This window comes from Gymnodraco acuticeps, unplaced genomic scaffold (assembly GCF_902827175.1).
Source record: "Gymnodraco acuticeps unplaced genomic scaffold, fGymAcu1.1, whole genome shotgun sequence".
Taxonomy (NCBI): Eukaryota; Metazoa; Chordata; class Actinopteri; order Perciformes; family Bathydraconidae; genus Gymnodraco; species Gymnodraco acuticeps.
In genome coordinates, this window is record NW_022990919.1 from 1 (window position 1) to 288,358 (window position 288,358).

Here is a 288,358-nt window from a genome sequence, read left to right on the forward strand (position 1 = left end):
TGATCAATGTGGGCTACCCTCCATTTCTGGGAGACAAGAGAGACATCGACCTCATCATTGCACCCGAGTACAGTGCTGGAAATATATTTGAGGTACGCTACACTGTGTGTCTCTGTGTCTGCGTGTCTCCGTGTTTCTATTTGAACACTTGAAAAGTAGCTAGGGAAAAACACAAAAAAAAACCTTTCTAAGAAATACCATACACATCTGGCATGAGGTCCAAAGATATATAGGGGACACCCCCCCACTGTCAGGTTTCACCCCCATATGGGGCAATAGTCAATGTATACCTGCAGAAGATGCTGGTTTTAAGACTTGGGCGAACAAGGGATTAAGCAGGATTACCGATTTGTACAATGATGGAACATGTATGTCATTTACTGAACTACAAGAAAAGTATGATATTCCTTCTAAGCACTTCTTTAAGTTTTTCCAAATATGACATTTTATCTCTGTATCTCAAAACCGCTCACTTACTCAGCCACCTCTCTCAATGTTGGAAGACATTACAGTTAAACACGTGGTGGGTAGAGGCCAGCTATCGCTGCTCTATAAAATCTTTGTAGACAAGTCACCTGAATCTTCAGAACAGCCTGTCCTCCTACAAAAAACGACCATATAGGCTGATTGTTCATGCCCTTATTACGACCCAGAGACACGTTTTAAAGTGTATGTTGTTTCTTAGTGGTTGTGTAAGAAACAACATGCTCCCGGCCCGTTCATTGCAAACGCTCCGGAGAGACGTTTATTCACAAATAACCCTCTCTGTAAAATCCTAAATTGTGGAATAGTTTGGCCATTAAAATGCTTTTTGATTCGATTTCTGTCGAGAAGTGTATATTGTACTCTTAGAATCCACGTCCAGTCGATGTGTAGGATCTATAGTTTGATAGATAATACGAAAATGATTTGAGGTCTCGCCAGGAGAATGTGTATGCAGCTTCCATGTAAAGTTAGCGTGGGTGAAAACAGTTTTTCCGGTCTCGAAGTTCTCATAATAAAACCGGATATATTCCCCTCACTGTCAAATGATTACACAGTGATATCTGCATTACTCATCCACTAAAAAACATCAGTTTATCCTTGTTAATTACACAATATTGATTGGTTTAAATTGTGTACAAAGCTTTTGTGTTTTTAAACTTTCGATTCGGAGAAACAAATTGTTTTTTAGGAGTTTAGACACTACAGTTTCCGAAGACACTACACTACCCAGAATCCCCAGCTATCGTTTGGGACTACAACATCCGCCTTGCTTACAAACCCCGTTATTAGTCATCAAGCCCTGTGATTGGATGTTGGAGTGGCAGTGCGATAAGGTTACGCTGAGTGTCAAACAGCTCTTTGAAATGGAATGGAACCACGGCAGACTGTTCCAAAACTGGAATTGGACGGGTCCAGCCCCCCCCCCCAGAACAGAATAAGACGTTTTCGTATTTCCCACAATTAGAAGTTGCCAGTATTAAACTGTGTACACCCTGGAGGTTTAGGGGATACGAAACACAGTGGTGTTATCAAATTTACAACATATAATTAATAAATGGGTGAATTAATATGCCCACATGACACCTAAGGTCAGAAGAGCTTTATTCAACAGCTGATCTTATGTCTGTGACCCCTCCTGTTGTTCATTGATAAGCCTGAAAAATACTACTCCACTACAATTCAAGGTTAACCTGGTATTTTACTCCACTACATTTATTTGAGATACTTTGGCAGATTCTGATTAATGATGTGAAATATAAACAACCCTTAAATCAGACTTAGTTACACCTGAGTCAAATTCAGGGAAGGTGATTGTCAAGTGCCAAAATAAACTATGCCAATATATTGGACGTGAAGTACTTTGTCAGACTTCATATTTATCTGTGGATAACCCCCAACTTTTTTTTTATTCAAAAGAAGACCTTAACTTAAAGTATTCTTTAATGTTTAAATAAAGCCTTATTAGTTTGTCTGTTTTGCACACCCTCCTGTTAATATCTTTGGACGGTCCTGCACTAGCTGTTTTATTGTAGAGATTCACTACAGTATCTTCTTGATGTTCTATTCTATATTTGTATCATGCCTTCTACTTTCTCCCAATTTGTATGTAGGCTACTCTTAATATTTAAAGGTTTTCATCAAATAAAACGTATTCAACAACAAAATTCAATAACGTGCTTTAAACCACTAGGCGGTGCGGGTTAAAAAAAACAGTGGTGTAGTTAATAAAAACATAATAATATCAAACATAATACTATTCACTTTATTGTGAAATTAAAACAGAACGGTAAAGGAAAATACAGTTTCAGTCTCTCTCGATGTGAAGCTTATGCATTGTACCATGAACCTGCTGTATAGACCTGTAACAGTCAACTGCATGAGGAGTTCGAAAGGTAGTTCAGTAAATAATATCTTAAAACTACAAAAAAAAATCCCTTTCTATCAGCTGTGCACCGTTATGGTGTAAAATATACCTATCTACAATTGGGATCAAATATAAAAGTCAGCCGAATTAAGGTTGATACTGCAAGGAGACGTAGTGTGTGAAAAGAAATGTAAGATGTTGTTTAAAATTGCTAATATATTTAGATCCACGTCACATTTTTCAGTTTTGGCGGCATTCTTACAGTTTGTCAAAAGGTCTTCTGATCAAGGCTCTATGAATAAATTATCTACGGCAGATATGTAATATTAATGCAGCCGACCCGTGTATTACATTGCCGTTATGTGATGACTTCCAAAGAGAAAAGCAAGAACACTCGGAATAAAGTATTATTTATTTAAAAAAAAAGTTTTTCCGATTCATATCGGCTAAACACCATATCCCAACATGCATTGCGGCTAAAACAATCAATTTTCCATGTTTAGTATCAAAACCTCTGAAAAAAGAAAGGTGTCTCTCAGAATCGAAAGAGAAAAGCTATGGGAAAAACACAAAAGCATTGTACACAATTTAAACCAATACATGTCGTATAATTAACTAGGATAAACTGATGTTTTTTAGTTGACGAGTACTGCAGATATCACTGTTAAATCATTTGATCATTGATTTTATTATGAAAAACGTTGAGAGACCGGAAATACTGTTTTCACCCCCGTAACTTTACATGGAGGCTGCCGCATACCTCAAATCATCTTCGTAATATCTATCAAACTATAGATCCTACATATCGACTGGACGTGGATTCTAAAAGTACAATATATACTTCTCGCTAGAAATCTAATCAAAAAGCGTTTTAATGGCCAAAACTATCCTACAATTTAGGATTTTACAGAGAGGGTTATTTGTGAATAAACGACCATCTGTAACGTTAGCATTCAACGGGAGCACTAGAGGGCGAACACTTTAAAATGTAATTATAGGACGTATTAAGCGCTTGAACAAAGACATATTTGGTCGTAATAAGGGCCTGAACAATCGGCCCATTTGGTCGTATGAGTTGGAGGACTTGTTGCTTCAGAAGATAAACTTAAAAGCTGGAGGCTTGATTTACAAGAGGAAATCTCTGAAAAGGAATGGTCTGAAGTGCCTGAAGGCTCAAACATAAAACAATCAACACACGGCTTAAGTTGATACAATACAATTGGATTTAAGAACATATATAACACCATCAAAAACTACATCACTTTAATCCCAATACCCCGGACACCTGCTTTAAATGTAACAATGCTAAATGATCACTCTTTCACTGTTTGTGGGAATTTTTGGAAGGAGGCTCTTAACATGATTAACCAGATAACAAAGCTGAAAATCCCTTGTCAGCCAAAGTTGTGCATCCTGGGTATTTATCCAAAAGACTTTGTTTCTAAGAAGAGTGAGCGTGCACATGGAAACATGTGAACAAACCTAGTATGAATAAATATATTAAGGATCTGTCAGCATGTGTTGCTTTAGAAAAACTAACATACATTACTAAAGGAAGCTGGCAGTTTTCGGAAAATATCTGCGGGAGCATCATGGAGCTTCTGAAAAATAATGTTTGTAATGATTAATAACAGGGCGGGGAAGGGGGCAATCAATCAATCAATCAATCAATCAATCAATCAATCAATCAATCAATCAATCAATGTTTATTTATATAGCCCAATATCACAAATGTTACATTTGTCTCAGTGGACTTCACAGTTTGTACAGAATATCAGTATGACAATACGACACCCTCTGTCCTTAGACCCTCACATCGTACAAGGAAAAACTTCTGGAGAAAACCCACAGTTTAAAGGGAAAAATGGGAGAAACCTCAGGGAGAGCAACAGAGGAGGGATCCCTCTCCCAGGACGGACAGACGTGCAATAGATGCCGTGTGTAAATTGAAAAGATAATACATTTGCAACATAGGTAGTCCAAATGTTTGGAAATGCATGTGTGTACAGTATAATAGGAAGATGAATCCACGAGGATATCCATCCAGGACCTATGATCCAGGACCACAGCCACGACTCAAGATCCAGGGCTCGCGATCCAGGACACAGGACTGCAGCAACAGGATCATCCATGTCTCCGGATCCCGGCGTATATAGACACCAAAAGAAAGAAATTTGGGGAAGCTGGGTTAATCAGAACATGAGAGTACACAGGTATAGACAGAGAGAAGGAAGAAGTAAGATGTCCCCCGACAAACTAAGCCTATATCAGCAAAACTAGGGGCTGAATCTAATCAGCCCTAACTATAAGCTTTATCAAAAAGGAAGGTCTTAAGCGCACTCTTAAAAAACGGATAGGGTGTCTGCCGCCCGAACACAAACTGGAAGCTGATTCCACAAATGTGGAGGTTGATAAGAAAAGGCTCTGGCTCCCATTGTACTTTTATGGCGCGTTTCCACTGCAGCGGGTAGCTCGCTTTAAGCGTGCCGAGCCGTGCGGGGCCCGTTTTTGGTTGCGTTTCCACTTGGCCTAGTACCGGCTAGCGGGTCCTAATTCACAGTTTTTCTGGCCCCATACAATCGTGGTTCTAGGGACAGGAACAACCAGGCTGAGTCGGGCTGAGTATGCTAAACTAGAGAGAGAATCGCTGGCAAGGGGGCTACAACTACAACAAGATGAACATATTTGACCGTGAATTAATTGTAATACACGTTTCAAAATGATGCCGAAGTAACAACATACTGATACCGGTTAGTAAAAACCATGAATTAACGCTTTGACAAGTCTGCAGACAGACGGCAGGCGAAAAACCCTTTTAAAATGCGTGTTTTCGAAATGGAGCTTGGCTAAGCTAACGTTATATATGCTCCGACCGTCCACACTCACAACAACGGCCTATACAGACATAAATAAACCAGCGACTGTATTCGCCATGACACAGGCAGTCTGTGGTTTGTACTTGTTTAACTTTTGTCTAGTTTCTGAACAGATATGAGGAGCTGTGAGCTCTGAGTGCTAAGAGCTAACGGCTGTGTTGTTTTTCTGGGGCTCTCATTGAAGATGACGTCACGGCTCCGCCTACACTTAGTTACTATAGTAACTACCCCAGTTCCTAAACTGTAATGGAAGCGCAGCATTAAAGTGAGCCGGGCCTAATAAGGCCTAACCAAACCGAGCGAGGCCTGCAGTGGAAACGCGCCATTAGAGACTAGGAACAACCAACAACCCTGCATTCTTGGAACGCAATGCCCTCGTAGGACAGTAGGGTATAATGAGTTCTTTAAGGTAAGATGGCGCCTGCCCATTAAGGGCTTTGTAGGCGAGAAGAAGAATTTTAAATTCTATCCTGTGTTCTATAGGGAGCCAGTGTAAGGCAGCCAGAACAGGAGTAATGTGGTCCCTTTTCCTAACTCTGGTTAGTACACGAGCTGCAGCATTTTGAATCAGCTGAAGTGACTTGACTGACTTCTTGGTACACCCTGATAATAAGGAGTTACAATAATCTAGCCTTGAAGTAACAAATGCATGGACTAGTTTCTCTGCATCGTTTTGAGGCAAGATATGCCTGATTTTTGCAATGTTACGTAGATGGAAGTAGGCGGTCCTTGAAATTGATTTGATGTGTGCGTTAAAGGATAAATCCTGATCAAATATAACACCAAGATTCCTTACAGTCTCACTGGAGGCCAAATTAATGCCATCCATAGTTAGTATATCTTTAGATAGTTTGTGTCGTAGATTCTTCGGGCCAAGTACAATAACTTGCAATTTCTCCATAGGATTTTGGAAAATAGCTCGAAATAAGGTCTGTGGTTGACACACATTTAAGAAACGGATCACGTTTTGTTCAGTCGGATAATATCCACATGTCTACCCTACTTTTAGAATTTTGGAATCATAAATCTATTGATCATAAATCTATCGATTAGATTTATGATTTGAAAATTGTAAAAGTAGGGTGCTCTATGCTGCCCATTATGGACACAAGCAATTTTCACCCATTTATTAATGATGTGTTTTAAATGTGATAACACCAATGTGTTTCCCATCCCCTAAACCTCCTGGGGTGTGTACAGAGTTTAATACTGGCAACTTCTAATGATGGGAAATACGAAAACGTCTTTTAAAACTACAATTCCCATAGAGACGTGCCATAGAACATGTTGTGAAGCACAATAGCTTGCATGTGTAGTTCTGAGGGGGGGGGGGGGGGGGACTAGTTTGAATCATGTTTTGGATAGTGTGCCATGGATGGGCTTCATTCCGTTTCAAAGTGCTGTTTGACGCTCAGCGTAACCTTGGCGCACTGCCACTCCAACATCCAATCACAGAGCTTGATGACTAATCACGGGGTTTGTCGATTAAAGCGGCTAGTGTACTCCCAAACGATAGCTGAGGATTCTGGGTAGTGTAGTGTCTTCGGCCATCCTAAACTCTGAAAAAAAAATAGTTTCTCCGAATCGAAGGGGAAAAATACAAAAGCATTGCACACAATTTAAACCAATCAATGTTGTGTAATTAACAAGGATAATCTGGTGTTTTTGAGTTGATGAGTAGTGGAGATATCACTGTAAAATCAATCGACAGTAAGGAGAATACTTCTCCGTTATCCAATGGGAATGGACGCTCACATTGCCTTTAACTGCCGCCGATGGGAATACATTACATCAGTTGAAAGCTCTTTGCGTCCGTTTATGAAGATGAAGGAGACTCGGTGCGTCACAACTGCACGCCAAAGGACCTTGACCAAGCGTAGCTATTGGACTATCAGGGAGTGAGACTGGGTGTTTCTCAATCTCGAGTACGCTTGCTTGGTAGCACATGTCTTCCGAGCGTCTTGCTTCAGAAGCGAGGCAAGAATACTTCCTAGCCTCGGAAAACGAAGAATGGAACAGGCGAGCAAGTGTGCGTCATATGAGAGGCTCCGCCTTAAATTTTCCGCCACAGATTTGGGGAAATTGGTCCGTGCGCAAAGCATTGTGGGGATTTCAAGACCGCGGAGTCTACACATGTGCAGCCTCGAAATGTCTCCAAACGAAGTACGCCGGGCTCGGTAGAATTCCAAGTATGCTGGACATTGGAAGAGTACTTCGGTGGCACTCGATGGCGTAGTACTGTATGCTTGAAATAGTGGCTCTGGGGCAGCTTTACTCGAGATTAAGAAACACCCACTGTGTTGGTAATTTAACCAACTGATCAGTCTCACCATGTCTCGTTCCTGCATATTTGTCTCATATAAGTGTGGTATATTTTAACCCTGACCATTAGTAAGACCCAACATTACTACTTTTTAACCCTTTATTAAATGATGCCAAATGATTAAGTTGGGAGGCTGTGGCTCAGTGGATGCTGGACTTGGAATTAGAGGGGTAGCAAGTTCGAGTCCCACTGCAGTCAGCATGTTGTTGTGTCCCTGGGCAAGATACTTCACCCCAGATTGCTCCTGTGGGGATTGTCCACAGTACTGTATGTAAGTCGCTTTGGATAAAAGCGTCTAACAAATTACATGTAATTAAGTGTCTAACTTAAATATTGCCCAGACTTTGTCCAAGATCATGAAAGCTGTGAAACTTATGAAGCAATCTTCACCCTCTGCTCCCTTCACAGACACTGATTTTTGCCAGAGACTATGCAGCCGAGGTGAATAAATCTTTCCCAGAGATAAATGACAAAGTCCTGGAGGAGAGAGAATGGCCAAAAGACTGTTATGTGTTCGAGGGAAAGGAGACTGAGCTCTCCATCGTGTATATGCCACTATTCAACAGAAACAACTGCAAAGGTTCGTCACACACACAGATGCAGATTCTTTTCATGATTGGAACTGGTCTGGAGGCAAAAATAATAAGAAACAATGATTTTCATTCAAGTTGTGCACTAGCAAACTAAAACTTCTGTTGAAAAGAAAATATTGTGTACTAAAATGTTTTTCTGTTCATCGTTGACAACTACTTGTGTTTATGAGCAGGCAAGTTTATTTGTATTGACCTAACCATTTCATTCCAACATTCTAGACTTGGCATTCTAGAAGTACCTCAACATTCTAGAATTATAACTTGACATTCTAGAATTGTAACTTGGCATTATAGAAGAGTAACATGGAATTCTAGAAGTGTAACTCAACATTCTAGAATTGTAACTTGACATTCTACAAGTATAAATCCATATTCTATCATTGTAACTTGGCATTCTAGAAGTGTAACCCAACCAGTGGCGTAACTATCGACGGTGCAGCCGGTGCAACGCACCGGAGCCCAGAGCCAGCCAGGGGCCCATGCAAAAAACATTACAAATATTTGTATTTTATTTGTTGGGGCTCCAATGGCATTGACCGGTTCACGCAGTCTTCAAAGTAACCAAGCAACCTAAATTAATTTGTAATTTGTCTGTCCAATGACCTTGCTCCCTTTCATGTCATGTGATACCTTGCGTGACGAGCAAACCGTTTAATCAACCTGTACTGTAGCTAGCAGCAGCAAGTTTGGCAGCATTATAAAAATGTAATAGCTTGCATTTATAATGTACAGCAAACCAAAGCGCAAGAGCGGCGCTCAAAAGAGAAAGGACAAGAGAGAACAAGGAGATGTAACAGCTAAACTGACGAAATGAGACAGTTTGTTTTGTCATACATCGCCCTCGAAATCGAGCGCTAATGTTAGCAATGTTGACGTGCAACGGGAGCCGGAGGCTATCGATAGCTCACCTGCCTCACCACCATCATTGCCATCTAGCTCCACAAGTGAATCTGTATCCGTGGCCGTGGCTGTGCAACCTTCTTCTCCAGCTAGCCAGGAGTAGAGGTTGGATTTGGCTGTGCCCGGCGGTGGTCCAACAGTTCCCCCAATGGCCCCAACCGATAGGGGAATCTATGGCGCTATTGAGACCCCCGACGCCAAGATCAAAAGCTATATTATAGCAACCGGTCTATGTAGGCCTACTGGCCCATTCCCCAGAGACAAACATCAAGGAAACAGGTGTAATCCTCTTCTTAGTTCGCTGTGCTGTTGTCAGGCTGTGGTGGTTTGAGGCCAGGGCAGGCTGTTGTTGATAGCCTACATGTGGCGCTTCTGAGTGGTTGTGTATGTCCGTGCGTGTGTGAGCGCATCAGTGTGCGCTTATGTTTGGGGCGATGGGGGGGGGGGGGGGGGTGAAAACAGGGGCCAATCACAACCTTGTTACGCCACTGAACCCAACATTCTAGAAGTGTAACTTTACTGTCTAGAAGTGTACATCAACATTCTTGAACATTAACTTGACTTTCTAAAGGTGCAAATCAAAATTCAGGAATGGTAACTAAACAAAACTAACTAACTAACTAAACTAAAATTAAATCGTAAAAGTCACTATCTGTCAACCCCTAATGAGTGACTTAACAGAAGTGTATTTCAATGGGAATCTAAAGATATTGCTTTGATAATTTGTTACTGAAATTTAAAATTCTAGACATGTAATTTAACAATCTTGCAGTGTAAATAAATATTCTACAGTTGCATCATAACATTCTACCTATGTGATCCAAAATAAGCGTTAAACACAACTCTTATAACAAGCTGTCAGGATGAATGGTAGCTTGAACATGTCTTCTCTGTTTTCTATAGATGCAGAGGAGGTGAAAGCAAGGATGGAGGAGTTCTCCACTTTCCAGCGTCCCTTCAGCCAGGACAAGATTGAGTTTGTGTTGAAGACAGCAAAAATCAACATGGAGAACAACAAGGACATTTTGCTAAGGGAGATTAACAAGGCTGTTCTCCGTCGACAGAACAAGAGGTAAAGATGGATGGGGGCACTGTGAATGTTGGGACAAACATGAATCTCTGCATAGCATGAAATCTGTGTGTCTGAGGATCTGTGTGGATCTGTGTGAAGATGAAGTGATAAAAAAGGATTCAATAATGGAACTTTATATAACATCTGCACATCAGTGTGTGTGTGTGCTCGTCTGACAGAGAGAGATGTGGAAAGATAAATACGTTATTATTACAAATCTAACATATCCCTCTTTTTGCTTTTTCACCTCCAGGAAGTCTCTGCTACAGCCGACATGATGTACTTTACTTTAGACTTGTCTATTGTTCTTGCTGCTTTAGCAAGCATTTATGGCATTATAGCCTAATAGTTAAAAAATTGCTTGGCTGATTTCGACCATTTTGGAGTGGTTTTAGGGGTCATTGAGTCCATTTCGGACATTTTCAGAATCAGAAATGGCAGTTTTAACCAGAAAGTGGCCATATTTGTACTATACATTTACTGAAGTATTGTATTTAAGTACTTTTTGACATAATTTTGAGTTATTCTATTTAATGGCACTTTTTACATTTGTATTCTTCTACGATTAATTAAAGCAAATATTACACTTTGTACTACATTTATTGTTAACACTCACTCAGTTACTTTGTACATATAAAAACACATATATACTGATATTGTATAACCTGTTTATTTCGAGAGCCCCCGGTTCTTAATATTTAAAAACCTATTAATGTGTTATACCAGATTAACGGGAAGAAACTCAGCTAACTGACGATACGAACAATTTTTACCAAAACAAAACACAAGTTGCATAAGAAGCGTCTAAATGACCCCTGAGCGACAAAAAATGCTAACGCACTTGGCACAGAACTCAAGGTAAAGATACCCTTATTACTTATCGTAACTGCACATACAAGATATCCGATTAAAGCTGAGATTCCACAGATTATATAGGTATTAGTATCATCACTCAGCAATCAGAACTCGCGACAGGGGAAGCAAACACGTAGCAAACACGGGAGATCGTCTCACCTTAGCTGTTATTCTGATCAAAAGTCATGTTCAATGGCATTAAAACGATAAGAATGCTGCTGAGGGTTAATCCATAGGTTAATCCAATGTGTCTGTCAAAAATGATTGATAATCCATAATTCAATTTTTATGTAAAAATCAGAAAATAAATATTAGCTGCTGGTTGCCACCAGAGTGAATCGCAGCTTCCGGTTTTGGCTACCCGTCACTCTCACTCCTTAATTGGTAACGTGTGTGTATGTGGAACCTCCCCTCGATTCCATTGGCTCTAGCGGTTAAAAAGAGATGTCAATCATCAAAATCGACCAAGGGGGGCCAGAGATAGGTCAAATCCACCCAAAAGACCCCAGAAGTGGGTTTTTTTGTGCTAAATCTCTCTAAAAAGGTAAAATTTCACTTGTTTTGCATCAATCTTGATACAGGGTACTTAATTATTATATGTTGTACTTTGAATTCCTAAAGCTTTTAGTCTACCATCCCATCATTCAAGGGTGGTTTTACCACGGACACTATAATTTTTTTTTTTTACTGTATTCAATCTGAATTTACTTTAAAATAAAAACATCTATATTGATTCTGACACTTCTACATCCAACTCACAGGTTTATCATTGCTTTGAGAAAAAAGATTATTAATTGACCCCTTTTAGAAGTGAAGATAATTATGGTCATTTGTTCTGGGAATGTCATTTTTGAGCCTGAGACCTGAAAAACAGGCTCAGGGCTTAACAGGATAAGGCAGTACTGTACTACCAATCTACACAGTATTTCAAGTATCAATGCTAATATGCTTTTACAAGTATTTGTTAGTGATGAAAACCTGATAAAATAAAAACCATAATTGACGGGGAATAATTTGCCCTGCATGTCCTCCTTCACCCTTTGACGTAAATTCCTAGCCTTGGACAGCCGCTATCTCCCATAAGCAGGGGCTGCAGTATTTTGTTGTTGTTACCAGTTTATGACCGGAAAACTCTCTGTCAGAGATAGTTATTGTTGTGGCACACCTGGAACACATCCTTCTCTGGGTGTAGATGACCCTGTGCCATAAGTGACAACAACTGTGATTCAGTGTCCTCAGCTGTTTAGTCTATCTATTGAAGAATGTTGATTACCCTCAGCAAACTAGTTAACACCTCCTACCAGAGGAAGGTTTCTTCAGAATTGAATTGGCATCTCTACCTGGGGTCAACTCGTGGCTCATGACACGTCTTGTGAATTCTCCGGCCGAAGCTCCAAATAAACCGTCAGTGTTTGCCATCAAAGCTCCAGCTCCCCTCTTGTCTCTCTGAGTCCTGTTTCCAATTGCTTCAGAAGTTTCCCCCACAATAATAATATAATAAGATAAAGTTACATAAACATAAACTCCATTCTCCATTCTACGGTATTTTTACTTTTGATACTTGAACAACATCTAATACTTATTTACCTTATAATATTCTGAAATGGAATCATGGAAAAAAATCAGGACGTTTTACTCGTAGTGGAGTCTTCTAAATAATGTTTTGCTTAAGTAAAGGATCTGAATACTTCTTCCATGCAGTATCATTCTAAGTAAAGCTCCCAACCGGGGTACAGGGACCCTAAGGATACTTGAGGGGACTGTAGGGGGTACGAAGAGAGATTAGGGATTGCAATATTATTTCCACACAACAAACTTTTTTAATCAATGTTCATAATCCTGGTGTCCTGCCCCCAGAACTACCAAAGCTTAAGAAAGACAAGCAAGCTCAAGTGTCTCAATAAAAGGTGTCGAAACTGCTAGAAGTGAGTCTTAATATTATTATTTCACTCACAACAAAATGTAAATGTGAAGTTTAAATGCATTTGTATGAAGGGTGAGTTATACAAGTGGGTTCCATCTAAGGAGCAGCTGGGTTGAATACAATTACAAAGGGTTTAATATAAGAAAAATGTAGGCGAATCATCACAGTGAGGGGGTTCTTATAGAATGGAGACCAGCTCAAGGGGGACACGAGACAACAAAGGTTGGGAACCACTGCTGTAACCCATAGTTACAGCTAGAGGTCGCACACCGTCCACAGGCAGTAGGGTCTTTATTTGGGTCAATATCACTCCGCAATCATCAGGTCCGGCTCGGTCTGCATCCACAGGTGGGTCTGCCACCATGGCATTGTGTTTTTGAAATAAAATGAATCACTGCCCTGGATGATTTATAAGATAAGATTTACTTTATTGATACCAAATTTGAAGCTTTTTTTCCGTTACAGCAGCAAACCAAGGCATTGAACATGAGGTGTAAAGATAAACACAAAATAGAAACATGTCAAATTAGAAAATGAAACAGAAATAGCTACAAATATATTCATATTGTAGACAGTAAAAGATCAAATCTGTCAAAAAAACACAATGAAGGGCCAAATTGCAACTAACAAAATGTAAAAGTAGGATATTATTACACTAAGTGTGCCAGGAATAGCATATTCAATTAAATATACATCACATTTAGAAAAATAGACTGTCACAATTTGTTTTAGTGTTTGTCGAAAAGTATTTCGAAAACATTTTCTGTGGACGTTTCTGCTATTCTCTCTTTCTTTTAAGCATTTTAAGCACTTTGCATGCTGTCCCAATCCTTTTTGTAATTTATTAGACTGTAAGAAACATATTACATTTTCCTAGTTAAGCGTAGGCTACTATACGTGGATACAATTATGCCATCATGAATATTAGGCTATGTGTGGCAGTGTGTGCGCGCGGTGCTCCGTCAGAAGAGTTCCCGCTGCAGCGCCACAACACCCTCCCTCCCCCAGGAACAACACAGAGGAACAGGAGGATGCTTCATGAGCGGATCTCACAGCTCAAATCTCTTCAGGGTCGATAGACACGGGACCGAGGAGGGTTAAAAAGAGCGACATGTTGCCTGGACACCACACGGAGGAGCGGAAGAGGACGAATCTCCGGTGAAGCTCCAAACACTGTCGGCGTTCCGCGGGGAGGGGGGGGACGGACACGGGGACCAGGAGCACAAAGTGTGGGGGAAATGTTCAAAGTTCCGCCGTGTGAACGCCCGCAAAGCGTCGTCCCGCAACACCTGCAGAACATGGGCATGAATTGAACGAAGCATGCATGTCGTTTGGGATATATATGTGATTCTGCAAACATTCATCATCTGCACGTCATCAGGTAGGTGCCGAGATGGAGCTATGAGTATCAAAACAACTGAACAAAAATAAGAGAATATCAGATAGTTAAATTGTGTATGGACAAAAATGAATTAAAAGTAACATTTTCATTTGAAAGGTAGGCCTAATTTATTATGTAAAATCCACCTTTTCATGTATTTTATACATCAGCATGTGTCCCCTCTGTGTAAAGAGATTCTGAAAGTTTCAGGAAAAAAGATTCTCTATTGTCCTGATCCATTTATAAAAACCTATCTGAAAATGAGCTGATCAGATTTTGGCCACTTGATGATGTCATAATGTTTGTGGGGTCCTTATCACCTGAACCTCCTCCTAGAGCACCATTGTGTTCTTTTTAACCAAATATCTCTCAGAGGGGCGTGGGGAGGGGCTCCTTGTTTTCATCTAGAGCAGGGGTCTGCAACCTTTTTGACCAAAAGAGCCATTTTGCTCCTTTTTCCAAAACATTTTTTTGTCTGGAGCCGCAAAACATATTTCATAGTTTTTTATTGTTATATCAGACAACAACTACAGTTTTTTTGCATTTATTAGGCTATTTATTACATGATATAAAACTGTTAACCTCTAATAAGAAACAAAGAACTCTTATAAGGAGAATTAAAAATAATACACAGGCCTACTTTAAAATAAATTAAACACAGCACTTGGGGAGTCCTCTGCACATTTGAAGGAAAACAATATTATTAAAATGGGCCCACATTGAAATAAATAAAACATATAGCTGCACCCTAAAAAGAGTTAAAGGTAGGTAGGTAAGAATGGAGAAACCAGCTCGAGTGCGCTATAATTTGAAAGTACACAACCGGAAACAATATGCCTCTTCCTTCAGACTTCCTCACAGAGCCCCTCCTCCAACACACACGAACGCGCACATGACCAATGAGGGCACGAGATAAGTTTGTGCACAGATGGAAGGCTGACAGGCAGGTAGGCCATCCAGTTATTTCAGCCGGGCCGGCTCATTGGTCGTGCTTTTTACAGAACTACGGCTTCCAGAGATTAATTTTTGTATGTATTTATTGTCAAAGCATTTAATATATTCATTGCTATCGGGACGTTAAGAGCATTCCATGGAATATAACAACAAGTGTTTTCTGAAATAAATTACATACCCCCTTGAATTATGACTGAAGATCGTCAGCTGTCTTCCTCTCCCGTGTTGTTCCTCGATACGTAAAGGCTGCACCACCTTTGACAACTTCTCTCTACATATCAAACATACCGGTAAACCAGCATCGTTTGCTGTGAAAGCATATAACTGTCCACACAGAATTAAATCCTGTGTTCCTCCGGTACTTTTCTTTGATTTATCCATAGTTCGCTCATCGAGCCGGGGGTCAGGTTATTCGCCTCCAAGAAAAGGCGCTCGCGCGGGACCGTAGCAGGATGGGACGCATATTTTAGTTGACCTAATTAAAACCGTTTTGTTTTTTATTTATGTGTCACAGTATCACCTCAAAATACAAGATACGAAACATTTTCAACCATGCAACAAAATATAAATAGTCCTACAAACACTTTTTTATTTGATTTCCTTCTTATTTTTGTCTAAGCTCAAGGGAGCCAGAGCAGAGGGCTTAAAGGGCCGCATGCGGCCCGTGGGCCGCGGGTTGCCGATCCCTAGAGTAACAGACAGAGAATCAGCACTTTGGAAACAGGGCTGAAACAGAGGGGATTATGGGATACTACAATGATCTGTTTGGTGTTTCAGCCAATCAGAGATACATGTTTTGTATCTGAGACCAATAATATATTGAAGAAAAACAGTATAATAGGGGACCTATAATGTAAATATTACTGTGATATATTGATTCAGATATTTAGAATTTAGTTTGCTGAATTTAGCTTACTTTTACAATCATCTTAAATACCAACACAGAATCAGAGAATCAGAATCCCTTTATTCGTCCCACAGAGGGGAAATGTACAATAACAGCAAAGAGCCAAAGACAGCTTAATATGTTAATATATCACTCAAGAAGCATGCATTAAAAAAAAGATACAAATCTAGAAATTACACAATTTAAAAGATACACATCCAGTTTAGTGATATAGCAGCCAGGTGAAAGTATACAACTGGTAGTATACATTTCACAGCTATTGCCAATAATGTAACTTGTTACACAAAGTGGGTGGCTTACAGTATTAACATTAGTGTCAACAGGCTGTTTGACAGCACATATGTCACACTGGAATATTATACATAACCTTTGAAATTACTGAATTTGGAGTTTGGTTGGGAGGCTTACTTTGAAAATGTATTCCGTTACGGTTAATAACGGGAGCGGTGGTGGCGAAGTCGATAGGGACTTGGCTTGGCAACTGGAAGGTCACCGGTTCAAGTCCCGGCAAGACCAAGTGCTACCGAGGTGTCCCTGAGCAAGGCACCGTTCCCCACACTGCTCCCCGGGCGCCGTTCAAAATGGCAGCACACTGCTCCTAACACTAGGATGGGTCAAATGCCGAGAAACAATTTCCCCACGAGGGATTAATAAAAGTCCATCTTAATCATCTTAATGTTAAAAGATCTAATCAGTAACCTAGCATTAAATCATGTAATCTGATTATATTATGTTAGATTTGGATTAGCTATATATCAAATGCAATGCAAATTGAGCATACATTTGTTGAACAAATTAGGTGTTCACCTACTGCATTTAAAAAAATTATATATTTAAAGAAAGAAGAATGAAATAAGCCTAAATGAAAACCAAAAAGCAAATTCAGACAGTATACCTATCAAATATAACTAATGGACTACAAAATAGTATAATTAACAAAGCATTACCAGTAAATACTTCTCTAATTTTGATGTGGATTAATTGGACTCCATTATATTGACAGCCATAAAGTACTGCTGGCACTGAGTGGTGCAGGAATGAGTCCTAAAACCCAAAAATGAGTTTGCATTTTACCACTTCCTGTTCCGTCTCACAGTCAATGTTTTTTTTTAACTTGTTTTGGTTAAATAAATAAGGTCTGTATCCAACACAACCTTAAAATCATTTTACGTTTTGTTCTACAATATAAAATATGTCAGTCAATAAAACTTGTGAATGTCAAAATCTTTTAAGTGTCTTAAAAATGGCGGTTGCTAACATTTGAGTAAATGAGAATATTAAACGTCATCAAACATTAGCCACCTTTAGCTTAGCGGTGGTAACGCGCACCCATGCGACCGCAATGTGGTTTGTTTATCAGAATCCAAATCCGAATACCTTTATTAGTTCCACGGAGGGGAAATGTGCGTAGTTACAGCAAGAAAAAAGAGCCACAGACAGCTTAATGTTACATGCATTATAAAAAGTACTAAGTTATGATATAAGAAAAAAGATAAGAAAAAAGAAAAAGAAAGTTAGATAATTTTCAAAATAAACATCCTGTAACAGTTCTTAGGATTTAGCAGCCAGGTATATATTACACAGTTATTAACGGCATATATATTGCACATATATGGTTGGTATTTAGCAGCAAGGGGTGATATAGTCTGTGTTGTGGTGTGTGTAGGGGGGGTGGGGTCTACTAATAATAATAATAATTCCTTACATTTATTATAGCGCTTTTTCAATGACTCAAAGCGCTTTACATATACACACATTACACATATATCATACATGCAATGGTCAGATACTGTGGACAATACCCACAGGAGCAAGTTCAGGTGAAGTGTCTTGCCCAAGGACACACCGGCTTTACAGACGCAGCAGCGGCAGGTTTCACCCCTTGATCTGATGATCATTGCACAGTGCACTGCGCCACACCGTCCATCTTCACGCCTCGAGGTCATCGAGGCGCTTTTACAAGCACACATTGGTATTATACATGTACTGTGGACAATACCCACAGGAGCAAATCCGGGTGAAGTGTCTTGCCCAAGGACACAACGGCCTGACGCAGTGGCGGCAGGAGCGGGTTTCGAACTGGAGTTCCCCAGCACTCCCCCTTGATCTGATGATCGGATGCACAGACCACTGCGCCACCCGTCCCAAGGGGGCTGTGCTGGTTATATAGTCTGACCGCTGCAGGAAGGAAGGACCTGCGGTATCTCTCCGTGAGACAGCGGGGGAGCAGCAGCTTGTCGCTGAAGGTGCTGCACAGTGAGGACAGGGTGTCCTGGAGGGGGTGGGACACATTGTCCAGCAGGGAGGACAGCTTGGCTCCCCAGGACAGAGCTGGCCTTCCTTACCAGTCTGTTCAGTCTCTTCCTGTCAGCAGCCGAGATGCTGCTGCCCCAGCAGGCCACACCATAGAAAATGGCTGGAGCCATAACAGAGTCAAAGAAGGTCTGAAGGAGTGCCCCCTGCACCCCGAAAGACCTCAGTCTCCTCAGCAGAAAGAGTCTGCTCTGTCCCTTCTTGTACAGAGCAGCATCATTGTCAGTCCAGTCCAGTTTATTGTTCAGATGAACGCCCAGGTATTTGTAAATATTTCACAATCTCAATGTCCGCTCCCTGGATGTTCACTGGTGTCGGGGGGGAGTGTTGGCGCCGTCTGAAATCCACCACCAGCTCCTTGGTCTTCGCTGCGTTGAGCTGGAGGTGGTTCCTCTGGCACCAGAGGGTGAAGTCCTGCGTCAGCTCCCTGTCGTCCTCGTTGGAGATGAGTCCAACGATGGCGGAGTCGTCAGAGAACTTCTGCAGGTGGCAGGTTGCAGTGTTGTGGGTGAAGAGAAACGGTGCCAGCACGTCCCCTGGGGGGACCGTACTGCTGATGATGGTGTCTGATTGACATTCCCTGGTCCTCACGTACTGTGGACGGTTGGTGAGGTAGTCCAGGATCCAGGAGGTGAGGTGGTGATCCACCCCAGAGAGCAGCAGCATGTTCCCCAGGAGCGGGGGCTGGATGGTAGGGCTGCTCGATTATGGCAAAAATCATAATCACGATTATTTTGGTCAATAATTTATATCACGATTATTAAATTCCTCGGTAAAATAAGTATTTGGTCTCCTACAAATAAACTTCTTCTTTAAGAGCCTCCTCTGTCCTCCACTTGTTAACTGTATTAATGGCACCTGTTTGAACTTGTTATCAGTATAAAATACACCTGTCCACAGGGGCGGCGCCAGGGGGTAGCTTGGAGTTGCTGTCGCAACTCCAACAATTGGCCTAGCAACGGCTTAGCAACCCCATTGTTTTGTTATGAAAATGTATCTATATTTATACACATTCTCGCAAGATCTACAGCAGGGGTACTCAAATACAAATCTTAAAGGTCCAAAATAAATGTTTCAATAAGACAAAGGTCCGTTTATTACGGTCATTCAAACTTTTAAACAATTGCAACACGAGGTTGCAAAAACAAAAATAATCTGTATGCAGCAGTTTTCATTGTTGTTGTGTCTGTGCTTGACCCCTCAGAGTCGCAGTGTAAGAGCTGCACAGTTATGATTAAAGGCAGCTGCACCCTCTTTCATTCAGCATTCCCATTATTGCTTTATAAATGTATTCCCCCTTGTGTGTCCACTGAGGTTGTTCAGGCCCAACACATCTTCAACAAACTCCCTCTTTGCCTCATCATAAAAACTCACAAACACCAGCAACTGAGCATTGTCAGTGGTGTCAGTGGACTCACCCACAGCTAAGGAAATGCACTGTGCATTTTCTATTCCATCACAAAGCTGATGAATCAAATCACCAGCCAGTATTTATGTTCTTCTGGTTGCTGTGGAATCTGAGAGGGATTTGCTTGATTTGACCTGTTATTTCCTCTTTTTGTTTGCCTTCAACATGGTCTCCATCACTTCAGTCATGCATTCTTTTATACTGCAGTTATTATCCAGTGGAAAGTCCTTACCTACTGGCCTAGTTCAATCAAAGTGGTTACTTTTTTTTGGCTGGGCAGTGTAGTTTTACACACCGTCTTATTTGACTTTCTCAGGACTTAAAACAGTTTTTTGGGGGCAGACCGCCTCAAAGAAAAAAATATATTTACACACGTAAGGTTATCATCTTAATAGTTGTGTATGCTCATCCGTGAGCAGAGCATCAAGTTGACATGTCTATTACAGCTGAATGTGGCGATTACCATTTTGTTCAGCAAAATGCCTCACAAACGTATTAAGATCAACAGCTGTAGTGCGTTTTGATTCAATGCTGAGAACAGCCAAACTGACAGTCTCTTCTCTGTCATTGTAGACCGCAAATACCTCATTCCTTCAGTGCTTGGGTCCGAATGCTTCTCGTTTTGCGCCGTCCAGTTCAAAATGAAATCGCCGCCAATCGTATATCCACGCTCGCGCCAGGACCGGGGGAGGGGTTACATGACGTGCATCTTGTGCTGCATTCACTTGCACTCGGACATTAGAGACTTTCTCTCATAAATGTCCGATGAGCCACAACTTTTCTTTCAAAAACAAAGCTGCCAACTGGGGTGGCAAGGCCTATTTGTAGGGTGTCAGTTGCCACCCCGGTAGGTGAAACTAGGCTACTAGCTACAGTACAGATGGAACTAGATGAGCTGTTAACTCTCGCTCTGAATTTTTTTTGTTTTAATTCTCGCTCTGAGGGTTGAAAGAGACACACACATTTTTCCCACCCGCATTCCGCGAAGACCCGCCCTACTGTGCCTCTGATTCGTAGATTGTTTGGGGGAAAAAAACGCTGACTGGATGCTGAATGTGATTGGACCAAAGCGTTGACACACACAGGTGGAACACAGTGGAACAGTCAGACATGCAGAGCGCTGTTTGCAGTGGACATAGCGGAGAATTTTTACTCGTTGCGAATGCGTTGTGGCGATGTCTCACATATAATACAGAAAGATAATACATATGAAAAGTATAATTTGCTCAGAGTCCGGAGATAGTGGTGGTTCGGTCCGGATCCGGACCGGAGTCCGTAGTTTGAGGATGCCTGATCTACAGTATCAGGGGTCGTTGTTCGCTCCCATCCATAGACTGTATATATACAGTCTACTCGAGCGTTTAGAGCTCGAGTAGTCGCTCTAAAGTTTAAACGCTCGAGTTTCACCCATGGTTTCACCACGGCTGCCAGCTGTGTTTACTCGCATCATTCAAACAAGACGCGCTGGCTCGGGAGATACAACTACAACAAAATGAACATATTTTACCGTGATTAAATTGTAATACACGTTTCTAAATGATGCCGAAGTAACAACATACTGATACCGGTTAGTAAAAACCATGAATTAATGCTTGACAAGTCTGCAGACAGACGGCAGGCAAAAACACTTTTAAAATGCTTGTTTTCTGAATGAAGATCGGGTCGACCAGGCTAAGCTAACGTTGTATATAGGCCTACTCCGTCCACACAGTCACAACAACGGCCTACAGACATAAATAAACCAGCGACTGTATTCACCATGACACAGACAGTCTGTGGTTTGTACTTGTTTAACTTTTGTCCAGTTTCTGAACAGATATGAGGAGATGTGAGCTCTGTGTGCTAACTAAGAGCTAACGGCTGATGTTTTCTGGTTGAACGTCAGTGGCAGGCTGAGATCCTCACCACTGGTGTGTGTGTGTGTGTGTGTGTGTGAGTGTGTGAGTGTGAGTGTGTGAGTGTTTGTGTGTGTGTGTGTGTGTGTGTGTGTGTGTGTGTGTGTGTGTGTGTGTGTGTGTGTGTGTGTGTGTGTGTGTGTGTGTGTGTGTGTGTGTGCAACACGTTCTCACTCCCATCCCGTCACATATTGACGGACGGTCAGGGCCCCTCCCCGTCGCTATATGACGTACAGGGTACCCCTTGCCCGTCAGGCTTCTACGGGCAGGGCGTCCCATAGACCTTCATTGCGGACAGCGGACCCCTTGACCGTCAGGCTTCTACGGGCAGGGCGTCCCATAGACCTTCATAGACCACGTGATCAACAACAATGGCCGACCTTCGTGTTATTCTCGGTGGAAAAGGCCTACTTTAAGGTTCATTTGGCCATTAAAATGCGTTTTGATGTCATTTTATGCGATTAATATGAGTTGTTATTTCTGATTATTTGTGCAGTACATGTACATGATGTTTAGTTTGCTAGTTATGACGAAGATTACTTCATGAATGTGTACACACTCATGGTTGCTAAGGTGGTTGCTATGGACGCTGCAACAGCTCCCAGACCACGTGATCAACAACAATGGCCGACCTTCGTGTTATTCTCGGTGGAAAAGGCCTATTTTAAGGTTCATTTGGCCATTAAAATGCATTTTGATGTCATTTTATGCGAGTAATGAGTTTTTATTTCTGATGATTTGTGCAGTACATGTACATGATGTTTAGTTTGCTAGTTATGACGAAGATTACTTCATGAATGTGTACACATTCATGGTTGCTGACGTTTTTTTGGTGGAAATGTGTTTTTTCACAGCAAAGTCACCCTCTGTACTTGGACTTATTGGGAGAATCTAAAGGCAAGAACATCCCAAATATTCATTTAGGTCTTTATTTTAGACCTTTAGTGTTGCCGTCTGTGAGGAAAATAAATGGGGCTCAGAGCCTCGTATTTTTAAAATCTTTTTTTCCTTCTAATTTGTTATTCTTTTCAAAATAGCACACTGTTATTTACTCACCAATAACACACAATTATCCTTGCTTTTATTTATTGGTTTAATTCCATAATCTCGGGCTTTTTTGGCGTTCGCCAGGAACTGAATTTCAAAATAAAAATAACCGGAAACAGACGTAGGCCTATAAGGGACATTTCGAGCATCATTGCGATTGTCAACATTTTTGAGTTTAGGATGGCCGAAGACACTACACTACCCATAATCCCCAGCTATCGTTTAGGACTACAGTCCCCGTGATTAATCTTCAAGGTCTGGGATTGGATGTTGGAGTGGCAGTGCGCCAAGGTTACGCCGAGCGTCAAACAGCTGTTTGAAATGGAACGAAACCACGCCAGACTATCCAAAACTGGAATCGAACGCCCCCCCAGAACTATACACTACACTATTGTGTTTCGCAAAATGTTCTATGGGACGTCTCTACTGAACGTTTTCCCCACAATTAGAAGTTGCCAGTATTAAACACATTGGTGTTATCAAATGTAAAACATATAATTAATAAATGGGTGAAAATCGCTGTCCATAATGCGCAGCATTAATATATAGCATTAATATATACCCACATGACAGCTCATTGATACTTTGTAATTCTACTCAACTACAATTCAGAGGTTAACCTGGTATTTTTACTCCACTACACTTATTTTAGTTACTTTGCAGATTCTGATTAATGATGTGAAATATAAACAACCCTTAAATCAGACTTTAGTTACACCTGAGTAAAATTCAGGGAAGGTGATTGTCAAGTGCCAACAATCAGGAGAGATATTTGATAGTTGGTGCTTGAGAAGACTAAACATGTATCTGCAATTGACATGAATGGAAACGAGTAATAAAGTATATTAATTACTCGTTATTCTCTACTAATAGTTAATTAAAGACTGTATATTATGGCTATTTTGCACATCCCTTTCAAGATTTTCAAAGGTTTATTGACATATGATATCATATACACAACTACGGTGTAGTTATGCAATCAACAGTTTATTACAAGACATCTATCAATATGTGTGTCCCTCCACCATTAAACTGTCATATTCTGCACATTTCTTATTCTATCTACATACATAAGAGTATAATCCATATGTATAATATCAGTTAAAACAAGTGCTTCAACATAGTTAACATTGCAGGAAAGCAATATATTAGACGTTAAGTACTTTGTCAGGCTTAATATTTATCTGTAGATAGATACCCCCAAAGTTTTTTTCTTATTTAAAAGAAGACCTTAATCTGTTATTTAATGTTTAAATAAAGGTTAATTCGTTTTTCTGTTTTGCACCTCCTCCTATTAATATCTTTGTACATTCTGCACTAAACTGTTTTATGGTAGAGATCACTTATAGTATCTTCTTGATTTTTTATATTCTATATTTATACTTTTCCCCCTATGAAAGTATGTACTCTTAATATTTTTTTAAACAAATAAAACACATAAAAACAATAATTCAATAACGTGCTTTAACCACTAGGCGGTGCACACAAGGTACACACAACCATAATAACTTTGTATTATTAGTGTTGGACACTTGTATGTACAACATCTGAAGATGTGTAGTTTTATTCATGCTTTCACATAATTTTACAGCATATTGCTATACTATTTCAGACTCAGTATTTACATTCTTACATTCAAAATGCAATCCAATTCAAATCAGTAATATCTTTAAAAACTACAAGTCCTTTTATATCAGCTGTGCACCGTTATGGTGTAAATATAACCTATCTATGAATTATATCAAATGTAAAAGTCAGCCGAATTAGTGTTGATACTGCAAGGAGACGTATTGTGTGAAGAGAAATTGAAGATGTTGTTTAATTGTTGAAATATTTATGATCCACGTCAAGTATTCAGTTTCGGCGGCATTTCTTCAGTTTTTCCAAAGGTCTTCTCATCAGGGCTCTATAAATAAAGAACTACGGCAGATCTGTAATATACAATGTAGCCGAACCGTGTATTACAATGCCGTTATGTGATGACTTTCAAAGAGAAAAGCAAGAGCACTCGGAATTAAGTATTATTTTATTATTTTAAAAATGTTTTCCGGATTTCATATAATATAAACACCAAATCCCAGCATGCATTGCGGCTAAAACATCCAATCAGCGTAGCTGAGGATCTTGGGTAATCGCTCGAAATGCCTACGTCTGTTTCCGGTTATTTTTATTTTGAAATTCAGTTCCTGACGAACGCCAAAAAAGCCCGAGATTATGGAATTAAACCAATAAATAAAAGCAAGGATAATTGTGTGTTATTGGTGAGTAAATAACAGTGTGCTATTTTGAAAAGAATAACAAATTAGAAGGAAAAAAAGATTTTAAAAATACGAGGCTCTGAGCCCCGTTTATTTTCCTCACAGACGGCAACACTAAAGGTCTAAAATAAAGACCTAAATGAATATTTGGGATGTTCTTGCCTTTAGATTCTCCCAATAAGTCCAAGTACAGAGGGTGACTTTGCTGTGAAAAAACACATTTCCACCAAAAAAACATCAGCAACCATGAATGTGTACACATGAATTATCGACCGATATTCACTCTAAATAGTTTGATCGGTGCTCTCTATAAAGGCCGATCAGGAGAGCTGGATCTGATCGATATGGACATAAACGCGAGTGAAGTATAACCGGACGCGAGAGAGAGATCAGATCAGCTGCTGAGTCTGACGGAGACACGCTGCTCTGCATGATCACCTGATGCTCCGCCCTCTGTTTAGCGAGCTGACCGGACTGCGCAAAATGCGTATGAAGTGTCATGAACGCAAGAAATCCTACCCTCGTGGGGGCGTGCTCGTGTGATTGGCTTAGACTGGAGGAGACATCTGATTGGCTATAGATGAGAGAAATTACAAGTACGAATCGGCTGACCGTCAGGGGAGTCTCAAAAAACCCACACACGAATGCAAAGCGATCCGTGCACAGAAAGCGGTTTGTGTTTGCAGGTTCAGGGGATTTAAACGGGAAACTAATATGTGAGGATCAAAAATACATATGTAAAACTTTTTTCTGTATTTGGATTTTATTTACATGGATATGAAACGGAACACATTTGCGTGTGCTTTGAAAAACACAAGTGTGGATCCGGAAATACAAGTTTGAATCCTTCTGTGTGCATGTGTGTATTATGAGACTGTTCTGAGCCCATAGTAATGGTATTATACAAAAATATTGTCGGAGCACAGAAACATTGTTCAAATTCTGCTTTTACAAACTTATTTTGGTTGTGCTTACCTTGCAAAGTAATGTTATAAGTGTCAAAGGAATGTTTTTTATGTAAATATTAAGGATAATATTGTAGCGTGTCCAAGTTATAGTTATTTCAGTTATCAGATGTGCACAGTTTTAGTACATTTGTAAAGTTATTTAGGCAATGTTGTTGGTGGGAGTTAGGGAGAGACCGCCCCTTCCAGGTGTGTGTGTGCGTTTTCCGGTGTGTGTGGAGGGAGTACGAGACGGTAGGAGTTGTGTTCGAGTGTGGGGAAAAGTCATAATGAGTGTTATACTATTGATTGGTTCTGTAAGGCGTGGCTGTGGCTGTCAATACCAGAAAATAAAGAGAACGTTTTCGACATTGAAGGCTCGAGTGATGCTATGATCTTGAATAGCGGTGAACGCTACAATATGAACAGGCTTGTGCTTGGCCCACTGGTATTGTTTGTTTATTTATTTTGAAAATTAACTAGCAATGCCGTGCTGTCATATAGCAACTGCAAAGCTACTGCAGCAAAAATATCCTGGTGCTGCCCATGCCTGTCCACAACCTCAAACAGTCACACTCCAAACTCCACTATGGCCAAGACCAAAGAGCTGTCAAAGGACACCAGAAACAAAATTGTAGACCTGCACCAGGCTGGGAAGACTGAATCTGCAATAGGTAAGCAGCTTGGTGTGAAGAAGTCAACTGTGGGAGCAATTATTAGAAAATGGAAGACATACAAGACCACTGATAATCTCCCTCGATCTGGGGCTCCATGCAAGATCTCACCCCGTGGGGTCAAAATGATCACAAGAACGGTGAGCAAAAATCCCAGAACCACACGTGGGGGACCTAGTCAATGACCTGCAGAGAGCTGGGACCAAAGTAACAAAGGCTACCATCAGTAACACACTACGCCGCCAGGGACTCAAATCCTGCAGTACTAGACGTGTCCCCCTGCTTAAGCCAGTACATGTCCAGGCCCGTCTGAAGTTTGCTAGAGAGCATTTAGATGATCCAGAAGAGGATTGGGAGAATGTCATATGTTCAGATGAAACCAAAATATAACTTTTTGGAGGAGAAAGAATGCTGAGTTACATCCAAAGAACACCATACCTACTGTGAAACATGGGGGTGGAAACATCATGCTTTGGGGCTGTTTTTCTGCAAAGGGACCAGGACGACTGATCCGTGTAAAGGAAAGAATGAATTGGGCCATGTATCGTGAGATTTTCAGTGACAACCTCCTTCCATCAGCAAGGGCATTGAAGATGAAACGTGGCTGGGTCTTTCAGCATGACAATGATCCCAAACACACCGCCCGGGCAACGAAGGAGTGGCTTCGTAAGAAGCATTTCAAGGTCCTGGAGTGGCCTAGCCAGTCTCCAGATCTCAACCCCATAGAAAATCTTTGGAGGGAGTTGAAAGTCCGTGTTGCCCAGCGACAGCCCCAAAACATCACTGTTCTAGAGGAGATCTGCATGGAGGAATGGGCCAAAATACCAGCAACAGTGTGTGAAGACTTACAGAAAACGTTTGACCTCTGTCATTGCCAACAAAGGGTATATAACAAAGTATTGAGATTAACTTTTGTTATTGACCAAATACTTATTTTCCACCATAATTTGCAAATAAATTCTTTAAAAATCAGACAATGTGATTTTCTGGATTTTTTTTTCTCATTTTGTCTCATAGTTGAGGTATACCTAGGATGAAAATTACAGGCCTTTCATCTTTTTAAGTGGGATAACTTGCACAATTGGTGGCTGACTAAATACTTTTTGCCCCACTGTATATGATAAATACAAATAAATTAGACTAAAATAAATTAGATCAAATATGTTGCAGTGCACTGTCACAACCTAGCAAAGCAAAATAATCGTTTATTTCGATTATGTTGTTTTCGTAATTGTGGCAGGCCAACATCGTAATTGCGATTCAAATACGATTAATTGCACAGCCCTACTGGATGGTGTTGAAGGCATTGGAGAAATCAAAGAACATGATCCTCACAGAGCCCCCAGCTTTCTCCAGGTGGGAGAGGGACCTCTGCAGCAGGTAGATGACGGCATCATCCAACCCGATGGCAGGCTGGTAGGCGAACTGCAGCAACTACTATCCAATTAATTTATACCATTGCTTTTTGTCAAGGGAGCCCTAGTGATGCTAACTTCTGGGTTGGCCTACAAAAATAAGTCATGACGTTTGTTGTTTTATTTTCCTCATTTTAACACAAATGTGGTCAAATTTCCATCAAGAGCTAAATGCTAGATTAGCTTTGGTTTCAGTCATACACATATTATCTGTTACTCCCTAACCCTGCTCAGGACTCAACACTTGAATCTGTAGCCTCTTGTGCACGTGCTTGACTTTATACATGTGAAAGAAGTAGCAACCTTCAGCTCACACATAGGGTAATGAATGTCACTGTCAGTGTGTCAGAGAGCTCATACACCATGTGTCACTGAGGCAACCATCCTTTGAGTCACACACACAGTGGGTCACACAATGGTCACACAATGGAATGAGTCAAGGCTTCCTAGTCTCATCCAAACACGCTCTGATTATATGTTCATGCTAATATGTAATCAAACCACATGATAGGATCTCTGTGTAATTGAGCCACAACACGTCAATAGTGGGCCCCAGAGATGGGAAGTCACTAAGTACATTTACTCAAGTGTTGTGCTTAACTTCAGTTTTTAGGTACTTGTACTGTACTTGAGTATTTTCATTTTATGCTAAGTTGTACTTCTACTCCACTACAATTCAGAGGTAGATTGTGTACTTACTTACATTTATTTTGTTCCTTTTAGTTTCTTTGCAGATTTGGATTAATGATAAAAAATATAAGTGTTGAATCAGACTTTAGTTCCACCTGGAGTAAATCCACAAGCTACCCTGCAGTATACAAAGTCCTTCAAACTAGCTGCACCTTTACCAGCTTTGAGAACACTTTAATGATCAATCATTATAAAACATATCATATATATTATTCTGAAATGGACCAATCTGCACAATGACTACTTTTTCTCTAAAGATAGAGGGTGTCGTTTTTTCTCATACTGATATTCTGAACAATCTGTGCTGTTGTATTAGCTGTAAAGTGTCTCTACTGTAGGCTATTTTTATTATATGTACAGCACTTTGGCTCGACCAAAAATCGTTTATAAATGTGCTATATAAATAAAACTTGATTTGATTTAATTTACTTTTGGTACTTTAAGTATTTTTTGATGCCAATACTTTTGTACTTTTACTTGAGGAACATTTTGAATACAGGACTGTTACTTGAATGTCTGCACATTGGTGTACATAAGTACAAGATCCACTATTGCGGTAAGCATGTTGTAACTTCCGGTTGTTGTCATCTCCGGGTATCCCGTGTGCCTGTTCTGTTGCTGATAGCTTATTATCTTAACTTAATCGATCGTTTTAAAACTCTTGATCACGGCAACTGCCTGACGTTGTAATCACACGTTACTACAGCTTAAGCACTCACAATTCTCCTTCTCTTAGCGACTGTAACTCCACAGTTGCCTACACTCTTTTCGGGTTTGCTAACGGTAGCTACTTTAGCTTGATAGCTAGCCATGGCTCTTTCCCCACCCTCGGGTGCTATTTCCTGCTCTAACGGTCTCATGTTTGGTTACTTCCCTGCCTCCTTTACTGGTACCGGTACATGTGTTAAATGTAGTATAGTTGTTAGGTTGGAGGCGGGAATCATAGCCATAGAAGCCCGGCTCCGCATCTTAGAAAGTAACTCAGCTACAGTAAAGCCCATGTTAGCCGGTGCGGACCGGCAAAAGGTAGCTCCTATTAGCCGTCCCCCGGCAACTCCCGAGCAGCAGGGAGACTGGGTGACTGTTCAGAAGGGGCATAACGCGAAACCCGCAGGTCCCCACCAACCCGTTCACGTATCTAACAGATATTCCCCACTCAGCGAGACACCCGCTGAGAAGCCAACTCTGGTTATTGGTAGCTCTATTATGAGACACGTGAAATTAGAGACCGAAGCCTCCACAGTCACATGCATTCCGGGGGCCAGAGCGGGCGACGTTGAGGCGCATCTTAAACTGCTGGCTAAAAATAAACGTAAATACAGTCGGATTGTTATTCACGTCGGTGGTAATGATGTTCGTATACGCCAATCAGAATGCACCAAACTTAATGTGGAGTCGGTGTGTAGTTATGCTAAAACAATGTCGGACACCGTAATCTTCTCTGGTCCCCTCCCCAATCTGATCAATGATGACATGTATAGCCGCATGTCATCATTTCAGCGCTGGTTGTCTTGGTGGTGACTGCCCAGCAAACAATGTGGGCTTCGTAAATAATTGGACAGCCTTCTGGGGAAAACCTGGTCTGATTAAGAGAGACGGCATTCATCCTACTTTGGAAGGTGCAAATCTCATTTCGGCAAACATTTCAGGGCTTTGTGGACTTAATCCATGACAAACTGGAGTTGAGACCAGGAGGCGGAGTCGCAGTCTTACACGCTTCTCTGCGCTCTCTCCTAGGCAGTCATCCATAGGAATCCCGAACCCAATAAAATACCCAATATTAGCGGTGTGTGTGTCTGCCCAAGGACAATTTAAGGTAAAACCTAATAGAGGTGTCATACATAATAACTAGGGATGCACCGAATATTCGGCCACCGAAAATTATCGGCCGAAAATGGTTAAAAAGGCCCTTTCGGCTTTCGGCCGAAAGGGTTTTAGCACCGAAAAAATATCACCGAATGTCAGAACAGGCTTACGTTGGTAATCTAACGTGTTGTTGTGATGACGTAATAAAGACGCGGCGACCATGCTCGCGGCTGGCTCACAGGGGGGGGACATTGACCTTTGTCATCGAGATTGCCCTGAGCCTTTAACAAATCGTATTAAATAATCTGATGACAGACTGTAAACAGAATAGCTGACATTTTAACAAACTAAATAACTCAGTTTCCTCTAATCATTAACCCATGTTTGTATAATGTAGTTAACTCCGTGTGTTGCTGCTAGCATACATAACACCTGACGTGGAAACGTTACTCGTGGATGGGGCTACAGAGCTGCTAGAAAGACGGTCGAACCCGGTACATTCCTCCGTCTGCATGCGGTGCACTTTTGCTAAATGTTTAGACAAATTGCTCGTGCTTACATGCTAAACTCTTATTGCACTTATGGTAACAAGTATTCTCCACATCGAGACGGGTAACGTTTAACCACACCTCGGAGCGCGTTCTCTCCGCCATCTCCGCTGTGTGCTCCGCTGCATGTAGCAGCTGAGTGTGTGTAAACTGCCCCGCCCCCTCGCACACAGACGGGGGAGAGATCTCGTCTGATCGAAAATACATCATAGACGCATTTGTTGTCTTTGCATATTAGAAACGAGTTGGCGACACTAAGACTGCGATATAATGTTTTTTAGCAATAATACATGACATATATAAATGTACTGTATGCATTCAAAAGTGCTGAATAAATGTTTTATGGACCCATAATAGTGATTATTATTTAAGTTAAGTTTTGCCATAATCATGTCTATTTCCATAATTAGGTAGCTGAACAACATTGGTAAAAAATGTATACATTATATATATATATTTCTATTAATCATTTTCGGCCTTTCGGCATTCGGTTTTCGGCCAACTGTTTCCTATTTTCGGTATCGGTTTCGGCCAAGAATTTCCCATTCGGTGCACCCCTAATAATAACCTAATAAAAGTAAATGTAACAACTACTACAGTGCAACAAAACAGGAATATTAAATGTGGTCTCTTAAACATAAGATCTCTAGCATCTAAAGCAATATTGGTAAATGATTTAATATCAGATTATAATATTGATATATGCGGTCTCACTGAAACTTGGTTGAGACATGAAGAATATGTCAGCATAAATGAGGCCACTCCACCCAGCCATATCAATACTCATATTGCCCGAGGCACGGGCCGAGGAGGTGGAGTTGCAGCAATCTTTGACTCATGTTTACTTATCAATACTAAACCAAAATTAAATTATACCTCCTTTGAAAGTCTCGTTTTTAGTCTTACGCATCCGACCTGGAAAACTTTGCAGCCAATCTTATTTGTTACAGTGTACCGTGCACCAGGTCCTTATTCAGAATTCTTATCTGAATTCTCTGAGTTTTTATCAACTTTGGTTCTTAAAACAGATAAAGTAATTATCGTAGGTGACTTTAATATTCATGTTGACGACGATAAAAATAGCCTTACTGTTGCATTTAACTCTATATTAGATTCTGTTGGTTTTTGTCAGAGTGTAAATAAACCAACCCACTGCTATAATCACACTCTCGACCTTGTTCTGACTTATGGTATTGAAATTGAGCAACTATTAGTCGAACCGCATAATCCTGCTTTATCCGACCATTTCTTAGTAACTTTTGAAGTACTGTTACTAGACTACAAAGCATTAGTCAAAAGCTCCTGCAGCAGAAACCTATCTGTTAGTGCTATAGCCAAATTTAAGGAAGAGATTCCACCAATACTTAACTCGATAGCATGTCTGCATGTAAGGGAGGAAACTTATACAAAATGTACACCACCCCAAATTGATCATGTTGTTGATAGTGCTACAGATGCGCTGCGAATAAAATTAGACTCTGTTGCTCCTTTGAAAAAGAAGAAAATAAAACAACATAGATTAGCTCCATGGCATAATGCCGAAACCCGCAAAATAAAGCAAAAGTCGAGACAACTTGAAAGGATATGGCGTTCCACTAAACTTGAAGAATCTCGTTTAATTTGGCATATTACTCTCAATGAATATAAGAGAGCACTGCGTAAAGCGAGAGCAGCCTACTACTCTTCATTAATAGATGAGAATAAGAATAATGCAAGATTTCTTTTCAGCACTGTAGCCAGGCTGACAGAGAGCCACAGCTCGATTGAGCCTTCTATTCCCATAGCACTCAGTAGTAATGATTTTATGTGCTTTTTTAATGATAAAATTGTTACTCTTAGAAACAAAATTAATGACCTCTTGCCTTTGACCAGTATAGTGTTATCAACAGCTCCCGGAAACGTAAGTTCTAATATTACACTAGATAGTAAACTAGAATGCTTTTCAGCCATAAACCTTGAACAATTAAATTCAATGATTCTCTCTTCTAAACCATCAACGTGTATGTTAGACCCAATTCCAACTAAGCTGTTGAAGGAAGTTTTTCCATTAATTAGCACTTCTTTATTAAATATTATGAATATGTCTTTATTATCAGGCTATGTTCCACAATCATTCAAAGTAGCAGTGATAAAACCGCTTCTTAAAAAGCACAACCTCGATCCAGAGGTTTTAGCCAATTATAGACCTATTTCCAATCTTCCGTTCCTCTCAAAAATTCTTGAGAAAGCGGTCGCAAAACAGTTGTGTGATTACTTAAAAAACAATGATTTATTTGAAGCTTTTCAGTCTGGCTTTAGAACACATCATAGCACAGACACAGCTCTGGTTAAAGTCACAAATGACATTCTAATAGCCTCTGACAAGGGACGTGTCTCTATTCTTGTTTTGCTCGATCTCAGTGCTGCATTTGATACTATCGACCATGATATCCTATTGCAAAGACTAGAGCACTTAGTTGGCATACAGGGAACTGCTTTAGGCTGGTTTAGGTCCTATCTATCTGAACGCTCTCAGTTTGTACGTGTCAATGATGAATCTTCCACGCAAACCAAAGTTAGCCATGGAGTGCCACAGGGCTCAGTGCTCGGACCTATTTTGTTCACATTATATATGCTTCCGTTAGGCAATATTATAAGGAATCATTCTGTACATTTTCATTGTTATGCGGATGATACTCAACTATATTTATCAATCAAGCCTGATGAAATTAATCATCTAAATAAAATTCAAGACTGCCTTAAGGACTTAAAAACGTGGATGACCTTAAACTTTTTGATGTTAAACATGACCAAAACTGAAGTTATTGTACTTGGCCCGAAGAATCTACGAAACAAATTATCTAAGGATATATTAACTATGGATGGCATTAATTTGGCCTCCAGTGAGACTGTAAGGAATCTTGGTGTTATATTTGATCAGGATTTATCCTTTAACGCCCACATAAAATCAATTTCAAGGACCGCCTACTTCCATCTACGTAACATTGCAAAAATCAGGCATATCTTGCTTCAAAACGATGCAGAGAAACTAGTCCATGCATTTGTTACTTCAAGGCTGGATTATTGTAACTCTTTATTATCAGGGTGTACCAAGAAGTCAGTCAAGTCGCTTCAGCTGATTCAAAATGCTGCAGCTCGTGTACTAACCAGAGTTAGGAAAAGGGACCACATTACTTCTGTTCTGGCTGCCTTACACTGGCTCCCTATAGAACACAGGATAGAATTTAAAATTCTTCTTCTCGCCTACAAAGCCCTTAATGGGCAGGCGCCATCTTACCTTAAAGAACTCATTATACCCTACTGTCCTACTAGGGCATTGCGTTCCAAGAATGCAGGGTTGTTGGTTGTTCCTAGAGTCTCTAAAAGTACAATGGGAGCCAGAGCCTTTTCTTATCAAGCTCCACATTTGTGGAATCAGCTTCCAGTTTGTGTTCGGGCGGCAGACACCCTATCCATTTTTAAGAGTGCGCTTAAGACCTTCCTTTTTGATAAAGCTTATAGTTAGGGCTGATTCGGCCCCTAGTTTTGCTGATATAGGCTTAGTTTGTCGGGGGACATCTTACTTCTTCCTTCTCTCTGTCTATACTTGTGTACTCTCATGTTCCGATTAACCCAGCTTCCCCAAATGTCTTTCTTTTTGGTGTCTATATACGCCGGGATCCGGAGTCATGGATGATCCTGCGCTACTCTGTCCTGGATCGCGAGCCCTGGATCTTGAGTCGTGGCTGTGGTCCTGGATCATAGGTCCTGGATGGATATCCTCGTGGATTCATCTTCCTATTATACACACATGCATTTCCAAACATTTGGTCTACCTATGTTGCAAATGTATTATCTTTTCAATTTACACACGGCATCTATTGCACGTCTGTCCGTCCTGGGAGAGGGATCCCTCCTCTGTTGCTCTCCCTGAGGTTTCTCCCATTTTTCCCTTTAAACTGTGGGTTTTCTTCGGAAGTTTTTCCTTGTACGATGTGAGGGTCTAAGGACAGAGGGTGTCGTATTGTCATACTGATATTTTGTACAAACTGTAAAGTCCACTGAGACAAATGTAACATTTGTGATATTGGGCTATATAAATAAACATTGATTGATTGATTGATCTGAGTATACTTCTCCCACCTCTGGTAGATCAAGTAAATTATAAGTAGCTCAAAATTGTACATTACCACCATTGTTAACATAGCTATAACATAAAAACACTTCCCTTTTCCTTTTCAATTTAAACCCAAGCCTTGTTTTCATGTTGGGCATAAGGACATGAGGTCATATTTTAGCATAATGTGAAGTTAGCAGCTGTAACTTTTTTGAGATACTTTTTTTCTTTTTATTCTAATTTCATCTAATATTTAAATCGATCCACTACTCATCTGCTTTGACATCTTCTTGGGTGATTGGGAGCAACAATTAATTAATTAAAACAAGTATTTGTACATCTATTTGTATTTAAAGTGGAAGACAACCAACAGCACTTAGCAATCTGGCACAGTTACCGATTTAAACAACAACATATTATGAATTCGAAACTAGTCTGCTTTCAATGAGCTAAAAACATGTTTCTGTTTCAGAAATGAACCTACTTACACCGCTAAGCTTAACACAACTGAGGTTTCGCGTGATTATGTTTTAGTAGTCTTTACTTTACTTGTTTAGGACCCACTTCTCTTTATGACACATTAATGTTTTGGACATTTAGAAGTGGGGAGTTTACTGATGTATTTTATGCTGATCAATATATATATATATATATACAATATATGATGTGAAAGTTGTGAAAGACCTTATTTCAGGCATCTAACCAAAAAGTATTCCGTAAAATCATTGACTTCTACATATCAAAGCCAATTTCCACTACAGAAAAAAAAAAAAAAATCTGGTAAGTCATAATTATGACTTACTATCTCATTATTATGACTTGAGATAGTAAGTCATAATAAAGAGATAGTCATGATAATGACTTACGGTATACATTTTTTATTTTTTGTGGCGCGAATGGGCTTCCATATAGACAAGGGAACATAATGCTGCCAAAACGCTAACTCATTCCAGGTTTGCAACTAATTTCTGCAGCACTCTGTTGGTGTAAAACTAATTCCAGCATTAAGTTGTACCTGCCAGATCCCAGCGGCTCAGTTTGAACTGTGCTGCTGCTGCAGTGTTAAATAGAGACGGAGCTTCAGCCTGAGGTCAGAGACACAAAGAACACATGGTGTGAAGTAACCACAGGCGGTTGGCCCACCAGTGCAGACCCACCACAGAGATTCACAAATCTCCATTTTGACCTACTTTGTAAGCTTATTTACAAGTTTATACAGTTTTATGAAAAAAGATCAACGGACCGTTTTTTAAAGTGAAGATTGAAAACCTACGGTAGAAATAGGCTAATATAGGGATTTCATGGTTTCATGTGAACCTTTCCTATCCATCAGGATTATCATGTTTCAGTGGTATATTTATATAAATACCAATGCTTTCTTAATGCAAGAGGGGGTGTATTATTAGGCAAGATAACAGTGGTAAAAGTTGGACTTTAGGACTTTTGCTTGTCTTTTTATTTATGAGTATGCCTCCAATAGCTTATGGCCAAGTGGTCAATTTCTCTATGTGGATGAAACCTGGGCTCCCATTTTTCTCCCTATTGTATCAAAACCTCTCTGTTATCTGCTCCTTCATTTCCCTGGAACCTTCCTAACCTTTGGTTCCCCCGCCTGTCCACCACTGGAGAACGTGCAAAACATAATTGTGGTCGTTTTCTAGCCAGGCTACCGTTGCTCGGCTTTGGTTCACTTGGGCACGGTGGGATCAGAAACTGCACATTTAGTATTAGAGCATTTTTACAGCTGTCCCTGTCACCATACACTAAAGCTGCCTTCACATGATACGCGATAGATGTTATAGATGTCATCTGATTTGTTGAAAGGTCGGCGGCAAACAAGGTCAAAGTTGTAATAATTTGACCTTTGAGCGCATCGCTAAAAGACCATTTCAAGCGGTGCCGAACGCAGAGGGTAGCTCTGTCCCCTAGTCAGCTGGTACCCCCCTCTCCACAGAAACATTGCTTTATTGAGCAGGGATTTTGACACACAATGCTACGAGCAAGTTTCAATATATGCTTATTTGGTATAGATTAAACCAATATTATATTTAAGTAACTAAAACCAGTGTGAGTGTGTTAACAAAAATGTAATTGGCAGCAATACAGCTAAGACCTTTTTTTTCTCAGAACTAAAACAATGATTAAAATCCACCTTTGGTCAGATCTAAAACATTTTTTTTTATGTAATCCTCTTCTATAGTTCTTGGTTTATCTCCATCTATATTCTGTAACTTTATCCATGTCTTCCTTTCCTCTGCAGTTCAATGGGAGTCCCACACTGAGCATCTCCACTTTGAAAGGAAAATAAGAAAAATAAACACTTCACTCACTACAGAGCGACTTCCTTATCTTATTATTTTCCTCTCTCTTTCTCTCTCCGCAGCTCAGCCTATTACATCCAAGCTTGATGCGAATTGGTGGGCGTACAAGGACGTGGTGCAGGGCAGCTTTGTTCCAGGTAATAGACCATCTGCAACCTCATCCATTAGTCATATGAATTGTCTTTGTGATCATGTTATGGCTTGTTTATTCTGTAGAAAGGCCATCTTTTGCACAGCGGTCTGTCCTGGGAGAGGGATCTTTCCTTAGTTGCTCTCCCAGGCATTTCTTTATTTTAATCCAAATAAATGAGAGTTTATCCTTCTCCGCCACAAAGGTCTAAAAACAGAGGCTGTTGTCTGCTGTACGGACTGTAACAACCCTGCATGCACATTTGTGATGTTGGGCTGTAAAATATTTGGTTTATTGTTATACAACATGGTGTCATAAGTACTGCACTTAAGGACACATTTGAGTTACCTGTTCTTAACCCGACCCAAAATCATTTTCCTCTGCTACATTTTGGAAGCCAATTTAGTACTTTTTAGTCTAATAAATCAAGATTCTCAAATGTGAAGATTTTCTGCTTTGGCTTTAAGAAATTGTAACATATTAAAATATATTTAAGAATTGTTTGTTGTTGCAATTAATACACTTAATTCTACTTTTAACTACATTTTCCTTATCATACTTGAGTACCATTCTCGATCCAGTAACTTGAAATTGAGTATTTTTACAGTGTGGTATTAGTACTTATACTCAAGTAAAGAATCTAAATACTTTTTCCATCACTGCCCATCACACGGTCAAATTTTGGTGAAAAAAGTGTGGCTGACTAGATTTGTATTTCAAATGAAAGATGTGTCAATTTTTCTTTTTTATAGGAAAAGCGCTATACCTAATATACCTAAACATTTAACTCCTATAGGAATACATTTGCTAATTTATGGCCAATGCTAATGCTCTGTACCAATGCAGGAAGTGGTGTGATGCAGAAAGTGAGGTGGATAGATTTCCATCAGATTGGAGTGAGTGATAGTTAGTTTTTCATAATGCAAATGACATGCATAATTATTTAAAAAGGCGTGCGATCTGTCAGATTGTGTGTTAGTATGTGGGTTTGGAGATAATGGAGATGACCCTTCCATCCACCCTTTTACTGTCACAAGCATTTACCTCAGCCAAAGTAATGTTGGGCGACTGGAAAAAGCACTATGTAAATGCAGTACATTTTTTACAGTTTTTTTACCATTTACCGTTTTCTGATAACAGCGACTCTATGGCTCTCCCTATACAGAGAGGGACAGAGAAAATGTATTTAAAGTTACTTTTAAATGAAATTAGTTTAATTTTAAGTTTTAATTTCATGCTAGAGCAAGTGTCTTTCTATTTAAATGGGATGTATCTTTTTAGAATGGAACCGAAATGTTTCCCAATGAAAGCTAGTGTGTGTGTGGATGTCAAGGGTGTGACAGGCTTTCCAGGATATTTGGGAAAGGCAAAAGGCTTGTCACATCAGTGAGCTCAGCCTGACTTTGACTAAAGCTTCTCAATCTACTCTCACATTACACCAGTTTTGGGGAATGAAGCGGGAATACAGTCAGCAAAAAAAAGCAAACTGGAATTGTATTCAGGTTATTGTCGTCTTTGGCTTACATCCCTGAGATCGCCCTTTCAGCCATGAGTACACTCAGATGATTTGCTGAGATAAAATGGACAAAGCTCTTGGTCCCATTAAAAGGAAAGTGGTGGGAGATGGGTGGAGGAGAGATGAAGAAGGAACATCAATCATTATTCCATCTTATTTATACCTCAACAGTGTTGCAGAAAGGAGACAAATCACAAATGATGCAACCTTTCTTGCCGTAGACACTGAATGATAGATAGAGATGGCTGATTGGAAAGAGTCTGGTAAAGGCTTCTGTGGTTTGCCTATCAGCTGTTACTTTGGCAAGGTAAAATATGGACCTAAATATAAGACAGGATGCAGTATGCACCACAGATGCCATGGAACAATAGTGAGTCTTTGGCATGTGAAATGGCAACATTCATTTGTGTAGTTTATCCAACAGTACCAACTGAGACAGGAACACTTTCATAAGTGGTTGGGTTCAAGGCCACTTAGTTGCTATCTGAACCCCTCTTACAATTCCCAATCCCACCTGAAGTCATTGTACATAAATTGTTATGGGGACGTATTAGCACATTTCTGGACTGCCTCCTCCACTGGTGGTTCCTCACAAAAGCTCAGGGAAGGGGCTTCTCTCTAACAAAGGTTGGTTGCTAAAACATTAAGTTTCATCTTAAAGTATTTTCTGTTGTTAAACAGAGAGAAACACTGTTTCAAGAATTCAGATAATGTGTAAATCCCACTTTTGTGTCGCTTGCCACAGTAAAGTTTCTGTTGAGCAGTCTTCCTCACTTCCTTGTGGTACGCCAAGCCATAACGAGGATGTTACCTATTCGAGGCTGGAAAAATGCAACTTGATCAGAATGGCTGTTGTAGTGTTTTAGTATAAGAGATTATTTTCTTAACATCCCTTTTGGACCGTCCACTGGATAGCTCACTGGTTAGAGCTGGCCCACATTCGGACAGTAAGCCTTTGACACGCAGATTGGTGACATTCATTTGTGTAGTTAATCCAACAGTACCAACTGAGACGGGAGCACCTTCAGGGTTGGTTGGGTTTAGGTCCACTTGGTTGTTATCTAAACCCCTCGCGGATCCCCCAATCCCACCTGAAGTCATTGTACAGAAATTGTTATGGGGCATATTAGCCCATTACTGTCTCATCCACTGTGTGGGCCACAGTCCTCTGTGGTTCCTCAGAAAAGCTCAGGGAAGGGGCTGCTCTGTAACAGAGGTGGGTGGCTATCCAGACATACATTAGGTTTGATCCTTAAAGTATTTTCTCTTGTGAAACAGAGAGAATACTGTTAAAAAAATTCAGATAACGCATTAATCTCACTATTTTGTTGCTTGTCAGAGTAAAGTTTCTGGTACGGTGTCTTCCTCACTTCCTTGTGGTACGCCAAGCCATTCAGAGGTTGTTACTGTCTGGAGGCTGAAAAATGTAACTTGATCAGAAGGGCTGTTGTAGTCCAGGTGTTTATACCCTTAAAAACACATTTGGACCGTCCACTGGATAGGTCAGTGTTTAGAGCTGACTGACGGTAAACCTTTGACACGCAAAATGGTTACATTCATTTCGGTAGTTTATCCAACAGTACCAAGTGAGACAGGAACACCTTCAAAAGTGGTTGGGTTTAAAGGTGTCCGATCATGCAGAATGCACTTTTGTATGTCTTTAATACATAAATATGTGTCCCCGGTGTGCCAGGGAACTCACAAAGTGTCAGAAAATAAAACCCTCTCTCTTTTCCTCCGTACCCAAATCTCTAGAAACGGGGGTACGTATCGGAAATGTGGGCTGGCTTTACACCCGCGGCCCTATCAGAAACGTCGCTATCAGAAACAATGCAAGACGTGTTTTGGACATTAGCAAGCATCGTTAACACTCAGAGCTAACCTGTACTGGAGAGAGTATGTGTAAAAAAGCAGAAAATAAAAAAAAGGAACTCACCTTGTAGTAAACCCTCAAGAAAAAAATCATTTGAGCTCCATACTGTTTCAGAAATAATCCTTGAAGTGGTTTGGAACATGACATGGCATTTAATCACGGCAGCATTTAGCTGCATCCGAGCAGAGAAGACAGCCTGCTCGTCACAGAACTCACTGTTTGCCTTTCCGTGCTCAAAAGGGGGTGGGGCCAGCAGCTACTGATCCAGAATCAGCCATTCTCTAACAGGGCTGAAATAGAGGGATATTAGGGATGTCTAAAATGCATGATCTGTTTGGTATTTTGAGCAAAACACATCATAGACATGTTTTTTTATATATTTTTATATATCTGATTCTGATACCCATAATATATGCCTGAAGATAGCATGATAGGAGATCTTTAAGTCCACTTGGTTGTTATCTAAACCCCTCTACCATCCCCCAATCCCACCTGAAGCCATGTACAGAAATTGTTACGGGGACGTATTAGCCCATTTCTGTCTCATCCACTGTGTGGGCGCCAGTCCCTGTAGGTTCCTCAGAAAAGCTCAGTTACAGAGGTGGGTGGCTAACCAGACATTAGTGTTCATGCTTAAAGTATTCTCTTGTAGGTAAACAAAACTGTTAGTAGATACTTTCTCATAAATCTCACTTTTGTGTCTCTTTCCAGAGAACAGTTTCTTCATCACTTGTTTTGTTACGCTAAGCCGTAAACAGGTTCTGACCAGAGACTGGAAAAAATTACCTTTGGCAAGTTGTAGTGTACAGATGTAGCACCCCATTTCAGACGTCCCTACCGTAGTGGGGCCGTGATCGGCACGGGGTCGGCCCCTGCTGAAAGGAACCCCCCGCATGACTTGATATGCCCCCTTGATAAATAAATTAAATTATAATGAAACCAGCTGCAATGGATCATGGATCCACCAGGGGGAGCAGTGATTAAAAAGCTGCCACACTGGAACTCATGTGAAATAAACCTAAAGGTATCTGATATAGCGGATATTTGTTAAGATCCATATGTCACGGATAGGATCATATTCTGTGCTAAATAAGAGACATGTAATCATTTACAAAACATCACCATGTTTTTATTTAACAAAATAATGTTGTTTAATCCATGTTGGTGTACTACAACTACAAAAAACATTGGTTTGTTTTTTCATCAGGAAATGCAGACCGGCTAAAAAAAACGATTTTAATCATCATCCTCACGATCATTTAATGTATCATATGTTCGCCGAATTGACATGAAAGCACTAATAAATGTAGTTTAATCCACGTGAGTTTACAACTACAAAAATAATCGATTTGTTTTTATATCACATCCGACGGGAGGAAATGCAGTGCTCACGGCTCTCACTACCGATTTGTAATCCTAATTTAATCATCATCTTCACGCTCATTTATGTTTATGTTCGCTGAATTGACATGAAAGCACTGACAAATATGAATATACTGTAGTCAACTTCATTAAAACGTTATTAACGTGCCTAAACTCAGTAATTCACTAAAAAGAGGTTTATTTTTAATGGAGCCTCGTCATCTCCCCACGGGCAAACAATAATATGTACAGTGTTAATAGTTTACTGTATTATTAGTGTTTAATATTACTGTCAATCACACATTGAGTTCATTGTTGTGAAATGTTAAAATCAGACCGTTGTTTTTTTAAATAGTCTGAATGAAAACGGCAGCTCTCAGGGGAACTCATAATAAACAGCTGATTCCTCATACACACAGTAGTCCAGTGGTTCTCAAACTTTTTCCCTTTTCCCCCACTTTGAACAGGTGGGCCTTTTCAAGCCCCACCCATTCCTCATCGCTCCAATAAAATGGCAGGCCAAGCTTAAAATTGTCAAATGTATCGTTCTATAATAGGGGTCTCCAACCTTTTTTAGGATGAAAGCTACTTTCAAAAAATAAAACAAATCGTGAGCTACTTTTACTCCTCTTTTTTAGTTTTTTTGCAGTGTATATATTTAGCACATTTTAACATTATTATATGCTACCTTTAACCTTTGTGTGCTGTTTGGGTCTGTGGGACCCGTTTGCAGTGTTTACTAAAAGAAAATGTATGCAATTTAATTATTTTAACCTGCTTTATTTGGTGGTGGACGTCACATCCTCTAGGGTCCGGGGGCATGCACCCCCAGGAAGATTTTTTTTAAATGTTGAAGTTAAATGCATCAATCTGGTGCACTTTGAGCTAGGGCTGCTCAATTAATCCATTTTAATCGCAATTACGATTTTGGCTTGCAACGATTATCTCTCTAGGTCGTCCTCAGACGAGCCCTCACTCGTTGCTTCCAGTCATCCCGGTTCTCCATACATCTGGCCAGTTCATTGGTACTTTGTGCTCCTACGTCATTCTTGAGTACGTCCACGTATGTTTGTGCGGGACGTCCTCGTGACCGATGCCCGTGTGTTGGTTCCCACAGCACCAATTTGCCGGCTGGCAGCTCTTGATGCCTTTGGCAATGTCCTGCTAGTCTCATTCTCCTGGCTGCAATTTTCTCGCTCACCCTTGGTATTCCCTCGTACAGGATGTTGTTGGTTAAATGTACACTCTTGCTGATGTTAAGTACTGCTCGCAACATTCTGGTGTAGCATCCGTCTAGAGACTTTTGCAGAGTTGGCTTCAGGGTCCAGCATTCACTGCCATAGAGGAGAACAGACTCTACCGTTACATAGAAGAAGCTGAGTTTGATTTTGATTATGAAAACAACATAATCGAAATAAAATGATTTTATTTTTTTTAAATAGGTTTTTCAGTTGAATTATACTTAAAGTTCAGGGTAATCAACTGTTAAAAACATACTTTTCAAATTATTTTCTTCAATAAATTGATGTTTTCAAAGTAAATGGTTAATCGTTTTTAATAATCGTGATATCAATTATTGACCCAAATAATCGAGATTATGATTTTTGCCATAATCGAGCAGCCCTACTTTGAGCCCAACATGAATTTATGGATACAGCTCTCAACACTCAGATGAAAGGGAGCTGTATACTTCTCAATAATCCAAACATCTTTAGAATATGATCACAACAAATCATTTAAACTTGTTTATTCTTATCTTATGTTACCTAGTTAGCGTTCTTTCTTTTTATTTATGCATATTTGACTAATCCCTCCCCTTTTAAACTTTTTACTGTCCTATAGTACACATTGGAATGATTTCTTACTTTATTTTTTACAACTTTATTAAATAGATAAAGGTGTGCTCTCTCTCTTGCTCTCTCGCTCTCTCTCTCGCTCCACATTGCTTTTCTTCCCGACTGCAACGCTGTTGTGTGTGTCTGTGAGAGCCTTTCACATGTGTGTATGAGAGATTTTTTACCAGTGGCGAGCCTGTCTCTGAGGGCCTAAGATATTCTACAAAATAATATTTAAAAACATTAAAATAAAATTATATTTTTCTTTATATATTTTTTTTAAATATGTTTTTAGTAATATTTGTCATTAGTTTTACCAAAAATAACTTAATATAAATAACATTTTCAAAGAAATAAATCCTTTGAATCTGCCTATTCAGTTTCTGTTTGAATGTGAAGGGTTAAATGAAAGAAGCTCGTCTCTGCGAGTCTGTGAAGACAGGAGCTGATTGGACGTCCAGCTATGAATTTACAGAGGGCCAGCTATAGTAACTAGGGGTGTAACGGTACACGTACCGAAATTATTCGGTACGGGCCCTTCGGTTCGGTACAGGTGTGTACCGAAGTGTACCGAACGAATATAACGTTAAACGTAAAAAATTGAGAACGTGAACAACTTTTTGGAAGTAATCTCAGGTGCTGCGTCGCAGCATTCAGAGTAATTTGCTCACATTGGGTTCAACGCGTCATAGAGCGAGCAAGTCATTTAATTGGATGAGAGGCATACTATGAGAGCTGGTCAGAGGGATGCGTTCAAATGTAGTCAGTAATTTGAGGAACTGTCGAAAATTAATGGCGAACGCAGATAAAGTTGAGCTCGAAAATCCTCCAGCATCATTGAAGTCTCCGGTTTGGGAACATTTTGGTTTCGCAGTTACGTACAAGGATGAAGGACAAAGACAGGTGGACCGAACCAAAGCTGTTTGTCGGCATTGTTCAACTAAAATTGGTTACGCGGCTGGCAATACATCAAACTTGCACACTCATTTGAAAAGGCATCACCCGAACGTGAATATCACCGGTACCAAAAGAAAAAAGACTGAAGTGCAAACCCATCTCCCACTAGCATTTAAGCCTCCACCACTCGCAGAGAGTTCAGACCGAGCCAAAGCTATTACAAACGCCAAATATCCTTATGTTGCCATGTTAGCAAAGCGCTACCTGGCTGTATCTGCTACCTCTGTCCCTAGCGAGAGGGTGTTCTCCACAGCAGGAGACATTGTTAGTGCCAGCAGATCTGCCCTTTCGGCAAGCAATGTGGACAAGTTAATTTTTCTTTAAAAAAACATGAAAATACAATGACAAGCAAGTCATAATGTCAAGCTGGCTGCTTAGGAACTAGTACAGTACAGTTCAAATACAGATTATTTCAGTGAATCGAAAAGCTGCACCTTAATGTTTATTTTATTTTATATTTTTTTTAGTGAAGATTCACAGTTTAATAAAAAATAAAAAACCCAAAACTAATAGTTTATGTTTTGTGAGTACTAGTAGCATACAGTAAAGTTCAAATACAGATTATTTCAGTTCATCGAAATGCTGCACCTTAATGTTTATTTTATTATATTTTGTATTTATTTGAGTGAATACATTATTCACAGTTTAATAATAATAATAAAAAATATATATATATATGTTTTATTTTGTGAAAAAAAATTCTGCTGTACCGAACCGAACCGTGACCAAAAAACCGAGGTACGTACCGAACCGAAATGTCTGTGAACCGTTACACCCCTAATAGTAACTGAACGAGAGAGTAATGTCAAATGACAGTACAATTGACCAATCATATCTTCCCTCTAAATGGGTGGGCTTTATTATCGCGGACTTTATGACAAGTTCCGCCCGCTGTGAAACGTTTCTTGTTTCCATAGCAACAACAACTGTCAACAGCGTAAACTCGCCTTCAAAATAAAAGCATGCCAAATTACACTTAAGACATACAACTGCAACGAAAGTAACAAACACAATGCAATATCCTTTTCAATTTCAAAGAACACAAATTGGGTTATCAATACAAAGGTTTTCTTGTATTTGACGACGCAATATTCTCTATACAGAGCTTGAAAGTGATGTGCTGCACGGATGCTTTAGCTATAGATATTCCTAATATTCAACTGTTATCCCAAGTACCAGTACAATGTAGTTTAAATATACAGCTTTTAAGAACACACCTGTTGCGTTGTGTGGGTGGGGACGGCGACACTCTCTTAATACGTCCATGACACAGTCACGTTGAGCTACGTCGATGCAGAAGTGGGCGTGGTTCAATCTAAACTTGGTCAGAAAAATAATAGACACACCCTGGGCTGCTTAAGGGCTCTGTCTGATTTGGGACTAAGCCATTCATTCCTTTCATGGAAACTCATATCATGAATATTTTAGTTTTTATGTGAATTATTTAAACAATCACAATTATCTTCATTGCAAACTGCAAATATGCTGAACATTTAGATATTCTCTGGCTGCAAACTGGCAAGACTGTACTCCCTTCAAAGTTGGAGCTTCTTGGCTTTCTCTGTGAAGCAGACTGAATCAACTTGTCAAACTGCCATTCTGTAATTCTGAGTTTTTCTCCAGCACACAAGTTGGCAAGCTAGTAAAGTGTGTGTTCCTTTTGTGAGGGTATCACTCTCTGAGAGAGATATTGATGTAGGACGAAAATAAATCTTTTTTAGATTCAGTGATGTGTATGGGAGCAAATAAAGGTCCTTCAAATAATAATTGATTCATTCTTAAGCTAGTATTAGGTCATTTCCTTAAGTGCCTTTCTCTCTAACCAATTTTGCTTTCTTTCTCACATTCGATCTGGCTTGGGACCGATCATTTTAACTAGAATCTATTCCAGAATCATCTTTTCTTAGTTGCCTTTTCCTAAAGCAAAGTACATCGTTATGGTTTCCATATTTTTTGTATCGGTCAGAATAGAGATGGTATCAGTGAAGTTAGGGCTGTGCAATTAATCGTATTTTAATCGCGATTACGATTATGGCTTGCGACGATTATGAAAACAGCATAATTGACAAAATACGATTATTTTGCTGGGTGCGCTTTCGCCCCTCCCTAAAAGCCCACTCGGCCACGTGGGAGTGACAGGTGTTGTGAGTGTTCAGCTCGAGCGAAGATGTCAGAACAAGAGCAGCAACTCGTTAAAAAGAAGGGTAAAACTATTTCCACTATTTGCAAGTACTTTGTCATTACATTTCACATCGCTAAAGATATGTGCACTGTTAGCAACCAGGGCTTTAAGCAACTTGTCAACACGTTGCACAAGCGTTACGCGATGCCGTCTCTGTATTATTTCAGCAGGTCTGCGCTGCCTGCACTATATGACAAATGCCGTGGGGAAGTTGAGAGAGATGTGGCTTCAGCTGACTACTTTGCTACCACAACAGACCTATGGTCTAGCCCAGGGTTGCCCAACCAGTCGATCGCGAGATGTGTCTAAAAATAGAACAACAATATTCTGTTTTATCGTTAATGTCCTGTAACATAATCTTCCTGTGCCAGAATAATGCACTTGAACGCATCAAAGCTTTGTGATTGGCCGGCGTCACCCCATGTGTCGGGGCGTGGCTGAGGGTCTTCAGTACAGGTGGCAATATTGTCACCTGCCTGCGCTCATCTCTGAAACCAGACCATGTCAACAGGCTGGTGTTTCTTGCAAAACATCTTTAAGAGATGACATGAGCAGCCCTACCAGCATTTGCCATGGTGGCCAAAACATTTTTATTTGGTCTTAAATTGTAGTTCAACATTTATTTCCTGTTACTTCTGGACAATGACGGTTGGCCAGCCTTCAACGTTTAACTGAGTGGAATATGTTGATTATGTTTTACCAAAATGTTGGCTATATGTTAAGGAGTTTTCAGTAGGTTGTGACCGTGCACTGCAACATATTTGATTTAATTTATTTTGGTATAATTTATTTTTATTTATCATATTAATAATATATGTTTAGTATGGTTTTGGAAGTGCGCTCCAACATATTTGTTGATCTTGTTTATTGGTAAAATATTATTTGTTTTAAAGTTCAATAAATGGTCAATGAATAATCGTCAAAATAATCGTGATATCAATTATTGACCCAAATAATCGTGATTATGATTTTTGCCATAATCGCACAGCCCTAAGTGAAGTGTAGTGAGATCTTGAGGACATTTGTGATGATATTGAAGCAACATGATAGAGAAGAGGAGCTGGACGGTGTGTTTGTTTGGTTCCTCTCACATCACCATTGTATGTGTTTCTGTGCCTGCGTGGCCATGAGAGTGAGGGCTGACAAGAGGAAATAAAGGAGGAGGAGGGGGAGGAGGAGGAGGAGGAGGGGGAGGAAGAAGAAGCAGTAAAAAAGTGAGAGGTGTGGTGATGAAGAGAAAGGGTAGTGAGAGCTCCTGGGATCTGCCCTTTCCTCCTGATCTGATCTTTACTTGTATAGCTGTATGTGTTTCTTTTGTGTGAGTGTGTCCACTGCATGCCTTAAAGTGAGAACGGGGGGGAAATGTGTATCATTTCACAAGTTTTAACAAGTCTGTTAAATCCTCTCTCTGCTTACAGCACCCTCAGGAAAGCATTCAAACACCAGTTGTAGTTAGAATCCTAACTCCATAATAATAAACATACAACACAACTCTCCTAGGAAATAAAACTGTTAAACAGTGGCTTTATTTATAAAAAATACTTTGAACATAATAGTAATACATGCCACTATTATTGGAAAGACAATTTTAACCAGAAGGTTCTTCTTTTAATTTTGTTTTACAAAAACTCAACATTACAATTATAATACAATATGATATAATTACAATTTTGCACATTGGAACGACTGGGGAAATAACAGGCAAGAGGACTTAATTACACAACTCAGACAGAGAATCCTGTTAAGAAAAGTTGGACTGGAGGCTGGTTGCTTGCAGGCTGGATGCTAGTTGAAAGGAGAGAGCTGCAACACAGGAACTAGCTAGAGGCAAGCCGGCCTATACCGCTAGATAATAGAGATTAAGGCTTGGACATGGGTTTGTTGCTATAACTGAAGTGGGCAGGCTAGAGGCCAACTAGCTGGAAGCTTTCACACTGGAGGCTAGCGTACTGGAGGCTAGCATGCATACATTACATTACATGTCACTTGTTAGCCGCTTTTATCCAAAGCCAGGGTATGGCGCCAGGGTATGGCTGGGGTAGGCTACAGCCATACCAAGAAATAGCTTAGCCCCACCATGAAAAATGATGTTAAAGTAAGCAAAATAAAGTCCGCCTACTCGCGCGGAGTAAATTGCACAGACACAGTTAGTAAGATTGATTTCAGTAGCCACTTGTCTGGAAATACCGAAGACTAGAAACGGTTTTGAAAACTTTTGTCACGTAGTGATCGTCTTCTCAATAGAACATTTTTGATAATGTCTTCTGGCCAATCAGAATCAAAATAACAGCATGGTGTTGTTACAGGAAGTCCCGACGGAGAATACCTTTGCTGTAGTACATCTCTATATACATCGATACAACATTACGTGTTGATAGAAATCATCACGTAATGAAATAAGACCCCACGGTTTGATGAGTGATAGGTGTGTGGGCTGTCTTTCATTTTGACACACAGAACAATGGGGGCTATCCACCCTTATCCACAATGTAAAGTCATTCACAGCCTCTTCCCTCTTCTCTCTCTGAGGAGCAGCAGGTTCAGCTTTCAGAACAAAGTAACAAAAAACTAAAATGGCATTAATTTTTTTAAATATGTCGTGTAGTAATAGATGTATTTATTTTTCTTCTCAAGAGAGCACCAGAATGTGTATTTTATGTTAGTATTTCAAAAAATCTCCTGGGGGAGAATCCCCCCAGACCCCCTGCAGGGGTTGGGTTTTCAGCATGTCAACTCTTTCACCTGTGGGGAAATTGCAGGATTGCCTCCAGGTCGCCCTTTTATTTACTACAAGACAAATGTGCCTTTTTATTTCATACAGTTCAATTTGGATTGAGACAGGGAAATAATCTAAACCTCACGCGTGGCGTTTCACTGTCAAGGGGAGCGTGTATGTAATTACATTGCAAATACTGACTTGAGCCCCACCATGCACTGTATGGGTTAGCCCTACCATAGATTACCCAACAAAAATACTGGCGCCGCAACTGCATACACTCAATACTGTGGTCAATCCCCACAGGAGCAATTTGAGGTGAAGTGTCTTGCCCAAGGACACAATGACATGCTGGCTGCAGTGGGGATTTAGCCAGGGCTCCCCTGTTAAGAAGACCATCGCACTAACCAACTGAGCCACAGAGCCACGGCCCACAAGTTAGCGTTTTGTTAAAGCACATTTTGGAATTGTTGTCAATTCAGAGGATTATTTGTTTATGTAAATCACCTTCACAGCCAACCCAGTCTCACGGCATTTCGTGTTATAGTCACGACATTTAATCTATTGATTCAATTTGAAAAGCAATGTATTTCTATTGGTAGTGTGTTTCGTGCCTGCAACACGTATTTTTGTCCGGTTGGGTCTTGGAAGACCGGAAACTGTGTGGTTCATAAAAGCATGTTCTTACTCAATATCAAGCCACGATTATTGTTTTTATTTTAAATCGTATAATGTCGGACTTTTTTTGCCGTCCGTGAGGAAAATAAATGGGGCTCAGAGCCTCAGAATACTGAAATCTGTATTTTTCTTTTTCCTTCTAATTTGTTATTCTTTTCTAAATAACACACTGTTATTTACTCAACAATAGCACACAATTATCCTTGTTTTTATTTGTTTAATTCTATAACCTCTGGCTTTTTTGGCGTCCGTCAGGAACTGAATTTCATAATAAAATAAATAAAAACAGATACACACCCACTGAACTGATTACCCAAGATCCTCAGCTATGGTTTAAGCTTGGTGATTGGATTGTTTAGCCGCAATGCACGTTGGGATATGGTGTTTATGCAATATGAATGATCAAAACAAATAAATGGTGAATCAGACAGAGTTGTCTTTCTGGTTATTTATTTGAAGCTTCAAATACATAAGATACAATCAAAATAGACACAGGTCTCACAGAGTATAGAATAGTCTGCGCGAGTGTGCGCAGTACAATATAGTAGCAAGGCTTATATACAAGAAAGAGTGAGAAGTTCAGAAATCTGTCTTCACACGGCGGCATTGTAATACACGGTTCGGCTGCATTAAATATTACACATCTGCCGTAGTTCTTTATTTATAGAGCCCTGATTAGAAGACCTTTGGACAAACTGGAAGAACTGCCACGGAAACTGAATACGTGACGTGGATCATAAATATATCAGCAATTAAACAACATCTTCAATTTCTCTTCTCACAATATGTCTCCTTGCATTATCAACATTAATTCGGCTGACTTTTATATTTGATCCAATTGGTAGATAGGTAGCAGTGCACAGCTGATAGAAAAGACTTTTAAAAAAAAGATATTACTGATTTTCTTTGAATATAAGAATTTAAATATTGAGTTGAAAGAATAGGTTTTGGATGATGGGAGACACACAGGCGGCGCCAGGGGGGCGCTAGGGGGTGCTGAAGCTCCCCCTAGGATAGCCATAGCACCCCCCAAGCACCCCCAAGAAATGTATGTATTTTTTTATTTTTACATGTGAAATTCATAATTTGAAATTTATTGATTCAAAAATAATATGCCACAGTACAGAACAAGTACTTCTGGGTCTCTGTGTTTCATTCAAGCTTGGCTCTGTGTGTGTGTGTGTGTGGCAGGCGCACATTTAGTGTGATTAAAGTGCGAGCGAGAGAGAGAGAGCACACCGTGCCAGGGACCGTGTTGTTATCTGTTTAGCTAGCTGCACTAACGGATATAATGAGCTGTTTCTACTACAAGGTGAAGGGAATGTCCTCTCCTGTCAGACTGAGGGACTCAGGTGAGCTAAAGGACTCTCTGAGTGTTTAGATAGTTAACTTTAGTCAAAGTTATCTCAGTGGGTCTGAAACGGTTTGGTCACGATTTATGTAAACAATTATTTCCGAGGCACACCTTCATATGATCATTATAGTTATAAAACAATAAGAGAATAAATGAAAAACAGTTATGAAATACTATATGACAGTAAAACAAGAATACACTTTAAAAGGAGAGTGATTTGTAAAATATCCATAAAGAAAAAGTAAATCTGTTTACAGTTCTGTTTCATATGGGTGTTGAGAGATGTATCCATAGATCTCTTAATTTTGCCCTCTAAGTGCACCAGATTGATGCATTTAACTTCAATATTTAAAAAATAAATCTTCCCGGGGGAGCATGCCCCCGGACCCCCTAGAGCAGTGGTTCTCAAATGGGGGTACGCGGACCCCTAGGGGTACGTTGGAGTACTGCAGGGGGTACGTGAGATTTATTTTATGTTAATGAAAGAAAAAAAACATTAGTAATGCATTTAAACAAACTACTAATAGTAGATTAACTACTTTATGTTTACAGTAATTCTGGATAATAAAATGGGAAAAATAAACGGGGTGCTCTCTTTTCCTCTCCCTCTCCTGACAGCCCGTCAGTCTCATGCAGCTCGCTGAACCTGTAATAAGTGACCCGAGTCACCCGACATTAAAGAATAAATATATTTCTTATAACTAGTTTAGCTAGTTCCAGAGTAGATAAACTAGCTAACCAGTTAAGCCCTGAGCCTGTTTTTCAGCTTTCAGGCTCGAAAATGCCACTAACACAACAAATTATATATCTTCACTTCTAAAAGGGGTAAATTAATAATAATTTTTCTCAAAGCAAGGTTACATCTGTGAGTTGGATGTAGAAGTGTCAGAATCAATATAGATGTTTTTATTTTAAAGTAAATTCAGATGGAACATAGTAAAAACATGTAAATTCTAATGTCCACCTAAAAAAAAACCTTTACTTATAGTGAAAACCACCCTTGCATGATGGGTTAGTAGACTAAAAGCTTTAGGAATCCAAACTATAACATATAATAAGTACCCTGTATCAAGATTGATGCAAAACAAGTGAAATTTGACCTTTTTAGAGAGATTTAGAAAAATAAAGTCTAAGCGGACTCACCTCTGGGTAATTTGGGAACCATCGGTTCCATTTGAACTTTTTCACTGTAAAAATCCTTTTATTACTTTGAATTATCACTATAGGTATTCATTCCATCCAAATACAACTGTTGTGAAAAAATAAAAAAATAAAAATAAAACATAGGCTTACTCTTACAGTGAGCCTCTGAATTAGACCCGAGCGAAAAATGCTAACCTATTACAGCACCGAAAATCACTCCTCGCTCCCTTATTACTTATCCTAGCTGCACATCCAACACATTGTTTATGATCGCAAGGAGACACAGAATCTAACGGTGCCCACCTGAACAGCCCAACACTGAAAGATACAAACTCGCGACGTTATCAACAAAAACGTACATCAAAACAAATGGCGCTAGCGCTAATGCGCTAGGCTAACAATGACTTACCTTTCTCGTTGTCTGGTCTAAACTGGTCTTCAATGGCATTACAACGATAAAAACGATGATGTAGTTAATCCATAGATTAATATCCAATGGGGCTGTGTCCCCTTTGCAATGTTCTGATAATCTATAAGCAATAAAACTGCAATTCCGTTATCTGCTGTCCGCTCTGTGCTCCGTGCGCTCTGGGTCCTGCTGCATTTCCTGCTTCGTTACGTTGTAAACAATAAATGAAGTCGGCTGCGTAATGTACTTAAGCTGGCTGGCATTCTTTATAGTTTACGCAGGACCATATCTCTGGAACCCATTGGTCGATTCGTGTGATTTACACCTTTTTCTTAACCATCAGAACCAATAGAATCGATGGGCAGTTCCCAAATCTACGTAAACATTACCATAGCGGACGTAATAGAGAAGCAAATGAAGCATATCTGAAAGTGTAAGCCTGGACGGCAATACTTTATACCGAGTATATTGCCATAAATATGATGATTGATTATCAGTAAAAAATTATACGTAACACAAAGACATTGGATTAACCTTGAGATGCGTTTTTATTCCGTTGAACACAACTTTTGATCACAAATCAAAAAAGGCAAGATGTAATTATTGTAATATTTTTGAAACCGGATGTTGTTTACTTTCTCTTTTCTGGCTGATAGCTCCAGGAATTCGAGGTCGGACAGTGATCACATTACATGTGTGGAATCTGTGGAGTCTCAGCTTTAATCGTATATCTTGTTTGTGCAGTTAAGATAGTAATAAGGGCATTTCTACCATGTGTTGTGTGTAAAAAAGCGTTAGCATTAGTTAGCATTTTTTCGCTCAATGCTAATTCAAAGGCTTGGTATTACTCTTGTGTTTTTTCTAGCTAACAATTGTTCTTATTGTCAGTTAGCGGAGTTTCTTACCTTTAAAAGGGTATGAAACATTAATAGTTTCATAAATGTTAAGAAGCCCTGAGACATGTGAGAAGAAAAAAAACTGTGGGAGGGGTCCACTGGGGGGACCTTCGGGCTTAACTGGCTAAGTGTGTTAGGTCTAACTGTATTTTGCTCCACTCAACGGTCCGTCACAGCGGCGGAGCTGTGATCATGCAGAGCTGCGTGTTCTCCGTCAGCAGCAGCTGATCTCTGATCTCTGTCTCGCATCCGGTTAGACATCACTCGCGTTTATGTCCAAATCTATCAGATCTAGCTAGTTCTAGTTAATTATATGACTGCCTGCTTATCAAAGGACCTAAACAATAAGCGTTGCTTGGCAACGGCTTGTGGCTGCAAAGTATTGCGCAGCATTATGCATATGTTCAATGAGGGGTCAAAATCCCATGCTCATAAAATGCTCATATATCTTTTTCTCTTCATTCCCCACGTCCCAAAATAAATAAATATACACATTTTAGGAAAAGTAACGAAGTTTGAGCAGTGTGGGTTTTATATTAACAGAGTTACACATATTTCAAAACGCGAAGTGTAATAACTGCAGGTTGCCTCCCTGTCAGAATGACAAAGGTCCTCAGTGAAGCACAAGCCCATGTTTCTCACTACATTGTAAGTACATCTTATTAAAAAGATCAGTTCAAGGCAACTAATATCGTCTCAGTGTTATTGCATGATGTTAAAATTGGTTTGCCATGAATTTAGTGATGGATTGTAAACATTTGAAATGTAGCATTTAAGTGTTTCTCAGTTACAAGGTTGTTGTTTTAATAAATCAGACATCGATGGTGCAGCACTGTACTGTACCTCTTTATATAGGCATTTTTTCCCTTACAAATAGTTTTTGCGCTGATCAGGGCTGAACATTTTTTTCAAAGGGGTACATTATTGAAAAAAGTTTGAGAACCACTGGGCTAGAGCAGGGGTCGACAACAGGCGGGCCGCGGACCGGGACCCGGACCTATAATCAATACATTAATAGGGGATTTCAATTTTGACGGGGCTATTCTATTAACTGCCGCCGACAGGGGGCGAAAGAGACGAGTGAGCGATACAGGGAGAGAAACACAGAAGAAGAGACGAGACAGCGGCAGAGAGAAGCGGAGAGGAAAGTGAATAGAGAACCGCAGTGACGCATCCTAAAACCCGGATGTAAACTCCTTCTGGTTCCTTCGTCAAAAACGCAATGCAATTTCTCCATAGGATTTTGGAAAATAGCTCGAAATAAGGTCTGTGGTTGACACACATTTAAGAGACGGATCACGTTTTGTTCAGCCAGATAATATCCACATGTCTATCCTACTTTTATAAATTTCGAAGCATAAATATAGTCGCAAGAAGCAAAATGCTAACGTTATGCTATAAAGCAGGGGTATTCAACTAAAATTCAACGAGGTCCAGTTAGAGAAAATCTCCCCATGCAAAGGTCCGGAACATCAAAATGTCTAAGTTGCTTTATGAATTAGTGTGATATATATTGAAGTAGCCTGTAGCTTTATCAACGTCTGCATGTAATCAACAACTGACTGCCAATCAAATAAAGAAAGTAAAATTCATAAACAACAATATTTATTGTCAATTAACATTGAACTATACAGATATACAGTAAATACTGTGGATATGTGTAATGTTCCTCTCGGGCTGCATTTAAAAATAAAATAGAGAAAATAAATAAAATAGCTTTTGAAAATGTGTGCATCTTAAAAGTGCATAAAGAGCCTGTGACACGAGTTTCCCCCATCATCCAAACCCATCAATTTGAGTAAATATTGTCCCCTTGAAAACCGTTACTGGACTGATTTTGGATATTTGTACTTTGATAACCATTAATTTGCCCTTCAATGTTGACCATATTCTGGATCTTCTCGGGGATTCTTCAAGTCCCGCCAAATTATGTGTGACGTCATTGCGGGCACAGCGCTCCAGCTGCACCGTTCAGGATCACAGCATCTGCATGTAAACGCACGATGGTGCACACAGCAGCAAGCTCAGACAGTTTAATTTTGAACGTGTCTGAGAGCTCATATGAGGCTGAAGGATCGCTTTATGTTGTATCTGTTAGAAGTTTAGGAATTAGGTGCGTCAATATCGGCGATCATACGGTCATGTAGCCAGTGGTGGACTGGGACTAAAAATCATCCCGGGACTCTCGACCGGCCCACTTCGGTACCGCTAGTAAATTGTCAATGGGGGGAGTGGGGGATGTGCTAGTGACTTATCCGACCGGCCCACTTCGGTACCGGCCCATCGGGATTCGTCCCGATGGCCAGTCCGCCACTGCACCCAGCCCAGCCCACGTAAACTGTCAACGGGGGAGCCTCGCTGCGGGGAAACGGTGGACCTAGTGTCCCGATCGGAGTGGGAATAATAATAATAATCCGTGCATTTTATCCATTAATTTCCCCAACATTGTGGTAAAAAAACCACACGTTTAATCCATGTTGGATTAAATCATCAGGAAATGCAGACCGGCTCAAACAAACGATTTTTAAATCATCCTCACGATCATTTAATGTATCATATGTTCGCCGAATTGACATGAAAGCACATGTAGCAAACATGTAGTTTCATCCACTTGAGTTTACAACTACAAAAATAATCGATTTGTTTTTATATCACATCCGACGGGAGGAAATTCAGCAGCTCTCACTACCGATTTTTAATCCTAATGTAATCATCATCTTCACCACGATCATTTATGTTTGTTTATGTTCGCCGAATTGACATGAAAGCACTGACAAATATGAATATACTGTAGTCAACTTCATTACAACGTTATTAACGTGCCTAAACTCAGTAATTCACAATTTCTACGCATGACAACACACTTTGTCCGTGTTTGGCTCTCTCGCCGCACAGTGAAGCGTTCCCGCATTGACGTCACTTCCGGCTTCCCCCAAAACTTCAAAATGAGTCGAAGGAATTTCTCCGCGATGTTCGAAATTATTGATATTTATCGGAACGGTATCGCACCTTCTTTTTTAAACTGACGGTTCGAGATTACTAGTAGCCCAATATTTCATTGCACAACAGTGTTGGGAGGCTGTCACAGGCTCTTTAATTTGAGATAAATAAAATAAAGTGTAGCGGCAGCTTGAGTGTCCCTTTTTCTTTGTTAACCGTTTCACATCATGACTTAACAGTTACAGATGATTATAGAACAATATCAGTCTTTACACATCATAACAATTGAACAGTTTTAAAGTTTCTCTTTATTTCCCTCTTATATTGCAGACCCTCACTCACTTTTTTTAAATTCAGTGCGAGAATTGAGCTTGTCTTGCCAGGAGTTTAAATCTGGGCTGAACAGTAGCGTGGCGTGGGGAAAAATGTAGGGGAAGCCCATTTTTTGGGTCGGGGGGCGGTCAATAACGTAACCAGATGAGTGATTACAGCGCCCGGTATCATTTGACACACATTTGTATCACACAGATGCAGGACTTGCACACGCCTGTTATCTAACCGACAGGTCCGCACGCACTCTCCAGCTGAAACTCTCTCCTTATTAATTTAAGCATTTTACTTATTAATGTATGCAGACAATCACACAATCTATGTGATTTTTGGATTTACCGTGCCTCTCAATTGCCCGTGACAGGTTGGCAAGGTCGATGAATCCTGAAGTTGCCCAAGGATGGTTCAGGGAGCACGAATCTTGTCAAAAAGAAGACATGGCCAGCAAAATAGACGCTGAAGTTTAGCGCTTCCAGTTAGCCACTCCGTGCGGACATAATTGTCCTCATTGAACTTCCGATTCTCTCCCTTTTTCCTCTGTGTACACACAGCTCGAGTGCGGGCATTGGCCTGTCATCTGATTTAATTTTTAGTTGCTGCTGTAGCGGAAGTTTAGTAAAGTTATGTTTGATTAAGTACGCCAAATCTCCTCCCTCCATAATGCTTCATTTGCTTGATAATTTCTAACGGCGGTGATGACAGTTACAGTATTAAAACTGATGTTGATGTGATTTGATTGGATGGCAGTGTCTAATCAAATCGCCAGCCGCCAGCCGCCTCTGAAGGGAAGCAAGAGGCGGCTGGCTTCCCTTGGCATGGCCCTGACCAATCACAGGTTGGCAGGGGCATCACGTGGGCCTCATCTGATTGGTCAATCCCTCCATTTTTTTTCACCAAAGGAAGCCAGATTCGGCTGGCCTCCTCTCGCAACAGTGAGTGCAATCTACTGTTTCACCATAACATCTAGAGGGGCGCTGTTTGTTTCACTCTTTGTAAAATACTCAATAGGCGCATTCACACTGCGGTACTTTTCCCACAAAGGTTCATGTGAACTTAGTTCATGTGAACTCTTTTATCGCGTTCACACCAAAAGAGCCGGTACTAAAATTAGTTCATGTGAACCTTTTTACCCCCACGAATGTCCCTGCTAGAGAGCAGGGACTTTCGAGCGGCTCTCTTGTGAGAAAAGAGCTATATTTCTGATTGGCTGGGCGGATTGCAAACCACGGCCCGTAAAACTCGCAAAAAGTTTTGTGAAGCCGCCATTTTATTATCCTCGCATTAGCATTATTAGCATTAGCATTAGCCCAGCGCAGAAACGCAGAGAGACTAATTTATGGCAGCACAAAATAAAACATGGGAGTGGTGGAGATGAGGAGGTGTCGGCGTTCTGGCGATTTACTCGGAAGGCTTCAGTAGAAGCTGCTGGGAGTCCCAGCAGTTTCTACTGAAGCCAGTCCCCAACTCCAGGGACTTCTGGCCGGGGACTTTGGGCGGCAGTATACGCCGTGAAGTGGTTTGCGGCCTGCCAGTAAACCCAAAGCAGAAGAAGAAGAAGTGACGTCAGCGGCTTTATTTGCCTAATCCACCCCCAGGGACTTATTCCGGTGTGAACGCGATCTGTACTTAGTTCATGAGAACTAAAGAGTTCTCATGAACTAAGTTCTCATGAACCTTTGTGGGAAAAGTACCGCAGTGTGAATGCGCCTAATGAGAATGGGGGAGAGACGGGACGGCAGAAACACACAGCAAAGGAGAATTATCGAAACAAAACATATATATATATGTTTTATATATTTATTTAAATTATAACTACAATCCGAAAAAACAGGGGAAGCCTGGCTTCCCTTGGCCTCCGGGAGAAAACGCCACTGGGGCTGAAATGGTGTCAGGGCCATTCTCATACACATGCAGGTGCTCATTGGTTACAGTGATGCAAACACAGGTATGGTGAAAAAAGAGAGAACTATTCGAAGCAGAAAAAAAACTGCGTAATATACCATCTGACAAAGGCCTGTGCTATAATGCTTCAATTAACTGCTATTCTTTATAATATACTCTGATCAATAGGAGACAGAGATGTTATTATTATTTACAGCAGGGGTGGGGACCTTTTTCCTTTAAATTTTTACAAAATCCTCCGAGGGTCGTACAAATTATTGAACTCAACCTCTGCTTAAAAAAACTAAAATCACAGCCCATTCATTCGGCCTTTCTTTCATTCTGTGCAAAGAAAAAGCAACCAATCCAGATATCTCACCATGACTCATGCATGCATGTGCACGGTGTGGCGTGACCACCAAAACAGAAAGATATGGACACAAGATGTGTGCAAATGTATTTAGTATCCTATCCATGTGAACATGATTTAAGTGGGGGGGGACCTAACCTCCTCTAGGGGGGTCCGGGGGCATGTTCCCCCGGGAAGATTTTTTTTAAATATTGAAGTTAAAAGCATCAATCTGGTGCACTTTGAGAGCAACATGAAGAGATCTATGGATACATCTTTCAACACCCATATGAAACAGAACTGTAAGCAGATTTTTCTTTTTGGATATTTTACAAATCACTCCCTTTTTAAACTCTATTCTTGTTGTTTTTAACAACTTTTTTGTTACTGTCATATAGTATTTTATACCTGTTTTTCATTTAGTCTCATTAATAACTATAATGATCATATCAAGGTGTGCCTTAACCTCACTGAGCTGAGGTTATTTGAGCCTCTCAGGAGAGAGCTCTCTTCCACCTGGTTGTAGAAAAGCTCTTTAAATTCGTCCACATGGCGGCGTGTGCTGAAGCTTCAACGCTTCTGCCCATTCACTCTGAATGGGGTGACGTCACGCTTTGCCGAATTGTATTGTGGGAGCGTTGCTTTGCTTTGCTCGCGTTGATCGCTTCAAAAGTTGAGCAATGTTCAACTTTTGAAGCTTTGGCGGAAGCGTCAGCCAATCAAATCATATGCCAGTACAAGCTCTAGCCAATCAAACCGCGTGCTTGTGTGTCCGGGGCGGGAAATTCATGTGATTGGTTGTTGGCCGAGCTTCAGACAAGCCCGCCGGCAAGCTTCAACGCACGCCGCCGTGTGGACGCTGCGTAAGGCCTCCAAATAAAAAAATGTCTTCACGGCCTAATTCAGGTTTAGATTTGTTAATCTAAACCTGGCGTAACACTGAGTGGATACGTGTATTTATCTATACTGTCAGGCCATTTTTGCTTCATCCGCCACTGAGAAACTTGTATAGGAATGAACAAGGTCCGGCCTCCAACGCTGTATCCAGTTTTCTTCATACATTCATGGCTAGCATGCTGTAGGCTAGCATGCTGTAGGCTAGCATGCTGGATGGTAGCATACTGGATGCTAGAAGGCTGGGTTGCTTGCTAATTGCTGAGGACCTGGGACTGATGCTGGTAACTTCTGATGGTGAATCAGTAGTATGGAGGAAATGAGCGGCCAACACAGCAACAACATTCTTGAGCCATTGCTTTAATAACACTTCTTTGTGTGCAACGTTATTGGTAGCCATCTTCCAACAAAGAATTACCGCCTACAGTTCTTCAAACTATAGACATTTGAAACCACTTCTTTTACAGCAACTATTTACAGCCCTTTAACTTAGACTGTGTTCATATTTAAACTTGACCCTTTAAGTCATGTTTGACAACCGTGATTGGCAGCTGCTTTGAATTGAATAGTCGTGAAGCCAGAGAACTGTACAAGAGGAGATGTTACTTATCATAACAGTCTATCTAATAGTCAAATGTGAGGAAAAAAACTGAGTTTAGTGTTACTGAAAGAGAAAGGAACCTATATTAATGTCTCTTTGTGTTACGTGTTATTAGTGTGTGAGTGTGTGTGTGTGTGTGTGTGTGTGTGTGTGTGTGTAAAGTGGTTCTTTCAGTGTCTGTGTGCTTTGAGTATATGTTTGAACAGTTCTGGGTTGTTATTCGGGAGTGGTGCAGAGTGAGTAAGTAGGACACCAAGTTAGTGATCAGAGGAGCCTGTGCCTTGCTCTCTTGCTCTCACACACACACTGTATTTTTCTCTCTTGGTATTTGTCATGCAGTTTCCCTATTTCTGTCTATTTTCTTTTTAATATGCCTGCCTGCCACACACACACACACACACACACACACACACACACACACACACACACACACACACACACACACACACACACACACACACACACACACACCCTTGCAGAGCTCACAGGGCCACAGGAGAGAGGGGAAAGAGGAGAAAAGAGGAAGAAATGGAGAGCAGGATCTGGCGGAGGAGGAAACTACATTCCTCCTACGCAGTAGAGGAGATATGAGGAAATGTAAATGTGACTACAGGAGCTATAGAGTGACAATAAGACGGACTACCGGAGATGGAAATACATATGAGGGAGTGTGGGATAAGGGAGAGATCGGCAGCTTTAGAGAGAAAAAGAGAGGAAAATGAAGAGTTGATACCAAGCGGCAAACTGTGGGGTAGAGCCGGGAAGCCAATACGGAAGTGCCACACACTGCAGTTCATATATTGGCCGATAGGCGATGGCTGCAGAAAGGAGCAATTTCCATAGACCCCCATGTTAAAATGCCCGATTTTACAGCAGAAAAAAACATGTTTCTACCCCTGGCTCCATACATTTTATTATCGATATAGTTAGATTCCAACTTCATGATTATGGATCTGTGAGTGAATTGTTTTCTAACGCGACCCTTTATATTTATATTAGGTCTTAAAGTTTGTGCATACATTAGGGCGTGGTCACTTTGATTGACAGATCACGTGCCTCACTGTCAGCTAACAGCAACTTGTTCAATCTGCTAGGCTACAACCATAGAGGCTACAACGTTAGTTAGTTGTAGTTACTGTACTTGATCCTTTAGCTGTGTTCGTGGTGATCGTGCCTGTTAGGGAATATTGTTACAAATACCAGATAATTAAAATGTCGTGATGTGCGCTTGAATGTACTAACAGATCTTCCAAGAAGTCTACTTTCAGCTTTTTTCGGTGAGTAAAATGATAATATTATACATGTTAACCCCGTTAGCAGGTGTTTGTGTGCTTGTTAGCTTAGCCTGTTATGTAGCTTATTAGCCAGCTAAGGACGTAACCCTTTATACATATATACAGTTTAGTTTATGATTCAGCCTTGGGTAAGACTTTTATACTATATGGCTATGACGCCCATAATGCTAAACGGGAGCAAATGTTAAAAGGGGTGGGCCGCCGGAGTCCACGCCACCGAAGCTAACGGGGCTGCAGGGTGCTAGCTCGCTAGCGCGTCCCGGCGGCCGTAGCTAGCACCCTGGGGCTCCGTTAGCTTCGGCCAGCGGCGGAGTCCGGCGTTATAACTGGAGATCAAGGAATGCATCGTAACGCGGACTTGGTTTGCCTGCAGCCCGCTGTAGTATTAGCTAAATAAATGATGTTGAGCAAGGCTTATTAAGCTGAACACCGCCACAATTATTCTGCTATGTATCGGTACTTATTTTATTTTATTAACGTGTGAATGACAAGCATTAAGAATAATACCAAATAGCTAATTATCTTGCAGATTGTCTCGTTTGATTATGAATGTAACGTTTATATAGTGGAACTACACTGTTTTATCAAAACCAAAGTGCCACGCAGTGACTTGCATGTATTTCAGCAGGAAATGTGCAACCTAGATGACATTTAACAACACAGACTATATAGAAATATTTGTAAAAGTTGTTCATGCGTTACTAAGTGAATATGGCATTAACCCTCCTGTTGTCTTCGGGTCAAATCTGACCGATTTACTACTTTCATCAATCATGTTTTACATTCGATTGATACTGAGAGCATGTTAGCTTAGCTTCTTAGCCTGAGCTAGGACTCGAACGTCACGCTCGTTGGCAGCAGGTCCCGCCCTGTCCCGCCTCGGCTCCGCCTCAGCTCCGCCTCTTTGCCCTTATTTGGAGAAGGCGGGAGAAGGCGGGAGTTAGACTCTGACGACACCGTCGAGCCGTTAGTGGCCAACTCCGCCTACTAAGGGCTTCACGGCAACTCTGCAGAATCCTATGGGTGATGTCACGGACCCTACGTCCATTTATATATACAGTCTATGGTTGATACTCAATCTCAATAATCTCCTGATATCATTACACAGCCACATTGTTACGGTGTGTGAAGCAGGTAGGACCCAAATGCAGATTAAAGTGAAAATTCCTTTATTTCAAGGCTAGGTGATAAACAAAGACAAAACAGAACACTCACCGACGAACTAGTCATGACACAAGACGAACCGACACTGAACACAGGAAGAGACAAGACTAAATACAGGGAGGGGTAATCACAAGACGAGACACAGGGGAGGAGAAACACAAGGGCAACAGGTGAACATCATCAGACACTAGACACACCAGGGAAACTAACGACGGGAGGAAAAACACAGGGAAAAGGACCACACAATATACCCAGAGGAAAACATGACAGGGAGAACAGCAAAACACCCAAAACAAGACATAGAAAACATGACATAACACAATAATCGTAACACACATTCTCCACGTCCAATACATTTCTTGCAATTACTCACCGCAGTAACGATATTAAAGCTAATGCTGGTGATTATTGTATCGCTGCTATTTGTTCTTATTAAGCCAGGTCACCGTTAACTTGTAATAGATGGGCACGTGTTTTGCCGTCGTAAAAATGCCAATGAATCCATTAGCCACTAATATAGCAAAGCTGAGACGAGGTGTAGGAAGCGTTGACGATGTGGGAAAAGAAGACGGCAGTTTTACAAAGAAAAACTCAAAAACAGAAATATTACGAAGGCAAAAGAGGTGAAAAGAGGTAATCGGATTAGAGATGTATTTATCAAAAATCGGGATAACTACCTGATTTAGAATTTTAAAATACATTTTAAGAATGATATACAGTACAACCATGCAAATGCACTAACATTTAGATACAATTCTTCCATTGTTTTCTTATGCATCCTACTTGTAAAAATGCATATGGGCCATACAAAGCAAAGTAGTCACTTAAATGTACTTTGCTACCAGAGACACCGGTGGCGTATATTACTTCAATTTTATTATATACTTAAAAACACAAGGTTATTAAGCATTAAAGCATTTCCACTCTAAAGTCTGCCTACAAGTTTCTTATCAGGCACAAACTGGCAGCCAAAAACCAGTCCATAGAGTGGAGCATGAATTTTGAATGAGTTTTTGAAGTAATCCCCAAACCTGTTTAGCTGCAGCTGTAACCTACAGCTCTAAATGAACAGGTTGGTATTTAGATTAAAACCTTTATTCATTTCGAAAACTTGAAAGTCACGGTTTAAATGTATTTATTTCATCTTTACATTAAAACATTATTGAATACTTTTTATATTAATTTTTTTACATTTGTAGAGAGCCCTAACTTTGGATTCATGATCTGATCCGGACAGACCCCAACACAGACATCTGGGGTTTTACGGTGACTGCCACATGTGGGCCTGAGGATGTGTGGGTCCAGGCAGAAAAGAGTTGAAATATCTGACACATGAGTCATGAGATTGGAGGAGGAGGGATGGTCCGGGGTCTCATCACTCCTCTTTAAGATGACCCTTCAGGTGCTGTCTCAGAGAAAGTCTCCCACTGCTAATTTCACATGCGGAGAGAACATGCAGCCAGACAGCCAGCCATTGGGGGGGAGGGGGGCACCCACAGGAGAATAGCATTTCAATATCACTCTGACACTCCAGTTCAAATCAAAGAACCTTAAAGTCTGTGTGGATCGGGAGAGTTCCCCTCACTTTCTGAAATGCAACCATCCATCCATCCACAACACAATGCATACTTTAAATGGCCTGTCTGCATGATGAAACAGAGACGGTATCTGTTGCAGTGAATCTAAAATGAAGTGAAGTTGCTTTCTGTGTTGATGTATGGCAGTGTAGCCCTGGCTCCTGTATCTCTGGGCTGTGTTTCTCCTCTGCAGCCCACCGGCCTCTGTTACATCACACACCTGCTTATTGAAGCTGCTTCATGCTGCAGTTTGAACTCTGTGACACATATCTGTACAGACAGCAAACAGGGTATCTTCTTGTAGTCTTCTTGTAGTTTCATTAAAATAGTATTTAATTAACACCTAATCTTAGAAAACAGTTTTTTGTAGAAGCCACAGTTTGTGTCATATATTCTCATTACTGTGCTGGGTAGGAATGTAAAATAGACCCCTAGAGCTTTTTCAGCTCTCGCCCCTAGTCAATGTGCTGTTACAAGGATACAAGGATCACAAATGATCTCATAATTGATGAAAAGTTAATATTTAGAACTTGCTTGTACAAGCGATATAAAATGAGGAACAGAATCAGACTGTCTTACTGCGTAGCAAGGTTATTCCATAAGAAGGGATAGGAGGAAAAGGCCCATTGGTTTACTGATGTCCTATAAACACTGGGGACAAACAGGAGCCCTGTATTCTGAGAACTGGAAGTCTGAACGCTTTATGTAGATCAGTCAGTGGCGTGCCCATTTACACTAGTCCCTATTTTCACAGTAGCCCCTTTTTATTTGACATGGTTAACACACTTAATAACATTCATTATGTCCCTGTTTTTTAGAAGTTCCAAGGCCCTGGTTTTGTGTATGCTTGCTCACCAGAATGGCTTTGACACACCAAATGGAACCAAATGATGACCACAACTAATTGGCTGGCTTCCAGAAAATACAGGTCTCATAGGAACTCTATGACGCAGGGGGAGCTAGTTTAGCCAAAAGTGTTTGGTTGTTTTTTTCTAACAGTTGTTTCAGTTAACATACATTATCTTGTGTGTACCTTAAAATGATGTATGAAAGGTGGGAATTGTGGGAATGGCAGCACGTTTAGGATATGAGGATTTTAAAGCTCCTATCCTCTGGGATGTCATCCACATTCCGTCAACATACACACTAATTCAAAAATATCCCAAAAGGCATTTTTTACAAGCTTCGAACAAGGTTGAATATTTCGAAACGTTTTGATATGATTTGAAAGTTGAACTATGTAAGAAAGATGTAGATAAGACTATTTAATGGATTAGTCCTCTCCTTTCCTTATTGCCTAATCCCTTAATCCTTCCTTATCTCTCTTGCTTCCTTCCTTCCATCACACCCTCTTCCTTTCATCATTACCCTTCCTTTTTAAGTTCATTGTTATGTGTTTCATTCTAATAAACATTAGATTGATTTCATCCTATAGTTGTAAATTCTGCTGTACTCACACCTGGCTCTATTATGTTGTTTTATATTTTCTGTCATCTAACGTTACATCATTAGGACATTTCTTTATTGTTTTTATAGCCTTCCATTTTAGTTTTGAGAGACTTATTGATGATATATCCTTGCAGACTATAAGACGCTATAAAAAAAGTGATATTGCAAACAGTGAGCGATTATGCTGGATGGTTTTTCCATTTACGCTGCAAGTCTCACTTTCTCTTTATGTGACTACATATGACCTTTGTCATATTGATGGTAGTTGTCACAGCTTAAATAAAAGAGACATACAGAGAGGGAGAGTATGCCATGGGAAAGATGGAAGAGTGACAAGAATACACAACCATGGAGTTAGAGAGAAATGACCCCGCCTACACACACACTCATACAGACAGATAAAGATACAGTGTGAGAAAGAAACTCAGCAGCAGATGGCTGTAAATCCCCCGTGATGATCGAAGAAAGGTCAAAACCCTGGAATCACTCGGTATAGCAGTGGTGCTGATCTCAGACAGGTTAAATGTTCATAAGTCCTACTCTCTAACTCGACATATTTTATTGTAAGCAAATAAATGCAGGATCCAGTATTGCCTTGGACAGAAGGTTAGTTGGACTGGAGCCATAAACAGTGGTGCAGTGATGTGAAGACCAACCCAATAGGATCTGTGGCAACAAACCGTTATGATACTTTCACATTTTGTTCAGCAGGATAATTTCCACATATTAACACATTTTTATATTTTTTGAAGAATAAATAGCTAATGTTAGGCTGCAAACAAACTACATCACGGTCAATTGACTTCAGACCACCACTGCTAAGCTAAATGCGGCTAATGTTGTGTCATTTAGTCACTTATTAGCAACCGCTGTTTTTTGACACATAGAAGCTTTATACAGTATATTCATAGGTGGAGTACTTTCTAATGTTTTTGTTGTTGTTAGACCAACCCAAAAACCCCAAATACCTTTGATTGGGAAAAGAGCAAACTTAAAGTGGTAAAATGCTAAATTCTTAAAATGGAAGAAACTCAGGTTTCTTCAATTTTTCCCCAATTGAGTGTGGGGTTTCTTTGGAAGTTTTTCCTTGTCCGATGTGAGGCTCCAAGGACAAAGGGTGTCATATTCATATTCTGTTCAAACTTTAAAATCCACTGTGACAAATGTAACATTTGTACGGAACCCCGAAAGGTTCATGGAGAAAAAAAAAAAGTATTTAGTTAAAAAAAAGTATTTCATAACTTTGTCATTCGCACGAGAAAGTTACCGGTGCGCCAAGTAGGAAGTGGAGCACAGAGGAGACAACCGTTTTATTGCAGACTGTTATGTTTATGTGGAGAAATGGCAGTGCATACGTTATTTGAGATATATTTCAAACTCTGACTTCATTTAGGGACATTTTGGCCAGGGGTTTAGAGCTATTTGTTTAAGCACCGGATTCGCAAAACAGAAGAGTCTGTAAACCAGTCTGCTATGAGCTATGAATTCCTGTCCGTGACTCTCACAGTATCTGCTGCCCACAGCTGTTTTATAGAAGGAAAACCTCCTTCACTTTATGAAATCTCTGCGGCACCAGTGCCCTGTACTACGAAGCAGGATTTGCTATTTACTTTTCATTCATGAAGTATGATGCTGCGCTAGGGCTGTGCAATTAATCGTATTTTAATCGCGATTACGATTATGGTTTGCGACGATTAGGAAAACAGCATAATTGACAAAATACGATTATTTTGCTGGGTGCGCTTTCGCCCCTCCCTAAAAGCCCACTCGGCCACGTGGGAGTGACATGTGTTGTGAGTGTTCAGCGCAAGCGAAGATGTCAGAACAAGAGCAGCAACTAGTTAAAAAGAAGGGTCGCGGGGAGATTCCCAGTCGATCGCGAGATGTGTCTAAAAATAGAACAACAATATTCTGTTTTATCGTTAATGTCCAGTAACATAATGTTCCCGTGCCAGAATAATGCACTTGAACGCATCAAAGCTTTGTGATTGGCCGGCCTCACCCCATGTGTCAAGGCGTGGCTGGTGAGCAGTGCACTAGTTCGCTGACGTTGTCCGTGTCAACAGCATGGATGGTCAACAGGAGTGCCAGTCCGCACACACACAAGACCGCAATTATGGCAGAAGCAAAAAAGCCCAAAATATATAATTTTCACTCCAAGTGGGAGGATCATTATTTTTGTATCTATTTCAATTCAAAGTCCATCTGTCTCATCTGCAATGCGAGCGTGACTTTATCGAAGAAGGGTAATTTAGGAGCGGCATTTCAAAACAGTGCACAAACGCTACGAGACGGAATTCCCTCCTAATTCTGCCCTACGCTCCAAAAGGGGAGGGGCCTGAGAGCACAGCTAAATGCACAGCAGTCCATTTTCACCAGGCCCAACAACAAGAGCAAGGCTGCTACCAGAGCATCTTATCGTGTCAGTCACGTTCTTGCGAAACACATGAAGTCTTTCGAAGACGGCAAAGTTGTGAAAGAAGCATTCCTGGAGGCTGCGACGCGCTTTTGGGGGACAGTAAAAATAACAGCAGCATTTCAACAGGTTTTTGATATAATAAAAACTCAATTTAGATACCGTTATTAATCTGCTGTAAGTTTTAGTTTGTTTAAATTTATTCATGATAATTATTGTACAAAATGGTATAAGAATGCAAACATTAAGATCTGTTCTGTTTAAATTGATTATAGTCTATCAGTTCAGAAACTAGTGTTGCTTGCATCCTATTTTAAAGGCATTTATTTTTATACTCTAATAAAATGCAACAAAAAATGGGTTTGATTATATTAATGTTGTCTTTTTTATTGCACTGTTGCTGCAGCAGATTACTGTGTAGCTTCAGATCTGAGTTGTCTTATTAGTAAGCCTAATTTATACTTTTGTAGCAACACTATTTTTATATAATGGCAAAGAAAGGGTTCAGAGTCTTTTCTTTTTTTCCTGTGTCATATGTGGCAGCACTGCCACAAGTTCCTCTTCAGAGAGGGTCTTCAGTACAGGTGGCAATATCGTCACCTGCCTGCGCTCATCTCTGAAACCAGACCATGTAAACAGGCTGGTATTTCTTGCAAAAAATCTTTAAGAGATGACATGAGCAGCCCTACCAGCATTTGCCATGGTGGCCTAAACATTTTTATTTGGTCTTAAATTGTAGTTCAACATTTATTTCCTGTTACTTCTGGACCATGACGGTTGGCCAGCCTTCAACGTTTAACTGAGTGGAATATGTTAAATATGTTTTACCAAAATGTTGGCTATGTTAAGGAGTTTTCAGTAGGTTGTGACAGTGCACTGCATCATATTTGATTTCATTTATTTTGGTCTAATTTATTTTTATTTATCATATTAATATATGTTTAGTATGGTTTTGGAAGTGCGCTCCAACACATTTATTGATCTTGTTTATTGGTAAAATATTATTTGTTTTAAAGTTCAATAAATGATCAATGAATAATCGTCAAAATAATCGTGATATCAATTATTGACCAAATAATCGTGATTATGATTTTTGCCATAATCGCACAGCCCTAGCTGTCAGCACGCTTCTCCATCTTTGTGATTGGTCAAATGTTGCTAACCCCGTCACGTGAACGCGCTCTCAGCCGGACAAAACCTGGTTGATTTACTAAGTTAATGACTAGCTTCGTAGGACCGCTTAGCGAGATCGCGTTTGTTAGGGTTAGTTAAGCCAGGTAACTCAAACATATCCAGGGTCTGTTGAACTGGCTTCGTCTTACAGGGCACTGGAGGCAGTAACGTGTAACTCAGCAGAATCTGAGAAGAGCAGCACCAGCTGCAAAGAGCTGTGCCGTTTACTGTTTACTTCACTGTGTTTCCCTTCATTAGAACAGCTGAGTAGAGATCGAGGCTGCTACGTTTAACCACAAACACCTCTACATTGAACTGCCCAATTATTCCCCCTATTACCCGTTTTATGAAGGAGATGTCCTGTCACCAGGGCGCATGATATATGTGTGTGTGTTTGTGCTCAGCTCCGCTCTGTTTGTATGTGTCCGGTGTGTTTGTATGTGTCCGACACCGGCATTTGTTTTCAAATTACCATGAACATTAATTTACACACATCTGGTTCTCCATAGTTATATGTGTATTCCCAAGTGAAAGAAATGTGTTTAATCTCGATGATTGCTCTCCGGAGTTCATACCTAGATGTCCTGAACTCCTCCAAATGTCCAGCTCTGTGCGCGATATTGCGCGCTTTCAGCTTGCCACGCACACTCGCCGTTTATCCAGGGCTTTTGATTCGGGAATGTTCGTACAGAAACCTTCGGTACCACGTCATCGATGCATTTCCCAATGTAGCAGATGACCGTATCTGTGTATGTGTTGATGTTGTTGTCCTCAAACACACTCCACTCCGTAGATGCAAAGCAATCCTGCAGAGCTGAATCTGACTCCTTACTCCATCGCTGTACTGTCCTTGTTACCGGTCTGTCCCGTTTAAGTTTCTGCTTGTAAGCAGGCAGCAGCAGCAGTGAGATGTGGTCTGATTTGCCGAAGGGAGGGCGAGGGAGAGCCTTATTACTGTGACAGCTGATATTTTGTTGGTCATTTTTGAGCAAGAACCATTGGGTTTGGAAAAAAAAACGAATTTGTATGCATCAATTGATAGAGAAACAAAAGAGAGATGAATTGATAGAAAACAAATGGTAAGTTGTATAAGTTGAGCCTCTAAACTGGAATGCTTTTAAATGCAACACATGCGATTCTCAGCTACAACGTGTCACTTACATGTTTCGTGAAGTTCTTTTAATAAAGAAGCAACATTTAGATTGTTTTGTTCATAAATACCTCCATTAGACTTGAAGTTAGACTATAATTTCGACCGAGACCAGTAAACGTTTCAAAATAGCAGTACAACTTAAAGAAAATTAATCACCTCAGCTTTCAGTACAGTAAACCTGCACTGTCATAGGTCTTTGCGTAGTCAACTGTTCATAAGCTCTAAAGGTGGTAACAGTTCATGGCAGTAAGTTAAGGGCTTATCAAGTGGGTGAGGGAAAGTGACTAAAAGCCAACTTGGATCAAATAATTATTGTGTGGGCTGTTCAAAACACTCTTCGAAAGCAGACATTGAAAGGTCTATATATTTTTATTACACAAAAAATCAATGAGTCATTGAACCTTTTTCTCTTGATCATTGTTCAAGGAAATATGTGGTGTATTACAATTTTTTCATTTGAAAATGACTGCTGATATCTGGAAAGGTGGGGACATGAGGTCCAATAATAAATAGAACCAGCATGGGCAGTGAGACAAACATACAGGTTTTAGCCAAGGCAACAGCTAGGGTGTTTGATGTTTTGGGGAATAGACTCATTCACTGTCATTTCAAGACAATATCTATTGCACTTTTATGTCTTTATGATAATACAATGCTCCAGCTATCAATGATTAAACCTAATTAGAAACAGTGTCCACATTTGTGAGTCCCAGCGTCTTTCTTCTATTGTTTCCAATGGGTTGAGAGTGTATGCGGTCACATTGGAACACACTGCCGTTTTTGGTGTAGTGGCGTCGTGTGTCTCGAGTTGAAAATATTTGAACTTTTCAGGATAGCACTGGTGACGTCACTGTAGAAGTTGGAGGTGAGAAAAACCGAAAATCACGATTGTTAGCACTGATCGGCCTGCTAACACTTTGAAACTTGAAAGGCAGTCAGACTGAGCGTTTTTCTGATGATGCCCTACCAGTACCTTCCTTCCATAAAGTGTAAAGATAAAGCGCCTGATTTTATAACTTTTGGCCTTAGCTATAATAGCTGTTTCCCCTAGTCTATGTTAATGCTATGCTAAGCTAGCCAGCTGCTGGTTCAAGCTTCATATTTACTGTAAATACTTGATGTTGATATCTTTTCATCCAACTCACTAAAAGAAGGTACACTTTTCCTTTCAGTATGCTGAAAAAGGAAAAGCAGTCCATCTATCATAACCCACTGATAAGCTTTAGCTAAATATTCCCATAAGTCTGTTGATCATTGCCACCACCATTACTGGCAGAAATGTCAGATTAGGCCTTAAACAGTCATTAAAAGATATTAAATTAAATATTGCTACTAAATTAATAAATGAGATCGTAGTTTGAGTAAGTACAGTATGAGCTCTGAATCATTCAAAAAGCAAAAACTAGATTTTGTGATAACCAACTTTACAAGATGCATTACTAAGAAAAATGTGAAGGCACAACTCAGCTTGTTTAAGTGTTTAAAAATAAACTGTGTGGTGATTGGCATAAATCAGTGAGCCTTTAATGTTAGGATTACATAAATGGCATAATTGATAAAGAGTTCTAGTGATGAAGAAACTGTTCCTGATAGTCAGGGTGATGCAACTGGCTGATCGACAGAAGAATGCTCCTGATCTGTTGGGTTGTTGCATCAGTTCCCCCACTCACTCTGATCTTTAATTTGTGGCTTGGGACCACCACTTGGGATGCTTAATTAGCTCAAGAAATATTATTTAAACTGAGCTCACCCACGCTGATGTCACTGTTATGGCTAATCCTTCTTCAATCTTTTTATTTGTGTTTTTGGAGGGGGTGTTTCTGCTTAATTGGATAGAAGAGATTTAAGGATGAAAGACAATGGAAGAATAGAAAAGTAACCCAGTTTGTCTTGATCCTGTGATACTTAAACTAAACTGCACATTTGAGACGAGCTAAGAGGTTTACTTTGACAGAGCTTTTGGTTTTAGAAACCTGAGATACGTTCTATGTTAATGGTTTGTTTGATTGTGAGTTGTGTGTAGTTAAGTAACTACACATCTTGCAAGAAACAGCGTCTGAGGGCTTTTTAACATTTAACAAACTATGAATGTGTCATACCCACTTAACGGGATGAAACTCAGCTACCTGACGATATGACATTTTTTTACCGAAACAAAACACAAGTCTAACGCCGAGCCTCGGAATGAGCACTAAGCGAAAGAGTGCTAACGCACTTAGCACATAACTCACGGTAGAAATATTTTATATTTCATCGGATCTGCACAAACAAGATATCACGTGAAAGCTGAGATTCCACAGATTCCAATGGTATAAGTATCATCAATCCACGACCAACACTTGTGGCAGCGAAGGCGAAACCAGACAACACACAACTTACCCCTCGATTCCACCGCCGCGGTGTTGGTCCGGCCTCCTCCGGCGTCATACCCTACCGGGCGTGTTTCAGAAGCATTTCCTGGACAGGCTGCTTTGTACAGACAAAGTTAATAATAATTGTAATATCCCAGTTACAAACGACATGAATCAAAGATCTGTTGCTGTATTTTAGTGTTAAAAAAAATGCATTCATCATCATAATTATTCTATATATATAATTTACACAGTGCCTGTAAACCGGAGGAGAACGCTGGCATTTCTCCTCCTACTTGAAAGACTACGGAGGGATAGGGTCTGCAAAATTAGTTTATTTTGGGGATGGGCCGGATGCTCTAACCGGTCCACTTCCTGCCTGGCGCTATGTAACGCCTCGCGTCGAAAAATAGACTTGAATCCTATTTTGAGCGGAGCCCAGCGCCGAGCCGCTTCTGAGCTGTAACGCGGCACGTCTGGTGGAATAGCACCCATTGACTAGAGTGGCCGCGATCTTCGCGAACACCGCGGCACAGCCGTAACGCGGCCGTAACGCCACGCAGACGGACCCGGTGGAATCTAGGGGTTAGCTTTACGTAGCCAAAACGGCAAATACATCTTACCTTTGCTGTTTTCTGATCAAAGTTGTGTTCAATGGCATTAACACGCATAAAAACGCTGCTGAAGGTTAATCCAATGTCTCTGTGTCACTTTGAAATGTTTACTGATAATCCATCATCATATTTATGGCAATAATCATATTTTTTTAGTGTGACGGAGCTTCCGGTTTTGGGCAAACTGCGTGCGCATCACTCTCAATACTCAAAGGTAATGTTTAGATAGATTTAGGAACTTCCTCTCGATTCCATTGGCTCTAACGGTTAAAAAGAGGTGTCAATCACGAAAATCGACCAATCTTGATACAGGGTACTTATTATATGTTATACTTTGGATCCCTAAAGCTTTTTGTCTACTAACCCATCATTCAAGGGTGGTTTTCACTATAAGTAATGGGTTTTCTTTGGACGGAAACTATAATTTACATTTTTTTACTATGTTCAATATGAATTTTTATTTAAAAAAACATCTACATTGATTCTGACTTTTCTACATCCAACTCACAGATGTAACCTTGCTTTGAGAAAAAAGATTATTAATTTAACCCTTTTAGAAGGGAAGATATAGTCATTTGTTCTGGGAATGTCATTTTCGAGCCTGAGACCTGAAAAACAGGTTCAGGGCTTAACAGATTAATAGAAGAGTTTTCTGAGATGCTAGAGGCATGGCTCTAGGGATGGCAGTTTTGGATGGGCCTTTAGTCCAGAATGAAATATTTTAGCAAGTACTGAATTGATTGCTATGATATTCATGTAAACCTTTTACTTTGTGGTATTTAGATTTCTGAACAATACCTATAAAACTAACTTAATTCCCATCAACTTCATATTAACATTGTGTAGCAAGTGCTAACATGCTAAACTGAAATATTGAATGTGATAAGCAATATTCCAGCTAAAGGTGTTAAAACATGCTAACATTGTCATAGTGAGCGTTGTTAGCCTTGGCTCAAAGCACTGGTTTTGGTTTGTTCTAAGTTTGAAGTTTGAATAGTATTGACAAATCACTTTTGAGCAGGCTTTGGATTAAGGCTGCATTTACACGGGAACGCAAACGCCTTGGTTGCCCTTCTGTTTATTCTCCGCGGTGGATTTAGTAACATGTAGTTCATGTAGTTCTCCATGTCCACTTGTTGCTGATGGTTGTGGTAGAGGAGCTGTAGATTTTGCACTAACATCTGTAGCATGGTCAGTAGCAGTAGCTACTGACCATGCTACAGCAGTGAGAAGCAGAGGTGGGGAGAGGCGGGGCTCTGGCTTCATCGTTATCAGAAAATGATCGTATAGGACGTACACACGGAGCCGTTTGGCCCCCCAGAGCGTTCTGTCCACAAATCTATCCACCTTGGGACCCGTTATCGTTTGAGGGGTCCGTTTCCGCGGTTCCCTTACGGCCTTGTGTGAACGAACGGGCTATATGAAAGAGAAAATAGCGGATATAACCCGTTTTGTTCCCGTGTAAACAGCACCTAATTCTGTGGAGTGGAACAATTGCAATCTTGGACAATTTAGCTTTTTATGAACTAAAAATAAACTGAATACAAACATTCATATTGTCAAACAAGTAGAGAGTGTCAAGTTGCTAACCGGCACACAGAAAAGTTAGTCATTTGTTAAGCTAGTTAAAAGTTGTAATAACTAGTATGGCTAAACTGTAACTTCCACACATTCTCTACGCTTGGCGCTCCACCGCTCCGAGGGCGTGGTGCTTTGAATATCCGAACGGTACATTCAAACAACTCCCGGTACAGTTTGCACTCTGTCTTCCAGAGTGGCTATTTATGAAACGCACCCTTTATCATTGTCAGATTGATAGACGATGGGTTTCAGGTACTTATGCACTTTAAGGTAAAAACCTCTCTATGATATATTCAAGTTAATAAAAGACTAAAGTTGGCAGTGGTCTTAATCTTGCTGTTGATCTTAACTACACATTTTGGTGAATGGTTGCAACGCTATCACATTAACAAAATCTGTCTCCAGGCAGACAGAGAGGCAGATGAACACCTGGCAAAGTACTCAAATGGCTTCTGTGGTACTTCCCACTACAGTATTTGTCTCCTGGAGCATATTTTGATAAAACACACTTAGACTCACAAAACAACACGACTGTCTGGCTGTGAATGAGTAGATATATTAGCAACATGCAGTATGGTTACGTTGACCTTAAATTGGCCCAATTGCTATTTCCCAGACTGTTCAGCCCAGACCATGCACATCTATAAAACATTTAGATATAAAGTACTTAGATTGGACTCATCTATAAAAATAATATAGATTGTTCCAATATAATTTCCAAAAAAAAGCCTAAATGCCACTCCCCTAATAAGGCACTGCTATATCAGTAACCTGTTATTTGACATTTACTCATTCATTGAGGAAGCACTGTAACAACACAAAAGTCTCATGAACAGCAGTCAATATATGCGACTGTGGCTGCGAGGTAGTGCGGTCGCTTTTCAATGGGAGGATCGGGGTTTGATCCCAGCCTTTGGTCAACATGTCAATGTATCCTTGGGAAAGATATTTAACACCAAGTTGCTCTTGATAGCATGGCAAACGGTGTATTAATGTGTGTGAATGATAGCTTACTTGAGCAAACGGCACATTGCTCTGTATTAATGGGTGAATGATGACTTGAAGAATGTAAAGTGCTTTGAGGAGGATCAGAGATTGGATAAGGCGCTTTACAAATACAGTCCATTTACCACAAACCAAGCTATTCTTTTCATCTGATACTTTAATAAAGTAAAAATACAGAATGAAGAATATGTCATGTAGCCATGACCCCTGACTCATCCCATTGATTACCATCTATGTAAAAGTCTTCTTCTCTTTATTCTTCAGTATTGTAGGATTAGCTTGTGACCCATATCATAGTGTTACCCACCATTGAGAGCAGTCTTCTTTTTAAAGGGCCTCTTTATATAAATCAGTTTAACCACTCTTCTCTCAGCCCCTTTATATCTTTTTAAGAATATGAGATTACAACATGACACGCAGCACCCTTAACAGTGTGATTCTCCCAAGACAATGTTATTTTTAAACATCTATCTCTGAAAGTCATGTCAGATGTGAAATAGACTTTGAAATGAGATGGGTGGGGGAGGCTTGGTGGTAGTGAGTGTCAAGCATCAAAGAAGCAACAAAAAAAGAACTGAGATTAAAAAATAGTTTTATATTGAAGAGCTTTTTCCCTAATTTAGCCAACAATTCAAAATAAATGGTATTTGTAGTTTGCCTCTTTATTGTTGAACATGTAGTAGTGTATGTCTTTAATAGCAGTGTAGAGGCAGGGTTATTTTATCAATTAACTATATGTTTCCTTCACTCAGAAGATCTAATTTAAAGAACACCAGAATCAGCCAATCATTTCTCCTACTTACAAGAACTGTAGTGTTGCCAAAGCCTGATATAACTGCTAGCATAAATACTGACTAATGCACCAGATCTGTATTTCAATCAGGAGAGACATGTGTTGATGTAAAAATATATATTAAATGCCAAGAATACGCAGATGAATGTAATGGTGTTTGGCGATTAGACCCCGTTGTGCTGGAGTACCCCCCTGGGGTCTAGACACTGGTGGTGGTGGTGGAGGCCAGACGGGATTGATGGAGGTTGATTGGTGGTGAGCGTAGTAAGAAGGAAATATGTGAATGACAGATATAAAGATGGTCTTCCTGGTTGAACTTGCGCCGAGCTTCATTACCATTAGCTTAGTAATTATGTCATTGTTAGCTTAATGGCTGAAGTGCGAAAGCTACTTTTACAAGAGTTTATACAGTGATGCTAGAGTAGTATGCAGTGAGGCATTTCCGCCAAACATAACACATTTTGAAAGATGAGCTAGTGAGAGATAAATGGTAAAAAAGTAGAATACATTATTGTAATTTAATCTAACCCTAAGATTGGAGTCGATGGAAAATCTTCTTTTTTTTTACTCTTAACTGACAGTATTGATTAAGTCATTATTTCTTTATTCAATAGTATAGTTAGTCATTAAGACTATGGCCTGTTTGCTGTGTTTGAACATGTTCATCATTTCAGATCAAATAAGATACATTTAATAATGACCTGCAATATTTTTTTTACAATAATGGGCTTTGTTTTAAAAGTGGAATAATTCACATTTACAGGAATGTATTTGTTATTCTTTCGATTTCTAAATATAGAATATTCATATTATTCAGATAATATATGATTAAAATAATGTTATATTTATTAAACACTTTGATCACTGTTTTTTATTTATTTATCTGAGTTCCCAACACGGTGTACGCCCAAAGTCAAAAGCAGTGGACTGAACTTAATTTTCTTTTGGTATCCTGAATTTTTCATTGTATTTGTCTTTGTATTTATACTTCTTCATATAAAAAACATTGCTCAAAGATATTGCCTTACACTGTATGTACCAATATGTTTTTAGTTTTTCAAGAAATATGTGAAAAAGATATGTTGCAGATCTGTTTTTGTTATGCGTTTCTTTATGCCAACAGCCCCAAAGGTCGACCTGTTACTTTTCCAAATACTGGTCCTGGGTTGAAACTATGGCATTGGTTTGGCCTATATTTTCATAAAAGTTTAGGGGCAGAAAGTCCCTCTCCCTGGTGCCTGTCTGCGGTGCTGACAGTCACACTCAGAGGTTCAAAAGGTAGCAGGTTGCCCCAGTTCTGACTGCTGTTTTTCAGACTGCTGTCTGGAAAGCTGGAAAACATAATCCTTCCATCTGAGTCCTGGTGGATTTCTACCTGGGAATAGATCATGCTCAAACAAAGGTTCTTTAATAAACAAAGTTTAGAACATTGGGTACAAACTGTATATTTCTAGGTCCTATTTTGAATAATGTTGAGAAAATGAAAACACTTCTAAGTAATCTACAATGACTTCAAAGTGAAATGGAGTCATCACTGGGTTAGTTTCATTTTTAAGGCCATCTATCAATAGTGATACCAGATTGAGTCATAGTTACATTTACATCATCATTGTGTGACCTTGAGAGTTGAGAGACCTCACACTTCAGTCTTCTAGCATTCATGTAGCCCATTGTCCTTTCAAATACCGATCAGGTTTCAACCTTCTGAAGACTTCCTCACGGTGTGCATGATGGCCACGAAGCACATTTTTCATGCCCGGTGATCACATCAATCAATGCAAAGACACAAATAGGCGTATAGAGAATGGAGTTGACATTTTTCCACTCAGCGAGACGTTTACGTAATGCTGTCTTGCAAAAGCCAGTCAGCGGTACAGAGCAGCCACAACTGAGGGTAGCCTGATCGATCCGATCTCCATTCAGAAAGCAAGCATTTTGCCTGCTGTCTTGCTAACCACTTGCCAAAAACATTGATTATGGGTTTGTATTAATCTCTATCATTATGTGCTTATTTTGGCTTTTTTTTTCAATTGTATTTATTTGAACAAGGACCATGCATACAAATACATTAATCTCAGAAAAAAAGGGATGATTTATGCCAGATTTGAGCTAATAGCTCATTTCCATCTGCAGTCCATATGTATTGCAATTAATTGGCAACAAGATGTTAAATGTTGGGTTCGTGCCACGTTAGTAAACAAGATTGATTCACCCAGCATGTGACTTCCTAGTGAATACAGCTCTCTCTGAGTCTGTCTCCAGATCATTTTATGAATCCAAACACGACGTCTCTGGGGCTACAAGGCAGCCAAAGTGTTGATTTGGTTATTTCTAATGATCTTTTTGTTTTTTTGTTACGATTGTTAAAGGTCCCATGTCATGGCCATTTCTACTGATCATAATTCCATTGTTGAGGTCTACTAGAATAGATTTACATTGTTCAATGTTCCAAACTCACATTGGTTTCTCATACAGCATCTCTGTAAAGTATGTGTAATCACTCTCTGTCCTAAACGGCTTGTTGGAGCTCCTGCCCCCCCCCCCCCCCCTCCCTATGAGCCCAGTATGCTCTGATTGGTCAGCTCGCCCACTCTGTTCTGATGAGTCAACCACCGTTACAGCCGAACATCAGTGATTATGTTACAATGGCGTTAGCAACCAGAAAATGACACCAGTAATGACAAACAGATGAGAATGCTGCGTGGGGTCTGGGTGTGGTGTTGGCGGGACGTTGCGAGGCTCGCTGCTGCGAGGAGCGGACAGTGTGAGCTGGGTTACTGGTGTTGGTTCCTGGTTGCTGCGTGGGGTCGGCGAGACAGCGAGACACAGCGAAACCCAGCCCGAAACCAGCCCGAGCACACACACCCGCAGCCTGGCTGTGAGTCTGTGTGTATGCTCACACACAGACTCACAGCCTCGTCGCATCCCGCCGTCTCAGGCTGAGAAATCCGCGGAGCTGCAGCTGCCTGAGAAAATATTGAGTGTGTGTTTGTGAGGGAGTCCGCGGATTGGTCCAAAAATGTAACGGCTCTGCGGATTGGTCCATTTGGATGTCGTTACGTGACTTGGTTCCCGGAAGAAACAAATGGAAAAAGATAAATGTCCAACGAGGCGTTCTGGGGCAGCACAGACAGGTCTTTTCTGTGTTAGAGTTTTACTCCCTACAGGGTGTACTTTGAGGGTTTGTGACTCTGCACACCGTTTACATGCAGAAAAACCTTCATAACACACAAGGGGACGGGTAATAACTGGAAAAGCATGACATGGGACCTTTAAAACGAATGATCCCTTGGTCAAACTCGCGCAAGTTAGGCCATGTATTTGCTTCATGTCCGTTATGAACGCACCACTAAGATAAGATCTGAAATGAGTTCAGATTTGGCGCAGAATGAGTAGCCAACACATCTAGCCCACTGTTGAATTAGGTGCTTACTGAGACATGGGGTTTTGCCATATACTTGCTGTAAAGTTGCAAGGGAGGTTGGTGTAGCACCCATAAAGAAAATGTTGGGATCAGACATTGAGGGTCCAGGTCTCAGAGCTTTACATGAGGATGGGCTCAACGGTTGCGGTTTTCATTGTGTTTGATTTTTGTCCATTAGCTGCATTCCGCCCGTGCTTTGGCTCTTCAAGAGAGGAAGTCTTTCCCGAGTCCCATGTATTTGAAATCATTGACGAGTTTGAGCAGGGATCCATTTATTGCTTACATGGTGGGATTTGTGCTGGTTGATATGAGTAGCTGTAAGTAATATTTTACACAATTCACATACTTTGATGGTAAATGGCTGTTGAATGTCAGGTCAACGCATGTTGATTTCATACATTTTCCACCTGGTCCGTGGCATAAGTGTAGTAGGTAACTGCCTGCTCTGAACCTTTCCCGAAATACACAGCAAGTTTTTAACCACTATATATTAAACTGTATATATATATTTAAAACATCTCGTAAAGCTATAGTTCCCATACAACCAACTCTGCATCATAAGTTTCTGTTCATGGGAGCTCATTTTCTCGCAGATTATATTTGTTTAAGACATATCCTTGTGTTTGAAACTACAATCATAATATGTTAGCATTAAGTGGCAATTGGTTAATGTGCTAATAAAATGGAAAGACAGCATGAAATAAAAACCAAACTAAATCATGCGTGATATACACAACTGGAGAGAGAGAAAATGTGTGTGTGGTAGGGATGTAACGATATACCGAATATCGCGGTATCGCGATAAATAAACGTCTCAATACCGTCGTGAGACTGACAAAATCTACCGCGATATTACATGGTTAATTTTAATTTTTAATTTTTTTTAATATTCTTTCTTTTAAACTTGCAGGTGGTCCCATTGAGACCATCGATTTCTTTTTCAAGGGAGACCTGTCCAACATGGCAGCAAGTAGGTTACAACATGAACATAAAACAACAGAACACAAAAGGACATCGTATTTAAAGGGCTACATGTACATACCTAGAGACATTGACAAGTACCAACAGTATATTTATATCTCGCCCTGTCAATAAGCCTCACCTTCTTGGCAAAAACTGTATTGTTTTTTAAGTGGTGGAGAGACAATGCACAGTTTGACCCACTGCTGTCAACCATGGCCAAAGCATATCTCTCTGTCCCACTGAGGTGGAGTTAGACATTTTGCTGTCCGAAAATTTCCGTCATAATTAGGGATGCACGATAATTATCGGCCCGATAATTATCGGTCCGATATTAGGAATTATGACGTCATCCCGATAAACCCGATACCAGTATTAATAGCCCCGATAATATACAATATATTTTTTGGGTAAAAAAAAAGAAAAGAATACTGCGGTGTGGGTGGATTGGGATGAGGGACGCTTGTTTTTCACTCGGCTCCTCCCGTTTTGCCAGTACTGTGGTATTAGTGGTTTAGGAAGAGGGGAGTTCTTCACAAATCCAGCGCTCCCTAACTCATGCCTGGCTGTGACGTAAATGGTGTGCGGCCGTGAAGCCAGGACAGTAAACAAACATGTCGTCGGTGGTATGGGCGTTGGAGCTATGTGCAACTCAAGGCATATGCTCGAACCGGAGCTGCCTGGACGCTGCAATCATGTTGCGCACTATCCCTGCTGAGTGTGCTGACTTTTCGTACAATGTCCCACTGTCTGGCTTCCTGCATAAAGTCAAGTGCTCGGCGCAGTTGTGGCGAAATGTCGCTCCTCTGTTTTCATTTAAACAGCTCCTTATATCCGTTAGCGCAGCTAGCTAGCACCAGATGCTAACAACAACAATGCACGTAAGGTCTCTCGCTCGCTCGGGCCACACATACACACACCCTCCCGGTCCTCCAGATGGCCAGTCGGTGCCTGCCGGTGAGCGTGGAAGTGTGGTGTCAGCTGTCAGCATCAGCTTGTAGATGGTATTTTAAACTCGATGCGCTCTGAAACTACGGGGCGGCCAAGGAAAAAAAATACACATGCGTTAATCGCGTTAAAATAATTAGTGGCGTACATTTTTTTTTATTATCGGTTATCGGTATCGGTCTTGAGAAGCAGGAAGTTATCGGTATCGGTTTAAAAAAAACAATATCGTGCATCTCTAGTCATAATCCATTATTACCCTTCGGGTCTGAACTTGCCACTAACGTGTCGCACTGACACGGGTGGAGAGAGAGAGAGCACGCTCGTGAACTGTCAACGGGGAGACAGGAGAGTGTTATGCTGTGTTATGCATGCCCACCGAGATATGCATGCACCTTGCGGGAGCGCGTACAGCGTAAAGCAAAAACTCCCAGACATTTCAATGATCTGTACGGCAAAGTACGGTTTGGAAACTATATCATTTCTTTTTTGGAGGGCATGCATAACACGGCATAACACCAGAGCCTCGCTGCGGGGAAACTTTGGCGCTATTCCGAGTTTGTTCTAATCTGTCAAAATGACAGACTGCTTCCAGATCTTTCCTTCATTGTTAAAAAAAAAATTCGGTTAACGCGACCACTGCTGTCCCAGCAACATCAGTACCAAGCAAGAGAGTTTTTTCCACAGCAGGGGATATTGTAAACGCCCAAACAGCCCAGCTTCTACCTGGAAATGTGGACATGCTCATATTCCTAAAAGAAAACCTGTCTGATGATGCTGAGTGAGTTATTGTTGAGGTACTTGAAAAACTAAAGTGAAACTTGATTTATTTTATTGCAGGGTCTGATTATTCAATTTCCTTGTTTATTTGTGAGATGCAGTGGCACAAAGAAAATGCCTACTTTGTTTGGTACTAGTAGGTAAAACAAACACTGGTTGTTCTTGTTCCAGTCTGTTACTCTCACTTTGTTTTTGACACTTTAAAATACTACTATCCTACAAAAATGCTGTACAAATCAGATTGATTATTTAATAAAGAACCTTTTTTCAAGTAAAAAAAAACCTGCCTGCAAACCCTGACTCGTATAAGCCAGAGCAATCGCTTCCACAATCCAGTGGGAGAGCCGTTGCCTGGTAACGGGCTTGCCCTTCTGAGGGTTAGCCCAGGATATAAAGAGTTGGTCATTACAACGAAACTCTTTTGACCTGTCCATATAGGTGCGTAAAGCACAAACTGGACACAGCAAATTCGGCTGCTGTTCCTCAGAGGAACACAGCGTCGGAGGAAATGCCACAATGTCAATGGGGGTACATGAGCCAACCACCTTATGTATAAAGGCAGGGTTGGGCTTCAGCAACACTCTCGTTTGCCCCGGGGCAAACTGAGTGCATGAAGGATGTACAGAGAGCGCATGAATGTCACTGACCCGCTTGGCGGATGCCAGAGCCAGTAACAGCACTGTCTTCAGTGACAGGTGTTTCATGTCAGCTTCTTCCAGGGGTTCAAATGGAGGTCGAGTGAGCCCATCTAAAACCACTGCCAAGTCCCATAAGGGCACCAGTGACCTGGAAACAGGGAGGAGCCTGCGAGCCACTTTCATAAAACGGCAGACCAAAGGATGTTGGCAAGCCGTCTTTCCCTCAAAGCCCACATGGCATGCAGCAATAGCAGCCAGGTACACTTTGATCGTAGAGAAAGCTCTGTGTTTATCGATCAAGTCCTGTAGAAATGATAAAATCACCCCGACAGGACATTGAAAAGAGATGTGTCCTTTTTGAAGGCACCACTCCTCAAACACCCTCCACTTACAGTCATAGAGAGACCTGGTGGAGGAAGCTCTTGCACTCTGAATAGTGTTTATCACCTTCTGAGGGAGCCCCACTGTATTCAGATTGTACCACTCACGGGCCAGGCCCATAGTGCCAAGCGCTCTGGGTGTGGGTGAAAGATCGTCCCTCCCGCCTGAGACAGTATGTCCCTGCGTAGTGGGAGCTGCCACGGCTGCCCGCACAGCAGCTGATATATCTCCGCCAGCCAGTACATTGCAGGCCAGTGCGGAGCTATCAGGATAAGTGTGTGGCGTTGTTCTCTCACTCTGGCCAGAGTTGGGGGTATCAGAGCCAGGGGTGGGAACGCGTACAGAAGGACCGGAGGCCAAACGTGCGCGAGCGCGTCCACGCCTAACGGTGCGTTTAAATCGCGCATTGAAAAGAACAGCTGACATTGAGCATTTTCTTTTGATGCAAACAGATCTACCGCGGCTCGGCCATAACGCACCCACAGCTGACTCACAATTATTGGATGTCGAGTCCAGTCTGCATATAGTGGTGCACCTCTGGACAGCAGATCTGCCCCGAGGTTCATCACTCCTGGTACGTGCGTCGCTCTCAGAGAGAGGAGACGTCCACAGCTCCATAAGATCAGTTTGCGTGCCAGCATGTGTAACTGGAGAGAACGCAAACGCAAACCCCCTTGGCCAACACACTCTCACTCCCTAAGCGTCCAGGAGCGACGTTTGGTCAGTGTCCGTGGCGTCCAGTTGTGACGCTCCTAGGCTCCTTCAGCGTCATAAAGGGATGCAAATAGCTTTCAACTGATTGCAATGTATTCCCATCTGCGGCGGGATTTGACGCTCATGGAAGCACGGCATTCGTTTGTGTCGGCTGCCCTTATAGGCAATGTGAGCGTCCATTCCCATTGGATAACGGAGAATTGTACACCCGGAAGTAAGTATTCCTCTTACTGTCGATTGATTTTACAGTGATATCTGCACTACTCGTCGACTAAAAAACACCAGATTATCCTTGTTAATTACACAACATTGATTGGTTTAAATTGTGTGCAATGCTTTTGTATTTTTCCCCTTCGATTCGGAGAAACACATATTTTTTCGGAGTAAAGGATGGCAGAAGACACTACACTACCCAGAATCCCCAGCTATCGTTTGGACTACACCATAGTTACTGTCTTGAAAACCCAAGCAGAATCTGTGAGCATCCTCCACTTTTCGCTTCTCAAAGCGAGCGGAGATGTCACAGCTCTGTCGTCTGCCCTCAGTGTCTCTATTTGTTGTGTTATGGAGCCCTCTAGTGTCTGAACACGGTGGTACCCCAGGTTAACAACCCCGGCCGACACTGCGCATGCGCGTGGCGGTGGTGCCTTCACAATCCCGTCTATTGTCCGCCTTTTGAGAGAGGCCGTAGCCGCTCTCAAAAGAGGGGCAGACGACAGACTGTTTATTGTTTTTATTGTTTTTCTTTTCATTTTTATTGACTGCGCCCTTGGCTTCAAGCCTGGAAACAGTGGAAAATGATTTATTCTGAAACAACAACGATGACATGTGTTTGTGTGACTTAAACAGGCAGCGGAACTTGCTAGGTTTGCTGTCTTCGATGTTAAGTCCATTTCCCTGATGGCGCGAACTTGAGGATGACGTTCTGGCATCACTCGAGGCGGCGGGAAGATGGGGGCATGGTGGCACCCCGAAAACACATGAGCATCCAACACTGGAACGTGCTCTGGAGCTAGGGAACAGGGAACTTCCAGGAGAGGAGGCTGTCAGGCTGCCCGCTTCTTCTTCCTCGCCTGGTGGCTGAAAACCTGGGTCGGCTGCGCCTGAGCGGCAGCTGCCGGAACCGGACATTTTATTGGCCAGCTCCCCCTTGCGTCGTGCCTGGGCTGGGGACCCGGGACGGGCTGCGGTCTCTGCTGCTTCGGTATCTTGAACCGGGCAGGACGTGAGACAGCTTGAGTGAAGGGCTGCCGCGGGACCATTGAAGGTGGCGGCTGGACACTTCGGGGGAGACAGAGCTGGAGAGCCTCATCTCCCTTCCTTTTTTACTCGTATCTCAGCTGCATTGAAGCTAGAGCGGAGCCAAATATGCCCTCGGGAACAATAGGCATGTCCAGAACATCCTCTTTTTCCAGGTCTGGAAGGTTCGTCAGGTTGAGCCACCTGGCTCTCTCCTGTACCACCATCATTCCCAGTGCTTTGCCCGTGGCTTGGACTGCACAGCGCTGCACACGGAGGCAAATGTCCGTGATCGCTGCAATCTCGTCCCACACGGCAGGCTCAGGTTTGCTCGACATGTCTTCGCAGAGCTCCGCCTGATAGGCGGTCAGCAGCGAGGAGACGTTGAGTGCCCTGGCGGACAAAGCTGCGGCTTTATAGGCCCGTTCGGTCATCGCTGACTGGAACCGGTCTGCCTTTGCCGGTAGCATGGGGTTCCTGCTCGGTGTCGAAGCCAGCCTCAGTTGGAGGTGGGCTGCCACCAGCGGTTCCATGGGCGGCATGCGGAGCAGGCCGAGCCTCTCCATACCGTCACAGTCCAGGGAGGAGGCACCCTAGATTGGGGCCTTGTTGCTAAAGGGGCGGTCTCTCCAGGAGACCGACACCTCGTCCAGCATCTCCGGAAAGACTGGAAGGAGCTGCCTCTTCGTCCTCGCTGCTTGGGGCAAGTTCTTCCCCTCGTAGCGAGATCTGGAGGTCTCCTTGGCCACTTCAGGCCATGGGATGTCCAGCCTGGACGCAGCGCGTTGACACACGGCCTGCAAGTCCATACTTAGGACGGGCGAAGCTGGTGTGCTCTCGCCCGGGGGAGCGGACATCGCTCCCGGCTTTGCAGCCTGAGCCGATGAAATGAAGATGTCATCCTCATCCGAGTCAGACAGGAGGAACTCAGAGGTATCCTCTTCGTCCTCCATATAGTCCAACTCCAGGACATCCTCCGGTCCAGTTGGGAGCCCCAGCTTGACACAGCGCGGGGCTCCGCTCTCGCGGCTCTTGCCGCCACCGGGTCCCAGCCTGACACGGCGTGGGGCTCCGGTTCAGCGGCTGTCGCTGTTGTTGAGCCCCAGTCTAACACAGCGCGGGGCTCAATCTCTGAGGCGAACGCCACCATGTCTTGATTGCCGGCCGGCGAATCAGCGGACATGAGGGGGTCCCGTCCCGACAAGCTAGCTTGGCGTGCTAACCGTCGGCGGAGGCTCTTAATGGTGAAGCGGGTACAATGCCCGCACGAGCCGGGGTTATCGATAGCCTCCCGGGCGTGTTCCAGCCCGAGGCAGGACGAGCAGACCTGGTGTGAGTCTGTGCCTGAAATCTTAAACCTGGAGCCGCATAGCCGAGCCTCCGAGTCCCTGACTCCTCTGGTGTGAGGGAGAGAAGGGTCCATCTTCGTTCGCCGGGGTGTCGGCGTGGAGTGGACGCGCTAGTAACAGGTACGTTACTGAGAAAAAAATCCAACCTTGCCGTTAGTCCGAAAGGAAAAAAGGCGACGGTGTAGATTTTATTCTTTAAAGAATATTAACTGGTGTGTTAATACCTTTTTTTTTTTATCTCTGTCTCCTCTGGTGTGAGAGAGAAAAGAGAACGTCCTCTTTACCGTGGTGTCGGTGTGGAGGGAAGAAAAAACTAGCAACAGGCAGTGTTGTAGTCAAGTCACCAATTCACGAGTCCAAGTCACTCTCGAGTCCCCACTCTTCGAGTCCGAGTCCAAGTCCGAGTCACCTAGGGAGAGTCGTAGTCGAGTCCGAGTCCAAGTCCGAGTCACCCAAGGAGTGTCCGAGTTGAGTCCGAGTCACCATTACCTGTGTTCGAGTCTGAGTCCAAGTCCGAGTCACCCAAGAAGAGTCCAAGTCAAGTCCGAGTCACAAGTCTTCATGTATTAATCTTAGTGGATATATGTGTTGAAATGTAGCTGTAGCTCCTCTACATTGCTTTTAATAATATCACAATGTCCAACAACCAATAAGTGAACGTTTAAATGATATCAATAAAGATTAAGCCCCAGAAAGCACATTGCTACTTAGCATGCACAATGACGACATTCTGCATGTTAAGTAGCCATGTGCTTTCATGTTATCGGCTGAATCTTTACTTATTGATTTGATCACATTACTCTGATGATAGTGTTCAATACAGCCTACCTATATATATATATATATATATATATATATATATATATATATATATATATAAACTCCATCCTTAGAGTAATGTGTTATGGAGCCTCCGTGACGGAGATCATTTTCAGTCTCTAATTTTCACGTTCATTGTAGGCTAGGGCTAGGCTACTCATCATCTGCAGTATCACCAAGGACATGTATAGCTTTTTAACAGTATCTATCTAGACAATAAAACTGCACTTGGTCCCTAGGATGTGATATCAACCCCTACCTCCATCTAACCCGACATCTTAAAACCTTTGTGGAGTCAATTTAGTGGCTAACGTTAACGTGGGTTAGCAAGCTAACAATAGCATTTCTACTTACTTTTCTGGGTGCCGCCGTGAAAGGTGTCGATTGAAATTCGACGTTGTCCCAGTCTTCTCTTCTATCTTCTGTCCACATAATGTGCATTTTGCGCTGCTCTTTCCCAATATGGAAACAAAATCTTTAAAAGCATACAGCACGATGCGGGGTGTGTCTCTGGACATCTTTAGACTGGTATAGCAGCGGGGGCGCGCCCAGTACGTGAACTCGCCTCGCAGGTGCACACGCCAGGACACAGAGGTCATCAGACTACAGAGAAAACTTGCTCGAGTCCAAGTCCGAGTCATCCAAGGAGTGTCCGAGCCGAGTCCGAGTACGAATCATCATTACCTGTGTTCGAGTCCGAGTCCAAGTCCAAGTCATCGTGCGTGAGAATTCACGAGTCCGAGTCGCGTCAATCAGTGCGCGAGTCCGAGTCAAGTCACGAGTCCCGAAAATCGGCACTCGAGTCCGAGTCCAGGACTCGAGTACTCCATCTCTGGCAACAGGTATGTTACTAGCTTGAAGAAAAAAAATCAAACCTTACCGTTATTTCGACAGAAAGAAACGGCGAGGCAGATTACAATATTAACTGGTGTGTTAATATTGTTCAGTCTTCTTGCAAAGCAAAAAAGTAACCGGCAAGCGCCCGTCGACCGAATGTTCGCTTTGGGTTCAGTCTATGGACCGTTAAGCTAGCCCGGTTACTGATAATTCGAGATGTGCTCTGAAGCGAGAAGAGGTGTTTGAATGACGCTGCGTCGTAGCGCAAGCTACTTAAAGGGTGGGTGGATTCCCTGACGTTGACGTCAAGATCACTAGCCAATCAGGATTGGCGTAATGAGATTGATGCTTCTGTTTGCATACGCGTTGAGGCGCATCCCATAGTGAGACATCGAACAGAGTGTTATGAATGAGAACAATACATTTGCTTGCCATGTTGTTTTTTTGGTGGTATTTGGTTGTCAACCTATTTTTGTTTGTGAAATGTTGAAGTGGTCCTACTGACTGTATCTTTATTCCTTCTGTTTTTGTTTTGTTGTTGTCTGAGATGGGAATGTCATCTCCTATATGTTATTGTTATGTCCATGTTTGTGTCTGCATGTAAAAAAAAATGAAAATGACAAAAATGAAATTAGGCAGGGTTTATCCTCTTAAGGCCGATTGCCCCCGCCGGCGATTATTTTTAAAATAAACCCACCAATTAGTTAGAGAGAGAATTCCCTCCGCAAAAAAATGAATTGTATTTTCAATATATCAAGTATGGCCTCTACTGTATGTCATCATGGTTAAATGCCGCTTTTCTACCTTTTACTCTGCCTGTGTGTGTCTTAAATCTGTGCGGGGGAGATGAACAGGAAACCAGGTGAACAGAGACACAGTAAAGGGGAAAGGACACAGAGTGGATTACACTGGAGTTACATCATTGTTTGAGAGCATCAAGTCATTTTATTTGGCTCACACTATTTTTATTTTTTACTGACAAACGCTGTCAGTGAAATGTACAATTTTGAAAATGATTTTGAGGGCTCGTGTGTACTGCAGTTGACAACCCCAGAAGAATCCTGCAAAGCAATGTTGTTGTGGAAATGTTCTACAACATAATATAGGAAATATTAAATGTACATACTGTAAAGGCCTTCTTACAGAATGGTTCACTGTCAGCTGCAACGACATCATTTCATTTAGCAGATTCATACACTCTGAGTGCTGCGTGTTTGATTATTCAGCCATACTGTACTTTTGCCCATTGTAACGTCTAAGATTTAGTTCCGAGCATTGAGAAATATGCTTTTTCCTTTTCTTGCCAAAAGTCACATCACAACATTAGTACAAGTTTCATTGGTGTATGGTATGTAGGGTTGCCAACTTCCAGAAATGGAAAAACGGGACACATGCATGTGTCCCCCACGCGCACGCGCGTGAAGATTTTCGGGTTTCTGGCGGATTTAGTTACTTTTTTTTGTTACTTTATTTCGGTTTTAGGGTTAGGTTAGGGTTATGTTATTTAATTATTTTGGGGGAGCCAGCCCCTAGGGTTCGAAAATGTTTTTGGGGGTCAAACCCCCCAAAACCCTCAAAATGCATAGAAAACTATGCATACCTATAACACAATACAAACACAATGGTCTTACACCTGCATTAGGCTACTACATCACATTGTACATCAGCATGTTCAAATCGGATAGGTGGGCACTAGGGACATCTGGGCACCTCCATGTACAATTGGCTATTTTGTCCAAAATGTTAAAAAATAAAATATTTGAAAAATGGTATTAAGTAATGCAAAGTATAAATGATGTGAACATGCACGGTACATCATTATTAGACTTAATGTTATCCTTCAACCAACCATTTCCCCATCAATCAGCTGACTGACTCTCTCTCACACAAAAACAGCACCACGGACAGTGCCTTCTCTCTCTCTCTCTCTCTCTCTCTCTCTCTCTCTCTCTCTCTCTCTCTCTCTCTCTCTCTCTCTCTCTCTCTCTCTCTCTCTCTCTCTCTCTCTCTCTCTCTCTCTCTCTCTCTCTCTCTCTCTCTCTCTCTCAACCAACCACACGTTAACAAAATAGAACAATAATTATTAATAGGCCTTTTCTGCAGGCAGCAGTTTATCCATCAGCTGCCTGGTCTGGAATCCACAGAAGCCGTCATCTTTTCTTTGTTGAATTTTTGCTTTGAATTTCCTGATTTCCTCATACACATCAGTGATGCAGAGGTTTGTTTCCTCTAGCTTCTTTACAAGCTGGTCGAAGACAACTCCCACGTTTTGAAAGAAACACAAGTAGATCTCAACTGTGGCAGCTTTATCCTCATCATCATCAGAAAATATCTTCCTAAGCACCACAGGGCAGGCCTCGCCGAGTGACCTGAAATATGCTGTTATTGCTGGCCAGCTCTGTAGGAGACGCTCAACAGCTGGATACAGTGACAGCCATCTCGTGCAGACGTGACGCAGAATCTCTCTCCACTCAATGTCCACAAACTCGAAAAATCCACGAAGGTTCTCTCGCAGAGAAGCTGACACTGAGAAGTGGCTACACTTTTAAGACAACTGTCTCTATGTCCACTGACAGCTGGTCGCATGCATGTTTACAGGCATTGTGAGCAACGTGGGCTGGGCAATTTGCTTTCAAAATGTGACTGTTGTCACTCTGTAATAACTGGTAAACAGAGTGATGCCTGCCATAATTGACATTGGCATTGTCAGCAGAATAAGATGTAATACACTCTGTCTTGAGTTCATATTTGGTCAAACACTCAATTATGGCGTGGTGGATCCCACTGGCGGATTCGTCACTGTCTTCATAGAAATCTAGGACTGTACTCCGTCTTGATTGAAGTATCTCAGGCACACAGGAAACATTTTTTGGTTCCCCTTGTTTGAGGCGTCTGTGGCTACTGAAAAATACACAGGGGCTGCATCTACCTCCTCACCTGCTGCGACCTCGGTGGGAGGAGGACACAGCTCTTTTAGAATATCCCGAACAGTTTTGGGGCCAAGCACATTGACTGTTATCATCTCAGCCTTTGTTCTTCCACATTGCATTTTCTTTGCAGTGTTCGAATCACTAAACATGGCACTTGCCAGCTTATTACTGCAGTCCATGCTGTTGTAACTCAAACCATGATTAACTGTGTGATACACTGATGTTACCTCACATGCAGCAACTTTGTCCTGTTCTGCAGTTGAACTGCCGAAGAATTTTGTTATATTTGATGCACCTTTATTTTGTGTTGCTCGCTTGTGCAGTTCTGTGCCAGCATGCTGTTTCAGGTCGTTTTCTCCACCGTGACCTATTGAAAACTCCCTACGACACAAGGTGCAGAAGACCCGAGACAGATCTCCACTCACGGGCTTTACCCAACTGTATTTTTCTTCCCACTGTGTGTTGTAAGACACAAGTCTTTTCTTTTTAGAAGGGCCAGGGCCCAGAACCACATCCTCTCTCTCTTCTCCTCTTTCATTATCACCTCCACCGGCAGCGCTCATTTTCCCGCACAACTGAACAGGCTGACATGCCACACACAAACAATGATGCCGCACCCGCGAAAATCTCACACACACACACACGTGCGAGCATTGTGCCTGCCCTGTCAACGGTCCTAGTGCCCTTCGCATACAGCACACAAACACACAGGCACGCAGCCAGACACACTGCATTGCGCGCAAACAGAAAAATATTTTTGATTTTTCCCTTTACCGGGAATCCGGGACAAACAATGTCCCGTACGGGACACGCCCCTTTTGGCTCAAATACGGGACGTCCCGGCTAATACGGGACGGTTGGCAACCCTAATGGTATGTTGGAGCTAGCAGTAGGTTAGCAGGTTAGCATTTAGGCAAACAATTGGGGAATAGAGCTAGCCTGGTTCTGCCCAAAGGTAACAAAATCCACCTACCAGCTACTCTAAAGCACGCTAAGGCCTTGTGTCCACATAGCCGATGTGTCCTTTAACTTTAACTAACAAAACACATTCATCGTTGAATGTGTTCGTTTTATGAAGTCTCTAAAAATCACTGTTGTTCCATTATGGAATAGAAACAGAAAGGGATAGGACCTTGAAAATAACCCAAAAATATCACACTTACACTACGTGACTTCTAGATTTAGTTTTATTATATTAGATGAAACAACCGACAACAACATCTGGCGTCACTATATAATTGTGCACTATGGATACATTGAAAACATCCTTTTGTAAGAAGTGTGATTTTGTTTTGGACAGGAATATAACTTTTGTATGTGTTATACATTGGCACTCTCTTAGCATCGTGGTCGTCCTTCACATTTTTCCTTGACCACATGACGTTTTCAATCGAATTAACAAGAAATACTTGATAAAGAACGTCATTTTGAATATTCAACCGCAAACAATATTCCACCAACAAGGTCAGGTATGAGATGCAAAACCCACGGAAACAAAAAGTGCTGCTGTCACTTATTGAAACGGCCTTGGTTACTGCTCCTAACACTCTAAATACAAGGGAGACATTTGACCCCCCCCCCCCCACCTTCGCATTATCTATGCTCTCCATTGAAGCAATATGGGTCAGGATGGATAATAGCCTCTTAAGCCTTGAGCTGGGCTTATGCATGCTGAGTACGATGCTAATATCTGGTGGATTCACTGTGTTTAAAGTGCAGCCTCACAATGACAGATATCATAGAGAGCTCAAATGTAATGTGCTATTGCTTACAACATCTCTTTTGCTAGTTAGAGCAGTGGATGAAGGCTAAGCTACGTCATGACGTAGCGGGAACCGCATCATCTGCTCTTCTCTCTGTATGCCGCAAGCAAATCTGCCAAGAAAACACTGATAATCTACTTTAAACCATATAAATTACATTTTATTTATATATCAATTCTGGTAATCGATCAAATACTGTATGCTTCCCCTGCTTACCAACTCCCGCTTTTCCCAACATTTCAAAGCCCTCTCCATACTGCCAGGAAGAATGTTGGAGTGGAGAAATGGGTAATCCTGGTAATGAAATGCTCAGCTTGAAATATATCTGACAGAGCCACACAGTCCTGAAGAAGTAGACTGGAGTTTTCAGTTTAACTCTCACTTATAGTAACTAAGAATGTTTATTGCTAGTTCTTTTTAGTTGGTTTTAGGAGCTTTTATACAGTATGCAGCACCTGACCACATTAAAGACTTAAAAGAGGCCCTGTTATGCTTTGTTCTCTTTCCTGTAGAGAGTAATATAGGTTTAAGTGCATGCAAATGGTCTACAGAGGCTAAAATCCCTGTGTTCCCTCCAGGGGAGCAACCCTTCAAATCAGGGGTTGAGGTAAATGTGGGTTGGGTTGGTGTGGAGGATGCAGGTGCTGTATATCTGTTAAACAGGCTGGTTTTTACTCTTTAATTGTCCGCCAAAAACGCTCCTAGACTGGAAATCACAAATCCCCCCTCCAACATCATCCTGACGACAGCATACCCTGTCGTTGAACCTCGAAAAATCGTATTTACAACTCGAGGAATTTGACTTTTGTCCTGACATGAAAAAACATGTCAGGACAATGTCAGGACCATTTGAACCCAGTCAGATCTATTAATATTAAAAATGACAGTGGGTGCTCAGGGCTTCCTGCTCCTCTCTCTGTCCCTCTGCCTCCTTCCCCCCCGTCTCTCCCTTTATTGTTCACTCTTCTCTGCACTACTTGAACAGGGTAAGGTTGAATATTATCAATGTTCTGAAGCACTTCTGTCTCCTGCGTGTCCTCTGTCTGGGGTAAGTAGCTGTGGACCTTTATGTAATTTGGTCCTCTCACCGTAACAACACATTACACCTGACCCAGACCCATGTTCTAAAGGCCCCTGACTGCAATGTTGTGATGTTAATTGATAATGGAAATCTTTGGTATTCAATCTTAAATTAGTCCTAGATCACACTGCGGGACACATCCACTGATGTAGAGCTTTGGAGACCAAAATCTCACAGTGTTGCTGTGTTGTATCTAAAATCTGAATATTTAGAATCCCTATAAATGGTGCTTATTTAACACTTCTTTGTTATCCTTCTATGGACCAGTGCAATATCTAATTCAGAGTAAGCGCAGTATTTGGAATAGTGTCTTCATTAAACAAAAAAAGTTGCTGAGAGACTTAGAATCGGCCTGGTTGCCTTTGTCTGACGCGCCATAAAAAATGAATGATGAGATCCAAAAATGTGTTGAGTGAACATTTTAATTTAATGAAAATGGTCTACCTAAAGCAGTGATGGGCAAATGGCGGCCTTCAGTTGCCGCCATTGACTCCCCCTTCAGCTTCATAAAGGGACGCAAATAGCTTTCAACTGATTGCAATGTATTCCCCTCTGCGGCGGGATTTGACGCTCATTGAAGCACGGCATTCGTTTGTGTCGGCGGCTGTGACGAAGGTAACTTCGTCACTGTGAACTGATTGCTTCGGGCCTTGTAACTCAGCACTTTAGTGAACAGTTTTGCACTTTATTAGCGTGATTGCACAGTACCGTTTGGCATGGCCTATTTGCACATTTTATATAATGTATACTAATTATTGAGATGGTATTTATTAAAGGATTAAACCGTATTAATTGAAATATCGTCTGGCAGGTGCTGGTCGGGTCCTCGGCTCCGCCTGACAAGATAGGGGAGTTAGCGAGAGCGCAGAAAAGTGCTTATAAATGCTTGTGTAGAAAGACAGCGGTTAAGAATAATCCCGGTCCAAATAATATGTGGGGGTGTAGACATCATAGCGTTAAGTGGCATTAATTGTTCAAGTGCTGACTGCGTTTAGTTGGGTTTGTATGTGTGTACTTCTGTTCAGTTATATGTTTGTGTTTGAAAAGTGTTCCCCCTCCTGTTATGTCTGTTGCTGGATTGTGTGCACCTGGTGCCCTGGGTTGTCTCCTCCCCCTCACCTGTGTCTAATTGCTGATTAGTGTGTGTGGGTATTTAGGCTCTGTTTCCCTGTCTGTTAGAGGCAGGGAGTGTGTGTGAGATCCAGGGGCCTATACTACGAAGCTGGTTCAACCTAACCTGGATATGTTTGAGTTAGCCGGTTGGCCTAATCCAAAACATTCGCGCTCTCGCTAAACTGTACTACGACGCTGGTTATCAAGTGGATCGCTCAAGCCAGACGTTTCCTATCTAGTTAGGTGCGCGTTCACATGAAAGGGGTGGTATCTGGAGCATTCGACCAATGACAAACATGGAGAAGCATACTGACAGCGCAGCGTCATACTTCCTGAATGAAAAGTGAACTTTAATACTAGTCAAAAATGAAGAAGTTAAACTTTAAACATCCATGACTTAAACACTTTATCCAGGATAAAAGCCACATAGTCTGCACCTGCAAGGTGAATACAGCTGGTAACAGAAAAAGTGTTTGAATGCGTACATTAACAGGTTTATGATATCACTGCCCCGTCTAAAACACGATTTGACTTTAATTACATTTGTCTCGAGTGTTTCGTCAACTTAATGTGTTGCTTAAAATAATACTTCTGCACACAGTAGGCCTATGTGACACTGTGAGTGTTGCACGGCCAGATACGGCCCAGCTGACTCAGATAAGAAAATATATGATACATTATGAAGTGATATGCCGCGGACTGTACTTAATGTTACTCTGATCCGGTTATGTTGTGGTAGATATGTGGTAAGTGTTCTTAACGCTAATGTTATAATAGTCAGATTGCTCTGAAGATGGGAGGTGATATTCTATTAATGTTCACGTTCACACAGTCGGTGATTTTTGCCGGCCGTCTTTCCTGCAACGGCAGCTTTTCTGTATTTCCTTTCTCCTGTAATATGACTTGATCGCTTTAAACTCCGCACACTGAGCTCTGATTGGTCAGCAGGCAGTGCTTTCACTGAGTTGAGCTCTTAGCCTGCAACCTAACCTGCTCCGTACCAGGTTAGCCGCTAAGCATAAGTTACCATGGAGATCTAGCCTGCAAAAAAGAGAACCAGCTTCGTAGGACCGGAAAGCCGGAGTTTTCCCTGAATTTAGCCGGCTAAGCGAAAATCCTGCTTCGTAGTATACCCCCCTGGTGGCTGCAGGCTGGGCTCAAGTGAACAACAACAACAACAACAACAACAACAACAGCAGCAGCAGGAGGATTGAGGCTGTGTGTGTAATGTGTTCATGTTTTAATAAATGCCCACACCGGGTTGTATTTTTGGACGTTCTGCCTCTGCCTCCTTGCTTGGTCGGGCCGCTCAATTGTCAGCTTCACAGCGGCATTTAAAGGCAATGTGAGCGTCCGTTCCCATTGGATAACGGAGAATTATACACCCGGAAGTATTCTCCTTACTGTCGATTGATTTTACAGTGATATCTGCACTACTCATCGACTAAAAAACACCAGATTATCCTTGTTGATTACACAACATTGATTGGTTTAAATTGTGTGCAATGCTTTTGTATTTTTCCCCTTCGATTCGGAGAAACAAATATTTGTTCGGAGTTTAGGATGGCCGAAGACACTACACTACCCAGAATCCCCAGCTATCGTTTAGGACTACACCATGTGCTCTGTTTGACAAACCCCGTGATTAGTTCTCAAGCTCTGTAATTGGATGACCTCCAACTGCATTCCATATGAAAAAAACGTTTCGTAAAAGATAAAATCATACTTTATTCAGCAGTGCTTGCTTTACTCTTTGAAAGTCATCACATGAATGCATTGTAATAAATGGTTTGGCTGCATTAAATATATTACACATCTGTCGTAATTCTTTATTTATCTACAGAGATCGGGGTTGCGGTCGGATAATCCAAAAATCAGCTCCTATCGTCTATTCCTTGGCCTCTGAGTGAACGTCACAGGGTTAAGGGATAGTGGATAGGAGAAATAAGAAATACTTAAGTTGTTGGTCAAGACACTTTCCATCTGATGAAGGCAAATGCCTTCCCAGATGTAAAAAAGTAGAAAACATTACATTCAGTTATAACTGCCAAAACAAACATTATTTTGTTAACTGTGTTCTTATTCTCGCGTCCAGGAAAGAGAAGCTTAAAAAGGAGACTAAATGGAGTCTCTGAGATTGTTTCAAAATTGGTACTTTAATTAATAAAAAGCGTGGTAAAGTCACAAACAGGATATTGTCCGACAGGAGAGAAAGTCTGCAGCTTCCTCTCCCAGGTGCCGGCTGTGCAGAAGAGAGTTTACAAGCATTCGTCCTTCCCGCTTGCTCGCTGTTCGCTCCTCCTCTCTGTGAGCTGTAGTGACGTAAGGGACTTCACCCTCTCGTTCGTCTGTGTCCGATATCGCGTTAAACAGAGGATTTCGACATTTTACATTCATTGCTTACTTCCACATGCCTTTTCTCCTCCTTATCTCTTTCATAACTTTATATGTAATACATGTTAACGGCATCAATTGCCACTTTAATGATACTAATGGGCGGTAGTCCCGGATGTCGTCATGAAGGATTTTCAGAATAAAAGCTTAACAACTGGTTGTGCACAAGAACTTCTGGTTTTTCAGTATAAAACAGCATTTAAACTGACGGTATGTTTAAGGTACATTATGCTATCAAAACATTGATTTTAATTTCTAACAGTCCCTCCTTACACACCTAAAAGGTGTGTATAATACTGAAATAAATGAGTTCTTCATCTGAACTCTGCATAGTCCATAACTCATATATCAAAAACATACAATCAAATGGAATGGTTCGAATAGCCTCAACTTTACAAAAATACAAAAATACCTTGACTGTATTCAAACACAAAAGTTTTCCCTTGTGCATAACTTCTAGTGTTAACATTCAATATGGTTCTTCAAAATAGCAGCCATGGCTTGGTATCAGAACATTTCTTTCTCCCTCCTTTCACAGAAACCTTTCTCATAATACGCTCAGTGTTAAGGCACTTGTTTTTACAAAGTGAAAACAAACGACCCATTTTAGAATAGCAATGATTTATAAAACATGGGATCCATCATATTAGAACAGTATAAAATAATAAAGAATAAAATAAAATATCCTGGATAGTGTAAAGTAAATTGGTAAATAAAAATATACCATCTTGGAATAGTATATTATAAATTGAAATGGATTCACTCCATTTTAACATTTTAGTTTGCTCACTTCTTCACATGATATCATTTAAAGAATCACATTGGCTGGACATTCATTGAACAATCTAATCTCTGAACATCCATATCATTTAACATCATTCAAACTAACTCATCATTTTCCTCCTCATCTGTATATGGGGGTTGATCGTCCTGTTCTGCTAGCATTTGTAACTGTCCCCCATGAGAAATGTACCCTCCCTTCTTTCATACCATTTAAGGTATGAAAGTAATATGTTCTCTGGAAGAGGCCGTCGTGATCAATCGGTATTTTAGGACATGGAATTAATGCAACATCTAGGCCTCTCCTGGGCCCCCCCTATGTTATCCTTGTACCCTGTGGAGCCTAAACTCCCCCTGGGACTGGTCTCTTAGCCCTACTGGCTTTGGGGTGTTTCGCCATGTTGATTAACTGCATAAAAAACATCACTGGCTGTGCGAGTGCACAGGTCCCAGCCCATTCCTGTGGCAAGACTGAGTACAAGGTTTTAGTTCCACGATACCACCAAACATCTACTCTGGGGTACGGCATTTTAGACAGTCATTTCTGGGAGAAGATTTTGGCCAATTACAACAGTTGTAGAATTTCATCACTTAAAAGTTCCTACTTCAGTAGCTTTTGGTGGTCTGTTCTAATGCAGTGATAAAGTCCCTGAAATGGTATGAAAACCGGTGGAATATCACTAACGCATTATACTAATTTATTTTCAATTCTGGTCTACTTAAATAACTATGCTGACCCCCTTTAACAGTGTGTGGAACCTTGGGTGCCCGAGCATGTGATAATTACTCTCTCCTTTAACAAGGGCTTTAAAAACAGAAGTCATTTCATTAATGGTTTGTAGTTCAATTCAGGAATTTTCACTCATGGCAGATATGTTTCTCCTTTTAAATAACATCTCTAAATGTCAGGTCATCACTGATTAAATGGATGAGCATTAGGAGGTGGTGGCACTTGTCTTTTAAAACTCATACTCTGGTGCCGTGCGCTCCCTCTGAAGCTGCAAGTAAGATTTAAAACATCTGCAGGGTGGGTTGAGCAACCCCTTCTCCCTGAACGATATTTGTTGTCGAAAATATGCACCATTAAAATGAGTGATCCAAAGCCCCGCATGTATTACTCCCAATTATACTAGTTTTTCAAAATTAAAATCTTCAATCGCTCTTTGCCTAGTGTCTTTTTAAAACTCTACATCTTGGACGACAAACAAATGTTGTTTCCACCTTAACAGTTCTCCTATGGTAATATCCATGCTACAATGGTGAAACCAATACTCTAGATTGGAATACTTTCTTTGGCTTGGTACTATTTTCCATTCAAATAAAGATTTGCCTGCTATCTATATTGTAACAAATGAAATCTTCCCCAAATTCTCACATGAATAAGAATCTCTATAAGAATAATTTGTTTATATGATGAAAGGATTGAATAATATGTTCTACCCTCAGTGTGTTTTTAGGATTATTTTCTAATAAGTGTGTTTATGTGTAAACTCACTCACTCCCGTGTTCCTTCTCTCCCCCTCTGGTTATCAAGCCACGACCCCCTCACGTTCTGCTGGCCCATGCCAACTCCTCTGGTTCTGTCCTCTCCTCCGTCCTGTCTTCTCCTCAGTCCATCCGCTCTTGGATCTTCCCGCTGTAACTCTTTTCAGTGGCCCAACTGCTTTGCATTTCATCTCCTCCTTTTCAGTCTCTACGCTGTTGCATGGAGTGGTGTATTCTGCTCTCATGTCCCACACTCTGCTATTGTGCCAAATCTCGTGGCTCAGTTTGGAACTTCATGTCCTGTGGGGGACCGATGAGAGTTTGCCTCTTTGTCAGCATGCTGGTTTGGTTCTATATGCCTCAGGTGGAGATGGATCTGGATGCCTCAGGTCGTTGTTGGTTCAGCTCGGGTTCTCTGTCTGTTTGATGGAGGAGGAGGAGACTCCTGTGGTGAGGTCATTTGTCTGAAGATGGGGTCGTAGCATTCTGACAGGCAGAGAGAGAGAGAGAGAGAGAGAGATCTCGGGACGCCTTACCTATAGTTCATTCTAACACACTGAGGTAAAATATATCCAAATCCTTTCCACTCTATTTTCCTAATCTTAGTATCTGTCTTAGATGTTACATGTCATCTAAACCCAATTAATGTCTACTAATGGTTGTGCCATATCCCTAAACATTGTTTTCACCCACTGTAACATGGCTACTCCAAATAACTCTTTCAGGAAACCATTTTCTTCTATAAATTAAAAATACCAACATGTTTCAAGCACCACATATTTCACACACTATAAAAGAACGTCCCCATATTTTCTCCATTACTTTAAATGTCACTGTTATTTAGAACATAAGTAACTTTTGTGACTGAACATATCTGCAATGACGCCACAATCTGCTGGAGAATTTTCTTGACATCATCTCTATTTTCTCCATGGTTGTGTCAGTTACAGAATTGAAATAATGAGTACTATAATAACGTATACAAAAATTGGCTACTTATTCAGATGTAAAGCAAAAAATAGGTTTTCACTTTAGTGTACTATCTATAAAAATCTATAGACAATTCGTCTTTTGAGCTGTTTCTATCTTTATCTTATTTCTATTTATTGTTTTGTTCCAGCTCTGCCAAATCAGTCCTAACTCCCAATAATGTTCTGGAAGTTGCCAGTGAAGGGTGACAATGTGTGAGGTGGTGTCAATTTGCTCCTTTGTCTTTACCTTTAAACCGGAGTGCGTGTGAAGTTCGTTACAACTTCTCACTGTTCCGTCCACCGGGATCAGCTCAATGTCTTTTGTGAACTTTCACCCTCACCCAATCACCTGGCCGAACAGGAGTCTCGTCTGGTATCTCTGTAGCTTTCTTATTATAGTATTCTTTTACCGTTCGGTTTTAATTTCACAATAAAGTTAGTAGTAATATTTTGTTTTGATATTATTGTTTTTTTATTAACTAGCCTACTAGACCACTAGGTCATGTTAAGACCATCTTTTCTGTGTTGCTGTGGGTTTTTTCATCGCTTTTGTGTAACAAATATCAAAACAATAAGTTAACTAAATATATCCGTCGTAAACTAAACCAGAAACAGCAGTATATTTTATTTTGTTAACACTGTAAACTTGACAGCTTTTTAACCCGCACCTCCTACTGGTTAAAGCACGTTATTACACTTTTAGAGTAATTGCAATGCAGGTAGATTGTGTTGCTTTTACTGACTGTTTAAAATGCCTTAATGTCTTTCATTTTTGTAAAGCACTTTTGAATGTGTTATATTTGATGAAAACATTTAAATATTAAGAGTATATACAAAAGAGGAGGAAAATAGAAGGTTCATGATATAAATATAGAATAGAAAATATCAAGAAGATACTGCAAATTATATCTAGAATAAAACAGTTTAGTGCCGGATGTACAAAGATATTAATAGGAGGATGTGCAAAACAGACAAACTAATTAGGCTTTATTTAAACGTTAAATAATACTTTAGGTTAAGGTCTTCTTTTAAATACATGTAAGCAAAAAGCTTTGGGGATATCTATATTAAGCCTGACAAAATACTTAACATTTAATATATTGCATGGTTTGTTTTGGGACTTGACAATCAACTTTCCTGCAATGTTAACTATGTTGAAGCACTTATTTTAACCGATATTATACATGTTTATTATACTCTTATAAGATGTATGTAGATAGAATAAGAAATGTGCAGAATGACAGTTTAATGGTGGAGGTACACACAAATTGATAGATCTTTTGTTCAATCAATCAATCAATGTTTATTTATATAGCCCAATATCACAAATGTTACATTTGTCTCAATGGTCTTCACAGTGTGTACAGAATATCAGTATGACAATACGACACCCTCTGTCCTTAGACCCTCACATCGTACAAGGAAAAACTTCCGGAGAAAACCCACAGTTTAAAGGGAAACATGGGAGAAACCTCAGGGAGAGCAACAGAGGAGGGATCCCTCTCCCAGGACGGACAGACGTGCAATAGATGCCGTGTGTAAATTGAAAATATGATACATTTGCAACATAGGTAGTCCAAATGTTTGGAAATGAATGTGTCTCAATTGTTGAGGAACCTATGACCCAAGTTTGTCATCATTGCATAACTACACCGTATGTGTATATGATATGTCAATACACCTTTGAAAATCTTGAAATCTTGAAAGGGATGGGCCAAATAGCCATTATATACAGTTTTTGATGAACAATTAGAGAATAACGAGTAATGAATATGCTTTATAGAGATCTGCAGATACATATTCAGTCTTCTCAAGCACCAACTATCAAATATCTCTCCTGATTGTTGGCACTTGACAATCACCTTACCTGAATTTTACTCAGGTGTAACTAAAGTCTGATTTAAGGGTTGTTTATATTTCACATCATTCCAAATCTGTAAAGCAACTAAAATAAATTTAGTGGAGTAAAAATACCAGGTTAACCTTAAAGAAAGCCCTCAGGATTATAAAATCCCAGCCACAAACTGTTCTGTCTGCTGCCGTCTGGCAGGCGGTACCGCAGCATCCGGACTAAAATCAAGACTCAGGGACAGCTTCATCCCACAGGCCAAAAGACTATTAAACACCTGAACTTTGAAACAACATCCATAACATTCATCTGAATGCTAATTAAAAATTATGTATCTAATATATCATATTCCAATCACTTGTATAGACTCTTATTGCACTATTTCACTTTTTACTATTTTTCTTTTTGTATTTACTTGCACTATTTTTTCTGTGTATGTATTTTATTGTGTTGCACTGTTGGAGGAGCCTGTAACCTAAGGGGGGGGGGGGGGTAGGACATGTTAGAGTCTTGATTTGGATAGTGTGCCGTCGATGGGTTTCATTCCATTTCAAAGTGCTGTTTGATGCCGCACTGCCACTCCAACATCCAATCACAGAGCTTGAGAACTAATCACCAGGTTTGTCAAACAGAGCACATGGTGTAGTCCTAAACGATAGCTGGGGATTCTGGGTAGTGTAGTGTCTTCTGCCATCCTAAACTCCGAACAAATATTTGTTTCTCCGAATCGAAGGGGACAAATACAAAAGCATTGCACACAATTTAAACCAATCAATGTTGTGTAATTAACAAGGATAATCTGGTGTTTTTTAGTCGATGAGTAGTGCAGATATCACTGTAAAATCAATCGACAGTAAGGGGAATACTTACTTCCGGGTGTACAATTCTCCATTATCCAATGGGAATGGACGCTCACATTGCCTTTAAGGGCAGCCGACACAAACGAATGCCGTGCTTCCATGAGCGTCAAATCCCGCAACAGATGGGAATACATTGCAATCAGTTGAAAGCTATTTGCGTCCCTTTATGACGCTGAAGGAGCCTCGGAGCGTCACAACTGCACGCCACGGGACCCTGACCAAGCGTCGCTCCTGGACGTTTATGCAGTGAGATTGTGTTGTAGGTTCAAGTTAGACAACTAATGTCTGGGTTAGTGTTCATGACTTCATGTTTATGTCATCTTAATATTTAATCTTGATGCACACACATTTTCCGTGCTTTCCAATAGTTTAAAAATAGTTGTATTCCACTGTTAAATAACCTGTTCTATACAAACATGCCACTTGTAAAAATTAAATAACATTTCTGCGAACTGATATTTGTTTAGTGAGCTTATTAGAGGATGTTCCCGGAAATATTGTAAAATGTCAATGAAGATGTCAGACTTAGTATATGTGTTCATAATTACATACAATACATGGAATTTGTGTGTGTGTTCAGAGTGAATCTGCGGCCCCCTGGTGGCCAGTACATCAATTATGTGGCTCCCACCACCATCCAAGTTGCCCATCCCTGACCTAAAGTAAAGTAAAGGTAAAGTTGCGGTTACCAAAAAATACAGTACAAAATATTGTACTCTAAACTCTGCATCCACACCATTGTTGCACAGCAACCGCATTACTGCTTTGTTTACAAAAGGGAGCAGCTAAAAGTGCAAAAGCCAACTAGCATGTTGGTCGGAAAAACGGCTATCCCCTCTCCCTCCCTCTCATCCTGGGAAAAGTAAGATCACTGGCTAATAACGGACAAGCTAATGGCGTGAGCTGCACACATTCCTGTGACTCAGATGCTGTTCCTACAGTGAGAGTCACCATGGTTACAAGGACTTTGATTGCTCATTTTACTTCAACTTATGTCTATAGTCTAGTTGCCAGCTTAGTGAACCCGGAAATGTTGAGTACCCCAAAGTTTTATGATAGTAATGTATAGTACGGGTCCCCAGCACATAGAAACTGCCGGATGCTAACTTGCATATGTTAGGAAATGTGCACAATTAGCATAAGTTGCATTAATGTGCATTAGCATATGCAGAAAATTGCTAAAAAATAAAAAATGTCAGTTTTGAAATCCCCTAAAACTTTCAAATTGACCCAGAATTCATCAAAATCAGCCCACTGGGAGTACAAATATGGACACTTTCTGGTTAAACCTGCCATTGTTGATCCTGAACATTTCAGAAATAGATTTAACATCCTCAATATCCCCCAAAACCACAAAATAGTTTTTACAATTGTCCAAGCCGTTTTTTACTTATGCATATGCTAATTCATGCTAATTAATGCAATTGAGGCTATTGTGCAAATTGCCCAATATATGCAAGTTAGCATCCAGCAGTTTCTATGCGCTGGGGACCTGTACTATTCATTTCTAATATAAAACTTTGGTGTACTCAACATTTCCAGGTTCACAATAGGACTCTATGAGCTGGCAAATACACAATTATATGTATTCATTTTAGTTTAATATGGTGCAACTGTCATGAAACCTCAATCCCCCTGCGATTTAGTAAAGTATTTGGATTGATTGATGATCACTCCTGTAAATGTTAGAAAATTCTCACTCGTCACCAGCTTGAGTCTCAATCTCAGGATACATGTATTTATTATCCTTGCAGAATGTTAGTAGTCATCACACACAGAGCATCAACTAGTTCCTGAACAGTGTCCTTCACATGCTGATATCCAAGAGAGGGAGTTACACAGTCACAAGATGGAGGAATAGAAAGCAGTATTCAATGTTTACTTCAGATTAGCTCCACGTCAGAAATGATCATGCTTGTCATATGTCTTTCTCTGAATCATCATGTTAATCACATAGCTATCATATGCCTCAAACAGTCCTGATGCTCTTTTAGGTAATCACACATCCTGTCATGTTCACAGCTACAGTTGGGATACCTTTGTTATCATGTGGACTCTGATATTGGAAGAGGATACATTCACTATTTTCCCAACAGTAAATCATATAAAAATTGCAATATCAGTCAACATAATACAATTATTTGATTTCACCAAATCGTTCAGCCCTATAAATACAAAGCATGTTGGACAATTTAAAAACTCATAATTTACACCAAATACTAAAGTTCAGTTTCAATGCAGAAATACTGCATTTGAGGCATAGCCTGCCTTTTCTTACATCACCGAAGGGCAAAAACAGAGAAAGCTTTTACAAAATATCACTGCATTGCTGTGGTTTTATTGCAGAAAATACAAGTGCATTGCATAAATTGATCATGAGAAAATCACATGAAGAAAAAAAAGGTGAGTCTTAAACGAGGATAATGATGCATCAGGTGCAGCAGCCTCGCACACTCATTTCTAAAATCCAAGAACTAATTCCTCCATTAATGACTGATTTGCATCCAACAGTATAGTTACAAAATCACACGTGTAGAAATATTTTGGATACACATTCTCAATTGTATCCCCAAATTGCACACAGACCCTCACACACACATCTGGGTGAAATAAGAGTGTGTTGACATGCGGCTGTGAGGTCAGGATTGCACTCTGCAGGTCAGGGCTGCCACATCTGTCACTTCACTCCTCTGAGTACTGCCTGAGATGGATACAGAGAGAAATAATGAGCGGGATGGAGAGGGGGGAGAGAGTCAAACCGGAAGTAAAGGTTTGTGTCTCGGGCCTTGTGCAGGTGTGAATATGCAAACAGCATGCAGCTGGTAAAAAGTCTTACATGCATTTAAAAAGCCATCAAATGTGTTTGAAGTTCACACACATCAATCATTTAAACCTCCTTCACATTTAGCCGAGCACATTAACTACAATTGATGAGTTTATTTTTACCATGACAGCTGTTTTACACTGTGAATTGTCATTAAGCCTCTCTCTGACAAGCATTATCACAGTTTAGCTAGTGATAAACCCTCTCATCTGTGTGTGTCAAATTACAGTGGCTTTGGTATGTTTATCTAAGGACATGTGTTTGGACTTCTACACAGTAAAAAGATTGAAGTCAATCTTATTTATATTGCCCACTATCACAATCACAAATGGGCCTCAAAAGGCTTTGATGTGTCTCTGTTTGAAGTCAAACAGCCACATCTGGCCGGCTTTGGGTTTATCTGTCAGTGCAACACTCCCGTCCAATCCCCATCCAGGATCAGCTGCAGCGATGATCCTAAACAGATCAGCAGCTTGTAGACACATATATTATAACATTTGGAACCATGTCACATGATTAAAACTAGTGGTGTAATCGACCATAGTTATTCCATACAGTCCTCTGATTCAGAACGCATGTTGAGTCAGGGATAATGTGCAGCTAGACGGGAGCCTGCACATTATCCTGCTTATTACACGAATACTTGAGGATTGCTTTTAGCTATGAAAGATGCTTCACAAACGCACTTTATTATTATTACAAAATAAATCGATTATTGAACTCAAAATAATAATACTTATTGTATTGCTTCCACTAAGACAAAATAGTCCGTTCTACTGCGTAGCAACCTCTGAACTGTGTCGATAGTGATGTAGCGGTGTAGGTCTTGTTAAGGTTTTTTTCTCTTATGCTGTTTTATTGTTCTTCTTGTTCTTTTTTTCTTTATTCAGGACATGATCACTCAAAAATATTCCATGGTGTTTTCTGGTGAAGTAATGAAAGGGAAACTAATGGGAAGCTATTAGCCAAAGTGGAATTTAAATTGAATGGAATTATGTTTGTGGATTGATATAACTGTACATGATCTATTGATAGAGTGTATTAGCAAAGGCATGCTATCCTTAGCGGACCATATTAGGAAAAAGCAGACATTTAAATTGACCATCAGAATAGAGCATTTAAACAAGCTGTGTAATAACCGCAATTTAATTACACAGCCATCATAGTTTGGCTTAAAGTTCCACTGCTGATCAATAATGAAAATAACCCAGCCCAATGTTGACAACTCTTTTCAAATCAATGTAGCTAGCAGCACCAGCTTTAAAAGTCGCTATTGAGAAAGAAGGACACTACTAGCATAACTCATTTTCCAACTGAACTGCCAGTGGACGAGTTGCATTATGGGTAATGAAGGTGGCAGGTTTTGACTAAAGGCCCGGACACACCAAGCCGATTTTGGCCGTTGATGGGCGTCAGGCCGACGATGAGCGTCGAGACGCCCTTCTCAGATTGGTGTGTCCCGCACCGTTGTGTCTTTTCAGCCGTGCCGACACCTTTTCGGCCGAAAACCCACCGATTCAACATGTCGAATCGGTGGGCAGTCGGCCAAAGGCTGTCGACAAAATAAATAAATCTGATTGGCTGTTCAGCTAGCGAATCAGTACATGAGAAGCGAAACGGAAGTGAGGGACCCAAACAAACTATTAAGAAGGCACATTTCTGAGATTTTATTTAACTCCAGCTCTCGACACAGGTTCGGGAAAGCCCCATGAGCTTCTCGTTGTAGAGTGAAAACGCACACGCTATTTGTTGTTTGTTTATATCACGCAGTCTGTTCTTCTTCTTTCGGTTATCACGCAGTCTGTCTTCCGGTTGTTGCCTCTTTTGAATGACGAATACACACTACCGCCACCTGCTGGTAAGGAGAGTTATTGCCACTCACGCATGCGCAGTTCGTACTTGGCCGTCGGCTGAAGGCTTTGCGGTGTGTTCCAGTGCGACACATGGCCAAGACGCAGGCGACGTGAGGCGATGCAACAGTCGGGGGTCCGTCTGTGTCAGTTATTTGGTGTCAGCTTGGTGTGTCCGGGCCTTAAGAGGAAGCATGCATGTCATAAAAATAAGATGATATTTCTTGCTTCATCAACTTTATACTGGTGGGAGTACATTTTTAAATCTACCCTGCATTGTAAGGCAATTTTTAACGGAGTTTAACCTGTGACCTTATCAGGGTAGGATTTTCACCGGCGGCCATGATGGCCATACCCTTGAAGGCTGTTTCTTCTGCTCTGAAATGGAATATATTTGTTACATACTAATAGAATTTTAGATTTTTTGATTTGATTTTTGATTTGTGAATGGGAGAAGTAGTAGATGGAAAAAATACCAAACACTAATTATTCAAAGTAGAGTATTTCATTTTATATACGGTAATACTAAGGAGGCATAGGCCTACAGTATGATGATATAATGTTTGACATTATTGATATTAAAAAAGTGATTTGTTTTCCATGTCATTCGTGTGTTTTTCTTATCAGAAAGTGAAGTTATATATTTGTAAGCTCCAAATCCAAATGTTTCCCTCAATGGCCTTTGTGCCCTGGCATGTGGCCTTTGCGCCCTGAAAAAACGTGTGACACCAAAGGCCAAATGGCCTTGCCCCTAAAATGACGAAAATCCAAGCTGGGATAGGTATGAGAATAATTGTTATTCAGTGTTTCTAAAACTGGGCATATGGCACTCATATGGGGTACCAAAACAAATCTAGATGAATTATTGAGAGAAAGATGAAAGAAATCTGTTTTGCAGAAAATTGTTTCCTTAATCAAATCAAATGTTATTTGTAGAGCACATTTAACAATGATTTTGGTCGAGCCAAAGTGCTGTACATGTAATTTAAACACATAAAAACACATTACATCACAATAAAAGACAATAAATCACAACAGATAAAGCAACACATGGAACAGTCAGGAGTCGTGACCCCAATCTAACTAGAAGGCCAGAGAGAAGTAGTGTGTCTTCAGTGTGGATTTAAAAGCCCCTAGGGTCTGGGCAGACCTCACATGGAGGGGAAGAGTGTTCCAGAGCCTGGGGCCAGCTGCTGCGAAGGCTCGGTGCCCTCTGGTTTTGAGCCTAGTCTTAGGCACTACCAGCAGCAGCTGGTCAGCAGATCTTAAGGCTCTGCCTGGGGTGTAGCGCTGGAGGAGTTCAGCTACATAGGCCGGAGCCAACCCATTTAGTGCTTTAAATACAAATAAAAGGATTTTAAAATCAATTCTGAACCGGACTGGAAGCCAGTGTAGTGAGGCCAGAATTGGGGTGATGTGGTCACGCTTTTTGTGGCCAGTCAGGAGACGTGCAGCTGCGTTTTGGACTAGCTGCAGGCGTTTAATTGATGCCTGGTCCATACCCACATACAGAGCGTTACAATAGTCCAGTCTTGAGGTCACAAAGGCGTTAATAATCCTTTCCAGGTCTTTAAAAGATAAATACGACTTGGTTTTGGCCAATAGTCTTATTTTAAAAAAGCAGGATTTTACTACGGTGCTGACCTGCTTGTCGAATTTAAAAGTGCTATTGAAGGTCACTCCAAGGTTCATGGGGAGGATGTTTTTACTTAGGGAGCCCAGAATATCAACCGGAGAGGCTGGAGGTTGGGGTCCAAAAAAGATTACCTCGGTCTTGCTCTCATTGAGGTTGAGGAAGTTTTTGCTCAGCCAGGATTTTATCTCTGTTAAGCAGTCCATCAACTGCTGTAGTGAGTTGACATTTGCTTTGAGAGGCAGATAGATCTGTACATCGTCCGCGTAGCAGTGGAAGGGGATATTGTGTTTCGTGAGGATTGAACCTAGGGGCAGTGTGTACAGTAAAATGAGGATGGGGCCCATAATTGAGCCTTGGGGGACCCCACAGGTAAGAGGGGCTTTGGCAGAGGAGAAGGCACCTAGCTGCACTAAAAAGCTACGGTCTGTCAGGTAAGACCTGAACCATGCAAGGGCAGAGCCTGTGATGCCTGCGGACTGTTCAAGCCGTGACAACAGGATGCTATGGTCCACAGTGTCAAAGGCAGCTGTCAGGTCTAACAGCACCAAGACAGCTGGGCTACCTGAGTCGGCGGCTAGGAGCAGATCATTAAAAACTCTTAAAAGGGCTGTTTCAGTACTATGCATGGGTTTAAAGCCAGACTGAAACTTTTCATGGATGCCATGTGTGGTTAAAAACGACTGCAGCTGGACATAGACTACACTCGCTCCAGGGCTTTAGATAAAAAAGGTAGCTGGAAAATGGGCCTAAAATTTGCGAGAATGGAGGGGTCGAGATTTTTCTTTTTAAGTAGTGGCTTGACCACGGCATCTTTGAAATGACAAAAAATCCTGACCCATGATCTACAGTAGGGCAGATCGTGTGATGAGGCTCACAACTGGACACTTTATTGTGTAAAAGACAAAAAAGAGGAAAAGGTTGGGAGCCAAAGTCAGTATCTTTACCTTGGTTAAACTTGCAGAGACTTTAATATAAAGCTAGTTTTTTTGTCAGATATTTATGAAGTCCTATGTAAAAGTCTTACTAAACTCAACATTTCTCATGATAATGAAGCTCTTCTGCTCACTTTCTCTCAATTGTTATGGTTTGAACTAGAGCACTAAAGCACACACACTAATTAATGCTAATATTTCTTTTTCTTCTCTTTCTCCACCAGTCCCATCCTTCTGGGGTCTGGTGCACTCGGCCTGGAACCTGTGCTCCATAGGGAAGAGACAGTCGCCCATCGACATCGAGACCAGCCACATGATCTTTGACCCCTACCTGACCCCTCTGAGGCTCAACACTGGAGGACGCAAGGTACTATTTAGATCAGCGGTTCCCACTTTTCAGCCCGCGAACCCCAAAATAACAGTGCCAGAGACTGGCGACCCCTTTCAACGGGGGGGGGGGGGAGTCTGAAGTCTGTTGATGATCAGAGGCTGGCAGGACATTCTTTTATTTTTGTTTTGTAGGCAGACCATGCAGGCCAGCCCGATGGTCACCAAGGTTCATGTTTTAATAGCATTTTTACAAAAAAAGCCCAGGCGAGCCTAACGTGAAAAAATTGCTTCGACCTCAGAGAGTTAAACTTGGGCCTGCGACCATAGTTTTACTGTATTTTGTGTTGAAAATCCACAGCGGAGGTTTGTGTCATACTACATGCGGTGTATTTTGCATATCTCTCAGTAGCCAACAATCTGAGAGTCTGTTGGCTCGGACATAAACTCCGTAATAAATGTAGTCTACATTTTATAAGAGGTGTAAAATCTGTGAGCATTTTAAATCGCATTTGAACGAAATGCTTATATAATCTGTAGTTGTTGATTTATTGTGTGAACGAGGCGATGTAGAGAAGGTTAAGCTGTCATTATTAGGCTGTTATGTACTATTGGAGTGGTAAGCAGGCCTATTGTTTTTGGATATTTGTGGAGTTAGGTGGTCCGTGAGTGTATTTTATTGGTGGTCCTTGGCAGGGGCGTCGCCTGGACCTGAAAACATTCGGGGCTTAGCCCACAGTGGTGGCGGCCGCGGTGCTACAGTGGAATTTTCCACTGCAACACTCCCCACACGCAAACACACAGTACACCCACGACTGTTACAATGAAGGCTCGATAATCAGCTCACGGCATATAGGCAGGGGTAAAGTGTTATTTTTTATGAGTGGGGGGTGGACCTCACCTCCTCTAGGGGGGTCAGGGGGGATGCTCCCCCAGGAAGATTTTTTTTTTAATATTGAAGTTAAAAGCATCAATCTGGTGCACTTTGAGAGCAACATTAAAAGGTGGGGTAGGTAATTTTGGAGAAACCAGCTTGAGTGCGCTAGAATTTGAAAATACACAGCCAGAAAAAATCTGCCACTTCCTTACAGAGCCCCTCCTCCAACACACACGAACGCGCACATGACCAATGAGGGCACGAGATAAGTTTGTGCACAGATGCAAGGCTGACAGGTAGGTAGGCCATCCAGTTATTTTAGCCGGGCCGCTCAGATGATTGGTCGTGCTTTTTATAGTATATGGCTTCCAAAGATGAAATATTTGTATGGATTTTTTGTCAAAGCACTTAAGATATTCATCGCTATCGGGATGTTAAGTGCATTCCATGGAATAAAACAAAAAGTGTATCTCAAGCTGGTTTCTCAAACTTACCTACCCCACCTTTAAGAGATCTATGGATACATCTCTCAACACCCATATGAAACAGAACTGTAAACAGATTTTCTTTTTCTTTATGGATATTTTACAAATCACTCCCCTTTCAAACTCTATTCTTGTTTTACTGTCATATAGTATTTCCTTTATTCTCTTATAAATTACAGTACTGCCGTCCTCTCTTGTGTGTTATATTATTGAGGGAGAATTGTCCAGGGCTACAGAAAAAACATTCGGGGCTAAAGCCCAGGCCAGGCGACGCCACTGGTCCTTGGTATGAAAGAGTTTGAGAAACACTGCGCTAGTGGATTACCAATGGGGGAGCCTCGCTGCGGGGAAATTATACAGATGGCTTGTCTGAAAAATGTCTATGCACACGTTATTATTAATAAAAATAATTTTTTTTTTATTTAAAAAAAAAATGTTAATCATCTCGCGACCCCCACGTTGGGAACCCCTGATTTAGATGACCTGACATCTGTCTTTTGATTAAATGCGTTTCTGAATCCTCTGGGGTTGGAACCTCGATGTTAAGCTGACATGGCCGATGAATTTCAGGCAGAACTAATCAAACATTCTGATACAAGCATGACTGTCCTTCTCTGACAGCGACTGGCTTTAATTTATCACTGCTGAGATCAGAACAGGACATTTTCTCTAAATCAAAACCCAGAGAAACTTCTGTCTGACAGAGACTATGAGCTTTTCAACCATATCCGAAGGCTTTAAAATTCCCAGCTGCATTTGACTCAGTAGGCTCAGGAGGCATTACTTTTTTAGCCTTTTACACAGCAATCTGTATCTGTATTATCTGTATTGTAATTTTGGAGCAACCTGGCAAAAATAATTTCCTACGGGATTAATAAAGTTCTATCTAATCTAATCTAATCAGAGTAAAATCCCCTGTAAAGAACCCTGAAGCAACGTTAAAACACCTTTTGGTGATGTTGCACATTGCTTCCTGGATTCATTTCAGTGTTTAGCAGTGTTTTCTAGTTATTTGACATATTAAGATGAAAAGAGGTCAAAGTTTACCCATTCTTAGATATCAGAAGTACGGTGGCCGGCAGGTGCAAACGTGGAACAACGGCCAAAAACGCATACGTAAGCAGGAAACAGCTGCAAATAATGAAATGAAAAACAAACAAATCCTGAAAACAAATACAACCAAAAAACACTGCATTTACAGAAATTATGCAAACTGAATACAACACACAAACCCCGAAAACAAACGCAACAGAAAGACGCTGCAAAGTCAAAAACACATACAAACCCCAAAACACATACAAACCCCAAAACACACAGTGCTCCAGGCTTCTAGAGGGCACGCTACGTGGAACAGATTGATGTCTGACCAGACATAGAGGGAACGAACGAGAGTGATGCAAATTGAAGCCGGAGGAAACAAAGTTGATCGAAGTGGAGAAAGTCGATATATAAGAAGGTAAGTTTTGTTTTGATACAAAGAGCGTCATATTTACCCAGCTAGCGTTAGATTGTTTGGTAAAAGAGCTTGCAAGTCAAGAGACAGCATTGTGCACCTAAATGTAACTCTTGACACCATATAGATATATTATAGGTGCAGAGAGGAGTTGGTTTATTGTGCCTCAATGTAAATCCTAATGTGAGAGTTAAAGGACGCTCAACAATATAATGTACCTTTGTGTAACGACTGAATGAACACAAGTGGAGGACTCAATAGCACGACTCAGAGACAGAGGATTAGGATGCAAAAAAAGGTCTTTATATCCAAGGTTCGGTACACGGGAGATCAGTCAATAAGGCTAACAAAACAGACGAGGAGTAGATAGGAACCGGGTCAGGACACGAAGCTGGGTCAGGTACACGTGGAATCAGATACTAAGAAAAACACTGCTGGAACGCTAGGAATAACTAAGACGAACTGGCACTCAAGGGACTGTGGATGCAGACTAAATAGACAGAGGGAGTGATGATAATGGGGCACAGGTGAGGCTAATTAGGGAAGGGAAGCAGGTGGAGTTCAATCAAGGGCAGGAAAGCTGAGACTGAAATGAGAGAAACAACAATGAAAACAGGAACAATAACAAACACATCAACATGCTGGCTAAGCCCTTACACTTTGTCAGTTTGGATTTATCGTGGCATTTATTCTTAATTAAAGTGAATTTTATTTTTCAATAATTCATATTATTATTTCAGTCAGTCATTTGTCAGAAGTGGGGGTGCAGGCTGACATGCTTAACTAACAATAATGCTTAATTTATTATATCAAAACAATGCCTGTCTATCTAGCATAAAATCCCAATAAGCTGCTTGCAACTGCAAAACACTAGTGCTAGCTAATGTTTTGCAAACTATTAAAAGTGAGGCTATTACAGTAGACCTCACTTCTAATATTTTGCTAAACATTTGCTAGATACATGTTGGCTAGCTAATGAGCTTCACATATCAACCTGAAAAACTGCGAGGCTCCACTCGCAGCCCCCCCCCCCCCCAACTCTAACTGACTTCCCGCGTCCCTGTGTAACTGGGAAACTGATAGAATTGGATCATAAGATCGTGGTGTTTTTGCAACTTCAGCATAGGGGATTGGGATGTTTATTGAATTTTGGTTTAACACATGTATGGCTCTGCCGCTCAGCGCTGCTGCTTGCTTCAGTCTGTGTCTGCGTTATTTCGCACCTGCCTGTAATCTGAGAAGGTTACAATCCTCTCTGGCTGGCTCCCGCCCGGAAAATCTTTAGTAATAGTCTATCAGATAGCGCTGTGGGCGGGACATTGCTCGTGCACAGATGCGGCTTTCACACCAGCGCTTTTCCCTTTCTAGCTCCGAGCTAGAGCTTTTCTGGTTCAGCTCCGGTTTCCCTTTTCTGCTCCCGCTCTGTTCACACCGCCCAGCACCCGACTGGTGCTGCCGCTGCTGCGTCATGACGTCACCGTTTACATCGCTGATTTGCTCCCCAACGGCATTACGGCGCTCACAACAACAACAACGGGGAACTGCGTCGGGTCGATGATCGTGTTGCTTTTAATCACACGAAGCCAGAATAAATTGAATAACGACTTCTCCAACCTTATACTTTGCTCCAGAGTACCGTGGTTCATTGTTTATTAATGTGTTTCTGCAGCATTTACCGACCGCTGCAGTGCTGCTCTTCCACGGGAGTGTATTCTCCTCCGTTAGCTCACACTGCAGCGGCCGCTCTAAAGTATTCACTGTCCAACTCACACAAGCAGCTGATACATATCCCCAGTTCCCCTTAGCCTAAGTGAATGTGTGTCAGTCTGAATTGACGCTGTTTGGTATCACAACGCTGTTATGAAAGTTTCTCTGGTATAAAATGGGTGATGTTAGCATAGCAACCGAAGCTAAACTGACTACTTGCTATTGCTATCCTATTGTGGCATACACCGTTTTCTACAGGCACATTTTACCGGCGTATTTTTATTATGATTCTACTTGTGATAGTCGGACACGACAACCTGTGCAGCCCATGTATTGATTTCATCCGATAGCTGCTATAATACAAAACAACACGTCTGCCTCTCTCCACAATGATCAATAACAGTGAACGGATGGTCAAAGTAAGGTACAAATAAACAGAATCACACGAAGCCTGGTTAGTGTTGCCTGACTTTATAAAGTGTGTTTATAAGCACTACTGCTTGTAGGCAGGCATGACAGTCGACCCATGTTCAGGGGAGGTGGGTTTAGTTTCCTGCACGCCTCGACGTAAGAGAGACGTAAGCGACGCCACCTCTTAGCTCCGAAGCTCTTGCCTCTAGACCGACAATTTTTTGGAGCTGGAAGTGAACCGGATTCCGGAGCTAAGAGCCGGCGCCGCTGCGGTGTGAACAGGAAAAACCGGCGCTTTTCAGGCTCCAGCTCCGAGCCGGAGCTGAAAAAGCGCTGGTGTGAAAGGGGCAACAGTGGTGACTGCAGCCAGAGAAACGGCTGCATCAGAGCCAAAGTTTTATCGGCAATTTGATATAAAAAAAGGCCGATACCGATAATCGGTCAAATGCGGATTATCGGTCGACCCCTAATATAAATGGACGTAGGGTCCGTGACGTCACCTATAGGATTCTGCAGAGTTGCCGAGAAGCCCTTAGTAGGCGGAGTCGGCCACTAACGGCTCGACAGTGACGTCAGAGTTCAACTCCCGCCTGTTCCAGCCTGCTCCAAATAAGGGCAAAGAGGTGGAGCCGAGGCGGGACCTCCTGCCACCGAGCTGAAAGTTCCAGAGCTAGCAGAAGCTACCAAGCTAAGCTAACATGCTCCCCATCTGCACACTGCCGTCACATTTTACGTTTCTAAGGTAAGCGGACATGAAACTATTCAGCAAAACTATAAATAATAATCTAAGTTATTGAGTTTTTAGCATAATACTTCAGAATCTTAAAATCCCTTAACGTTTGTATGCAATTGTGCTAAATTCAACACTGGAATCAAGCAAATATTAATATGTTTGCATGACATTAGTTATTTATATTTTGATATCGCTTAATTATACGTTTAATATATTTAAGTCAAGCTAAGGTACATGTGATGGTAGCTAGTTAGTGCTCTTACCTGTGAGGCCTCCTCCAAACAGCATAATAACCAGACTATATCATTACAACTAAGTACCAGTTATAGATCCTTGACTTTAGACAAACAATTCAAAAGACAAAATGTATTTAAAGACCAATCTTTATTTGAATGTGCCTCTTAACCTGAGATATTAGTTATACAGTTATAGTATTGACAATCTAAAAAAACTGAGCAACTCAACAGTCAACTTTATGTTTCTTATTGTCTAAAGCATTTATTATTTTCATTTTCCCCCTCTCATATTCAGTGTGGACGGATTGAGACAGCATGGTGTCCAGAGAGCTGCAGAGACTTCAGGGAGAAACCTCCGTGTGATGGACGTCCTGTCTGTTGGTTTGGAGAGGACTGAGGGTCTTTCCTCAGTGAGGAGGACCAGGCCTGAAGGAGGAGCCCATGCTGGGCAAAGCTGATACCAACTGCACAGGCCTAGTCTATCACTTTATTTGACTAAATGTGTTTACTTATACATTTAACCAGTTTAGCCCTGAGCCTGTTTTTCAGGTCTCAGGCCCGCAAATGACATTCCCAGAACAAATGACCATATCTTCCCTTCTAAAAGGGTTAAATTAATAATCTTTTTTCTCAAAGTAATGATAAACCTGCGAGTTGGATGTAGAAAAGTCAGAATCAATACAGATATTTTTCATTTTAAAGACAATTCAGATTGAACACAGTAAAAAACTGTATATTAGTGTCCGTCCAAAAATTCTTTTTTACTTATAGTGAAAACCAGGGCCGGACTGGGACAATAAGTCAGGCGGGGAATTATACACCCAGCCAGGCCACTACCAGTTTTCTTTTGTGCCATTTTCCTGGATTTATTTGTCAATATTTACAACGTTGCTGCCCATAGTGATAGCCCTAAACTTTAAATCTACTACCCCAGAATAAACATATGGACATGGGTTACTAATTTTAAAAAAATCTATGCAAATCTATTTAGGAACTTATCCATGACCTCAAATCCTCTAGGGGGGTCCGGGGGCATGCTCCCCCGGTAATCTGGTGCACTTTGAGGGGGAAATAAAGAGACTACACCCATATGAAACAGAACTGTATACATTTAAATAATCATAAAATCATAAGAACATGGCCATAACCAATAACATGCATATCCAATAAGAAAAAACATTGAAACTTGTTTATTTATTTGTTTTTGGTTCATTTATAGTTGTGAGTGTGTCTGGGCTCCTGAACCAGACTCACCTGTCTCCCCCCTCTCCCCCCTCTCCTGTCTCCCTCCTCTCCTGTCTCCCTCCTCTCCCCCCTGCTCCTCTTTGAGGCAGCAGCAAAGACTAGTTTTAGCTCTCAACAAGTTTTCAAAGTTTATCTTGCCTTTTTTCACCTAATTAACATTTTTGTATTTATTATTCATGCATATTTTACTAATCACTCCCCCTTCAAATGGAAATATGTGTTTACATAAATGGTGACCAAACCGTTTGAGACCCACTGAGAACTTAGACTAAGTTAACTATCTAAACACTCAGAGTCCTTTACCTCACCTGAGCTGTAGTTATCAGTCTCTCAGTCTGACAGCAGAGGACTCTCCCCCCACCTTGTTGACAGCTCATTATATCCGTTAGCGCAGCTAGCTAGCACCAGATGCTAACAACAATACACGTAACCGGTGTGCGCGCTTTCTCTCTCTCTCTCGCGCCACACATACACACACCCTCCCGAGCTTGAATGACACACAGAGACCAATCGAGGGCATTAGTGTATGATCTGTATGAAAGTGGCCATGTCGGCAGGCCACATCATGTAGACAGCCAGTCACCCTCTGTGAGGCAGAGTCAGACCCACATTTGCGCAGCGTTGCGTTCACAATACATACATAAAAAAAAAGATTCCTCAGGCCAGCAGGCCACTTAACAGGCCAGGCCATCGGGAAACCTCCCGGTCCTCCCGATGGCTAGTCCGGGCCTGGTGAAAACTACCCTTGGATGATGGTAAGGTAGGCTAAAAGCTTTAGGAATCCAAAGTACAACATATAATAAGTACCCTGTATCAAGATTGATGCAAAACAAGTGACATTTGGCCTTTTTAGAGAGATTTAGCAAAAAAACTCCACCTCTGAGGTGATTTGGGGTGAGATGGGGGTTTTACCGTTTCTCTGGAACCCATTGGTCGATTTCGGTGATTGACATCTCTTTTTGACCGTTAGAGCCAATAGAATCGAAGGAGAATCTCCCCAATCACACACATGGTAAACCAAAAAGGTGGGGTCTTTGCGCAAACAGTTTTGCATGAGAGTGAACCTATCTCTCGCTCTGACATCTGAAAACCGAAAAGCATGTTTATTGCTCATGGATTATCAGAAATCATTTCAAAGTGACACAGACACATTGGATTAACCCAGTGGTTCTCAAACTTTTTCTGTCAGGCCCCCCCTTTGGAGAAAAAAAAAAGTCGGGCCCCCCCAACACAAATAGTCAGGCTCAGTAGCTCAGGTAGCTTGACGTTTCATAGAGGGTGCTCAAACATTTAGGGTTTCCCATTAATGTACCGGTCGCTACAGTGGAATTTTCTACTGCAACATTCCCCACGCATATACACAGTGTACCCGCGACTGTTACAATGAAGGCTCGATAATCAGCTTAGCAGGGGTAAAGTGCTATTTTTATAGGTGGTGTGTGGACCTCACATAGGGGGGTCCGGGGGCAAGCTCCCCCGGGAAGATTTCATTTTTAAATATTGAAGTTAAATGCATCAATCTGGTGCACTTTGAGAGCAAAATGAAGAGATCTATGGATACATCTCTCAACACGTAATAATACTGTACTGCATCATATTATTTTCGAATCAATAATTTTAAAAATTATGATTTTTTTTTTTTTTTTTTAAATCTTTTTTTTTAAAACCATTTTTCCTCCTGGTCTCTCGCGCCCCCCCTGGCATGCCTCTGCGCCCCCCTGGGGGGGCGCGCCCCCCACTTTGAGAACCACTGGATTAACCTATGGATTAACTTCAGCAGCGTTTTTATTGTTTTAATGCCATTGAAGACCACTTTTGACCAGACTACAACACAGGTGAGCCATGTTAGCGTTTTTAGCTACCTATAGCGCCATATGTTTTGATGTCTGTTCTTGTTATTATTTCCGAGAGTTCGTATAATTGAATGATAATGAAGGGTACCCCTCGATTCTGTGTCACCTCACGATGTGAAACGATGGGTTGGATGTGCAGCAAAGATAAAAATAAGGTTTTATTCTTACTGAAAATGTTAGATTACACATCTGACTGAAGATTGGCCCCATTTATTTGTGACGTTGCAAACTCTGCGGTACAAGGTACATGTTGTGAAGCTCATAAGGTGAGGCAAATAGAAATAATCAGCTGATGGAGTGTAGATGTGGAAATAGGTGCATCCGATCAGCTGACTGTGTTTTCACAATAAAAGTAGTTTCTTAGTGAATGTCCTGTACTGGTCTTAAAATCTCATAACATCAGCTTTTAATGTTCCTCTTGGATGTTCTTCTTGACCCTCAGAGAAGGAGAAAATGTTGAGTCTTTCAGGCATGTCCTTTCCTAACAAAAATTATAGGAAACATAAAACATATTATTGCAGAACAAGTGTATTATTTATGAAAGCGGTGTGTTTGTGTGTTTAGGGGCTGTAGATATAATTATTTTGTAAATGTAATGTTTTTTTTTATTTCAACAGAGCTACAAAGACAATCAGATTATGAATGAACAGTATGAAGTTCATCAACATTGAAATATATTTTATTATCAAAATAATATTTAACTGTTATCAAAACTGACACGAAGGACTCACAAAGACTCAGATGCACGATTCTTTCTTGATTTCAAAAAATACTTTTTAATATACAAAAAGGTTTTAGGATCAACACTCAAAAGTTCACTAGGTTCAACTAATAGTACAAAAAGACTTTACAAAGAAAAAGGTTTCTAGGATCTACTAGGATACTCAATAGTTCACTAGGTTCGACTAGAATGCTCAATGTTTACACGAGGGAGTACAGACATGGACTTGGTATAGAGACAAGACGAACGGAGAACAGGGCTACATATACACACAACGGTTAATGGGGCACAGGTGAAAACAATCATGAGCAGGAGACCACAATCAAGCTGGCAGGTGACACACAACGACAGGAAGTGTAGACACCTGAAAAGAGAGTACAGCGTCAACATCAAAATAAAATGCAAGGCCACAAGAATAAACACAAAACAATAAACTAACAGAACTCTAACGCTGAAACCTTACAAAACGTAGTGCAACTGTCGAAGCTTGCTCTGTTGTCTCACTGAAAGAATAACTTTTACCACGTTTATTACAGACAATATTGAGAGATAAATAGTAGCAGTTCTCACTATGTGTTAAATATCTTTGCCTTCAATACATTAAATTAGAAAGCTGACAAAGTCATATTGCTAAACATCTAAATGTAACTTTTTGCATGGAAAAACCCCTCAACTTCACTGATGTGTAGGTGATCTAGTATTTAGTATTGTTTAATGGAATGTATATCAGTGTATTAAAGTCAATACTTCATTCATTTAAACCAATATCTTTCTTGATTCTTTGTACAGTATGAAAAAAGAGTCTTTGTACCTGAGCTGAAGTTCACTGCTGTGAGGAGTCCAGTTCTGTCTCTCACTCTCTGGTCCAGCCTGTCTGCATCACCTGGACACCTTAAACAAACAGATATATATGTAAAGTACCATGTGTACAAACAATATAACTGATTCTCTTCTGTTGAACATGTTGGATTGTGTATTGTCCGAGTCAGGGTCCTTTTTATTTTACTGTAACTTTGGAAGTTGTGTTACCAATGCTTACTGTTTATTTGATACCCATTTGGTAATGCAATTAATAAAAACAACAAGGTTTGGGTTCGTTCTTCAGATGACTGTGACGTTAACGTGTAAGCTCAATAATGAACTCCAGCTCAACCAACCATATTGTAATATCTAAGTAATCATCTTGAAATATGACATTAATAATTGTAATATACACATCTTATTGTGAGGTTGATTTCACATACACTACTTCGACATTAGCTTGTCTACATACTTGAGCATAGCCAATTTAAATTAACCTTAGCGATGCATACAGTTCCTACCTACATAATAAAATATCTCTCTAAGTTACAAGGATGACCTTATTTTATCAATCTCAAACAGAAGCCGTTTGTTCTACAGTATTATCCCACTTAACGCTTAACATTTGTCTACTTCGTTTTAACCTTTATATATACAGTCTATGATTTTAACTTGGAGACTACGATTAGCATCGTTAGCACCAATGTAGCTACCACACGCTTACACGCTAACCCAAGCCTTAATATTCATTACGTAGCTGATTAAAATCATTAACACATAAATAAAGTACTCGAATTTCGCTTACCGCAAAACCGCATTCATGCACCGTCTGTTTCAACCGCAGAGCGAGTCACAATAGTCCGATATATAAGCATGAAGAACAAACAACCACGGCCGGGGTCAAGCTGGATGAACTGAGCAGGCAGAGTCCCAGTAGCTTCACGGAGCAGGTAGCAGAGAGACAAGAAGCTAGCAGCAGCAGTCACTTGACAGAGCTGTCACTCAATGTGACCACACCCTAATTTATGCAAAAACTTTAAGACCTAATATAAATAAAAGGGTCATATGAATGTCATGCATATATTATGTATTTTAAAGTAATTATTCAACTGTCTTCTCACCGCAGCAACTACACAAATGTGTATGCACCAGGGGCGGACTGGCCATCGGTACTGAAGTGGGCCGGTCGGACGAGCCAGAAGACAAAATGGAGCAAACTGCAGAGGAAAGGTATTGATTGTTACTATTACCACTTAATTGTTCTATTCTATACTGTAAATCTTATTACTAGCTTCATCATTTAATATTATAACACATCACTTTGTCTTTCCCAGCACAGAATACCTGACTGTGGCACACATTGTTGCAGAACTCTAACTAAGAACAAATACATCTTGCAGCAGGTTCAATATTAATAGAGCCAGTGTGTGGGATGGAGCAATCCGCGGATTCAAAGGTGCCTCATTCGACCCCTCTCATTCGACATCAGTTAAGTTCACTGATGATGAGGGACAAACTGAGGATGGAGTGGACACTGGTGGTCCCAAGCGTGAGTTCCTGACCCTCCTTATGGAATGCCTGAGAATGAAGAAAACATCACGTCAGCAACTGTTTGTGGTCCATGGCGGTGTGACTTTCCCAGCCGCTCACTGTCTCAAAATCTGATTCTAAATGTATAATGTTCTCTATAAAGATAGAACTAATACACAATTATGAATGTATAATATAAGCTGTTTTGTGTATTTAATCATGCATTGGTCTACAATGTAATGATGGCTTCTACATATTTCACATAAACAGACAATGAAAAAATGTGTCCTTCATTCTGATAACCAGTGTATGCATCTGCCAATTACTATTCTAAACAGAGTAGTGTGTTGAATCCTTATTTCTTGCATTTGAAACAGATACAATAAAAAAAGTGAACTTACTGTTGTGTTCAACTTCTGCCAAAAACTGTACATGTTTGCCACAGGAGCCACAGAACACTTGAACTGTCCCCAGATGCTGGCCACAGAAAGGACACAACATGGCAGCCTGAAAAGACATACATTGATGTAGTAAATCCATTTAATCAAGTCAATCAAAAACACAGTCTAAATAGTGGTTAGCTAAATAAATAGAAAGATACATCATGTTTACCGTTGAATCTGTGTTCTGTCTCTCCTTGAATGTCTTCTCTATTTGTTCTTGAGCATGTCTAATGCACACTACTCTCCTGTCATTACTTTGTCCCTCTGCTTCCGGGGCAACGACTCCAGGCGGGTGTGGCAGGGGGTCCAGCAAATGACCAACTACAAACCCAACCACCCCTCGGCCGACGGGGGTGACCCTCAGCTGGCGGAGGAGATGAACTCTTTCTACGCCCGCTACGAGACAGGGCTATCGGAAGCAGCCACACCATTACATCCACCTGCCCTCAGCAGCCTCACCCTCGCGGAGCACGAGGTGAGACGCACACTGAAGGCAGTGAACCCGAGGAAAGCAGCGGGGCCGGACGGAGTCTTGGGACGGGTGCTGAGAGACTGCGCTGACCAGCTGGAGGGGATCTTCACCAAGATCTTCAACCAGTCCCTGTCCCATGCCATCGTCCCATCCTGCCTGAAAACATCCACAATCATCCCGGTGCCGAAAAAGAACAACATTGGCTGCCTAAATGACTACCGTCCAGTGGCACTCACCTCCACCCCCGCTAAAGTTTTTGAGAAGGTGGTCCGTCCCCACATCGTCTCATCCCTCCTTCCCGGTCTGGACCCCCACCAGTTCGCCTACAGGGCCAACAGGTCCACGGAGGACGCCATCGCCACAGCTCTCCACTCTACTCTGTCTCACCTGGAGAGTAGGGGGAGCTACGCACGGATGCTCTTTGTGGACTTCAGCTCTGCATTTAACACCATCCTTTCTGACAGACTGGTGACCAAGCTATCAGTCCTGGGAGTATCCCATTCCTTGTGTCTATGGATTAAGGACTTCCTGTCTGATCGCCCCCAGAGAGTGAGGATTGGCACCCACACCTCCACGTCCCTCAGTCTCAGCACCGGATCACCACAGGGCTGCGTGCTGAGCCCCCTACTATACGCCCTCTACACCTATGATCTCGTCCCCGCCCACACCAGCAACTCCATCATAAAGTTTGCTGATGATACCACCGTGGTGGGCTGCATCTCAGGGGGTGACGAGACCGCGTACATGGAAGAGGTGGAGCAACTGCTAGCGTTGTGCAAAGTAAACAACCTGCAGCTGAACAAGCTGAAAACCCAGGAAATGATCATTGACTTTAGGAGGAAGAAGACCGACATGCAGCTGTACATTGATGGAGGCTGTGCGGAGAGAGTCTCAGTGATCAAATTCCTGGGCGTTCACCTGGCGGAGGACCTGTCCTGGAGGACCAACACCACGGCAACCGTCAAGAAGGCGCAGCAGAGACTCTACTTCCTGATAATACTCAGGAATTACCACCTCAGACAGGACCTGCTTGTGTCCTTCTACCGCTGCGCCGTGGAAAGCATCCTCACCTACTGCATCTGCGTGTGGTTCCTCAGCTGCACAGCCGCAGAGAGGGGTGCGCTCCAAAGGGTCATCATCTCGGCCCAGAAGATCATCGGTTGCCCCCTCCCCTCCCTGGAGGTACTGTACAGCTCTCGTTGCCTTAAGAAGGCAGTCAAAATCCTCAAGGACCCACACCACCCGGGTAACGAGCACTTCGTACGGCTGCGCTCAGGCAGGCGCTTCCGTACCATGTCTTCCCGGACAAACAGACTCAAGCTCAGTTTTTTTCCCAGGGCCATATGTGCACTAAACGCTGCTAATATTTAAATGATATAAGCCTTCCGTGCAATACGAGGGGAATCGTGCAATTTTATTTATTTATTATTTATTTATGTACATATTCCCTATCATGTCTTTTTAAGTCCCATTTATTGTTTTTATTGTTTTTATATTGTCTTGTTGTTTTTATATTGTCTTGCGTGTTGGCACCTTGAGTCTATTGTAATTTTGTTGTACCTGTACAATGACAAATAAAGATCTATCTATCTATCTATCATTGCCAGATGTGAACCATGCCTCGCACAAAAGAGCTCTCAGAAGACCTACGATTAAGAATTGTTGACTTGCATAAAGCTGGAAAGGGTTACAAAAGTATCTCTGAAAGCCTTGATGTTCATCAGTCCACGGTAAGACAAAGTGTCTATAAATAGAGAAAGTTCAGCACTGTTGCTACTCTCCCTAGGAGTGGCTGTCCTGTAAAGATGACTGCAAGAGCACAGCGCAGAATGCTCAATGAGGTGAAGAAGAATCCTAGAGTGTCAGCTAGAGACTTAAAGAAATCTCTGGCACATGCTAACATCTCTGTTGACGACTCTACGATACGTAAAACACTGAACAAGAATGGAGTTCATGGGAGGACACCACGGAGGAAGCCACTGCTGTCCAGAAAAAACATTGCTGCACGTTTGAAGTTTGCAAAAGAGCACCTGGATGTTCCACAGCACTACTGGCAACATATTCTGTGGACAGATGAAACCAAAGTTGAGTTGTTTGGAAGGAACACACAACGCTATGTGTGGAGAATCCAAAGGGTTCACATACTTTTTCTTGCAACTGTATATAAATATGACGCTCTATGTATAAAAACAAAACGTACCTTCTTATATCTTTCTCCACTTAAATGAACTTTATTTCCTCCCGATTTCCATCACTCTTGTTCGTTCTCTCTATGTCTGGTCAGACATCAATCTGTTCCACGTAGCGCGCCCCCTAGAGGCCTGGAGCACTTCCGGAATGTTTTTCTCTTGTATGTGTTTTGGGATTTGTACGTGCTTTTGACTTTGCATATCGTTTTGGTATTTGCAGCGTTTTTCTGTTGCGTTTGTTTTCGGGGTTTGTTTGTTTTTCATTTCATTATTTGCAGGTGTTTCCTGCTTATGTATGCGTTTTAGGCCGTTGTGCAGCGTTTGCACCTGCCGGCCACCGTACAGACGGTTACATAACAGGCACCCTTTTTATTCATTGTAAAATCTCATATCCAATCAAACTCTCACCACAATTTGGATCCAACCTTTCATGCTCAGAATGTATTCTCTGCCATGAACGATAAACTTTCGTTTGCTAAGGCGAGCGGGAAGCTAAGACTGAGGCTGCTACGGCAGAGCAGGAAGTCATTGTTTTTTTAGAGAGAACATTTAAATAGTTCCACATGACTGTTTGGGGAATACAAAAATGTCTTGTGACATGGCAATGATTATTATTATTACTGATAGGGTTGAGAGGTAGTTAATAATTCAAATAAGATATTAAAATAAAAAATGCTACACTGTCAAAACTCACTCAGATGGCAGTATTAACGGAATAAACTGGATTGAGACACAGCACTGTAACTTGCTAACAACCAGTTGCAGTCATAATGACTCAAGCCACTCGTACCTATATTTATTTTTCGATCAAATAGTAGCATGAGTTTTTACATTAACAGTACAGTAGAAAGCTAGCTTAGCAATATTTGTTTTGTTATAGCTTCTTCAGTTTCAATTATAGAGCAGTGAGGTGACATTGTATTATTTCTCTTTATAAACTCCGAGCACTGATTGGTCCTTTGTAGGTAGAACCTTACAGAGCAAAGTCAGAGAACTTTCTATTGGTTTAACGTTTCTTCAGATAAAAAAAAGTTAGATACAACTTTATAATGCATTTGTCACATTACTGTGTTAAACATCACAATGTATATAATACCTAAAGTGTGAAAGCAAATGGGGGTGGGATTGTCCCACTAGTTAAAACATCTAAATAAGTCATTTAGGAATACCTTGTCTGCCTAAACAATTAAGAATCCATCAGTTTTTACATCTACAGCTTTAGACTTCACTTTCCCCTAGGGCTGTTCGATTATGGCAAAAATCATAATCACGGTTATATTTGGTCAATAATTGATATCACAATTATTAAATAAATTATTCATTGACTTTGAAAATATCAATTTATTGAACTTTAAAACAAATACAAATAATAATTTGCACAGTATATTTTTAACTGTTGATTACCCTGAACGTATAATTCAACTGAAAAACCAATACAAAAATAAATTAAATAAATGATACATTTAAATAAATAATATCAAAATAATAAATACCAATAAACAAGATCAACAAATATTTTGGAGCGCACTTCCACAAGCTACTAAACATATATAAATATGATCAATAAAAATAAATTAGACCAAAAATAAATTAGATCAAATATGTTGCAGTGCACTGTCACAACCTAGCAAAGCACAATAATATTTGATATTAACGAGGCGGCAGTTAGCAGCTAGCGGCTAGCTAGTAATGATGCTAATGTACACATCAATCGTTATGTACTTATATTACGTTGTAACAGGATCTAGTGATATCCAACAGAGCTTCATTTAGCATGAAATAATTATTGCACTGTATATATACACACACAGTGCAATAAGCTTCTTAGTGCAATAATAAGCTACAGGGACGTTAATCTAATGTCGGTAATATTAACTTTATTCAATACAACATTTACGGTACAAGATTTAGTCATACAGCCCATGTAGTATACTATTTTACAAATGATGAATTACAGCAAACATGTGCAATATATATCCATTATTACAGCTCCGTGGGCTGGCAGTAAGGCGATATGGGTCCGTTGTTATTGTGCATCCATGGGTAAAGATAAACGCATGTAGTGCTGAACACGTAACATGAACGTGCAGGGGGGCGCGGTCCCGTGGGTTAGATGCACGTTCATAATGCAGAGGGAAATAACTCTCAGAATAACGTTATTAGCAAATTTGTACAACTTGAGGAACGAATGTTTTTAATAAGGGCTATACAAGTGTTCATACTGGGTAGTTTATTTAGTTTAAAATTATCCAACGATTTACAGACTTCTCTTTCCCCATGTAAGTCAATGGGAAAAAGTGTTTCCGGGCCTGGCAACCAAACGGATGTGCAGTACCGCCGTTTGGCCACCAGGAATATTTTCATCTGAGTCCGGCGCACTTCCTGGGGGCTTGGGAGTACTGGGGCGTTTATTGTAACTGCGCATGCTCATTAGCATCACCACGTTTCAGGCACATTCTGATGATGTCATACACATGAACTGAAACATGACTTTGTTATTATACAAATATGCTCAACACTCCCACTCAAAGACATGTTGATAACTCTCTACAGTGGTACACAGAATCCAAATAAACAAAACAAAAGCTTCTCTAGCAGTGTTCAATTTGTATACCTGCAATTTACATTACTCTCCAAACAAATACCCTTTGAACTTGTCAAATTGTGCCTTTGTCAACGGCTTGGTTAGGACATCAGCTACCATGTCTGCAGTAGGACAATATGTAATAGATATCTTCCCTTCAGCATGTGCAGATCGTACAAAATGGTATTTGATGTCTACATGCTTGCTTCTCTGTCTGGATACAAGGTTTTTTGATAGAGCTATTGCTCCCTGGTTGTCCTCATATATCTTCACTGGTACATGTGGGCTATTACGGTCTACCCCTTTTAATAACTGTACAAGGTACATGCTCTCTTGAGTAGTAGCCGCTAATGCCATGTACTCGGCCTCACAGATCGATAGTGCCACTGTTGGCTGCTTCCTGCTTTTCCAGGATATAACTGGACCATTTTCAGTTAAGCTGAAACAATATCCAGTTGTGCTTCTCCTATCATTTTGATCGGCTGCCCAATCAGCATCACTGTATCCCTCAAGCTTTAGGCTTTCCTCACTTTTCTTGTAATGTGTAGATCTTGGTCTATTGTACCCTTTAGATACCTCAACAGTTGTTTTGCTGCAGCCCAATGTTGTTGTTTTGGTTCTGCTAAGTGTTGTGATAGTTTACTCACAATCCAGCTCAGATCAGGTCTAGTACATGTCATAATGTATATCAAGCTACCTACTATCTCTCTGTATCCTGTTGAATCGATAACTTCACCCTCAGTGTCAAAATGTAACTTTAGCTCGCATGGAGTTGACCTTGGTTTGCACTCTGACATGCCAAACCTCTCTAGCATCTTTGCTATGTGTCTCTTTTGGCTCATGATCTCCCCCTCACTCTGTGTAAAGTCGATACCTAGGAAGTGTTTAAGTTCACCCAAATCTTTCATTTTAAACTTCCTCTTCAACATCTCTTTGACATCACTGAGTGAGCCGTTGTTATTGGCCGCTATAAGTAGGTCATCTACCCATATCAACAGAATCACTCTTTCTTTCTCAGACTCTTTTCTGTAGACACAATGATCAGCATCATTTTGCACACACCCATTCTCTGTAAGATGATCATGCAGTAACTTGTTCCAGTTTCGCCCAGATTGCTTTAAACCATACAATGACTTGTTGAGTTTGCACACTAAGTGTTCCCCTGTTTTGGATTTTGCCTCAAAACCTTCGGGCTGTTCCATATATAACTCACAGTCTATTGGTGCATGGAGATAAGCTGTCTTCACATCCATTTGGTGTAGGATAAGATCATCCTGTATAGCCACCTGCATCAATGTACGTACAGAAGTCATATTTGCTGTCGGTGAAAAAGTTTCCTTGTAATCAATTCCCTCTACTTGACTATAGCCTTTAGCTACATACCTGGCTTTAAAAATCTCAGATCCATCTGGGCTTTCCTTTACTGCGTTGTTACGTCCCCACTAAGGTCTAGGGGACCTGGAGACAATAACATACAACCAATAATTAATGAGGGAGTCAGCGTAACAGTTTACAAAAGGTTTATTTTCTTAACCCAGAACCGAACAGACATGTAACTGAAAACCTTAGTTGGTGAGGAGGAGGAGGAGTCAAAGGATTGCGCCAAACAAAAGAAACAAGCATAACAAAACCAGGCCTATCTCTACATCTATCCTTTGAAACCAAAACTCAAACAAAAACCCTCACTACCTAAACTACAAAGACTTTGACAAAACAATATACAGGGGTGGCAACAATCCGCTAACCTAGTGTGTCTAAACATTAGTTAGCTACGTGGTGAGAAATGTACAGGGTACCCCAGACTTACCTAACTCCTCCACCTCTCAACACACTTTCAATAAGGTCAGACAATACAAAGAAATTTAGTGGCTAAATACTGCAGGCTCCTTCATCAGCAACAGGCCCAGAGTGAGAGAGCGAGAAGACTTCCTGGGTGCCTCCTTTATGGTCGGCCCTGGCTGCTGATAGGCCAGCTGAGGGTGAGAGGATCCAATCAGCCATCAGACTCAGGTGCACAGGCAGATACCGATCAGCTGCTGATTAGCTGTGCAGAAGACAGGGAGAAGAGAGAAACACAGGAGGGAAGGAAAACCACACCAGTACAGCCTGCCTGGCACGTAACACCCCCACACATATAAATCTAAACAGTATGTTTGGACCTTACAATGAACATTTTCTATTTACATAGCACGAGATAGTGCATCGGCAAGAACATTATCGGAGCCCTTTTTATGGCTTATGTCAAGGTTGTAGTTCTGGACAATCAATGACCACCGCATAAGGCGTTGATTGTGGTTGTACATCCTTGAAAGAAAAACCAGCGGATTGTGATCAGTGTATACCTTAATAGGTTTTACACTGGAGCCAAGATACACCTCAAAGTGCTGCAAGGCAAACAATAGAGCTAAAGCTTCTTTTTCAATAGTAGAGTACTTCAACTGATGTTTGTTGAACTTTCGGGAGAAGTAGCTCACGGGGTGATCGATAGCCTGTGCATCTTCTTGTAGAAGAACAGCCCCTGTCCCAACTCCACTGGCATCGACCTCGAGCTTGAATGGCTTCGAAAAGTCTGGTGCAGAAAGAACAGGAGTACAACACAGAATACCTTTTAGGCTCTCAAATGACTGTTGACACTCACCGGACCAAACGAAAGGCTTTGAGGGACTGGTCAACGTAGTGAGTGGGTCCGCCACCGATGAGAAGTTTCTGCAGAAACGGCGATAGTACCCTGCCATTCCTAGGAAGCGGCGAAGTTCCCTCCTGGTGGTTGGCACCGGGAGGGAGGCAATTGCCCTGATTTTTGCATCAGCAGGGCACACCTGCCCTCGACCAACCTGCTGACCAAGGTAGAGAACGGTACCTTTTCCAAACTCACATTTGGCAAGGTTAAGCGTTAGGGAAGCGGCCGACAAGCATTTAAAAACTTCTCTTAAGGTAGACATGTGGCTAGACCAGTCATTAGAATAGACAACAATGTCGTCCAGATATGCCTTACAGTTTGGAACATGTCCTAATACAAGATTTACAAGCCTCTGAAAAGTGGCAGGTGCATTACACATACCGAAAGGCATCACAGTATACTGAAGGAAACTGTCAGGTGTCACAAAGGCCGAGATGTCAGAAGCACGCTGTGTTAAAGGAACTTGCCAGTATCCCTTTAACATGTCCAGCTTACTGACAAATTGTGCAGGACCAATTTCATCGATACAGTCATCAATGAGCGGTAATGGGTGTGCATCGGGGACAGTGACAGCATTAACTTTGCGAAAGTCAGTGCAGAATCTGGGACTTCCATCTGACTTTGTCTCTAGCACACAAGGGGAACTCCAGGGACTGGAACTAGGCCTTGCAAATCCGTTTTTAAGTAGATACTCAACTTCCCTTTTCATAACCTCTCTTTTAACTGGGTTAACCCTGTACGCACGCTGTTTGAGGGGCGAGGGGTTGGTCAAAACCACATCATGAGCTAGGACAGAAGTTTGTGAGGGAGTGTCATTAAAAAGACATGCAAAGTCAAATATCAGTTTCCGTATCTCACTTCCTTGGATATAAGGAAGGTGAGACAAGTAATTGGGCAAATCAGCCAATACCTCAGTATTGCTTAGTCTGGCCCCCTGTGGTGTTGCACTGCGCATCACCAACTCATCCTCATCCGAGCTCACTTTTGAAACTGAAGCCATAGGAGAGACTGTTGTCTCCACCTGGTGAGCTTTTGGAGACTCACTTTGGTCTTCCCTGGTGCAGTACTTCTTTAGCATGTTGATATGACACACTCTGGTAGGACGTCTGCGGTCAGGTGTTTGAATGACGTAGTTTGTTTCACCGAGCTTCTTATCTACAACATAAGGACCAGCAAATTTAGTAGACAGAGCAGACCCAGGTACAGGCAATAGAACCAACACCTTGTCACCTGGCTGAAACAAGCGCGCTACCGCCTTTTGGTCGTAGCGTTTTTTCATGTTCCCCTGGGTAGAAGTCAGAGCTTCCCTAGCCAAGGAGCAAGCACGATGTAGACGATCCTTAAGTTTGGCGACATACTCCGGGATACTACAAACTTTTTTCGTTGGCATGATCAAATGCTCTTTAAGAACTCTTAAAGGACCTCTGACCTCATGTCCAAACACTAGCTCAGCAGGACTAAAACCTAGAGACTCCTGAACAGCTTCACGGGCAGCAAATAACACCAAAGGAACACCGTCATCCCAATCTTTATGAGACTCGTGGCAATGTTTTCTTAACATGCTTTTCATAGTCTGGTGAAACCTCTCTAATGCCCCCTGACTTTCAGGATGATATGGGCTGGATGTCACATGCTTGATACCTAAGGTGTCAAGTACCCGGGCAAACACTTTAGACATGAAGTTGGTACCTTGGTCTGTTTGAACTACCTTCGGTAGACCAAACATGGAGAAAAACTTCAGAAGTGCCTTGGTGATGACCGGAGCAGTGATTTTCCGTAGTGGGATGGCTTCTGGGAACCTAGTGGAAGCACACATGACAGTTAAGAGAAACTGGTTTCCAGTTTTAGTTTTAGGCAAGGGTCCCACACAATCCACAATCACCCTTTCAAATGGCTCTCCCATTACTGGAATAGGAATGAGAGGAGCAGGGTGAATCACCTGATTCGGTTTACCAACAACTTGGCACACATGACATGTTCGACAATAAAGAACTACATCAGACTTAAGTCCTGGCCAAAAGAAGTGTTTTAAAACTCTTTCATACGTTTTTGTTACCCCCATGTGACCCGACCACGGATGATCATGAGCCAAGGACATCACCTGAGAACGATAGGCTGTTGGCACAACAACCTGATAAATTGCCAAGGAATCCAACTCCTCACAGGCATCACTAATCCAGCGACGCATTAATAGGTCATCTTCCATAATGTATGCCATCTTCTTTGACTTGGCCTCTTCCTGACTGATAACAGAAGAGAGACATTTAGAAAGTGTTTCATCACTTAACTGGGCTGCCATGAATTCTTCCCGAGTGGCAGGCAGTTGTACAAGCTCTGAGCTGTTACTGGGTGATCCAGCACCAGCAGACCGGGCCTCCTCTGGCAGTCGGTCCGACTCAGTCACGTCCTCAAGAAACTGCCCTGTAGCAAGAAAAGAATCAGACAAATCCTCTCCATATTTCTTTGACTGGGCCCTTGTAACAACACAAGCAGGAAAGATTTCGGGAGATACTTCAGCTGATTTCTCAGCGTCTAAACTTAGATCCAGAGAATCAATGACCTCAGGTACTGGCTTAACTTTGCCCCCAGCCAAGTCATTACTGAGGATGAAATCAACACCTTTGATGGGTAAGGCAGGGAGGACAGCAACTTTAAAGAATCCTTTGACAAGAGATGAGTGAATATAAACATTGTGCAAAGGAGCCGCACTTAGTGTCATGCCTACCCCTTGAACAACAGCACTTGATCCACATGATGATTTGGAGGTTAAAGGTAAGATGCCTTCTCTAATTATGGACTGAGAACCTCCTGTGTCCCTAAGTACCTGTACTGGCAGCTGGTCTTTAGGATCCCCTGTTAAAGAAACAAAGCCCTTGGAAATAAAGGGTTTGAAACAGGGATCAGGTACATCATCTTCCTGGGACATTTCTATGTCTGATAGGGAAACTTCTTTAATGAGTCCCATTCCTTTTGGCGTCTGAAAGCGTTGTGAAACTTGTTGCTTACGCTTTAAGAAATGACACCCTGAAATAAGGTGTCCTGTTTTATGGCAGTAGCTACACTCACGGGGCCCCCGTGGAGGTGATGGTGGTCCTCTTGACCTTTCAAAAGTTGTTGGGCCAAGATCAGGTCTTCCGGTTTGTGATATTGAAGCTCTATCTGGGCGCAAGGGTGAAGAAAACACAGTCTTGTGAGTGAGCATAAATTCATCTGCTAAAACAGCTGCTTTAGCCAGTGAAGTGACCTTTTGTTCATTTAAGAATATCACCATTCTTTCAGGCAAAGAATTCTTAAAATCTTCCAAGAGAAGTAACTGACGAAGACTCTCAAAATGATCCTTCACTTCATTAGCCGCACACCATTTATCAAAGAGAATGCCCTTCTCTCGCGCAAACTCAACAAATGTCTGCGTAGCAGACTTTTTATGGTGTCTGAACTTTTGTCTGTAGGCCTCCGGCACAAGCTCATAAGCACGCAAGATCGACTCCTTAAGCACTTCGTACTGCAAGCTTTCTTCCAAAGAAAGTGAAGATACCACTTCCTGAGCCTTACCTACTAATTTGCACTGAAGTAGGATTGGCCACATGTCTTTAGGCCAGACTAGTGCGATAGCAATTCTCTCAAAAGCACAAAAATATGAGTCAACCTCTGACTCTCTAAAAGTTGGCACTAAAGCAATATTTTTACTAACATCAAAACTTTTTGTATGAGAAGGTATTGACCTCTCAAATGTCTGCTCTGAAGAGATTCTCAGGGCATCAACTTCAAGCCGCTTTAACGTGATTTCTTTCTCAGCTTCTATCTCTAACTTGCGAATCTGCAGTTTGTAATCATAGTCTGCTCTACGCACCATTTCCTTCTCCTGGACCTCCAGCTGAAGACGGGCAAGACGAACTTTTAGTTTGGCATTACTACTTGCACCTAAACTACCCGGAGAGAAAGCCTCTAACCTAGGAAGCGTTGCAGGAGGAGCTTCAGGACTAAACTTGTCAACTCTAGGTGTAGCTAATACACCTTCCCTATCATCTTCAATAGACTCTTTAGCCCTAGGCTGAGTTGACATGCTTGGGATTTCAAGAATCTTTAACTCATCTAGTTTTTGCAGGATTTTCTCTCTTATCTCTTTTTTTACTTTATACTTGTCTACTGAAATGTTAAAGTGAGCTGCAATACATAACATGTCATCTTTGCGACAGGAATACAACGTATCAACACTTGGACTTTCAATAAAGTCCTGTAAGTCAAACCCCATTTTTCAGCCTATGCACAACACCTACAATGACTTCTCAATTATTGGTTGTTTTTAGCTCAGGAAAATAGATTTCCCGGTCGAGCCCCCACTTGTTACGTCCCCACTAAGGTCTAGGGGACCTGGAGACAATAACATACAACCAATAATTAATGAGGGAGTCAGCGTAACAGTTTACAAAAGGTTTATTTTCTTAACCCAGAACCGAACAGACATGTAACTGAAAACCTTAGTTGGTGAGGAGGAGGAGGAGTCAAAGGATTGCGCCAAACAAAAGAAACAAGCATAACAAAACCAGGCCTATCTCTACATCTATCCTTTGAAACCAAAACTCAAACAAAAACCCTCACTACCTAAACTACAAAGACTTTGACAAAACAATATACAGGGGTGGCAACAATCCGCTAACCTAGTGTGTCTAAACATTAGTTAGCTACGTGGTGAGAAATGTACAGGGTACCCCAGACTTACCTAACTCCTCCACCTCTCAACACACTTTCAATAAGGTCAGACAATACAAAGAAATTTAGTGGCTAAATACTGCAGGCTCCTTCATCAGCAACAGGCCCAGAGTGAGAGAGCGAGAAGACTTCCTGGGTGCCTCCTTTATGGTCGGCCCTGGCTGCTGATAGGCCAGCTGAGGGTGAGAGGATCCAATCAGCCATCAGACTCAGGTGCACAGGCAGATACCGATCAGCTGCTGATTAGCTGTGCAGAAGACAGGGAGAAGAGAGAAACACAGGAGGGAAGGAAAACCACACCAGTACAGCCTGCCTGGCACGTAACATGCGTATACCCAGCGACCTCCCACTCCTTGCTTGCCCTTTGGCAGTGTGGTCAGACTGAAGGTCTCATTCTCTGTTAAAGAGTTTATCTCCTCTTTCATTGCATCAGCCCACATTTTTGATTTCTTAGAGCCTACAGCCTGCATGTATGTTTTGGGTATGTCACAAGCAACCCTGTAGAAATAATCTACATTTTCACCTTCATCATTACAATCAGCCTTACACTGATACTCCATTCAATATTCTGGAGCGTTTCTTTGTCTAGTGGGATAGCGTCGTGCACTCTCTCCCTGTTCTCTTTGAGTACCATCTGTCTGGATCTGACTAGCCTCAATATTCTCCTCACTATAGGACTGTACACCCACATTAGGCTCTCTCTGATTCTGGTTCACCATTTTTGTCCCTGCTGGTGTTGTGGGAATAGTTTCTCCATAAGTGTCAAAATCCATATTATGATTTGTCTGAGTCTGACTATCTGTGCTACTCTTTGTGATACATTTGACCAGCCTATGTTTCAGGACTTTCCCTGTCTCAGGATAAAATACTTGGAATGCTGGGCTATATTTGTTGTATCCTACAAAAATACCCTTTGCACATCTAGAATCTAGCTTCTTCTTATCTTGTTTATACCCGTAGCATTCAGAGCCAAATATTTGAAGCAGAACAACTTCGGCTTCTCCTCTCATCTTCGCCATCCCGGTCGTTTTCGTTCCATCTGCCAGCTCTATCACATGGTCCTCGGGTCTAAAGCTCTTATCGATTGTCTTAAACTTTGCCGGGTCATTAATCATGTGTGTCGTGGCACCACAGTCGACCATAAGACCTCTCTTATTTCCTACTTGATTTTGACACTCACTTATTTTGAAAAAGAATGATGCACCGGTATCATCCTCCGTGTCTCCATCTGCCTTCTTCACCTGATAACGGCCCAGCCCTCTGCCTCGGCCTCGCCCCCTTCCTCGGTGTGGCGTGTCCCACAGTCGCTCCTCTCGCCTCGCTTGGATCTCGTTAGGGCATGTCCTAGCCATATGCCCCATCTTTCCGCATGTGTAGCATTCAGTGTCGGCTAAGTCCATCTTCTTCCCTCTTCCACGTCCTCGTGTCCTCACCCTGCTAGTCCTCATAACGCTGTCCTCGTCCGCATTCATGTCACTCGTCCTATATTTGTCAGTGCTCTCATAGCTCCGCAGTTTAGCTTTGAACTCACCGAACGTTAGACGGTCGTTGGTTTGAGTGACGTGCACGACAAACGGGTTGAATGAGTCCGGTAACCCCTTCACTACGATGGCAATCTGCAACCTGTCACTGATATTTTCTTCGGCCCTTCTCAAAGACGTGAATATAGTCTCCGCTCGATTAATATAATCAGTAACAGTCTCGTTGCTTGCTTTGTGGAGAGAAGAGAGTTCACAGTACAGGCTCATGACTCGTGGTTTGTCCTTTCCTGTGTAGTGCTCTCGGAGTATTGCCAACGCTTTTCTTCCATCTCGTTTCGCGTCTCTCATTATGAGTGATAAACCCTTATTATATAGACATTGCACTAATTCAGCATATGCTTCTGCATTCTTTGTTGCGTCTTCTTCAAGTGCTTGTTCGTCGTTGTAGTCTATCACTGGCTCTTCCAGGATAACTTCACTGAGGCCGTGCAGTTCCATGTGCGCCAAAAACCTCGTCTCCCATAACTCAAAGTTTTCCTCGTCATCGTCGAATAACAACTTAAACCACCTTTGGCCTCCTTGACTGGGCCCATAACCTGTTGCGTGAGACATTATATTCAGCAGAAGTCTCCACGTTTGCAGTCAACCAAAGTAGCTTGTAAGTATGCTAACGGACAGAAGAAACACACGACCACATCGCTCAGAGTTTGGCCTGGAGTACTGGGCCGTTTATTGTAACTGCGCATGCTCATTAGCATCACCACGTTTCAGGCACATTCTGATGATGTCATACACATGAACTGAAACATGACTTTGTTATTATACAAATATGCTCAACACCCCCCCTTTAGAGAAAAAAAAAGTTGGGCCCCCCCAACACAAATAGTCACGTAATGGTCCAAGTTAACATTTATTAAAATACATCAATATGAATGTGAGCATTCCTTTCAAAAAAATAAATAAAACACTTTGCTAGAACAGTGATAATAAAACAATGCTCCATAAGTCTGTGTGGTCAAAAAAATAAATACAATTGTACAATCCCTTTGCTAGAACAATAAGTTATAATACTTTGCCGCTTTGCAATCCGTGCAAAAAAATGAAAAGAAAGAAAATGTTGATATTTGGCAGAAAAGTGTGTCTTATCACATTAGTGGCTGCAATGAGCCTGCTTTGCACAGCATGTTTCTTCACAACGGGGGTGCTGTGGGGTAGCTTGGCGTTTCATAGAGGGTGCTCAAACATTTAGGGTTTCCCATTAATGTACCGGGCGCTACAGTGGAATGTTCTACTGCAACAATCCCCACACACACACACACAGTGTACCCGCGACTGTTACAATGAAGGCTCGATAATCAGCTCATGGCATATAGGTGTAAGCAGGGGTAAAGTGCTATTTTTATAAGTGGGGGTCCGGGGGGATGCTCCCCCGCGAAGATTTTTTTCAAATATTGAAGTTAAAAGCATCAATCTGGTGCACTTTGAGAGCAACATTAAGAGATCTATGGATACCTCTCTCAACACCCAGATGAAACACAACTGTAAGCAGATGTTCTTTTTCTTTATGGATATTTTACAAATCACTCCCCTTTCAAACTGTATTCTTGTTTTACTGTCATATAGTATTTCAAACCTGTTTTTCTTATTTTTTATAACTATAATGATCATGTAAACGTGTGCCTCGGAAATAATTGTTTACATAATTTGTGACCAAAACGTTTGAGACCCACTGAGATAACTTAGACTAGTTAACTATCTAAACACTGAGAGAGTCCTTTAGTTCACTGAGCCTCTCAGTCTGACAGGAGAGGACTCTCCTCCAACTTGTTGTTGAAAAAGCTCCTTATATCCGTTAGCGTAGCTCGCTAGCACCAGAAGCTAACAACAACGATCTCCGGTACCGGTGCGCTGTCTCTCGTGCGGATGCACACAAATGGCTCGTTCCACACACACACACACAGAGCCGAGCTTTAATGAAACACAGAGACCCAGACGTACTTGTATCATATTATTTTCGAATCAATAATTTTTCAAATTATGATATATATTCATTTTTTAAAAAACCTTTTTTCTTCCTGGTCTCTCGCCCCTGTCATGCCTCTGCAACTATAAAACAGTTGGTAGTTATGGGTACTTTTACTTAAGTACATTTCAAAGCCCATATTCTTTCCTTTTACTTGAGTATCTGTACTTCTACTTGAGTAAAGGATGTGTGTACTTTTACCATCTCTGAACATTTGCATTGTTTGTGAAGCTGCAGCATTCCTCTTAATAGAATGGTGTTGGGCAGTTGTAGCGCGTTTGCACCTGTCGGCCACCATAAAGGAGGACCGAATTCGCCACACAGTGTAAGCGACAGTAGCTGTAATCGAAATCGAGAAATGTAATGTTAAGTCATTTGAGATTACTTGAGACTATTTCATAAGTAAAACGTTATGCCTGGTAACATTGGATGGATTTTCATGGGCATGATGGTTGTTTAGCAATGAAGAAACCAACTACCATCCCATACTGCTACACAATGTCATCGAGGTTCATTTTATTTTATAACACATTTCTGCAGTTTTTCCCACAACATTTCCTATTTTTTAATTTTCCCCTTCTTATCTCCACATTTCCCATTTTTCCCTCCACACTTTGCAACCACGTTTCCTATTACCATATCAAATATCCATTTGTTTAGCCCTTTTTGTATTTGCTTTTAGCAATTTTTTCCTTAAAACATCCAATTAATTAGTTAAAAATACCCCAAAAATGTATATTAATTATTATAATTAATAAAACAAATGTTAAAGTAAAAAGTCCTAAAAAAATATCAAATAATATAGACTTAAAATGTATAAATAGTGATGTCATCAGGGTCATTTTGCAGGCGTTATTTTTACAACTGTCTCTACAGAGCTTCACTCTTCATGATAAGTACGTTTATGTTAATATTACATTACATGTTAGACGCTTTTATCCAAAGCGACTTACATACTCAATGCTGTGGACAATCCCCACAGGAGCAATTTGGGGTGACGTGTCTCAGGGACACAACGACATGCAGACTGCAGAGGGACTCGAATTTGCTATCCTCTGATTCGAAGATCAGCGCATTAATCCACTGCGCCACACGCCTCCCCTAATATGAAGTTAACAGTGTTTACATACATTTCAATCTATTCCATGGTAAACATGGTTATTAGGAACTGGTCTCACTGTCCACCGTGGCATACAAGGACCATGTAAGGGCCTACAAGGAGGCGCTCACCCGGACCAAAGCTCAATACTATTCAACCATAATCCACGACCAACAACATCAACCAAGAAAACTGTTTTCAACAATAAATAGTTTACTCCGCCCCATTGCTGCCCCACAACCTCCTGGTGCTCGTGACCTCTGCTTGGACTTCCTGGATTTCTTCCAGGCCAAAGTAAATTCCATCCACTTGCAGCTTAGCGCACCTGCCCCCCCTGCTCCTCACACACTCCAAGCGCCGCTGCTCCAACTGCACGCTCCTCATACTGCCACCTCTCTGCTTTCGCCCCTGTGGATGCTGTCCAGGTGGCTAAGCTGGTCTCTAAGGCCAAGCCCTCAACCTGCTCTCTGGACCCCATGCCCACTGTCCTAGTAAAGGCAACATTACACACTGTTCTGCCCACCATCGTGGACATCATTAACTCCTCCCTGCTAACTGGCATCTACCCGACATCCTTCAAAATCGCCTCAGTCACCCCCATTCTGAAGAAACCCGGACTTGACCCAACTGACCTCAACAACTACCGGCCAACCTTCCCTTCCTTAGTAAAATCTTGGAAAGAGCAGTCGCCGACCAACTCCACCATCACATGTCCAACCATGAGCTCTATAAACCCTTTCAATCTGCCTACCGGACCCACCACAGCACCGAGACTGCCCTGATCAAAATCACCAATGACCTCCTCATCGCAGCTGACTCAGGCTCCATCACTACACTAATTCTCCTTGACCTCTCTGCAGCCTTTGACACCATCTCCCATAATATCCTCCTCACCCGCCTGTCTAAACTCCTTGGCCTCACTGACTCCGCCCTCTCCTTCTTCCACTCATACCTCTCGGACCGGACACAGTTTGTCACACACGCTGGCTGCAGCTCCCCCTGTGCCTCTGTCAACCATGGAGTCCCCCAAGGCTCGGTGCTCGGTCCCCTTCTATTCCATCCTTCCGATTGGTGATATCATCCGCAGCCATGGTCTCTGTTTCCACTCCTATGCCGACGACACCCAACTGTACATCAGCACACAACCTTCTGCCCATCTCCCCCCTCAGTCACTAATCAACTGCCTACACGAAATTAAAACCTGGATGACCACCAACCTACTCAAACTAAACAGTGATAAAACTGAGCTCATGGTTGTGGCCCCCAAGGCACTGCTCGGGAAGGTTGGAGATCTGCTCCTCAACATCGACGGTTCCATCATCTCCCCATCCTTTCAGGTCCGCAACCTTGGTGTTGTCTTGGATTCAACCCTCTCATTTCAAAACCACATCAAATCCGTTTCAAAATCAGCCTTCTTCCACCTCAGAAATATTTCAAGACTCCGGCCATTACTCTGTTGCAGAGAAGCTGATACATTGTTTTATTACCTCACGCCTGGACTATTGTAACGGACTCCTGTCCGGGGTTCCCAGCAAAACCCTGAACAGGCTCCAGTACATACAGAACTCAGCTGCCAGGGTTCTCACACGCACCAAGCCCTGGGAGCACATCACCCCCACTCTATTCAACCTCCACTGTCTCCCGGTCAAGTCCCGCATCACCTACAAACTCCTCCTCCTCACCTACAAATCCCTCCATGCCCTCTCCCCTCAGTACCTCACAGATCTCCTCCACCCATACATCCCGTCCCGCACCCTTCGATCCTCAGACTCCGGCCTGCTCTCCATTCCCCATTCACGCCTCCGCACCTTCGGGGACCGTGCCTTCAGTGTCGCCTTCAGTGTCGCTGCCCCCAACTCCCTCCCTGCAGAAATCCGCAACGCCCCTTCTCTCAACATTTTCAAATCAACCCTTAAAACTCATCTGTTCAACATCGCCTTCCAACAATAACTCACTCCCCCCCCCCCCCCCCCCCAGTTACACTTCCATTTCTGCCCCCTGTTTTATGTTTATGTTTTTTATGTCTTGCCCTTGTATGTTTCTTTGTAAAGTGACCTTGAGGTTATGAAAGGCGCTATATAAATTCAAGTTATTATTATTATTACTATTACATCATGTGTTGTAGCCAGGAGTGGATATATGGAGGGATGACTACACTCCTAATAAAACAACAGTAATGGAAAGCATCCACTTTACCTCTTAAAGCCATGCCACTCTTCCACTTAGCTTTTACATTTTAGATGCAGGCACATTTGATCCTAAGCTGTCAAGCCCCCGTTAGCTCAAAGACTAGAGGTTTTCCCATTTGGATAACATCTAGCAATTAGTCAATTTGTTTATGCTAAGTGTATTATGTTGATTTGCAGTTGTTTTCAGTAAACTAAAGACGAAACAGTGCCACACAAATAAAAATCTGACTAATAGCATGAGCACTAAATTAAAACAGGTCGTTTATTTTGTTTCATATTAAATTACTGAGAGAGTCTCATTGTGATTACAGCTAGAAGTGCTGCAGGGTGAGCTCCATTTACTCACCACAGGAAAAGTATCAACCTTTTGTTGAGGCCGTCTGTGGTTCAGTGGAGATCAGATGAGTGGCAGCAGAAGCTCATGCTCTACTAATCCCACCCACCGGGGAATGTAGGTCGCTGGGCTAATGAAATATCTGGATTACTGAAACCCTGTGCCAGAGCTCATATAGCATTCACTTGCCTAGAGTTGGCAAATTGCAATGCCTTTCGTGGTCGTTTTTTTCTATTCTGAAACAAGTTTTTACAGTGATTGAAACTACGGCAAAGTAGATGTTCACATTTAAAATACCTGAAAGTATTTAAGTAGTTCTGCTTCTTAAAATCCAAACAGATGTTTGGTGCAGAAAAGGAAAAAGTTCACTAATTGGCTAAAAGGAAAACTTTGTTTTATAGCAACTGGTATTTTGGATAAGTTTGTTCTCACCAAATACATTTGTTTTAATTCAAGAACCCACCTCACATGTGCATTATATATTCTAAGAAATCAAAACATTTATAAAAAATATAGTAAATGTAATCCCTCTTTATGAACAAAAAAGCCAGGTACTGTAAATTGAGCCTAAAACGTTTTTCCGTTTCACAAACTTGGCTTACTTTCAATCTTGATAGATCGCCATGGCAACATAAGCTGCCGACCTAATGGTGCGTTCACAATGGACACGAAGTGAAGATTTGACCCGCGTCACTCAAACTAGCAAGTAGAAATATGAGGTGCTGTAGAGCTCTGGGTGCCATTGACACGACTGATGTTTTGTTTTCTGATTCAACGTCAGTACGTCAGTAATGACAGAAGGAAAATCACTGATTGGCTTTTGCGAGAGAGCTTCATGCCAATTTCTCTCTATACTTTGCACCTTAAGTGAAGTGATGTATTTCAGTTCATTACTTACTTACTATCAACAGCAGTTAGCCCTAGCAATAGCTTTCTGTTTTATTTTAAAGGCTTAATTGTGATCCTTTTATGAAGTGAGGGTTTATACTCATGTACTGTGTTTAGCTCTCTGCTTGGATACAAAACTGGAACAATCTGCGACCTAACACTTTTAAAACTCTTAGCACCTTCCAGCTCCCCTTAGATGCGTGTTCAAAAGGGCTTCGGGCAGTGTTGCGTTCACTGTCAGTCTCCGGGGGGGCCTTAATCTAGCCATGCATCAAATCCACAATCCATGTTGTTTATTTAGAAAGGCTTAACTTGAACTATCCTGCGGGGTGTGTTATGTTTTATGCAACAAAGCGTCAAAATTTCAATTCTTTTATGGCATCCCAGTGATTCTAAATGTCAGATTAGGATGGTTTACGAACCGTTGATTGTGTTTTCCTTTATTTAGTGATTTAGGGAATAATCTTTTCTTTCATCAGGATTGAAAGAATCGGAATCAGAGTCAAGTTTATTGCCAGGTACATTTACAAGGAATTTGCTTTGGTGTACTGTATGGTAGTGCAAACATAAACAATCTAAGACAAATAAGTTGCAATAGTAGGTCAAAAATATAAAGATGTATTTAGACCAAATTTAGATTTAAATATACAAAATCCTTAAAAGCTAAGAAACATTGATTCAATTCCTCTTGCAGTGATCAGTTGTATCGCAGTAGGCTTATACTAGACATCGTGAGTTGCATTTGAATATTTTCTAAGGGTCTAATAAAAGATACTATCGAGTTGAATTATTGGAAATGTAGCATCCAGTGATTCTGGAGCTGGACCTAATCTGAGGTCTACAACACTATGAGTAAAATGCACAGCTGCCAGGTTGCTTCACTTGATGCTCAAAGCATCCAAAAAAAGGTCTCGTATGGCAGCAGCAGTGATGTTCTAACTTTGATATTATTTCCCAAAGTAGATAAGCATCCACTTTGGGAAATAGTATTTATTTATCGTTTTGACCAACAAAACTTTGGAAAACTGACTCTTATCTCCAGCTTTATCCCGCTCCAATTTCCCTCGGTATGTTAAAGTGACGGTACTGCTAAAGTACTGTGTACTGGCTGAACTGCTGGCCGATGTGAAAGGAGGCCGGGGAGAATCAGATCCTCCTGCAGCAGTCTGGTGTCCACTCCCAGTGAGGACCTGATTTGCTCTTCACCTCTATTCCAAGCTCCGACGGCAGCAGAACTGATTTGTGATAATTGCTATGAACTAATGAACCATCTGTGCTAAAACATTACTAGTTAACAGCCATGATACTGGCTCTTACAGGCTGGTTTGCACAGAAGCGTTTTGCGCTAAAAGCTATTTTATCACTTACTATGCTAGCATGCTGGTGTTGAACAGGTATAGTGTTCACTATGTTGTTTAGTCTGTTAGCATGCTAACATCGTCTAATGAGCATAAAAACACATAGACTAAAGCTGATCTAATAATACAAGATTAGGAGGTACTTGGTCACAACTCACAGTACTGGAACAGTAAAGATCTGCTGTAGGGGCGATAACAAATGTTTCATGCTCTGATCGTCATGACCGTCTGCACCAAATATTATGGAAATGCATAGTTGAGATGTTCAACTTGGACAAAATGAAGAATAACCACCAGTCGTTGATTGCCATCCTTAAACCATGATTGTTTGTTGTAGTTTACCCCTCCTACAAAGACATTCTGAAACGGTGGAACTACAACTGCTGTGTCGTTCTGTGCCGTCATTGGGCCCAAAAAGACTTTTTCCCATTGAGAAAGAGACGTCTGTAAATCAGCAGGATTTTTTCTTGAGCTAAATCAGATACCCAGTACACTCATCAATGAACACAAATTCATACTATGTGTTGTTAATTGTTGGTAGAAATAATGCAAATTATATTAGTGTGAACCCACTGAGCATATATTTTATAACATTATGTTATGGACCAGCTAAAATGTCATTTTGTAATCTGCTTCTCTCCTCACCAACTATTGTCATCTGAGTTTTTCACCCCAAATATCCAATGTTTTATTTGGTTTTAAAGCAGTCAAATAGCCAATTCCTTCCATATCATGTCTGCATCTGTAACATTTAGGAAAGGTCGCACTGTCAATGCTCTTCAACAGGGGAAATTATCCCTGATCTTCACGGGAAGCAGCACCACTGTAGAAAGAGTTAAACCCTCTGAATCTTTTCCCATGATTAATGCTCCTGTGCATCTGCTGAGCGAGAGCACATAGCATGGCCATCTGTCCTGGCGAGGGTGTATGTGTGTGTTTGTGAGTGTGCTTGGAGTATGCTAAGAAGAGAGAGAGACAGGAGAGGGATGGAAAGCATGTGTATGGTGAGATTTGTTTGCGTGTGAGAGAAAATGATGCCAAAGATCGACGCGAGCAGTTGAAATGGGTTTGAGCAACTGTGGATTGCTTGTAGGTTATTGAGTCAACAACTACATTGGAAACTGTGTGCGTGCGTGTGTGTGCGTGCGTGCGTGTGTGTTCTCCAGGCCAGCCTTTCCTGGGCTCTAGCTGTTTTGGCTTCCGTTGTCAGTGACAGATTTCTTTGTTGCTGATATTCACAGGCATCTACATACATCTTTACAGACTCCCTCACTGTTTTCACAGCTCTTATATCTGGCATCTCAGTAAGTGTAAATATAACACATACAGTATATGGTATAGAGTTTTGTCATTGGTAACTGACAGAAAAACACTCCCTGTTCGATGATATTTCCATCTTCTTATGGTGCTTCCATCCAGAGCATGCAAAAGGACAATTTGTTTATAAAAACATGTTAAAGGTTCATTTATGTTGAATTTTTTTTTTAAATAGTTGTATTTCCAATGACTTCGCTCACAATATTGATTAAAAATGATTTTATTGATTTAAAAATAATCATATTGCTTCCGCTATGAAATAATTTGTCCAACTTGACCAATCAGAATGGAGTATTCAACAAAGCCATGTTATAAAAGGAAATCATCATAACCTCCACATTTCGAAACGCATAATAATATATTTAATTTTGTTAAAATTATTTTTCTGCAAAAATGTGTTTTAAATTGTTTTCATTTTAGGCCAAAAAAGCCTATATTGGCGAGTAATCGTGTTGAAAGGGGGAGATAGAGGAGATGCCTTCCATACAAGGAGCAGGCCGGATACAAACATGCGTCCACTGAAGCAAAATGGTCTGCTAAAATATTCTGAGGATTTTATCTAAAGCAACTTTTAAACATTTCTATACCATAGACAGGCCTACGGGAGTGATTTGGGGTTACAGTAAGTATGTTGCCCAAGGACACTTGGACATGACACTGGCTGGGGATCAAACCACTTACCCCTTAACTGGTAGATGCACAACTGATCCTACAGGCCACGCTCGATGAGGTGCTTAAAAGCAGGCCATCATAGAGATGCCAATCAAATATGGGAATCAAGTCTCTCAGACAGTCTCTATTGGAGGGTATTCATCAATCAATCAATCAATCAATCAATGTTTATTTATATAGCCCAATATCACAAATGTTACATTTGTCTCAGTGGACTTCACAATTTGTACAAAAATATCAGTATGACAATACGACACCCTCTGTCCTTAGACCCTCACATCGTACAAGGAAAAACTTCCGAAGAAAACCCACAGTTTAAAGGGAAAATGGGAGAAACCTCAGGGAGAGCAACAGAGGAGGGATCCCTCTCCCAGGACGGACAGACGTGCAATAGATGCCGTGTGTAAATTGAAAAGATAATACATTTGCAACATAGGTAGTCCAAATGTTTGGAAATGCTTGTGTGTATAATAGGAAGATGAATCCACGAGGATATCCATCCAGGACCTATGATCCAGGACCACAGCCACGACTCAAGATCCAGGGCTCGCGATGCAGGACACAGGACCGCAGGATCATCCATGACTCCGGATCCCGGCGTATATAGACACCAAAGAGAAAGAAATTTGGGGAAGCTGGGTTAATCGGAACATGAGAGTACACAAGTATAGACAGAGAGAAGGAAGAAGTAAGATGTCCCCCGACAAACTAAGCCTATATCAGCAAAACTAGGGGCTGAATCTAATCAGCCCTAACTATAAGCTTTATCAAAAAGGAAGGTCTTAAGCGCACTCTTAAAACGGATAGGGTGTCTGCCGCCCGAACACAAACTGGAAGCTGATTCCACAAATGTGGAGCTTGATAAGAAAAGGCTCTGGCTCCCATTGTACTTTTAGAGACTCTAGGAACAACCAACAACCCTGCATTCTTGGAACGCAATGCCCTAGTAGGACAGTAGGGTATAATGAGTTCTTTAAGGTAAGATGGCGCCTGCCCATTAAGGGCTTTGTAGGCGAGAAGAAGAATTTTAAATTCTATCCTGTGTTCTATAGGGAGCCAGTGTAAGGCAGCCAGAACAGGAGTAATGTGGTCCCTTTTCCTAACTCTGGTTAGTACACGAGCTGCAGCATTTTGAATCAGCTGAAGCGACTTGACTGACTTCTTGGTACACCCTGATAATAAAGAGTTACAATAATCCAGCCTTGAAGTAACAAATGCATGGACTAGTTTCTCTGCATCGTTTTGAGGCAAGATATGCCTGATTTTTTGCAATGTTACGTAGATGGAAGTAGGTGGTCCTTGAAATTGATTTTATGTGGGCGTTAAGGGATAAATCCTGATCAAATATAACACCAAGATTCCTTACAGTCTCACTGGAGGCCAAATTAATGCCATCCATAGTTAGTATATCTTTAGATAATTTGTTTCGTAGATTCTTCGGGCCGAGTACAATAACTTCAGTTTTGGTCGTGTTTAACATCAAAAAGTCCTTGAGGCAGTCTTGAATTTTATTTAGATGATTAATTTCATCAGGCTTGATTGATAAATATAGTTGAGTATCATCCATATAACAATGAAAGTTTACAGAATGATTCCTTATAATATTGCCTAACGGAAGCATATATAATGTGAACAAAATAGGTCCGAGCACTGAGCCCTGTGGCACTCCATGGCTAACTTTGGTTTGCGTGGAAGATTCATCATTGACACGTACAAACTGAGAGCGTTCAGATAGATAGGACCTAAACCAGCCTAAAGCAGTTCCCTGTATGCCAACTAAGTGCTCTAGTCTTTGCAATAAGATATCATGGTCGATAGTATCAAATGCAGCACTGAGATTGAGCAAAACAAGAATAGAGACAAGTCCCTTGTCAGAGGCTATTAGAATGTCATTTGTCGTTTTAACCAGAGCTGTCTCTGTGCTATGATGTGTTCTAAAGCCAGACTGAAAATCTTCAAATAAATCATTGTTTTTTAAGTAATCACACAGCTTTTTTGCGACTGCTTTCTCAAGAATTTTTGAGAGGAACGGAAGATTAGAAATAGGTCTATAATTGGCTAAAACCTCTGGATCGAGGTTGTGCTTTTTAAGAAGCGGTTTTATCACTGCTACTTTGAATGATTGTGGAACATAGCCTGATAATAAAGAAATATTCATCATATTTAATAAAGAAGTGCTAATTAATGGAAAAACTTCCTTCAACAGCTTAGTTGGAATTGGGTCTAACATACACGTTGATGGTTTAGAAGAGAGAATCATTGCATTTAATTGTTCAAGGTTTATGGCTGAAAAGCATTCTAGTTTACTATCTAGTGTAATATTAGAACTTACGTTTCCGGGAGCTGTTGATAACACTATACTGGTCAAAGGCAAGAGGTCATTAATTTTGTTTCTAAGAGTAACAATGTTACAGTATCGTTAAAAAAGCACATAAAATCATTACTACTGAGTGCTATGGGAATAGAAGGCTCAATCGAGCTATGGCTCTCTGTCAGCCTGGCTACAGTGCTGAAAAGAAATCTTGCATTATTCTTATTCTCATCTATTAATGAAGAGTAGTAGGCTGCTTTCGCTTTACGCAGTGCTTTCTTATATTCATTGAGAGTAATATGCCAAATTAAACGAGATTCTTCAAGTTTAGTGGAACGCCATATCCATTCAAGTTGTTGCGACTTTTGCTTTATTTTGTGGGTTTCGGCATTATGCCATGGAGCTAATCTATGTTGTTTTATTTTCTTCTTTTTCAAAGGAGCAACAGAGTCTAATTTTATTCGCAGCGCATCTGTAGCACTATCAACAACATGATCAATTTGGGGTGGTGTACATTTTGTATAAGTTTCCTCCCCTACATGCAGACATGCTATCGAGTTAAGTATTGGTGGAATCTCTTCCTTAAATTTGGCTATAGCACTAACAGATAGGTTTCTGCTGCAGGAGGTTTTGACTAATGCTTTGTAGTCTAGTAACAGTACTTCAAAAGTTACTAAGAAATGGTCGGATAAAGCAGGATTATGCGGTTCGACTAATAGTTGCTCAATTTCAATACCATAAGTCAGAACAAGGTCGAGAGTGTGATTATAGCAGTGGGTTGGTTTATTTACTCTCTGAAGGAAACCAACAGAATCTAATATAGAGTTAAATGCAACAGTAAGGCTATTTTTATCATCGTCAACATGAATATTAAAGTCACCTACGATAATTACTTTATCTGTTTTAAGTACCAAAGTTGATAACAACTCAGAGAATTCTAATAAGAATTCTGAACACACACAAAAGGCCACAAAATATAAAAACTGTGAGTTAGCTACAATGTTCACGATTCAGATTGCTCGGAAATCAGCTGGTTTCAGAAGGTCATTTACTCTTCGACACCCAGTTCAATTTACTGATTTGTTGTGTAGAGCTGCCTTCAGATTTGGAATACTTTATTTTACATTACATTTACAAATATTGGAAATATGTCTTTGGCACAGGTTGCAGTGTGACAGCAGTGGTGATCATAAATACTCTCAAAGAACCGAAAATAACCGGAATTGTTCAAATCCAAATGAAACCCAACCCGGCTTCTCCTAGACTTTGACTGTTCTCAGTCATTTTGTGAGAGCAGAAAACTTCTTCTCAATGGTTAAAGTTCACTAATAGCCAATCATCAACAGTATCACCCTGCAGTCTATTATATGAAGACCTGTGACCATGGTGCTGAGATAAGGCCATCAACTGCATCTCCATCCAACACCTTCACACGCAGCGCAGAGAAGCTGCAGAAAGGTGTGATTAAAACTTCAAATATGACAAATTACTGTCTTCTCTTGACTTTGAATGCGCTGCAGCATGATGACATTTTACTAATAGATTGAACAGTGTGTGTGTGTGTGTGTGTGTGTGTGTGTGTGTGTGTGTGTGTGTGTTGTGAAAGTGACAGTTCATTAGTCATATCCTCTCTCACGGACTGACTCTAGTACAGAAAGTCGCACACACACGTTCACACAGAGACATGCACACAGTAATTGATCCGTGGCGACAATCTCTAATTAACCAACCAGACAATTTAGGAGTCCTCTTTATTAAATTGCATTTTATTTTGATATGTCATTCAATAACAATATGCAGAGAGAGGAGAGGCCGAGTTTGATCTTCAAGGCCGAGAGACAAATTCCACTCGTTAGTGACTGTAATTAGTGATGGGTACCGAGCCCCGGTATTAAACGGGCCCTGGGGCTGAATTATTAAAGACCGTGGTACCGTTAAGCTCCGACGTTATCGGTCTTTTTATCGGTACTGGAGATATCTAAAAAAACATGTCATATATATTATGCTACACAAACATTATATTGCAGTTTTAGTGTCGCCAACTCCGTTTCTAATATGCAAAAAGACTGCAAAATGCGTCTATGATTATTTTTAGTATTTTCGATCTTTCCAATCCAGACGAGAGATCTCTCTCTCCTGTCCTGTCTGTGTGTGATGGAGTAGCATGAAGCGGCAGCGTCGGAGACTGCAGTTTCAGGACCGCACTCCTGGGACCGCAGTCCTACTGTAGGACCCTAGTTTTTCGTGACACTGCCACCTACAGATGTAGCGCTTCATTTCAGACAGTTTGAAACGCGAGGGCCGTGATTGGTACGTGATCTGCCCTCGCTCAAGGGAAAACCTCCAGCTTGACTTGAGACCTCCCCCGTGATAAATAAATGTAATTATTATGAAGCCAGCTGCAATGGATCATTGATCCACCAGGGGGTGCAGTGGGGTTCCACACTGGAGCTCATGTGAAATAAAGTCAGATACAGTACGCTGGATGTACAGCGGAACTTTGTTAAGATCCATATGTCACGGATAGGATACTCTGTGCTAAATAAGAGACATGTAATCATTTACAAAACATCACCATGTTGTTATTTAACAAAATAATGTTGTTTAGTCGAAAAAAACGAACGGGAGGAAATGCAGCCCGGCTCTCGATTTTTAATCCTAATTTAATCATCATCTTCACCACGATCATTTATGTTTATGTTCACCGAATTTACATGAAATCACTGACACATATGAATATACTGTATTCAACTTCATTAAAACGTTATTAATGTGCCTAAATTCAGTAATTCACTAAAAATATTTATATTTTAATGGAGCCTTGTCGGCAGATCAGGATCCCAACTCGTAGCGGAGGGATCTTGATCTGCATGAATGGTGTTATTTTCCCCATAAGGAACAAGTCGCTGCAAATTATCCCGCTTATTACAAGGCCACATTCTCAACAAAGTAACGACATGACTCCCAATATTAATTGAAATGCTTTTATGGATTTAGAAAATGTTTTTATTGATTTAAAAAATAGTTTTATGTATTGATTTAAATTGACATGCATCTGCTAAGAAAAATAGTCCGTTGTCACCGTTTTTTAAACAGTCTGAATGAAACGGCAGCTCTCAGCTGTGTATTTACACAGCTCTCTCCCCCCCTCCCCCCCCTGATCTTTCTTCTCCAGCAGCTAAATTAACTGTAGGTTACTCTGAGTGACAAGCTTACAGTTAGACACAACACTGTCATTGCAAGTGACCCTCAGTTAGTTCACTTTTATGTTCAACTGCTAAATTCATTACTGATAAAAAAAAGGGCTTCTACTGTACCTACACTGAACAAAAATATAAATGCAACACTTTTGTTTTTGCTCCCATTTTTCATGAGATGAACTCAAAGATCTAAAACATTTTCTATAAACACAAAATAACCATTTCTCTCAAATAGTGTTCACAAATCGGAAAAAATCTGTGATAGTGAGCACTTCTCCTTTGCCGAGATAATCCATCCCACCTCACAGGTGTGGCATATCAAGATGCTGATTAGACAGCATGATTATTGCACAGGTGTGCCTTACCCCCTGATCCCACCGGAAGCGTCTGCGCTGCGTCTGCGCCGCGCTGCGACCTCCTCCTGCGTCATAACCCACCAGGCGCGTTTCAAAACGTTGCGGAAGCGGAGCGTCGTGTGTGCAGTCTCGCAGTTGTTGGATGAACGTTCCACTTCCTGCCTGTGCCGCGCTGCGCCGCGTCAAAAATAGGATTCATCCTATATTTTAGAAATTCCTTGCGGCGAAGAGCTTCTGGGACGCTTCGAGTCGTTACCCTTTTTGTTTATTTGTTTAATGAAACCGGGTGCTTTCAATGCGACCATCTTTATAAGGACGTTGGCACAGGCTAGTGGACGGCGAGGAATCTTGGACGGTGTTTACTTCGAAGAGGGCTTCCCGGGGTACTGCAGCTGGAGCTGTTTTCTGGTGGCTTAGGGAACAACAAACCCGCCTCACCCCAGTGAAGAATCCTCAGTGTCCTCTCCACTTTCAGAGGAAGGGTCAGAGGAACTCAAAGACATGCTGGACTCCAGAGGTCATTCTGTGTCCGTGTTAAAGGTCCCATGTCATGGCCATTTCTACTGATCATATTTCCATTGTTGAGGTCTAGTAGAATAGATTTAAATTGTTTTATTTAAATTTCCAAAATCGCATTGGTTTCTCATACAGCATCTCTGTATAGTATGTGTATTTCACTCTCTGTCCTAAACGGCTTGTTGGAGCTCCTGACCCCTCCCTGTGAGCCCAGTGTGCTCTGATTGGTCAGGATGTTGCGAGCTCGTTGCTGGGAGCTGCTGCGAGGAGCGGACAGATTTCCGGGTCTGCGATACAGCGAGAACAAGCGAAACTCATCCTGAGCACACACAAACACTCACAGCCGAAGTAAAAACAATAAGTGTGGCTTGATATTGAGAAAGAAAAAGGTTTATAACGCTGTGAGAATGGGTCTGCGGAGAGCATTTCTCCGCCATCCCAACTCGTCTATTACCAGCGTTCAGGGAGCTCTATGCAAGTCAATGGGACTCCCTGTTAGTTAGGGATCCTGGTGTGTGAGGTGCTCCGCGGATTGGTCCATTTGATTTGGGCCAATTCAGTCATTTGTTGTTGATTTGGGTGTTCACACGTCACAGAGAAATCTCCAATGAGGCGTTCTGGGGCAGCACAGACAGGTCTTTTCTGTGTTAGAGTTTTACTCCCTACAGGGTGTACTTTGAGGGTTTTTGACTCAGCAGACCGTTTACATGCATAAAAACCTTCATAACACACAAGGGGACGGGTAATAACCGGAAAAGCATGTCATGGGCCCTTGTGATATCAATATTGACCGAAATAATCGTGATTATGATTTTTGCCATAATCGAGCAGCCCTAGTAGAGGCACGAAAATACTAATATGAACCTGAAAAGGAAGATAATATGTGAATACCAAAAGTGTGAGCCATAGATAGAAGAGAAACCTAACTTGTCATCACTGCACCACTCTATTATCAGCAAGGACAATTCTGCCACAATTTATCAGCTATATTTATAATGATTTGTTAGCGCCACCCTCCTCCGCTTCAGATTACAGCTCCTCTAAATAAACAAATGAAAGATATCTGTTGCTTGTCACTCCCTCTCACACGGATGTGGACCTTTTCTGACTTGATTCCCATTCGTCAACAGAGGTGACGCTGGGTCATTCAAACAGGGAATTCATCATAATGGCAGCCTATCCATCTCTCTTTTTCTTACGCATCACATGCACTCCTTCAGCCACTGAGGCACATGTGAGCATAAAGAACCCCAGTAGAAAACAAGGCAAAGCTTTTACATTTCTACTCAAATTAAATATTGTATTAAAACAAATCATGTGGTTCTTATTCTCAGACCTTTAAACATGAACAAACAATCCTGATGCAAAATAAGAATCATGAGTTTGACGTGTTTTTTTTGTTAGCTGGCCTGTCAGTTTTATTGTGATTAAAATGATCTGCTCCTGTCATCTAGTTGTCTTTCTCCAAGCTTTTATAAAAAATCATCCTTTAAGTGTATTTGTAACAGATCAACATTTTTGGAATTGGACAATGATGCATTCAATCGCATTGTTTTTTTCTTTAAATTGACTGCTGTACATTTGATGTTGAAACATCACCTTATCAGTATATAAGGTGATGATACTGCGATGATGATGCTGTTTCTAAATTACCTAAGACCTAGTTTGGTATTTCTATATTGCAGTTTCTTGTTACTTTTGGAATGACATTTATTGATATATACAATAAGGCCTTTATCAGCCAAAATATACCTCTTCTCTTTCACTCTCTTACTCCTAAAGCGGGTTTTGTTTGTTGTGTAAAAGCAGAGCAGATGATCCAAAGGGATTTCTGATATTAAATATGTGATTGTATTTGATGAATTCTAAATAAAGCTATTTAAAATCCATCTGCTGACCATGACTGGTCAAGAAACTGATGCAAGTGATACAAGTGAAGTCCATACATATGTGCACATTATGTAAGATTATAACATCACCGTGCATCCACCATCTGTGGTTGGAGGACGTAATGCATGTGTGCAGGTTACGTGCCAGTTGAATAAAGATGGACACTCGGAATGAGAGAAGTAGTCCGCGTCGTCTGTTTATGTAGACAATTATATGTCCATAGAACAGAACATTACGGATGGATCGATAGATAGTTATAGATAGAGAGATTTGTACCTAAACAAAACACAAGTCTAACACCAAGCGTTTAAATCAGCACTGGTATCTGCACAAACTATATAATATGACAAGCTGAGAGTCCACAGATTCTATTGGTATAAGTTTCATCCCTGTGCGATCAAAACTCACTGTTCTGTATGGTAAATAAAAGAACATTGTACCTTGCAAATCAATAGTGGGTAAATGTGACCCGTTGGCGGTTTTAGGTATACAGCGACCTCTGGCGGTTCTAGTGTTAAAGCGACAAAGCTGTCACGTTGTTAGTAACAGTATATGTAGCTTGGACAACCCTGCTATGTTTAGTCTAATCAGATTGCGGCTTATTTGACATGAATTGAGCATTGTTATAGAGAGGTGGAGTGATGTCGATGGTTTTTGTAGGCCGACCGGAAGTTAGCATCGTGGATTTTCCCATTGGATATCAGTAGGCCTATATTGAAGAAAATAAGCTCCGTGGCAAACAAAGGTTATTCAATACGTTTTGTTCAGCAGAATAATCTCCACATAATTAGGCCAAATGTGACTTCGAGAAGAGGGAACCGAAACTGTTAGCTTGATAAATTATTTCAGGATTTCAGGACTCGTTTCTGCATCACTTTATTGGGGTGATAGAAATACAATTTTATCACCTGTGATTCATTGATTTGTCGACTACTTAGTAGTAGTCAATGACTGATAAATTGAAGCAGTAATAAATGCCCACTTGTGAACATGATGTGTATCAGAATTAAAAAGCAAACAGTGTTTTACTCATTCAGGCCCAAAGTAGTATTTTTTGCCATTCAGCTTCAACAAAGCAAATACAATATATAGACTATTTTGGGTCTCTTTGCTCAAATTCAATTCTGACATTTCTGGCAGGAAATCAATTTAGCAGGACGTGACTAATTAAAAGTTTGCAGTAGAGTGCAAGAGGCACAGAAGCTACCTATACTTTAGTGCAGCTTTAAAGGAATACTCTTTTAAAACCACATTGAAGCAGCTCCAAAGTGCTCATGCTGATATCTTGACTGTTTTCCACATTTTGATAAGGAGAACACACAAAACGTAATTTAAAATCAGATCAATATGAAATTGGAAAAACACCAAATATGCATGTTCATTAACCTCAAATTAGCCTGTTTGTTTATGCAGTTCCAACACAAATGAGCCTGGCTGTAAGTACATCCATTACATTGGATTAAGTTATTATTTATTAGTGCTGGTTAGTTGCTAATAGCAATTGATATTAATGTCCCCGTTGCAGGACAATTACAGGATTTTGATTCTGAATCTCTAACATCATCTTGAAGTCAAAACTTCTTCTGCCATAAAAAAAACATAGACACCTTTTCTGTAAATGGGTTTAAAAAAGAGTGAAATGCAGACGAGACTGTATAGCCAAAATAACAAGAGATTCTACTGACCTATCTTTTACTGAAACACAAATTATGTAAATTCCAAGAAGGACAAAGCTAGTTGCATTGGAGCACTCATCAAATACGTACATAAACAAATACATTAACAAAAGATGGAGGAGCTGACCGTCTAATGAGGGCTTTGGATGAAAGAGATTCATTTGTTCTGGATCTGAAGGAGTACGAGAACAGTGGTAACCTTCAGAGCTAATAAACAGCTGAAGGTTCTTCTGAGAGCTATCAGTGAAATTGATGTTTCCCACCCTGTTTCCATGAGCAGTACACACAATTATTGTTGAGTTAATGTGCAGTACTTTGCTGTTTACATCACCTTTCATTTAGCTTACTCTTTTATCCAAAGCAGTTTACTGTAAAAGTGCATTTAACCATTAAGATACAAACTCAACATAGCAATAATTATGTGAGTGCTTTCAATTAGCCCAACCGTTGTAAGTGCTTCTGAATTGGCTTTGAATAAGCCTAACCTTTATAGTGCTACAGCAGCGACGTGCAGTCAGGGGAGGCAGGGGAGGCAGAGCCTCACTTGTCATACTCCAATGTAACGGAAAAACAACTAAAGAAAAACTAAATAGTAATAATAATAAAATGTCTCCACTGATCTGTGTTGTAAGTGTGATTTCTGTATGATTCCAATCGCTTTTTATAATCAAAATCAGCAAATTGGCCGAGCTCCGCTACAACTACATGGGAGCGATGAGGAGTGAGGCAGGGACGAGCTCTGCCTCACGTAAGCCCACAGTAACTGGCTGGAGCGCGGGCACTAATGTAGCGCGGGCACTTATTTTGTGAGCGCGCTCAAGCCAGTTGCTGTGGGGTGAGGTGAGGCACAGATGAGCTCTGCCTCACCTCAGAATGCGTCACCCCACAGAAACTGTCTGGAAAGCGGGCCCTAAGCGCATGCCTGCACCATCTCACTGTATGTCACCAATGTAATGTTTATAGATCCCTTTATTACATTTATCCTCGCCATCCATAGTCTCTAAATAACTTATTTCACGTATATATGATATTTAGGCTCGCTGGTCTCATCATACAACAGCAATGAAAAAAGCACCAGGGGAGGCAGCCATAACCTCTGCCGCACTGAAGGGGGCGCAAGTGAGCCCACAGGTTCTTGTTGCTACTGTTATTCTATGCAGACGCGAACAACAAGCTAGACTTTTGAAACTACAGGAAGATAAGGAGGACTTTTACAAAAAAGTAATAGAGATTGTTGTCCAGAAGGAGAGCATGGACTTCATCTTCAAGTCAAGGTAAGACCACAATTGTAATGAACATGGGATCTCATCTTACTAAGAAAGAACAATCCAATATTTAGATTTTGGGTATCCTTTTGTTGAAAGGTCTGTTTAAAATGAATCGAAGCATCAGACTAAAAAAGCTTTTGAAAATAACCGAACATTTCGATTAAGGTCAAAATATAATATTTGTAAATCTGACTCTGAAAGAGTCAGTGCCTCACCAGCCATGAATCTCACCGCACGTCACTGTGCTACAGGGTTTTGTCTAAACCAGGTAACAGGAGCACTGCGCCTTCTTACTTTAGGCGTGCACCCTCGTACCAAAATGCAGATTTTCCGCGTAAAATGTTAAAGTGATGCCAGAGAACAATATTTCTGTTAGTCAAAAACTATAATTACTCCAAAAATATGAAAATGGTGTCAAATAGACCGACGGCAGAGAAAGCTTTTTTGTTACGGAGCTCCGACGTTCAGTTGTTCTTTACGTCCGCGCCGCCATCTTGTATACGGGTATCCTGTTCTTGCGAGAATTTATATATCTTATATACAAGATCAGCGCCCTCATAAGATATTTTTCTAGAAAATACCCTTTATTTTATATATTTATTTTTGCTTTTGGCCAAGTTGCTGTTGAAACAGATGGGGTTTCAGTCTGCGGCAGAAGACGTGTAGACTTTCTGACATCCTGATATTAATGTTACATTTATATACTTTTACTAATACTTATTTTGGAGCTGCATAGTGATTTGTAAACTTCCATATTGCATTTTGGTTTGGACATAATGCTTTTGGAAGTTGGCATAAAGAAAAGAGATCTAAAATAAAATGAAGACACTGACGTGGAGAACTAATGACCAAACTTCCAACTTTAACTGACTATCTGTAGAGTGAAACAGGAAGAAGTCTTACACCTAGAAATGAGTTCAATGGTCCATGCTTTTTTGGACATAGGTAGATGCCTGAAGTAGGGTTTTCTTTTGTTGTTTTGTGATAATAAGATATATTATTCCCCGTTGGTGAGTTGTATAAGATTTTTAAGTATCATAATATCGTCCGTTGCCATCAAGTTTCTATATCAGACTACTAAAGGTCATTAGCTTTTTATCTTTGCATTTGCATTTACGCTTCAGCTATTATAGAAATGAAGCTCATCGCAAGTTCAACCAGGAAGACCGTCTTTATATCTGTCATTCACATATTTCCTTCTTACTATGCTTACCGATCCCAATCAGCGAGGGGGGGCGTTCACTCCCCATCCAAACCTATAACTTTCGTCTCTATTCCCACAAGCCAATAATAGAACATTGTCAAACCTTTAAAATCTGCTCTCCCCTCCTCACAGTTGTACAAAACTGAAAAAAAGGAAGTATCGTAAATGAGTGTTTCTTTTTCTGTAATATACCAAAATCCAATGAAAAAGTTGGTTTTTTGTCGAGGGAGCCTTTGCAATGCTCAGTTCGGAGTCGGCCTACAAAAAAACACTTCATCCCTGCACCACTCTATTTTAGGAAATCCATAATCCATAACTTCCATCACCCATGTGGCAGGCTGAATGTTGTCACCGCTGACAACATTTGTTATCCGACTCACCATTAGTCACCACTGGGTCACCAGACCCACACACTAACATCCTTTTCCCCTCTCTCTCCAAGTGAGGTTCTTACCCTCATTACCTCTGCCCGCCCTACCACCTGTCCTCTGGACCCTATCCCCTCAAACCTCCTTCAGACTATCGCTCCTGATATTCTACCGTTTCTCACCCATTTAATCAACACTTCTCTAACTTCTGGTCACTTTCCAAACAGTCTCAAGGAGGCAAGAGTAAACCCTCTCCTACAGAAACCCACTCTCAGCCCGTCTGATGTTATAAACTACAGGCCTGTCTCTCTCCTCCCGTTCCTGTCTAAAACACTTGAACGCGCTGTCTTTAAACAACTCTCCTGTTATCTCCATCAGAACAACCTTCTGGATCCGCACCAGTCTGGTTTCAAGGCAGGTCACTCCACAGAAACTGCTCTCCTTGCTGTCTCTGAGGAACTGCACACTGCTAAAGCAGCCTCCCTCTCCTCTGTCATCTTCCTTTTGGATCTGTCTGCTGCATTCGACATGGTGAACCATCAGATCCTCCTTCGCACTCTCCAAAAACTTGGAGTTTCAGGCTCTGCACTTTCCCTCCTCACCTCATACCTCAAAAACCGCACCTACAGGGTAACTTGGAGAGGGTCCAAGTCCGACCCTTGTAAATTAACTACAGGGGTCCCTCAGGGCTCTGTCCTTGGTCCGCTCCTCTTCTCTCTGTACACAAACTTGCTCGGATCTGTCATTAGCCTGCATGGTTTTTCATACCACTGCTACGCTGACGACACCCAATTAATTCTGTCTTTTCCCCGTTCAGAAACCCAGGTCGTCGCACGCATCTCTGCTTGTCTAGCTGACATCTCTCAGTGGATGTCTGCTCACCACCTCAAGCTCAACCTTGACAAGACTGAGCTGCTCTTCCTTCCGTGAAAAGATTGTCCCACTCTTGACCTAACAATCAACATCGGCCCCTCTGTTGTTTCCCCGACTCAGACTGCAAGGAATCTGGGTGTGACCGTAGATAACAACCTGTCCTTCACTGCAAACATCGCTGCTACAACCCACTGCTGCAGATACACGCTTTACAACATCAGGAGGATACGTCCCCACCTGACCCAGAAAGCGACGCAGGTTCTGGCCCAGGCTCTCGTCATCTCACGCCTTGACTACTGCAACTCCCTCCTGGCTGGTCTACCTGCATGTGCCATCCGACCTCTGCAGCTCATCCAGAATGCAGCGGCTCGTCTGGTCTTCAACCTTCCTACATTTTCCCACACCACACCGCTAGAATCCACTTCAAGACTCTGGTACTTGCGTACCATGCTGCGAATGGATCTGGCCCTTCCTACATCCAGGACATGGTTAAACCGTACACCCCAGCACGTGCACTCCGCTCTGCATCAGCCAAACAGCTCGCTGCACCCGCACTGCGAGGGGGACCCAAGTTCCCATCAGCAAAAACACGTCGGTTTGCTATCCTGGCTCCAAAATGGTGGAATGAGCTCCCCATTGACATCAGGACAGCAGAAAGCTTGCACATCTTCCAGCGCAGACTGAAAACTCATCTCTTTCGACTCCACTTCGAGCGATAGAATTACTAACAAAGAACTTATATACTAATAAAGGACTGGCTTACCTAAAGCCAGTTGAGTAGCACTTGAAATGTTTGTGCTCTATGAAGCCTGATGTACTTATATGATTCTGTTTTCTTCAAGTTTGTATCTTCTTGGTCGAATGCACTTATTGTAAGTCGCTTTGGATAAAAGTGTCAGCTAAATGCAATGTAATGTAATATACTCAACCCCGCAGGAATGAGTGGCGTTTTCTCCCGGAGTCCAAGGGAAGCCAGACTTCCCCTGTTTTTTCGGATTGTAGTTATAATTTAAATAAATAAATAAAAACACTTTGTTTTGTTTCGATAATTCTCCTTTGCTGTGTGTTGCTGCCGGCCCGTCTCTCCCCCATTCTCATTGAGTATTTTACAAAGAGTGAAACAAACAGCGCCCCTCTAGATGTTATGGTGAAACAGTAGATTGCACTCACTGTTGCGAGAGGAGGCCAGCCGAATCTGGCTTCCCTTGGTGAAAACAAATTGAGGGATTGACCAATCAGATGAGGCTCACGTGATGCTCCTGCCAACCTGTGATTGGTCAGGGCCATGCCAAGGGAAGCCAGAGGCGGCTGGCTTCCCTTGCCTCACAATCCAATCAAATCGCATCAACTTAGTGTTGCAGTGACGCGTCCTAAAACCCGGAAGTAAGCTGCGCTCGGTTTCCCTCATGTTTCCCTCGACAAAAAAGCAATGGGATTTCTCCATAGGATTTAGGAAAATAGCTCGAAATAAGGTCAGTGGAAAACGAACCTGTTAGATAAATGCAAGTTTTGTTCAGTCGGATAATATCCACATGTCTACCCTACTTTTATAATTTTCGAATCATAAATCTAATCGATAGAAGATAGATAGCGTCACTGCATCACTCTCACCGCCGTTAGAAAGTAGCAAGCAACTGAAGCAAGTGCAATTATGGAGGGTGGAGATTTGGAGTATTTCATCATAAATAATTGTACTAAACTTCCGCTTCAGCAGCAACAACAAATACAATCTGATGACAGGCCGATGCCCAAACTGGAGCTGTGTACAGCGAGGAAAAAAGGAACGAATCGGACGTAAAACGTTAAAGGTCTCCTGATTTAGTTTGTGAATGAATGCTTATTAGAGTTTCGGCTGGAGATTGCGTGCGGACCTGTCGGTTAGATAACAGGCGTGTGTGTAAGTCCTGCATCTGATACAAATGTGTGTAAAATGATACCGGGTGCTGTAATCACTCATCTGGTTACGTTATTACATTGACCACCACACCCCTGACCCAAAAGAAAGGACGTATTATTGGCTTCCCCTAATTTTTTTCCCATGCCACGCTACTGCCCTGATGGGGGAGAGAGGTAGGAAATGACTGTGTTCCCGCTGCGTAATGCTGGGAAAGAGCCAGCAAAGCAGAGATTCCTGCTCACCGTCCTCTCGTGTGATCATTAAGCCAGCAGTGTCAACAGAGGGATGGCAGAGAACATGTCTCTAATAGAAAGCGACAGCAGAGGAGCAGAGGACTTAAATTAGAGTCCGACCCTCGCTTCATGCTCATTGGGTCACATGCATTATGCAACGGCCTTTTACAGCCCAGGCCCAGGTGGGAACGATCACTCTCCTGTTTTAAATATTAGCATTTAATTTCCTTTACTTACTCCAACGAGCCCAATCCCTCCCCAAACCATTTCTCCATCCACTAAAAGTGTTTCCAGTCTCTCAGACTCTCGCTCTGCCCAATTTTTACTCCTTCAATCATTGAATTTATTTATTTTTGTTATATTTTCCTCATTATCATTCTGTCTTTGTCTATGTCAGTTCTGCTAATTCCACTATCCTTTGTCTCTTTCCTGCTGGATGCGTAATTGTTTGACTGACTGATTCCTGAATCTCTGTAACTGTCAGTATCTGTTCCTCTTTTAATGAATTCTTAGTGTGAGATACGATGGTGTGTCGGGCTAATACTATGCAGTACGCTCTGTCTCTTTAGGATATTTTAATTAAAATAATAATCCATGATATTCATAGAAGTGAGTCCTACTCCCAGTTCTCCTTTATGTAGCTGCGTGTATTATGATAATGTATACATTACAAGGATAACTACATTAAGCTATACATCATGACTAGATCTGTGCAGGAGGAGCTCTTTCTATTCTTGTTTTCGATTTCCCACTGCCTGCCCAAGCCATGCATCTTCTCTAATTGCATATTGTGTTATTCTTTGGACTAATGACTTTTCTAGAGAACATAAAGGAACTTTATGCTTGAGTTGCATGACAACAATGAATTGGGAATGTTTCAGACTCATTTTAAAATAGGTGCAAAAGAAAATTCCTTAAATCGAGGTGGTATTTTGATGACGCAACCAGGGTTTTTCCCTTTCTTGATTATTGCAGAAAATAAGATCTCTGGAAAACGTTTCACATTCTAACACATTTTGTTCAGCAGGATAATCTCCACATATGTGACCGGAGGCCTGTACTACGAAGCTGCTTCAACCTAACCTGGATATGTTTGAGTTAGCCGGTTGGCCAATCCAAAACATACGCGCTCTCGCTAAACGGTACTCATGCGGCTTTCACACCAGCGCTTTTCCCTTTCTAGCTCCGAGCTAGAGCTTTTCTGGTTCAGCTCCAGTTTCCCTTTTCTGCTCCCGCTCTGTTCACACCGCCCAGCACCCGACTGGTGCTGCCACTGCTGCGTCATGACGTCACCGTTTACATTGCTGATTTGCTCCCCAACGGCATTACGGCGCTCACAACAACAACGGGGAACTGCGTCGCGTCGATGATCGTGTTGCTTTTAATCACACGAAGCCAGATTAAATTGAATAACTGAGGTTACCTACTGTAACCCAGCTTCTATGAGTATTGGCGCAGCCCTCTAACCCCCAAAACACACCAGGAGCGTCTGCGTCGGGTTACGGCCGCGCCACGGCGGTCGTAAGGATCGCGGCCACTCAGTCAATGGGTGCTATTACACCACACGCGCCGGGTTACGGCTCAGACGCGTCCCAGAAGCGGCTCGGCGCAGCGCTTCTCTAAAATTAGGATGAATCCTATTTTTGCCATAAGGTAAACTCCTCCCCCCATAGTCTTTCAAGTAGGAGAATACATGCCAGCGTTCTCCTCCGGTTTACAGGCACTGTAAATGATATATATATAGAATAATTATGATGATGAATGCATATTTTTTTACCACTAAAATACAGCAACACATCTTTGATTCATGTCGTTTATAACTGGAATATTACAATTATTATTAACTGTGTCTGTAGTCTACAACACAACAAAATAGGAAATAACAACAATAAACACGATTTAAACAGACACAAACATAAACCATTTAACTACGTATAGCCTACTTACTTGTAGAAGTACAAATGTCCAGGAAATATTCCAAAATCAACAACAACTGCGAGGCTGCACACACGACGCTCCGCTTCCGCAACGTTTTGAAACGCGTCTGGTGTGTGTTGTCGCAGGAGGAGGTCGCAGCGTGGCGCAGCCGCAACGTAACGCGGCGCAGACGCTCCTGGTGTGTTTTGGGGGTTACACCACACGCGCCGGGTTACGGCTCAGACGCGTCCCAGAAGCGGCTCGGCGCAGCGCTTCTCTAACATTAGGATGAATCCTATTTTTGCCGCGGCGCAGCCGTAAGGTAAACTCCTCCCCCCATCCCCCCGTAGTCTTTCAAGTAGGAGAATACATGCCAGCGTTCTCCTCCGGTTTACAGGCACTGTAAATTATATATATATATATAGAATAATTATGATGATGAATGCATATTTTTTTACCACTAAAATACAGCAACACATCTTTGATTCATGTCGTTTATAACTGGAATATTACAATTATTATTAACTGTGTCTGTAGTCTACAACACAACAACATAGGAAATAACAACAATAAACACGATTTAAACAGACACAAACATAAACCATTTAACTACGTATAGCCTACTTACTTGTAGAAGTACAAATGTCCAGGAAATATTCCAAAATCAACAACAACTGCGAGGCTGCACACACGACGCTCCGCTTCCGCAACGTTTTGAAACGCGTCTGGTGTGTGTTGACACAGGAGGAGGTCGCAGCGTGGCGCAGCCGCAACGTAACGCGGCGCAGACGCTCCTGGTGTGTTTTGGGGTAAGGCTATCGCTATTGGGTTTACCCTTCTGCGCCCCAGCGCAGTACTGAAAACACTTGTAGTCCACGCCCACCCGCTAGGTGGGCCCCACCCTCGGGCCTCCTTCCGGTATAAATAGGGAGGTTGCCCGGCGATCTGCTCCCATACAATATAACTTTTCTTCAGCTATTCGTAGAGCCAGTGGGGCCCAGCGCTTAGAGGGCTGCGCCAATACTCATAGAAGCTGGGTTACAGTAGGTAACCTCAGTTATATTTCGTATATGGCTTCGCCCTCTAAGGCTATCGCTATTGGGTTAAGGGCGAAGCATGATGTAGTCTGCGCCCCACTGGGTCCGTCCAGCACTAGAAGCACAGACATACCTGCTTAATAACACCCCCCTGCCTGTTGTGCCATGCGTAATGGCACATCCCCGTCCCTGGAGAAAACATACCTGTTTTCCTGACGGGGTGAAGGCTGGGAACAATACATACCGACCGCTGTGAGAAAGTAGAGACGAAGGTCCCACCTTGTCCTGCGATCATAGAGGGGGAACAGCCGCTCTCTCCGTGTCAGCCAGGTAGGAGAGCTCTCAGCTGGATCCCTGACGTCACTCACTCTGACCAGGCACTCCCTACGAAGTGTGTCAGAGGAAGGGGAACGTCCCTCTCCTACGAGGGGAAAAAGGGCCGCTCTCTGTGTGCCGCGAGGCAGGAGAGAGGCGCACAGCTGGATCCCTGACGTCACTCACTCTGACAGGACTCCCAGTACAGGGCGTGTCAGAGAGGAAAGGGAGACATCCCTCAAATACAATTGAATAAATGAACAGGGGGAAGACCAAGATGCAGCCGTGCAAATATCTTCCACTGACATTCCTCCGCGCAACACAGACGAGGAAATTCCTCTGGTTGAGTGCGCTTTGATATTCTCCGGGGGCTCCACCCCAGAGGAGACATATGCCTGTGACACAGCCTCACACAGCCAGTGTGACAGCCGTTGTGTAGACAGAGGTTGCCCGATCGAGCGCTCTCTGTAGTGCACAAACAGGTGCTGAGAACGGCGCAATGCCGCCGTGCGCGCCACATAGCAGACAGCGCGCGCACTGGGCAGAGGAGATGAGATGTTTCTTCTTCCTCCGACCTGTGAGGAGGGGGGAAGAAGCCAACCAGGGTGATCACTCTTGAAGAGTTGTGATGACCTTATAGGCATGAAGTCGGGTTAGGGCGTAAAACAGCTGAACTGCATCTCCATGGATCCGGAGACATGACGGAGCCACCGGGAGAGCAGACAGATCACCCTTTCCTTTGATAGAGCCAAAAGCAGTACTACTTTGGCTGAATACAGTTAAGGGGAACCTGATCAGGTTCAAATGGGGTTTTTCTTTAGTGCGCGTAACACCAAAGCCAAATCCCACTGAGGCGCCAGTGTGCGTGACACCGGTCTGAGTCTCCATACTCCTCGCATAGCACGGCTGCTGCGTTCTGCGAGCCCCTCGGTTAAATTCGCCGGAAATAACACTGTTCCTGGGATAACGGGAGTGTTTCTTGCATCCCATGGAACTGCTGGGGGGAGAGGCTTCTCTGTGATGTGCCGTAATGGTCGTCATGGTGACGTGCCACGCCCTCGCCGCTGCTGCCCGTGAAGCAAAAAAGCTGCGAGGGAGTTTCCACACGCTGCATTCCACTCTGTCTCTCATCATGAGGCGCGTACACGCCCAGAGGATGAGAGGTGTGTGTATGCTGTCGTCACGAGGTGTTATAACAGTGCTCGTGGATTTATTATGACCGTGTGTAAGGCATATCTGGGACAGATGAATGCCTCGAGCTCTGCAGTTTATAAACCAATAGGTTAAAACAGCAGGCTTCTGCAGTGAATGAAGCACCTCTGGAGACTCCCCCTGTGGGGGAGACCCAGGGGAATCCCCCCAGTGACCAGCTGACGCTAATGCCGAGCAGCTGCGTTACGGAGAGGGCTGTGTGGTTTGTGACACGCCGGAGGAGAGCTGTCAGTTTCTCACTCGCTGCCAGAGAGCGCTCTGCTGCTGGCTGAGTTTTTAATTCCACTCCAGATAACGTTTGTCTGAGAGCGAAGGGAACAGCTCTTCTTCCAACTAGTTATGAAACCCAGGCTTTGACAGATGCGATACGAGATGTACCGTCTGTAAAGCGACTTCCTCCCTGGAGCGAGCCAGCAACTAGCAGGTCGTCCAAAGGAAACCACCCTCTCATTCCTCCTCTGTGTAGCGGCTCCAGCCTTCTCTACACAAAAATGGGAGGAGCCAGGAAATATCCAAACGGCAGACGATTGTCTGGTCTGATATTCCCTGAAATGAGAAACCCCAGGAATTTCCTGTGTTTCGGGATGATGGGTACGTGGAAGTATGCATCCTTCAGGTGGAAGTGAACCAGTCGTCCTGGTGAACACATTCCAGCCCCTGTTTGATCGTCAGCATGTGGAATACTGACAGATCGAGGATGTCTCATTGCCCCAGTCTTTTTCGGGATTAGAAAAATAACGGGAGTGAAAACCCCTGATTTTCCTCCCTTTGAGGAACCCTGGAAATATCCTCTTTCAACAGGAGTTCCAGCAGCTCGGATTTGGAGCGCAAGACATAGCTTCTGGGAGGACAGGAGTGTTTCCTGTATCCCATTGAACTGTGGGGGGCTTTTTCGTCACCACGCTGCGGGGTGTGACACGTCGAAGGAGAGCTGTCAGCGTGTCCACTCCACTCTCTGCCGTGAGAGTCGTGCTCTCATGCGGGCTGAGTTCAATTCTACCCAGGTAAACAATACTCTGGGCTGGAATAGGACAGCTCTTTTCCCAATTTATCATGAAACCCAGCTTTGACAGATACGATATGAGTTGTACCGTCTGTAAAGCCGCTTCCTCCCTGGAGCGAGCCATGCAGCAGCAGGTCGTCCAGGTAAAAATAGTACTCTCATTCCTCCTCTGTGTAGTGGCTGCAACGCCGTCTCTACACACTTTGAAAAAGTACGAGGAGCCAGGGAATAGCCGAACGACAGACGGTTGTACTGGTACGCTATTCCCTGGAATGAAAACCGCAGGAATTTCCTGTGTTGCGGAATGATGGGTACATGGAAGTATGCATCCTTAGGTCTATAGAGGTGAACCAATCTCCCTGGTGAACACAGTCTAGCACCTTTTTGACCGTCAGCATGTGAAAACTGACAGGTCGAGGATGGGTCTCATTCCCCCTGTCTTTTTCGGGATAAGAAAATAGCGGGAGTAATACCCCTGATTTTCTTCCTCCTGGGGAACCCTGGAAATAGCCTCTTTCAACAGGAGTTGCCGTAGCTCTGCTTGGAGCGCAAGACACTGTTCACGGAATGTTAGGCATGTCACCTGTATCCCGTTGAACTGTGGGGGGGGGGGGAGGCGAACTGCAGGGTGTACCCTGCTGATCAGCCTGTGCATCCATCCGTCCATCAAACACATGCGCTGCCACGCCGAGAAACACTCTGACAGCGGGCGCGCATGCTCGAGATGTGTTGTGGTTGTCATGACGACGAGCCACGCCAGAGCCCTCGCCGCCGCTGCCCGTGAGGCAACCCAAGGTGGGCCTAGAGCGAAAGGGCTATGCGGAGGCCTCCACACGCTGCGTATCACTCCGCCTCGCATCATGAGACGTGTACACGCTCAGAGGATGGATGGAGGTGTGTGCAGTAATATCCACATGAGGCGTTAACACTGCGCTCCTGGGCTTATTATGACCGTGTATAGGTGGCGTATCTCGGACAGAAGAATGCCGCGAGGTCTGTGGTTTAATAACCGAAGAGTCATAACCACCAGAACCCTGCAGCGAACCATGCTGCCTACTAATCACCAGATTGAAGGCAGCTGGTGTAATTACTGTGCTCCGCAGTTTATTAATCGATAGATTAAATAGCGCAGGCTTTTGTACCGAACCCGGCTGGCTATTAACCGATAGGTCATGGCAGCTGGCTCACCGGCCAGAGTGGGGGATATGTGAAACACATTTGAAACTGATGACTCAGCCAACATGTTGGGAAATAATCTTCTTTTATTTTCCTCACACTGCCTCCCCAACCGTCAAGGCCGCTCTGCTTCCTCGGCGGCTCTCATGGAGCAGACGCCGAACGGGAGTACCTCACTCCCTTTTTACCCCCCCTCTCCTGGTGGGGGGGCGGAGGCCCTGTGAGGCAACCCAAGGTGGGCCTAGCGAAAAGGCTGTGAGGAGGCCTCCACACGTTGCATTCACTCCGCCTCTCATCATGATGCGCATACACGCTCAGAGGATGGGTGGAGGTGTGTGCAGTGATAACCACATGAGGCGTTACCACGGCGCTCATGGTCTTATTGTCACCGTGTGTAGGTGGCGTATCTCGGATAGAGGAATGCCGCGAGGTCTGTGGTTTAATAACCGAAAGTTATAACCACCAGAACCCTGCAGCGAACCATGCTGCCTACTAATCACCAGATTGAAGGCAGCTGGTGTAGTTACTGTGCTCCGCAGCTTATTAATCGATAGATTAAAATGCGCAGGCTTTTGTAACGAATCCTGCTGGCTATTAACCGATAGGTCATAGGCAGCTGGTTTACCCAGAGTGGGGGATATGTGAAACACATTTGAAACTGATGACTCAGCCAACATGTTGGAAAATAAGCTTCTTTTTATTTTCCTCACACTCCCTCCCAAACCGTCAAGGCCGCTCTGTCTCCTCGGCGGCTCTCATGGAGCAGACGCCGAACGGGAGTATCTCACTCCCTTTTTACCCCCCTCTGGTGGGGGCCCGTATAGGTGCGGGACGGTGCCCTGGAGGTGTGGGCCGGTGCCCCGGCCGCCGCTGACGGACGATTCTGACGCCTCGGCTGCTGTTGCTGCTGGTGTCTGTCCGTCTGCCGCTGTGGCCGGGTTGGCTGCTGCTGCTGCCGCTGGTGTCGCTGCTGCTTCACCGCTGGCTGGAGCCAGCTGACGTGCTGGCGGATGTCCTCCGCCTGCTCCGATACCGCCTTCATGGAATCAACCATGGCCAGGAACTGGGGCCCGAACAGCCCGTCCGAGCTGATCGGAGCGTCCAGTAAAACCTTCCTGGCTGGCTCTGTGACCGCTGCCTGCTGTAACCAGAGGTGACGCTGGATCTGTGTAATCCAGGCTGCTAATCCTCGCCTGGGACACCGCCACGGCTGCGCACAGCGAGAGCGCCGTGCTGGCCGCCTTAGCGATATCCTCCGCCTCCTCTGGAGCCACGGTGGTGTGTTCTGGATGGGTTCCTGCCCACCCCAGACGTCTTCCTCACCCGCAGCAGCTAGAGCGTCCGCCCTTCGCTTCCTGTCGGATGAAGGAAGACGCACACAGTGAGGACATGCGACCTGCTGGCTGAGAGCCGCGTCCGCGTGCTCTGGCCCCAGACAGGCTGCGCATATCGGATGCAAAACGTAGCTCATAATGTAGCCCGTATTGCACGAAGGGCACATACGGACACACTCTTTATTGCTCATGATGTTGCTTTTCTCGTGCTTCAGTAAACTGCTGGTTGCTGAAGAAAAGAGGGAGCAGATCGCCGGGCAACCTCCCTATTTATACCGGAAGGAGGCCCGAGGGTGGGGCCCACCTAGCGGGTGGGCGTGGACTACAAGTGTTTTCAGTACTGCGCGGGGGCGCAGAAGGGTAAACCCAATAGCGAAGCCATATACGAAATAGAACGACTTCTCCAACCTTATACTTTGCTCCAGAGTGCCGTGGTTCATTGTTTATTAATGTGTTTCTGCAGCATTTACCGACCGCTGCAGTGTTGGCTGCTCTTCCACGGGAGTTTATTCTCCCGTTAGCTCCCGGTTAGCTCACACTGCTGCGGCCGCTCTAAAGTATTCACTGTCCGACTCACACAAGCAGCTGATACATATCCCCAGTTCCCCTTAGCCTAAGTGAATGTGTGTCAGTCTGAATTGACGCTGTTTGGTATCACAACGCTGTTATGAAAGTTTCTCTGGTATAAAATGGGTGATGTTAGCATAGCAACCGAAGCTAAACTGACTACTTGCTATTGCTATCCTATTGTGGCATAAACCGTTTTCTACAGGCACATTTTACCGGCGTATTTTTATTATGATTCTACTTGTGATAGTCGGACACGACAACCTGTGCAGCCCATGTATTGATTTCATCCGATAGCTGCTATAATACAAAACAAAACGTCTGCCTCTCTCCACAATGATCAATAACAGTGAACGGATGGTCAAAGTAAGGTACAAATAAACAGAATCACACGAAGCCTGGTTAGTGTTGCCTGACTTTATAAAGTGTGTTTATAAGCACTACTGCTTGTAGGCAGGCATGACAATCGACCCATGTTCAGGGGAGGAGAGTTTAGTTTCCTGCACGCCTCGACGTAAGAGAGACGTAAGCGACGCCACCTCGACAGCGCAGCGCGTCATACTTCCTGAATGAAAAGTGAACTTTAATATTAGACATATGAAGAAGTTAAACTTTAAACATCCATGACTTAAACACTTTATCCAGGATCAAAGCCACATAGCTGCACCTGCAAGGTGAATACAGCTGGTAAAAGAAAAAGTGTTTGAATGTGTACATTAACAGGTTTATGATATCACTGCCCCGTCCAAGACACGAGTGGATCTGACTTTAATTACATTTGTCTCGAGTGCTTCGTCAACTTAATGTGTTGCTTAAAATAATACTTCTGCATACAGTATGTGACACTGTGAGTGTTGCACGGTCAGATACGGCTCAGCTGACTCAGATAAGGAAATATATGATACATAAATACATTATGAAGTGATATGCCGCGGACTGTACTGTTACTTTGATCCGGTTACTGATGTTGTGGCAGATATTTAAGTAAGCTTTCTTAACGCTAATGTTATAATAGTCAGATTGTTTTGAAGATGGAGCTGATATTCTATTAATGTTCACGTTCACACAGTCGGTGATTTTTGCCGGCCGTCTTTCCTGCAACGGCAGCTTTTCTGTATTTCCTTTCTCCTGTAATATGACTTGATCGCTTTAAACTCCGCACACTGAGCTCTGATTGGTCAGCAGGCAGTGCTTTCACTGAGTTAAGCTCTTAGCCTGCAACCTAACATGTTCCCGACCAGGGGGGTATACTACGAAGCAGGATTTTCGCTTAGCCGGCTAACTTCAGGGAAAATTCGGGGTTTCCGGTCCTACAAAGCTGGTTCACTTTTTAGCGGGCTAGATCTCCATGGTGACTTATCCTGGAACCTAGTCTGTGCTCCGAAGCAGGATAGGTTCCAGGATAAGAGATCAACTCAGCAAAAGCACCACGCCTGCTGACCAATCAGAGCTCAGTGTGCGGAGGAAATACAGTTTAAACTGCCGTTGCAGGAAAGACGGCCGGCCAAAATCACCGACTGTGTGAAAATTAATTGAACATCACCTCCCATCTTCAGAGCAATCTGACTATTATAACTAGTATACTATTATGTTAAGAAAGCTTAATTAAATATCTGCCACAACATAAGTAACCGGATCAAAGTAACATTACGTAGCCTACAGTCCGCGGCACTGTGAGTGCAGACGTCGATATGTCCCATTATCATTCATATCACATCATAATGTATCATATATTTCCTTATCTGAGTCAGCTGAGCCGTATCTGGCCGTGCAACACTCACAGTGTCACATAGGCTACTGTATGCATATTATTTTAAGCAACACATTAAGTTGACGAAACACTCGAGTCAAATGTAATGAAAGTCAGATGGTGCCTTAGACGGGGCAGTGATATCATAAACCTGTTAATGTACGCATTCAAACACTTGTTCTGTTACCAGCTGTTCACCTTGCAGGTGCAGCTCTGTGGCTTTGATCCTGGATAAAGTGTTTAAGTCATGGATGTTTAAAGACTTCTTCATATTTGACTAATATTATAATTTCATTTCACTTTTCATTCAGGAAGTATGACGCTGCGCTGTCAGTACGCTTCTCCATGTTTGTGATTGGTCGAATGCTCCAGATACCACCCCTTTCATGCACCTAACTAGATAGGACACGGCTGGCTTGAGCGAACGAGTTGATAGCCAGCGTTGTAGGACAGTTTAGCGAGAGCGGCTTCGTTTTGGATTAGACCAACCGGATAACTCAAAACATATCCAGGATATGTTGAACTAGATTCGTAGTATACCCCCCAGGTTAGCCGCACAGCATACCATGGAGATCTAGCCCGCTAAAAAGAGAACCAGCGTCGTAGGACCGGAAACCCCGAGTTTTCCCTGAAGTTAGCCGGCTAAGCGAAAATCCTGCTTCGTAGTACAGGCCTCTGCTCTATCGAAATCAGTCGCATTGACCCAAAGACACATTTTGAGTTGTATACACTGCTGGAAAGAGGAGACTCATAGCTTTCTAATGATATCAGGATTGTTTTTGTACAAATATTAAGCGAAATATGTCACATTATATAATGACTGTCACCAAGTCATCATTTTGAGAAAAAGGCCTTTAAAGTTTTCTCTTCTCTGGATTCATCGATCTGATTGATTATTAGCGGAGCAAATTATCAAAATACTAGGAAGAGCAGATTGCGAGTGAGAGGTGCCTGTCATCTTCCCTTTACAAGCTTCAAAAATATATTTATCGTGTGATTTTGGAAATAAAAGTTTCATATTCTGAAAGCCAAGACTTTGTTTGTTTAAAATCAAACACAACACCCGAACCCCGAAAAAAAAATGTTTTATGCAAATCCACGTTTATTTTGAAATGAGCCGTTGCGACTTCCGACTGATTTCGATAGAGCGGGTCACATATTTACATCACTTTTTTAATAGTTGACACCCAAAATGTATTTCTGGAAGGAAATGGCTAGCGCAATGCTACAAATGATTCCACCACTAAGCTAAAGGTGGCTAATGATCAGTTGATGAGGTTGAATCTAATTAATTACATGTTTTGTTCAGCAAGATAATCTCCACATATTAAACCCACGTTTATTATATTGAAGTAAAAAGCCAAGATTACGCTATGAACAAATTGCATCACAGTCATGACTTCACGTTATTTCAGAAATCTAACATTAAAAAAAAACATTGACTTCAAGACTAGGGAACCTCAAGTGCTAAAATGCTAACCCATTTCTTGGTTTAGGACTCATTCCACTCTACTGCACCACTCTACATGCACTAAAGAACCATTGTTATTATACGCTGCAAGAATTCAAGGTTTTCTGATTGTCATTATACAATACAAGCCCCCTCGATGCTGCACCCACGGAAAATGTATGGACAGATATTCAAATTGCAGTGTAGAGCTAATTAGACCTAGTGTTAGGAGTATAATGATGTATAATTAAAATCTTTATTATATAACCTTCTTCGGCTTCTATACACAGACAAAGAAGAAATTAATTTCATTAATGCTTTATTGTTCTGATTTTCAAATGGCAAGTTTCACTTTCAACCTATAACAGCACATTGCCCCAGTAAGATATTCTTACCGGTGGAAAGTAACTAAGTACTCAAGTACTCATTAACTCAAGTACCATACTTATAGGGGCTTTCATATGCTAATTGTAATGTTCATACTGTATTAGTATTTAGTGCCTCTACTGTGACATGTTTACATGCTTTAATGTTCAAAAAGGATATATACTACAATTATTATACTCATTAGGGTTTATATACTTTTTACACATTCTTATATGATATGATGCATTACTTAAATACTAAACAGTATTTTCTGAAGTCTCTATAATCGGCTTCATTGACAAACTACAACATTAAATGCTAATGCTGAAATGCTTTTACTGTCACGATCACAGGTACAGATCAGAACCCAATAGCACGACACAGATACAACCAGTGTTTAGCAATGTTCAGTTTATTCAGGTCAGGGACAGGCAGGGTCAAAACCAGGAAATCCAGCAGTAAGGCAAACAAATCCGAAAAGGGGCAGGCAGAACAGGGCTCAGAACCAGGCGATCCATCAGACAGGCAAACAAATCCAAACAGGGGGCAGGCAGGAACTCGAGATCCGAATACAGGCAGGCAGGGGTCAAAACCAGCAGGACAATAATCTAGGCTAGAGAATAACAAACACTGGAGAGCTTGGCAGAAAAGACAAGACAATCTGGCAAAGGACAAGTGATAGAGAGGTGGTATAACTACTGTGGAGTAATGAGGGAATGAGTAACAGGTGAGGGGAAGGGCTGGGGAGACCAGGTGAGGGAAGTGAGCTGATTGCAAGAGCCAGGAGGAAGGCGGGATCTGAAAAGACAGGAGAGTTAAGATGAACCAAACAAACAACAATAAATGTGTCTAACTTGTGACATTTACATATGTTTGTTAGGGATGAAACAGGACAATATAATAACCAGAATAATAAAAGTACTTTTACTTTTGATACTTTAAGTATATTTGGCTGATAACAATTCTCCTGTACCATATATTATTGGGAAATGGGCCATTGAGCAGAATAAGTGTACTTGTACTTTTGTACTTTTACTGTGTAATGGAGAATTTAAGACCATAGTATTTCTAATTTGACTTAGGTAAAGGATCTGAACACTTCCTCCCCATGGATGTCCATGAAGAAGTGGGAGTGAAACGGAAAGCCGTCCCATATGAAAAGCATTCCTCCTTTCACTCTGGCAGCAGCGTTTGAGCCAACTCCTCATTAGATCCATCGCCTTACCCACTCAGCCATCACTTCTCTCCTTTACTTCACTTCCATTTTTGACATTATTAATCCCAACTCCATTCTCTCTGTTAGCTTTTTTTTGTCCTGTCATTCCTCGTCTTCCTTTCCCATTTTCACTTTCCTTTCAATTTTGCACTTCCTTATTTCACCAACTGTTCGTCTATTTTTGTTAATTTGCGTCAAATATTTCCCGCTGAATTTTCTACTGTTTCATGATTGTGTCCTCCATTATCTTAAAAGAGCAATCATTGGCATGACCATACTAAAACACAGTATTGCCGGGCCAGTGTGTAGCTAACTCTAACCCTATACGCGCCATTCCCCTTTCAGCTCCGTCTCTCCAATAATAAAAAAAAATAATCTTAAAAAGATCATTAAAACACAGTCAAATCAAATCAAGTTTTATTTATAAAGCACATTTAAAAGCAATTTGTGGTCGAGCCAAAGTGCTGTACATGTAATAAAAACACATTACTACAATCACAATAAAAGACAATAAATTACAACAGATAAAAAAGACGGAATAGTCAGGTGTCATGCTCCGCTCTGACTAGAAGGCCAGGGAGAAGAAGTGTGTCTTAAGAGTAGATTTAAAAACCCTTATGGTCTGGGCCGACCTCACATGGAGGGGCAGAGTGTTCCAGAGCCTAGGGCCAGCTGCTGCGAAGGCTCGGTGACCTCTGGTTTTGAGCCTGGTCTTAGGCACTATCAACAGCAGCTGATCAGCCGACCTTAAAGCTCTGGCTGGGGTGTAGCACTGGAGGGGTTCAGCTACAGTATATAGGCAGGAACCAGCCCATTTAGTGCTTTAAAAACAAATACAATTATTTTAAAAATCAATTCGGAACCGAATTGGAAGCCAGTGTAGCAGTGGCGGCGCTAGGGGGTGGCTACTTGGGCTCAAGCCCCGGATGTTTCACTTAAAAAAAAGTGTTGAAAACATCTCGTGAGTAATGTGCAGTACATGGGCGTCACAGCCATTATATGAGGGTGGGACAAGTCCCCCCCACCTTTTAAAATGATTAGTTTAGACCCCCCCACTTTTACCATGTGGAAAGTCCGTGCATCGGTCTATCCACTCGCCGCTCTTTGTAGAGCGCTGTGTCAGTGCTTCATTATCAAATCCATTCCACTGGCTTATTGAAAGAATGCCCAAATCAATGAAACTCCGTACCATGTTTTCACTGCTACTTTGTACCAAGGCAGATTCTCTCCGCACACATGAACCTTATACATGCTGCATTTTTTGCGTAGCTGTGTCTTTAGTTGTAAGACCAGTGGCAATCTGTTCATCCGTCATATCATACAATAAAGCCATCGAAAATAATAGGATACAGCATTCAAAGTTATTCTGGGTCTTTGTGTGTCATAGCTTGGCTGTGTGTGTGTGACACGACGAGCACATTTTGTGTGAGCGAGCGAACGAGAGAGCGCTAACGTACATAAGGAGTTGTTTCTACAACAAGGAGGAGGAGAGCTCTCTCCTGTCAGACAAATCTTATGACGTTAGCTCAGGGAGGTAAAGGACTCTTGAGTGTTTAGATCATTGACTTTAGTCTAAGTTATCTCATGTAAACAAGTATTTCCAAGGCACACGTTTTATATGATCATTATAAAAAAACAAGAGAATAACAGGTATGAAATAATTCCAACTCATACTATAGGACAGTAAAACAAAAATACAGTTTAAAAGTGGAGTGATTTGTAAAATATGCATATATGGAGCACGTCAAATTGTCCCACCCTTCTTACGCCCATGGCAGTACCGGAGTCCACCAGAGAGGCAGCCGCTGCGGGACATTAGCCTGCGTACTGCGTAGCCTTCCCTGCCCTGAAGAAGAAGTGATCCTTCCTAGTGCCACAAGTTTTAAGCTAATAGCCTATAAAGTTATGGATATTAGAAAGTTATTTTCATCGAAGCAGGCGCCACAAGCTGCAGCAGCAGCTGTATCAGCAGCTGACAACAATGTCATCACCAGCAGTGAAGAAATGGATGATGTTTCAGGTGTGTGAATCTAATGTTGATATCTGCACTCTGGCTGACTGAGTAAGAAGTGAAAAAGAGTGATGTAACGTTAATGTTATAGCTAGTAAACATGGAGTAACCACACTAAGTATACCCTTATGTTAGTATGTATACAGAACATGACTAAAAGTTATCCTAAGATGTAACGTTAACCCTTCATACCTCAGTCTACTTTTAAGACACTAAAATAACGTATTCCAATTTTTATTTTGTTTTCGCGCGTGGAATTATACCGGCTCTCGTTTCAGTACACATAACAACGGAACCATAGCAACGGAACTGACAGGCAACCCTCTGAATCAGACTCCGATTGGCTGTGACTGCATCCACTCAGAGTGTCCGATTCAGAAACGTGACTCTTACACTCTTTACGTCACAAACAAAGATGGTGGATGAGAATAGATCTATAAAACGATAAGCAATGCGTCAGAATCAAGGTGAGACTATCCGCATCCTTTAAAACTCTACGCATATTCGTTTCACCGAAATAAGTAAACGACTGTATTTGAGTGAGTTAAGCAAGGCATTAGTTTGCTTCATTGAAGGATGTTAATGAATAAGTGTTCTCCAGTGCCTTTTGTCCGCTTTAAGGTACTATTACCCCCCTAAAGGATGTTCGGTCCACCCCCCCTAAAATAGCACTTTACCCCCACCCCCCCAACAACTCCTGGGCTAAGCCCCGGATCTCCTACAATCCTAAATCCGCCACTGCAGTATAGTGAGGCCAGAATTGGGGTGATGTGGTCACACTTTTTGTGGTCAGTCAGAAGACGTGCAGCTGCGTTTTGGACAAGCTGCAGGCACAGTGTTGCTAAAGCCTATTGCACAAGGCAGTAGAACTTCTCCATATCGACCCTCTGGTCCCTCAGCGTCTGTCTCCATACTTCAGATTTCATCACACGCTTGGCAGAAACAGAAGAAGGCTTTAAAGATTTCCCTCACGCTGGTTTGGTTTTCTAACACCACACATCAAACAACTTTAACCTGTTTGTACTCAATTACTTGGAGTATGTTTGATTTGTTTTCCGCAACCCATTGCAGGAAGCTCCCACATGCAATCGCTAAAGCCCACCTGCCGTAAAAACAAACCCGTCATATCAAGCAGTTTTGTAAAAATACGTGGAAATCCTTTGAGACTTTCGCTCATGTGCTGCTCATCTGTAGCTGCAGCTGCTCATCCACTCCAGCTCATACCTATGTTTTAGAGATGAGTTTAAAAGAAAAATTCACACAGAAAATAGGTTTTTTATTCGGCTGTCACTGATTTGTCCCAGCTGAAGCTGCTTGCTCTGAAGGCTGAATTATGTTCCGCATGTCCTAAGATTTGGACGTTTTGAGGGCTTCTTGCTATTTCTCCTTATGTGAGAAAACTTCAATTAAATGTGTGCTCACAAGACATTTTGTACCAGATTTATGAGAGAACTTGCTCAAATTATCATTATACATTTTTAATTTTCACCAATGGCACACAACAAATTCACAAGTGGCCCAGCCCTGTCATAATATAGTGTAGATTTACGGATGAACAGCTTTTATACAGAAACACATTTTTTATTTTAAATTTACACCACAAAGTAGAAGAGCAAAAGAAAGCTACACATTTGGCAATTTTTTTATTGCAGAGACTTGTTGAAGGTAATGGAAAGTAACTAAGTATATAACTTTTATCCAAAGTGACTTACGTACATTCAATACTGTAGCCTAAATGTGGGGTTAAGTGTCTTGCCAAAGAGCTTCCATTTAATGTTCATTTTTACTTTTACTCCTTTTAATTTAAATGAAAGAATGCATTTTTACTCCACTACAATTATCTAAAGCTTGAGGTACTTTTATAATTTCAGTGAATTAAACTTTTAAAATAATGCATCCCTTAAATATCAATAATTTCTCTGAACTTTATCTGCAACAGTAAAATGCTACTTGTATATGATCACATATGGAAGCCATGGAGTACTTTTCATTTTGATACTTTAACTATGCTGCGTTGATAATACTGCACTATTACTTAAAGGGGACCTATCCTGCAAAATGCACTTTAGTACGTCTTTTATACATGAATATGTGTCCCCGGTGTTCCAGGGAACTCACCAAGTGTCCGAAAACTCAACCCTCTCTCTTTTCCTCCATACCCAATGACGAATCTGATACAGACTGATGCTTTTATGGATTTAGAAAATTATTTTATTGATTTAAAAAATAGTTGTATTGATTTAAATTGACATGCATCCGCTAAGAAAAATAGTCCGTCGTTACTGTTTGAACTAACGTAGCAACGGCAGGAGGAGCTTTTTGATTACAGATTTGAAAACATCGTTGCTTGCTTCAAAAGTAGCATCATTCATTACGTCAAACCTTGGAAAGTATCTAGATATCCCTGCCCTAATGCCAAAGTAACTGGCAACTGAATATGTGTCGCCGTTTGATGTCTATGTCTGGACCGCTGCGTAAAAAGGAGGGTTTCTGCCCCATTACTTCTCTTCTTACTTCTATAAGAATAAAACACGGAGGGCGGAGATGTATTTTTCTCCCCCTCTTCTGACAGCCCAGCAGCTGATCTCAAAGCACGCTCCCCTCTCCTGCAGGGGGGCGTGGTCAGCTGCAGTTCACAGAATCAGCCCCCTGCAAAAACAGCGCTGGAAAGAGCAAATAGAGCGAAATGAGCCATGGCTAAAATGCAGGATCTGTTTGGTATTTTGAAAAAAAACTATATTTATATACTTTATATAGGTATGGCCCTACAATATATTGTTCAAATATAGCATGATATAGTCATGATTTTTAATGCAGCGCTTTTACTTGTATTGACTATTGTAAAATGTTTGTATTGGTACTTTTACTTCAGTAAGGCTGGCGTCACACTGTCCCAAAATTTACACCAGATGGACACACGAATATGGAATTGTGAATTTTGCACGAAGATGGCCCCGAACTTGGTCAACAGCTAAGCAACAGCCGAAGCAAGTACGATGCCTACAGAAGGCCACACGATGGCACCCGAACCACACACGAAGGCAACACGAAGATGTGAATTGTTATAGTAGTTTATACCCACAGGACACACAAAGGCCACACGATGGAACTGAATTGTGATTAATTGTGATTGAAGCTTTGGGAGTTACACACGCCTCTGCTCTGTAGAGTTGCTCAGGACTGACTGAGGAAGATGCTCTGAAGCTGGCCTTTTATATGTCCACGTTACCATGACACATGGGAAACGCTTGAGCTACTCAAATTCGGCTGTCATCGTACTATAATACGATGGCTACACGACGGCATTGAGAGGGCTTCACGTAGTCGTGTTGCCTTCCTAAGACAATCGGGCAGTTTCTTGTTTCCTTCGTATTGTCTCCGTGAGGCGAAAAAATGCCCGATGATCACACGAAGTAAAGACGAAGATGACACGATTTGATAAGATGCCCTCACGATGGCCTTACGAAGGGCAAAATGGACACACAAATTCAACACGAAAAGGCCTTTCGGCAATTTTTTGGCATGCCAAAGATTTTGCTACCGCTCACGAAGTTGCTGCCGGAGTCTGAGAAACTCCACCGGCAGTCATACGATGGCCATAAATGGCCCGATGTTGTTACGATCAGAGTCGAATTTGAACATTTCCTTTATCGTGTGTCCATCTGGTGTCCATTTCAGGACAGTGTGACGCGGCTTAAAGGATGCGAATAGTTCCTCCACCACCGGCTAGATGTTGAACTGTTGTAGCTGGCTAGTTAACTGCTAAAAAGCTAGCTGCTCACAGGCTACTGTAGCTGGGACATGCTTTTGTTGTGAATAAGACAAAAGATAATCCCAATTGTTTCTTTTTCCTCTGTAATGGGATAAATACTCCACCAGCTTCTGTTCTTGTGATTGTTTTTTTAGTTTAGTTTCTTGTTGAGCAGCTATACTTTAGCAGAGGTTTAATAAAAGTAAATGGGGGCCCACGGCTAATAAGCTACATTAGCCAACTCCATTTTAGATTGACAGACTTTCAAATGTTTGCACTCCCCTGATTACTTGCTGTTGAGAAAAGGCATCAATATGCAGATTTAAAACATGTTTTTCTGCATGGATTAATGGATACAATTTACCACCAGATTTAGCAGTTTTACATGCTTTAGGGACTAAGCCTTTGTAATGCCAAAAACGAAATACATTTGGATCCATATATACAGTAGGCTCCAGGAAGTTCTTGTTCTCAGCTGACAGATGCAAGTCAACATAATGTAACATTTCAATTCTGTTTTCTACATCAGCAGGAAGTGTATTCCTGTAGCAGCTGCCTCATGTAAGCAGGTCACCGTCCAGATGAAAATTCTTTATTTTAACATAGAAGGTGACGTAGAAGAGCGAAATCCATTCAGTCATTTTTAGGCTCTAAATCCTCAGCCTCTTTTAAAATAATATTGTGCTAGGATTATGCCGTGAATAGATTCCAGTCTGTCGAGTAATGATTTAATTGCATACTACCCCAGCAGTGGCAAACCACAATTAAACCGAGGCTTGGTGCTTTCTCCTCATTTATTATATACAAACAGCTGTAATGAATATGTGAATGCAGCGCGTGTCATATAATATGCATGATGAATATGGTTGGCATGCGGGTAAAGAGCATAAATGGTTTATGCGTTGCCAGGGGCGTTGTGAGGAGCTGACAAACATTCCGTGGCCATACTGTGTGAGCAACAGGAAGAGCTGTTTTAATTCACACATAGAGAATTACTTTATTTGTAAATATAGAGGAATAAGTTCTGTACGTCAAAGCAAGGCAAAGGGAAAGGGCAATAGAAGAAGACGCATAAACAAGTCATTCCTCTGCAGATACATTCACTCCACTAGAGAAAATCTGCAGTACCATATGTAGTCTCCTAAAATAGTGTTTTCAATCCTTGATCTGATTTAAGGATGAATTAATTTGGATTTAATAAGCAGGAAAGGGTTATTTATCTCCAGACATAATCAGAAATTCAAATATATTACAAATAGGTACTTCGGCACCTGTGCAATTATGCATTACTTTGGTACTGTGATTTAATGAAGACAGAAACCTACTATAATTAATTATATTTAGTGCTGCATTTGTTGTTGCACTGTCGGATTTGATTTATAAAAACACTAATATGCCAATATAGTAAAGAAAGGATGCAGTGGTAATTATGGTTCCTGATTTAGATTTAGTTGTAATCTTAATCGAAATGGTAAACTAGCTTTTGTAGAATATTAGTCAACAAATGCAAATCTGTCTCTTACTACGGTTCGAACTTTCTGTATAAAGCAGAACATAAATGGCATCAAGGTTTTATTTGTCACTTCCTGCTACCTGAGAATACTATAACTTGGGTGAATTCCCAGGCTTTTAATTCCCTGAGGCTTCATATTCTCCCAGATTCTGAATTATTGATTTTTACTTAACATTATATCTAGTCGAATGTGCTGTGCCCAGATTTCTTCTCCTTTGTTTGTTTCATTTGCTGGTTGGCTTAATGACTGTGCGATAGATGAAATAGCATACATAAGACATAGAATACTCTTCTTGGGTTAACAGGCACATAACATATTAATCAGACTGAATAATGAAACATATTGTATGGGCCTACAGTACATTAACAAACACGTAAAAGCACTACCAACCTAGCCAGCACTCTGCAGTTCTTCTGTCCTACCTGTAATATACATGACCTCTTTCTCATGCTCCTTTTTATAACTTAGCATAATAACAGATATCCCGCAGTAAAGCATAGCTGTCTTATTATTAGGCTGAGACCTTCGGCTCACTGACATAGGAAGTATGAAAAAAGAGGTTAAAAAACGCTATTATTCATGCTTTTCCACATAAACTGATATATTTCTATACTGTAAGTGGGCCATGATACTGCTAAGGCCCGAGGCAATGGGATTACCCATGTTAAAAATAGAAAATGGGGCTCATTACAATACTTAGGGGGATAGTGTCATATCCACATGGTAATTCACCAAAATATTGTCAGAGTGTACCTCCAGTGCTGTTGCAATAAAAAGGAAACTTTGACCGACATTTCTTGAGTCATGACATGAAGTTTTTTCTGACTATGACATTAATTATGGTTGTAAACAAGGCTTTGCCATGCTAGCAGCTCTGCTAGGATCCAAATGCTAAAATTGATTGATTGATTTATTGTCTTTTATTGTGATGTAATGTGTTTAAATTACATGTACAGCACTTTGGTGCGACCAAAATCGTTTTTAAATGTGCTCTACAAATAAAAGGTGATTTGATTTGATATGATTTGAAAATTAGCATGTTCACAACGAAAATCCTAACACGCTGATGTTTATTAGGTCATATTTAACCGTCTTTATCTTTTTTGTTTCGGATGGTTGAACAAGTATAGGTTTTTCAGATATTAAGTCATCAAACTAAGATAATAAGATTTTGACCAGATGATGGCAAGAGAAGATAAGTCAGGGGACAACCAAACATGTATACTGAAGCAACAAAGTAAAACCTATTGTCACCACTTGATATCATGTTTTCCATTAAGGAATACTTTGATCATTCAGAGAGGACTTCTGCATTGATGGGGCCCATAAAGCATGTCAATGGGAAAGTCTTTTTTGGCCCAATGACTTCACATACTGACACATAAGTGTTAGTACCACTGTTTGGCCACCATTAACCTTCGCTTATACGCCTGGTTCACTGTTTGGGCTTTGATACAATACCTTTATTTCCATGAAGTCAGACCAGACACTAAATATAAGACACATGTCATAAGTTGCTGGGGTATTAGAGTAGTTGTCAATAACAACCATAATATCATTGAGGCTCACCCCTCCCTTTCGTCTGTTTTACTTGTAGATGGGAGGAACCATGTACAACACTGGGAAGCATGTGTCATTACGGCCAGACAAAGCCCACCTGGTGAACATCTCCGGGGGCCCACTGGGTTACAGCTACAGGCTGGAGGAGGTCCGCCTCCATTTTGGGAGCGAGGACTCCCAGGGTTCAGAGCATCTTCTCAACGGACAGGGTTTTCCAGGAGAGGTAAGAAAGAAAATATTGATAGGTTACACATTTACACTGATTTACACACGTGGAAGGGAGGCTAGAGGGGAAGGGGCTCCAATGGTACGAGAAAAAAAGGCATATAAAAATGTATGTATAGGCAAAATAAGGGGGTTGATTTCATTTCCATGTTGGGGGACTACACATAAAGTTTGGTGTCTAGGGATTCCACTAGGAACATTTGAGCTTCAAACAATTTTTACAAAGGTTGTGCAGGAATGAGTCCAGAAACCTGGTTCACATTTAGCACTTCCTGTTCACTTACATTGAAGTTAACGTTTATTTTTTTAATGGGTTGGATTCCAGAAATACGATTTTTATCTACGAAATAAAATATAGTAAATCCGTAAAGGTCAGTACACACCCCATCGTTGAATGTCTGAAGATTCTATGTTTCATAAAAGGGCAGTGACTAAATGAGACTACTAAACGTCATCACGCCGACACATTAGCCGCCGATAGCTCAGCAGTGGTGACATGATGTCAAGTGACCGTTATATAGTCTGTTTGTAGTTATAATGTTAGCTTTTTAATCCCGCTGAGCGCATTTACTCTTTTAAAGTCATAAAAGTTGTTTTAGTATGCAGAACTTATCCTGCCGAACATGCTAGTAATTCCCTGTACCAGTAATCCGATTGTTTTTAATGTAACTGTAGAGGGATACCATTTTTTTTTTTTTATCCTAATTCCCGTACGCCCCAAGCCAGGTCAAGACTCAAAGACATTCGTAGCTACTCGTGCAACCAGTGGGGTATTTACCATTCACGCGCATGTGAAAGAAGTAGCAACCTTCAGCTCACATACAGGGTACTGAATGTCACTAGTGTCAGTGTGTCAGGGAGCTCATACACCATGTGTCACTGAGGCAACCATCCTTTGAGTCACACACACAGTGGGTCACACAATGGGATGAGTCAAGGCTTCCTAGTCTCATCCAAACACGCTCTGATAGGAAGATCTTTATGCTTTTTACTTCTGTTAATTGCATTTAAGCTTAATAATAGTACTAATAATAAAGCTTTATTTATATAGCACTTTTCATACAGTTCGTGCAGCTCAAAGTGCTTTACAAAATGGTGACACATCACAAGTTAAAAATAATAAACAACAAGAAATTCCCCTCGGATCAGATGTTAAGACCTTTACAGATACATGCAGCAAAATATAACATTTCAGCTTAAGAGACACAAGGAGGTAAAAGGTATGATAATAAAAACAAAATACAATAAAATAAAAAAAAAAAATAATTTATCTCGGAAAGATAAGACACAAGAGAAGTGAATAGATGCAACAATATAAAACCCTATTAAATAAAGTGAACATATAGGTACAACAGAAATCAAAATAAAAGGATTATAGTAATAAAAACGTCATCATCAAATCAAATCAAGTTTTATTTATATAGCACATTTATAAACGATTTTTGGTCGAGCCAAAGTGCTGTACATATAATAAAATTAGCCTACAGTAGAGACACTTTACAGCAAATACAACAACACAGATTGTTCAGAATATCAGTATGAGAAAAACGACACCCTCTGTCCTTATAATAATTGTAATAAAGGTTCAAATATAAAAAATCCAACGTAAAAATAAATAATGCTATTGAAACTGTTATAATATAAATAATATAAGATAAAACCCTTTAAAGACCATAAAATAAATAAAACAATATAAAAGTAGGTAAATAATAAAGATTAAAACAACATTTAAAGTGTGTGTCGGGGTGCTAATAAATAGCTAATCTAAAAAGATGTGTCTTTCGCTGGCGTTTAATAAAGCTTCTTAGTAGAAGGTTTTAAAACTAGCTTTACATGGATTGTAATCATATTTCTTATTATCAAGGACGTAATATGACCTGTCATGTTATCCGTTCATTTCTTTGGCTTACACAGCTCACCTTGAAGCTTTGGGATGTCATCGTGGACAATTTCCGAAATTAATAGCATTTATAGATAAATCCAAACCGAAGTCGGACTGGAAAATGGGAATTAGTTGCAGTCCTGCTTCAGGTTTAGGCTAAGAGTTAGGGTTAGAGTAACTAACTTAAATCGGGCTTGTAATGCTTTCTTTCATTGTATCTATGTTTCAGGTCCAGCTGATCCATTATAACCAGGATCTGTATACCAACTACACGGAGGCAGCTAAGAGCCCCCATGGTATCGCTGTGGTCTCCATCTTCATAAAGGTCAGTGTGGACTTCTGGGAGTACATTGAAACACAATACATTTGTAAGAGTTAATTGGATGGTTTGATTCATACATATTCTCACAATTGAGGATAAATAATGTATTATCCACTTATACAAGAATTGCAGCACAGTAAACAAAAAAGTTAACTTGCTACATGTGTTTAGCTGCATTTTTGCATGTGTGCGTGTGTGCATGTGTGTGTGCTGAACTGTCTGTGATTAATATTTGATCGCCCTCTCCCTTCGTCATCTCTTAGCTCTCTGAAATCCCCAACGCCTTCCTCAACCGCATGCTCAACAGAGACACCATCACCAGAATCAACTATAAACGTAAGACACACACGCTCTTCCACACACACACACACAGAGCAGAGCTTGAATGAAACACAGAGACCCAGAAGTAGGCTACTTGTACTGTAGCATATTATTTTCGAATAAATCCTTTTTCAAATTATGAATTTCTCTTGGGGGTGCTATGGCTATCCTGGGGGGTGCTTCAGCACTATATTGGCTGTGGGAATTTGAAAACGCACACAATGTCTCGTCACACACACACACACACACACACACACACACACACACACACACACACACACACACACACACACACACACACACACACACACACACACACACACTGTTATGGCTGTAGACCAGTGTACTATCTTCTATGCCATAAAACCTGCTGTCTAAAAGGAGGATATGTTTTCATTCCATAATGCTTGTTTGTTTGCACAGTCTGAGAAGGGTTGTTAACACATTTGAATGATAGCAACGTTTTGTAGAGAGTTAGGACATGGGTAAATTATAGTTTAGGCATTATTGGAGTGGGAGTGAAGCAGGAATTACTTAAATGATTTCAGAGGAGATATGGCATTTTTGAAAATTTTCATTATTTGGAAGTAAGCTTGATACGGCCATATTTTAATCATACAAGTGTAATGACTTGTGCCAAGTAGTCAGCCGCACGGACTGTGTGTCATCACTAGGGTTGGGAACCGAAACTCGGTTCCAGATGAGAACCGATAAGAAAATGCCGGGTACCGGGTACCCATACAAAATACACAATTTTGGTTCTGCTTAACGGTTCCTAAATGCGGTAGACCCTGTATTCCACCGGATCCATCTGCGCTGCGGTGACTCGGTGGAATACATAGCGGACTGGCCATCTGTGTGTTCTGGAGAATCACAGAACGGCCGGTCGTCAGCGGGCCGTTGACGGCCGGCTCGGTTCGCTGACGGCCGGCACCGCCCTTAATTTGTTTTAATGGCATCATGTAAGTTGCGCTGACAGGCGACAGAGGTCCACAGTTGCCCCGCAGCGAGGCTCCCCCCGCCCTCCCGTAGACACTTCACGAGCTCAGAAACGGTTTTGAAAACTTTTGTCACGTAGTGATCGTCTTCTCAATAGAACATCTTTGATAATGTCTTCTGGCCAATCAGAATCAAGATAACGGCATGGTGTTGTTGCAGGAAGTCCCGACGGAGAATACTTTTGCTGTAGTACAGGGGTGCACATAACTGGTAAACAGGTTATGTGCGTAATCTGAAATGCATACCGTCACTTGTGTCACAAAGCGCATTTGCGTACCGACGTACTTGTGAAGCTTTTCCAGAAGGCGGTTAGATCACCGGACGATAGAGTCGGTCTCCGTGTGCACAGACAGGGCTGCTGTTAACGTCGGTCTGTACAATGGAATTGTGCCAAAACTACGCCAACCGGCTGCGGAGGGAGACTCCCCCCCCTTCACTAGAGAACTGCGCTAAAACAGCTGATCACAACGTTCACACTCTGTGGTCACGAAGTACTCCAGTAGCCGCCGCCGCCCCCCCCCCCCCGTCGACTTTCCTGAAGTACTCCCCCCGTTGATAGAAATCAACATGTAATGAATTAAGACCCCACGGTTTGATGATTGATAGGTGCTCTTTCATTTTGACACACAGAATTATTTTACAATAAACATGTTAAATGGATATATCCGCCTTCTTTCATTTATCTTTCCATTCCCACAACAATATACATAAAGAAATGGCATATTTTGGACATAGTTCGAATGGTGATTAATCATGATCAATTATTTTTTAAGCTGTGATTAATCTGATTAAAAATGTTAATCGTTTGACAGCCCTAATATATATATATATGAAAAACAAATTGACTGGTGTCATGGCTTGGCTCTCAGCCGCAACAAACGCGCGACAGAAACGAGAGCGTGAATAGAAAAAAAGAGTTTATTTGGCTGCTGCTGAAGGACACAAACAGGCGAAACAAGAGGTCAGCTGGTTGTGACTGCTCTTCACATTGCGTCCTCCTGCCAGAGAGAGAGAGAGAGCGAGATCCGGTCCAGTCCTTTATCCGGCTAGCTCCAGCCGCCAGGTGTCCTCAATTCCCGTGAGCACACACAGAGGGAGAGTCATTAAAGGGCCACACACACGCATACCCACCACCAGAGATAGTGAGGCAGGGGTCGTCACACCCCCCCCATTAAAGTCGGTGTCCCCAGGGCCACCGGCACCACACACCAACCCCATCCCAAACCAAAGGAAAAAGTAATGGAAAACAAAACCACACATATGGCACTCCCCCAGAACCCCAATGAAATACACCACCTTCACACAGCAATCCTCGCCTTCAGCACCCTGCCACACCTTTAGCAACACCAGTATCTGAGAAGCACTTTAAAAAACATGGGCAGAGCGAGAAAGATTTATCACAGTATGACAGTTCATATATATACACATCAAGGTCAAACTAACAATTACTTAGTGCCATGGAGCACGTGACAGCGCGTCAGCAATAACATTGTCGGATCCCCTAATGTGCCTAACATCAAGATTGTAAGCCTGAAGAAACAAAGACCACCTCGTCAGCCTTTGGTTGGGATACTTCATTGAATGCAAAAAGGTCAGGGGATTGTGATCTGTGTAAACCAAAATTGGTCCTCCTGCTCCCACATATACAGTGAAATGCTGCAACGCCCAAATGAGTGCTAACGCATCCTTCTCAATCACCGAATAATTCCTTTGGTAACTGTTAAGTTTCTTTGAAAATAAACTGACGGGTCTCTCCACCCCCCCCTTGTCAACCTGGAGCAGAACCGCACCGACTCCCACCTGGCTTGCATCTACTTGGAGACTAAAAGGTCGCTAACGCCTGAGAGGAGCACAATAGAGACTTAACACTATCAAACGCTCTCTGACAGTCGACCGACCAAGTATATTTTACCTTAGCCCTAAGAAGTTCCGTCAGAGGAAACACTGTAGTGGAAAAATGTTCACAGAACCTCCTGTAGTAATCCACCATACTCAAAAATCTCTGGAGTTCCTTTTTGGTTGTGGGCTGTGGGTATTCAGATATTGCCCTGACCTTGGCCAGAACTGGAGCCACACAACCCTGACCCACCACATGACCAAGGTATGTCACTATGGCCTTTGCAAAGGCACATTTGGCCAAATTAATAGTCAGATGTGCCTCTGTCAACCGTTCAAACAACCTCTCGATGCGCTGAACATGAGCAGTCCAAGTATCACTGCAAATTACCAAATCGTCTAGATACACCGTACAGCCCTCTAAACCCGACACCACGCAATTCATCAAACGTTGGAATGTAGCAGGAGCAATTTTTAACCCAAACGGCATAACCTTATATGAATAAAGTCCAGATGGTGTGATAAATGCTGCTATTTCCTGTGCCCGCTTAGACAAGGGGACCTGCCAATACCCTTTAAGCAAATCAAATTTGCTAACATACTTTGCAGACCCCACCTGATCTATACAGTCATCCATCCGTGGCAAAGGAAAAGAGTCTGATTTTGTCACCGCATTCACTTTTCTTAGATCAGTACAGAATCTAGGTGTCCCATCCTGCTTTGGCACCAAAATACATGGAGACGCCCAACTAGATGCTGATGGGACAGCAATTGTATTCTCCACCATGTAATTAATCTCTGCATCCAACCGACTGCGCTTAACTGGTGGTATGCGATAAAAATGTTGCTTAATCGGCTGAGCGTCCCCAACATCAATATCATGCTCAGCCCAGTCAGTTTGCGAAGGAGTGTCTCCAAACAGACACAGATATTTGTGTACCAATGCTGATAATTCCTCACGTCTTGATGCCACCAAATGAGACAACAACCCCGAATTTCTCAAACGACCACAGAGCAAACTATCATCAGGTTCGGCACTATATCTCCCTCATGCGTCAAACCATGTGTCACCACCACAGCCGGCTGCACTTTATCCTTCTCCACCTCTGTGTCTGTGTTAACCTCCCGCTTGTGGTAGGGTTTCAGAAGATTTACATGACAGAGGCGTTTGGTCTTCCTTCGTGCTGGTGTTGCCACAACATAATTTAGGTCAGAAGTTTTCTCAATGATAGTGTACGGACCTGAATACTTGGCCTGAAATGGGGAACCAACAATAGTCATAAGTGATAGAACCTGGTCACCTGGATTAAACTCCTGTCGTGCCGAACAACGGTCATAGAACTTCTTCATGTTACTTTGAGACACTGACAGCTTTTCCCGTGCCATACTCAAAGCAACACCCAAACGACGTCTGAAGCCATTCACATAATCCACCAAGCTCCGTGGTGGCTCAGTGTCAACACAACCCTCTTTCAGCACTGCCAAGGGACCCCGTACAGCATGTCCGAAAACCTACTCATTAGGGCTAAACCCCGTACCTTCATGTACTGCCTCCCTTGCAGCCAACATCAACCAAGGAAGACCTTCCTCCCAGTCTCCATCTAGCTCAGTACAGTAAGCACGTAACAAGGATTTCAATGTCTGGTGAAACCTTTCCAAGGCACCCTGGCTTTGAGCGTGGTAAGCTGTTGACTGGTTCTTCTTAATCTTCAAAAGCTTCAACACCTGAGCAAACATGTGAGATGAAAAATTGGAGCCTTGATCACTCTGGACGACCTTAGGAATACCAAATATTGAAATAAACTGTGACAAAGCCTTAACCACAGCCTTAGTTGTAATCGATCTCAAAGGATAAGCCGCTGGATACCTAGTGGTTTGACACATCACAGTCAGCAGATATTTGCAACCAGACTTTGAACACGGTAAAGGGCCCACACAATCCACAATGAGATGTGTAAACGGTTCACTTACCACTTGTATCGGCTGTAGTGGTGCTGGTTTGATCTTCTGGTTTGGTTTCCCTGTTAGCTGACACACATGACATGTTCTAATATACTGCGACACATCTCTCTTTAGACGTGGCCAAAAGTAGTGTCTCAGGATGTTCAAATATGTTTTCCGAACCCCAAAGTGTCCACACTCATCATGTGCGACTTTCAGGACCAGAGGACGAAACTTAGTTGGCACCACCAGCTGGAAAACCTCAGTTCCCCCACCATCAACAGCCACAGGAACCCATCTTCTAAACAACAAGTCATTATGCAACATGTATCCACTTGAAGTGTTTTCCCCCTGTGCAACTGGCACAAAGGTTTTTCAACGAAGAATCCTGACGTTGCTCCTCTCCCACCTCATGGTGTGTAAGTAATACCGAAAACTCAGACAAAGATGGAACCTCCACTGTGTCAGTTGACTTTCCATCTGGTAGCAAGTCATGATCCCTTTTGGCCCTAGCACGTGTGATCACACACGAGGCTGTGACGTCTGGCATCACTGTAGAGCACTTCTCAGATCCTGACTCAATCAGACCACCAGTGACTAACAACACAGAGGGAACATCAGCCCAGACTCTACCACCTGCCAAACCGTTACCCAGAATGAAATGTATCCTTTGGATTTTTCCCACTGGCTCGAATATTATTATACTTGTTTATGGACATTTTAAGAATGATTGCAGTACTATGTGCATTTGCTACAAGTATTTTGTTTATCAAAAAAAGATTGAGTTTGCATCAGAAACAATAATCTATTTTCAGTGCAAAATCTAAGAAAAAAAGGCCCCAAGAGTGGGCTAAATGCTACATGTATTTAAATGCCAGCACGTTTAGCATGCTAACATGCTCACACTTGATAGTAATTACCAAAGCGTAGCTAAGCCAAAGGGGAATGTCATTGGTTCCTCAGGGATGGGGTTATGAAATGACATTTACATTTAAATCAATGATGACGTTAAATGAAATGTGAGGGGATTGTCAAAGTTATTAATTCAAAATGAGAGTCTGAACCTGGTGTCACAGCAGTTAAACTTATCATTGGTGAGGTATTTAAACAAAATAACAAATGTCAATTACATGGTGGCGCAAGGTAGAGTAAGGGGATCCATGCTGTCCTTTGACTTTATCCTCCAAGACCTTAAATGTCTGTATAAAATTGCATGATGTCCATCCAAAATAGATATTTAAGTTTGTACCAAAGTGATGGACCGACTGAATGAATGACAGAAAGTTATTTACATCACTGGAGCCCTGCATCTAGCATCTCAAAAACCTTTTGAAGTCTAAAACACGCTAATCTCTTCTTTCTCTTGAAGAAAATACATTCCCAATAATGTAGTCAACACTCTGCTTTACATAATGTTACACAACAGCACTCAAACACACACACACGTTTCCCGCTGCTTCCCTCTAGCAAGACTGCATTCTAAATGTCATACAAATCAGTGTTACATTGCCAAAATCTGTTTTCCAACCTCTGCTGTGAAGAAACAGCCCTCCAGAGAATTCCTTCCTAAATAATGGGGCTAAACATAGCAGAGTTAGGCAACCACACAGACAAACACAGAAACTTGTTTTTGTGAAGTAGGAGGACAAATTAATTAGCTTGTATTAATTTTGGGGATGTACACACTAACCTGAACCAAGAATATGGTATTAACCTTAAAGTTTATATAAAGCTGACTATGAACATGGGAGGCTGTGGCTAAGTGGATAGTGTGGATAAGTCGCTTTGGATAAAAGCGTCTAACAAGTAACATGTAATGAACATATTTGTGTTCCTAATTAATATAACACACTCACTGCTACAATACATGAGGCAAATCATTCATTTTAATTGCTCTAAACATTAGAGATGCATACCCATGTGCAATATTCTACATAAAACACACACGCAATCTCTTTTCTCTCTGACAGTTCGTTCCTGCTAAATGGTCTGAACATAACGGACTTTCACACAACACACTGAATAGCCTGAACACTCTTCCCCTCTCTTTAGATGATGCGTTCTTATTAATGGGCCTGAACATAGGCGACCTTTACCCCGACACCACGCGCTACATCACCTACGAGGGCTCCATCACCATCCCTCCCTGCTACGAGACTTCCACCTGGATACTCATCAACAAGCCTGTCTACGTCACACAGATGCAGGTAGGTGCCTGAGTAGAACGTGCATGGGAAAACAAATAGCATACTGTTGATTGGGGTAGACATTTTTTGGGGCTTTTTGCTTTTATTAGACACTACAGTCAGGGGGTCACAGGTCTGATTGGAGCCGTGGCTGCTGCTGCTGAAGACTAAGCCAAAGAACATGTAATGTGATCTCTAATTTCCCTGTTGGCACAAGGGCACATACAATTTTGAGTTTCAACTTCATTTCATACCCTGTAATAGAAATAATTTATCTAAGTGGTTAAAATAGTTCCCAGCTTAAACCTCTGCACAATGGACGTATAAAGAGAACTGGAAACAGTGGGGGCGCGTGAATTCCTATGAGAGTTGCTCCGTGGCGCATGAAGACAAAATGATCATCCCTGGATCTTAGCCTATAGAACTCTCCTTTTCCTTAAGCACCACCTCCAATAAACCCCCTAATGTCCAATCTAGGCTCATTTAAACGGATGAAGTGAAATTAACTCTGAATTCGGCTTTTAGCGCATTTTACCGTTTTAAGGACCTAAAGATTTAAGAAAGGGCTATTCCAGTGTTTGTACTGGGTAGTTTAATTTGCTGGGAAAAAAATGTCTGCTGATTTTCCAACGTCTCAATGTAAGTCAATGGGAAAAAGTATTTATGGCCGAATTATGTCACTAACACGGAAGTTGTGGTACCACCGTTTGGCCACTACCAAAATGTATTTCAACGGCCGGCTTGATTTCTGGGGGCGCGGTCAGGATCCACAGTTGGTACTACTTGCTGGTCACAAAGCCATCTTGTTTTTAAAGTTATTAGAGAACTTTAAAACAAATATTAACACTGTTGGCCTTTGTCTTAGGATTCCTTCATTTATGTATACAAAACTAAATTTAGTTTGGATTAGGATATAAACTTTGTTTTAATTATCATCTCTTTATGTAGCACTTAAACTGGTTTGCCTTATTATATTTCTATTATTTGAAGCTCATTTGAGTGCATGTTTCTTGCTGTTCGGAAGTTGTATGCTCATGGTTGATTCCACCTATTATAAGTCATTTTAAATAGAAGAGTCAGTACGCAGTAAAAACAACCAACAAGCGAATAGAACAATGGCATAGCATCAGGGAGAAGAAAACTGAATAAATAAGCCTATCAAATATGTAGGATTGTAAAAAATGTAAAAGAATACATAATACAGTCAGAGTTTTGAAATTACAATTCCTAAAAATAACAGGAAAAAGAATCTCTGATGCAATATCCACAAGAAAGATTCTGCTTTGAATTGTTGCAATGCATTGAATGTAATGAAATATCCATAAAATATGTCACGTTATGCTGGTGAGGGGTCTTGATGGATAGAAGAAGGGTCCCTTGAGGAAACTGGCTGGGTCCCACTGGTTGAGATACAAGAGGCTGTGTTGTAATAGAGGTGTAATTAAATGCAGTGCATATACACAGAGCAGAAAACAATCAAAATGCCTCTGAGTACTCTCCAAGGTCTCCGAAAAATCTCACCTGTATCTTTTTGATAGCAGTAAGGATGGAAGATATTTAGTAGGTGTTGTGAAAAAGTCAAAATCTGTATGCAGACACAGTGAAACAGCTGAAAAAGTGGACCATATTTGTGACTGGAAAGATTATTTATGACACTCAAGAGCAGCAAGATAGATACGATTCAAATCCTCACTCTTCAAATCAGGAAGCTAACTGTCAAAGTGCTACACATGACCTGCATGCATCAATGTAATCAAGTCCCACACACCATCTGCCATTTACTCTCACCTTATTTACTTTGATCTCAGCCCTCTCCCTCACTCTCCCTTTCTTCTTCATTCCCTGTTCCTCTTTCTCCTCTCTTAAAGGATTTTTTTCGATCATCATTTGTCTTTTTTTTCATCATATTTGCTCCACCCGCACATTTTCTCGGTTTTCTCCCTTTTTCTTCCTTTTACCTGTCCCTCTCTCTCATCCCTCCTTCTACACGACGTTGGTTATATTTTCAGGTGTGCATGTGTTAAATGGAACTACACTAATTGTACACTTGTAAATAACATTATATATTGATACTGGATATCTTAATCTATAAATATATGTCAAAGTTAAAATAATTGATTTATATTTTGTATTAGCTTATAATATTAAACCTGAAAGTAATTAGTAACAAATCTGTCAAATAAATGTAGGAGTAAAAAGTACAATACTGGCTTCTAAAATGTATTGGAGTAGAAGTATAAAGTTGCATAAACTGAGAATACTCAGGTAAAGTACCTCAACATTGTACTTGAGTAGAGTTCTTTACAGTACTAACTGTACTTTGTTACTATCCATCACTGTATAAATGATGGTTTCTCTTTTTTTTTCTACTTTTCTGATTTGGGCTTCTTATTTAGTTATTTAATGTACCTATATTTTGACTGTATTTCATTAAGTTGGGAGAGCACTAAAGCCAGATCATTTCCTAAAAGTCTCCACCCGTTTCCTCCCCAGATGCACTCCCTGCGCCTCCTGAGCCAGAATGAACCCTACAAGATCTTCATGAGTATGAGCGACAACACGCGCCCACCCCAGCCCCTGCTGCAGCGCTGCATCCGCACCAACATCAACTTCAGCAAGCAGGGACGCGACTGCCCCAACAACCGCGCTCTGCGCCCCCAGTACAGAGGTAATATGTAGGGGAAAGAAGTGGTCAACCCACCGTGACAGAGATACATGACATTTAAATGTTCTGGAAAGTTCCTTACACAGCTTTAGCCTTTATTTTATCTCATGAAGTCCCTAAGTGACACACCCTGAACAGTCTGGTGGGTCATGGTCCAGGTCATGTGATGTTGTGTTCCCATAACAACATGTCTAAGTGTCAGGCTAACACAGAACTAGCTACATTTCAAAAGCTTTTTTTTTGTTGCTAAAGGTAAAATTCAAGCCATTTAAGAATTAAAATGCTTATATAACATGTCCTTTATTTCATTTAAGCTGTTGTGAAAACATTTCTTGATCCAATTGATATTAAACAAATTAGATAAATATCGCTGTGACATTAATGTCACATCGGGACATTAACCTTAACATTTCTCATAAAATCTGGAGTGACACATATGTCACAATTAGAAATATGATTATGATCTGCTCAGTTAATTTAACTGATTCAAGGATATTTAGTTAATATATTATATATTTTTCAGTTCAGAGAATGTTAAAACAAATGTAAACATCATCCTCATTAATTAAGTTATTAATAAGCATTACTTTACCATTAACACCCAATGTGACATATATGTCACTTTTCAGATCTTTGACACTAGGGGGGGGGTTACTTGTCAGAAATGTGTTCTATTTGTTCTATGTGGTCTATTTAGTCTAAGTGACAATTACAAATGGGTTTGGGTTCTCATAATAACCAAATTGTCTATTTTCCTAGAAATGTAGGCCTTCACTTTAAAGATAATTAGTGCAGTTCTACACCAGTGTTTCCGTTACTTTAGTGGTGTTAAGTATTTTTTTATCAAATTCCTACCTATTAGTGTATTCAAGTATATTCAAGCATTAGACTTTATACATATGCTGATCTTATTCGTCCTTAAGAAACACTTGAAGAGGCCTTCGGTTACAGGGTTAGGGTTAATCTCATGTGGAGTATGTTGAGCAAGGATTTGAGAAATACAATATGACTACATCTCTGTACACGCTTCTATTGGTTATTTATTTTATCAATCAATTTTACATTTTATTTACATTTCACAATTTACACATTTGTCTCAGGGGCCTTTCAGTGTGTACATCATATGAAAACCACTCTGTCCTTAAACCCTCGCAGTGCACAAGGAAATACTCTCCAAGAAATATTTGTAAAACCTCGGGGGGAGCAACGGTGTAGAGATCCCTCTCCGAGGACGCGAAGACGTAAAATAGTTATTGTGTGTATAGCTTAAAACAGATAATACAATTACAACATATGCAACCTAAATGACAACAATTATAATGCGAACGTTTATAAAAAAAGAAGGATCAGGAGGATACCAACAATCTTCCAGGTGTGGCAAAGACATACTGACGTTGGCGTCAGGAAGGACAACGGCAACAGGCCATGACTCATGATCCACATGTACCCTTTAATACTGGCAACCTGCCAGCTGAGAGACAAAAACTCTGGGGATGATGCATTTATGGGACATGAACAACATTGGTGTCAAGAAGAAGAGGGTATATCTAAATACATTAACATCCTGTCACCATACCTAAAGATTTGGCACCTCAGCCTCGGCGTGGAAAAGACAACATAATCAATGTTCCACGTCTGTTGTTCCAACAACACCGAGAATGAGCTGCTCCAAAGACAAACACCCGCGATGAGCTGATACTACATGAACCTCTTTCCCGCTAAAAAACGGTTTGTTTCGTGCTTCTTTAGTACTCAGTTAGTTCTAGGTTTTGAACACGTTTCGCCTTCCACCGCCAAGAGCCCAAGTGGTGCCACGTCATGACATCACTGTACACGTCGCTGATTTTCTCGGCAACTGCGCTCACAACAACAACAATGGCGGACTGCGTCGTGTTACTTTTAATCATACAAAGCCAGATTAAATTGAATCGTGTCCTCGTTGGCATCGCCCGGTCTGATGTTGTTGTGTCCCACAGTCCTGTTCGAGACGCCAACATGTTGTGTCCTGCAGGCACAACATATTGTATAGTTTCTGGAAATAACAAGAAAAAAAATCGAAACAGGAGCTAACGATTTTGAGTGTTTGATTGCAAGAAAACCACAGTCTTTCAATACAAACTCTTCATATTGCATAACCTTACATGAATCCCGTATTGATTCTGATTCTGTTCTTTGGACAGTGTCTCCTAACTTCATATATTTAGGTTCCGTAATCCCACTATTTTGCTTTCTGCAGCTGGGTTCATCCTGTTCTTGCAGTTGGGGAAAATCAAGCAGTGGTTTCAAAGAACACAATGGTGGACATGCTGAAGTGAAGTCCATCGAGAGGAAATGTCATGCAGACCCAGATTCATTACCAAACACCACTCAGAATAAGATATAAGATACTTTAGCGCGCCTCAAGTCTTTGCCCCACTTTCCTGCCCGGCTCGCCTCAACAGAGTAAAAGGTCAAAAGACAATCGCCAGAAGAAAAGTTTAGTACAGATAAAGATTACGAGAAGTAGAAGAAGAGAGTAGAAAGATAAAAGTCCCCGGACTCCCCTCTTCTCCTTTATCACGCTTAAATAAAGCTTCAGTTGTCAGAAATCAGTCCGTTCCCAGCAGCCTCCTTGTTTTTCAGTACTCTGCTTACACATTTCCAAAAGTAGCAACAGAGAGATATTAATATGTAAATGGTCTGAATCTGAAATAGGATTAGGTGTCTTGTTAGCGACTGAGGCAAGGCAAGGTCCTTATAAGTGGAGAGATACAGCTGATCATTAAATCTGCCTCAGGCGGAGAGGGGAGGTTGACTGAGCATGGCTCCGTGTCAGCAGCCTCTTGACAATGTGGGAAAAAAAGAAGGCTGGGAGACATGGAAATAAAAATAAATGTGTGGGAGTGTATCGTCTGTTTGTGCAGATTTAAAACTGGGAGTGTGTGGGAGAGCTTGTTGGTGTTTAATGAAAACGGTGCATCACACAGTGTGGGCTCTCCCAATATATATTTTTAGTATCGATCCGGTCAAACCCAGCGTGCCTCCCACAACATCAGCGTGGCCTCAATCCACCCAAGTTACTCAAAGTCCAAGATGTCTTTAAATATCATGTTGTCAGTCCCAAACCCCAATATACTTATTTGAATATGAAATAAAACAGAGAAAAGCAAGAAACCAACATATTTAAATACTTGAAACTGCGAAAAATGTAAGCCATTATCGGATTATAGTTGTCTGTATTTTTTCTGCCAGCCGACTTATCAGCTAGCTAATCATTGCAGCTTGGAAAGCAACTTATAACTACAATTATCAAATAAATGGACACAAATGTATTATTACAAAAATTGCGTAGCGCTTGGTTCTTTTACACTTCCTGTGGGAGTCCGCGTCTCCTCTCAGTGCTCTCCAAATATAGTTTTTAGTATCGATCCGCTCAAACGCAGCGTGCTCCCCACAACATCAATTGGAGTGCGTGGCCTCTGCTTTCCTTTGATAATAGCTTGTTACAATACAGAACCCCAGCAGGAGTTTGTGTTTTACCATGGTCAAGAGCAGAGAGAGTAGCCTGCCAAATGTTGCCCGAAACCACTCTGAGCCAACAGTGTTCTCAAAAGAAAAGCACAATAAGCGATTAAGAAACAAACAAACAAACAAAGTCCTCCAGGATATTTGCAGTATTGATATGTGTACTTATTAAAGGTGAGACTTAGATGTAGAAATGTTCAGGTTCATCACATGCTCTGGTTACAGCGCAATTCTAAAGCAAATAATTAAAGACAATTGTTCCAATTTCTTGCAGTCCAGAGCAGTAGCTTCAAACTATTCTTAAACATAAATATATTCTCTTTAATTCTCCGTAACGCTTATTTTCCGCACTGACTCACCAGTAATACAAGTATTTTATTGTTTCTGTCTGTGGCGGTATTCCCTCAGCTGCTTTCAAATAAATAAATCCTTATCATAAATTCTCTAATAAGAATGCTGATAACAATCCACTTTAAGGAAACTCCTGTACAATACATCACATCGCAACATTTATTTGACATTTTGTATATAAATGTCATTGAAATGATTTATTTGTTTACTAAAATCATTGGGGTAAGAGTTGTTTGCTCATGTTCAATTATCAACTTTCAATGATTTAAAAAAAAAAACGACATCCGCTGTTTAGGATGTATTCACTTTGATTGGTCGCACATTTGGTCTTGAATACTTGATGTTATTAACCCTTAGGGGGTTAATAACATCAGGGGCCCCCAAAGGATGTGTGCTCAGCCCCCTGCTCTTCACCTTGCTGACCCATGACTGCACACCCACCCACAGCTCCAACCACTTCATCAAGTTTGCGGATGACACAACCGTGGTGGGTCTCATCAGCAACAACGGTGAGACCCATTACAGGAGGGAGGTGAACCAGCTGGCCACGTGGTGCATAGACAACAATCTCTTTCTCAATGTGAAGAAAACAAAGGAGATTGTTGTCGACTTCAGGAGAAACGACACCCCCCACCCACTGACCTGTACTGCTGTAACAGGTGAGCTGCACCAAATTCCTGGGGGTGCACATCACAGAGGATCTCTCCTGGACCAACAACACCACGTCAATCACCAAGGAAGCCCAGCAGCGCCTTTACTTCGTCCGCAAACTGGGGTTAACTGGGGCGAGAGACAGTGAGAGACGTCGAGAGAAAAAGAGAGACAGCGAGAGACGAAGAGAGACGCCGATTGAAAAAAAGTGAAACAAATATTGAGAATTGAGAGATAGTTAGATATATTTAGAGTATTATAATATTATTAGATATTACTAATATTTTAATCTCTGTACTCCCAAAGCGAGAGCTGTGTCCGGGTCCTCGGCAGTAAGTCGGACCCATTTCCGGTGAGGGTTGGCCTCCGCCAGGGCTGCGCTTTGTCACCAATCCTGTTTGTAATATACATGGATCGGATTTCGAGGCGTAGTCATGGGGGAGGGGGTCTGCAGTTCGGTGGACTAAGGATTGCACCACTGCTTTTTGCAGATGATGTGGTTCTAATGGCTCCATCGGTCTGTGACCTTCAGCACTCACTGGATCGGTTCGCAACCGAGTGTGAAGCGGCTGGGATGAGGATCAGACACCTCCAAATCTGAGGCCATGGTTCTCAGCAGGAAACCGATGGACTGTCCACTTCAAGTAGGGAATGAGTCCTTACCCCAAGTGAAGGAGTTCAAGTATCTCGGGGTCTTGTTCTCGAGTGAGGGAACAATGGAGCGTGAGATGGGCCGGAGAATCGGAGCAGCGGGAGCGGTACTGCAGTCGCTTTACCGCACCGTTGTGACGAAAAGGGAGCTGAGCCAGAAGGCAAAGCTCTCTGTCTACCGGGCCATTTTCGTTCCTACCCTCACCTATGGTCATGAAGGATGGGTCATGACCGAAAGAACGAGATCGCGGATACAAGCGGCCGAGATGGGTTTTCTCCGCAGGGTGGCTAGTGTCTCCCTTAGGGATAAGGTGAGAAGTTCGGTCATCAGGGAGGGACTCGGAGTTGAGCCGCTCCTCCTTCGCGTCGAAAGGAGCCAGTTGAGGTGGTTCGGGCACCTAGTTAGGATGCCACCTGGGCGCCTCCCTAGGGAGGTGTTCCAGGCACGTCCAACTGGGAAGAGACCAAGGGGTAGACCTAGGACCAGGTGGAGGGATTATATCTCTTCGCTGGCCTGGGAGCGCCTTGGGGTCCCCCAGTCAGAGCTGGTTGATGTCGCCAGGGAAAAGAAAGTTTGGGGCTCTCTGCTGGAACTGCTACCCCCGCGACCCGACCACGGATAAGCGGGAGAAGATGGATGGATGGATGGACTAATATTTTAATAATGATGAAGAGAACTCTGGACGTGAGTCAAGCTATAAGCTTGTTTTTTTACATGGAGGAGGAGAAGACCGTTCATAAAAAAAATTCTTATGGATACACCTGCTATTTGTTCATAAAATGTGTATATAGGTTCATGCTACCTCAATCAAACTTTTACTTTATCATAGTGACATCCCAGGTATATATTTCCAGCTTTCAAAATGTTTCGTTGTGCGTGTTTGTGTTATCCATAGTACAGTGGAGTAGGGCTGGGCGATATATCGAATATACTCGATGTATAAAATGACTATATCGCGAACACCGAGTATAACCTGTCTAGTGGTAATGGGACACAATGACACCCGAAGTGTGTTCCTTATGTCCAATCTACTCCGTCATTTTGTTTGGGGTGCTGTCACTGCAAAAAAAACTTGATTCACAAAGATAGGATGTTGGAAATGGAAGCAGGCGAGCATATTCAGCTTTGATTTTAATCCAGAACACCGACAGAGTTGGAGTCTGGAACATACTTTTAAGACCATCTGTTGCTAGCTTGCGGCCTTAATGTTTGAAGTAAAATATCACGTGACTGAGACTTGTCAAGAGACCCAGACGCTCAGACGGATGTATCTGGTCATTATTAAATCTTTCTGTCAACCCGGTACCAAATAACCCACCAGCCGGTGCCGGTCCTCGGACAGGTGGTTAGGGACCACTGTTCTATACGGAGGGTCTGTGAGTACACACTTATGTGAATAGTTGTCGGTATTTTTTCTGCCGATTGACTTATCAGCTGGCTAATCATTGCAGCTTGGAAAGCAACTCGTAACTAAATTCATCAAATAAATATAGTGTAGTTAAACATAAAATAAGTATTGTTACAAAGATTGTGTAGCACTCGGTTCTTTTACATTCTTCCTGAGGTTAATTGAGGCCGCCGGTGTGGTAAAAAGGGAAATAAACCAGCCCTAAGCTGAGTTTCCAATCAGTGGAGAACCCTCACCTCCAGACCAAGCCGGCGAGCGTTGGATTCTCCGTGGAAGTTACGATGGCAGATGATCAAGCACCAGGCCACAGAGCTGAAATAACATTGAAATAAAATGACGACTGATGTACAGCCAAATGATAGAAGCACCCAGGTACAGAGGAACCGAGCGTCAGACTCTGGAGGGGAAATGCAGGAGACAGGAAGCAGAGAGCAGCAGTGATGAAAGGGTCCCTGGTGGGGAATAAAGAGTTATTTTCAATATCTCTCTCTCCTTCTCAGGGTTATTCACTCTGAATTTATCTTTATATTTCAGTTTATTCTACTCTTACTCACCCTAATTTATTTTTGTCTTTCCTCTTTCATCTCATTTTATTTGCAGCATTATCGGACACTGGTGAAGTTTGATTTGATAAATAAAACATTTTGCTTCTCTTAAAAGAAGCATTGAATCATGAGAGCAAATGACCCGCACAATACATACATTCCTGTTAAATATATTCAGAGTATTAGTTCAGCATCACAATGAACATTTTAAGTTTTTCCCCCAAATGAATTTTCTACAAAGAACAGAGGGTGTTGTATTCTGTATAGATTTTAACTTACATGGTTTATTGACTCTAGCATTTTACCACCATACAGTAGAATTCCTTTTAATATGTTATCTTGTTATTAGTGTGAATGCTGTGCAACAGCATTCCACTATAGTTCTTCTGTTACATTACATTATATTGCATTTAGCTGACGCTTTTACAATAAGTGCGTTCGACCAAGAAGATACAAGCTTGAAGAAAACAGAATCATATAAGTACATCAGGTTTCATAGAGCCAAAACATTTCAAGTGCTACTCAACTGGCTTTAGATAAGCCAGTCCTTTATTAGTATATAAGTGCTTTGTTAGTAATTATATCGCTCGAAGTGGAGTCGAAAGAGATGAGTTTTCAGTCTGCGCCGGAAGGTGTGTAAGCTTTCTGCTGTCCTGATGTCAATGGGGAGCCAAACCAGTCTCACAAAAAAACGTGTAATAACTACGTTGGTCCACAAGTAGGACGTAGTATATCTACAAAAACGCCTCTGAAATTGTAAGATGCCTACGTTTTTTTTCACCATTCATTCCAATGGCTGGCTTCTATGTCACGTGATCTTCAAATTTCTCCCTGCAGAAAAAAAAACATGGCCGACCTTCGTTTTATTCTCGGTGTAAAATGCCTATTTTAAGGTTAGTTTGGTCATTAAAATGCGTTTTGATGTCATTTCATGCGAGAAATATGAGTTGTTATTTCAGATTATGTGTGCAGTGGGTGTACATGATCTTTAGTTTGCTAGTTATTACGAAGATTACTTCAGGAAATTGTGTCTATACAACATTTTCATTGTTACCAAGATGGTTGCTAGGGACGCTGCTATCGATATTATTTCTGTTATGTTGTGTAAAATGGTGTTATCTTTATTGCTACCCCCTTCCCCGTCAATGTATAGTGTTGGTCCACAGTGCAAACGTATTAGTTATTAGCTAGACTTTTATTTAGCATCTCAAAACACATGTAAACAGCTTCATGCCCGGGAGGCGAAGACCGGCAGTCCGGCTCACTAAAATGTCCGTGCAGAACAATACCCATGAAATGGGATGGGACCACGGCAGACTGTCCAAAACTGGATTTGAACGGGTCCACCGCGTCCCCCACCCCGTTCCCAGAACTACACATGCTGGCACGTCTCTACTGGGAATTGTAGTTTTAAAAGACGTTTTCATATTTCCCATAATAAGAAGTTGCCAGTATTAAACTGTGTACATCCCTGGAGGACAGAGGGTGTCGTTTTTCTCATACTGATATTCTGAACAATCTGTGCTGTTGTATTTGCTGTAAAGTGTCTCTACTGTAGGCTAATTTTATTATATGTACAGCACTTTGGCTCGACCAAAAATCGTTTATAAATGTGCTATATAAATAAAACTTGATTTGATTTGATTTTGGAGGTTTAGGGATAGGAAACACTCAAATTAAAAATATATAATTAATAAATGGGTGAAAATTGCTTGTGCCCAATGGGCAGCATTAATATATACCCACACGACAGCTAAGGTCAGAAGAGCTTTATTTAACAGCTGGTCTTATGTCTGTGACCCCTCCTGTTGTTCATTGATAAGCCTGAAACATGCACTTGTCAAGGTTCAGAGGCACATTTTGCAAATCTGGCAGTAGCCATCGATCAGCTTAAATACTTTATTGATCCCAAGTTGGAAACATTTGCGTTACATCAGCATGTGTATAGTTGTACATATGCAGTGGTGTTTATTTGTAAATCATTTAGTATAATCACACAAATTCTGTGTTTTATATTTAATAATTCTCTGTTCTTTATTTATTGATTGTTCAATACCTGACAAGGCCGGAGATGAAAAACTTGGGTCACAGGTTCCTCAACAGTGCATCACAAGACATCTTTCAATATTTGTGTACCTCCACCATTAAATTGTCGTATTCTGCACATTTCTTATACTATCTACATCTTATAAGAGTATAATACATATGTATAATATCAGTTAAAATAAGTGCTTCAACATAGTTAACATTCCTGGAGGTATACACAAAGTTTTACATTCATTGCATAACTACACCATTTGTGAATATGTCAATAAACCTTAGAAAATCTTGAAAGGGATGTGCAAAATAGTCATTATATACAGTCTTTAATTAACTATTAGTAGAGAATAACGAGTAATGAACATACTTTATAGGGATTCTATTAATGTCTAATAATAAAAATAATGAAATTCAATAACATGCTTTAACCACTAGGTGTCCCTTTATATCAGCTGTGCACCTTTATGGTGTAAATACAGCCTATCTACCAATTGGATCAAATATAAAAGTCAGCCGAATTAGTGTTGATACTGCAAGGAGACGTATTGTGTGAAAATAAATGTAAGATGTTGTTTAATTACTGATATATGTATGATCCATGTCACGTTTCCAGTTCATCATGTTTGTCTCATCAAGGCTCTATAAATAGAGAACTACAGCAGATATGTAACATTTAATGCAGCCGAACCGTGTATTACAATGCTGTTATGTGATGACTTTCAAAGAGAAAAGCAGTGGACCAATACTAATAACGGTGTTGGTAACGGAAAATAACGTATCTATTGTGGTGATTGACTTTATTCACCCACGGATCTATGGGTTAGGCCAGGGTATTGTTCTGCACAGACATTTTAGTGAGCCGGACTGCCGGTCTTCGCCTCCCGGGCATGAAGCTGTTTACATGTGTTTTGAGATGCTAAATAAAAGTCTAGCTAATAACTAATACGTTTGCACTGTGGACCAACACTATACATTGACGGGGAAGGGGGTAGCAATAAAGATAACACCATTGTACACAACATAACAGAAATAATATCGATAGCAGCGTCCCTAGCAACCATCTTGGTAACAATGAAAACGTTGTATAGACACAATTTCCTGAAGTAATCTTCGTAATAACTAGCAAACTAAAGATCATGTACACCCACTGCACCCATAATCTTAAATAACAACTCATATTTCTCGCATGAAATGACATCAAAACGCATTTTAATGACCAAACTAACCTTAAAATAGGCATTTTACACCGAGAATAAAACGAAGGTCGGCCATGTTTTTTTTTCTGCAGGGAGAAATTTGAAGATCACGTGACATAGACGCCAGCCATTGGAATGAATGGTGAAAAAAAACCGTAGGCATCTTACAATTTCAGAGGCGTTTTTGTAGATATACTACGTCCTACGTTGTGGACCAACGTAGTTATTACACCTTTTTTTGTGAGACTGGGTTGATCGATCAGCACCATCATCAAGGACTGCATGAGTTGTGAGGGTCCTGTCCCCGTTGTGGAGAAGTACATTGACGATTTTCAACATGACTTTATGGGAGCGGTTAGGTTTGTCCATGTAGAGAAGCTCTGAGGAGGGGGATGTGTACATCACTGTAGCTGATTTGTTTGAATTAAAGTCATGGAGAATAGTCAAGTGAATGTCCTTGCATAAATTACATGGCTTCTTTAAGGTGCATTTGTCCATTTTATGGATTCTTCCGCATTTAATGCATCTGCCTTTCTCTTTGATCGATTTTGAAATGTTTATTTTGGAGAGTCCTTTGAATTCTGTGCATGAACCAAGGAAATGGTCTCTAACATTACAGTAGGGGCAGTAGGGCTTAGGCCTTTCGACATTCATCCTTTCTTTGGTGTGCCATCCATTTCAGATGCTGTTACATTACATTACATTGCATTTAGCTGACGCTTTTGTCCAAAGCGACTTACAATAAGTACATTCGACCAGGAAGACATAACCTTGAAGAAAACAGAATCATATAAGTATATCAGGTTTCATAGAGCCAAACATTTCAAGTGCTACTCAACTGGCTTTAGGTAGTCCTGTTGAGAGGTAGATAGAGGAGACTTGTCGGGGGGGCTGGCGTTCCTTTCCAGTCCATGGTTTCTCCTGTCTGTGGAGCTCAACAGCTCTCCCTGCGATGCGTTTAGCTCTGGATTTCAACTGTAGCCATTAGGTCAAGGAGGGTATAGGTTTGGGTTGCTTGTGCAGTTAGAATGCCACGATTAATGCAGTGCTCAACAAATCCATCTCTGTACTGCACAGGGAGTTTACTGAGGAGTCTGTCCACATGGGAACCACATCTTAATTCTCACCCATCAAGACCCTCTAGGGACAGCAGTATTCCAACCAGAGCATGGATAGACAGGGAAAGATTATCAAAGGCTTCCACGTCATTAATGCGAACAATGAGGGCATTTAGTATTTCACCTATTTCTCTCTGAACTAGCAGCCTTGGCTGACCATACTTTTCTTTGAGTGCTAAGAGGGCAGTGGAATATGGTCTTGCGTCATGCATGCTGGATCTGGCTAATTTGCTAGCTCCTGGGTGCTGAACGTGTTCCAAGAGCAGGGGCGTCGCCTGGGGTAGGCATCCAGGGCTTTAGCCCCGGATGTTTTTTCTTTAGCCCCGGACAAATTCTCCCTCAATAATATAATACATTAACCTACTTTACCTATAGGACGGACGGCAGAATTGTAATTTCTCATGTTCAGTGAATGCAACACAGAGGCAAGACGATGCCACCAGACCAATCAGAGTTGCATGGAAATACACGTGTTTTATTGGCTGACAGTTTTTATTACCTCTCCTCTGTGACAATATTTAAACTTTAAACTGACAGCCCCGGACGCGGAGATTCTGAAGATGGACATTAGACATTTTTCTAATAAAAAAGATGGCAATTCTCAAATGGTGGCTCACACAACAACCCCAGAGCCACCACCTGAGCCAGGTGAACAAGGTATGTACCTGTCAGTAAACGTACAAGTTATGTGAACATGCAAGCAAAGCATAAATTACAGCTACGTTGACGTTACTTTGAATCGTGCGGGTAAGCTAAACCGTTAGCAAGTAGCTATAGCTAGCCAGATATATTAAATAAACACTTTGTCATACAATATAAATGTTGTGTTTTTTAGCGTTACTTGGTGATTTCAAAGAAAGCTCTCTGGGAAATGTTGACTTACTGTCAGTGTTCGACATGAAGCTAGAAGCTACCTTACAGTAGTACACAGTTGATCCTGATTCCTTACTCACAGTTGGCGATTACTTTCCTGCATTTCAATGGACAGCATATAAAAAGGACATGTGAGCTTCATTGCTTAAGAGATCATCACATGCCATCTCTTTAAAAAAAGAAGTGTCCAGTCAACAACAAAATATCAGTGATCGTATAGTGATAGTATATTTTTCATAAGCGATGTGAAACATTCAACTTAAAAAAACTCTGTGAGGGCCTAAGATATTCTACAAAATAATATTTAAGTTATATTTTTCATTAGTTTTACCAAAATAACTTGATTTAATTGTATTTAAAATAACATTTCCAAAGAAATAAATCCTTCGAATCTGCCTATTCAGTTTCTGTTTGAATGTGAAGGGTTAAATGAAAGAAGCCCCTCTCTGCGAGTCTGTGAAGACAGGAGCTGTTGGACGTCCAGCTATGAATTCACAGAGGGCCCGCTATAGTAACTAAAACGAGAGAGTAATGTCAAATGACAGTACAATTGACCAATCATATCTTCCCTCTAAATGGGTGGGTGTTATTATCGCGGACTTTATGACAAGTTCCGCCCGCTGTGCAACTTTTCTTGTTTCCATAGCAACAACAACTTCCTGTCAACAGCGTTAACTCCTTCAAAATAAAAGCATGCCAAATTACACTTAAGACATACAACTGCAACGAAAGTAACAAACACAATGCAATATCCTTTTCAATTTCAAAGAACACAAATAGGGTTATTTACAGGTGTTGTTTTGTGTGGTAGAGGGTCGCTTTCATTTATGCGTTTTGCACCCCGGGCCGTTGTTTTGATATTCCGCTGAAGTATACGCTGCTGTGACATAACTCGAGGGAAGGGGTGGGGGTCAGAGGGCCTAGGTATAAAAGTCACGGCTCGCCACTGCAAATAGCCAATCACACAAAAAGCATGTTGCTGTGACTGTGAGCATTAAACAATTAACATTAAACTAAACAAACACAACAGTACGTTATTGTCCTTATAAAATAAAAACATACATTTTGTCCACCGACATAATACAGGCACCTTACCCTCAAGAGATCCTCATGTGCTATGAGAATCTCCCACAATCCATTGCCGTAACAAAGCTAATGCAGGCATACGTTTGTGACACTAGATGGCGCAATTGTGTATGTGCGTGTGGGGAGTCTTGCAGTAGAACATTTGACTGTAGCGCCGCCACTGTGGGCTAAGCCCCGAATGTTTCCAGATCCAGGCGACGCCCCTGTCCAAGAGTATTTGATATGTATACTGCTCTGTAAGATGGGGATGATTGTCAAGGATATTGTCGAGGGCCATTTTCATGAGGGCAAAATCCTTCTCTCGACCACTTTTGAACACAGGGATAGAGGGTCTTGGTATACCATAAGCAGAGGCTATCAACAGATCTGTAACATTTGGGAATTGAACATGCGGGTAAACAGATTGTTGCTGGGAGGACATGGCTTGCGTTGGCTGTAGACTACCGGTAAAGGTAGGTTGTTCGCTACCAGGCATGGATGTCATATTGTTAGGGGCTTCAGCAGTGACCTGGGTCACAGGTCCATGGTGAATAGAAAGGGCGCGGGGCATTACTGTAGCAGATGCAGGGTGAAAGGACGAAGGTAAAGCTTGGGCAGCCACATGGGGAGTTGATGTTGCTGCAGTTTCAGCAGTAGCTGCAGAGGGAAGAGAGGGAGCCTGGGCAGTGTATAAGCTTTGCTGTATTGGTTGAGGCCTGGGAAGGATTTGGGAGGCCTTAGGTAGACCTCTGGAAAGGCTAAGTTGGGGAAGCAGGCGAGCTAAAGCTAAATGAGAGCGAGAGTCAGCATATGTCAAGTTTGGGGGGGGCAGCAGTGAATATCCTGGATGGAGGCAGATCGTAAAAAGAAGACGTTGCTCCATTTCCATGAAGAGATGAGGTTGTAGGACCACAGGCTCCTCCATTCTCTTCAGAAAAATTGTGTTTTATGAAACGAGTGACAAGTTGTGCTGACTCAAGCTCTTGTTCTTTAGTACGAATACGTCTGTTCATTTCAACCTGTCTGACAATTTTCTCTCTCTTTGTGTGCATTTTCTTGACATTGCTGAGCAGCTCTGGCCCTTTCATCGATTAACGTACATTTTTCATCCAGCTGCTTATCCTCCAATTGCTGTCTTTTAAGCTCCTCCAGCTCGTCTTTTCTTCCGTTTTCCTTGGCTTGGAGAAGAATACTGGCTTGGAGATCACTCAAATTAGGAGCGTGGCGGCTGTCTCTTGAATGTCGACTTGTATCAGAGCAGCCTGTAGGGACACTTGATGCCGACTCGCTGAAGTGTGTCCTCTTACTCCTTAAACTATGAGATACTTGGGATTTGGGATGCTGCCTTGCGCCGTGGAAAACCATAGTAATCAGGGGGCTGTCCATCTCTTTTGGGTCTAGCCCCTAGGTCACGATGGCTAATTGGATTTGTCGGGGCTTTGGCTAATACTTCCAGGGATACTGATTGCAGAATGAGATGAGGGGTAGGCAATAAAGGTTCAGGTGAAAGGCTAGGCTCTTTTTGATGAGCAGGTGTGGATGGCCTAGGTCAGGGGTACTCAAATACAAATCTTAAAGGTCCAAAATAAATGTTTCAATAAGACAAAGGTCCGTTTATTACGGTCATTCAAACTTTTAAACAATTGCAACAAGATTCTTAACACGAGGTTGCAAAAACAAAAATAATCTGTATGCAGCAGTTTTCATTGTTATTGTGTCTGTGCTTGACCCCTCAGAGTCGCAGTGTAAGAGCTGCACAGTTATGAATAAAGGCAGCTGCACCCTCTTTCATTCAGCATTCCCATTATTGCTTTATAAATGTATTCCCCCTTGTGTGTCCACTGAGGTTCGTCAGGCTCAACACATCTTCAACAAACTCCCCCTTTGCCTCATCATAAAAACTCACAAACACCAGCAACTGAGCATTGTCAGTGGTGTCAGTGGACTCACCCACAGCTAAGGAAATGCACTGTGCATTTTTTATTCCATCACAAAGCTGATGAATCAAATCACCAGCCAGTATTTATGTTCTTCTGGTTGCTGTGCAATCTGAGAGGGGGGTTTGCTTGATTTGACCTGTTATTTCCTCTTTTTGTTTGCCTTCAACATGGTCTCCATCACTTCAGTCATGCATTCTTTTATACTTCAGTTATTATCCAGTGGAAAGCCCTTACCTACTGGCCTAGTTCAATCAAAGTGGTTACTTTTTTTTGGCTGGGCAGTGTAGTTTTACACACCGTCTGATTTGACTTTCTCAGGACTTAAAACAGTTTTTTGGGGGCAGACCCCCTCAAAGAAAAAAATATATTTACACACGTAAGGTCATCATCTTAATAGTTGTGTATGCTCATCCGTGAGCAGAGCATCAAGTTGACATGTCTATTACAGCTGAATGCGGCGATTACCATCTTGTTCAGCAAAACTCCTCACAAACGTATTAAGATCAACAGCTTTAGTGCGTTTTGATTCAATGCTGAGTGCAGTCAAACTGACAGTCTCTTCTCTGTCAGTGTAGACCGCAAATACCTCATTCCTTCAGTGCTTGGGTCCGAATGCTTCTCGTTTTGCGCCGTCCAGTTCAAAATGAAATCGCCGCAAATCGTATGTCCACGCTCGCGCCACGACCGGGGGAGGGGTTACATGACGTGCATCTTGTGCTGCATTCACTTGCACTCGGACATTAGAGACTTTCTCTCATAAATGTCCGATGAGCCACAACTTTTCTTTCAAAACAAAGCTGCCAACTGGGGTGGCAGCTGGTGTGGCAAGGCCTATTTTTAGGGTGGCAGTTGCCACCCCGGTAGGTGAAACTAGGCTACTAGCTACAGTACAGATGGAACTAGATGAGCTGTTAACTCTCGCTCTGATTTTTTTTTTTTTAATTCTCGCTCTGACTTAGACAGGTTGAAAGAGACACACACATTTTCCCCACCCGCATTCCGCGAAGACCCGCCCTACTGTGCCTCTGATTCGCAGATTGTTTGGGGGGAAAAAACACTGACTGGATGCTGAATGTGATTGGACCAAAGCGTTGACACACACAGGTGGAACACAGTGGAACAGTCAGACATGCAGAGCGCTGTTTGCAGTGGACATAGCGGATAATTTTGACTCGTTGCGAATGCGTTGTGGCGATGTCTCACATATAATACAGAGAGATAATACATATGAAAAGTATAATTTGCTCAGAGTCCGGAGACAGTGGTGGTTCGGTCCGGATCCGGACCGGAGTCCGTAGTTTGAGGATGCCTGGCCTAGGTGATGTTTGAGAGGGCCCTCTTGTAAGTAGAGCTGAGTTAAGTCTGCGACACCTTCGGATCCATCTATGTTCTCAGTAGAAATGGGCTGACCTCCATTGTTGGGTTCATCCATTGTCTGCATGTCATCAGTCCCGGAATCTGTCATTTGGTCACTGTGTGGAGTGTGACTCAGTATCCGGCTCGAAGGACCATTTTTTGGAGATGAATGTTCAGACTGGAGCCACAAACCACCAGCAAACAGGAGTTTAAACTTCTTTGTTTTATTTATCAGGATATTCAGTTGGTGGGATGGTAGCTGTTGCCAATGGTTCTAGTAGAAAAGGTGAAACAAGCTGATTACAGCATTTGCACTTTAAAATAATACTTATATTACTTGCACATTAAAGTTAACAAATATGTCTGCCGCAATTATATCAAATTGGAACTAAATTATATTCATTACTACATTGAACAACAAATGTGTTCAATACCATTGAGGTTACTCAAGTGCAAACAATTACAAAGAGGATTCTACTTACATTGGTAAATCAAAAGACACATGGCGAACAGCTACCAAACACTCAATCCTGGTGTGGGTGTTTGAGGACAAAGAGGAGGAAGTCTTCATCCATGCCTCTATTTATAGCCTGTGAGGAACTTCTACCTGCTTCCCTACACAGTGCCTCTTGTGGACAGGAGGGTTACGCACATGCAATTTCTAAAAGTTATTATGCTCCAAATCTCTGGAACAAACTCCCAGAAACCTGCAGGTCCGCTGCAACTCTTACTACTTTTAAGTCCAGGCAAAAGACTTATCTTTTTGCCACTGCTTTTAATTGATATATTCATATCTTAGACTGCACTGTAACTTTTATTATCTTTGCTTTTTATCTTTGCATTTAAATGAGTGTTTTTAAATGTCATTTTATATTATTGCTTTTAAATGAGTGTTTCTAGATATCATTTTATAATATGTTTTTTAATGCTCTTAATGTCTTTCATTTTTGTAAAGCACTTTGAATTGCCTTGTGTTGAAAGGTGCTATATAGATAAACTTGCCTTGGCTTGCCTTCTTCAGATTGTAACATTGTGTGTATTGCGCAGCTCGTTAAGGCTTAGAGTGCGTGATGTCAAAGCTAGAGTGGAGGAGAGCTTGAAATTCGCCTTACATTTTTCTTTTTAAACTGCCATAATTCCCAAACCCTGCAACAAGTCCTCCAACTCATACGACCAAATGGGCCGATTGTTCAGGCCCTTATTACGACCAAATATGCCATTTGTTCAAGCGCTTAATACGTCCTATAATTACGTTTTAAAGTGTTCGCCCTCTAGTGCTCCCGTTGAATGCAAACGTTACAGATGGTCATTTATTCACAAATAATCCTCTCTATAAAATCCTAAATTGTAGGATAGTTTGGCCATTAAAACGCTTTTTGATTAGATTTCTAGCGAGAAGTGTATTTTGTACTTTTAGAATCCACGTCCAGTCGATATGTAGGATCTATAGTTTGATAGATATTACGAAGATGATTTGAGGTATGCGGCAGCCTCCATGTAAAGTTACGGGTTGAAAACAGTATTTCCGGTCTTGACGTTTTCATAATAAAACCAATGATCAAATGATTTAACAGTGATATCTGCAGTACTCATCCACTAAAAAACATCAGTTTATCCTTGTTAATTATACGACATGTATTAGTTTAAATTGTGTACAATGCTTTTGTGTTTTTCCCATAGCTTTTTCTCTTTGAATTCTGAGTGACACCTTTGTTTTTTCAGAGGTTTTGATAGGCTAAAACATCGATTGTTTTTTAGTCGGGATATGGTGTTATGAATATGATATGAAATCGGAAAAACATTTTTTTTAAATAAGTAATAATTTATTCCGAGTGTTCTTGCTTTTCTCTTTGGAAGTCATCACATAACGACATTGTAATACACGGTTTGGCTGCATTAAATATTACATATCTGCCGTAGATATTTATTCATAGAGCCTTGATCAGAAGACCTTTTGACAAACTGTAAGAAATGCCGCCAAAACTGAATACGTGACGTGGATCATAAATATATTACATTACATTTACATTACATTGCATTTAGCTGACGCTTTTGTCCAAAGCGACTTACAATAAGTACATTCGACCAGGAAGACACAACCTTGAAGAAAACAGAATCATATAAGTATATCAGGTTTCATAGAGCCAAACAATTGTATTGGCAATGAAACAACATCTTCCATTTCTTTTCACACAATACGTCTCCTTGCAGTATCAACACTAATTCGGCTGACTTTTATATTTCATCCAATTGGTAGATAGGCCATATTTACACCATAACGGTGCACAGCTGATAGAAAGGGATTTTTTGTAGTTTTTAAAGATATTATTTACTACCTTTCCAACTCCTCATGCAGTTGACTGTTACAGGTCTATACAGGTTCATGGTACAATGCATAAGCTTCAAATTGAGAGACTGAAACTGTATTTTCCTTTACCGTTCTGTTTTAATTTCACACTAAAGTTAATAGTATTATGTTTGATATTATTATGTTTTATTAACTACACCACTGTTTTTTTAACCCGCACCACCTAGTGGTTAAAGCACGTTATTGAATTTTGTTGTTGAATACGTTTTATTTGATTAAAACGTTTAAATATTAAGAGTAGCCTACATACAACATTGGGAGAAAGTAGAAGGCATGATAGAAATATAGAATAGAAAATGTCAAGAAGATACTGTAGTGATCTCTACAACAAAACAGTTTAGTGCAGGACGTCCAAAGATATTAACAGGAGGATGTGCAAAACAGACCAACTAATAAGGCTTTATTTAAACATTAAAGAATACTTTAAGTTAAGGTCTTCTTTTGAACAAGAAAAAAACGTTGTTGTTATCCACAGATAAATATGAAGTCTGACAAAGTACTTCACGTCCAATATATTGCATAGTTTATTTTGGCACTTGACAATCACCTTCCCTGAATTTGACTCAGGTGTAACTAAAGTCTGATTTAAGGGTTGTTTATATTTCACATCATTAATCAGAATCTGCAAAGTAACTAAAATAAATGTAGTGGAGTAAAAATACCAGGTTAACCTCTGAATTGTAGTGGAGTAGAACCAACTAGTATGCTGCTGTAACAAAAACATTTCCCAACTTGGGATCAATAAAGTATCTTATCTTAAGATGATCGATGGCTACTGCCATATTTGCAAAATGTGCCTCTGAACCTTGACAAGTGCATGTTTCAGGCTTATCAATGAACAACAGGAGGGGTCACAGACATAAGACCAGCTGTTAAATAAAGCTCTTCTGACTTTAGGTGTCATGTGGGCATATTAATTCACCCATTTATTAATTATATGTTTTAAATTTGATAACACCACTGTGTTTCGTATCCCCTAAACCTCAGTGTACACAGTTGAATACTGGCAACTTCTAATTGTGGGAAATACGAAAACGTCTTATAAAGAGACGTGCCATAGAACATGTTGCGAAACACACAATAGCCAGCATGTGTAGTTCTGGGGGGGCTGGACCCGGGGGCTGGACCCGTCCAAGTCCAGTTTTGGAAAGTCTGCCGTGGTTCCATTTCAAAGAGCTGTTTGACGCTCAGCGTAACCTTATCGCACTGCCACTCCAACATCCAATCACAGGGCTTGATGACTAATCACGGGGTTTGTAAAGCAAGGCGGATGTTGTAGTCCCAAACGATAGCTGGGGATTCTGGGTAGTGTAGTGTCTTCGGAAAATGTAGTGTCTAAACTCCTAAAAAACTATTTGTTTCTCTGAATCGAAGGTTAAAAACACAAAAGCATTATACACAATTTAAACCAATCAATATTGTGTAATTACCAAGGATAAACTGATGTTTTTTAGTGGATGATTAATGCAGATATCACTGTGTAATCATTTGACAGTGAGGGGAATATATCCGGTTTTATTATGAGAACTTCGAGACCGGAACAACTGTTTTCACCCACGCTAACTTTACATGGAAGCTGCATACACGTTATCCTGGCGAGACCTCAAATCATCTTCGTATTATCTATCAAACTATAGATCCTACACATCGACTGGACGTGGATTCTAAGAGTACAATATACACTTCTCGACAGAAATCGAATCAAAAAGCATTTTAATGGCCAAACTATAAACTTTAAAACATGTCTCTGGGTCGTAATAAGGGCATGAACAATCGGCCTATATGGTCGTTTTTTGTAGGAGGACAGGCTGCTCCTGGGACATAATTCTATGCTTGAATTGTAGGAAAACCTCTCTTACGTTGAACATTTTTAATAAATTAAGCAAAAAAATTAAACAAAATGCCTCTTGAGGGCATGAAGTGACAAAAACCTTCAACATGTCTCCATTACGGCCCACTGTAAATAGGCGCTTTCACACCAAGTATTTTGCCGTACTCAGTTCCCAGCACTTAGTTCATCAGAACTCTTTAGTTCCCGGAATATGTCCCTGACGGAGGATTAGGCAAATGAAGCCGCTGACGTCACTTCTTCTTCTTCTGCTTTGGGTTTACTGGCAGGCCGCAAACAACTTCACGGCGTATACTGCCACCCGATTTGAGCTGTAACAATTTTGATTAAAATCATTTCACTTTTCTGCATTTCTCCGCTAAGTTCAGCAACACACTTACTTGGTTTCTGTAGCTAAAAGCAGATACAGAGACCATTCAACTAATAACATATTCAGCTTTTTCTGTATTTTCAGCTAAATTCAGCAACAAATGTACACAGTTTACAGCATTCACATGCATTTTCAGCAGGAAATGCATTTTCTAGTTTCTTTCTTTATTGAGCTCTCTTGATTCTGAAATTCAGGTGAAATATATGAAGCAAATAAGTATCTTCAAAATTGAAGTTTACACAGCTATTTTGAACTATGACTTGGTCAAAATTGATCCAGCATCCCCAATAATCCACAAAACCACCCCAATATCGTCCAAATCGACCAAGCTGTTGTTGAAATATTGCCAATTCCTGTAAAAAATTATCCTGCTTATTACACGGCCACATATTAAACACAGATAAACCAACAACTTGACTCACAATATTGATAACAAATTATTGTATTGACTGAAACATTTTCATATCGCTTCTGCTGGAAAAAAAATGGGGTACGCTGGAACCACAGCGTAGTGTTTGTAGATAAATGAAAACAATGTTTTGCTGATGTTAAATCGACCGGACTTCTTTCTGCGGATTGATATGACTGCACATAGTCCCTTGATTTTCGTTTGCAACAGTCATGTTATGATCAGCAATGGTGTGTTAACGAGTATTCACAACCTCTGAAATGTCCAAATGGACTAATCAGAATTGAGTATTCAACTAATCTGTGTAAAAATGCTAATTAAAGCAATTTATGCTAATTACGCAATTTGCTAATATGCAAGTTAGAATTGGACAGTACCTCATTTCTGGTAGATTTTAGAAATTTACATTTCTAAAATCTAAATGTGGGGTGCTCAACATTTCCAGGTTCACAATAGTGCTTTATAGGCTGGCAAATAGACTTTGTCTTATGTCAACTGCTTATAGACGCTGCTTATGACAATAAAACCTTTGAATCTTGAAGCTTGTAAAAGCCCCTTAAGGTGACTGCGTAATTTGTTTGGGAATATAGTGGTTGTCAACAGTAAAATGCATTGTACTCGCTGACATAGTTTGACATACTTTTCTTACTTTTCCACCCTGATAACCTGCTTGGATTTAGTAAAAAAGTTTTGAATTTGCATAGTTTTAGTCCCTTTTCTGCATACCTTTGTCTCTCATTATCCTTTCTCACGCACACATTCTCTTTCTTTCTTTGTCTCACAACTTCTGAAACCTGAGGCGCCCCTTTGTTGTGTGTTTTATTCCACACTGCTTATCCTCTGAGTGCTAATTATCCTCCTTCTCCTCTCTTCCTCAGTGAATCAGTGGCTCCTGAAGTAGAAGAGTCTATTTCTCACTGCCAAGCGGAACTGGGCCTGCTGTTTGACCCTAACTGAACGGGAAGCAGAAGTGTTGCGCTGTGCTCCAGACAGCTCGACAAACTCAGCCAAGCTTTCTGAACTTCAAACCATTTTAGTGAAGACCAGAACTCTCAGGACTCTGACGTCTACTGTGTTTTTATTTGTTGTGTTACCTCACAAAGACTGGAGATTTAAAGACTCAACTCATTTTCAGAGGGATGGATGTTATCTGACGACTAAATAACGTCCATATTCAAATTCTGCCAACATAAGGCAATTGTGTAAATGATCATCCGTTGACTGGAGGAATTATCACATTTCCATTGATGGACTGAACCCCTGGCAACAAAGAAGCATTCGGCTGCGGTACGATGAGAGATGTAAAAATGTGATGGTTCTGATATCAAATAGTAACTAAAGAAGTCAATTTTAAAAGAGAATGTGAAATCAGGTTACAACGCTGAAAGGGGAGACTGCTACTCTGATATGTGTACGGACCTGAACAGATGGATGTTAATGGAGATTAAAAGGGATAGGTCACTCATTTTGCATGATTTTAAAATATTTCACTTGTGTTTAAGATATTTCATTAAAAAGTGGTGAAAAAATTCAGCTGGCTTCAGGTTCGTGATTTTAACAGAAACACAAACCTCTGGACGTTTGATCTCTTTTTGTGGTTATGGAGTGAAAATTAAAGTGGACCTATCATGCTATATTTGAACAATATATTGTAGGGCATACCTATATAAATATAGTTTTTTTTTCAAAATACCAAACAGATCCTGCATTTTAGCCATGCCTCATTTCGCTCTATTTGCTCTTTCCAGCCCTGTTTTTGCAGGGGGATTCTGTGAGCTGCAGCTGACCACGCCCCCCTGCAGGAGAGGGGAGCGTGCTTTGAGATCAGCTGCTGGGCTGTCAGAAGAGGGGGAGAAAAAGAGATCTCCGTCCTCCGTGTTTTATTCTTATATGATTATATAGAGTCATTATTCATTTGTTTTAAAGCTCAATAAATAACAAAGAAGACCTTTGACAGGCACTTTTCTAATTTTGTCCGGAAGATTTAAACTTTAACGGACATGTTGACCGCAGAAAAAAAATCTAACTGAAACTCTGCCGCACGGTCCCATCGTCCCTTGGAAGAGGCGGAGAGGTGGGTGTTTGTCATCTGCTGGTGGACTACCGGAGAGAATTACAGTGCTTGCCTCGACGGGGAGGGATTGCATTGAATTACAGCAGCAGGAGCAAACGCTTGCCTCGGGGAGGGAGAAAAAGAGCCACAGCGGAGAATAAACAGAAGGGCAACCATGGCAACCATGGCAACCATGCGCGGGAAGTCTTCTTCGCTGCTTTTGTGGCAGACGACAGCGCCACTTACAGGCCTGGCATATGTACTACAGCGTCTCCAGCGCTTTCGAGCGGCAATGGCCGGCCGTGGCCCAACCCCACATTCCCCTGATAGGTGGAGAGTTGGCCATATAGGCGGAGCTCCTCGTTCCTGACGTCAGAGAACTTTCAAATCTGGATCAGTCTGTATCAGATCCGTTGCAGCCCCGTTTTTAGAGATTTGGGTATGGAGGAAAAGAGAGAGGGTTGTTTTTTCTGACACTTGGTGAGTTCCCTGACACACCGGGGACACATATTCATGTATAAAAGACGTACAAAAGTGCATTTTGCATGATAGGTCCCCTTTAAGGAAAGTAATTCTGACCCATAGTAGACCCAAATATTAAGCATTAACAGCTGTTGTGGTGGAAGTGCTAGCTAGCTGCACAGCTGCGACGATTACCGCTGCACAAACAGGGAACGTCCATCTCCATTACAAGAGCCAACACTAGCATCGGACAGCTGCAATGTACTTTGTTCTCAGTTCACCCGTCAACCAGTTTGAAGCCACTGTGTTTGCGTGCACTCACGTTCCCTTTAACGTTAAATCTCTAACATACTGTAGCTGATAAACATAACTGATGCAACTCCTTAAGACCTTAGCAGAGTTTGTGTCTTGCTTACCACCTGCTGATTCAACTGAAGGGGTATGAGCCCTTGAATGTATAGAGAGATCTGGATACAACGTTGGATGCGGGGCCCAGTTCATTCATGTTAATCGTTTCTCAGTGAGGCATAAAGCCAAAACGGCCTGCCTGTCAACAACAAAAATACCTGAATCCTCCCTAGATCTTCAGATGATATTCTGAATACATCCGGCCCATGAAGCAAGTGCATAGCATTTACCTTAACCTCTTAAGCCCTGAGCCTGTTTTTAAGGTTTCAGGCTCGAAAATGCTATGCCCAAAACAAATGACTATAACTTAACTTCTAAAAGGTTTATATGAATAATTTATTTTCTCAAAGCAAGGTTACCTTTTTAGAGAGGTTTAGCTAAAAGTAGTCCAGGCTGACTGACCTTTGGGCACATTTGGATACCATCAGTACCATTTGACCTTTTTCAGGTACCATACTGTAAAAATAATTTTATTATCACTACAGGTAATCATTCCATCCAAATACAAGTGTTTTTAAAAAATATATATATATATTTAAATTAAAAATGTTTTGTATGTAAATGGTGTGTGTGTCTGTGTGTGGACTTTGCCACAGCCCTTACATGTGTATCACCCGACTAACACTTCTAGGAAGGTTTACTTACACAATTACAATTAGGAAACATAGGATACACTTGTCTCGAGCAGATTTATTTCAAAAATAACACTAAAAAACGACACTAAAACCGAAATAACACCACAAGCATTTTTTTTTGTAAATACTGGCAAAAAAGAAAAAATGTACACAACCTGAATGTGTTTAGTGTTTTTGAATTGAGGCACCAGGCACTTAGTGCAGTAGATAGGTCTTCACCGTTGTGTTGCCAGCATCAGAGCACCTCCTGAGCGCGGTGGCATCTTCCCCATAATACTTGGGAATGCATACGAGTGATGATGGGGGGGGGGGGGGGGGGGGGGGGGGAGTGGTGGTGGTGCTGCTGCAGGGACTTCACCCCTCATGTCTGCAGCAAGCTGCTCCCTGAAGGACTTCTGGGTGTGTGGCTTCGTCCTGCCGGGGTCACCCCTCATCTTGTGCAGCTCCTTGTAGAGAAGGAAGCTGTTCACCACTGCAATGTCCAGAAAATGGTAAAAAAAAAGGTCTTGTACCATTTCATGGTTTTGTGGTGAACACTGTAGTACCCAATCAAAGCATCGGACACATCCACGCAGCCCATGCTTCTGTTGTAGTCCACCACAGCGTCAGGAACGGTAACAACCTTAGTCTTCCACACACCAGCCCGTTTCACTTTCCTCCTGACAGTCTGTCCACTGAATCAGAAGATGCAGAGGGAGGCTGAGTTAGTACTGGTGCAGACGTCCGGCGGCGTAGCTTGGATGTTGATGGCTCTGGGGCAACTGTATGCTGATCTGATGCACGTCGTAGCTCGGATGAGGCAGATGTTGATGGCTGTGATCCAGAAGCCATTTAATACTTGTCTTCATCACTGTGAAAACAAATGTGGAAAAAACAATTACTTTGATTACTTCACTGGATTATTCTTTCAAAAATGTAACTCAAATCAGAAATAATTCCTCCATTTAGCGTGTGTGAAATAACAGTATATATATATATATATGTATGTGTGTATACTGTTATTTCATATATATATATATATATATATATATATATATATACTATAGCGTGTGTGAAATAACCATATACATATATATATACAGTTATTTCATACACGCTATAGTATATATATATATATGTATACTGTTATTTCACACACGCTATAGTATATATATATATATATATATATATATATATATATAGACTGATATACAATACAGCTTTATTTATAATCTGCTAATAGTCAATGTCTGTAGAACTACAAAACAGCATCCATTTGACGTGTGTGGAATAACAGTATATATATATATATATATATATATATATATATATATATGGGTTGATATACAATACAGCTTTATTTATATACTGCCGTGTTATAGTCACGAAATACAATTAATCTATTTATACGTTCACCAACATGATGTTGCCATTGTTTTAGTTTCTCAAGGAACGATAACGCTACAACAACAAAGCGGCGTCCATTTTGTATTTTGCCAGTGTGGAATTACTATAGATTACACCAGAGCCCTAGAGAGATAAGAGTTACGACACTCCCATAGACCTCCGTTGTAAAAAATGGCGGCGCCTACTTCCGGGGTACGGACATCGAAATAGTTCCAAATATTGTCATTTGGGCGTTGAACCTCATTCACTTACATTACGGCGCGTGGATTAGTTCCAGAGGTAAGTTGCTGAAATATCGAACTCTTTTGAATTGTCAACTGTCTATATTGTATCAGAGGCCCTTTATGATGCTTATACTGGTCTTCATTTGTATATGCACAGCGTAATTATCTATATTTTATCTTGGTTGTTACAACCAATTTTGCTAGCATTGCCTGCTAGTTAGCTAGCGCGACTTCGTCAGCTTTGACGGTAATATTTCAGTAATGAATCGCTAGCAGCTTATATATCTATGATGCTGGCTAACTAACAAGCAGGATTTAGATTGATTATGTGCTTTTATTGTTATTTTGGTTTTTATCTGCTGAACATGACCGTGTCAGCCATCCTTAGTCGGCTTTTTCTGTATGATATGACTTAACTGCTAGCACTAGTAGAAATGAGGTGGCGTTTGTGATAAATATTTCATTTAATATTTCATTGAATTTTGGGATATACTAACATTTCATTATGTGACATGTTGACTGTACTTTGTTTTTTTTGGTACTGTTCCTTGTTAACTCATCTGTACTGTACAACTAGCCTAGCGCTACTTTTGAATGCTTGATGGCATGCTAGGATAGATTCCTTTGTATTGTAATATACACACTAGTTTAATGATTGTTCTTCAAAGGTATTATTCAGTCTTAAACAAATAATAGCCTACTGAATAGGCTACTCTACAGCAGTGAATGAAGGATGAGCCTAAAACATGGTCATGTAAAAATGTAAAACGTATCTAAGTAATAGGCTACCAAGCTTTCCGTTGTCACCCTGCCTCTCCAAATGCAAAACTGTCAATAAAAAGTATGCAATAATGCAATTACAGCTGAAAAAGTACTTGGGTGTGTGTGTTTTTTTTATATATATATTTACCATTCAATAACGCAATCGCTGCGGTCTGTCTGTCCCATAGAAGAACATGACAGCGCAGCGCAACTATACTACGGACGTGACTGCCCTGGCAGTGACAGCAACATAGCCTGCTTGTGCTACCACACTTTCCCCTCAAAATATCGTTAAATAACGAAACTTATAAATAGTGCCAATCCATACAAAGTGTAACCACATCATGTAAATATGAAAGCAATCTTTAAAAAATAACAGCGTTGGTTTAATCTATGACAATTTTGACCATGTTTGTGCTGTTTTTGCCATAGAGAAGCATTGCAACGGAAGTGCGTTTTGAACTATCCCGGCATACATAAACCACGTGACCGGCTGGCGGCGACATCAAAGAGTGTCGTAACTCTTATCTCTCTAGGGCTCTGGATTACACCAAATACACAACTAATAGATACAAACAGAGAGAGTACATACCTTTCCTGAAGTTCCTAATCAGGGTTGCCTGTCGCTGTGTTCTCCGTTCGCTCTGTTCTCTGTTCGCTGTGTTCGTTGCTGCTGTGCTGTGCTGTGCTGGAGCGGTTGTGCGGCTGCTTCTGCTACGTCTGTGCGTAAAGCAGCCGCTGCTGGCATTATTCATACTACGCAGTATCCTATCTCTGGAACCCATTGGTCGATTTGGGTGATTGACACCTTTTTTGAAACTTTGGAGCCAATATAATCGAGGGGGAGTTAGTAAATCCCGCTTTACACTTACGTCAAGGAGAGAGAGGCTTGCGTGAACAGCACGTGAGAAAGCCTAAACCCCGGACTGCAAAACTTTATACCTACGATGTGGCCATGAATGTAATGATGGATTATCAGGAACAATTCTAAAGTGACTAAGAGACATTGGATTAACCTTGAGCAGCGTTTTTATTCCCTTGAACACGACTTTTGATCACAAAACAGCAACGGTAAGACATAATTATTGTTATGCTTTAGAACACTGTTGTTGTTTTCTTGCTCTTTTCTGGCTGCTCGCTCAGTGAGTTTGTGTCCTACAGTGATGATACTTATATAAAAATAATCTGTGGAGTATCAGCTTTCAGCTGATATGTAGTTTGTGCAGAACATATTAAGTTTTAAAGATCGTTTTTGCTAGTTAGCACCGGAAGTAGCATCAGCCTGTTTTCACTAAGGGCTAATGCTAACGCTTCTTGTGAGACTTGTGTTTTGTTTCGGTAAAAATGGCTCATATCATTAGGTTGCTGAGTTTTTTCCCGTTATTTGAGTATAAGACATTCATAGGTTTTTAAATATTAAGAAGCCCCCAGACGCTGTCTCCTGCAGTGACGTGTTTTTCCGCCCGGTATCGGGGGGGCCGGGTTTAAGAGGTTAAAGGTCCCATGACATGCTTTTCCCATGACATGCTTTTCTGTCTCAAACCCTCAAAGTACACCCTGTAGCGAGTAAAACTCTGTGACGACCCCTCCCCCATTCTGCCTGGCTGTGCTCCCTGCCTTGCTGTCCTCTGGTAGGTGCTGGGAGTGTCGTCCTGTTTGTGCCCGCCCATCTAGAGGCGGAGCCTCAAGAAGGTATAAAGGTTGCCCAGCTGCAAGGATCACTCTCTGATTCTGATCCTGGCATGCTGCAGCAACCTCAGCCTACAGCATGTGTTAGGTTTGATGCACCCTCCAACATGCTACAACACCCTTCCACACACCCACACACTACTGACAGTCTGAGTCTTAATTAATAATTTAATTAATAATTAATTAATTCCTTACATTTATTATAGCGCTTTATCAATGACTCAAAGCGCTTTACATATACACACATTACACATATATGATACATGCAATGGTCAGATACTGTGGACAATACCCACAGGAGCAAGTTCAGGTGAAGTGTCTTGCCCAAGGACACACCGGCTTTACAGACGCAGCAGCGGCGGGTTTCACCCCTTGATCTGATGATCATTGCACAGCGCACTGCGCCACACCGTCCATCTTCACGCCTCGAGGTCATCGAGGCGCTTTTACAGGTACACATTAGTATTATACATGTACTGTGGACAATACCCACAGGAGCAAATCCGGGTGAAGTGTCTTGCCCAAGGACACAACGGCCTGACGCAGTGGCGGCAGGAGCGGGTTTCGAACTGGCGTTCCCCAGCACTCCCCCTTGATCTGATGATCGGATGCACAGACCACTGCGCCACCCGTCCCTCGAAGTCTTACGTACACTATTCATCAGAGGTGTTTTTCTTTAACCTGCTAAATAAACAGATATTTGGCATTTAACTCTGTGTGGCCTCGCTATTTGTTCCAGCCTTAAGGCTGGTTGTAACAAGTGGGGGCTCGTCCGAGATAGTTTCCGGTGCTGGATAAAGGATATGGTGACCTATTTCAGTCAGGGAGTGTTCACACAGCTTGTTGGTTGACTCTGAGTTTTGTAGGGGAAAATAGGTCAGGTTGATCTTACTCTATGTCTAAGTAACTGGTCTTACTCACAGTTGTGTTTCTGTCCAAGGCAAGCTATGTTTTCCGGTATTGCTGTTTTGTGTTAAAGGCTGTCAAATGTTTGGAACCCTTATTCCTGTTAGGTATAAGCAATGAGAGACACAAGCTGTCTCCATTGAACCTTTTTTTGTTTTTGTTTGTTATTTTTGTGTAGTAAGTGGCTAGAACATTTGCTTGGGTGCACTCCATGACTGCCTATAGGTGATTGTCAATTGCTGAGAATTAACCGGGTCACTGGGCTTTTGTGCTTGAAATCCTCCCACAATTCTACACGAAGACTAGGGTTGAGTGAGTTAGTAAGCATTTGGTAAGGTAGTTAGCCAGAGGAGTGGGGTATCCATATGTAAAACTGTCTTTCACTATCAGTTACTGCTGGAAAAACCTTGCCTTGGTCGGTAACAGTTAAATGGCTTCTATTGAAGATTTTGTTGAGTCCCCAAATGAGGATTTGTTGGGTAGATCAGCTTTTGAGAGTGGCTGACCATTACGGTCTTGAACTTCCCAAAAAGTTGAATTAAGAGGAGTTGTTGGTAGAAATAAAGGCACAGTTAGTGGAAAAAAAGTGTTTTGTCTGTCTTTCTGGGGCCTACCTCCCAACAGTTAAATGAGTCAGGTAATGTTTCAGGTGTGGTTCCAGTCCTGTCTGGACTTGGGATTGGACTATCATTTAAATAACAGAAATAGCTTCTAATGCTACACTTGGAACGTGATGTGGAGCTTGAAAAGTTGAGACAAAATGCCCGTCTTCAGGAAGCGGAGATGGCTCAAGTTCAGGTTAGACAAAAACTAGACTTGGAGCGCTATAGATTGGAGCTGATGAGTGAAGGTAAGCTTCCATCTGAGACTAGGAGAGCTGCAGAGACTGTAGGTCAGGTTCCTGTAAATCAAGCATTTGATATTGCTGTTAATTTGAGGATAGTTCCGAGGTTCAACGAAAAGGACCCAGATATTTTCTTTGTGTTATTTGAGCGTCTAGCAGAGGCACGAGACTGGTCTGATGTTGAGCGCACCCTTCTGCTTCAGTGTGTCTTCACTGGAAAGGCCCAGGAGGCTTTCGCTGCCTTGACTGCTGAAGACAGTAGCAATTACCAGTTGGTGAAAGCTGCTGTACTTCGGGCATTTGAGTTAGTACCTGAAGCATATCGACAGCGCTTTAGGTTACTCAGAAAAGAGAAGCAGTCACACATGGAGTTTGCTCGTGATTTAACCACTAGTTTGAACCGTTGGTGTGTTTCCTCACAGGTAAAAACTCTGGAAGATCTGCAAGAGCTTATCTTGCTTGAGCAATTCAAAAGTACCTTGCCTGACCGTGTTGTTACCTACATTAATGAGCAGAAAGTAAACATAGTTTCAGAGGCAGCCAAGCTGGCAGATGAGTTTACTCTGACCCATAAAGTGTTTTTTGGCGACAGCCGTGGTCGTGGAGATGCGGGATACAAAGAGGGTAGTGCGGGGGCTCACTTCAGTAAAGGTGTTTCAGAAGGAAAAGATAAGTTTCCAGTTAGGATTGACCGTGGGAATCGGGGTAAGTTTGACCCCAATCGTATCTGTAATTACTGTTTTAATAAAGGACACTGGAGAAAGGATTGTCCTGAGTGGAAGAGAAAGTCCAGGCCTGGGGCTGTGTCGGCAAAAGCGTCTGGGGCTGTGGCATCATTACGTGCAGTAGAAAGGGAAAGTGTCATTGCGGATGTGCGGAAACACACTCAGTCCTCTTTATCTGAATCGGTAATTCAGGCTCCTGTCAGTGAACATGAGGAGATAGACCCTGGTTATAAAGCTTTTGTGTCTGATGGTTTTGTTTCACTGGTCGGGAGTAAAGAGAAGGTACCGGTAAAGATATTAAGGGACTCAGGGGCGTTGGACTCGTTTATTGTTGGTTCTGTGGTTATCTTTCTCTCCTAAGACAAACACCGGTTCCAGTGTTGAGGTCCGGGGGATGGGATTAACCGTCTTCTCTGCTCCACAGCATAAACTGACATTAGTCTCCAGTCTGCTGCAAGGGGAAGTGGTCATGGGAGTGCGTCCTTCTCTGCCTATGGGGGGCATACAGATCATCTTGGGAAATGACCTGGCTGGTGATCGAGTATGGCCTGGATCTCCAATCTCCCAGGTAGAAGGTGCGAAGTTCCCCAAAACCCCTTCTGTGATGCCTGCCACCGGCGCAGTAACACGTGCTGCCAGCCGTAATGTTTGTGACCTTTCAAAAGATAAGAAAAAAGAATCTGTATTTCCTGTGCCTACCTTTCCTTTGCCTTTATCTTGTAGCGACCTTGAGAATGAGCAAAAGAACGATCCCACCCTTCAGGCTCTGTACAGCCAAGTTCTACCGGATTAAATGTTGAGTCATGTAACTGAGCCACAGCGAACAGAATTAGTTGATTACATTACATTACATTACATTACATTGCATTTAGCTGACGCTTTTGTCCAAAGCGACTTACAATAAGTACATTCGACCAGGAAGACACAACCTTGAAGAAAACAGAATCATATAAGTATATCAGGTTTCATACAGCCAAACATTTCAAGTGCTACTCAACTGGCTTTAGGTAATCCAGTCCTTTATTGGTATAAAAGTGCTTCGTTAATCGTTCTAACGCTCGAAGTGGAGTCGAAAGAGATGAGTTTTCAGTTTGCGCCGGAAGATGTGCAAGCTATCTGCCGTCCTGATGTCAATGGGGAGCTCATTCCACCATCTTGGAGCCAGGATAGCAAACCCACGTGTTTTCGCCGATGGGAACTTGGGTCCCCCTCGCAGCGAGGGCGCAACGAGTCGTTTGGCTGATGCAGAGCGTAGTGCACGCGCTGGGGTGTACGGTTTAACCATGTCCTGAATGTAGGAAGGGCCAGATCCATTCGCAGCACGGTAAGCAAGTACCAGTGTCTTGAAGTGGATTCTAGCAGTTACCGGAAGCCAGTGAAGGGAGCGGAGGAGCGGAGTGGTGTGGGAGAATTTAGGAAGGTTGAAAACCAGACGAGCCGCTGCATTCTGGATGAGCTGCAGAGGTCGGATGGCACATGCAGGTAGACCAGCCAGGAGGGAGTTGCAGTAGTCTAGGCGTGAGATGACGAGAGCCTGGACCAGAACCTGAGTCGCTTTCTGAGTCAGCTGGGGACGTATCTTCCTGATGTTGTAAAGCGTGTATCTGCAGCAGCGGGTTGTAGCAGCGATGTTTGCAGTGAAGGACAGGTTGTTATCTAGGGTCACACCCAGATTCCTTGCAGTCTGAGTCGGGGAAACAACTGAGGTGCCGATGTTGATTGTCAGGTCAAGAGTTGGACAATCTTTTCCCGGGAGGAAGAGCAGCTCAGTCTTGTCAAGGTTGAGCTTGAGGTGGTGAGCAGACATCCACTGAGAGATGTCAGCTAGACAAGCAGAGATGCGTGCAACGACCTGGGTCTCTGAGCGGGGAAAGGACAGAATTAATTGGGTGTCGTCAGCGTAGCAGTGGTAAGAAAAACCATGCGGGCTAATGACTGATCCGAGCGAGTTTGTGTACAAGGAGAAGAGGAGGGGACCAAGAACAGAGCCCTGAGGGACCCCTGTAGTTAATTGACAAGGGTCGGACTCAGACCCTCTCCAAGTCACCCTGTAGGTACGGTCTTTCAGGTATGAGGTGAGGAGGGAAAGTGCAGAGCCAGAAACTCCAAGTTTTTGGAGAGTGCGAAGGAGGATCTGATGATTCACCGTGTCGAATGCAGCAGACAGGTCCAACAGGATGATGACAGAGGAGAGGGATGCAGTTTTGGCAGTGTGCAGTTCCTCCGTGACAGCAATGAGAGCAGTTTCTGTGGAGTGACCTGCCTTGAAACCAGACTGGTGCGGATCCAGAAGGTTGTTCTGATTGAGATAACAGGAGAGTTGTTTAAAGACAGCGCGTTCAAGTGATTTAGACAGGAACGGAGGAGAGAGACAGGCCTGTAGTTTATAACATCAGACGGGTTGAGAGTGGGTTTCTTTAGGAGAGGGTTTACTCTTGCCTCCTTGAGACTGTTTGGAAAGTGACCAGAAGTTAGAGAAGTGTTGATGAAATGGGTGAGAAACGGTAGAATATCAGGAGCGATAGTCTGAAGGAGGTTTGAAGGGATAGGGTCCAGAGGACAGGTGGTAGGGCGGGCAGAGGTAATGAGGGTAAGAACCTCACTTGGAGAGAGAGGGGAAAAGGAGGTTAGTGTGTTGGTGGAAGGAAGGTCTGGTGACCCAGCGGTGAGTAAAGGTGAGTCAGAAAAAGAAGAGCGAATATCATTAACCTTTTTTTCAAAGTGGGTAACAAAGTCGCTTGACAGAAGTGAGGAGGGGGGAGGAGCTTTTGGAGGGGTCCAAGAGGGTGGAGAAGATGGAAAATAGTTTTTTAGGATTGGAATAGGAAGATTGGATCTTATCTTGAAAGAAAGTGCTTTTTGCCTGAGAGATCGAAGCAGAGAAAGAGGAGAGGAGAGCTTGATAGGTTAGGAGGTCGTCACGGTGTTTGGATTTCCACCATTTCCGCTCTGCTGCCCTAAGGACGGTTCTATTAGCACGCAGTGCATCATTTAGCCAGGGAGCCGGAGGGGACTGACGAGCCTGCCGAGATGTCAGAGGACAGAGCGAGTCCAGAGTGGATGAGAGAGTAGAGAGGAGAGTTTCTGCAGCAGAGTTTGGAGGCAGTAGTTGGAACGAATCAGAGGAAGGGAGGGCTGAGAGCACCGACGAGGCAAAGGTAGAGGGAGAGAGGGAGCGAAGGTTACGGCGGACAAGTGTAGGATGGGAAGAGATTAGTTTGTTATGTTTGGAAAGGGATAGAGAGAATGAAATGAAGAAGTGATCGGATGTGTGGAGCGGGTTTACAGAGAGGTTAGAAGTAGCGCAGTTCCTTGAGAATATGAGATCAAGGACATTGCCAGCTTTATGAGTCGGTGGGGACGGAGAGAGTGAGAAAGCAAAGGCGGTTAACAGAGATGTTAGTTCGTCTATCTTCCCCATCTGGAGGTTGAAGTCTCCGAGAAGTACAGCGGGAGGGCCAGTTTCAGGGATGTGTGAGAGGAGATGATCTAATTCCTCCAAGAAGTCCCCCAAGGCGCCTGGTGGACGGTAGAGAACAACAATGGTTAACTGTATAGGATGGGTTACTGTGACGGCATGGAACTCAAAGGTGGAAGGAGTAAAGTTAGGTAGCTTGAAGAGGGAAAAGCTCCATTTGGGAGAGAGCAGGAGACCAGTGCCACCTCCTCTGCCAGTGGGTCTGGGTGTATGGGAGAAGGAATATGCAGTGGAGAGAGCTGCTGGGGTGGATGTGTTGGATGGAGTAATCCAGGTCTCAGTGAGAGCAAGGAAATCCAGAGACTGCAGGGAGGTGTAGCCAGAGATGAAGTCAGCCTTAGGAACAGCTGACTGGCAGTTCCACAGGCCACCTGAAACTAGATGATGGATCTCAGTGGAGCACGTGGGATAGACGAGAGCAGGCCGGTTATATCGATTAGGAGATACACGGGGCCAGTGATAATTGCGAGAAGACACATGAACAGGAATTGAGAAAATACACATGATTATAGCATGAGGGGCTAAACAACAAAAGTAAAAATTAAAAACGCCAACGATACTTAGCTCAATCAGAGTAGGATTTGCCTCCTCTTTGCCTCCCTCGTGACTCCCGTAGGACTCTAATGTCTTTGTCAGTCTTACTCCCGTAGGACTCTAATGTCTTTGTCAGTCTTAGCCTGTCTGCCGCTGAAGCTGCCGCTCCAGGAAAGAGCTACCCGAAATGGACAACTGATTGCTCAGTTCTCACAGCTGAAGTTAATTAGTTAACTATCTACAGCTGATGGGCGACAATAGACTGGCCCTGCCTATGTTAATAATGCAGGCTTGAGTGCTGAGAGCTGTAAAGCAGGTTTCGCCTGAGCAGATCTGAGATTTAAAATCTCTCAAAAGCGATTTAGCCGTTTTAGCTACAGTAACAATTATACAGAGTCGAATAAATGAAACCGAGAAGTCTAATTAAACAAGAATATAACTTACAGTGGTTGCTGCGTCAATAGGTAATGTTGTCACCGGGTCCAGATGCACACTGAGTTCATCAGTTTCTAAATGCGGTATTTAAATGCTTTTTGAGCTAAAGGATGACTGAGTCACGCAGTTCTACTTCACGCAATCAATAGACTGGCCCTGCCTATGTTAATAATGCAGGCTTGAGTGCTGAGAGCTGTAAAGCAGGTTTCGCCTGAGCAGATCTGAGATTTAAAATCTCTCAAAAGCGATTTAGCCGTTTTAGCTACAGTAACAATTATACAGAGTCGAATAAATGAAACCGAGAAGTCTAATTAAACAAGAATATAACTTACAGTGGTTGCTGCGTCAATAGGTAATGTTGTCACCGGGTCCAGATGCACACTGAGTTCATCAGTTTCTAAATGCGGTATTTAAATGCTTTTTGAGCTAAAGGATGACTGAGTCACGCAGTTCTACTTCACGCAATCAATAGACTGGCCCTGCCTATGTTAATAATGCAGGCTTGAGTGCTGAGAGCTGTAAAGCAGGTTTCGCCTGAGCAGATCTGAGATTTAAAATCTCTCAAAAGCGATTTAGCCGTTTTAGCTACAGTAACAATTATACAGAGTCGAATAAATGAAACCGAGAAGTCTAATTAAACAAGAATATAACTTACAGTGGTTGCTGCGTCAATAGGTAATGTTGTCACCGGGTCCAGATGCACACTGAGTTCATCAGTTTCTAAATGCGGTATTTAAATGCTTTTTGAGCTAAAGGATGACTGAGTCACGCAGTTCTACTTCACGCAATCAATAGACTGGCCCTGCCTATGTTAATAATGCAGGCTTGAGTGCTGAGAGCTGTAAAGCAGGTTTCGCCTGAGCAGATCTGAGATTTAAAATCTCTCAAAAGCGATTTAGCCGTTTTAGCTACAGTAACAATTATACAGAGTCGAATAAATGAAACCGAGAAGTCTAATTAAACAAGAATATAACTTACAGTGGTTGCTGCGTCAATAGGTAATGTTGTCACCGGGTCCAGATGCACACTGTTGATCTAATCAAACGCCTTATGTGTTGGTGTCTCTTCCTCCACCCTTTTCATCTGGACGTTAGGCATGTCAAAGGTGTGGATAATACAGTGGCTGATGCAATGTCCAGGGCTATAACCTCCTAGGTTAACTAGTGTTTTTCTCCCTGCAGGGGTGTCTGTTTTTTTCTGTTTGCCCTCTCTTAAAATGCTTCTTGGGTACCAAAGTTGCTGAGGGGGTGAGTTAGATGCTACAGATGTGCTTGCAGGTTGTATGAACATTTCAAGGTTAACTTGGTTTTGTCTATTGTGTTTTGTGTCTGTGATTTTGTGCCCCAGGTTGGAGGATCCTAGTGGGTCCTCCATTTTAAGGGAGGGGGTGTGACGACCCCTCCCCCTTCTGCCTGGCTGTGCTCCCTGCCTTGCTGTCCTCTGGTAGGTGCTGGGAGTGTCGTCCTGTTTGTGCCCGCCCATCTAGAAGCGGAGCCTCAAGAAGGTATAAAGGTTGCCCAGCTGCAAGGATCACTCTCTGATTCTGATCCTGGCATGCTGCAGCAGCCTACAGCCTGTGTTAGGTTTGATGCACCCTCCAACATGCTACAACACCCTTCCACACACCCACACACTGCTCACACTACTGACAGTCTGATTCTTACGTACACTATTCATCAGAGGTGTTTTTCTTTAACCTGCTAAATAAACAGATATTTGGCATTTAACTCTGTGTGGCCTCCCTATTTGTTCCAGCCTTAAGGCAGGTTGTAACAACTCTAACACAGAAAAGACCTGTCTATGCTGCCCCAGAACGCCTCGTTGGAGACTTCTCTTTTTCCATTGTTTTCTTCTTGGGTATAGTGACGTAACGACTTACACACACACACACACACACACACACACACACAGCCTTATCTTTTCTCAGCTGCAGCTCCGCGGATTTCTCAGCCTGAACTCAGCCTGAGACAGCGGGACACAGCGAAACTCAGCCTGAACTCAGTCTGAGCACACACAAACTCACAGCCAGGCTATGAGCATGTGTGTGTGCTCAGGCTGAGTTCAGGCTGAGTTTCGCTGTGTCTCGCTGTCTCGCAGCAACCAGGAAACGACACCAGTAAGCTAGCTCACACTGTCCGCTCAAGCAGCGAGCCCCGCAACGTCCCCCCAACACGGCACCCAGACCCCACGCAGCATTCTCATCTGTCTGTCATTGCTGGTGTAATTTTCTGGTTGCTAACGCCATTGTAACACATAATCACGGATGTTCCGCTGTAACGGTGGTGGACTCATCAGAACAGAGTGGGCTCACAGGGAGGGGGGGGGGCAGGAGCTCCAACAAGCCGGACAGAGAGTGAATACACATACTATACAGAGATGCTGTATGAGAAACCAATGTGAGTTTGGAAAATTGCACAATATAAATCTATTCTAGTAGACCTCAACAATGGAATTATGATCAATAGAAATGGCCATGACATGGGACCTTTAAAGCAACTAACAGGCAGACTTTTAGGAAGATAGATTCACATAGATAGGTAGCTGCAGGTAAAGTGAGGACATGGATTGCTTCCTTAGCTTATAGTGTACGAAATCTGGAAAATGAAAACAAAAAGCAATAGCAATTTGGTTGCAAGACTTCTCAAGGCTGTAGAAGCTCCTATATTGAGGCAGCAGCAAATGTTTTCAAGGTTACAGAAGCACATCCCATTACACAGTGAAAACGGCTGCCCTGGGAGGCCTCATATAAACCCGAAGGAAACACACATTTAGAACTGGCTAAATCCCACTCAGTGTCACAAAACAGTACGTGTAACCTAACCAGAGGGGGGGGAAGTACTGGAGTACAAATACTTTGTTACTGCACTTAAAGGTAGGGTAGGTAATTCACTTCAGAAACACTTTTTGTTATATTCCATGGAATGCTTTTAACATCCCGATAGCAATGAATACATTAAATGCTTTGACAATAAATATATACAAATATTTCATCTGTGGAAGCCGTGGCGCTGTAAAAAGCAAATCCAATTACCTGCCTCGGTCCGCTGCAGATAACTGGATGGCCTACCTGCCTGTCAGCCTTCCATCTCGTGCACAAACTTATCTCGTGCCCTCATTGGTCATGTGCATGTTGGAGAAGGGGCTCTGTAAGGAAGGGGCAGATTTTTTTCGGTTGTGTACTTTCAAATTCTAGCGCACTCGATCTCCAAAATTACCGACCCCACCTTTAAGTACATTTTTCTGGTATCAGTACTTTACTCCACTACTTATTTTTCTGACGACTTTTTACTTTTACTTCTAACATTTTTAACACAAATACCTGTACTTTCTACTTCTTACATGTTGAACTCAAATACCTGTACTTTCTACTTCTTACATGTTGAACACAAATACCTGTACTTTCTACTTCTCACATGTTGAACTCAAATACCTGTACTTTCTACTTCATACATGTTGAACTCAAATACCTGTACTTTCTTCTTCTCTCATTTCCCAAACAGCTGGTTCCTTTAGTCTGAATGTGTGTTTGGTGCGTGATCATTATTCTTTAGAGTCATTGCGTGCCTATTGATTTGAACACGATCCGTGTATCCATCATTTCCTGGTCTTCTCTAAAGAAGAGGGACCAATGGAAACGTTGTCATGTTGCCGTTGTTCAGCATGGAAACATTCATTAGCTAACAATGACATTATTGTTCTATTAATATAAAGGGAGGTCAGGTACTCTTTAAAACAGCTGCTAGTTATGGGTACTTTTTGAAGCCCATACTTCTTTACTTTTACTTGAGTAAAGAAGTTTAGTCAGTACTTCTACTTTTACCAGAGTATTTTTAAACACGAGTATCTGTACTTACTTGAGTAAAGGATATGTATTTTTGCCATCTCTGACCCTAACATACATCAGTATGTCATTAGAATAATCTTGACAACATGATATAAAGGAACAAAGTGATCTGTAGCACTTTGAATAATGCTGCGTGTTGTTCCAGTGCAGTACTGTAAAACAATGAAAGTGGGACAGCCTGGAGATGTGTTCACTACTCTGCTGGTGAGAGATGGTGACGGACTGTCAGGGTTTCCCCGATTCCAACTTCCAGTAAAGTAAATAAAACATCGAAGTTCTTTTCCCATGTTGAGCTGAAGACAGTTCACTCTGATGGCTTGATACCATCATCTGAGCTGTAGTTCTAGGATGACGTGAATTGAGAAATTATTCAAATACATCTGTATTGTCCAATGTAGCGTCAATATATTAATATACAGTCAGTGTTTCCCCTAGGACGGAGTCATAACAGCGGTGCTAAGGCACATGGGCCCAGCATAATGTGAGCGCGGAGCGCATGACATTTTTTAGTGTGCACGTGCGAAGTGCGGCCCGCCAATTTGTTTCTATGTGTCTGCCAGCACAAGAAAGGCTCTTGAGGCCTAGTACCAGGGCCGGTTCTAGTCAATTTGCTGCCCTAGGCGAGATTTTAGGCGAGATTGTATATATAAAGAATAAATGAAAAATCTTGTTTTTATTTATCCTAATAATTATAAAGCAGTGCCTTGGAAATATGTGTTTACATAATTTGTGGTCAAAACGTTTGAGACCCTCTGAGATAACTTAGACTAAAATTAACTATCTAAACACTCAAGAGTACTTTACCTCACTGAGCCTCTCAGTCTGACAGGAGAGCTCTCCTCCACCCTGGTTATAGAAACATCTACTTCTTATATCCGTTAGCGCAGCTAGCACCAGATTTTAATAACAGCGCCGGTACCGGTGCGCCCTCTCTCTCTCTCTCCCTCGCTGGCTCTCTCGCTCGCACTTTGGCTGTGAACTGCGGGCGCCTGATAAGCCAACATCCCCCACTTTCATCACTTGCAGCGCCCATCGTACAGGGCAAATGAAGTGTAACAGGGGTGAAAAGGGTGTTACATTTACTTAATTATGAATGTTGTTACATCAAGGCCAAAAATTAGGATGAGCGCCAACGGTCAAAAATGTTTTTTCCCCTCCCAGAGCTACCAGCGCAGCACCCCCCAGATCTGGCGCCCTAGGCGACCGCCTAAAATCGGCCCTGCCTAGTACATACAGTGGCAATGTCTCAAGATTTAGCAAAAATACACCTCTATTGAACATACAGTAACACAAATACTACAAAACCACATAACAAAACAATGAAAAATTAAAAAGGGGTACCTGGCTGGCGCCTCCTAGCAGCGGCGCGCATATTTCAGCAGCGGCGCTGCGCCACCACTCTTTGTATATAGGGGAAACACTGACAGTACTAATCTTCCTTAAGAGGCTTCAAAAAGATGAATTAAAGCGATTTCCCTCAACTTTGGCTTTTTAGTGACAATTACCATTCATATTAAGTACTATTGTTAACCTTATAACACCAAACTTATCAGGGTTCATCCTTTTAGGACAATGAATATCTGGCCAAAATGATCCATCCATTGAAACACTGATAAGTTATCCGTAGTTCAATTATACTATTTTAATTAAAACAATTGTTAATATAGTGGTGCAGTAATGAGTCCAAAAACCCTGAAATGACTTGGAATTCCAGTTGTCCATGTTTTTTTTGAATGAGTTTGTGGTTAGAAGCCTGAAATAAGGTCTGTGGTTAACACATGCTGAAGAGATTTAGAAGTTGTCTACAGTACATTATAGTCTTCACATATTAACTTTTTATGTATGTGATTTGTTTGCGTATTTGCAGATCATTCTTATGTTTCCAAAAACATTTTTGTGAGTTTACAGATCTTTTTTGCATTTGTAGAAGGTGTTTTACATTTAAAGATTACAAATGTACACACAGATTATTGATCTGTTCACACAAATAATATTGAGACAGATTGACCTCCACAGATGAGCAACATTCCTTTTTAAAGCTAAACCACAAACAGAGAATTGAGATCGACAAATACAAACTGAATGAACAAATGCCTGATTGAGAGTTGTAAATGTTATAAAGATATCCACAAATGCTTTTTGTTTATTTCTAAATTAATATATTGCATTGAAAGACAATTTGTAGTGTTTTGACAATGTATTGCAGCAACCTGACAATGATAGTAAAGAAGAAGCTAGCAAACATGTAATTTAATATCGTTTGAATCTGATTTACAGGTGGTGATAAAGAAGGTTATGTGTTCATGTTTTTTAGACCTGAATGATACACACAGTGTAGGGGGGGATTAAGTTTAAAAGAAATATGTATTGACAGGCAGGAACAGTATTTATTTTTTTAACTTTGGAGCAATTCTACAGAGCCCCTAAAGGTTCAGGGAGAGAAAAAAAAATGTGTGTGCACGAGATAGTATTTCGTACGAACGAGAAAGTATTTTGTGCGAACGAGAAAGTATTTTGTTAGTTTCTCGTTCACACGAGAAAGTTACCGGTGCGCCAAGTAGGAAGTGGAGCACAGAGGAGACAACCGTTTTATTGCAGACTGTTATGTTTATGTGGAGAAATGGCAGTGCATACGTTATTTGAGATATATTTCAAACTCGGACTTCATTTAGGGACATTTTGGCCAGGGGTTTAGAGCTATTTGTTTAAGCACCGGATTCGCAAAACAGAAGAGTCTGTAAACCAGTCTGCTATGAGCTATGAATTCCTGTCCGTGACTCTCACAGTATCTGCTGCCCACAGCTGTTTTATAGAAGGAAAACCTCCTTCACTTTATGAAGGAGGTTCATAAAGTGGGCACCAGTGGCCTGTACTACGAAGCAGGATTTGCTATTTACTATTCATTCATGAAGTATGACGCTGCGCTGTTAGCACGCTTCTCCATCTTTGTGATTGGTCAAATGTTGCTAACCCCGTCCCTTTCATGTGAAAGCGCTCTCAGCCGGACAGAGAAACCCTGGTTGATTTTGTGGCCCCGTCTCAGGTCGACTATTTTCATTTCCTCTGTCTCACCGGAAGTTGATTTGTCTGCGCCATCTTGAGTACCGTCCCATGGCTCTTATTTCTGCCGGAGGACCGAGGATCGAGGAGCGATAATGGAGGAGCGATAACCGAGGAGCCACCAGACCATCCTCCGATGAAATCCGCAGACACTCGCCCCGCCCCCTTACTGTGTATCGCTCACTGATTGGACGATGCAGCGCATGCACTGATCTGATGCTTCTTGACATGAGAGCAGTTTCCCAGCGGAGTGAAGAAAATACATGAAACTCACGAGGGTCACTCCTCAGTTTATACTGTGTTTTGTTTCAATTAATGTATCATTTAGTTACAAATATGTGATATATCTGAACAACAAAGTGGTCAAAAATCATTTTATTCATTTCTTGGAAAGATTTTCATGATCACTTTTTTCGTTTTACATTTTCATTTATTGTCATTTCCATTCAGTCAGTCATTAAGTGCTATTAAAATGTTAATGTGCTACATATCCACATACAAACAAAGTGTGCAATCCAATGAATGTTAATCTAACTGGGTTTTGATAGATAACATCTCTCTTTTTCTTCTCTCAATTATTTGATTTCTTTTGTGCACTCTATTCAATATTAATCAAACTATTGTTCGTTTATACATTTTAAGAATGGCGTTTATCTTTTTTGAGAATGAGTTCTTATTTGATTTTATTTATTGGGGTCTGCAACAGATGATACAAATGTTTGTGTCAGTAAATGTGTACTAACAGAGGCGGGTGTGTGTGTGAAAACAACGGGGACTGTCAGACGAACAGCTGTGCGGCGTCATCACAAACGGACGTCACTTCACGTGACGCTCCGGAGGAAAGGACGTCCCATTGCTCTTAAAACTAATTTCCCTGGTTGCGTTCCGATAATCAGCTCCTAAGTTCTAACCCTATCTCCTATTCCTTGACCTCTGAGTGAAACGTCACGGGGTTAAGGGATAGTGGATAGGAGAATTCAAAAGGACTTAGGAGAAGAGACTGCGGTACTTTAGAGAATCCGAATGCACTTTCACTATCCGACGTGTTTATGATGCGCCAGCGGACGTCATGAATGTGCGTCTGCTGCTGTGGGGAAACTATGGAAACTACAGTTTTCTATACAGCGGACTACAACATGGATGTTTAATAAGAACGAGGGACTACTGTAAACTCATCTAGAGACTCTGCACCGTGCTCTGATGCTGTTGTTTTATGCTTTATGAACGTGGACAACAGAGAAACATATTCTTCATGACCAAAGTTGGAATTGAAATAAAAAAGGAAAGTGAAACTTATGCTCGTCACCCTCTCCCTCCGGTCCACATTAATACAAATGATCCCAATACGTATGATTGTATGAAAAGATCTTAAAATCAATACAAATGTATTTATTATAAATGTTAGTCCTTAACATCTATCACTGTGTATATCACCATTCAAACATCTTTTAAAAGTTGAACAAACCCCATGCAGCTCAGTAAACACTGTGAAATGTTGACTTTATTTAATCATTTCAGTAAAAACTAACGTTCATATTTCTCTTTTTGATTATAATACTGATGAACGTTCAAAACAAAGCACTTTGGCAACTTAACACATACGTTTTGAAATGCTTAATAAGCACCGTAACTTGCATGATATAATTTCTCGGTCATAATCGGTTGTTTCCGTGAACGGCCGACTGTTGAGTGACGGTGTCAGTACCAGATATGTTCGGGATACCAGATATGTTCGGGTGTATTTCCGTCGCATCCGTCATCCGTCATATCCGTCATATACTCACCTCCCTCTGCTCCCAGCGCTCTGCTGCCACACACCGTCCGTCTGCGGAACTGCAGCCGGAGGAACTCGGGACAGCTTGTTATGTGTGGGGTGCTATGGTGGGGTCCCATGTACTTGTGCACATAAATAATGTTTCTAATTATTTACAATTAAAAAATATATATATTCTGCGTTACTTTAGCCAACACTTTTATAAGGCCACTAGATTAGATAATTACGAAATGTGTAGATAGAATACATATATTTCAGGTTGTTATTTTGTCATTATGTTTAATGTTTTATTTACCTTTTAGTATTTTTATATAGTATCTGAACTTTGGAGAGCAGTTGGGAGACACACGACACATCAAATCACATCTACAGAACAAGGCGAAGCGAATGGAAGTACTCCTAGCGTGCAAATGTTTGTGAAAACGTGTGCAAAGTCTCCGAAAATCCTAAAAATAAGCTCATATTTGAATTCCCCATAAAAAACACATCATTCAGTAAAAACAAGGCCCCACTGATCATCTACTCTCTGAGACGATTCCAGGGATGTCTGGCTTGAGTTTCGACCACCAGGGAAAGTGGACAAAAGTGCCCGAGATCAGCCTCTTAATTTACCCAATAATTGGCTTTGGGCGTGAAAATTCAGGAAACTCAGGAGTATTTTATTAAATATCTGAACTTTGGAGAGGAGTTGGGGGACACACGACACATCAAATCACATCTACAGATCAAGACGAAGCTAGTGGAAGTACTTCTAGCGTGTGAAAATATTTGTGAAAAACGTGTGCAAAGTCTCCGAAAACGGAGCAGTGGCTGTGATGCTAGCTTTGCGGCTAGCGGTTAGTTGTTATTGTTTGAAGTTGTTGCTATGGAAACAACATGACGGAGAAAAAATGTATATCTTCTACATATAATAACGGACAAAGTAAAGAATGAAGTGTAGGCTATGCCTGTTTGAAGTTGTTCCTATGGAAACAACATGACGGAGAAAAAGTATAATCTTCTACATATAATAACGGACAAAGTAAAGAATGAAGTGTCGGCTATGTTTAAATGTTCGGAATTTGACCGTGTATGTTGGCCCTCTTGAGTTGCCGTACAATCCGTCATATGACGAATGACGGATGCGACGGAAATACACCCGAACATATCTAGTAGCCCGAACATATCTGGTACTGACAACGGCAAATGCTGCGGCTGCAATGCATTGTGGGGCAGCATTTTCTCCTCTCCTTTCATCAAGGGATGTCCAGTGGTTCCTAAGCTAAAGGAGGTTATAAAGGAAGTTTGAAACCTCCTTTCCTTTCATTTGGAGAATTGGAACGGCACTTATCATGGCTGCCACTGACGTACTTCCGGGTCATTTCACTCCGTTAGGAAGGTTCCTAAGCTAAATGGACTATTGGAACGCAACCCAGGGCGCATTATGTGTGTGTGTTTGTGCTCAGCTCCGCTCTGTGTTTGTGTGTTCGTGTGTGTGCTCACTCAGTGAGTGTGTTTGTGTGTGTCCGACACCACCGGCATTTGTTTTCAAATTACCACGAAGAGTAATTTACACAAATCTGGTTCTCCATAGTTATATGTGTATTCCCAAGTGAAAGAAATGTGTTTAATCTTAATCTCGATGTAGTGCTATAGTCCTGCCGGAGTGCACCGGAACGAACGACACTATCATAACAAATGCCCACACAGGGTGCGAACGTGTGTGTGTCCAATAAAGGTGCAGGCGATCTTAAAGCGCACATGGACACAGACAAACATAGGAAAGCTGTGCAAGGTGAGAGTTTGTCGGCAAAGTTGACAGACTTCTTTGTTAGACCAGGCAAAACAGAGGATGCTGTAAATGCAGCGGAGGGTGCGTTTGCATTTCACACTGTGAAACATCACAACAGCTACAGATCTATGGATTGCACAAGTGCCTTGCTAAAAAAAGCATTTCCAGACTCTGACACTGCCAAAAAATTCAGTAGTGCGCGCACTAAAACCGAAGCCATTGTCAATGGTGTTATAGCGCCCCACTCGATTGATGTCGCACATGAAGCACTCAAATAAATCCAGTACTGTGGTGTTTCTACAGACGGGAGTAACCACAGAGCAGTGAAAATATTCCCAATCATAATCCAGTACTTTGACTGGAAGAGGGGTGGCATGCAAACAAAATTAATCGAGGTTAAAGACACACCAAATGAGACAGCAGAAACCATTGCACAATATCTCATTGAAACATTGGCAAAAAACAATTTGTCTGAAAAATGCATTGCATTTACTGGCGACAATTGCAACACAAACTTTGGAGGAATCCGACGTGATGAAGGGGGAAAGAATGTGTTTGCAAATTTGAAGAGGTTGCTGCAGAAGAACACTCTGATCGGCGTGGGTTGCCCAGCACACATATTGAATAATTGTGTTCATCATGGGGCAGACACAATAGATATTGACCTCGAGAATATCATGTTCAAAATCTACCAGTACTTCCACATTTACACTGTGCGCACTGAGAGCCTGAAGGAGTACTGTGATTTTGTTGACATTGAATACAGAAGGATGCTTTCTCACAGCAAGACAAGGTGGCTGTCATTGTTCCCAGGCATTGAGAGGATGATACAGATGTTTCCAGCCTTAAAGGCATTCTTTCTGTCTCAGCAAAAAACACCCATAGTGATCAAGAAGTTTTTTGAAAACGAATTCAGTGAGATCTACCTCTGGCACATGCACTCACTCATGTCTGCGTTCCACACCCACATTCAAGCCATGGAAAAGGAGAAGAACTCCATTATGGAGGTAAAGAAAATAATGAACAGCATCCACACCATTCTTCTTGAACGCAAGAGCAACAACTTCATGTCCCTTAAAGTTAAGGGACTACTGGCACAAAAGCGTAGTGATGGACTTGGTAAGGAATATGACCAGTTCTGTGCTGATGTGCGAGGCCTGTACAGTACATGTCTGGAGTATCTGGAGAAGTGGATGACTCCCATGGAAGAGTTCTCCACATTCACGTGGATGGATCTGAGTGAGCCACCAGAGTGGAATGATGTGGAGGCCTGCATCAAGTTCCTAGGAGAGAAGGGGGTGGTACTTGATGATGTCAAGTGTTTTGACCAGGTCACCAATCTGAAGAGATTCACAGAAAGGTGCAACCGTGATGAGGAGTTCAGTGGCCTGCAGGTGCTCCAGAAGTGGACCAAATATTTTGAGAAGGCCAAAAGCATTGCATGTTACTCAGAACTACTGAAGATTGCACAGTTTGTCTTTGCACTTTCCTCTCACAATGCAAATGTTGAGAGGGTTTTCTCACTGATGCAGAGCCAGTGGACCAAGGAGAGGAACCAGCTGTCTGTTGAGTCACTGAAGGGGATTCTATGTGTGCAATACCATTTGAAAGACATGTCTTGCAAAGACTTTCATGCTTATTTGTTGAGCAACCGAAAACTGCTGGGAAAGATCAGCTCCACAGCTAAATATCGAAGGAGGATGAAGAAGAAAAGCAGGATGAAGAAGATTGAAGTATGTAGCTATGCAGAGAGAGCAAGCTATGTAGCTGTGGGAGAGAAACTTTAAACTTTTAATTTTAAATTGGGACCCTAGAAAACTGTTTGAAGCTAGAAATATGTGAAAAGTTGTCGTTTCACTGGTTGTTTACAATGACAGGGCCTGGAATTGTGTTTACAAACATTTAAAGTAGGCTTATATTTGGTTCATGGTGCCTCAAAATGTGTTTGGTTTGATTTAGGTAATCAAATGTTATGTTATGTTCACTAATGGCAATTATGCAAATGTGAAATCCAAAACGGCATAGTGCACTTAAAGCTGGATTTTCTATTTTATACTATTTCATATATTTTGTTATTTATTTGTGTCCAGTAAGACTTGAAAAGAGAGCTATTATTTTGTTACAGGTTGATGTTTAAGTTATTCTTGTGCATTTGAGATTTGTCAGAGATAATTCTAGGCATAATAAAGCATGTTGATTGTTGAGTAACCTTGGTTTGGTGTGTCTTTGGTTATAGAGAGATATTATTGTGTTATATACAGTAAAATAATATAAATAATAATTTTATATCCATACAGAGGAGGCATACTTTAAAACAATAAGGCATCTTTGAGTAAACGTTGAGTATCATTAAGTATCTCGAGGCTGGGGGCAGCATGTCCTCTTTTTTGGAAATCAAAATATGGTCACGCTAGCTAACGTTAACTTGGGGGCTGAAGAGACACAAGAAGACGAGCCGTTGTGTTGTGTGTGTGGCGTCGCGTCTCTCCAGGCAGTGAGAGGGTTGTGTTGTGCTATATAGCTGTATTATTAATATTAATATTCTTGTTCATGGTTGGTGCCGCTGGCTGCTCTTATCGCGTGCGTTCGGCTCTGTGTAGGCTACAGCCATAATAGGCTATAGCCCATGTGAAACAATGTAGCCTGTTTTTGAGTCATTTTAAGTTGATTTAATTAAACAGTCAAACGTTACATTGGTGGTCCGTGGATTATTTATTATCAAGTTGATTGAAGTTTGCGTAGCCCATACATGCTCGGGAAATCTGTTGACATGAACATGATCCATCGGGACGTTTCATATAAATGTAGACCTGTGGCACCACCCCGTGTGCAACAGATTTTCTCTTTATAATAGGCCTATGTCTGTGCTGTTGCTATTAATGCACGGATCAGCATTTACCCCCCCCCGCAAAAATAAATAAATCCCGGCTCCCCCGGAGACCGTGGTATAGTTCGCACACTGCCCACACACACACACACACACACACACACACACACACACACACACACACACACACACACTAAAACTAATAATATGGCGTAATAATCGGGCAGTTCGATGTGTTTTACCATAAGAAAGTATCTCGTGCGAACGAGAAAGTATATCGTGCAGTATAAAGCGTGGCCTCGTTTTATTTAAATTGAGGCCACAAATTACATCTCGTGCGCACAAGTTAATAAAGCGTGGCCTCGTTTTATTTATTTTTCTCTCTATGAACCCTCCAGGGCTCCGTACAGATCACACTGGTAAGTAACAACCCATATATTGCAGCCTGTAGTGCAACAAATACATTTTTTATTAAATCTTTCACAAGTTCCCAAGCTTTATGGTTACAAGGTTTGTTCATTGTCATTTTACGACACAATTTGAATTGTAGTTTACAACAGAAAAAGCATGATGGGATATGGAGGATGAGTCTCACAGCTTGAGGAGAGGAGCTGCTCTGTAGTCTGGAGGTACAGCAGTGGATAGCACCAATTCTTATTCGTAATGTTTTAGTCCAGATGAAAATGATAATGCTAAATCACTGGACATTGTCTTATTGTTTTTAACAACCCAGCACGTCACAGATTCCAGTTCAATCTATTAGTTTCTGAAAGCAGAGGGTCATTACAGATACCATCTTTGCTCATCGAACCTACACACACCAGAGTGGTGCAGTGGTGACGTCTTTTTGTAGGCCAACTCCTAAATTAGCATCGTTAGGGCTGCCTCGACTTGAAGTGATACTTAATTATTTTGTTCAGCAGGATAATCTCCATATATTAACATCGTTTTTAGAATTATAAAATCATAAATGCAATTGCTAGAAGTAAAAAGCTAACTTTAGACCAGGCATGGGCAAACTAAGGCCCACGGGCCATATACGGCCCGTTGGGCTTTTGAATCCGGCCCGCCGAATATTGGTACAAAATTGTCCAAATTATAGTAAAGACCGCATTCATTTTGTCTTTTTCCTGCAATACCCGGCATTTCAGTTGATCCCACTAGATGGCGCACTCTAGACACAATTTACCTTTGCTGGAGTCTGGTCTATTCTCTCAGCTGGCCCCACTCTGCAGCAATAACAGTTCATGGCGAGTACGGCGAATAAAAGTTGTAACAAGCAGTAGCGCTAGCGCTGAGCGCTACTGCTTGTGACTAGAACGCGACCACACACTTGTAAAAAACACTTATATAAAGTCAGGCAACACTAACCAGGCTTAGTGTGATTCTGTTTATTTTACCTTACTTTAATAACCATCCGTTCACTGTTATTGACCATTGTGAAGAGGCAGACGTTTTCCTGTTGTTTTGTATTATTGCAGCTATCGGATGGAATCAATACATGGGCTACATGTGGCCATCACAAGTAAAATCATAACGAAAACTACGCCGGTAAAATATGCGTGTAGAAAACGGCTTATGCCACAATATGATAGCAACAAGTATAGTCAAGATAATCCGACTAACATCACCTGTAGAATGCCAGAGAAACTTTCATAACAGCGTTATGATGCCAAACAGCTTTCAGACTAAAACATATTCACTTATGGGGATGGGCAGTGGCGGCCGGCCCATAGGGGCGCTAGGGGCGCCGCCCCACCTCTTCCCACATTTAAAAAAATATATATATATATATATTTTATATTTTAATTTTTAATGAACAAGGTAAATATACAATTGGTATCAGTAAAATGTATAATCTACAATAAAATCTCGTTTAAAATTGTGTTACGATGTCTAAAGTTACTGATAAGTCACATGTTTCCTGCCTGGCCTTGCCCATGGCATTAGTTTATCATTACCGGGCGGAGCCCCCGAGACAAACAGCAGCAACCAGCACGTTGCAAAAGTCTCAATAGTAAACTGTGCCGCCGAAACATAATTTCAGCCAATCAACGCCGTCAAATATTTTGGTCACGAGGGCGCTCACGTTGGCGCTCACGTTGCTTATGTGACGTGAGTTGTTTTTTAGACTCGTGAGTGACCAAGGTGACGCAGTATTTAGAATGGTGTGCAGGTGGAGTCGGCGGACCTCGGTCCGCACCCAATTCCGTGCAATAGCTACTCTCCAATCCTTTCCAAAGGAGAAGTTTGGGAGATAAATTGATAGTTAAAGACCTTGGACCGGACCAACCCGATTTGTATATATCACAGCAAGCTCGTGAAAAAGACAAAACGTATCAACGAGGCTAGCTGGATGCAAACGATGCAAACAGGTAAATGCTATCTTTTGTTTCCCATGCTTGCTCTTCAAACAGCCAGGGGACAGATACGATCTGTTCAGAAACTAGACAAAAGTTAAACAAGTACAAACCACAGACTGTCTGTGTCATGGAGAATACAGTCGCTGGTTTATTTATAGGCCGTTACTGTATAGGCCGTTGTTGTGAGTGTGGACGGTCGGAGCATATATAACGTTAGCTTAGCCAAGCTCCATTCAGAAAACAAGCATTCTAAAAGGTTTTTCGCCTGCCGTCTGTCTGCAGACTTGTCAAAGCATTAATTCATGGTTTTTACTAACCGGTATCAGTATGTTGTTACGTCGGCATCATTTAGAAACGTGTATTACAATTTAATCACGGTAAAATATGTTCATTTTGTTGTAGTTGTAGCTCCCGAGCCAGCGCGTCTTGTTTGAATGATGCGAGTAAACACAGCTGGCAGCCGCGGTGAAACTAGAGCGACTAGAGCGATGCGATAGGAGCGTTTAGAGCGAAGCGAATATTCGCATCGCGTCCGGTCTGAACGCAGCATTAAAGCGAGCTCCGCGCTGCACTGGAAACGCGCCATTACATCACCAGAAGTCCTAATTTAAGGGGTAATTTCTCCCAAAAAAAAATGTTTTACTCACTATATCAAAAGCCCCACCAAAAATATTTTCCACCAGCCGCCACTGGGGATGGGGGATATTTATCAGCTGCTTGTGTGACAGTCAGACAATGAAAACTTTACAGCGACCGCTGCCGCGAATTAACGGGAGAATAAACTCCGGTAGACGAGCAGCACTGCAGCGGGCGGTAATGCAGCTGAACCATATTAATAAACAATGCACCACGGCACTCTGGAGCATACTTGCCAACCCTCCTGCGACTCCCGATTTCTGACCAAATTAGATTTACTCACGACTGTTTCCACTCGGACTTTAATACAGCTACACCATTGTTTGGTTTCCATGGTAGCTTGTCTCTACACTGTAAAAAAAGGTAAAAATCTGGCAGCTGGTGCTTCCAAAAACGTACCGTCAAATTACAGTTAAATACCCTAATTACAATAATGGGGAAAAACCGTAAATTCACAGTAAATATAATTAATTTCCTTTACAGAGAAACACTGTTATTTTACAGGTATATTCCCTTGTTTATTACGGACATAATTTAGAGTTAAGCATGTAAAAACTGTTATTTTACAGTTTTATCCTAAATTATTACGGTCAAACACCTTCAATAAAGTGACAGAACTTAAAGTTCAGCAGTGAACCACTGTTATTTTACAGGTTTATCTGCTCTTTTTACGGTCAATAACCTTTAATAAAAGTACAGCACTAATATTTTAACGTGCAAACACTAATTTTACAGATTTATCCTCTCTTTTTACAGTCAATAACCTTTAATAAAAGTACAACACTAAAACTTCTACGGGCAAACGACCCGCAAAAAAACGGTAAATGACTGGCAGCAGCGGCTGCCAAACAAAAACCATAACATTAAAGTAAAAATACTTTAACTGAAATAAAGTGCAAAAGCAATTAATATACAGGAATTGTCCTTAAAGATTTTACAGGAAAACACTTTCCTCTCTTTTCAAAATCCATTGTCTTAAAATGTTACATTCAAATACCTTAAATAAAGTTCTGATGAGAAAAACAGTTTTTTAAATGTTGTTTTTATTAGATTTGTATGATCAAACACTAAAATAAATACAGAACCTAAAGTTCTACAGCTAGACTACTGTTATTTTACAGCTTTTTTCTAACATTTTCCAATCAAACAGGTTCAACAAAATGACATCACAAAATGTTCTGTAGGAAACAATTACTCTGAAAACTTATATATATATATAAATATTTGTAGAATTATAGTACAAGTAATGAATACAGCATTTCATATTTAAACATCATACTTATAAACAGTAGAAACAAAAAGTAAGTTACATTTTTTAAGAGTACTTTAAAACATTTGGCATTTACGGTCACTTACATTTATTTATTTATGTATTTCTGTGTCCATATGCTAATTAAGTGGGCGGTCCTAACCTCAGTCTGAAGCATGATTGGTTACAGGAGTGTGATCATTTCTGGCAGATTGGGCTCTACTTCTAACGCCTGGCTTACAGCGCTGATTCGAATGCAGGAGGAGCATTACTGTTTAGCCCTTATCTTTATACATCCATGGTTTATCCACAGTTGTAATAGTTGACAATTCAAATTTACTCAGGTTTATTTCGGGTTATTGGTTTAAGAGCCATTGGAGATCATTGGAGATCATTAGCGGACCATTTAGAGAATGGAGAACCAAAAGACTATGTTCAGTTTCCTGTGGAACGATGTATAGAGGACTTTCCCCCAAATGTTACTGAAGCACACGTTCGTTGTGGTCACCTCAGCCGTCTCTTGCGTTTGCTTGGTCAAATCAGCAGCTCTTCATTTTTGAGTGCATGATTTATCACGCCTTTACGGTAATCGCTGAGAAGCGGCTCTGACGCTAGTACAAGAGTAAAATAATGCATGTTTTATCTGCTTTCTTTTTCAGAGCGATACAAATCATTTTTACCATAAGTTCTTAATAAAACGGACACTGTTGGAGTCAGTCCTAGTTTGACTGCTACCAACAATAAAATGAAGTACTTTTACTCAGTGGCGGCGCCAGGGTATGGCTGGGGTAGGCTACAGCCATACCAAGAAATGGCTTAGCCCTACCTTAGCCCGACCATGAAAAATGCTGTTAAAGTAAGCATGTTGAGAACACGGATTGCGAAAATCTACCGGTCGTGTCCACAACACACAAACTGATCCTGCTGTAACAACAAGTGCACGTTACTGACGCAATATGGTTGAGACCATTCGGGCTTATGCTAGAGGGGTGCAAGGAATAGTCTAAGTAGTGGGGGAGTTTCATACACTAAAGGTGTGGAAATCAGCGCGGCCGCGGTCAGATCAAAATGCCTCCGAATGCAATTTGAATAGACCTACAGCCAATCAGAGCAACGAAACGTTGGGTCTGCTGCGTCATGTATTACTGACATGGCCGTATCCACCATTGAGGTCACCGAGGTCCGGACCTCGGTAATTTTTTTCGAGCTGTGTATAACTAAACTTGTGAAATAATTGCACTAAACGGGGTTCTTTGTAGTACTTCCATTTACTGACGATGGGGGCGCTGCATAAGTACGTAGCCTCGGTTAAAGCAAACAGAAGAAGACGACATGTATCAACACACCACCGCAGACCGGACTTGTACCGGAGCAGCGAAGGAGTGATGAGGTATCTAGAGATCTGAGTCTAGCGGGCTGCTTGTGTTTCTGCTCATCAGGACATCATATGACCAGCAGATCCTGTGTGAACGCTCTACGTTAGTCAGTGGACGTCCGACAACATGCACACTAACTTATATTGCAGCTTTAGGCTATACTTTGGTTTAAATTGCGTGAATAAACTAGTTAGAGAGCTAAAGTTAATTACATTCATCCAATGTCAGAAGGATGACTTTTTAACACACGTTGTAATGCTTTTCTTTCATTTCAATTTGAGTAAAACATTGGAGATATAACATTGTGTTGTTTTCTTTTTACACTGACTCAGATATAATGAAAAGACTACGTCAGTCGAAGCTCAGCTTTGGTAAGGAAGAGACAGGACAGGCAGAGAGAAAGAGAGAGAGAGAAAGTGATGGAAGTCAGGGAGGAACTGCAGGTACAGTCACACAAAAATAATGTAGGCTTAATAACCCCATCTATCCATCTATACATCTATCTATCTATACATCTATAACAATAGTCTTCATTTACAATATAGACAATAGGCATAATTGTAAAACAACATACATCTATTGCAGTTATGATGTCATAATAACATACAATTGTATAAAACACAATTTGCTTACATCTTTGTTCTCTTTTGAGAATCAAACAAAACAGATTTAAAAAAAAAGAATGCAAACAAACAAGTGAAATGAACTAAATGTCTGAATTGCTTTTAATTCACTGGCAGGAGCGACAAGTGAGGAGGAGCAACAAGTGAACAACGAGGGAGAGGTTGAACAAAGAGAAAGAGTAGAGGACAGAGAGAGTAATGAACAGGAAGAAGACAGAGAGACTAAAGAAGATGGAAGAGAGGGGGCAGGTTATGGAAAGGAGAGAGACATGGAAAATGAATGTTGACAATGTTTTGTGATCATTTTAGCCTCTTCTGCGTGTCCAGATCATTAATAGTAATCAACTGATTCTTATGCATTACACTTTCAAAAATAATTGATGCTGACATTGTCAGCCCACTGACATGGTTTGAAATCAATATATTATCCAATGTGTGACCCCCCACAGGACTTAGAAAGCACCTAAGTAGATCATGAAAATCCCAAAAATCTCGGGGGGTATCCCCCGAACCCCCCTAACATATTTGGACCTCGGTATTTAGGAAATCCTGGATACGGCCCTGATTACTGATATGTCACATTCACAGTGAAAAGTCCCCAAACTCGCGCCGAGTAAATTGCAGACAGACAGCAGAACTTCTAGGATTAATTGTATATTTCGGATGGATAGATTTGTTCTTAAACGCCCTCGCATTGAGGTACAAGTCGAACAGGTGCCAGAGTCACACGACCCACCTGAAGAGTGAATAGTGAGTTTTGAATATATTTTGTAATAGTAATTTGAAAAAGTGTTTTGTATGACAATAGAGACACAGGCCACCTGTTGTGTGCTGTGTCTGTCTTTCTCTGTTTACCTGTGTCTCTCTCTCTCTGTCTCTCTCCCTCACCCTCTCCCTCTCCGTGTCAATTCTATATGCCAACTTTTCTTGTTTCTGCCGCTGCGTAGCATGTTGTAACAACGTGGAATTAGCAGAATAGGCTATTGTATTGTTTAACCCACACCTGTTGCTCTCGATGTAATTTAGCTGATAAAATGAGACTAATAAAAGCTAATAAAAGCCTCACGCTTGGCGTTTCACTGTCAAGGGGTGCGATACATGGCCGCATACGCAGCCATTATATGAGGGTGGGACAAGTCCCCCCCACTTTTTCAAATGATTAGTTTAGACCCCCCCCACTTTTACCATGTGGAAAGTCCGTGAATCGGTCTCTCCACTCGCCGCACTTTGTAGAGCGCTGTGTCAGTGCTTCACTATCAAATCCATTCCACTTGCTTATTGAGAGAATGCCCAAATCAATGAAACTCCGTACCATGTTTTCACTGCTACTTTGTACCAAGGCAGATTCTCACATAGCGCGCGCATGTTCAAGGAGTGTTGTCATAGTTGGACAGCTCAGATCTGTTGTATGAAGCGATGCCGGTAGCGGAGGTACAGTAAGGCACACACACCAAATGTTCAGGAAATGGTTAATACAGCGAAAATCAAAGCTGACGATCTCTTGGTTTGATATGTTTTCTCCCCCAGACAATATGGACATAAGAAAAAAAAATTCAAGAAGAGGAAAGTAAGTCATCAGCTGGTAGCAGTTAATCAGTTAACAGTGATGGCGGCGGCGTCTCACCTCTTGGTGAGGAGTTTCGTCTTTATGTCATGATAGAGAGATACAAATACTGAATAGTTTAGATGAGAAAAGGCATCGAAATGCCAGGTTACTAGTATTTATCATGTAAACAGGGAACATGAATAACCCGATCTCTATGTGCTCATGTAAACACCATATCCCCAATATGATCATTACCGGGATAATACTCATAAACGGCTTACTGATGTCCATGTAGACGCAGTCAGTGTGTTTTACTGGAGCCTCAGTTCGATGAGAGATTATTTTCGGAGTTCTTTAACTTCGGTACTCTCTCTCAAAATGGTAATGTGCATTATGTTTTAATTATACTTCTTATCATTCAGAAGCTGTTTGTGTGTGTTTATGTTTTACTCAGTGCGTATAGGCAATTTCCATCCCAGTATTCAATTAACTATTTATTTTCTGTGCACATTACACAGACTAGCTAATATTCTACCTACTGCTTGGGACTTTGAGTCTTCAAAATGTCCAATGTCACCAGACTGGGACTTACTTTAGAGTCAGTTGTATGGAGTCAGTTTTGGGTCAATATTCTAGCGCGCAAAACAAGCTACTCACGAGCGGAAAATGTGCTTTTACACGCGCATGAAATGACCCTCGCGCGCAGATTAAACCCCCGCGAGCGGCTATGCGCTCGCTCGTGAGAGAGACAGCCCTCTTGCTCGCTCGCGGGAGTGCCAGCCTCACTTGCTCGAGGAGTCTGTCTACGCGCGCATGAAAAGTTTCTGGCACTTTGGGGCGGACCCACTGGACTTTGATTGACAGCTGCAAGGAAGCCCGAAGTTGCCAGGTTTGATAAATGCCTGAACTATCAAGAGCCGAGTAATGACAGCTGCAAGATCAGTTGGACGAGATTGAATGGTAAAGTTGTCCATAAAAAACGATTACATTCGTAAAGTGTACAGCTAATATATATATATATATATATTAATTAATTTGATATAAAACAATATATTTTTGAGTGGGCTGTATCTGTCGAAAACTGCTAGCTACTGTCTGCTGTATGCACCTCCCTTACGAAATGAACTATAAATGAACTATAGTATAGGCTACTATTAGAGTTGTATAGTGTCCTATAGTAAGTTTGTAGTGTTCTGTAGTATTTTTCACCAGCTATTGTATTATTATAGTTTTTTCTGTAGTGCCATAGTAGCCCTATAATATTTCAATAGTAATACTATGTATCTAGATCTTTGTAGTATTCCTATATTATTTTAAATAGTATAACTATAGTATAATATATAGTGTTTCTGTAGTTGTTTTTTTAACACACTATAGAACACTCAGTATGATATTGTCATAATGAATGCATATTATTACTATAGTGTTTGTAAAAGTATTGCACTCCTAGAATTAATGTGTCATTTTTTTATATCAAATTAATTGATATATATATTAGCTGTACACTTTACGAATATAATAGTTTTTTATGGACACATTTACCATTCAATCTCGTCCAACTGATCTTGCAGCTGTCACTCCTCGGCTCTTGGCAGTTCAGGAATTTATCAAACCTGGCAACTCCGGCCTCTCCTGGCAGCTGTCAATCAAAGTCCAGTGACTCCGCCCCAAAGTGCCAGAAACTTTTCACGCGGGCGTAGACAGACTCCGCGAGCGAGTGATGCTGACACTCCCGCGAGGGAAAAAGAGGGCTGTCTCTCTCGCGAGCGAGCGCATAGCCGCTCGCGGGGGTTTAATCTGCGCGCGAGGGTCATTTCATGCGTGTGTAAAAGCACATTTTCCGCTCGTGAGTAGCTTGTTTTGCGCGCTAGAATATTGACCCAAATCTGACTCCATACAGTTGTATTTACATTCAGTATGACTTGTTATGATTCAATGTGAAAGAGTATACTGCTCAATAAATAATTATCACTTCACCACCTCTCTTGACATCTAGGTGCTTGAGAGTGAGTCAGAGGCAGAACACAGGGACAGCGGAGAGAGGTTCATTGCTGAGGTGAGTGATGAAAGGGAAATGACAGTTTAGAGTAAATTGTGATGTGGACTCTCATCCCAGAGTGTTAAGGAAATCAGTGGGGATATTGAACAGGAAGCATTTCAGTCAAGGGGCATCATATGACCAATATAGACAGAAGAGCAACATTTATTTGAACATTTAAGTCAATGATACCATTCCTATGTGAACTTAACATCTGTATGGAGTCAGATCAGTCTCAATATTAATAAATGCACACAGAAGGATTCACAAATGTATTTTGCGATTTATATATAAATGACTCCACAACAATATCTCTCAATGCACTCACAAATAGTTATTGTTGTATATAAATGTACAATATACATTGTATACATTGTATACATTTAAACTGCTTTTTATTCATTCAAAGACTGCTCTGAATTAATAATCAAATATGTTTCCTTTCTTTACTACTGGATGAAATTACAAAATGTACCCATCATTTTCCTCATGCTAGTATAGCCACATAAAAGTATCAAACCACCTGTTAAAATGCACCAGAATACAGGAAATCTATTTTTTTTCCCGTGGGGGGCGACCCCCACACCCCCCGTTAAAAATGTCCCCCCCCACATTCAGGATGCTTCCTACGCCCATGGTGCGATATAGCGTGTATGTAATGCAAATACTGACTTGAGCCCCACCACTGTATGGGTTAGCCCTACCATAGATTACCCAACAAAAATACTCTGGAGCCGCCACTGCTTTTACTGTGTAATACTCTCTCAAATTCTCCTCCTGAGAACAAAATCATGCCACTTCTGCTAAACCCAATCTGTTAGAAATGATCACACTCCTGTAACCAATCATGCTTCAGACTGAGGTTAGGACCGCCCACCTCATTAGCATACGGACACAGAAATACATAAATAAATGTAAGTGACCGTAAATGTAGAAATATATTAAAGATATATAATAACGTGTGTTCTGTTTTATTCTTGACTTTTATTTATTTATTTATACATTCAAGTATTTATTCCATATTTATTTATGCATTTATTCTTTTATTTATTTATTTGTGTATTTATTTCCTCATTTATTTATTTCTGTATTTATTTCCTCATTTATTTATTCCTGTATCTCTTCATACATTTATTTATTTATACTTATGTCATGTTCCGTCCTCCATATTAAAGAGCTTACGAAATGAAAAATGACAATACTGTTCTTATTACGATAATATATACTATTATTAATGGGAAATCATGTCATTCATGACAATATGCCCGCTGTATTTATAAATCGTGATTTATTACAACTTTCCATGCTCGCTTCCGATGTTACACGACCGCTCAGAACAAAACAGCTTTCGCCGGTTAGTGGCGTCACGCACGTCACGGTAGTCTACATCACGAGTAGAACACTTGTTGAATAATACACTACCTATATGGCTGATGTCGGACTCTGGAGACAGAATCGAGTGACAGTGAGTCGTCAATAGACTTGGTGCACTTTCAAGAAGAGGAGGATTTTATTGAAGAGGATGCCGGTGTGGTGGAATCAGATCATGCGGGCGGGTCTAACGTGGTGGAACCATACCAGTTTGAGCCACAGTATTCAAGTAGCGGTAGAGGTACAGACGGGAGCGAACATGGGGATGATGATCCTGGATTTGGCGGAGATCCGGTGCAGCAACAGAACACAGACTGGTATATATACATTTGACTTTAATTCATAGATATTCTCAATAAATAGTAAATCAATAATTATACCTCGTAATGTAGCAGGCACACTTGGCTCAGGCAACAGAACAGAGACTGGTACATTTGACTATAATTCATAGATTCTCAATAAATAGTAAATAAATAATAATAACTCTGCTGAAAAAACCAGCTTAGATAAATGTAGCTGGTCAGGCTGTTGTAAATTGACCAGCCAGTAGATATTAGGCTGGAATGGTTGGCTGGAAGGGGGTTTGGGACACTTCAGCTGGCCAGGATGGCTGGTTTATCCATCTATCACCAGCTTATGTTTAATAATAGTATTAAATATACCCTGCTGGGAGCTTACCAGGATTCCAGGTGACCAGCACACATTAAATACTGGTATGATTATTTAAACAAGAGAACATAAATATATTACAAAGATTCATTGTGTCATGTATTCTGGTATCTACCAAAATAAAGACATTGTATAGTGTTCATAACAGTATTTCAATCTAATAAATAGCTAGTTAATATAATAAAATACACAGTAACAATACAATAATAATACAAATAACAACCAACCTGCAAATCAACCTATACATCAAAATAATATATTATCTAAAACCGGTGGCATTTGATTTAAAATAAAAGTAATAAATAGAATTCAATATTTAAATGGTAACAAAACCGTAACACTATATATAATAAGAAAAAGGCAACAAAGAAAGTGTTTTTGTTTTTCCTTGTTCATGTCCATAATGTTTCCCGCTGTGTCGTCCAGCCTTTCCCAATCTGGCCTGCATTTCTGTCTGTTGAAGCCACTTCTTCAAGCAAACTGAAAATAAATGTACAGATATAAGTACACTGTAAAAAGAAAACTTGACATTTACGTTAACATTTGGGCTGCTGTGGTTGCCAGAACTTGATCGTTAAAGTATAATACATTACAAATGACAGTTGGTTGGCATAGACGTTACAGTCAACAATTGCTTATGGTGAATTACAATGGCTGTGATGGCCACAGCCTCACAGGGTAAACCAACTACACTGCATCCTCATCTTCAGTAGTTTTGCTCCAGTGCAGCTACAATAAAACATGCCAATTAACACCACACATTTGCTCTAAATGTTACCATGTCCATTGGGGGGAGGTTACTTCCTGGTTCAGCAAAGGGTGTGGCCGAGCGCTGAGGACTCATAAATACTGCAAGGAGCCAATTGGGACAAAACCACCTGCTTCCATGTCAAAGGGGGGATTTGGGTTTGTCAGTGTCCTTTGTGTATGATGTGACTATTAATTATCCCTTGGGTTCAACTTGGTTCGGCCAAGCCACTATATAGGTTCCTTGGTTTTTCATTGTAGCAGGTCAGTTTTGTTGAGTTAACACCTGTTATGTTGCTTTGAGGTATTTTCTGTTGACCTCTTTTATAGGCATTGCTATTATATGATGTTTTGTGGATTTTTGGGTAAATAAAAACCCTAGTTTATTTAACCCACTCCTGTGTCCTGTTGTCTTACTGTTTGGTCCCTGACAATTGGTGGCAGTGGTGGGATCATTCAGTGGAGGACACAGGTGTTTTTTTCACTTTCTTTTCTTTAAAAAAAAAAAAAAAAAGATGCAGCGTGGAGGGAGAATTACAAGGAAACCGGGAGGACCGACAAGCCTTTCAAATATCCAGGAGAAGCAAGCCAGCAGTGAAGAGGAGGACAATGGGGCCTCTGGAGTGGTAGAAAGCACTGAGGGTGAAGGTAAGGAGCCATCCATGTCGGACCTGGTGGCCCTGCTTCAGGCTCATATGGGGCAGATGGAGGCTCAAGCGGCAAAGCAGAGCGAGATAACTACAAGACAGGAACAGCGGTTTGAAACAATGCAACAGCAGTTTCAGCTTTTGCAGTTAGAAGTTCAGGCCAGAACATCTCCAGTACCAGATTCTCTGTCCGCAGACCCTGATCCATCAGAGGTGGAAGTCTTACCATCCACCAGCAACCATCCTCAGGTGCAAGCTGAGCTTTTTACCATGGCTGCCCATCCAAACCTTGCAGGTCAGTCTCGCACACACCATGAGCCCAGAATGGAAAGATTAACGGACAATAATGACATTGAACACTTTCTGATTACATTTGAACGGATTGCTATAGCATGCCGGTGGCAGAAAGCAGATTGGGTTTTTCACTTGTTACCATTGCTTACTGGCAAAGCTAGAGGTGCTTATGTGCATATGGACATTGATGATTCCCTTGACTATGACCAAGTAAAATCTGCTTTTCTTTCTAAGTATGATAACCCTGAGACCTACAGGCAAAGATTTCGTTCCTTGGAGTTTAACCCTGACGAGAGCCCAAGGAGTTGTATGTAAGACTCAAGGAACTTTATGGGAAATGGATCCAACCAAAAGGTAAATCCATACATGAAATTGATGAAATAATCATACTAGAGCAATATTTGAGAAAGTTGTCCCCTGAGCTTCAAGTCTGGATCCGAGAGCGTGACCCAGGATCGGCGATGGAGGCTGCTGGACTGGCTGATGTCTTTGTTGCTGCCCGTAATAAAGGACAACAATGGAGCTATAACTCATGGAGTTCAAAGGATCGACACAAACCAGCTCGACAGTACGATCAGGAGGCACCCTCCGGTGTGGGTAAGCCTCCCATGTGGGAAAAGCAGTCAGCTAGCGGCCCATTTAAACCTCTTGGTAAAAAGCCAATTTGTTATCTCTGTGGAATAGAAGGCCATATAAAACCTATGTGCCCCCAAAATGCAACCAAAATGACACAAATGTGCTTTGTGCCCCGCCCTCATATTGAGCATGTGCGTAAGGATGACCAGTCTATTAAGATGACACTCATAGAAGTTAATGGACAGATTATCAAGGCCATGCTGGATTCTGGGAGTAGTCAGACTCTTGTACACCGGAAGTTTGTACCACCCAACATTATTAGCACAAGAGACACGATCCCAATCTGTTGTGTGCATGGAGATGAGAAAAGCTATTCAACAGCTGACATGTACATAAAAGTAGAGGGTCAAACTTACCTCTTGAACATTGGAGTTGTTGATAACTTGCCTTATCCAGCGGTGCTGGGGCGAGATCTTCCAGTGCTTTTTGATTTGTTGGAGGGGAAGCAAAGCCAAAAATGTAATGTTGTAGTTACTAGAGCACAGGCAAAATCACTAAATGAGCACTCTGAGACTCTTAGTGCTTTACCTTTTTTCAATCAGGAGCTTGACACAACATCTGGGAGACCTCGGAAAACTTGCAGACAGAGGAGGCAGGAAAAGTTCCAACACACAGTGGTGAACCCACCATCCAGCACTGAGCCAGATGTAGCCTTACAGTTTCAAAGGCCAGCCAATATCATGGAAATGCAGAAAGCTGATCTATCCCTAGTTTCTCTTTTTCAGACGGCGAAGGAAAAAGAGCCAGGGGCTGAGCTGGACTTCAACGAAGACGAGTATGTTCTGCAAAATGGCATTCTCTACCGTCAGCAGGGGTCGGTGTTGCAGCTAGTGGTTCCCCAAGCAGTTAGATACAACATTCTCTCTTTGGGGCACTCTATCCCCTGGGCTGGCCACCTGGGTAAGCATAAAACCATAGCTCGCATCCAACGGTATTTTCACTGGCCTGGCCTGCGAAGAGAGGTCACTCAATTCTGCAGAAGTTGTCCTCAGTGCCAAATAACATCTGCTAGAACCCCCTCCAGAGCTCCCCTCCAGCCTTTACCCATCATTGGCACCCCATTTGAGCGCCTTGGGATGGACATTGTTGGTCCTGTTGAGAGGAGCAAGGAGGGAAACCGGTACATGCTGGTCATAATAGATTACGCCACAAAGTACCCAGAAGTTTTTCCATTAAAATCCATAAAAGCAAAATCAGTTGCTTTCTGTTTGGTTCAGTTATTTTCAAGAGTAGGTTTCCCTCATGAAATATTAACTGATCAGGGAACTAACTTCATGTCCACTCTGCTGAAACAGGTGTATCACTTGCTGGGTATTCGGAGCCTGAGGACCACACCATATCATCCCCAAACTGATGGATTGACGGAGCGTTTCAACCAAACCCTGAAGCAGATGCTACGGAAGTTTGTCAACAACAGTGGCACAGACTGGGACCAGTGGCTGCCATACCTCCTCTTTGCTTATAGAGAAGTACCCCAAGCCTCCACTGGTTTCTCTCCATTTGAACTTTTGTATGGACATGAAATACGAGGACCTCTCTCACTGTTGAGGGAGATTTGGGAGGGAAACAAGGCGAGGGATGGTTCTGTTAACATTGTATCCTATGTTGTTCAGATGAGAGATCGATTGGAGAAAATGAGTCTGCTTGCCCAATCTCACATGGCAGTGGCCCAGCAACAGCAGAAGTCCTGGTATGATCGGTCAGCTCAGCAAAGATCCTTCAACCCAGGACAAAAGGTACTAGTTCTCCGCCCAAGTGATAACAGCAAGCTGTTGGCAAAGTGGCAGGGACCATTTGAGATCAAGAAGCAACTCGGGCCCACAACATATGAGGTATCGACCCCTGGGAAGCCACGCTCCAGTAGAGTACTACATATAAATCTCTTGAAAGAGTGGGTGCCGCGACCTGAACAAGAAGCAAAAGTGATGCTCATCAGGGATGTGCAAGAGGAACAGGAAGTGGAGGAGCAATACCTATCTCCAGGGGGGGCTACGGTGAGCCATGACCTCAGCCACCTCTCAGAAGACAAACAGCTTCAGATGAGAACAATCTGTAGGTCAGAATTATTTCAGGAGAATCCTGGGAGAACAGATAATGTTGAGCATGACATTGTGGTTAGAGAAGGTGCTTCTGTTAGACGGCTGAGTTACAGGATTCCGGAACGCCTGCTGGCGTCACTGAAAAAGGAGGTCGATCTGATGCTGTCCCTGGGGATCATTGAGATTTCGAAAAGCGAGTGGTGGGAAGGATGGTAGTCTTAGGTTTTGTATTGATTTTAGGTACCTGAACTGAATTTCTCTGTTTGATTCTTATCCAACACCAAGAATCGATGAACTGCTTGAACGGCTTGGAAAAGCCAAATACTTAACCACATTAGATCTTTCCAAGGGTGAGCGGTCCAGGGAGCTGACAGCCTTTAGGACTGCTACACTCCCCACACTGTCACTCACATCTACGCTGTCATTGGAGGCAGTCGCAATTTCTACAGGCAGTCGCAATTTCTACAGGCTCGCACTTACCTGTTAGCATCTGGCATCTGTTAGCATCTAGCAGCATCTAGCTCTCCTGCTTACAAACTGTTAGCCATCCCTGCTTATACAAGTAGTAGTTTTAGTTGTCTGCAAACTGTGGAGGCCTACTCCCACCTGTCGAGTGCGGCTGTACTGAGGTGTTTTTCCTCCGGAGACGTCGCGAAGAGACGGAGCGGCTCCACCTGTTGCTGCATGCGATCTGCGATTTACGGAGGCCTGCTCCCACCTGTAGAATACGGCTGTACTGGAGAGGTTTTTACCCCGGAGTCGTCGCGGAGAGACGGAGTGGATCCCAGCTTCGGGCTTAGCCTGCTTCCACCGGGGCGTGTGCTGCTGTGCGGAGGAGGATTTTACCACCGCTGGGGCCTGCTTTCCACCTGTCCTGGTTCTGCTGTTGCAGAGGCCTGTTTTCACACCCGGGGATACCACGGAGGGACCGGAGCGCTTCCACGCTGCTGTTTTCGCCTGTCCTTTGCTGCTGTGCTGATTTTTTCTCCAGGAAATCGCGGATAATTGTTGCTGGTCTGGGAAAATGGCCCATATCGGGATTCTGCTGTGCCTGTTAACTGTTTTGGACTATGAGAAGATCTCTAGTCATTCTGAGAAGACTACTGGATTCAGGTTCTGTTCTGCCACCCGCAGTGGGCATCCCCTGCAAAGGTTCGGATGTGTTGCTCAAACAATTACCGGTTGCCTTGTCACAGTCAATCTGCTCGACAAAATATGTTTGTCTTTTTTATTTTCCTGCGATGATGGTTCTTCAGGACTGCTTCTTAAGCTCTAATCACACTCTCGCAGGCTTTTCCGGTGTTTCTAAAGTAGATGACAATGTATTTGTGTCGTTTAAGAGGAAAAGATGTCTGGTTTTTGTTGTTGTTATTACTGTCAGGAAATGTACAACCTAACCCTGGTCCGCCCAGTAGTAGTAGTCAGATCGCTACTCCTGCTGATTTTAAAGCTAGGTCTGGGTTGGGTTTCATCCACTTGAATGTGCGCAGTCTGTTAGGTAAACTAGATTTTGTCCGTATCTGGGCAAAATCGACTGACGCTGACGTCATTGTCTTATGAGAAACATGGCTAAACAAATCTATTTTGGCCTCTGACATGGCCTTAAATGGTTTTAATGTGTATCGTACCGACCGGCCTAATAAAGGTGGTGGCGTTGCCATTTATGTTAAGAATAAGTTCAGTGTAACCACATTAGTTTCCAAATCGATCAGTAAGCAATTTGAATTTTTAGCCATAAATATAGAAGTGGCAAAGGGTCAACAGGTCATGGTAGTGAGTTGTTACAGACCCCCCTCAGCTGTCAAAGACTCCTTGTCTTCACTAGCAAATCTTTTATCACAACTAGACTATAAGGAAATAGTGCTACTTGGAGATTTTAACTGGGACTGGTTAACTGCAGTGTCAGAGGATTTTAAAAACCTTTGTATCTCTTTGAATGTTACTCAGATTGTTGACAGTCCTACTCGCCCAAATATTAAGTCCCCTAATAAATCCTCCCTAATTGATCTCATTTTAACTAATATTCCCCATAAATATTCATCTGTGGGAGTATTTGCAAATGATCTGAGCGATCACTGTGTTGTAGCCACAATTAGGGACACTAAGGTCCAAAAGGTTAAACCTTGCATTATCATTAAGAGAGACAAAAAACATTTTGTTGAGCAGGGTTTTGTGCATGATCTGTTTGATTTTGATTGGGGTAAAATCGATCTGTGTGCTGATGTGGAAACCGCATGGTCTTATTTTTATCTTGGTTTTATGGAGATCATTGATAGACATGCACCCCTGCGAAAATTTAGAGTAAAGGGACGAGACAATCCTTGGTTTTCTGCTGAGCTGTCTAGTCTCCTTCATGAGAGAAACAAGGCCTGGGCAAAGGCTAGGCAATCAGGCTCAGAGGTAGAGTGGCTGCGTTTTAGGCAGCTAAGGAATAGCTTCACTTCAAATGTCAAAAGTGCAAAGTCGAAGTACTATTGTCAGTTACCACAGAAAACCTAAATAATCCTAGGAAATTTTGGAAAGCAATAAAATCGATATCCACCGGTGAGATCCGTAATGAGCTACCTCCGTGCCTTACCACAGCATCTGGCACTATATCGGACAGGGCCACTATGTTAAATTGCTTTAATGAGCATTTTGTGTCCTGCGGTTCTATGTTTGATTCTGTGACTAACTCTGCTTCTGTGAACACCCCAATCCGTGACTCTGAACAATGTGGTCCGGAAAACCCTTTCAGTTTTACTCCTTTTACTGTCAATGTTGTTCATGAAGCCTTATCTAAGCTAGATCCTAAGAAACCGGCTGGCCCGGACAACGTAGAACCTTTCTTTTTAAAGATAGCTGCAGATTTTATTGCTCTTCCTCTTACTACTCTTTTTAACCTCTCCCTCAGCACAAATGCAATTCCAAAAGTATGGAAGTCAGCTTATGTCTTGCCTTTACTAAAAGGAGGGGAGGCAACTATTTTAAATAACTATAGGCCAATCTCTAAATTGTCAGTTCTGGCGAAGGTGCTCGAACGCCTAGTGAGTGAACAGGTAAAGGAGTTTTTATGTAAAAATGATATCCTGTCTAAACATCAGTCAGGCTTCAGAAAACAACATAGCACCTTCACTGCCACAATGAAAGTGGTGAATGACATTACGAGTATTTTAGACAATAAGCAGAGTTGTGCAGCTCTATTTATTGACCTTTCCAAAGCGTTTGATACCGTCGATCATCGCATCTTAAAGCAGAGGCTACTCAGTATCGGCATATCCAGCCATGCAGTGGGGTGGTTTGTGAACTACCTCTCTGAAAGGTCCCAATGTGTTCACTTTGATGGGCTGTCTTCTGAGTGGTTAAACATTGCTAATGGTGTTCCTCAAGGTTCTGTTTTAGGTCCACTTTTATTCTCCATATATATCAACAGTTTAGGTGAAAATGTGGATGAAGCTACTTTACATTTTTATGCGGATGATACCGTGATGTATTGTGCAGGTCCCTCCATTAAGGAGGCTGGTGTTAAATTACAGGCTGTTTTTAACATTATTCAGACTCAGCTTGCTGAACTTAAGCTTATTTTAAATGTTGATAAAACCAAGGTAATGCTATTTTCAAAAGCTAAAAAGACACCAGAGCCTGTTTTGGATATTGTTACTATGCAAGGACAAGTACTTGAAGTGGTTACCAGTTATAAATACCTAGGTATCTGGCTTGATGATTGTCTTACTTTTAAACTTCATGTCAATAACCTGCTTAAAAAGCTGAGGGTTAGACTAGGTTTCTTTTTCAGAAACAAGTCCCGTTTCTCTTTTGAAGCCAGGAAAAGGCTAGTCACTGTGACCTTTTTACCTGTGCTGGACTATGGTGATTTGTTGTATATGAATGCACCTGCCTATTGCCTGAACAAGTTAGATGCCGCCTATCACAGCGCACTGAGATTTGTCACAAATTGTAAAGCACTTACTCATCACTGTACCCTGTATGCCAAGGCAGGTCTGCCATCACTTACTGTAAAGAGGCTCAGTCATTGGTACACGTTTATTTATAAAGCTTTGTTGGGTAAACTCCCGTATTATATCTGCTCTCTGATAACACAGAGAGTTGCAAGCAGCTATTGTCTGAGATCGCATTATGTAGTATTGTTAGATGTGCCAAGAGCAAGGACTGTCTTAGGTAAGACAGCTTTTATGTGCGCAGCTCCATTTGCTTGGAACAGTCTTCCGCAAGAATTGAAACTGAGCAATCTCATTCCTCTGCATGTTTTTAAAGCTAGGCTAAATGAAATGCTCGTTGATACTATGGCCACTTGTAAATGTCTATAACTATGTAAATATATCCTGTAAATATAATGTATAATGTCCTTTATTGTTTTATGTTTCATGTGGAACCTATATGCTGCAGGTCTCCCTTGAAAAAGAGATCTATGATCTCAATGGGACCAATCTGGTTAAATAAAGGTTTGAAATTAAATGAAATGAGGACACCATTGGGTCTTTTCCAGTTCACGGTCATGCCATTTGGGCTGCATGGTGCTCAAGCGACTTTCCAGAGGCTTATGGATCAGGTACTTTGTGATTTATCTGGTTTTGCTGCAGCATATCTGGATGACATTGTCATTTACAGCTCCACCTGGGAGGAGCACATGGAACATCTGCACACTGTCTTGGATCGCCTCTACTCTGCAGGGCTGACTATCAATCCATCGAAGTGCGTCTTTGCCGCTGCAGAGACGGAGTGCCTGGGCCACATCATTGGATGCGGTGTGATACGGCCACGGGTCAGCAAGATTCAGGCCATCGAGTCATGTCCTGTGCCACAAACAAGGAAGCAGCTCCGATCTTTTCTGGGCATGGCAGGCAGTGTGTGATGGCCACAGCCTCACAGGGTAAACCAACTACACTGCATCCTCATCTTTAGTAGTTTTGCTCCAGTGCAGCTACAATAAAACATGCCAATTAACACCACACATTTGCTCTAAATGTTACCATGTCCATTGGGGGAGGTTACTTCCTGGTTCAGCAAAGGGTGAGGCCGAGCGCTGAGGACTCATAAATACTGCAAGGAGCCAATTGGGACAAACCACCTGCTTCCATGTCAAAGGGGGGATTTGGGTTTTGTCAGTATCCTTTGTGTATGATGTGACTATTAATTATCCCTTGGGTTCAATTTGGTTTGGCCAAGCCACTATATAGGTTCCTTGGTTTTTCATTGTAGCAGGTCAGTTTTGTTGAGTTAACACCTGTTATGTTTCTTTGAGGTATTTTCTGTTGACCTCTTTTATAGGCCTTGCTATTATATGATGTTTTGTGGATTTTTGGGTAAATAAAAACCCTAGTTTATTAAACCCACTCCTGTGTCCTGTTGTCTTACTGCTTGGTCCCAAAAACAAATAGAGCGAGTGTACACGGTGCAGCTGTATTATCTGGGAAATATAAGAATCGGATCAGGATTCGGTATTGGCAGACAATCAATATCAAATGAATCGGATCATTATAAGTATCAGCACTTGATCACCTTTGTCGACTTGCAACCCAAATACAAAGATAGCTCCACTCCTCTCCTCTCCACTGCTTACCTCTAATGAGCCTTGGTAGAACTAGTGTCCGAGTCATGGGATCCAGAACTGACTGAAGACATGTGGAACAGAGGACAGGCATGGTTCGATGTACAGGGAACTGGAACTTTGAACAGGTGTTTTCGTCTTTTCTGCCTGAAGATTCACAAGTTCTTGATCAGGTGTTTGATGTGAGCTGGCATGATCCTTTCTGCAGCAATAAATAAAGAAAACAAAGACAACGTTTTTAATAATAGTAATGATGGTAACAACAATAATATTAGTGTAACTATTTATATAGCACTCACACAATTGCAAAGTGATTCTCACAACAAGAATAAAGAACAAAACAATATCAACAATAAAAAAACAAATTATTATAGGAATGTTAAGAGACAAAGAAATGTTTTTTCAGTCATTACAATGCACTGTTGGAAATTACCTTCCAAAGGCTAAATTCAAACTCAATACCATAAATAACTGGGTACCAAAGTGCTTTGCCTGCAGGGCTCGACATTAAGGACTGCCCGATGGCCCGGGGCCATCTAGTATTTAGCTCGGGCAATGAAGCCTCACCTGCTGGTTGCCCGATCGGGCAATCTATTGTGCCAGTATCATGCAGCTCGCGGATCCAGTAATGAGAGACCCGACAGTAAAACTAAACATATCTATAACTAGTTACGGTAGTTTGAGAGGTAATTAAAATAGCTACGTGTGATATTCTAACCTAAAGTGTGTGTTTTGTCCGCTCACCGCTGCATGTGATCATGCAGAGCTGCGTGTCGACTCGTCAGCAGCAGCTGATCTCTCTCTCCCGTCAGATTAGACTTCACTCGCGTTTATGTCCATATCGATCAGATCCAGCTAGTTCTAGCTAATGATATGACTACCTGCTTATTAAAAGACACCTAAACAATAAGTGTCGCTATGCAACCGGATGAGGCCACAAAGTATAGCGCAGCATTATGCATTTGTTTACATGCCCACCGGAACCCCGAGGCATTACCAACAGATCAACGCACAATCAACCCATACAGGACATCACTTTCTCCACATTAAGTGTTAGACATTAGAATTGACTATTCTTGTCTGTCACATACTCTTCTTGTCTGTCACATAAGTGGCGCAACTGAAGCGGTATTGCGCTAAAGGGAAATTATTTTGACCGAAGATATTTAGATTTGCCGGCTAACGGGAACTCTGACGTCGCCATTTTGTGTGCTTCGCGGATGCGCTCGGCTCCTCTCGACTGCTGCTCGGGTCTGCTCGGTCAGCTTCCGGATGAGGAGGCATTCGTTCGACCAATTTAGATAACATTACAAACATTTTTAACAGGGGCCATAATAGTGTAAATAATGTTTGTTTTGGCAGTTATAACTGAATGTAATGTTTTCTACTTTTTTTACATCTGGGAAGGCATTTGCCTTCATCAGATGGAAAGTGTCTTGACCAAACAACTTAAGTATTTCTTAAAGCTATGCAGGGCATGCAAGCGAGCAAACACAAACAAGAACAAACAAACAAGTGAAATTAAAAATAAAATTGAAATTGTACAATATAATATTGTGGTGGTTCATCTTATAATTCAGTCTAGAGAATGCACCAGACAGCATCTAAGACCTGCAAAAATCTACATTTTCTAGGGGGAGGCCCCCCAAACCCTTCGTGCGTCATTTTGTCCGCGCGCATTTTTCAGGGCAATCTCTATTGGGCTCAGGGCCATCTGTAAATTAGCTTAGATGGCCCACAGGGCCATCTCCCAAAATCCTTAATGTCATGCACTGAATACAATATTGTGGTGGTTCATCTTATAATTCAGTCTAGAGAATGCACCAGACAGCATCTAAGACCTGCAAAAATCTAAATTTTCTAGGGGGACGGAGGCCCCCCAAACCCTTCGTGCCATTTCGTCCGCGCGCATTTTTCAGGGCAATCTCTATGGAGAGGCGAAGTCACGCCCATCTACTTCCGGACCATGGGACCCCGGAAGCGAAAAATTTACATTGAATTCAATGGAGAGAGAACACGTATCTTTTGATCCCGTTTGAATTGTGCCACGAACTACACATATGATGTTTGTCAATCTTAAACAATCATTTCCATGTAAAAAAAGTCACATTTTGTCGTAAAACTGCTGAAATATAAGACTATGAAAAATACGCTACTACAAAGACTACAAATCCCAAATCCCATTCTGGGTCGCGTAAGTGATGTCACAGGCATGCTCGGTGATTTATAATAAGACTCGTAATTAAAGCGAAGAAGAAGAAAATCTCATAACTAATTTATTCCCTCCAATAAATTATAGATCGCTAAAAATAAATTCACTTTTACAAGATGCCTGTGTGCTTTGTACCAGGTTGTAGTCATAAAAGTGATCATACCACTTGCTCCTTCTATCGATTCCCGTCTGATGAAAGGACCAGGAGTCGCTGGATCAAACATATCAGGTAATATCATAGGTAATATACATGTTGTGCATGGAACATAGTCAAGTTAGCTACCTAGCTAGTAGCGACGAGTAGCGAGCACGTTAGTTAGCATTACATTACTTAGCCTTGTCATTTTTAGTAGCCTTACCATGAAGTTATTATTTTATTACATGAAGTAAACCAAAATGTTAAACAGTAACCAAACATGATGGTAAGTATTTCGTGAAACTTTTGAAGAGTAGCCTACTGCGCCCTCCACCGGGTGCTAAGGAAGCAGTTCAGGGAGAGTCGAAGGCAGGCATGGAGCTTTGCATGACATTCTTCTGGACGTGTTTCATTGTGATGACAATCTGTTTGTTGGAAAGACAGTCGTTGTGTGCTTATTGAGAGAAAATTGTTAGAAGAGATAATTATTCAAAGTGTTGTTACTTTAAAGTGTTGTTACTGACCTTTTTCTCTTTTATTTTCTTTACCTCACCTGTAACTGCTGAGACGTTGAGGAACATGCACACTGACCTGCTCTGGCAACCTGATTTCCACTGTACGTAATAGTATTTGGTTATGGTATATTATTTATATACATCAAAGGCACAATGCACCCCCCAGAGACACACATGTATTGAGTGTGATATTTTGCATAGGTCATGTGAAATCATCTTTACATACTAGAAAACTGTAGGAGCGGCAACTTGTTTTGAAATTGAATTTTTAATATCCGATAATAAAGTTGATCTGTTTTCTTTATTCTTCTCTCTTCCCAGCTCCATCCATCACCATTCTCTGTTCCTGCAGGTCCTGCTTGCTAATCAATGCTCATATTTTTTTACACAATTACAAATAAAGTCATTGCATTGTATGACATGAAGTTGTGCTTCATTCGGAGTCAATAATAAATTCATTCTGCCTTCAACTGCGCAATGATTGTGGACTGCACCGACATCCATGTAGCTGCCCCCCCCAGTAAGATGAACCAAGCAAAGAGGGTCCCCATCATGCCCAAGGACATCCAGCTGGCCCGCCACATCCGCGGAGAGAGGGCTTAGACTGACCTGAGACCAGCACACCCAAACACAACAGCTCTTTTAAGAGCCACATACATTTTCAAAGAGTTGCAATCCTACGTTATTATAATGATTAAACTGGTTCATGTATCACTTAGTTTACTGAACCGTGATGAATGAAAGAAATTAGTGAGGTAGTGGTTTACTGAAGTTACAAAGACATTAATATATGAGTAACAGGTCAGTGTAAACACAAGCTTCTGTCAATTATGGATCATTCAAACTATTTATATAAAAATATGTAATAAAGTTCTAAAACAAGTATTCGGTATATTCCTTGATAGCTTTTGGAGAAGGTTGTTTTTAAGTTTACTAAAATCTATCGTTTCAACTGTTTCACTTTATAAAAAGGGAACAGGTGAGTAGAGCATCATTGAGTTTCTTATTCTGTCAGTAAATTATCCAAATGAATGTTTTTCATTATTTTAGTCAACCCTAAACAAATTGATTGTACCTTTTTAATAATGACCTTACATGGTCGGCAAAGTTAAATTAACTTCAGAAAATCAAATCTGTTCTGAGAAAAAACTAATAAATGTTTAAAGATAGGAACTTGCCATCCCACTGAAAAACAGTCCGTAGAGATTTAAAGGCGTAGTTGTAGTTCAGTCCAACGTTTCATTTGGATTCATTTGACAACAGTCAACTATTTTCATAAAGAATATATATATTTTTCAAAGTCAACTTTATTGTCAATCTTACTCAGTTTGAGAGATCAAAAAGACGTTTAAATACAATTATACAATTTACAGATATGTATACAAATATATATATCCTATATACACCATCATGTATAATGATGGTGTATGATGTAGAAGGAAGTGTGGTAGATAACAAGTAAATATAGAGTTACATACAGATCCATGTTACAGCAAAAGATGGAATAACTAAGAAGCACGCAGTATAATAATAATTACATGCAACAATTAAATAACTGCTCAGCATCTCCACCACAATCCCAATCTGCTGTGTCCTGTTTTCCTCCCCTCTGCATAACACCCCATCACACATACAAAACACAACGCAGAGTCCGAGGGTGTTAAGAGTATGTTTATTGAAATGTCCTCCTCTCTACTGGCCAACACAGGGAGCATATGCTGGGTGTAGAATTGTTCCAGGAGGAGGAGATTTCCATGCCATGCAGGGTCTTTGGGGATGGGGATGATGATCGCCTCCTTCGTGGTCCACACAACAAAGTAGCAGAGACTCCGGTCTGTGATGTGCAGCTGCCCTTGGACCTGGTGCCAGTATGGGTGATTCTCCTTGAGAATATATGACCCACCCTCCTCACGGAGACAAAAGGATGGTAACTGGACTGCCTCCGTGATGGTCATGTTCCTCTGGCTGTGTGGACACTTCACCTCCAGCAGGGCAGATGGCTCCACAAGTCCATCGGGTGATGCTCCCAGAACACCCGACTCACTCACAAAGAGACCAGACTCGATTCGAACACTGTCACTTGATAGGCCTCCACAAAAGCCTTCACCCCTTCGGCCTGGTTTACAACCCCCCAGTTGACAGTTGGCGATGTCTCTGGCCAGTGGGTTGTATGTCTCCTCTCGCTGTTGGTAAAGTTGAGACACCGGCTGGACTACTTTGGAAGTGCCAGGCTTCCTCCACTGGCACTCAACATCTGTGGAGCTGATCTGCCACATGGCAAATATTGCCAATGCTGCAGCGTGGCTGCATTTGTACATCTCCTGTGCACAATCACAGACAGCGCTCTGCATCGCGCCATCGTCTCCCATGCAGATCTGTAAAAATAAAGTAAGTACCATTTGTTAGCATGCTATAATAGATTGAATGAGCAATAATACAAGGATGGTCCGGATCTGGGGGTGGGAGGGTTTATTTTTCCATAGTTTTGTCCTCTTGTCTGTTGTTATTGTTTGTTTTTTCTGTATTTTTTCTAATTTGTGTTGTATTGGTTGTGATTGTACATTGTATTTTTCTAAATGTGTATGAATACATTTTTGAAAAACATTTGATCAACAATAAAAAAGGATTTGGTCAGGATCTAGACTCAGTGTGTAGTTTATTAATTAATCAATGCTCTCTACATTAGGAAAACACATACCGGTGTACCAGAGGGAGTCACACACAGCTGTGCCTAGATAACCAAAATCCTTGAATCGACACACAGCAAATAAACTCAAATGACACAACGAGAAAAAGGAGATCACACATACAGTATAGTCGATATAAAACTGGCCGCTTCAATCTGAAGAGCAACTAAAACAAAACACGGGAGTGTACCTTGTTCTTGTGAACACTAATGTTATCCACAGCATACACAGAGACCACGAAGTTCTTAAGGAGAAAACTAGTTGCTAAAACAAAACACGTTAGTGTACCTTGTTAGCTAATGTTAGCTAGCTGACATTAACGTTACACATTGCACTCATATTACTCACCGAAACCTTGTAAAGCCGGTCCCGCATGCTGGCTCTTACAGAACCGACTAACTCCCCTTTCATATAGGTACAGCTCTCAACGTGCCCAGACTTGTAGTGATTTTCACCTCGTAAAATACTTTTATTCTCATTCTGAAAGAATGTGGTGAAATGTGCTAACGTGACGGCCATCTTTATGTTGGTGACGCGTATTGTGCGAGACGAGAGACCACTGAGCGGTTTCACACGAAAAAATTTGTAACTTCACAGTTTTACGACACATTTTTATTTTTTTGACTTGCAAAATGTTCTTTTAAATTGACAAACATCATATGTGTCATTCGTGGCACAATTCAAACGGGATCAAAAGATAACCTTTCTCTCTCCATTGACTTCAATGTATAATTTTCCGCTTCCGGGGTCCCATGGAGGCTTTCGGAAGGGGAGGGACTTCGCCTCTCTATTGGGCTCAGGGCCATCTGTAAATTAGCTTAGATGGCCCACAGGGCCATCTCCCAAAATCCTTAATGTCATGCACTGGCCTGATAGAACACGTTCCACACGGAGCAGCAACCATCCAGCTGGGCCTTTTGCTGCATTGCATCTCTCAAACAATTACTTGCTTTTGGCATTGAAATGGATTAGAATCTCACCTTTTTCCTGGATGTCAGGAAGGCCAGGAAGTCGTTCCCTTCAAGTCCGCAACCAGTCATAGGAGTTCAAATGCAAAGCCTGAACGATGACAAGAGCGAGAGACTTACATTTTACAATTATATTTTTAATTCATACCAGAGCAGTGTGTACACATACATACGTACATGTATGTGTACCTGTACGACATGCAGAGAACAGATCAAATCCCCTGACAGACTCACACACTTTGGTGATGTCCTCATCTGATAATGTTTCATTTTCTAGCAGCAAAGTAACATCACTCAAAGTATATGTCGGACCCAACTCATTTACAGTATGTTTTGCATCTCCTCAACAATGGTCTGTATAGTTGAGTAGAAAAAAACTGTCCCTACAATTTCAGGTAGATTAACACACATTTGTGGGAAAAGTTAACAATGAAGCACAAAACCCCTCTTTGTATTAAGCGAGCTGCCACATAAAGTACAAAAACATGCTAACCTTTGGTGAGCTACAGTAAAGCTAACTTCATGTTCAACACAAAACCTTTAACGTGCATTACATTGACGATTTAAAAAAACCTTTAACGTGCATTACATTGACGATTTTAAGCACAACTTAACTCTCTCTACTTTTAAGATAACGTTAATTTATCCTTAAATAACTACATCACGCTTTTCAGTGGAAACACAAACTGAAGAAAACGTTAGCTGCTAACTGTTGTTAGCTAAGACAGCTAGCTCTTAAGGGAAGTAACATAGCCTCATGGCAAACTTAAGGTTAAGTTAACATTAACGTAACGTGATAAGAAAGCAAAACGAACCTTCGAGAAAGCTTTTACTCTCTCTCCTTAGCAAGCATTGTTGATTGTTCGAAACACGATCTCTCGAAGTGCTGCCCACAAATCGTCGGTTTCATCGACCCTGGGTTACCTGGTCCAGCAAAATATGGAGGACGGAACATGACTTAAGTATAAATAAATAAATGTATGAAGAAATACAGGAATAAATAAATTACGTACATAAATACAGGAATAAATAAATAAATACGTAAATAAATAAATAAATACAGGAATAAATAAATGACGAAATAAATACAGAAATAAATAAATGTTGAAATGAATACACAAATAAATAAATAAATGCATAAATAAATATGGAAATAAATACATCAATGTATAAATAAATAAATGTCGAAAATAAAACAGAACACACGTTATTATTATATATCTTTCATTTATTTCTACATTTACGCGACATACATTTATTTATTTATGTATTTATGTGTCCGTATGCTAATGAGGTGGGCGGTCCTAACCTCAGTCTGAAGCAGGATTCGCCAATTGTTGGAGCCAGGCAGAAGCAATAGATTTGTGGCAAGTCACATCATGTCGAGCTGAGCCAAGTCCTCTATACATCGTTCCACACGAAACTGGACATAGTCTTTTGGTTCTCCGTTCTCTAAATGGTCCGCTAATGATCGTAAATGATCTCCAATGGCTCTTAAATCAATATCCATAAATAAACCTTACAACTGTGGATAAACCATGGATGTATAAAGATAAGGGCTAAACAGTAAAGCTCCTGCATTCGAATCAGCGCGGTTATCCAGGCGTTAGTAGTAGAGCCCTCTGCCAGAAATGATCACACACTCCTGTAACCAATCCTGCTTCAGACTGAGGTTAGGACCGCCCACCTCATTAGCATACGGACACATAAATACATAAATAAATAAATGTATGTTGCGTAAATGTAGAAATAAATGAAAGATATATAATAACGTGTGTTCTGTTTTATTTTCGACTTTTATTTATTTATTTATACATTGATGTATTTATTTCCATATTTATTTATGCATTTATTTATGCATTTATTCTTTTATTTATTTATTTGTGTATTCATTTCAACATTTATTTATTTCTGTATTTATTTCGTCATTTATTTATTCCTGTATTTATTTATTCCTGTATTTATTTATTTATTTACGTATTTATTTATTTATTCCTGTATTTCTTCATACATTTATTTATTTATACTTAAGTCATGTTCCGTCCTCCATAGCAAAAGTCCGCCTTGTACGACGCACTTGAGTTGTCCTATATACGCAGGGGCGGCGCCAGGGGGAAGCTAGGGGGTGCTGAAGCACCCCCCAGGATTGCCAAAGCACCGCCTAAGCACCCCCAAGAAATATGTGTTTTTTTTTTTTTTCGAAAATTATTATTATTATTTTTATTAAATTAAATTAGAAATATTAATGATTACATCAATGCATATGTGAAACAAACACATTTTTGACCAAAAACATAAAGCCAACACAGGTGATATGATTAGGCCAATGGTCAGCACCCATTCGATTTTCGACCTACCCATAGGCTAAATTACTTTGTGACACTTGATTGACTTCTTGTTAGCTAGAGCGCCAAATGATTTGCTAACAGCAAAGTGAAAAATTGATCGTTTTTTAGTCCTTAAACGACCACGTGTGGACACTCAATCAAAACCAACTGAAAGCGAGAGGGATTCTGCACATAATAGGCCTCGTGAGTACAAGTAGCTTACTTCTGGGTCTCTGTGTTTCATTCAAGCCCTGCTCTGTGTGTGTGTGTGTGTGTGTGTGTGTGTGTGTGTGTGTGTGTGTGTGTGTGTGTGTGTGTGTGTGTGTGTGTGTGTGTGTGTGTGTGTGTGTGTGTGTGTGTGTGGCACGAGCCATTTTGTGTGCGTGCGTGCGCGAGCGAGCGAGAGAGCTCGCCTCGCGCACCAGTGGGTATCTACCGGAGATCGTTGTGGTTAGCATCTGGTGCTAGCTAGCCAAGCTAATGGATATAAGGAGCTTTTTCAACAACAAGGTGGAGGGAGAACTCTCTCCTGTCAGACGGAGAGTCTCAGGTAACCTCAACTCAGGTGAAGTAAAGGACTCTCTCAGTGTTTAGATAGTTAACTTTAGTCTAGTTATCTCAGTGGGTCTCAAACGGTTTGTTTTAAAAGGGGAGTGATTTGTAAAATATCTATAAAGAAATAGAAAATCTGTTGACAGTTCTGTTTCGTATGGGTGTTGAGATGTATCCATAGATCTCTTAATGTTGCTCTCAAAGTGCACGAGATTGATGCTTTTAACTTAAATATGTAACAAAAAATCTTCCCGGGGGAGCTAGCCCCCGGACCCCCCTAGAGGAGGTGAGGTCCGCTCCCCACTTGTAAAAATAGCACTTTACCCCTGCCTATATGCCGTGAGCTGATTATCGAGCCTTCATTGTAACAGTCGCGGGTGCACTGTGTGTGTGCGCGCGTGGGGAGTGTTGCAGTAGAAAATTCAACTGTAACGCTGGTGCATTAATGGGAAACCCTAAATGTGTGAGCACCCTCTATGAAACGTCAAGCTACCCCACAGCACCCCCTAGAGAAAATCTCTGGCGCCGCCACTGCATATACGCAACATTTTATCATTTTTTGGCCACAAAAACATCCCATAACCAGATGTTGAAACGGCCCCACATCCCCATATAACATATCGCTTGCCGATTATTCTTGGCGTCTTATTGCTGTGCATCCTTTGTCATAATATTTGACCCTTCAATGGATTCAAACGGGACGGAGCTCAGCTGTGTTCTACTCATGACGTCACCGCCGGAAATGGCCGAAGTTGATGTTTCCGGCGCGACGAACGATTGTTACTAAGTGCTGAGCACTCATTGGTGGTTTTTACCACGTGCTGCTGATGAAACTCTCCAATTGGCTCGGCAAAAGTTTGTTGTTGTTTTGTGTCAGTTTTACGTTGCCACTTCCATTCACTTTTTTCATCATTGTTCCACAATGTTTATCATCATGAAATTAATATCTAGCCTATATATTTTTATACTATACTATACTTGCACTGCTTACCGTTTTCATACTTTATATATATTAGCATATTCATACACTGTTCATACTGCTCACAGGCTGCTGTGTATATCTAGTGTATTCATAGCCCTCACTGTTTATTCATCATTCAATTAATTCTATATGTTATTCTGTCTATTGTGTACATTACTTTTCACTTTACTGCTTGTTGCACCTGGTTAGAAGCTAAACTGCATTTTGTTGTCTCAGTACCTGTAATATGTGCAATAACAATAAAGTTGAATCTAATCTTGAGCAGGAACAAATGTATTTACTTAGTATATATCTGACATTAACGATTAAACACATGTGTGTATTCTTTATAAATGCAAACCGAGTCAAGCCAACTCCGGAGGTGGCGGTATGCACCTTAAAGTTGTTTGCAATCCCCCAAAAAACCGAGAGAAGAAGAAGAAGATGAAGAAGCCGACTCCGAGCTGTCCGACTTCAGGCGAGCTTTTTGAGACCTCCCCCGGCTGCGATCGGCTATTCTCGTCTACTTTCGAGGCGAGCCGCAGCTCGTCTCAAACAAGCCTACTGACAACTTTTGTATGCTGTTATAATCGTGATTTATTACAAATACATCAATAATAAAAATCATATGGCACATTTCACAATACAAATGCAACCTCTATCATATACCAAGCCCACTAACAGACTGTGCTAATAGCATTTCGTAAGCTCTTTAAGTGATGTTTGCTGTCTGCTAAAATAAATAACCAATAATTGTCACAAAACAAGAGTATACAGTGTCCCATCTACGATTTTCCATTAGGACTGTAGGCTTGAAGATACAGTATGTTAGGGGCGGTTTCAACAATAACAAAACAATTTGAAGGAAAAGACTGATATTGTTTTAATTCTCTATCACTGTTTTTAGAGCCTTTCCAAAGGCCATGTGGGAAAGGCCAAACCCAGGTCCTCCCTCGGCTGTAAGCCACCTGAAAACGCTACACTGTATATGACCTAGATCCTCTGTTAAAGACTGTTAAGGTTTTTTTTTCGCGGACACAGTGAGCAACGTGATTTGTCTGCAAATTCAACTCGCGAGGCGTTCCTCATCAAATATTTATCCTCATTTTGGATCTGTAACTGCGCAGAGTAGTCCGTAGATGCTTGTGTGTGCGTACATGTGCCTGCCTGTTGTTCTGAGTGTGTGTGTGTGTGTGTGTGTGTGTGTGTGTGTGTGTGTGTGTGTGTGTGTGTGTGTGTGTGTGTGTGTGTGTGTGTGTGTGTGTGTGTGGTGTGTGTGTGTGTGTGTGTGTGTGTGTGTGTGTGTGTGTGTGTGTGTGTGTGTGTGTGTGTGTGTGTGTGTGTGTGTGTGCATATCCATCCATCAGGCTCTCACCCGGGCTGCATTTTGTCAGATTAAAGAGGGTCTGATGCCGAGTGTTCAGCAGCCTGCTGTCTGGTTTGGTTTCGGTGTTTATCACAAAAGTAGCCATGGGAATATCCCACTCTGCTCTGCCCTGAGGTTAGACGCACGCTGCTGCTCTGGTTTCGCTCACTCTCTCTCTCTGTCTCCGTCTTTTGGTCTCATCATGGGGAGCTAAGACTCTTTCATCCCCTGCATCTCTGGCACGTCGTTTCCCTCTGAAACAATACTGTGCAAAATGTTTGAGAAATATGCGGATGTTGGTCGGTTCGTCTGTTAGTATATCACATTTGCCAAATGTATGCAGACACCCTTGACCACATCTTTTTTTCTGACCACAAACCTTGGAGTTTTGGTGAGAACAAAATGTCCACGGTCTGAGTTAAAAAATTATAATTGGAAACAAGTCAAGCGTGCCCAGAGCCCTGACCTCAACACCATCCAACTCCTTTGGGTATCATTTGATCTCCTCTAACTGAATCTCTCAAATGGGAACGATTGAGCGTACTTTCGTACAGTGTCTCCTCGAAGGCAGTCATGGCGTTGCATTTGATTGTACACACAAAAAGTATCAAAGTAGTTGATTATTGAGCAAAAAGAGAACATGGTAGAGAAATCCCTGCTTTACTTTCTCCCCTCTGCTTCATAGGGCTGAGGGGAACAGCAAAGTCAGGTGATAATTGTGTGTGGGTTCCTTGCCATGAGCGTGTAATTTCTCCCATTGTTAATGTAAAAATATTGATTAGTACCACTTTGAAAGAATAACATTTCCCCTGGTTGCCTGGCAATCACAAGCTACTGAAGCCGGCCAACAGATCTCTGTCACACAACAGCTAAAAAGCCATGTTGTTCGTACAGTTACATGAAAAAAGTATATTGTGATACAGTCCTGGTTGTTTAGGCAGCCTGGTAAGGACAGCAGATGGGCTTTAATTCTGCAATCATTTTAAAAAGAAGCCAGGCAAAGATTATATTTTCTTTCTGTCAGCAACCATGATCTGAATGTATGCTGCCCATTGCCCGTGAGTCAGAGGATATTGAAAAAGAGTTGTATGTTACCTCGTTGTGAAGATGGAGGTGTGCAGCTCTTCATCCCACAGCTCACTGAGGCTTTTCCTGACTTCTTTCTTTCAAACAAATCTGCTGTGAAAACAATGCAGGAAATGTAACAGTGTCTTGTTTTTTTACTCACTTTTTTTATAAACACGGTCAGTGTCAGACTTACTGTGATGACTTTTCCATGTCTACTGTTAGGATTTCTTAAAACCCAGAGACCAGGATAAACTGAAAAGAGTCCAAGGAAGCTTATAAAAGTTAACAGCATTTAAAGGTGGGGTAGGTACTTTTGGAGAAACCAGCTCGAGTGCGCTAGAATTTGAAAATACACAACTGGAAAAAATCTGCCACTTCCTTACAGAGCCCCTCCTCCAACACACGAACGTGCACATGGCCATCCAGTTATTTTAGCCGGGCCGGCCAAAATGATTGGTCGTGCTTTTTACAGAACTACGGCTTCCACAGATGACTTTTTTTTATGGATTTTTTGTCAAAGCACTTAAGATATTCATTGCTATCGGGATGTTAAGATTATTCCATGGAATATGACTTATGGTATTGAAATTGAGCAACTATTAGTCGAACCGCATAATCCTGCTTTATCCGACCATTTCTTAGTAACTTTTGAAGTACTGTTACTAGACTACAAAGCATTAGTCAAAAGCTCCTGCAGCAGAAACCTATCTGTTAGTGCTATAGCCAAATTTAAGGAAGAGATTCCACCAATACTTAACTCGATAGCATGTCTGCATGTAAGGGAGGAAACTTATACAAAATGTACACCACCCCAAATTGATCATGTTGTTGATAGTGCTACAGATGCGCTGCGAATAAAATTAGACTCTGTTGCTCCTTTGAAAAAGAAGAAAATAAAACAACATAGACTAGCTCCATGGCATAATGCCGAAACCCGCAAAATAAAGCAAAAGTCGAGACAACTTGAAAGGATATGGCGTTCTACTAAACTTGAAGAATCTCGTTTAATTTGGCATATTACTCTCAATGAATATAAGAAAGCATTGCGTAAAGCGAGAGCAGCTTACTACTCTTCATTAATAGATGAGAATAAGAATAATGCAAGATTTCTTTTCAGCACTGTAGCCAGGCTGACAGAAAGCCACAGCTCGATTGAGCCTTCTATTCCCATAGCACTCAGTAGTAATGATTTTATGTGCTTTTTTAACGATAAAATTGTTACTCTTAGAAACAAAATTAATGACCTCTTGCCTTTGACCAGTATAGTGTTATCAACAGCTCCCGGAAACGTAAGTTCTAATATTACACTAGATAGTAAACTAGAATGCTTTTCAGCCATAAACCTTGAACAATTAAATTCAATGATTCTCTCTTCTAAATCATCAACGTGCATGTTAGACCCAATTCCAACTAAGCTGTTGAAGGAAGTTTTTCCATTAATTAGCACTTATTTATTAAATATTATGAATATGTCTTTATTATCAGGCTATGTTCCACAATCATTCAAAGTAGCAGTGATAAAACCGCTTCTTAAAAAGCACAACCTCGATCCAGAGGTTTTAGCCAACTATAGACCTATTTCTAATCTTCCGTTCCTCTCAAAAATTCTTGAGAAAGCGGTCGCAAAACAGTTGTGTGATTACTTAAAAAACAATGATTTATTTGAAGCTTTTCAGTCTGGCTTTAGAACACATCATAGCACAGAGACAGCTCTGGTTAAAGTCACAAATGACATTCTAATAGCCTCTGACAAGGGACGTGTCTCTATTCTTGTTTTGCTCGATCTCAGTGCTGCATTTGATACTATCGACCATGATATCTTATTGCAAAGACTAGAGCACTTAGTTGGCATACAGGGAACTGCTTTAGACTGGTTTAGGTCCTATCTATCTGAACGCTCTCAGTTTGTACGTGTCAATGATGAATCTTCCACGCAAACCAAAGTTAGCCATGGAGTGCCACAGGGCTCAGTGCTCGGACCTATTTTGTTCACATTATATATGCTTCCGTTAGGCAATATTATAAGGAATCATTCTGTAAACTTTCATTGTTATGCGGATGATACTCAACTATATTTATCAATCAAGCCTGATGAAATTAATCATCTAAATAAAATTCAAGACTGCCTTAAGGACTTAAAAACGTGGATGACCTTAAACTTTTTGATGTTAAACACGACCAAAACTGAAGTTATTGTACTTGGCCCGAAGAATCTACGAAACAAATTATCTAAGGATATACTAACTATGGATGGCATTAATTTGGCCTCCAGTGAGACTGTAAGGAATCTTGGTGTTATATTTGATCAGGATTTATCCTTTAACGCCCACATAAAATCAATTTCAAGGACCGCCTACTTCCATCTACGTAACATTGCAAAAATCAGGCATATCTTGCCTCAAAACGATGCAGAGAAACTAGTCCATGCATTTGTTACTTCAAGGCTGGATTATTGTAACTCTTTATTATCAGGGTGTACCAAGAAGTCAGTCAAGTCGCTTCAGCTGATTCAAAATGCTGCGGCTCGTGTACTAACCAGAGTTAGGAAAAGGGACCACATTACTCCTGTTCTGGCTGCCTTACACTGGCTCCCTATAGAACACAGGATAGAATTTAAAATTCTTCTTCTCGCCTACAAAGCCCTTAATGGGCAGGCGCCATCTTACCTTAAAGAACTCATTATACCCTACTGTCCTACTAGGGCATTGCGTTCCAAGAATGCAGGGTTGTTGGTTGTTCCTAGAGTCTCTAAAAGTACAATGGGAGCCAGAGCCTTTTCTTATCAAGCTCCACATTTGTGGAATCAGCTTCCAGTTTGTGTTCGGGCGGCAGACACCCTATCCGTTTTTAAGAGTGCGCTTAAGACCTTCCTTTTTGATAAAGCTTATAGTTAGGGCTGATTAGATCCAGCCCCTAGTTTTGCTGATATAGGCTTAGTTTGTCGGGGGACATCTTACTTCTTCCTTCTCTCTGTCTATACCTGTGTACTCTCATGTTCCGATTAACCCAGCTTCCCCAAATGTCTTTCTTTTTGGTGTCTATATACGCCGGGATCCGGAGTCATGGATGATCCTGCGCTCCTCTGTCCTGGATCGCGAGCCCTGGATCTTGAGTCGTGGCTGTGGTCCTGGATCATAGGTCCTGGATGGATATCCTCGTGGATTCATCTTCCTATTATACACACATGCATTTCCAAACATTTGGACTACCTATGTTGCAAATGTATTATCTTTTCAATTTACACACGGCATCTATTGCACGTCTGTCCGTCCTGGGAGAGGGATCCCTCCTCTGTTGCTCTTCCTGAGGTTTCTCCCATTTTTCCCTTTAAACTGTGGGTTTTCTCCGGAAGTTTTTCCTTGTACGATGTGAGGGTCTAAGGACAGAGGGTGTCGTATTGTCATACTGATATTTTGTACAAACTGTAAAGTCCACTGAGACAAATGTAACATTTGTGATATTGGGCTATATAAATAAACATTGATTGATTGATTGATTGATTGAATATAACAAAAAGTGTATCTCGAGCCGGTTTCTCAAACTTACCTACCCCACCTTTAATTAAACAAAATAGTGCGATGATATACAAATGAGACTCTGCTTGGAGGCGGTTTCCCCATTCTCTTGTTGCCTGGCTGGTGTGGTAGAGCATGGGGTAGAGTGGAAGAGAGTGAATCTTGGCCTCCTCTTCCTGTTGTCATCTGTGGTCTTCTCCTATTGGCAGGCGTCGACGGGGGCGTGTCCAATGCAAATCCTGCCGTTTTCTGTTGCTCAATGACATCATTGATCATTCTAATGTCTGTGGTTATTTAAACATTCCCTAATAAACGTTTTGTAGCGTCAATAAGTGAGAGTTAAAGACAGTGTGTTTAGTGTACAACACTCCATGTCATTTCACCTTGAATTCACTGTTTGAAAACGTTAGCCACATGCTAATGCTAACCGGAAATTAAGAATTTTCTGAATAAAAGTTTTAAGTTAAAAGTTATGTGAACTTCCGGTTTTTCAGAATAAAACAGCTTTAAATTAAAACCCTGTATTTAATTTAAATTACGCCATATCAACATTGATTTTAATTTTTTACACTACTTCATAATACAGTTGAAATTGTGTTATGTAGCTAAATGGGTTTAAAGGGAAGCTATAGCAGTTTGAAAACGGCTAGAATTCTAACTTATTTTATGGTTTAGTACTCATTCCTGCGTCACTCTATTGACATTTATTCAAATGAAAACCTGAAACTAGCTAAGTGCTAATCTATACAAACAGATTATGTCATATTAATGTAACGGGACAATAGTTTGGCATTGGGATCAGGTTGATTGCAAGTAAAAGAGGCAGAATGCAGTGGCCAAGTTTCAGAACCTTTGCTTTTGTTTTGCCTA

At 41.6% G+C, this 288,358-nt stretch overlaps 1 protein-coding gene and 2 long non-coding RNA genes across 4 annotated transcripts; 1 reads left to right on the top strand and 2 right to left on the bottom strand.

Annotated features, from left to right (window-relative positions):
- The first annotated feature begins 13,871 nt into the window (after positions 1 to 13,871).
- Positions 13,872 to 223,115, top strand: LOC117558024 (carbonic anhydrase-related protein 10-like). Of its 2 annotated transcripts, XM_034233983.1 has the most exons (9): positions 13,872 to 14,274; positions 37,613 to 37,687; positions 112,946 to 113,088; positions 187,548 to 187,733; positions 189,847 to 189,942; positions 190,203 to 190,275; positions 197,089 to 197,243; positions 199,716 to 199,890; positions 222,461 to 223,115. In XM_034233983.1, the coding sequence occupies exons 1-9, from the start codon at positions 14,214 to 14,216 to the stop codon at positions 222,481 to 222,483; spliced, it is 987 nt and encodes a 328-aa protein (XP_034089874.1). In that variant the 5' UTR covers positions 13,872 to 14,213; the 3' UTR covers positions 222,484 to 223,115. The 2 variants fall into 2 exon arrangements, with proteins under 2 accessions (XP_034089874.1, XP_034089875.1); XM_034233984.1 differs by lacking the exon at positions 37,613 to 37,687.
- LOC117558025 lies at positions 124,958 to 128,327 on the bottom strand. The gene is made up of 3 exons (XR_004570785.1): positions 128,216 to 128,327; positions 125,502 to 125,607; positions 124,958 to 125,148 (listed from the first exon to the last, which is right to left on the bottom strand). It is a non-coding gene; the product is annotated as an uncharacterized LOC117558025 (long non-coding RNA).
- A 38,506-nt stretch (positions 223,116 to 261,621) lies between the features above and the next one.
- On the bottom strand, positions 261,622 to 278,624 carry LOC117558039. The gene is made up of 4 exons (XR_004570787.1): positions 278,515 to 278,624; positions 277,712 to 277,790; positions 271,194 to 271,383; positions 261,622 to 261,750 (listed from the first exon to the last, which is right to left on the bottom strand). It is a non-coding gene; the product is annotated as an uncharacterized LOC117558039 (long non-coding RNA).
- Positions 278,625 to 288,358: the final 9,734 nt, after the last annotated feature.

What these genes read in the sequence shown, in the direction of transcription:
- LOC117558024 (XM_034233983.1), top strand. Translation starts at nt 14,214, where the DNA reads ATGCATGTCGTTTGGGATATATATGTGATTCTGCAAACATTCATCATC. An exon ending in CACCAGAATCAACTATAAAC is followed by an intron (nt 190,276 to 197,088) that starts GTAAGACACACA and finishes CCCTCTCTTTAG; the next exon opens with ATGATGCGTTCTTATTAATG. An exon ending in TCTGCGCCCCCAGTACAGAG is followed by an intron (nt 199,891 to 222,460) that starts GTAATATGTAGG and finishes TCTCTTCCTCAG; the next exon opens with TGAATCAGTGGCTCCTGAAG.